Source organism: Corvus cornix, chromosome 4 (assembly GCF_000738735.6).
Source record: "Corvus cornix cornix isolate S_Up_H32 chromosome 4, ASM73873v5, whole genome shotgun sequence".
In the NCBI taxonomy this organism is placed as follows: domain Eukaryota; kingdom Metazoa; phylum Chordata; class Aves; order Passeriformes; family Corvidae; genus Corvus; species Corvus cornix.
The window spans coordinates 24953692-25232732 of NC_046334.1; the positions used below are offsets into that span (position 1 = coordinate 24953692).

General features: G+C 39.8%; 8 protein-coding genes and 1 long non-coding RNA gene across 12 annotated transcripts; 5 read left to right on the forward strand and 4 right to left on the reverse strand.

Moving 5' to 3' along the window:
• The first annotated feature begins 29670 nt into the window (after positions 1 to 29670).
• Positions 29671 to 70034, forward strand: LOC109146321. Of its 3 annotated transcripts, XR_002048282.3 has the most exons (6): positions 29671 to 31610; positions 34872 to 34979; positions 35567 to 35658; positions 65774 to 65948; positions 68215 to 68381; positions 69826 to 70034. It is a non-coding gene; the product is annotated as an uncharacterized LOC109146321 (long non-coding RNA). The 3 variants fall into 3 exon arrangements; XR_005601855.1 differs by lacking the exon at positions 29671 to 31610 and having other exon boundaries at positions 33957 to 34979; XR_002048283.3 differs by lacking the exon at positions 29671 to 31610 and having other exon boundaries at positions 33957 to 34979; positions 68280 to 68381.
• On the reverse strand, positions 69778 to 85773 carry RBM46 (RNA binding motif protein 46). Of its 2 annotated transcripts, XM_039551612.1 has the most exons (6): positions 85635 to 85773; positions 83235 to 83396; positions 79145 to 79612; positions 76849 to 77631; positions 72658 to 72717; positions 69778 to 71249 (listed from the first exon to the last, which is right to left on the reverse strand). In XM_039551612.1, the coding sequence occupies exons 1-6, from the start codon at positions 85663 to 85665 to the stop codon at positions 71224 to 71226; spliced, it is 1530 nt and encodes a 509-aa protein (XP_039407546.1). In that variant the 5' UTR covers positions 85666 to 85773; the 3' UTR covers positions 69778 to 71223. The 2 variants fall into 2 exon arrangements, with proteins under 2 accessions (XP_039407546.1, XP_039407547.1); XM_039551613.1 differs by lacking the exon at positions 72658 to 72717.
• A 10651-nt stretch (positions 85774 to 96424) lies between these two features.
• LRAT (lecithin retinol acyltransferase) lies at positions 96425 to 102297 on the reverse strand. The gene is made up of 2 exons (XM_039550355.1): positions 100547 to 102297; positions 96425 to 100056 (listed from the first exon to the last, which is right to left on the reverse strand). Exons 1-2 carry the CDS (start codon positions 101087 to 101089, stop codon positions 99904 to 99906), a joined length of 696 nt encoding a protein of 231 aa, XP_039406289.1. The 5' UTR covers positions 101090 to 102297; the 3' UTR covers positions 96425 to 99903.
• Positions 102298 to 105237: 2940 nt separating this feature from the next.
• LOC104697174 lies at positions 105238 to 162231 on the reverse strand. Its single transcript, XM_039551572.1, has 20 exons — positions 162066 to 162231; positions 161737 to 161837; positions 161323 to 161392; positions 160180 to 160310; positions 158407 to 158495; positions 157195 to 157294; positions 155788 to 155831; positions 154541 to 154618; positions 145707 to 145903; positions 143323 to 143387; positions 142952 to 143058; positions 139675 to 139786; positions 136028 to 136127; positions 126872 to 126911; positions 125804 to 125855; positions 119486 to 119597; positions 114662 to 114745; positions 113051 to 113174; positions 108030 to 108120; positions 105238 to 107099 (listed from the first exon to the last, which is right to left on the reverse strand). Exons 1-20 carry the CDS (start codon positions 162229 to 162231, stop codon positions 107025 to 107027), a joined length of 1938 nt encoding a protein of 645 aa, XP_039407506.1. The 3' UTR covers positions 105238 to 107024.
• Positions 162232 to 170593: 8362 nt separating this feature from the next.
• On the forward strand, positions 170594 to 175893 carry FGG (fibrinogen gamma chain). Its single transcript, XM_010411827.3, has 10 exons — positions 170594 to 170722; positions 170812 to 170856; positions 171276 to 171459; positions 171566 to 171659; positions 172628 to 172758; positions 173395 to 173528; positions 173663 to 173847; positions 174517 to 174794; positions 175138 to 175307; positions 175671 to 175893. Exons 1-10 carry the CDS (start codon positions 170648 to 170650, stop codon positions 175683 to 175685), a joined length of 1311 nt encoding a protein of 436 aa, XP_010410129.1. The 5' UTR covers positions 170594 to 170647; the 3' UTR covers positions 175686 to 175893.
• A 6077-nt stretch (positions 175894 to 181970) lies between these two features.
• Positions 181971 to 188656, forward strand: FGA (fibrinogen alpha chain). The gene is made up of 6 exons (XM_010411825.4): positions 181971 to 182077; positions 183794 to 183922; positions 184804 to 184987; positions 185282 to 185427; positions 186370 to 187441; positions 187798 to 188656. The coding sequence occupies exons 1-6, from the start codon at positions 182027 to 182029 to the stop codon at positions 188505 to 188507; spliced, it is 2292 nt and encodes a 763-aa protein (XP_010410127.1). The 5' UTR covers positions 181971 to 182026; the 3' UTR covers positions 188508 to 188656.
• A 1758-nt stretch (positions 188657 to 190414) lies between these two features.
• On the reverse strand, positions 190415 to 197870 carry FGB (fibrinogen beta chain). Its single transcript, XM_010411824.3, has 8 exons — positions 197740 to 197870; positions 195963 to 196166; positions 194536 to 194719; positions 193613 to 193840; positions 192903 to 193016; positions 192251 to 192373; positions 191777 to 192062; positions 190415 to 190924 (listed from the first exon to the last, which is right to left on the reverse strand). Exons 1-8 carry the CDS (start codon positions 197812 to 197814, stop codon positions 190696 to 190698), a joined length of 1443 nt encoding a protein of 480 aa, XP_010410126.1. The 5' UTR covers positions 197815 to 197870; the 3' UTR covers positions 190415 to 190695.
• A 5390-nt stretch (positions 197871 to 203260) lies between these two features.
• Positions 203261 to 218985, forward strand: PLRG1 (pleiotropic regulator 1). The gene is made up of 15 exons (XM_010411823.4): positions 203261 to 203341; positions 205087 to 205193; positions 205418 to 205560; positions 206015 to 206068; positions 207317 to 207410; positions 207803 to 207893; positions 208088 to 208189; positions 209690 to 209782; positions 210115 to 210264; positions 210373 to 210474; positions 210953 to 211055; positions 211624 to 211732; positions 213253 to 213392; positions 214921 to 215114; positions 216080 to 218985. Exons 1-15 carry the CDS (start codon positions 203333 to 203335, stop codon positions 216137 to 216139), a joined length of 1551 nt encoding a protein of 516 aa, XP_010410125.1. The 5' UTR covers positions 203261 to 203332; the 3' UTR covers positions 216140 to 218985.
• A 21633-nt stretch (positions 218986 to 240618) lies between these two features.
• Positions 240619 to 246108, forward strand: LOC120409955 (protocadherin-23-like). The gene is made up of 2 exons (XM_039551573.1): positions 240619 to 242439; positions 246052 to 246108. The coding sequence occupies exons 1-2, from the start codon at positions 240619 to 240621 to the stop codon at positions 246106 to 246108; spliced, it is 1878 nt and encodes a 625-aa protein (XP_039407507.1).
• The last annotated feature ends 32933 nt before the right edge of the window (positions 246109 to 279041 follow it).

Here is a 279041-nt window from a genome sequence, read left to right on the forward strand (position 1 = left end):
CTCTCAGCCTCTCATAGGAGAGCTGTTCCAGCTCTCTCACCATCTTCGTGGCCCTCCTCTGGACTTGATCCAACAGGTCCAGGTGCTTCTTATGGTGGGGGCCTCAGAGCTGGATGCAGTATTTCAGGTGGGGTCTCCTGAGAGAAGAGGGGAAGAATCACCTTCCTTGATCATCTGGTCACACTTCTTCTGATACAGCCCAGGATATGATTGGCTTTCTGGGCTGAAAGGTCCCATTGCCAGGTCAAGTAAGCTTCCCATCCACTAATGCCCCAATTCTTATTCCTCAGGGCTGCTTTCACTCACTGACCAGCTTGGAATTGCCCTGAACCAGGTGCAAGACTTAAACCTGGCCTTGTTGAATTTCACAGGGCTCACATAGGGCCACCTCTCAAGCCTGTCCAGGTCCCTCTGTGTGGCATCCCTTTCATCCAGTGTGTCAGCTGCACCACACAGCTGGGTGTTGTCAGCAGGCTTGCTGAGGGTGTGTTTGATCTCACTGTCCTTGTCACCAGCAAGGATGCTGGGCAGCGCTGGTGCCAAGGCCAAGCCCTGGGAAATGCCACTATTCACTGGTCTCCACCTGGACACTGAGCTGTTGACCACAACTCTTTGAGTGTGGCCATCCAGCCAATTCCCTATCCACCAAGGGGTCCAACCATCAAATCCATGTATCTCATACTATTTCTGTAACTATTAGATTGTTGAATAAAATTCTGACCTAGAGGCTGTGAAAGTCAGTGAAGAATCTCACATTACTTCAGTAGGCAGTGGAACACATTGTGATTTACCTAGCACCTATCAGGGCTATTACCCGTTATCTGATCTATTGGCTGTGACAGGGGTTTGGCAGTGATGATGTGGGAATGTATCTGTTTTCTTTTTATTTATGAGTTGACTCCATCAGAGTTTAAACCTTGACCACATAAAATGAGCTTCAGCAGCTGTTTTTCAAGGGTATAAAGACACTCCATAATAACCTTAAAGACCACTGGAATTATGAAGATTTAAAGATAAATTTCTAGATAGTGTCCATTTGCTTGTGATAGACTTGCAATAATGAAGCATAATGACTCTGTAACTACAAAAAACTTCCCTAGGAGTCTTAACTTCTTTCAGGTTTCTCAGTCTTTTCACAAATAGCACTACAACAATCTCCCAAATTCTGAATGTCTACATTTACTAAGTTTTCATTTTGAAAGAGAACCGCTTCTTGCACTACTCTTCTGAGCTGTTTATCACAATCCAAGCCAGAGCAAACCTTCCAATATAGCAATTTTATTTATTCTGGCAAACTCATACTCTCCTGCTACAATTTTAAATGAAGCATGAGGATTGCTGGGGTTATCATGTCTCTTTCACTGAAATGGCTGCTACCAGAACAGGTTGTAGCTTTTTGAATCATTTTATCTGTAGCACTAATAGCATTAGCTACAGCCATACAGGTCACAAGTCAGCACCTTCCGTGATTTCTCTAGAGCCACTCGATGGTAATGATAGTCACAATAAGTGAGTTACCAAAGTGAGCTAGTATCTTCAAAGCCATCTCAATTCTATCAGGGATGGGGACACTTTTTTAAGGTTTATAAGTTACAATTCAATTTTCGAAGTACAAAATGGACTAAGTCTTCCATTACTGAGAACAAAACCTGACAGTGTGTTCCACAAAATAGCTGACAACTTCCAGCCTAAAAGATAGAAAAATAAAGTTTTAGGCATGTTCAGAACTTATATAAAGAGATGGACAGTATCCTGGAGTTATAGATAATAACATTGCTACTACAGACAACTTTGAAAATAGCATCATTTAAAGCACTAAGTGCATTCTCCATGACAGTCACACAACACAGAATAGGCATTATAAGAAAAACTAATGGTGAAGGTCATAAGTATTATTGGTCACCACATACATAACTCAAACATTTTCAAAATAGTTCATTCCTTCATATCATTGATTTTGGACATGTGTTTAATAGCCATCAGTTTTCAATACGTGGCAGTATTTAAAGTTTTGTATTTCCCAAGGGTTTTAAATACCTATGTTGGTATGGTTCCTCAGAGAACATTTCATAAAGAAATGGAGTAAAAATTATGCTGAAGACTGCGAACAAATTGTCTGCTGTCTTTGAAGACTAATTCCTCTGAGTTCATTGTGCATATTTTGCACAGTGCTCCTCTGGACCCTAACTTTTCCTGGAATATTAAGTGGGTTACCACTTCTTTTATGGGCAGAAATTCAAGCAAGCATACTAGAGAAAATAAAAGGGGGGGTTGCATCTGTTTGAACTATTATCAGTAATATTACCCAGTAATTTGTTTTCATATCTTTCGTCAGCCTTTCTTGAAGGGGCCTTCAGTGACACCATGGTAAGGCTCAGGTCTCTTTCTACTAAAACATTTACCTGTAGCATGGATTATGTTCAGGTTGCTTTCGGGTTTTTTAACGCCAAACATGAGTGGGCAAGGCCAGCTTCTCAGGCTCTTTAAAAACCAGTTAGGACCTAAACTTTAAAAGTTTAAGCTTTTCTTATACTTTTTAACTGTTATTTTGTCTCATTGCTATTTGAAGAGAAGGCAATGAATCCTCTCTGTTAAATAGTTAATGTGCAGTAATGGAACATATTCCAAAAGTTTCAAGAGTTCATTCACAGCTAATGGCAGAGAAAGCACAAGCAGAGAGAAATTAATCTGTTAAGATGTAATACTGAGAGAAAAAATTATCATTATAGATTATAATATTAAAATAATATATTATTATAAAACATCCTATCCAAGTTAAGTATCTCATAACTTTACTCCAGCTGAAGCTGTATCCATTCTAATCACAGCAGAGTTATCTGCAATTTGTCAGAGTGAAACAGTTTCACCAGGAAGCAAGTGTAGGAGGTATTTCAGGATGGAGGAAGTGTTGATGTACGACACTGCTATATTTTGCCATAGGCTCTGTCTTACATAAAGGATTGGGAATACCATTTCTGGGTTCAGGTGCTTGTGTTCAGCTCTCCATTGCCCCTAAGACCACCATACCTTCCTGCTCTATTTTCAGACTGAACAAGTCAGCCAGGGAGATTACTATAGTGAATCTTGAGTTTTCTTGTCACAGAATCATAGAATGGTTTGGGTTGTAAGGGACCTTAAAGATCATCTGGTTCCAACTTCCCTGCCACGAGCAGGAAGACCTTCCATGAGATCAGGTTGCTCAGAGCCCCATCCAGCCTGGCCTTAAACACTCCCAGGGATGGGACATCCACAACTTCTCTAACCAGCCTGTTCCAGTGTCTCACCACTCTGATAGTAAAAATTTCTTCGTAATATCTAATCTTGACCTACCTTCTTTCAGTTAAAGCCATCCACCCTATATGGCCTTGTGAAAAGTCCCTCTCCAGCTTTCTTGTAGGGTACCTTCAGGTGCCTCCTTCTGTGAACCAATTTATTCAAACACCTTTAGCTCAAACAAAAAGATTCTGCAAGTAGTACATATACAGCTCAAATGCATATGGTAATTATTTATTACCAAACATGAACAAATGACAACTGAGATTTTATGAGCTACTATGCTAAGCATTAGTATTCTCACCACCTCCAAGAGGACTCGCAAGGGCTTTCTGCTGCTCAGGCAGGTGTCAGTCAGGAGGATGGCCAGGTTCCACTTCTTATGGAATCAAATAATTGACATTGCTGAGTTGCCATCTTCAACAACCTCTGTTTTGTCTCCTTCAGCATTTCATACCGCTCCAATCTACTATTTTGGTCTGCTGAATTCTTGAGCTACTTGCGGTAACCCCCATACCAACCCTACATGTTTGAAATGTAACCTTTCTTATGGCTCTGCAGAGAGTTACACAGCTTCCTTCTGTCTTAAAAACATCCTTAGATGTCCAAGCCAAGGCTGGGCTCCACTGGCATGAGGGCCATGAGTGCTTAGATGATTAAGGTGAGTATAGTGAAGGATCTTGCACAGAGCAGGTTACACCCTACAGCACAGATACAATCAGACCTTTAGATTAATTTTTAGAAGAGTCAGAATTTCACCTGTGGAACAGAGAATTGCATCACCATATCTTTGTTCTCACTCCTGACCAAAGGACCTTAACAGCAATAATAAGTATTGGCAATGAAAGACAAAGCACTTAAACAACTCTGCTTCTAGAAGAACACAGTGTACATTTCTAGTCTTGAATGGTGATACATTCTGAGAAATTTTGACTCCAAGTAAATTTTTTTAATATCCAAATCCAGTTTTAATATCCAATATCTTCTCTTCAGGACGCTTTGTTCATCTGCACATTTAAATAACTTCTGTTTCTTTCATATATTCTGCTGTAGCTAGTGAAAACTGTTTTCTGAAAAGATTAGAAAACAGTTACTGTAATCTCTATGCATCAGTGCACAAAACAAAAGAAAGAACATGCAAATTTGGGATGAGGGAAGGACCTAAAAGAAATTATGACATCAGTCTCTTCTGTGGTATTTAGCAGTAATTCACTATTCATCAGTTCTTAGGCTAGATCTGTTCCTGCACTTTTAAAATATGGAGTAGTTTACTAAATAGATTATGTATGAAGACATCTGGAAAAATTGAGATCTTTCTGATGTTTAGGAAAAATGCAGCCTCCGTCTTCACAGGTTCTTCTGCAGAAAATTTAATCAGAAGTGCAAGTCACTGCATTTCTTGGAAAAATACGTGGCATGTTTCTGTACATCTGAATGCAGAGCGAAAACAACATGAGGGTGATCTAGCACAAGTTAGGTCTACTGTGCAGGTAGAGCTAGTACAAACAAATTTATTTATGTGAAGATTCTTCTCCCTAATGGCTCATAGCCTGCTCATCTGTGTTCCCTGCCCTGCCCACCTACAGCTCTGAATTTGTGACAGTTATCCAAGAACACAAGATTTATAACTTTTGTTACTATTTTTCAATTCTTGTGTTTATATGCAAGAAAATTCTATGTACATTTTTTGACAGAACTTAAATCTGCAATACACTGCAGAAGTGAGGAACAGGGGCTCTCATTGTTTGTGTTAACCTTTTAAAAAATTTAAATATCAGAACTTTTCTTATGACAAAGTATGAAAGAGGAAGAACACTTTTTGCTGTACAGCACACAGTTCAAACATTTCATCAGTAATGTCCTTCTCTTTCAATGTTAGGTCATGAAACATATTTCAGCATGAATTTTTTATTCGCAAGTTTTTGTTGATCTACTTACTGAAAACCATGCAGCAAAGACTGAGGTAGGGGGAAAGATTTTTCCTCTTTCTTTTCCAAAATGCAGAGAATGTTACTGGTTCTGTAAAAATCCTGTTGGAAACACTGTATTGTTCTGTGGTCCCTAAACTAGACTACATTTTTTCACAAACCCATTCTCAAGAAAATAAAAATTCAATGAAAAATATGAAATTATTATTTTCTTCTTCCATTGTGAATTATTTTTACCTAACATTCTTCCTGCCTGGAATCCTGCTTACCCTACTCTATCATCCCGAAAATAACACAGTGACACACATATCCCCTCAAACAAAGATCTGAGGATGAACCTTGCCACATGTATTTGTCAGGAATATAAACACTCACAGAAAGCTCTCTCTAATTCTGTGTAACAGCAACAAAGCTATTTTCATTAGCCTTATCAAGAATTGGGTTATGTCTGTTGTCTTTTCCAGAACCAAAAAAGGAAACATTTTCTAATATAGGCAAATTTTTATCACAAATTATGACTTTCAGTATCCCTCATAGACAAAGGAATAGCTGAGGTAAGACCAAGTGAAGTCCTGGAAAGAAATGCAGACAACTACCCTAGAAACTCCCTCACACATATTTGATAATACTTCAGATTTGGTAATGTTTCTGTCTCAAGTCTTTATATTTTATGGGGGGAAAAAAAAGACTTTTACTTAATGGCTGTGATATGGTGCTGAGCATCACGGAGCTAAGTAATATAAAATGCATTAGTTGATAAGGATATGTTATTGTGGTTTTGTACCTTCTGGGGAGTTTTCACAATTATTTTCAATAGAGAAAAGGGATGTCCATGCCAGAAACAACTGTATAATTTCTTTCCATCCAGAAAAAAAAAGGACAGAACTGTACAGGCAACCACAGAGCTGTCAATTCTTGAAGAGATCACATAGAGTTCATATCTAGTGGTGGATCCAAGAAGGTTGTTCAGAAATTAGAGAGTGTCCAGCAGAGTGACCAGATAGTAGGCCTTGAGGGAGCTGGATTTTTTCGTTTGGAGACAATGTAGATGAGGAAGTGGAGTGGTGTATCTAGTTGCTTGGGGGAGCATTACAAAGAAAATTGATGTAAACTCTCCTGAAAATCGATTCTAATATTAGCATAGGCCAGAACAATTGACAGTGCCCATAAGTTGCAATTTGAGAGAAGCAGATTGGATATTAGGAGCATCTTCATTGCAGGACTGGAACAGGCTGTCAATATGGCTTTAAAAATCTGTCCTTAGAAATTCTCAGACAAGGCTAGAAAAAACCACACCTGACTTTGCCTGGACTGGGTCTAGTCCTGATTCACACTGGAAGCTGGACTCAATGACGTGATGCCAGATGTCCCTTCCAACCAACATTTCTATGAGAACAAATACGTTAGAAACGCAATATATGCCTGGTATGCTCCCAAGTTTTTTAAATAGTATCTGGTATGAGTCATAATGCCTTTTACAAGCCTTTGTAGAAATTCTGCTTCAAGCACAAGATGGTGTCCACTCCGGTCAAGGTGAGGAAGCACAGCAAGTTCAGAAGACTGGAATACTTCCAGCTTTGTCTCTAAGGATCTGCTTTAAAAGACCATTCCATTTAAACAGAGACCCATCATAGATGGTATTATATATTATAACTAACCAGCCTGGCTTTTTAGTGGAGAAAAGAAGGGAGCTGTGAAAGGTTTCTGCTCTGTGAGTGAGGAGTGACCTCTAAGGAACAGAGCTCAATATAACTTGGTCTTTCCCTTTCTGATTTATGGCTTTTCTACAGTGAGAGAAATCTACAGTCATTAGCAAGACTGCCATCACTGCTTGCAAAGATCAGTTGCTCTGTTCACTGAACTATGCTTTTTTTAATCCACAGAGGTTATTTTCATTATTAAGAAGAAACTGGCAACTAATGAGTTATCTGTAACATTTCTCTTTCTAAGTTCTAAGAGGTTTTGATATGTGTTTTAAATCAGGTTCCCTGAGCTGTAATGTATTTTCTGTCTCACTGAAAGCCCAACCTTCAACACAGTCAAAACCTAAGCAGAAAGTGTCAAAGAACATGATCATGATTTATTTCCAGCATATCAAGACTTGACAAGTATTAAAAACTTACTAAAATAAGATGACTGTGGTAAGAGCCACCTAACAATACCACATGATCCATTTACAAGTAGAATCTTAAAAGCAGAGGAAAAAAGGAGAAAATTGCAAATGAAAATATTGGACAGATGGATATATATGGAAATCTCATTTCAGACATTCTTAGTCATAGCAAAACCATGAAATGCAGTCTTTGAGTAGAAAAAGGTTGTCAGAGAAAGTCTCTTTCCATTTTGAGCAGCAAAATTATTTTTGAGGAGAGGAGCAAATTATTCATAGCACGAACAGCACTTTAAAATAAAATAAAATAAAATAAAATAAGACTCTAAAACATGTTTTCACAGTCAAGTAGATAATTTCAGAAATATACCCAAAAAGTAGAAGACCATGACAATTTCTGACAAGTGAATTTCCTTCCTCTGCCCAGCTAGTAATGACATCCATCTTTGTCATCTTCAGTTCACTCCTCCAGCTTGGTCACAGATTAAAAAACATGTTTTCTCACCCTGCCTATCCCTAGTGACACACTCTACCTCCTGACTGATTTTGTTGTTGTTTTTGATACCCATCCACCTTCTTTTATTTAGCAATTGTCACTCTATGTGTAACATACCACACCTGCTCCTCTTAAAAGCTCCTAGACCACTTCTTCTTTTCAAGCACCTTTGCTACTTATTTCCACTTACTGCCTCACTAGCTGTGGTGTTTTCTCACTCCCGAGCTCATGATCACTCCAGCTGCCTTCCCCTCTGCTGAAGCTGACCTGGAACATGCTCTAACACCTTCTCCAGCTCCTGGCCAAACTTCACAGCTGATTATCTTCCCCTACCCTCTTTCTGACTGTCAGTGTCCTGAAGACCACTGGCATCTCAGCTTCCCTGTCCACTCCTCATTGTTCCTTGCTGCTCTTTCAGTGCATATTCCAAAGGGTTCTTTTCCACCAACCAACAGTAATTTCTGTTACAAGCAGCCACTGGGTGCTTGCATGTTCTTTTAAACAATGATCTTTACTTTCTTTTTTTTTTTTTTTGGTCATAATGTGGCATTGTTTTTTAATTGGTTAATCTAGATTGGAAAAACTAGTCACGGTAACAACAGGGGTAACTTTGCAATGAACGACACATTTTGCCTCAGCCACCAATTTTATCTCTTGTATTCTGCCACAGAATAATGCTCAGCCAGTGGCTTTCATCCTGTTTTCGTTGTTTGCTCTTTAATATTCTCTGCATCATGAGTAGCATCTCTCAGTTTATTCATTTCTCTAGCTGCATCCTGGCCATAAGCAGAAGCTATGTGCTTATCTGAACTTGATGTAGATAAGAACAGAAAGTCATTCTTCTTCTTAGGAACTGTTTTGTTTTCTGTTCTCCAGTGTATTGATGGGAGCAGTGACATGCATAGACATCCCCACCCATACAGCGGGAGACTACTGAGATCCTGCTGTAGATGTATTTGTACGGTCACGTATCTTTCTGTCAACAAGCTGATGATTCTTGGCATGTACCAGCTGCTGTGTACCAGATATCTTTCTAGTGTCCCTCATTAAGAGATATAGGACTGTATGGTCCAGCTGGCAGACACCAGGCTGAATCCTGGATGCAGACTAGTTCTGTCTGCAGCAAGTATATGGAAGGGATGGCAGGTGTGCTGCACCAGAGATACCCTTGATGACAGTAGCAAAAAGTCATTTTTTGGTCTGCAGCCATATGGACGATCCTTTGTAAATGCCTTGTTACTCCTGCTGTAGCAGGAGTGTCCAGAAGTTTGGTCTCCCTGTAAAAGGAGTAGCCTTCTGTAGCTGTGAACCAGGATATAGGAAAACTTTACATGGCTTCTTGAAGCCAGGATCAGATTTAAACTGGGCCATATCCTGGAAAGAATTGAATTAGTCTTCAGGATGGTCCAGGTAATTTAGTACTTGTTCTTCATTCTGCTACTTCCATGAGGAGTGGGATAGGGAGAGAATTTTTTTGCCCTAGAGACAGAAGGGGTTATCTTGCCTGCAACAGGGAATTTGCAGCTTCAGTTCAAGGCATGTGGTGTACTTTGTGCCACATTCACTTATTGTCCCAGGTGGTGTCATCAGCCACTGATACAAAGCTCTTGCCATGGCAGACAGGAGGAGGTTCCCTGGGGCTGTGGCAGTGCAGTCACACTGACGTCCGTCAAGAAGAGTGTGGCCCTGCAGATGTGCTGGGACTAGCAAGTACAGAATGAGGAAATACCAGCACACAAAGGAGAAATAGATGAAATAATATTTCAATGAAGAGTAATAAAGACAAACATTATTCCATTTTCTTCTGATTTTTTCATAGGTTTTTATGGTGTGCTTTCTGTTCAGTGGTTTTATGAGCGGTCCTCAAAGACTTTTATAATACTCTTTTTTTTCCAGTGTGGGTGGATCTATTTCCACATTGTTTTGAATGTTTCTTTTTAATCACATGCTGTTTAGCTGTGCATGGAGTTTAAGCTCTGTGCAAATCCTTCAGATATACCAGAAAAACTTGTTTGTTTAAAGTGAAAACCCTGAGAATGCTGCAAGGCGGAAATCTCACTGGAATGAGGTATTTGTTTTGGATTTCTTGTAGTGCTGAGGAAAACAGCCCCAGTTCTTGTCTGCAAACAGAAAATGGGGAATGAATGCCCTGGGACTTTTATCTTTCAAACACTAGCATCTCATGTTGATTGTAAAGACACCTTGGACTCCAGAAGAAGGGTAGAGTTGAGAAACAAAAGTGAACAGAAGACAGAAGAGAAAAATGAACACTACAAACTCCTTGTCATTCACTATCAACTTTGCATTTCTACCAAGCAGATAGTACCCTATAGGCACACAGAAGCTGTTTCCAATACCTTGCATCTGGGCTGGTTCCAGACTAGCTTTGTTCTTGTGGGCCAATTTGAGAGCTGATTCAGGTACTGTGACTGGGATATTGCCGTTTCAGAAGTCAGGAGATGCTGGGCACAGAGACCACATATAAAAAAATCTTCAGTCACTGGTGTTGGGCTTGCTGAAATAAAAAGAGAGGATGCTGAGATAAAAATTTAATGCAGAAGAACCATGGTTGTTGCCTTCAGTATGGTCAGGATTTAATTTTGTCTGAAATGGTTGTGTGCACATTAGAGAAATAGCACCAAAAAACCCGCACACAGAAACTGAGCTTGCTGTTTGTTGTTAGGATGCTGATATACACCTTAAAGTATAGAAGGGATACAAATCCATTACAAAAATACGCCCAGTAGTTGCTCTTCTCCATCAATTCATTCCTTGGCATGTAACACTCATTTACATGCACACGTGGAAATCCTAAGTGGGTAGTGCTGACTACAAGGGGTTAGAGCAGGCTGAAACAAGGTGAGGGAAGAGTGATGCAAGGTACATCATGCCAGAACAACAGTGATGATGACTGCCGGGTTGTCTGTCAATAACTAGCTGCCCTTTTCTCTTGGGGGGCATCCTGATGTATCCTGGACCCTCCCTGGCACACATCTCCCAAGTTTTTCATGGTTAGCCTGTGTCTATTTGACTTTTCCTTTCCAGTGTTTCCAAAGGTAAGAATTCATGTCTAGCAAAAAAAGTATTTTTTCAGTTTTGTTGCACTTTCTATAATAATATTGCCAATAACTTGATCTTCCCCCAAAATTTCTTCTCTGTGAAGCTGCTTTTTAACTCTTCTAATGTCAGAGATTAAAAATTCTGTAGAGAATGTTTAATCAATATAAAGTTATTGAATCTTACTGGTTTTTTCTGTGTGAACATCCATGTGTCTTTCATGTATTTTTTTTGAAGAATGAATTATGTTATTTTCTGAAGTAGTCAAAAGTATCAAAGCCTTAAGCATTCTGATTCTAAAGTCACAGAAGTAGAGCAGCTGATCTATAAAGCAATACTTGCCTTTTTCCCTCTTGGCTCTTGCTGTTTGCTGTTAACTGGCAGGTTTTCCAAATCAATTTTGAAAAGAAGATAAGACAGGACCTATTAAAAGATAATATTAAATATCCTGCACTTTAGTTTTCATAGTTTTTCAGGGAGAAGAAAAAAGGATAACTAGATTCCCTTGCTTGAGGCCAGACATGTTTTCCTTTTCCTGGGATTTCTGAAAGAATAGACAATACAGCCTTAATTCTGCACCTCTCTCAATGGACTTGAAATTTTACAGTGATACTGATTGTAAGGAGAGAAAGTGAGAAAGCAGCCTGGTATACTTCAGCAGCTGTCTCATTTCTGGTTCCTCTCCTTGAGGAACTTACTCTGTGTTGGCAAGGGGTTATGGGATCTTAATGTTGGTACCTCAAAGATAACATGAGCTATAAAAGATAGGTTAAATTAGACAGGATCAAATTAGCTAGGACCATATCAACAGACATGGGTAGATTAAATTGTATAAACAAGGAGAGATTACACTAGGAGTACTAGATTAGGTGGACTAGATAGCTCTGAGAGAGCTACTTCTGAGTATTTTGAGGGATATTCAAGAGTTCTTAAAAAGTTAACAGAAAGAAATCCTTCCCTCTGAGTTGCTAAGGTGATTCAGCCATGACAAAGACTAATGAAATTCTGGAATATGCAAGGGGATGCGTTTTCAGTAAAGAGAGGCTGTTAATGAAACTGCAGAAAGGTCCAATGAAACCTCATTGAAAATATGGGTATTAGGAATTTAAAAAAAATAACTTGGTCTGGAAAAATAATATGGAGAAGAGGGAAATCCTAAGTCTTGTTTATTAGAAGATAGAATTGCCTTTTGGTCACCATAGTAGGGGAAATAAATATCAACCTGCAGAATAATGCATCAGGATCTTTTAAGAAAAAGATATATATGATAGCAACATAGAGGTTGTCTTAGGTCACCTTGGAGACACCTGGAGCCTAAGACTCTCGATATATTTGATTTAAAAAAAAACCCAACAACTTATTTTTCCATAGTCTCATAGTTTTAAAACATCATATGCTGAAATATCAAGAAAAGTTGCTGGAGGAGGGAATCAGGATTTAGCCCAGGTTAAACAGAAGATACTCAACACCTTGCACAGTTAGACACATTATCATGATCTAGGACGAGTCAAAGCTAGGTTATTTTCTTACATTTTGTCTGAATTTCATAGGTTTATTTGGCATTTTGGACATTTTCATCAGTCATACTCTTAAATAAAATAATGTCATTTTTTGTCAATGTACTATGGCTGAACATTTCCCTGCACTTAGTTTCCTTGGTTCAGTGATTTTAATGAATTTTTCTAATGAAGAAAAATTACAGAACAAAGCTGGCAGAAATAAGGTCGATAAATACATTATACCAGCCATGAGTGCTTGCATTTTTTTATCAACCTTGTTATGAGCAAGGGTTAACACACGAATCTCAGTGCACCATGTGCTCACTGAAATCTAAACGAATCCTTGGAAGCTGACACTTCCATGGCTGCTGATGTTGGCAGTAATGTACTTTATGTTAGTTTGCTCCTGCTACAGACCTTGATTCACAGACATAAAGAGAGACAAACTGATTTCCCTCCCTCCCTCCCCTTCCTTCCTCCCTCCCTTCCTTCCTCCCTCCCCCTCCCTCCCTCCCTCCCTCCCTCCTTCCTTCCCTCCCTCCCTCCCTTCCTCCCTTCCTTCCTTCCTCCCTCCCTCCCTCCCTCCCTCCCTCCCTCCCTTCCTTCCTTCCTTCCTTCCTTCCTTCCTTCCTTCCTTCCTTCCTTCCTTCCTTCCTTCCTTCCTTCCTTCCTTCCTTCCTTCCTTCCTTCCTTTCCTTCCTTCCTTCCTTCCTTTCCTTCCTTCCTTTCCTTCCTTCCTTCCTTTCCTTCCTTCCTTTCCTTCCTTCCTTCCTTTCCTTCCTTCCTCCCTCCCTCCCTTCTTCCTCCCTCCCTCCCTCCCTCCCTTCCTTCCTTCCTTCCTTCCTTCCTTCCTTCCTTCCTTCCTTCCTTCCTTCCTTCCTTTCCTTCCTTCCTTCCTTTCCTTCCTTCCTCCCTCCCTCCCTTCCTTCCTCCCTCCCTCCCTCCCTCCCTTCCTTCCTTCCTTCCTTCCTTCCTTCCTTCCTTCCTTCCTTCTTCCTTCCTTCCTTCCTTCCTTCCTTCCTTCCTTCCTTCCTTCCTTCCTTCCTTCCTTCCTTCCTTCCTTCCTTCCTTCCTCCCTCCCTCCCTCCCTCCCTTCCTTCCTTCCTTCCTTCCTTCCTTCCTTCCTTCCTTCCTTTCCTTCCTTCCTTCCTTCCTTTCCTTCCTTCCTTCCTTCCTTTCCTTCCTCCCTTCCTTCTTTCCTTCCTCCCTTCCTTCCTTCCTTTCCTTCCTTCCTTCCTTCCTTCCTTCCTTCCTTCCTTCCTTCCTTCCTTCCTTCCTTCCTTCCTTCCTTCCTTCCTTCCTTCCTTCCTTCCTTCCTTCCTTCCTTCCTTCCTTCCTTCCTTCCTTCCTTCCTTCCTTCCTTCCTTCCTTTCCTTCCTTCCTTCCTTCCTTCCTTCCTTCCTTCCTTCCTTCCTTCCTTCCTTTCCTTCCTTCCTTCCTTCCCTTCCTTCCTTCCCTCCTTCCTTCCTTCCTTCCTTCCTTTCCTTCCTTCCTTCCTTCCTTCCTTCCTTCCTTCCTTTCCTTCCTTCCTTCCTTCCTTCCTTCCTTTCCTTCCTTCCTTCCTTCCTTCCTTCCTTCCCTCCTTCCTTCCTTCCTTCCTTCCTTCCTTCCTTCCTTCCTTCCTTCCTTCCTTCCTTCCTTTCCTTCCTTCCTTCCTTTCCTTCCTTCCTTCCTTCCTTCCTTCCCTCCTTCCTTCCTTCCTTCCTTCCTTCCTTCCTTCCTTCCTTCCTTCCTTCCTTCCTTCCTTCCTTCCTTCCTTTCCTTCCTTCCTTCCTTTCCTTCCTTCCTTCCTTTCCTTCCTTCCTTCCTTCCTTCCTTTCCTTCCTTCCTTCCTTCCTTTCCTGTAAGTCCAAAAACTGTGGACCAGTGGAAAAATGTTGGCTGGGAAATAGGAGGCATATGGACCACTGCACAGAAAATTAGATCATCAATTTTTAATCCACTGTTAATACAGAGGACAGAATGAACTGTATGTATACACAGAGGACTGAAAGACCATGCATCCAATATTTAGAGTCTCTGGGGTGATACTGAAATGGCTGAATTCTCAGCATCTGAATACCAGATCTCAAAAAAGCACTTAAGCTTTAATTTTTTTTCCCAAAATAATTTAGGCACTGAAATAAAAGTTAGGAGTACAGTTAGGATGTTGTATTGAATCTGGGCCACAGTGTACTTCTTTCCTTTATCCTCAGTATTGCTGAGGGTGACAGGGCAGAAGGCTCTCACTGAGATCTTTTCCAGTTCCATCAAATGCTGGAAGGAACATTGAAAACTACTATAGAAACATTTCCCATTAGTCTCTGTTTGAGGATAAAATTGAGGAAGGACAGACAGGGAAGGATAAAAGAGAAAAATAACAATCACAGGGCTGGTGCCTTTGCAAGCTGAATGTGAGGCATGTATGAAAGGATGCTTGCAATGCCTGTAATCAAACTAAATACAAAATGTCAGAGGAAAAGCTATTTGCTACTCTACAGACTAAAAGAGTTTCTTCTTTTATTCACGTGTGTGTAATGGCAGTAATAATAATTTGACACACATTATGGCAAGGACTCTGTCTCCATTATTTTCACATCATATCTGCTGCTGAATAAAGAATTTAGCATCCTTATCCTATAGTTCCTGTTGACATTAGACAGAGGACAGGAAATCTGCTTCCCTAGGTTCCCCCTTTCTGGCTGGGGTCCCTTCACCTTGCTGTGAGCACCCCCCTTGATAACCCTTCTGATGGAGTGAGAGAGGAACTGCACTTCTGGGATCCAGGACCAAGATTCATTTATTGTCTCTTTCACAAGCGCTGGGTAACAACGACTCCTCCATGGAACTGCCTTTTTTTTTTTATTTTAAAGAATATTCAACCCTTGCAGGGACCTAGCCCCAAGTTTGTAACTTTTGCTTTAAGGATCTCACGGCTTGCAGAGATTATAACTTCTGTTCTGTTAATCATACGGATATTTGTCATACTGATGTGGCAGACAAGAGTGTGTTCTTTATGCCCCAGTCAGGTAAAGTTTTATCTTTGATTTATGAGAAAGTCATAGAGTAAAGATACATCCTAAATCTATTCCTCAGCTTTATCTTGGCCCAGCATATGGCAGTATACTTTTAGATAGGTTAATCAAAATTCCTCAGGCATTTTAACCTGTCTAATAACAAAATCATTAATCTTGTGTCTGTAAGATACTCTGCAGATCTGTTATCACCAGGCACACATCAGCTATATGACTGCCTGCACTTAGTAAGCAACAACAGTGCATGAATTTTGTTCGCAAGATTTTTTTTCCAGACATATATTCATCTCATCTGATCTATGTTTCTTGCTGAGATTTCCCAGTGCTAGGTATTTCATTGACAATAACTGTAATAAATCTACTTTTTCAGCAGGAAAATTTTAAGTATTAGTATTAAAATGCTAAATTATGCTAAAGATTGGGATCAAAGTTATACCTTGAAAAGCAAAATAAAGTTTTATCTTTCTGTCAAGAAAACACGTTTCTATAACCTACTTAATTGGAAATAAGTTATTAAACTGTTAAGTTATGGATTAATTTGCATATACCTTCCCTGGGTATGGGAAGTGTGCTTAGCTACATACATAGGTGTATGCATAGCTACATAAATGGGTGTATGCATAGGTCCATACATTTTCATATACCTATGTAAGGCATTCATGGACATGAGGGTGCAGGTGTGTAGGAGTGGTAGACTCTGGACACATTATCTAACATTTTAAAATGAACAGAAGCAACCCTTCTACCTTGAAAATGTCTTAAAATTTGCATTCTCTAAGCATTGCATCCATCTATCAACCAGTCTGCAAATATTTCACTTTCCCGCAGAATCCAACAGTGTCAGGTTTGGAACTGGCATTTGTGTCTCCCTGCTAAGCTGTGAAGTGTGCACTTTTCCTGACACGGGCCTTCCTGATCACAGAGAGCTGCTCCTTGGGATCAGGAGTGGGGTAACAGCACACACGTGCTCGTAGTTGCTCATATTAAGTCGCTGTTCCCCTCTATTGATTTTAGGCTGACTTCTAAGCCAAGGAGCTGAATGAAATCATTTTGTAACACTGCCTTAGCTAAAATCCAGCCAGACACAGAATAAAAAAATCAAAAGTTTCTGAGATCAGCCTCATGTGCTAAGCTGTGTCATTTATCTTCCTACTGGCAGAAAGTCTATTACAATGCTGATGGGCAGGGCCAGGTCATCAGTGTTATCAACCCTCACACATCAGGTAGAGATGAGGCTGAGGAACTGTGTTTCTTGTACAGAGGGCTGGCAGGACACTTGATTCAATACAATTAGCAAGGAAAAGAGTAAGGTGGCCTTTACACCTCCCCTAACCTAAGACATGCTGTAAGTGCACATCTCAAGACATTTTATAAAATATTGTGGCCCTTTATCACAAACGGCTTATAAAAGCACTTCTAGTGAATTTCAGTCATCATGAATTCTCTAGAAGTCAACAGGCTCTGTCGTATTCAGTTCCTCTGGAAGTCTTTAGTTTTCTATCGTATTATGTAGAAAGGGAAGGTTGGAAAACAAATATAATTGAGTTGTAATTGTGCACATAAAACCACATTTACACATCCAAGTATATTCCTTTATATATTCAAACATTCTCAATGCATTTCCTTTAAGACTGTCAGTTGTTCCGCAGCCAGCTTGTTAAATTAAACTCAGGTTACAAAGAGAAAGGCAATTATCTCTATCAAAGGGAATTAAATTTAAAAAGGACTGAATCAGACACTCTTAGATTAATGTGGAAATGCAGTAAGTGTTTACAATCTTTGCCCAAAAAAGGACCAAATAAAAAGAGTAGTGTTGCTATCCATCCTTCAAAATAGATCTGTAAAAATTGAATTTTGGATTGGTGTGATCTAAAACAGGTTGTATCATATAGTTGCCATCTATCAGCTGCCAAACACCTTCACAATTTAACCATCATATAGTGATCCTGATGAAATAGCTACCTGGAAAAAATGATGTCCTTTCACAAAACTCTGCAAGGAACTTCAGTGAAATGGTTGTATAGTGCTTTGCTGAGAGGAATCTTGCAAACACCAGTTCAAACACACATTTTTTTAAATGCCAAGTAACCAATTTCAATAGTTCCATTTCAAAAGGGTCTGTGTTGCTAAATGCAATTTCATGATTAAATTAAAAGATCAGGAGGGAAATCATCATGGTAGATCAACTATGCATATACAATACAGTACGTATGTCAATGTGTGATTAATTACACACCAATATAATATAACAAATGTATGGTTAATCACATCACTTACTGTAATCCTTAAATTCTTACAATAAATTTAAGATTCTAATTATTTTATTAAGTAAATAATTTTCAGAAACCCTGACAGAAGAGGCAAATTCTTGTTTTGATTATATTGTAATCAACCTAATGATACTTCCTTTACACATCATTAAGCAATAATTTATGGTGCAGTGCAAACTAACCAGATTAATCCTAAGAATACCAAAACCATTTACCTATTTTGAACATAATGCATATTCCTGTGGCCTGAAGAGAGGAACTGAATTTCTAGCTGATGTCTTAAACATAATTTTTAATCCGATTTTGGTTTTTACCTCCCTGTATATTCCCCATACACTTCCTCTTCAATGCAGAATGCCAGAATGGTTGGAATTGGAAGGGACCTCCAGAGATCATCTGGTCCCACTTGCCTTTTGGCTGTGCCCTTCAAACAGCCACCATACAGTTCTAATCATATCTGTAGCACACTTCCAGCATCTATCAATAATTTAGCTATTTCTTATAAACTATTTAGAGATCAAGTCCTAGTACAAAATGGAGCCAAAAATACAGCCTTTTCCTCACTGGAAACACAGTTCTGAGAACATGGGCCCAGGTACAGGACAGCTGGGCCTTGGGCTCAAGCCAAGGACAGGTGAAAGACCTTTCAACTATCCCAACATGCGAAAACATTCAACATCTGGATCTCAGAAGGATGACAACCTGGCAGTGGAGCACATCCACTGCATGATCTAAGTAGCCTGCAGTGCAACATTAATATTTTACTGGGGAATTTAACTGAATATTATGCTTAATTGACTCTATGGAAACACACTAGAGTGGTGCTTCATGTACTCTGTTGAAATAAAGGCACTTCCTAGATTCCTAGATTGCCTAGTTTGTGCCTCTGATACGTTAGTTTGGCTAAAATTTTGGCTGATTTTTCCAGAGTGAGAAGTAGAAATACCAGAAATGTATTAACTCATTTAATTTCACTTTACTATCACTAAAGAGTCCATCTGTTACACTGGCTGATTTTAAATCTCCTGCATCTGGTAAAAGAGCAGAGCTGTTTGATCATGGATGTCTCTGGGTTACACATTTCGTGCTTTCTGTGTCCCCTGGCATCCCCCCAGGGACAGTGCAGTGGAACACTGCTTCCCTAAAGGAAGCTATGCAGCTGGATATTCGTACCTTTTTCTGATGGAATAATAGTTCCTATTTGTTCAAAATATAATGTTTTGTTTGTTCTGACTATTATGGAAGTGTACTTCAATGGTTTACTCACCCTTTTAATAGGCAAGAATTAAATTTTTTAGCAAGAAAGGAAGTCTGGCATTTGTTCAAAATTGAGCATATATTGGTACATGCAATAAAATAAGACTCCACCACCCTCAATTTCTATTCCTGTTTAATCATTCTTTCACAGAGGGAGTGCTGGAGTAGGATTAACTTCCAATAATTATCAGCCAGAGAGAAAACTCACAGACAGGCTGTGCCTCAGAGCATAAACTCAGCATGTAAGATACATCCAATGTAAATATTATTGGGCGAAGTGGTGGAGAAAGCTAAGGGTTGGAACAAACCTAATGTATTTGTTCAATATACCAAAAAATGTAAAACCTCCTTTTCTTTCAGAAAGATAACTGCTTTTAACACAGGACCTCTTCAGAAAGAGCTGAAGGATTTGAGAAACATGGAATAACCATGTCAGTTTTTTCTTAACTGCCTGTCAGTATTGAGGCAGTGATTCTTATATTTAGTTGAGCAAGAGTCTTGCATGTAGCACAGCATCAGAAGAGGCAATTTGTCATAGTGTTGAAAGAAACAGCTGATATTTGCAATGATGTATTTTTGCTTCTTTTCATGTTTTAAATGTTAAGGAAAAATCTGACCATTGCAACCACACCAAAGGGATTTTTTAGACTGATGTAGCAATCAGTTGTTAATTCCCATTTCACCTTCAGTTCCTCTTGCTTTAATTTCACTCAACACTGCTTGGGGGGAAGAACTGGCTTCTTAATAAACTAACTCTGTGAATCTTTTCTACATCTACTAAGAAAATACTGCTGGTGCTGCTCTGCTTTGTACAAAATATTTAAATGTTCCCAAAATAGGAATTTAGACCCAAGCCTTCACGGTCAGTATGTTAACCAGCAGATCAAATATCATTTTGATGCTCTCCTGAAAAACAAAGATTTATAAACTTAAAAGAATTGGCACATCTTTGGTGAGAGAAAGTGAAGCCCACCTAGAAATACCCAGTTGTTCAATGGTTAGGCACTGACCTGAGAGGCAAGAAACTGCACCTAGTCCTTGCTCCAGATGCAGACAGTTCTGGGCCCTGGTAATCACATACATTATTGGCTCAGCACTGCAAGCCCAAGGCACAAGCTCTCCAAGGTCAACATTTTAGGTGGCACTGATTTAGTGAACAGAGGATTAAATTTTTTATTTAAAACCATAGCACTAGTGCCACCTCTTAGAAATTTAAGTCTTTTGTGTCTTTTTATATATGATATATTTTTCAATGTATTTGCTATTTAAGAGGTCACCTGCCATTTAGTTCCTGGGTTTGTTACTGGTCTGTTTTTTGAGCTTGAGTTACTAATTCACTTTTTTCAGCTAACACAATAGATATGATGCCATTTTTCACATTCAACCATTTCTGAAAGCTAAGATACACCTAGAACTTAAAGATGTTGTTCATAAATTACAAATCCTTAGGGTTTTCCTGAAGCCTGAATTTTCTGAAAGGTGTTTTGAGTAAATGAAGTACAACATAAGCTTCAATTAACACAGAATTGCTACCAAAAAAAACCTTCAGAGAGCAAATATTTTGTACCCGTTCTCTAATCTCCATGATTTTAATCACAAAAAAATAGAATACACCAAGCACCATGCCAAACTAATTTGTCTTGAACAAAATAGAAACACATTGCTTCGGGGGAAATGTTCATTTAAATTGTTTCCATTGTACCTGCTACCTCAGGTGCCTCCTACATAATCCAACTTGGTACTTTTGCAATTAAGTCAAGTTCTTTAACACAGCAGCTTTCTTTCTTTTCTCCTCCTGTCAGTCAAACCATATTAAAAAATCTTCTACCCTAAGTCAGGTAGCCTGCATAAAGTGCTCACTTTTCTCTTGAAAAATAGACGTAGTGTGCAGCCCACTGCTTGATACACTCTGTCATCAAGTCACCTGTGTGGCATAATCCCCACTCTGCTATGTGAGAAAGGCATCACATATTCAGCTGTCTATCACTTCTTTATGGTCGTTAAACCTTTGATGGAGTCAGTGAGCCAAAATAGAATGTGAAAAATAGATGATCCTTTGAAAGCTTTATGAAAGGGTACCAAGACATGCAGTGGTTTAAAGAAAAGTATAGTGTGTAAGTATGAAAGGAAGAACAGGTATCACAAAAGGGGCATGCTATTTTTACTTTCCATAAAAATAACAACCTGCAATTTTGGTTATATATTAATGAAGATAACTTCTCTGCAGTGTAATGGCAAATTTCTTGTAAACTTTATGCAAATGAGTGAACTTGAAACAACTAAACATCGTTATTCTACTAATTCATTTAAGCATTATAGTGTAAGACAGAAAGCTCTGCCTTTCTTATCTGAAGGAGGAAGAGAGCAAAATTCCATCTTGGCTTTCTTCATTCAATTATGCACATATACCCTCTATTGACCACATATATAATTTTATATATCTGTATAAATGCACCCTTTATTCAGATCTATGTCTACAGTTATTGCATACCTTAAAAAATACAAAAATACAAACCCAGTGTCATAACAAAGACTGTCTTTCACTATTTAAGAGGCACAGCATGACCTTTTCATGAAAGTTGTTATTAATGTAACTGAGAGAACTTTGCTTTCCCAGCTCCTAAAGAAAAATCCCCAGAACATGTAATTTCTTAAACATTCAGTTAACTTTTGCCTTAATTAAGAAAAGAGATATTGTGTGCTCCTGGATTTGAGTTTCCAGATGCATATTTTACATGGCTTTAGCCATCTTTCCCTGCAGCCTTGAGGACTAGAACATTTTCCTTCCTTATAATGAAATCTGAGATTCATTAATTTCATGACTGCAGAATTTGTCATAAAAGTAGATTAGTTGTGAGGCTGCCAGCAAAACCTTGAGAACTGGCCATAGTGGCACAGCCCAGTGTACTCAGAGTGCACTAATGTACTCTGGCTAATGGACCAGCTGTGGGCCTCCTACATCTTCACAGGCAGACCCAGCAAAACCTTCCCTCCAGCTGATTATCTCACTTGGGTTTTATTCTGGTATCACCCCTCCAGTCAACTTATTAATCGGTGTTTGCTAACCATAGAGCGAGTCCGCAGTAGGAAGCGGGACATTGAGACATGTAGCAGCAACAACTGTAAAAATGCTTGGCGTTGATGTGTCAATCCATGGATATTTGAAATAAGAATTGAGCAGAACATGTTCTCCTGATACTCACCAAAGGTCAGTATTTTCAGAAGTAGTAACTGTAAGACACTAGAAAATGGAGACATTACACTTCAACTATCTGCAACTATGTTTGGGATTCAGGTAAGATGATAAGAATGAAAAGAAGCATCCTTTATCCTTCCTCCATAAAGACCCAGTTGAAAGGTGATGCCATAGTCATGTTTTTGACTTAAATATCCTTTTACCACAAAACAAATTACACATTAATTAGTGTCCACCAAAATACAAATACCACTTGTGAGACAAGTATAATATACAGATGTCAAAGATGACAGCTACTTTCATCTTAATAGCAGAGTTGAAGCTGACATGGAGAACCCATGAACACGAGCATAGTTAAACCTAGGAATGGCCTTTGCCTATGTCTCTTGAAAATCAAGACCAAATTTCTGCAATTCAAGGCAGTAAATAGAGATTATTGGAGATTCGCTTCAAAAACACACTTCTGATCGAACCCTAAAATGTTGGAGGAACTCTGTTTCTCTTCTTGCATAAGGAGCTCAGCAGTTTTTATCCATAACAATTAAAGGAGTATTAGAGAAGGAAATCAAGAGGATGCATTTATTGCTTGCCCTACTGCCTACATTCAAGCAAGTAGTAAGTAACAAGATGATGCCATGATGATTTTTCGCCTTTTCTTTTATACCCCTGTTATACCTTTTTACAACTTCTGTATTCTTAGTGCCTTTTGCCTACATTCTTGGACTTGTTTGTCCAGGTAGGAGAACAAACATTTTAGAAGCTTCGTAGTTAAGGATCAATATGCCCCAAGGTCCTCTCCAGAACACATTCTGTAAACTACGATAGAACCATCCAGGGGAAGGCTCCTTGGGGAGGGGGGCTCACTTGAGCCTCTCACTGGGGAATCTTTGATAGATATGCTAATTAGTAAGACCTATAATGTTATGCCAGATCTTTGGTGGGGTGTGCATTGTGGTGTGCATTTCGGTGCATTTGAGCTGGACACAGTGCACCTAAGGATCCTTAAAATAAATACCAAGGTAAAATCCTTTTTTCCCTTCTAACCATGTTTGATTCTTGATTTTAAGACCAGGAAAAGACATCAAAGAGAAAAATAGTTTTGAAGGTGGATGACAGATTCTCTAATACATATTTTCCTGCAGTCACCATCATTACAGTGTATGTTTCATTTCCTCATTTTTTGGTATACATGTTTTATTAGGAGATGTGAGCATTTTTCTTCTAAAACTGTGTGAAGACATGCATGGACGAATTCATAATACAGCTGGAGTGTCCTTTCACACCGCTATATTATGTCTGTTTGGTCATGCGTGTAATGACTTTGCTGGAAACTGTGTACAGTTTGGTGGTTTAACTGACATGTCCAAAGCAGGCAGAAAAAAAGGAAATAAAGGTATTGAGCTAAGTGAGAAAGTCCCCAGTGTTATACTTTGGAGATGAGAGGAAGCAGACCATGTAACACGGGAAAATGAGAATGTGGAGGCAATTGCACACATGACATCTACTCTAGGTACAGCAGACCCCATTCAAACAAGTAGATTTGCTTGTCATTAACAGTACATAACAGAAGTATTTTATGTTACTTTTTTTTCCCACTTCTCCAAACACGGTGCAGTTGATAATTGTGTGAAAACACAGGCAGCTACACTCTTTCTCAAAACCTTCTCTGTTCAGTGGCAATTAGTTCAGTTCTTTAATTGAAGCAATCATCCTTGATTTATCTAAATCTGAATTAAATATTCAGTCATTAAGAATAGCTCCTTCCTCCAGCAGTGGCTTTCTTCTCATGGAGAGTTTTTGTCACTGGGTTTCACCCACATCAGTCATGGCTTGTTGCTCAGCAGAAATCCTACTCTGTAGATGTAACAGCAGCCAAAATATCTGATTATTTCATCTGTATTATATTCTTTTCAGCCACAAAAAAAACACCCCAGAAGTACCTCTTTTCATGCTGCTAATTATATACATACATGCAGAAATGAATAAGCACTGGAGTATGAGGAACACACAGCAAATCAAAACAAAGGAATGGGTCTCGTATTCCTGTCCCTTTGTTATGAGTTTGATGTGAAAGTAAGAATTATACGGTCTGATATGTGCTTTGTGAAAGTCATCACTATTGTACATTCATAAAAATACAATTATTGCTTTAGGCTGCCACCAGTTTTAACTCTGTAGTTCTACCATCTCATACAGTTAGAGAGATGGTTACAGATTCACAAATCTAGAAGGTCCATCCACTTTCTTGAAGCCAGGATCTACTATCCTTAGGCCATTTGTTGCACATTTGTCTGCTGACTACTTCTGATGGTGGGGATTCCTCCACCGTCCCAGGCTATATACTCCAGGGCTTTGCTCTCCATCTGGCACAAAGGCTTAATGTGTAAGCCAAGTCTTCTCCATCGCAATTAAAGACCAACATGTCTTGTCCTACTCTTAGCAGAGACAGGACTAAAACCTGTTATTAAACCCCACTTATTCTCTTCCTAATTACTGCAGCCCCTCATATACTGAAAGATTGTTTTCACACCCTTTCCTCTCTTTCCCTTCTATTCAGTCACTCCTGACAAAAATATACCCTCTAAGGCACCAGCCCTCATCCCTCAAAGATCTTGCCTCAGCTTTGTACAACTAACTCATGTGTTTCTTAAGTTTGGACATTCAACGAGGAATACTCTTTTTCTTTTTTTTTTAAAAAAGCCCACCATGTGCTGAATAGAGTAGGAATCTTTTACTTGCTCCACAGATTATACCCTCAGTTATCCATTACCTTACAGTGTTCACCTTGCTCACTACGACATGACATTGGTGACCCATAGTTAATGTGAGAGTCAAAGGTTCAGATCTTTTCTCTAGAAAAATGCCATTTCCTTAAAGCAGCAAATGAAACTGCCCTTTCACAGCAAAACTTAAAGTAATGGTAAACCTAAAATGACCTCTTCCCAGACCTAAAAATTTGCACATGGAATTTTGTATGCAAAACCAGAGGCTACAGTAGAAACACTTGCATGTTTTTATTGGCTTTTGAATGGCAGTATTTCTGACAAAAGCTTGTGCTTGAAGTTTTGCTTTTATAGGACTAGAATATATGTTAAGGCCTTTTTGAAAGCCCAAATTTCAACACTGAAAATCTTGCATAGCAAGTACCAAGTCACAAACTTTGGCATTTCGAAACTGATCCGTAAGGAATGAAGCTGACACATGAGGAATGTATGAAGGCAGAGAGAAAAAGGCAGGGAGTTAGAAATGAATAAACGGTTTTCAGTTTGAATGAAGGTCTTACTGAAAGGAAACAAAAAATCAGTATTCTGAAGGCTCAGAAAAGGATCATGTACAAGTCTTCAGCTCATCTCTCTTGTGTTAGCAGTTTTCTCTTTTGGAAAGGTCTGCTCATCCTGCTGCCAGAAGGGGCCTTGTAGATACTGCCAAGATATGCAAATCACACTGAGGTGCTTGAGTAAAAGCGTTCTGATAGCCCCACTGCTTCAGCAAGGGAGCTGAGCAGGGAGATGAATGAGGGGCTCTGCTCTCAATTGCAAGCACACTTTGCTTACAAGCTATGTGCTGTTTACTGATCTGGGCCCAAATAAATTCCCCCATTGGCTCTCTGATGGAAATGATTACCAACTTGCAAAATTTTCTGTTGATTTTCATTTCTTTGGCTTTATTACTTTGGTGTAATCCTAGGGTCATCTCAGCAAAAAGTGTGTAGGTCAGTTCCTAGAATCTACATCTATTTTTTCATTCACTTCTAGTGCTTCTAGGAATAAAAGGCTGAAAACAAATTTCAAAGAAATTAAATAAGAAACTTAGTAGTAATTTCTTGTTAGAGAAATTTTATACCATGAAGATTCATGAAGTTATGTTTCTGCAACTGTTTAGTCGTTAGAATGATAAGATACAAGTACAGTGCTCTGTTGCAGCTAAAGAAATTTCTGCACACTATATCTCATCCACATAATTTTTTCCTCCCCTTCTAAGTCAATATCAGTTAAAGCTGAGATATAATTAAGGAAAAATATGAGATAACACTTCTCTGCATTTACAGCTAACTACATGGAAGAACTTCAGTGGCTGATAGAAACAATTCCTGAGCAATAAATTAATTAATCATATTTCAGAAAAGGAATGTGATTTTTTTTGATGCTTGCAGAAATGGTAGTAATCCAAGGACTAAAGTCAGAAGATGACAGAGTTGTTTATTTCAGCAGTGACAGCAGCACTGGGAATAAAGTAAATAATTCTAATAAGACCTCTGACTGCAGAATCGCTGTCATAGTGTTCCATAAATATACCATAGCTGTAAAAATACTGAATTTATACTCTGTAAAAATTCCTTATGAATTGTCTCTTCTACTTAAAGTTTTCCCCAGCGTTAGCATCACGCTTTCTTGTGGGCCTTACCAAGAGGCATAAAGCCCTCTAATTCAGTTCGAGCATTACCAAAAATTTGGCACAGTGAAGTTTGAAAAATGTGTTCAATTGTCACATTTTCAGGGCTGAGCTGTGCAGAGTCTGAGACAGTGAAATCCCTGATAGCTTTAGGAATACAGGAGAATAGAATTTGAACTTCCAGAAGAGATCCTGCTCAGGACAGGCTTTCTGGACTCACTGGGGCAATCAAATTGCAGGAGCAAGCTGGCAGTCTGTCTTCTATAAGCCTTGGCTGCCAGGCATCCATCAGCCCCAGCTCTGCTCTGTGCTGGCTCTGCTCCCTATGTCTGTTTGTGCCAGGGGGTGGGTGTTGCAAGCTACAGCCTACAGCCAGGCCCAGACACCCAAAGGCACATGGCCATGTGTGCAAAAACACGTAGCTTGTGATTAATTCTGTCTGTAGTTGAGATAAAGGCAATGGCCAGACCACCAAGGATAAGTGAATTTCCATGGGTCTCACCAAATTCAGTGTAATCAACCACAGTGGGAAGCTGTAAGGTCACAATTGCTGAGACTTGATGGTAAGGAGAAGATAAGTTAGCAGCTTAATGGATCTGCCTTCTTCCCAGTTACATCAGTAAGTGTCTTTAATGGTCTTTAATAACCAAGGCATCTGCTGTAGGTAATCATGGATGGTGCTTTTGAAGAACAATGTCAATCTAGCACTGCTCTGAAAATTGAGGACAAATGCTAAAGCTTTAAGGTGTCTTCTTAATCCACTAAAGAAAGAAGGAAGACTCCTAAGTACTTTCTAGCCAAGGCAGAAATACTAAATCATTAAAGGTCTGTGTTACAAGGTTTTACATATTATTAGGTTGTAGCAGCTCTGGGCATATAAGACCATATTGTGTACTGTATTGTTGTTTAAATATACATTTTCTTTATCATGTCCATCTGATTCTTCTTCTGTATCCATAATAATAGTAGTAATAATAGTAGTAAAAATAATCCTTACATTATTATTAGAAAGAGGATGAGCAACCTATTCATTTGGGATCAAGACATGAATAGTCATGGGAGAGTTTATAAAACATTTCCTGGTGTTATTACACCCACTCAAGCTCCAAGGAAAATGATCATCAATATTTTGTACTGAACACATATCAGTTGCCTTGAGGACTTCACCGTTTAAATTTTTTAACTACAGAATTGCAAATAATTTAAGATCAAAAGAATTATATTAGCATGTAAATTTTGTCTTTCTGATCAAATTAATAATAGCAAAGATAATTATTCTGCTTATGAAAGAAAGATAATTGACCTGCTTATTAAAGATAATTGCCTCTGAAGAACAGCTAATGCTATATTTATTAAGTAGGGAGAGTAAGCACACATAAGGATTAGTAGTGTAATAAACCATATATAAAGTGGTTTTGTGAGAAAGTAATGTAAACATACTGTGTTCATTTGTAAGATTTCACTTTTAAGATTTCCAGATTTTTGTAATTGATGAAACTAGAATGCATATTTGTATAATAGTTTGAGCATATTTTATTGGATCTTTCACGTTTGTACAATATTTTTATTTAATAATAATACTCTTTAATAATTTGTTTTAAAATCTGAGTTGTGTCTTCATCAAGGAAGTTTGACCTTCCACTTGATCATCTATTACCTTGCTGAAAGGAAGGAAAACTTTTGAAAAAAATGGCTGACTTAGTAGGTCAGGAAATTCATCCCATTGCCTAAAAACACAGTAATAAAAAAAGAGAAAAACATCTACTAGTGTACACCTTGAAAAAAAGCTTATTATTCTAATGAAAAGGAAGAAAAAATTATCAAGTGTCTGTTCTTCCAAAGCTCGTTTCCAGCCTTGCCAAGCTCACCATCCCCGCTGCAACCCTCTGACCGCACATAGCAGACAGAGCTGCTAGGGAGAGTGGCAGTGTAAAATGAGGATAAATGGCTGACATGCAGCCATTCGTGCAATATTGGAAAATGTTTTCTTCCAGCAACCATTTACAAAGTACAGGGCTGGAAGTGGGCAGAAAGCATGTGCATTTGGGAGAAGTGGAGTTTTGTAAAGTGCTGCCACGCAGCTAAGGGCAAAGAGAGCACCTGGTGCTAGGCCTAACAGGGAGCTAACAGGACAGTCACCATCTTCCTCACAGCGTGACATGAATGGGCAGCTAAAACCCACAAATTCTGAGGGCTTAAGATGGAGTTGTGTCTGTGGGGACCTTGGCACCGTGCCTGGCCTGTAAGTACCAGCGAGGGTGAGCTGTGTGTCAGTCCTCAGCTCCTGCGCTCAGGCCTCCTCCAACAGCACAGACCTCGCCTGGTTTCCGTCAGCCTGTCTACGCAGACGAAAGCAACATCCTTCCAAGGTCAGCGGGCAGAGCTCCTGGAGTGCAGCCATTTGTCTGTACAGGTGTACAGCTGCACACAGTCAGGGTGTCTTCCAGCAGGAAGCACAGGCCACTGTTAATGGAGCCAAAGTGGCTCCTGAAGGGGAGCTCTGTCTGTAGTGAAGCTCATGCACGGCTCCTTGCACCTTAAGCTGGAGGTGTCTTGCCTCACTGGTCTGTTTAGGGGTTTCCTAAAATGGATTCTCCAGACGTGGCATACCCTGCCACGTAAGGTGCGGACAGCAGAAGGGAACCGCTAAGCACAATGCTTTCCCTGGTTTCCAAGCATCCTGTGACTCTGTCACCCTCTCAGTCCAACACAGTGCAGCTCACAAGGAGAGGAAAGGACAACACCTTACCTGCAGTTTTCTGCTGTCTCATTCCAGCCCTTTAACCCTGTGTCCAAATATCTCCCTGTATTACTTCAAATATAATCTCTTTTACCTTCACAAAACCTTTCTGATCTTCTTCTCACCCAACCCCACATTCCTCATTTGGTGCTGGGCTTCTGACTACTGCCTCTGAGCACGATCCCATCTCCAACATCTCCTGTTACACTTCAGTAGAAGCATTTGCATGCCTTTCCCAATGCTACTTCTCACTTTAGGAAGGCCGCAGACACAGCTATGCCATTCTTCCCCTTTAACTCCCTATTTAAATTTTTTCTTTGTCTAGAAGCTAACAAAGCAATTAGCCACAGTTATGCTACAAGCATGCTAGTGGCTGTCAGGATGGCTGATCTGATAACACTTTTACTTATATAATTTTCCTCTTTTTTCCGTCCTCTCTCCCTCAAGCACATCATGCACTGTCAGCTGTTGTAGATTTCAAGCATAAGTCATTTTTTGAAGCCCAGTTTTCTTTAGGTTTTTTTCCGTGCCTAGCACAGTCAGGCCTCTAGTGGTAACCTGCTCTCCTCTACTACTCAAATACAAATTATTCTATTTGGAAAAATGTTTAAAATATGCCTAATATTGAAATAATTCATTCCTTCGCAGTAGCAAGTAATTAGCAGATCTCCTTCTCCTTCCAGATTAGTTATATTATTTCTCAGGAGCCTGATAAGAGATGCTGATGAGGTACAAAAGAAGGTAAACTCGTCAGTATTTAACCCACACAACAACATTCTAAGAGAGAATTTGTCAGAGTACCAAATATTTCTATGTTGTGGGAATTTAGTTATGTCTTGCCTGCTTCATGGGAACAGTAACCTAGATACAGAGCATGACACTGATAAACATAACTCAATATTTGGCATGTTCTGAACAGCTGTATTTCAGAGGAAATTATTCGAATTTGTTTTTATAGATCATAAGCCTGAAACTAAATTACAGCCATGAATTTTGGCTCAGCAGAGTTCTCTGAACTGCAACAGCAAAGTCTAAGATAAAGTCTGGGGTTTTTAGCCTCCCAGAAAATAGAATGAAACTTCCCTTTCTTCTTAAAACAACAAACCAACCACTGTATGTTTCACCCTATAGTAACATTTTTAATTATAAATGTTATTTTTCCATAGAGTTGGACTAAGTGAAAAAGTGGTCTGGGTTTAAAGGAATTGCTACAGGTTGGGAGCAAATGAGAAACAGTTTTGTTCAGTTATTTTATTCATGTACAAGTAAAAGAACAGATTAAGACTGATTTAATGGGAATGTGTCCACTTTATAAAAATTAAATGTGACTGCTTCGCACTTTGTTTCCAACCACTTGAGATTTTTCTGGTGAACATTGAACTCCAATTTTCATGAGCAAATACAACTGGTAACTCTAATTGTAGAAAGCATAGCTTCCTTTTTTTTCATCATCCTTGCAAGGAAAATATCTTCAAGCCTCTCTAGTTGATAAATGAATAATGAATTTAGCTCACTGTGACTCAGCAAAGGGAAAGACACAATATGAAAATCTCAAAAGTAGTACTAAATTTTTAAATCAAACATATCCATAACAGTTGCCCACCTATAGATGCTGTAGATTAGCACTTGAGTCACGTACTAATCTTGAGTATTTACAACTTCCCAAGCAAAATAGTAAAAGGAAAAGCTAGATTTGAAATTGTTGTTTTTATCAATCGTTTCTTATTCTCCTGCAGAATCACAGCACCACAGGAAAAAGGGACTACACCACAGAGACACAAACAAGTGCAGAAATCAGTGCTGCTTTGCTTAAAATTTTTGATAGTATCACAAAGGAATTTCCCACATATTTCAGTCTGACACAATCTTATATTTTAATTTCTAAATGCTTGTGAATTGCTGCATACCACTGTACAAACAAAACCCACTATATCCTTAAATGATAATTAAATTATTTTAAAATTTAACACACTTCCTGGATCAATTTCCTAAATTCAGCTGAGCTGCACTCAACACTGAGCTTGCAAGGAAACAGAAGAGAAAAATTATTTTTGTTATCTTCACATGTCTCTGCTGGTTGTAAGAGTGTCTTTGAGAGCCCATTCATTTCAAGGTGCTTCAGATTTCATCTGTAACATCTTTGTTTATCTCCATCAATTATACATTTATCAGGCTGAATAAAAAATTCAAAGAAAAATTTTGTTCCACTCTATTAATGAGTTTTCAGCATATCTGATACAAGTTATGTAGTGATAAAAGCTATATAATCATGCAATTAATTATTCTCTTTTCTTCCATAAATGATGCATAAGATTTTGTTACCAAGAGGAAGGAATAGTCCTCTAGTCATCGAGACATTAAAACTATTAGGCATTCAGGTGAGAAAATGTATACTTAATTAGGATTACTGCTTGAACTAACAAAATACAAGATATTCAAATAGTTGGTATCCACTATAACCCATCTGTAGTTTTTTTTCTTGTATGATCAAGCCCAAAATAATACTAACTTTTTATTTCTGGCCTTTATTGCTTTTTATCTGGAAATGTGGTACACCCTGTTTAGATTTAAAACGAAATTGTACATAGTCACTTGTCATCTTTCTCCACGTTTTTTGCTTTGTTTCACATGGCAGTTCTTAAGACTGAGACTTACACTTGGGAGAGAGTGGTGAGTGAAGGCTGAAACTTCTTAGGGTTGGTTAGCCCATGCCACCCAGACTGGAAAGATACAGTGGCTCTGGTTGCAAGGTAGAAACTGTGCATGCCAGTGAGACTGCAAAGTTGTAATGTAGGCTAGAAGTCAATTCTTGTGCTGATATCTACTAACAAAAACTCACCCTCTCTTCAAGAATCCTCCATTTCAGTGTTTTACTACTTTGACACCCCATTTGATAAGTTCTTACGTATCCTTGTCCTGGTGCCTTGCTTAAGGAGCCTGAAACAAAACAGCTGGAAAGAAAAATAACTGCCCAGAGTCCTTCCATGAGCACAGAAGTACACTTTATTTTCTATTTCACAAGACACTGCATTGCTTTTGCATGCAGCAGAATCTCATTCTTTTGTACTTCATTATTCATAAATTGGGTAAGCCACACAACCCATGCAAAAGTTAAGTTCTTCCCACATCCAGTAAAAAAAACTCAAAAGCAGATGCTAATGGGATGCTTTAATTTCAGTAAATCATTGGTTTTGTGGAAAGAAAAGTCGTGACTTTCACCTGTCTGCTAATAATTAAATTTAAAACTGAATTGCCACCATTAATTAAAGCTAAGTCCCATATTCCACGTATTTCAAGATAACTATACTGTTACGTTCCTCAAGAATGCACTTTCTTTTCAGAGAAGCAAGAGTTATAATGCTGCCAAATAAATTTCTTCACCTTCCATGGGGAAGTATGTAAACAGTGAAATGGAAAATGTTATATAAAAGGAAATGAATCAGCCAGAAAGAATATATTTTTTTAATTCATCAGCATGAAATTATACTAATTTGGAACCTAATCAAGTCTGTGCTATGAGCACAACTAAGGGTCAACACGGTATCTCCTTCAAGATGGATATATTTTGAGTATTTTCAGTTTAAATAATTCATTCCATTCATAGCGTCCAAGGTCAGCATAAAACAACTTTTCTGAGTAATAACTAAGCAGAAACAAATCATAGATTGTTTATATCTTAATCAAAGATATAAACATCTATCCAGATATTTAACAGGTTCTGGAGAACTGCTCTGTGTTTGCTCTCGTTAACTCATTTGAAACTCAGAGCAGCCTTAGCCTAGACTAAAAATTAAACTAACATTTCAGAAAGTAACAGATGGGAAAAGGAGAGGTTTAAACACAAAGCTAAATGCCACTGCTGGAAATCAAGCACCACCAGAAAGAACAAAAAGCAATTTATTCAAAGGACTAAGTCCAGCTACTGAATGGCAAGAAACTCATAAATCCTTCAGTACAACATTAAAAATTAAAACATCTGCTTTATTATAATTATTGCAAACACCCAGATTTAGTGCCAGCCATTCTTTTTATGTATAAGGCCATCTTTCTAATCAACACAAACGCAGCCCTGCAGATGTGGCATGCACTCCAAAGTTTTTGTGCTGTTTCAAATCTTGCAGAATTTTGATACACTTGAGTTAATTTGTTGATGAATATTCTGGCTGCTGCTTTTCCTCCAGCTTCTCTCTGTGGCCATACTTTCATATGGGAGGTTTAATGTCAAATTAAGGTCAAATTTTTAGTCTTACAACAAAGCCAAAGATGGACATTTTGACATATATTTATCAATTGCAATATCATAAAATAAAATTAAAAGTAAAGCACAAAACATAAATTCTAATCTTGCTTACAACTGGCTAAATGGGAGAACATGAACTTGAAAAGATGCATGGAGGAAATAAAAAGAAAACTGGTGATTCAGAGTGAGCCTAATTCATCACAGGCATGTGTAGAATTGGCTGCAGTTCTAGCATTTAATTAGGACTCTTGTCCTCAGGAAAACAAATTGAAAAATATATTTAAGCCAATCCTTCAGTAGACAGGAAAATAAATGTAAAAATATCTTTAAAGTTATTAACATTCAACTTTTATGTATAATTTAATAGGGCAAATAAGGCAATTTACATTGACATTTTGTTTTACAAAATATTTTCTTTTAAAGTATTATGCTATTAATATTGTCATTAATTAACATTGTCAAATAAACTTATGATGTAGTTAGCTACCACCAGCCAGCCTCCTATCTTATTGAAATTTCTTTGAACATATCAAAATTAAAATACAGAACACAACTGGGATGATAAACCTTCAAAGGCTTTCCTTAGTCTGGAATATATCAGGAAAAGTACCAGGAGAGCTGCTCATCACCAAAATTCATTCAATACCTTTTACTCCAATCAAAAAAGGATGAGACTATTCTGAAAAAAAATAGCTTTTTTGGGTTTTTTATTTCAAAGAAGGATTTATTTGAAATTGTCCTTGTTTAAACCTATTTGCCTAAACCAAACTAAATACCTTTTCAGCTGTCCTAAAAATCTCAAGCCCCTCTTCAAATCTTTTCACTGTCTTTCTTTCATCCACTGCATTAGATTTCATCTCTGTGGATGAAATCCCATTCCTTACACACACACACGTCCAGGTGCTCTCTTCAGTGTCAATAATCCACCTTTAACTCAGTCTGGGTGGTTTAATCCTTTCCACAGAACATTTCCTACCAACGTATAAATCTTGCTTATGTCCTTCTCTTACCCTGCATGTGCTGACCATACTCATCCCTTTCTTTCCAGTTTATTATTTCTCTTAAAAAAACCCCTTTCCTTCACTTCTCTCCAAAGAAATGCCAATCTAACAAAACAGTGAGGGTTTATAATAATGACTTTTATTAGAATCACCATTGTTTATATGGTTACACCTACCCTTTACAACTCTTTAGTCCACAAAACTCCTAAGAGCCATGGCTCAGACAGGAGCAATCAGTTGCATTTCTCACACTATGAGATAGCCTTGGGTACTGCTGATCCAGTCATCCATCAAAGGTCCCAATTCATGTTGACATCAGCCACAACTTCCTGACCTTGCGCAGTGGGTTTACATCGAAGGATCACCTCTCAATTAATGCTTCATACTTTCTATGGCAGAAACTTGCTGAACCTTTTGACATGGAAAACAGATGCTGGACCTCACTGAAAAGAGTCATTGCATTTTAGGAACAATGTGTTCATACATTCCCACACTCCAAATAATTGGTAAGTCTGTCAGAAGTCTTCAGAAATCAGTCTGACAGGCACATGCTACTTTGTCAATGTACATGAATTTTCCTTACTACTATGCTCCAATTTACTCATGTGGTATGCAAGGTTCATCAACACCAGCTGCTCTCTACTTATCACAACATTAACAAGGCTCTTTCCAGACTTTGATCCAAAGAGTGGAGGCTAAGCAGCAAATCCATTTATGCAATGAACCAATTTCTGTCTAGTTATCTGTCCTTAGGTCTGCCACCACTGTTCCAGGCACAGCCAGTTGCACGAGAGCAAATGTGCTCAACATCATGTCTTGCCTGATGCCAATACTGGCTCCTGGAGGCAAAAGACCATATCAATTAATCTGTTTGTTTCAGCAGATGGATTGCGTGCTACTCTATCTTAGTATTCAAAGCAATTTTACTTTGCCTGCTTCACAGTTAACTCAGAAAATGTGTGCTGGTGGGTGATTTATTCTTGCATGTGACTGAATAACCTAACCCTTCATTTGAAAGAGGTTTTAGGCTGTTAATAGGGAATATATTTTCTATATAATCAGAAATAACACCTTTTTTCTCCTTCATACTTAGGCTTCAGCTTACAGTGCATTGTGTTTCTTGATTGCATCTTTTGTATGCTGGTCTTTGTGAGACTTCACAGAGGAAACTGCTCTTTCTGTGAGGTGAGTCGCTATTCAAAGAACAGTTTTGCTAAATAATATATGCATTTCTTGTTGCATAGCATTTTTTATTCAATAGTTAGTCTACATCAAAACATCACAATCCTTTCTGTTATATTTGTTCTCATATTCAGTGCACATTAGTAACCCTTTCAGTGATAAATATTTTCCACAGCCACACACTCCTTGCTCACTCTGGCTGAGATTCTGCTGCCTTTCCTTTTGCGAGCACTGTAGGTAGTGTAGCAGCATGCAGTGTGTAACACCTACTCAGCTTTCTAGAGGACCTTCATTCTTTCAAGGGTTTGCAGATTTTCCTCCAAAGCTACATCTCATATCCAATATCCCTTGGGAAGCTGCTGCAGGGACTCCCAGAAGTTTTTCCCTTGGTGGAGTCCTTGCTGTCCACTTCACTTCATAGTGTGGTCTCTAAAAGATGTTTATTTCACTATCCATTACATTGAATGTGGGTCAGTTTAAAACAAATTGTTGTAACAACCAAACTGGAATGTAGTCAGCATTTAAAGGAGGGGAAAAAAACCCCAAGCAACCCAAACCCACTCCCCTTCATTCCTTCACACCCTCCCTACAACACCAAAACAAAAAAAAACAAAACCCAAAGAACCAAAACCAAACCAAAACCAACAACAAACATGTAAGAAGATTTGTTGGTACATGGAGCATCTATGCCAGGGGTGAGTGGCAGGTGAGTATGGCGGGAAAATGAAATGTGGTAGATGGCTTGGATGAGGAAGTCCATTTTCATTTATTGAATGAAAGTCCTTGCAGCTGAACAAGGTGTGTCCTCGAAAGTATTTCTGTGTCCAGAAAATATGAGGAAAATACATCTGTCTTTATTATTCTGGTCCCCACACTGACCTTCTAAAATGAGATTTTCAAAATATCACACTTCTAAATGAGAATAAGACGTAGCAGCATAAAAAGGCTTCCTCTGTGACAGAGGGAGAAATGTAATGCATAAGAATTTACGAGTGCAAATTGGCAGTTCAAAATAAAATATAGCACATATACTTGAATTTCTAGCTTAGGAAAGGTTAAAACCCAAAATACCACCAACTTTTTCTAACAAATAGTTTTCATTTGCTACTCAGAGTGTCTTTTAGGAATTCTTCAGAACTGTCAAACAGTTATCTCCATTGGCAAGTACCTTGCAAACATATCTTCACTACAAACTGGGATCCAAATGACATCTACTTCCCATTTTTGTCAAGTACCCAGACTGGCAAATTCCATAGAGATCAAGGAGGCAGACAATGTTTAAGATTATGTCGTTTCGGTGTGTGCACATATTTTCCTATTTGGTCCCAACAGATTTCCTACAAATCTCAATCTTAGAGCGTATCTGTTAATGAACCATAGGGTGAAACTCCCCTGCCGATCTTACAGCTATGAAGCAACAAACCCAGTCTGACACAGTGAATCATAATACTTAGCATCTGAAGAGGTAACTAAAAAGAGAGATGTAAAAGTCAGAATCACATTTACAGACATTTCCCCCTCCTGCTTCTCCAACTGCATCAAGAGTGAAATGATTTAAGGTCAAATTCTCACCAGGCAAAGCAGTGTATGCTCAGTGCAGCATGAAACCACCATCCTTATTATCACAGAACCCACTTAGAGTGAAAAAATGAAAAATTTCAGTAAGCACAGCTTTACCAGAAAAAGAAGAACTAATTCTAAGAACATTCATGGCTGAGTGGTGCTACTATAAAGATGGTGCCTCAACAGAAGCAATGCCTCCTTGGATCAGTTCATTGTCTCCCTTATCAGTTACTTCAAATATCTTGTTATTTACTGTCAAATATTACCATTTCTTTTCAGCCAACTAAAAATTAACTTAAGACTACTTCTTGCAACCAGTAAACACACTTACAAATAAAAAGTTTACCAATAAAACTCTCACAAACGTGAAAGTCATCATTATTCTGAGGGTTTACAAAGGAACCACTTTTGCTAATCGATTTTTACTATACTCTTCGCTATAATGGATTCACTGGCATTTTTTTTCCTTCTGTGAACTCTTTGCTCTCAATTCTTCCTGTGCTTCGTGGGATCTGTGTGGATGTGAAGAGCATGCACAGCCCCTGGCCGAGTGCTAATGTACACTGGCAGTATTCATGAAGGAAGCAATAAACTATGCCCACCAGCTTCCCCAGAGTCTGTTGCAGAAGTCATCATTTTTTTAATGTCAGCAGAAAATGGTGTTTTGGGCAGAGTAATAAATTCTTCAGTTTTGTGACTTAGAACTGAAACATGCTTTATGAAGACTTTGGTCCACGTTTGAAATTTATACTCCATTTTTTTTCCACTTCAAATTTTCTGAAACTTTGGCATTTGAGAACAAAATTCATCTCCCCTCCTGATCTGATATTAGTCATTCATAATTGGTTGGAGTGCTCTAGAAGGAGCCTGGGCATTGTTGCACCTCTGTCTATGCCAAGGGCTGAAGAGAAGGGTTCTGGCTCTGACATTACCTGGCAAAAGATGACAAGCATCTGACTGCTCCACCACCAGTTTGAAGTGTGCTGGAACATCTTGTTTGTGTCCTTCTCCAGACTGTTGGCTTGCCACCTCACACGCATCAACATTGGGATACCCAGCTGCTGTGCCATCTTGGGCCCCCAAAAGGACTGTCACACACCCCCAAGCTTAGGACCTTCATTTACACTCTCCAAGACCCATGCACTGCTTTCAGACGTGGATTAGCATCTCTGACTTGTACAAGGAAATAAAGCAATGCTCAAGCTCAGACACTGCAAACCCAAGATACCCAGTGAAGGTACCAGGATGTTTCAAAGGATCTGCTTCTTCAAATCCTTTCCTGTCTTGCTATGATCCACATCTTATGGTAAGAATGAGCAGCAGTAATATCCTCATTTCAATGGTTGCTCATTCAGGGGAATGGCCTTGTTAACAACTTATTTTTGCAGAAGATAACTATAATAAAGAAGCAGTGTAATTGAAACAAAAAAAAAAGTGGTGTGATGCTTCCATGATTAAATAAGGTCATATGATTTAGAGTTAATCCATTCTCCCTAGAACACCTTTTCAAAGCTAATAGATTAATTTATATGTCCAGAAGTTTATTTTGCCTTATATGATCTGTGGATGCTGGTGGTTTTATTTGATTGTTAGCTTTTTAAGTGAGAATTTAGGGTATTTAAATAAAACATGATATTTTTTCTAGGAGAAAAATGACTTTACTTTAAAGATTAACCTGAAACACTTTTCTACTCTTTCATTTTCATGAAGGGGTCAGAGAGTCAGGCTCATTTGTAAAGTAATCCTGGACAAAAGAGGAATCCCAGAGGTTTAATTCAGTCTTTTCTTAACATCACTGGTAGTCGGACCAAGCCCTGTCCTAGATGAGCCATGGAAGCAGACCCTCACATTCTTGTGCCTCCAACAAAAGCCTTAATACAAGAGAATCAGCATCAGAGTATCACAGCAGTGACTTGAGCATATAGAAATCCTGGATGCAGCTGGAGATATGTATAAGAACAAAAGACACAATATAAATTAGTGACTTGTGCAAAGCACCTACGGGGACTTGTCCTTCAGTGAATGCCGTTTCTGTGGTTCATGCAGTGATATTCATAAAATATTCTGAAGGTTATGAAAGGGCCAACATTTTTCCTGTTGTTTTATCTTGCTTTCACATGATTAATTACTGCCTACCTGTTAGAATGTTGGAGTGGCAGCAGCTCCCGAGGGAAGCCAACCTCAACTGGTTGAATAAGCACTTTCCCAGACTGTGGCAAAGTGGAAGCAAATTGTGTCTACAGCAAAAGTGCCTTCTGACATACCATCCACTTTCAGACTGAAGAATTTTGCCTGCTTCCTCCTCCTGTGAAGTGTCAGGCTGCCCCCTCAGAAAATGTGGATAATAATTAGGGCAAAACCTAAGCAGAAATTGTCCTGTGCTGAGTCAATACCACTCCACTCAGGAAACCTTGTAACCCCCCAGCTGCAGCGCTGGCTCTGTGAGGACGAGAGGGATAAGGTGACCTGTAATCTCCACCTCAGTGCAGTGCTGCAGTTTGCAGGGCTGGATGGCACTGGGCAGCCATGGTTACACAAGTGTGGGTGTCCCTGTACGTCACCTCAAAGGCTTCTTGGGCTAGCATGAGAGGCTGCCCAGACTCAGATTTCTCCTTGTGGGCTCAGCTGCCTGATCTCACATGGGAGAGGAATGTAGCCAGGGCAGTAAAATGACTTGTGTTGACATGGTAGTATTGCTAATAATATCTGAACATGTGTGTATGATTTTCAAGAGAAAAAAGAGAGAGCCTTTGGAGGCCAGACATATTTTAGCATATTTTAGCAGGTACTGCTAATTTCCTTCAGAATTACACAGTAATCGCAGTACCTTTTTTATTGCTTTGAAGATACTTATCTTAATACCACTAATTCTTACATAATGATTTTTTTATTGAAAAAGTGTTTGTCTAAGAATCAACACCATGTATTATTAAACACTAAGACTACTCAACTTTTAATTATAATACGGCATTGATTAAATTAACTCATTGATTTTTTTTTCTCAGTGTTTGTATCTAGAATCTTGGCCCTCTTTGTTGTTATATTTTTATCCAATTATTAAACCACATGTGCATGTATACATGTATGTTTACATGTAACAATTAATTGATTAGAATTGCTGCAATTAACAGTCTACAGTGATGGCCCACAGAAAGGAAACAAACATCAGTTCCACATCATGAAAGCAGTCACTTAAAATAACACGATAAACAAAGGACAGGTCAACTGCTGACCAAATTAAGCACCTCAGAATGATCAATGCAGACAAACCAGTGACATAAGCTATCCCTAAAGCAGTCTCGGAAGAAGTCAGACAAGCCAGAGCAAAAGCCACTCTTTCGAAACATTTCATAAATATCAACACTCCACTCTCCTAAGAAAAAGAAACCAACAAGAAGACAGCAACAACTGGCCGAACACTGTGTTTTCTAGAAGCAGCTTAATTATATCAACTTTGGATTAATGTTATGAATAACAACATTGACAGTATCAATCATTGCTAGAGTTTCTTTTGTGCATTTTACACCAAGAATAAGCTTTCTAACATTGACCTCAGTGAGAACTTGCTGCTCAGATCCATCTTCCCAGTTAAAAAAATGTGAAGTCGGACGTGAGAAGAAGAAAATAAAATGCTTGCAATATCCTCATGTTTCTCCTGATGGAGAAATGCATTACAGACCCCAGTGGCAGGCAATTTCTGCCTGAGGATTTTTACTGACAGCGAATGCATTTATTGATTACCACCACGTGAAGCTCAACAAAAGATCTAATAACAGACTACTCAACATGTAGCCTGGGGATCTATCTGGATGCTTAAAAATCTAGTACAGGAGTTTGGAAAGGATTTGTCAGGGCTCTTGGCTACTTCTGGCGCTGTGGGACCAAGTTCTGCCATGGTGGCAATGCCTGGCCCTGCCTGCCCCTTCCTGGCTTGGCGGTATTGCTGCCCTCATCTCCCAGCTTGCCTTCCCCTGGCGAGGAGCCCAGCTTTTGCTGCTCCCCTACAGAGTTGTGTAGGGGATGATTTTAAAACATCTTTTAAATGTCAAAGCACTTTCCCCAGCTGAACATGTTACATAGTAATGGGTTATTTCTTGGCCCTTGGTTCAAGGCCAGACAGTACATTTTATGCTAGCTGTGGGAAAAGGAGCGAGAATTTTTTTCGTGCCTTTTTTCCATTCTGTTTTGTTCTGTAAGCAAAGCAATTACAGTCATGCACCAAAAAAGACTTTCCAGCTGTGGAAAGTCCCACAGGAGAAATTTTGAGGAAAAAACTGCCTCTAGAGTATTCTGCTAGAGGGTTCATCTCTGCTCAGTGCACTGCCAACGCAGATAACTGACCCTGCATGGAAAGCGCTACAGCACTGAACTGCAGATGTGACAGCTGGAAGGATACAACAACATTTGTGACATTCATATGCCATCAAACAACTGACCCTCAGGAACCTTACCTGTCTCTGTATCTCCAGTGGAAACATGATACCAGGCCTGGTCACTCCTCAAGGTAGATCTCAAGGAGGTCCAAATATATGAGGGAAAAACACATGGTGCTCAAATGGTAGAAAAGTCCTAAAGTTATTTCCAAGAAATCCATTAAATGCTCAAGATGTATTAGGCTTCTGACAGCAGCTAGCCACATCTAGGTGAAATAGAACTGCAGCTGCTAGAATATCAGGACTGTGTGATTTACAAAATGATCTCTGGGATGTCCTAGCCTTGTGTTCAATATTGATTCACTTTCTGTGTCCTGGCCAAAGAGCAGTGTTCAGAGTAACACGTGATGCGCTTTTCTGAAGGCTCCTTATCATGGGACTAGGCCTACTCTTAATTAGGATGTTTTCAGTAGGATTTTCCCAAAGCCTCTGTCAAAATATCTCGGCACTGCTCTCAATAACAATTAGAGATATTTTTCCATGCATATACAGATATGATATGATATAGATATGTATGAACAAATACAGATACATCATCCAAATTTCTGGTGCCTTTATCTTTGGTATAGACTGCAACACCTTGTGATAGTGTTAGATAGGAGTAATTTTCTACTCAACACTTCACCTTATGCTTGCACCCATGTCCCTCATCTGTGGAACCAGCCATGGACAGCATTACGAGTTTCAAACCACTCAACAGATTCTAGCAGCTCCCATCCCTTCCAAAAACCCAATTTGGCAGAATTATGTTTTCTTCCTCCTCTCCAACTGTGCAATTCACACACACTCACAGACTTGCCTTACCTCAAAACCTCCTGATGTGAAGGCTGGATTCAGTCCCGAAGCAACAGGACAAGAAAGAGTTACTGACCAAAGTGCAATTTTACTCCAAGTTTTCTACATCCCTTAAGTCCACTCTGAAACTATATATCCTCTTACTCAGTAAAGGACAGTGCTAGAGGCAGTGGGATACCAGCAAGAGGAGAGGAAAGGCAGGAGTGGGCAATGGCACGATGGATGCAATGAAACGTCCTAGCTCCCACCTTTCCTTTCTGGCTCCAGACATAGCTTCAAAACCTCTGAGGCAGCAGGAAAAATTGTCCAGCAGTAATTTTCAAGGGAAATACAATTAGTGCATTAAGATTATTTCATGAAATGGTTTCTTTTTCTCCATCACAAGAGTGCCATCTTTGACTGCTACTAAAAAGGACTGTAAACTCCACAGGGGACAGGCTGAAAAACACCACTAAGGGTTACTTGATGGCTGGTTTTCTGCACAGAAGCTCTGCTGCAGTCCTGTGTCTTTGAGTAAAGCATGTGCACCGCTATCAGATGCTTAACCTTTCAGAAATGCTGTGCAGAAAGAGGGGCTGCCACTAGGATGTCGGATGTGCAAGCACTTTTCTGCATCCCAGGGATACGGAGGACATTTTTCATTGTTTTTTTCTCCTTTTGGTTTTTTCCCAAACCAAACTGCAGAGTATTTTTAACTCCTTTAATTTGAGCTGGCAGTATGAGCACTTTTTAGTTTACCTAACTTTGACATCTAGTGCCTAAGTCCACATCACTTATTAACAGCAACAAAAGCCTAAGGCAACCTTAGAGGCTAAGACATTTAACAAAGAGAATATTACATCAAATCTGTGTTGTCTTAAGGTACATTTGCTCCTGAGTTCACTCCAAAGTTACACCACTGGCTTTCTAGAAGCAGTATCAATTTCGAAGAATTAAAAAATGTCTAGTGGAAAGAAAGTTTCAAACTTTGTATGGGAGTTCTAAACATTTTAAGGGAAGGCTTCAAGTGACTATGTTCTTACAAAGAACAAAACTCCATTCTAGTGAGACCCCACCTGGAGTGCTGCATCCAGCCCTAGGGTCCCCAGCAAAAGAAGGACATCCACCTGTTGGAGCCAGTCCACAGGAGGCCACCGATTTGGTTAGAGGGATGGAGCACCTCTCCTATGAGAAAAAGCTGGGAGAGTTGGGATTGTTCAGCCTGGAAAAGAGGAGGCTTGGAGTGATCTAACTGCAGCCTTCCAGCACCTGAAGGGAGCCTAGAAGAAAGATGGAGAGAGACTATTTACAAGGGCCTGTAGGGACAGGACAAGGGGGAATCGCTTTAAACTGAAAGAGGGTAGCTTTAGATTAGATATTGGAAAGAAATTCTTTACTGTGAGGGTGGTAAGATATTGGAACAGTTTGCCCAGAGAGAGAAGCTGTAGGTGCCCCATCCTCGGAAGTGTTTAAGGCCAGGTTGGATGTTGCTCTGAGCAACCTGGCCTAGTGAAAGGTGTCCTTGCCCATGGCTAAGGGGTTAGAATGAGACATCCTTGAGGTCTGTTCCAACACAAATCATCCTATGATTCCATGATAATGGCTTTCTTCACACTACAGCTATCAAAACCATGATTATTTTTCTGTTGATAATTCTTTTTCACAGAAATGTTGGAAGAATCATGGACAAAACTGTTTGACGAAGTTCATTTGTAGATACTGTCATTATAAATACCTGTTCATCTGCCCTTTATAGAATGCTACATACTAACTTTTTCTGGGACTGGCATCTGAATCTGAGCTTTCTTCAGCAACACTGCAAGATTTTGACATGGCTTTTTGAGTGATCAGTTTATCTTGTAAGAACTTTCAAAGTAAGATCTATTAAATCAGCTACTCCAACTTATTATAGATACTTACCACCTCTTCTTCTGATGAAACACCAAAACAGTTGCACTTTAGAGGAGAAAAAAGGAATTCCAGCAGAAAGAACATGAAAGCAGAAGACAAGCTGTCCTCAGATACAGCCATCTGTGATTGGCACAAAACCTTGGTATTTAGTATATTTAATACAGTTGTATTTTAACTTAGAGCATATATTTATATTTACTTAAACATTAGTAATTTTAAACCATATCTTTTTTTAATCATTATTTAGTATACTTATTTAGCACAAGACACAAAACCTTTGTATTTCTGAGCTACAATGAAAACCATGACACTTTGTTACATATTTCCCATCACAATTAAAGTAAAACATGAGTAACCTTCCTGCAAACTAATGTCAAAGAATCCATCCATCCATCCATCCATCCATCCACAGGTCCCTGCCAGAGTGAGTTAGCCCTTTCACTGGTCTGATGTTACAAATCCATTAAGTGGAAGGGCTCAGATAAACTGAATGACAGGTAGTTATATATAACCTGAAGGGCAAAGAACGGGAACTCCCCACACAGCTGTTTATGACTGGCAACAGTGACTGTAGGAACTCACTGATTCTTACCCTACAGAGCTTTGAGATTCAGAAGAGGGAGAGGAAAAGAGAGTGAGGAGCAGGTTGCATGCCTTGCACACACTGCTGGGTACAAGAGTATACTCAAGTGGTTGCCAGGGAACCATTAGAGTACTGTAGACCCACGTTTTTGCTTGGATTATGATTAGTGTTCACATAAGACCTGTTGCTAAAACAAAGAAAATTATTTGCAGCCAGTGGGAGGCAAAGAAAGGGGCTTGGGCTTTGCCTATACCTTGGACTAAGACTCTAAAGCCCTTTGCTTACTTACAGAATGTCATATTAAAAGGCTTTCTGTAAGACAAGAAATTTGTAAGAGTTAACTTCTGTGGAATTAAAAAATGCTAGAAATAAAATCCTTTTACCAAAGATGGAGACCACTTTTCAATGCAACTGTTGATTAATGACCTGTTTCAATCAAATATTTAGGTCATTCTTGTCTAAACTGCATAAAGATAGGAAAAGACTTATTAAAAGAGCTCTCTGTGTTTCTTGGCAACAGATGGTTTGGTTTGTCAGAGTGAAACGCATTTTCATAGGACCTCTGATGGAGCTTAGCAGGAAGGTGATACACACAAAAGTAATTTGACTTGGCAGTCTGAACTAAAAGGTTGCAGAGTGATGAATTATAACAGTACATATCTATATTTATATAAAATTTATATTATTTGTGTAGTACCTTTTAAAAATAGTAGCACTTCTAGATTTTCCGAAACAGAACCCTAAGAACTTACAGTACCCCTGGAAAGGCAATCCAGTGCTGTACCAAAGTGGTCCACAGGGACTTAGACCTGAAAGGAGTCAACCTTCCCATAGGCTGAAAGATACTCTTGGCTTTTTAATTACCTGAAATTCTGGGACAATACAGGACACAAATGCATGCTTCCTATGTATTTCCTCCTCCCAGTTCTTGAATGAATAAATGGCGAACAATCTTCCAAATGCTACGAACACAAGAGTTCACTGCCCTTCCCATGCTAATGATACGGTAATTGCATGGTGTAGTATGGCAAAGAGCACAACATGTGATCATGGCTATGAACACTGTGTGAGCACAGACACAACCCTACACACGGCCACAGCAGCAAGTCTTTGGAAATGAATCATTAATTATATAATATATACTCCAGATACATCACTTTCAGGTACTGGAATATAAATATTCAAGTGGCGTTACAAGGCCTTATGATCTCCCACATCTATCAGTGGCTCATTCCAAGAGCACAGGACTTTGAAAGAAATCAAACCTTTCATTACGGAGGGGAACTCAGCACTAGATGGTCCTTGGGTCTCTCCCAACAATGGACCTTAACAAACAGACATCACACAGTAGGTGGAGAGACAACAGCCAAAACCATGTGTTACACCAGTCTTTCAGATTTTCTAAGTTGTGGCTGGAGATGTTCACCAAATGCAACCTCTGTTGAAGGCTTCCTTTCATCTGACTTTAGGACCTTGCTTTTTAGCTCAGCTAGGCAGTTCTAGCAATGAAAAGCCAAAACCTACAAGCAGCTTCTCTGGTCACTGAAATTTTGGGGTCAGGTCTGTTTTTGAGGTGAATTTGCCTCAGCTGAGTCACTCAAGGGAGGAATTGCCTCCTTGCACACCAGCAAGTCTCTTCCTCATAATAACAACTGAGCTGCCAAAGCTTTTTGTAATCTTAAAGCCATCAGCAGGTTTTTCAGAGGAGATGTCAGACCCCCTGGATTCCAGCAAACCCTCCTCTGTAATTTTATCTGTGTGCAAAAAGCACAAGAGTGCAGTCCAGTTGAGGGCTGAGGGCACCACAGTGTGACACACAATGCTGCAATTCCTTGGCAGAGCCCTGGCTTGGGGGATTGATTTTGGACTCCTAAGGCAAACTGAATGCAGAAAAAAAATGCATTTGGGGTCAATCCAAATGTTTCCCTCATCAATATTTTGAAGGGATTTTCCCCTTCTTAAACACCTTATCTCAGAGGCACTACCACCGTCACTGATGGACTTGGCCACGGCCAGCAGTGGGTCTGTCTTGGAGCTGGCTGCTCCATTGGACATAGGGGTAGCTTCTAGCAGCTTCTCACAGAAGTCACCTCTTTAGCCCCCCCAGCTACCAAAACCTTGTCACACAAACACAACACAGATAAATAAACTTTACATCTGAAACATTTTCACCAAACTTGTGAAAACTAGTCTGACTTGTGCACTAATGCTGATTTTCTAAAAACACATTCAAAATTTAAGTTTTTAAAGTTTAGGGTTTTTCCACTACGTCAGAAAAGATGTTGATGCTTTCTCCCCCAGAGAAACCAAAGTATAATTTGTGTGTTATGTAAATTAATAACAAATTACATAACTAGTAGAAGTAGCTTTATGTTACAGTTTGGGAAGGAAGCAGGAAATACTGATACCTCAGGGGAAATGCAAATAAAAAAATGTAATTAGTCATATTCATTTCTGGCCAAAATATTAGATTTTTTATCTACACACTTATTAAAAGTTTTACTAAGTGACAAAAACTAGCAAAGACTTTCTAGTTGTAACCAGGATATAGCAATAACAATGTTTGCCTGTTGCACATCCTACATGCATTTTCTGAAGTGCTGAGGAGACTTTGTGATGAGTCTCAAGTCAGGTCTCAGGAGATGAAGCAACTTTTGAAAATCCAGGATCCATTCTTGAGCCACTCTGTTCTGCAGCATTAGTCTGATTGCTTTGTGATGTCTGATGTGGGTGTGTGATCAACTCACAGCAAGGGAACAGAAGGTCTTTCTTAAAAAAAGAAAAAGGGAATATTGTTCAAAACTGCCTTTTTTCAGTGAAGATGCACGGCACTCTACAACTGGCTTCTGTTTGTACTCAGTGCCACTCATGGCTTCTCCAAGAATTTAATGTCATCTGAATGTAAGAAACCATTGCAGAAGTAAACCTTGCTGGCCACCACAGAGAGTTTCAGACATCTCCTGCTAGTGATGTACCAAAGTGCAGGTTGGCTCTGCTTCAGAGCTGATCTCCTGCACACCTTTCTGCACTTCTGCAGACTGCAGCCACCAACACAAGCCCATGGTCTGGCTGCATGGAGCACCTGGGACTTTCTTCTTGTGCTGGAAGATCTTTCAGACACAGTGTAGAGCTACCAAAACCTCTGCAGCCACCATCAGAGGTGTGACAGTCCTGGACACATGCTGGAGATGTTTCTCAGTCTGTGGGGAGAGCTGGGAGTGTTTGTGGCAGAGCTGGCAAACAGCTTACACTCACAGAATATTTTCAGAGTTAATCTCTTTCTGAATCTGGCACTGATAGATTTCTCAATTTTCATGTATTTTCATGTAGATTAAGACAGTCTTAAGCAACTGTTTTAGTCTGTAACAAATGCCATGAAGATAAACTCCCTGTAGGAATACTGGTTGGTAGGATCTGCCCAGCAAATGATCTTTAGTTTTCCCTTACTCAAAGACTACAGGTCCACTTAGCTACTAAGTCTTCATCAGACCTGGATGGTACCACTTTACAGACTTTTATTTGTTTATAGAAACACATGTTGATACATCTTCCCGGCTTCATTTTTCTTCCTATACTTCTTTCACAGACTTTTTTTTCAAACTGAAGCAAATGCACTGAATGCAAAGGCAACCTGTGTAATTGTAATTACTATATTTAGTTATACTATGAAAAAATACACACTTTCAGTGTTTTCATCAATATTAAAAACATACATATGTTTTGCTATTGGAAAGAAGTCAAATATGAATATATTCATGGTGTACTTCAGGGCTAAACATCAAAATGTCTAAGACTAGTCCAGGCATTCAGAAACTGATGCATTATTTCATCTTCATTTTTCAGAAATAAAAGCCCAGCCTTAATAAATGCAAAATAATGAGTGCCCCTCCAGAATTTCTTGAAAAGTTCTTGAATAGAATAATCAGATTGAATTTATCTGTTTGAAGAAAGTAAAATTCCCCCCATGTGAGCAGAAGCTAAGGGGGGTTTTCAGTCAGTATTATAGAATTTCCAAACTACCAAGAACTGGTATCCTTACTAAATAACTCTCCAGTTTTTCCATGAACTTGGACCAAAATCCACAGTTAATAGTCACTCTTTCCCCAACCCATACCTCTGGGCAGCAGTACTAAAATGTACTAATTTGAGCTAACTGCTACAGGATTTCATGAAGAAAAGTTATTTTTTCCCTTCTTTTGGCGGGCTATTTTAAGGTGTCAATTCAAATTTTTGGCACTACATCAAATCTTTCTGCAGAAAAGCTGTTTCTATTCTCCACAGGGCTGTTAAATGTAGAAGTAATACACTTCATTCTCCACAAATTGTAATTTTTCCATTATCCTATTACTATAATTTTCCACCATGCTCTTGACAGCCTTCTTGGCTCTGCCTTACCAGAAGAAAGGGGTTTATTCATTTGTTTAGTCTTGATAACTTTTTCACCACAAAGCAGGTGGCAGCCTTTGGTACACACAGCTTGCTTTGCAGCACAAAAGAGAAGAGCAGTAGCTGTGGCTGCACTGTGAACACATCTATAGTTCACAGCTCTATAAATCATGGGAAGAATAAATCTAATAACTGCAGCAATTATAATAACAGCAATGATGTGTGCAGTGACATTTTACAACGCAGGAAGGTTTTCAGACCAACCTCAACTCCAAGCATCCCTGTGTGATAAAAAATTCCCCTGGCTGGTCCCTGTCTGAAATGTCCTATGAGGATGAATAAAGACCCATACTTTTTTTCACAAAGGCTGCCATCTTACTGCAACAAATCCTTCTATCAGCATGTCTCTCTGGAAAATAAAGCGTTGCTAAATGGCATTCACACTTCATAAGCTCAGAAAACTGAGACTGTTAAGTAATGCACCAATATAAAGCAATTCACTAGGAAAATGCACAATGCAACAAATCTGTTCTCCCAATTTCAGATGCTCCATCTCTCCTTAGTGCCTTACTCCAAGGTCTAAACTGCAGTGGTACTTCAGGTAGTCCCAGTTGGAGCAAGGCGCTCAGGGAAAGTGAAGACTGCTGACCTGAGCTGCACAGGATTCAGGCTGTGTCCAGCAATATTTCCTCTGCAGCACAAGTCATTCTTATTGTGTCAGCCCAGGACATTGGGAAAGCAGAATATTTAGAAATGGGATATCATGTCCAACTTACCATCATAATTGTTTGGGAGGAGAGAGACAACTGCTGTGCTTTTTCTGCTTAGCCAGGAATGAACCTGCCATTTCGGATTTTAAAACTAATTAATCATGGCGCCAATCAGTTTTGATCACTAAGCAAGTCTTTCATTCCATTCCATCCTTTGTATAGCTTTATTAAAAGTAAGAGTCAGATTTTTAAGATCTGTTGGTTGGATGTTTGGTTTTGAGAGCTATTGTCTTCCAGAAACAGCTGTTTCAGAGGTCAACGTGTGCTGGCAAAGGCGAGCACAGCAAAACTCCCAGGCAGTGAACTGCAGCATCTGCCCTGGGGAGGTGGCTGCTCTCCTCATGGAGCACGAGATCATTCTATCATTGTTTCATTCAGCTTTCCAGTCTTAGAGAAAGCTTCAAGTTGCTGACTTAAAAGAGGGGATCCCTTGCCAGAAAGCATTGAGAGAGATTACAGGAGAGACTGGACTCTCAGCAAGGCAGCTTGAAGGATATTTGCTGAACTTCCTACAATCACAGCTAGTCTTGTGCTAGGAGAAGGTTTTAATGTGTTTTCTTGCCCCTGCACATGCACAGGATTCAGAGCAGCTGGCAGGATTAAACACATACCATTCCTTTCCTGCTGCACCAACAGTTTTTGCCATCTGTATGTTAATAGCCTTAGCTTTATAACATTCAGTGTTATAATTGTCTCTGGGAGCTGAAAGATGACTGAAACATAAGCGTTTATAAAATGAGCATTTTCCAAGTCACTGTGCCATGAAAGAGTCACTTCAGCTCACTGGGGGAAAAAAAGATACCAGTTCAGAACTCCAGGTGAACTCGAAAACAAAGGAGAAAAGAAGATCATACAATTAGGTTGCAAATGTCTCATTCTGTTCTGTTGAATCAGTGCTTCAGTGGGACAAACGGCTCAAAACTGTGCTAGAAAGCCCCAGAAGAAACCCAAATCCACTCCAGACTCAGTTTATACCCATACTAAGCCTGACAAGAGCTTGCCTGAGCAATTAGTGCAGGTGCCTATTAAGCAGGTGGCTGCCTTGTAGGTCCTGCAACGGTGAAAGCCTGTTAGCCTACCTTGAACACCGGGTGTCAGTGGAAATAGCTGCATGGAGAGGCCGACAGCTCCACACAGACTCGCAGGGTGAATGGAAATACTTAAGTTCACCTCATTTGCAGCATGGCACAGCTGAGTTCAAGTCAGTCCTCAACTCCTGAAGCCTTGAAATAACCATGCAAAATTGTAGGGTAGTTATTAACACTGCTGGGAGAAGTAATGCTGTCAGAACCTCTCAACAGGTTAATCTGTTCTTTTCTTGATCTTCTTGCTTTGAGAAGGCTGATGATAAACAGAGGATGATACTCTTTTGCCTACTGAGAGATCCTGTGTATTGAATCTGCAACTCAATCATCTGGGAAGCTTTTCAGAAATCTTCAGCACTGCAGCAAAATTTAGCGTGGATTAGCTTCCAGCTGGGAAAATAATAGGTAGAAGTTTTGTGTCTTTATTCATGGGAGAACAAGTACATGGATATTTATATACAAAATGGTATCAATTTCTTCTCTGTGTATAAATAATTGATGATAACTTGATGTAGGGGAAGGTGGTAATGATTTTGAAACTCAGGCCTGTACCTGCAACATTGTATGCCTAAATCTTTTTGCCTCATACATATATTTAGCCTTACTCCTTCAACCCAGAAGAGCAGAGAAATGACTACACTGAGCCTTCTTATCTGAAAATTTATTTCTAGGTTGCTGCAGCATTTGCAGCACCTAAAGTTAGAAAGAGAAACAAAAGCTTGGTGTTTAAATTCCATAGCGTGTTACAGTCTGTTTAAATCACTGCAGATCAAAACCCTATGTAGCCACTGCGAATTATGCTGGAAATGAGCAAAACCTGTGATTGTCTTGCTCAGAAATTTAAAGTGATACCAGTAATAGTTTCACAGTGTTTTGGCTCAAGCTGAGCATGCTTAAAACGAAATTATGCACCTGGTACTGTTACAGCTCAGGCCCAGCAGCCCCCTTGCACAGAGCCCTTTTGGGAATTTTGCGATAATCTCAGGAGTGTGCTCCTTTTCCCAAAGAAAAAGAGCACTATGCCAGGTTCTCAGCACCAAAAGAAAATTTAGTTCCCTGAGTGCTCTGCAGGACAAGCTACCCATTTCTGTCAGCTGGGGCTTGGGCAGGTCAGGACTGGGGCAGGGATCTGACAGGAATAACAGCTTACAGCTGAGCAAGGGGGTAGGTAGGACCCTGCACTGAGCTGTTGTGTTCCTCAAGGAAAAGAAGCCACAGCAGTGCATTTTCTTATTGCACTTTGGGATTTATGATGGATGTGCACTTTTGAAAGCTCTGTCAGGTAAGGGAATACCATTTTTATGTGACTTTTTTTTCTGAGGTAGCTTTGGCATTCCTTGAAGTATGCTAGTGTACTTTAAGCATCCTTGGTTCTTGCAAGGACTGGGTGCAAGGACTGGGTACAAGGACTGGTGCTCTAGCTCTTCCTGTATTGTGTACCAGCAGGTTAGTTCTCACAGCCAATGCCAGTGAAGAGTATTTTAACCAATGTTCTGGTCCATGATGCGGATAAAGTGAGGGTTAAATTCTGGCTGCAGAAATCTTGTTGGAGAAGGTGAAAAAAACAACTTATTTGTAGCTGAATGGTTTGAGCACAAAGTACTGGTTGTTTACTTGCTATGTAAACTGAGAAATATGAATGCCTAAGCTCTGCTTTTTTTTTCTTTCATGTTTGTAATTTTTTAGTGGTTTTCCCAAGCTATTATTCTTGCACCTGACAGGTTGTACTCTACTGTGGGAGGATTAAGTCTGAAATGTTGTCCCAGAATATCCCTCTCTGTCAACATCTAGGGTTTTTTCAGTAGGTGCAGAAAACTTCACTGTTGGGAAGGAGACAAAATGGTCCACCCTAATTTTTTTTCTAACTGAGGGAAAAGGAAGTGCCTATGCAAAGGGTGTATGGGGGTAGGGGGAAAGTTAGGAGTGAAAAAAAAAATCATATTTACATTCTGGGATGAGGAAATGAATGATATTCCCCAACACTCCAGTTGATAGTACCACAGTGGTAGCTGATTAGAAGAGGAAGCATTTATGTTAATGATCTTATTTTGTGATTCAATTTCTTTCAACTTCTACCATCTGTTTTAAAATTCATGTTTCTGTTAGGACGCTAATAAGTACACGTTGTTTAATGCTGCATGCTAGTCACCAGTAGCTCTCTCTGATTTAAATTAAAACTGTATTTTGCCTCAATCTGGTCTGCTAGATCTGGTTCCCATTGGAATTACAGTTTCTGAGAAATGGTAGAGAGCAAAAGATTTACAGCAAGATATGTTTGCATGTCTCTTCTGCTTTATTTGGAAACAGTCTATCTAAAATGAGGCTTAACTTTGTGATGTTTGGAATTGTGTTTTGGGCCAGGGGACTCATTTACAGTAGGCCAGTGTCTGGTTTTCTTCATAAGCTGCTGCATGGCAGTTTTCATGATTAAAAGTGGCACTGTTTAGGCATTTCCTTCAGCTAATAAGTGAAAATTTATCTGGTTATAACCGAACACAAGTCTTCCAAAATGGGAAGTTAATTTGTTGGTGAATGTGAAGCTTCTTCCCAAGCAAGGAAGGAAGTCAGTGGTTTTGAACAGTTTTATGAAACTCTTATCAAAGAGGTGATGGTGAATGCTTTGCATTCAGGTTTTGTACAAAACTTTTAAAACCTAAGACCTTCAATGGCTATGGCACAAAACTAGCATGATGGTGGAAGTTTTCAGCAACATCACACTCCCTCCCTCAAACCTGAGATTTAACTTTTCACTTAAGACTTTTCTGCAATGAAAGAGCTTGTGCGAATGTGTGTGTGAAGCATTTATTTATGTGCAGCTGTTCAAACTGATGGCACAGAATAGGCGGGGAAGAGGAGCAAATGTGGGGTCCTCAGCTCAGTCATGCAACAGAAATAGAAATTTTTTTTTCTGATAGCCATGTGAGTTGCCATCTCTTTCCTCTAGAGCCTGTAAGAAGCTAAGAACACAGTCAAATGCTCAATTTGGCTGGTTCCTGCAGATCTCTGACTCACCTCTGCTAAAATTAGCTAATCTTCATTTGTAACTTGTTGATCAGTAAACACAGTTAAAAAACCTAGAAGACCAATCAACATCAAGGGAAGGTGGTGATTTTTTTTTTTTTCTTGAAGGAAAACTTGAAAATTTGTGCCATTTACTGGTACCTCTGATAGTGTCACAAGATGGACTGTGGATGAGCAAGCTGCAGTATTTTTTATTTCTCCCTGGTGTCACCTCAGCCTCACTGCTGCTGGGTGATATGTGAAAACATATAAACCCTAAGCAGGGATTTTTGACGCAGGTTTGAATCCCAGGAGACAGTACCTTTGTTTTATAGCAGGTGCTGGCCAGTGTAAAAATGTAAAAGTTAACATTAAACTTGCAGTTTAAACTCTTAGTGACAGACATAATCATTATTAGTTTAACCAAATTTAACAAACTTCAATAAATACATATTTTTAAATTTGAGGTCTTTCAATTAGTTGTTTTCATGTGAAGCCTTTCTCTCTTTGAAGGTGATTATTGATATAATAGTTTTCGCATCTGAAATAACAGCTGCACTAGCCAGGAGAGTTATAACCAGTTTTCTGCTATAGAAAAATAGACACGTCTTCCCAAAACTGTGGATTATTTTTCCTAAGTGACCCTTAAGTCAATTTTAACTTAGTTCAGTTCATAGTTGGACATTAATACTAAGCAGCTGAAGAAGATCCCTGGATTTGCATTTTTATGTCTTTTTTAGTACCAAAAAAATTCATCATGACGAAGTTCATTTTGAATGTAGTAACAGAACTTAATCAGAAATAACTGTCTTTAATTCTTAATATTAGAAATCATATACAAGTCTTACATCTTAAAAAAAACTCATTTGCAAAGAGGATTAGATGAGTTCTTCCAATTCTCATTCCATTTCATCTGCTTTACTACTAAACTATAAATACTCATTTGAATTATGTCACACTCACCATGCACCTGATCCCAAGAAATGCTGAGTGTCTGGGCCCATGTGGACTACCACTGATGTCCTGCTCCAGCATCACTCCTGCTTTCTGAGCTGCCTGCTTTAGCCAGAGCTCTTCTGCCCTCTCTTGTTTTTTATATAACCTCATATTGGTTATATGCAGTAAGTGTTTCTTCTGAGCTGGCCTCCAGCACATTGCAGCTCTTTTGATGTTTGTGCTGGAAAAGGATGCCACAGCTGCAGCAGATTTCACAGGGCGTCAAACCTGCGGGGGCAGGCCTGCACTTAGGTTTCTACTTTGTGTATTCACTCAGGCCTTACATGTGTGCAACTACTTCTGTGTTTCAGGAAGCATTCCTGTGTTTCAGGAGGCATTGTATAACATGAAGGGAGATAAAAATTGCAGGTGTTTGTGTCCTGCTGGCGGTCATGGGTGGGGGAGGAGAGAACACTCACATGCACAGAAAAATCTGGGATTTCAACACCAGTACTGAGTGAGTCACACAATGTAACCACAGCTAAAATTTGTCCACTTGAGGTGTCACCAGCCCCCACCATTTGAGAATATAGCATGTTGGGGAAACTGATGAGAACTCTGCTTTGGCATGTGTCATAGTCAGTTTTCCTGAGCCTGGCAGGAGTAGGCTCTGAGCCACATGTGGCACCTTTGGAGCAGCAGGATGCCCTGGGGGCTTCTGACTGTACAAGCACAGGGACACAACCAGTCACAGAGTGGGGAAACCAAGGAAGTCATGAAGGAAAGAAGCAGCTGGAAGCTGTTTGCACTGAAGAACAGCTCAGCTGATGTACCATTACCCCCAGTCTCCTACGGAGGTTTTACCTAAGAAAGTGGGAGCCATTGCTTGAGATGAGATGGACAGCACTGCTGGAGAAGGTCTGGGGGAGGCCAACTGCTCTTTCTTGGGAACAGACTGGAGGGAGTCATGGGCTTGGTAAGTTGGAAGCAGTGCCCTTGCTGACTGAGGCAGGTTGAGCCCGGGAACTTCCCTGTGTTTGTGTGCCTCTGCTGCTACATTTGACAGATAGCTCTGCTCAGACAACTTGTAAAGACAAACAGAAACAGTCTTGGAAAGGTGGGAGGCAAACTAAATGGATGAAAAATACCCAGCGAGTCCTGTGTTCATCAAACCATGCACTTACTGCAGTACTACAAACTTCTGAGGCACCTCAAATCGCACTAAAATAATATATAGCATGCTTGAAAAAATTTTCTTTTTCTTCTGGTTTTTGAGATGCCCTGAGAGTTCCCCTGAGGCATATTTACAAGTTTCCTTTGTAACTAGCCTAGTAAGAAAACATTACTTAATTGGTTAGAGAGGGTTTTTTTTAGCTGCAGCAGCCAAAGCTCAAAGTAAACCCCATGACAAAAAGTTTCAACATCTTGATAAAAGCTGGTGGTGTTGGGGTTTTAATCAATTATGTATGTATTAGGAAATAACAAGGTTAGCCCTTTCTTTTAGTAAAGGGGGGAGGGGGCAAGATTACTGCCTGTGAACTTCAGTGAATAGACAGCTATGTAACTGTCTCAGGAAGAGCACAGAGGAGTAAAACTGGTCATAATTAAACCCTGGTTGGAAAATGTGAGAAAGTACCAACTCAGAAGAGAAGCTCTGGGAAAAACCCTCATCATAGTAACTGAGCAGTGGTGGTCAGCAAGAGGAAGGTGGCTTGGCTCATGGAGGGAACAGAACTGGGTGCTCCACATCTTTCATGTGGAACATTTTTAGAGGTTTCCTGGTCTTCCTAAAAAGAGAAACCTCTACTGTGGCAGCTCTCTGGTGGTGCTTGTTTGAAAAGAGCAAAGAGCTGTTAAATCAAGTCCAAAATATTTCAGCTGTCTCATTTTATCTCCATAGTAAGAGACTGAAATTTTCTTTGAGATGCAAACCAATAGTGATCTATACAGTACCTAATTATGTATCTAATAAAATACATAATTATATTTGTTCGATTGAGCCTTTTGTCAGCATGCTGAGATGCTGATCAGGCATGATTTCAGGAGATGCAAAAAAGACTGAAGAAAAATAATTCTAACCTGTTTAATTCTAGCTTGTGGCTCGGCTGTTGTTCTGTGTTTAAATCATTAAACACTTCACAGACTTATTTTTTTCTGGTCACATCAAACAGATATTCTTTGATATAGCTCATGAAAGAAGAAACTGGATTTCAGCTATGCCCTCTAAATGAAGACTTGTACAATCATTTCCTACAAATTACAGTGTAGTAAATGCAATTAATATTGTCATGTGACTCAGAAGTGACCTTTTCCAGTCTCCAGCAAACAGGCTTGCTCTCACAAATGTACTGCTCTTAAAAGCTAATGCGTGTGCTGGACATATTAAATTGAAAAACATAATCTGCTTTCGCCTCACCCCAAGCTGCCACCAAGCTGTAACAAGTTATTAAAAAAAATGGTGCAGGTCTTTGAGCCTTCAGGATTCAGGTGTACTGCTTGCTGGTGTGTCAACCTCTTGCGGGGACACCCTTGCAGCTCTTTACACTACGTCCTCCACTGGAAACTTCCACACATACACCAGCACTACAGTGTCGCCAGCTCTGCCGCCCCCGGAGCAGCTAGCTAGGGATGCAATTTATACCTTTTGGATACATTAGGAGGAGTACACAAATGTGATTTTATATGGTGCCTTGATCTTAAACACCGTGAGACTCATTTTAATTCAAGCCAGACTAAAGTTAAAGCACAAAAAAATATTTTATTTATTAAACTCCTACAGTTTACTGAGGTTTTTGAAGATGCAGGACAGAAAGTAAAGGAAACCACATGCAGTCAAGATGTCACATGAGACAATCTTTAAAAGGTTTCTCTTCCCACAGCCCAGTGAGAAGCAGACTTATTCCACATGCATTGCCAGGACTCCTGCTGTGCTGAACGTCCTTTGTCCTTGAGAAGCAACCTTGGGAAGTATCCTGAACGGAGAGCCAAGGGGTGCCTGATGGTTTCCCCTCCCTGTAATTTGTGGCTTGAACTGACGAGAAGGATGCAAGAAAATCCTTCAATCTCACACCTTCCTACTTTTGCAAATGTTTTACTTCCAAACTTCGTTACCTTCTGAAAATGCTGGTGATGCTGATCATGGCCAGCTATTGCCATCTTCCATCTGGATAACCAATGGATTTTATTTGGCCTTTCTTCTGTGTTTGGTTTTTCTTCTGTGTGTCTTCATTCAAACTAGGTGGGACCTCTGAAGATCTGTAGTCCAACCCTTGCTCCAACATGACCAACATCTAAGTCAAATCAGGCACTAGGGATCTTGTCCAGGGGAGTTTTGAGAATCTGCAAGGATAGATTCGACATGTTCCCCATGCATCCTCTTGCAATGCTTAACCACCTTCACTGGAGGGAAGGGGAATGAAAGGTTAATTGGAATTTCTCTTGCTCCTCCTATGACCATTGCTTCTTGTTTTCACTGTGTACCTCTGATGAACCTTCCATCCAGCTCTCCCCATCCTAGTGCTGGTGGCAGCCAGCCACCTCAGGCTGAGCATGCCCAGCTCCCTCTGTGGCTCCTCGTGCCTGGAGTGCTCCAGCACTCAACCATCACAGTAGCTGCCCACTGAGTCCCCTCTCTTCTCTGTGCATGCACAGACAGAGTGCTGCAGCTACCCAGCAGGATAGCTGGTCTCCCAGTTTATGTTGGAATCCTTTCCCCCACATGCTGAATCCATTTTTTGCATGACCCACATTTTCCTTAGCTGCATCCTACACTGCTGTGTAGGCAAGATTAGTGCCTACGTCTTGCTGAGGATGGACTTGACAGTAGAGAAGTACTTTGGAGTGGTGCTGGGGTGATTTGGGATGAGTGAGCTCTTCCATCCTCTTGTGGCATTCTATGTGTAAATAATATGCATTTGACATAGCATTCTTGTATACACCGGCTGGGATGATGTTCCCTCAGTAGATCAAAAGGCTGTGACTTCATGTCTTTCCTAATGTAGCCAAAATTTGACAAGTTATTGCTGAAGATGCATACTATTTATAGTTTTACTTATTGCCTTACTATTTAGTTCTGAACTCATGGTGACTACTGACAAAAATAACACTGCATTTTTAAATACTCTCCAGTAGGCTTCTCCTAATTTTTTTTTTTATGGGAATTTTAAAACAGTTGCTTCTTTCCTTTTCAGGAGGAGCAAAAAACCACCAAAGAACATATTTCTAATCCAATACCTCTTAAAAAAAATAATAATAAAATTTCAACATTGAAATATCAGCTTACTGAAGTCAATAGCAGCAATCTTCTTGCTGAGCTTTTTTTACACTCCTTTTCCACTAAAGGAAGAAGGTTGAATCAGTCAGAAATGTGAGTATGTTGCCTGTGGGGAATTCAGTTTAATTCAGTGAAATCCTTCCCTGAGACAGAATAATGTCTTCCCTCCTCTTTCGAACCCATTTTTTAACCTATTTCAATTGCATACATGATCTCAGATTATGCAAGTGTGGTATCAGAGAAACACCTCCACAGTGGCAATATTACTTAGACTGTAGGATGCTTCCCTGTCCCATGGCTGTCACCACAGGGTGAATCCATCAGGATCTTTTCCAATTCCCTTAATGAGTTAGGGGGAAGTGAATGGAGGTAGAGAAATACCACAGGATGGACCCTGCCACAGCAAGCAATCTTACTCCTCTTTCCTTGCCGCTTCCATCTCATGAGTAAACTCCTCCATGCTGTAGCAGTGACCGTCTTCTTCCACAACTGGACGGACTTCAAGCCTGAGAAGAGGAGACTGAGAATTGGGGAAAGGAAAGGAGGTAGGGGTAGGCTTTGTCCCTCAGTGTACAACAGCTTGGATAAGTCTTTGGTAATCTATCTACAGCAGACTACACATGCAGAAGGGGAGGTAAATTATTAGGGGCACAGAGCTACAACTCGCCAAGATTACTTACACCTAAAGGCTGAATTGGTACTATCTGTGCTAAAACCTATCAATCAAATCCTTTTGGCTCGGGTAAGTATTCCTGATGAAATTTGAGGGGCAAGAGACACAGGAGATGGTGTTCCTGCTGTAGGGCTATCCCTTGGGAACGGCTTCCCTCCCCTGACTAGTACAAGCTGGCACTCTGAGCACAATGGTGCCCTGCCCAGCACCCAGGTGTGCCTCATTTTTCACATCCCAGGCTACTGCAACCTTATAGTTCATCGGTCTGAGCCAATTAAGTCTGATATTTAGAATGGGGTTTTTTGTTTGTTTTCTTGGTCAGATGAATCTCTTAGCAAAAGAGTTAGAATTGTTACTTTTCATATTCATCTTTTAAAAGTTCATTTTCTGTGCCTATGTGTTGAGACCCCGGTTCAAAGTAACAGCAGTGTAATGAGTTGCTCCTGCTGGAGAGAAGCCAGGGGAGCTAGTCAAAATGTAGTGAGAACAGATAGAATCTGGTTGTCTTGGTGCCTTGAAAGGCAGTCTTAATTTCTTCTAAAACTGAAAGTTACCAAATCCCTACCTTTTGAGCATTCATTGTACAGTTGTGGGGTTTTGCATATTTACAGTCCTTTATTGTCCCTGGGGTTCCCACTAAGGCAGGCATTTCCATGGAGCTGCCCTTAGATGCCTTGGGGACCTGGCAATGGCAGCATCCACAGACCCTGCTCAGGAGGGCAGCACCCTTCTCTGTGTCCTGGGTTTCATCTGTGTAGGTCAGGATATTGCTGGCTCTGTTCTGCCCCTCAGCTTTCTCCACTAAACTTGCCTTCAACAGAAAAAAAAAAAAAAAAATTAAAAAAATCTTCAAGCCAAGCCTTGCTTCTTTGCCCTTTGCCTGGATATTTCAGGGTATGGAAATATAAGCATCTGTCTGAGGTTTATTAGGTGTGCACATTTTTCAAAAGCAGATGTTAAACATTTGACATTGAGTTTTGGCTCTGGAGGTGCTCTACCAAATGCAGGCTCTGATCCATCACAGATGAACAAAGCCATGGCAGACTTGAGACTGATTTTGTTGTCCTTTAGAGTTAGTGAATGATAGATGTTCACTTGCAAAAACTGATGAATTAGTTGCAGAACAGAGGCTCTGTTCAGTGAAAATCTATTCTGAAATGTTATCGCAGTGAGTGTCTTTGATTATGATAGTACTTTGTGAAAAAACAAGATTATAAAATAGGCTCACATTCACATGAGAGTCCATTTCTTGAAAGCCACTAGAATCATTCACTTAGTATCAGGTATTGCAAAGTTGGAGATAAAAGTAGCCAACATTAAAAAAAAGAGACTATCTTCCATTTCATAAAGCTGTATGTTAATTGAATAATCAGAGCTTTCATTGTCTCCCTAATTTAAATTACCTTTTGTCATCCTGTCATCATTGGCTGATATGAGTAATGACTGTTACAGATTGCTCTCAGTCTGGTACCTTGCACGTACAAGGATTCATTATGATACCATGTTTCATCTCTCCCATAACTGCTGCTTTTAGTGCTATCACTGAGCTCAGCTACCTTCAAAGCCTAGCTTCAGCCACTGATTTTTTTCCCATGATTTCCATCAGGATTTAGTTTGACAGGGATAGTGTGGTCATATCAGAAATTCAGTTTTATGGTAACAAGGTTTTGAAAGCTGTGCTGATTGAAAAAACTAGAAGATGAGCTTTTCCCCTGTCAGGCTTGCACTCACATTCTTCCCAGTTCAGCACAAGTCCACACATGGTGTGAAACTTCTAGTTCCAAAAAAAGCCCAGTAGAAATTTCTGGAAGAACCTAACACAGAAGTCAGAAGAAAGCCTGTTTCTTGGGGATTTTTTCCCATATTATAGGATAATTACTCAAGGATAGGATCTGATTCAAATAGGACTTGATTAAGAACTGGCTTTAATGTTTTGATGGGATATCTAAGAAATCACTGCCTTTGTTTTGATCTCCAAAATTTTGATGTGTATCTACTAGAAAAAACAGTTGTAGAATTCTCTTTTTCCCTTACTAAATTAGTGCTTACGCAAATATTCGTGTTTAGCTTCATAATCTTTTCTCAAACAGTTGTCCCTCTAGAACTACCACCCTTTTGACACTTTTCTCCAAGCTATATGTGAATGTCTTTGTTTTGGATAATTTTTCCTCAGAGGTAATATTTTCATATTTTCAGGTCAAGGCATCATGTTACTGTCTGTCCTGCAATCTTAAATTTTTCTCAGTGATGACTGGAACATTTGCAGGTCAAGGGCAATTTGTAGCCCTAATAATGCATTTCTTTTCTGATTTAGGTCAAGATTTTAGATATGTGTTGCAAATAAATGTACCAAATATTTATTTCTAGTTTGGGTTGGTGTTTGCTTTAAACCTTGTTTACAACCCTTTTGGTTCTCCACTGCTAACTTAGCAGAACAATTACAGAGGCTGATCTATCTTGAAGGCTGGCAAGGGCTTTGCAGGCCCTCTGTTATCTCTTTCAGCAGGGGATCTGGAATTATCCCAACTCTTTGACATTCTGTCTTTCCTGCAGTCAGATATTTGAAACCTCTCTCTCCCTTTCTCTGAACTCCGTGGTGCATCAAGGACTGTCCTTAACCAGGTCCAGGTAGTCTAATGCCTCTGGGCATCAGGAAGCATCAGGCACATCCAAGAAGACTGGAAGCTAAAAAGGAAGGAAAATGCAGAGGCACAGAGGCAAAAAGAAGCATGTTTTAATGTGTATTGAATTCTCAATTTGTACATTAAAAATAAAATCCAGCTCTGACTAATTGGACATAATGCAGGAATGTATGTGAAATAGCATGGAGATAGAGAGTGTTGCTGCTCTCACCTGGGCTAAGCAAGAGACTGGCAGAGGTGTTTACACTGTGGTGGGGACATCTCAGGCAGGTGAAACTCTGCAGGGTGGAAGGGAATTCTTCATTGAAGGAAGGGAAATCACCATTAATCCTCCCCTCTTCCATAACCAAAGAAGATCTTGCCCTACTGTCCCAGCCCTGCATCTACTTTTGAAAAACTTCAATTTACTTACAGGCTGATTCTACAGGAACAAAGTTCAGAACATAAAACTAAATGGCCATTTCTTTCTGTAAAAAATTCTTTAAAGTTTGACAGTCCTCCATCAAGTTGGTTCTCCGGAGAAGGGATTTCTGTTGTGCAGCAAGAGCTTTTTGGTGAGAGCGGCTAACCTGAACACTGTGGAAAACTGGGTGTGTCCTGGGTTAGGGAATGCAACCTGGGACTGTTAGCAGTGAACTGGACTTGCACGGTCTGCATCTTTCTGCTCAAAATCTCACTTCAGAAAGCTGTTCTTCACTTTGGGGATTTTTACCCAACATACCTCTGCCACCTGGAGACCAATTTAACAACGAACTTTCATATACTTCCTCTGTTCTTTGATTCTAACTCCTTGAAATCCCCTACTTCATTTTCAGTAGAGATTTTGGCTGCCTTCACCTGAGTTTGTTTTTACGTTCCTCCATTAAGCTCTTGTATCTTCCAGAACTGGCCAGATAAATTGAAAGCTCATCAGGTGCTTAATCAATTGTGTTTTCACACTTAAAATGATTCTACATACACTGTAACTACCACAGTACCTGTTTATAACATACACTAATATAAAATAAATGCAAAGATCACGTGGGACCATTTTTCCACTTGCCAAAGAATTAGAGAAGTGGTAGATGCATTAAACTCTCCATTTGTAAAACAACATCTGTAAAAGATTACTCACCATGAAAAGAACTAGATTACATCTGATGTTTTGCAGAAATTTGTAAGCTTCCAACAGCACTCTGTTGCAGGCTCTCAAGGATATGAAAAAACAAGTGGCAGACACAGCAGAACTGGCAGGAGCCCATGTGCTAGTGATGCTGAATTCATATTCAAAGTGATATTCTGGTACCTTATCTCAAAAGCACCCTTAAAGATGGACATAGTCTGTTTGAAATAGTCTGGAAACACATGAGAGAATATTTTGGTGCAAAACAGTGTAACTAAGAGAAGTTGGCACTGATTTAAGTAAAAGAATCAGAATAAATATGCTTGAGGACTGTGCTTGGATTTGAATTTCTTTTTAAAGAAAAAAGCATCAGTTGACAAGGAAAAACTATCAAATAGTTTTCACTTAAATACAGTAGTAGACTGAAGCCTATTGTGAAAGAATAATTAGTGATCAAGGTCAGGCTGGATGGGGTGCTGAGAAACCTCATAGAATTGAAGATGTTCCTGCTCATTTGCAGGGCAGGGTGGACTAGACAACCTTTGAAAGGTCCCTTCTGACCCAAAATATTCAATTAATCTCTGACACAGGAAAATATTTGAGGGGGAAGAAATGTCAAGAAAGGCCCACAAAATTATGAAGTAGCAATCGGGAGAAGAGAATTTAGAGAAAGCCAGTTTGAGATTCAGCCTGGTGAACTGTCTTGGAAATTAGGCCAAAAAGAGAAAACATGCAACACAGTGAAAAAGCTGATTATAGCTCAATTTCAGAAGCTGTAATATATCCAAGTCTTATCTACACTGACTTAGATTGTTTGGGTAGGATATTCTCATTTATAGTAAAACATCTGCTTATCCTAGCATTATGAATCCTAATAATCCAGCAAGTTTTCAAAAGTTATGAAATAGTTGTCCATGTAATGCAATTAAAAATGCTTACTGCTACTCTAGATCTTTATCCCTACTCTTCTCCTTTTCTCTGCAATTCCCTCCCATGCAACAGTAATTAAACTGCTTTTTTATTTTTTTAGATGAACTGTTAAACTACCAAGAATATGAGTACATTTCATTCAAAGTGGAATTTTAAAAATGTTTCCCAAAAATCATTCATTAAGTTTTTAAACACTATACTGACAAGAAGTTTCCTCGAGTTACATTGGTTGTCCTCTTCAGGCTGCTAGTACATCTATTTTTCCTTTGTTAGATGCCTCTCCTATCTCTTCTGACTCCTGTTTGACAAACAGTACACTAGGATTTGAACACATAAAATAGAAATCTTTTCACTCTGGCTGGCAAAAAAAAAAAAAAAAAAGGCGTTTTAAACTACTGCTGGTTAGCTTGCAATAATGAGGCTGTTAAAGCCTTGGGGGGTGTCTGCACTGAAGGCTTTCACTATCCAGAATTTTCTGACATCTCCCTGTCTCTGAAAACTTAAAGAAGTTTATGAAAACTTAAAGAAGAATAGCTTACAAAAAATGAAGTCATACCCATACAGGAGAGTAACTTCTTTTCATTACGAAATACTGGTATATCATGGAGCTGAAATGGATTTAACAAGCACAAATTCAGTATAAAATGGAACAACTTACTTTTCTGGCAAAGAATTCTAGGGTAAGAGAGAAAAATTCAGCAGACTCTCTACTGCAGCAGGAATCTTGCCAGCCTTACACCAGCCCTAAAAGCAGCCATGCCTGCTTGACTTTGTCAGGGTTTGTAATATGGGTGAAGAAAACTGGAAGGTGAGCTACCCAAAGACTGTAGCATTAACCCATTAGCCAGCTGTGTACAGACACATTTGAGAGTTCACTAAATGCCTGCCCTAACTGGTACAATACGCACTACATCTCCCTTACCCCTAGCATTAGAAGAGCTTAAATAAGAATTGTTTACACAAATGACAATATCTGAGCTCTAAAAGAATTTCTCTTCTGCATTAGGATGAAAATATTTCATATTCTTAGATGTTTTTAATACACATATTTGTCCAGATGACTTTCTCAGGCAGCCAGACGTACCGTCCTGTGAATGCCTGTATCCACATTTACCCTGAACTCGCCAGTGAGAGCACCTGGCTTCATTCCTCTCAGAAGCCCGAGACCAGTGTTTCCACCAGCAGCTCAGCCCCTGAGGTCCTGTAAGTTGGAGGCCACATCCCTCCTTCAGGTGAGTCATATCAAAATCAGGGCAGCAAGCTCTGCTAACACCCAGCTCTCCCCAGTTCAGCTGTGACGCAGGACCAGCTTGTGAAGTCTGTTGCACAGGTTCACCGGAGCTAAATAGAGTTGAACTCCACCTGCTTCATAGCTTGCTGGAGTCCCCATAGTGTAATTCAGAGTTATTCACTAGTTACTTTTCTAATATTAAAGTGTCACACGTGGTGGTGAAAAGAAAAGCAGGAAAATACAGCTGATAGCTATTACCAGTATGTAGAGCTACTGGTACTAATAGGTGGCTTAGAAAATTTCTTAAGCTTAAAGCATGAGTGGATATTAAGAGCTTAGGAAATACCCAGTGTATTTCTATATTGGAGAAATCAAGTATTTTTGCTGTATTGTGTCTGTTTAAAGTTAGGACACCCTGATCCAATTTATGTTCCAAGATTCAACTCCTTGTGGGCTTTGATGCCTTTCTGGAAGTTGTGTTTTCATCAGCTGTTACTGGGCTTGCTCCAAGGCCGTATGTGAAATGGGGTGATGTGTTTGGAGTGCTGGACAAACTGGGTGAGGTGACTGTTTCTTCTGGCCTTAATCCACCACTTCCATAGCTTAAATTCTTGATTAGGATGAATGGATAAAATAAATATGATTTCAAGGTAGCTGAAAACTTGATGGGTTTTTTAAGGAAAAATGTGTAGTGGAAGTTTTATCAAATATTATGCCTTAGTGTTAAAGTTCAGGTAGTTTGTCTCATGAATGTTGCTTTAGATAGCAGAGGTGAGCTTTTGGAGGATGGGGCATTGCCTTTTTTACATTTTTGTCTAGTTTAAAGAAAAAAACAAATCCTTTCATCAGTGTTCCTATGATCGTTGTTTTCACCCTAAGACTTTGAAAGCTGCTTACCACCCCTCCATAGAAAACTAGTGCTACAAACCAGCTCTTAACCATTTTCTCACCTACCTCTATCCCTGGCATAAAACCAGCACATTAAAAACCAAACATTTTGGATTCCATGAACAATTTGACCTTCAGTTTTCTACAAGAAGAGGTAACTGGAATTTGTCACTTACACCTTTTTGTATGATCCTCCAACTCTGGGTCATCCTGGAGGGATCCTGAGTTTGTTTGCTGTTTTTGACTTGCACCCAAGCTCTTCTTTGCTATTGAACTTTCTGAAGCATCTCCTCCTCACTCAGGACTACTTAATTCCTGGAAGACTGATTGTAATAGCTTCCTGCCTTCAGCCCAGATACACCTTCCCAAGGGGATGCTATTCTTCCTTAATTATGCTGAAGTTACCAATGTTAAATTAAGTACCTACAAACAACACTGGGATACTTATCACTTAAGAAAAAATAAAAAAGGGAGAGTAGGGCAGACTCAAAGGTCTCTTCCTTCATGTGTCTGAATCCAACCTCCTACTCTTCCCTAGGAATATGTTGCAAATACTAAATTCTGCCTGTGAAAAACTACTGGGAAATGGGAAGAATTGTTCTTCCCCTCCCTTGCTGTCGAATCTGAAGAGCAGAGCAAGTGAGACATCACAATTTGGGACAGAAAGGCCCGGCTGCTGAAGGGACCAGTATTTGCATGAATTTGTTTCTCATACACTAGTGAATACTTCCCTCTGCAGGAAGCTTTAAGCTGATAGCAGCCACAACCTCTGGCAGCGTAGAAAAAAATGCTCGAAGCTTGAAGTGGGATCTCTAGGAAGATATTTGTGTTCTTCTAACTCTTGAAATTTCACCCACCTTCAAGCAGTATGCAAAATTTTCTTTCCATTCCCATAAGCAGCTATTTGCATTCTAGAATTCTAAAAATTCCACCTTATTTGACAGTGGTTGCATTGTTAAATGCTTCTCCATGGTAGTTTGCAGCATCTGTATCTTTGGAAAAGGCCTGCCCTATCTGGGTCCCACATGCCTGCTGCCATTCCTGCTACCAGGCATCATCCTGGTGGAGTGAGCGCTGCTTTCATGCCAGCATGGGTTTGTTTCCTGAGGAGGTTAAAGGTGTTATTTTATTACTGATGCAGTCTGTGATGAAGTCATTTTAATCCTGTCTCTTAAAGTTTAGCCACAGACAACTTGGAACAATTTCTAGCCCGGAGGGCTCCTCGCTAGCATAGTGAACAACTGAGTGGTAGAGAAAGGAGCTCTAAATGACTGCTTTAAGCCTTCCCTTTTCCTGGCTGTTTGGGGCCTATCCAGGCTCCAATTGCAGCAAAGCTGTGTTTAAGACTGCTTGATCATTACCTGTTTTCTTTCCTCTAGCTGTCCACTAAGCTGGACACTAAATGGTGTGAAGAGATGGTAAACTGATCATTCTTTGTACACAGCAACTGCTGTCAAGAAATTTGCTGAAAGAGAGGACTTGGAACAACTGACTTCCTGGGGATTGTTTTTACCTCAAGAGTGTGCATTAACCCAGTATCTCCCAGGTGACTTGCTCTTTACTACTGTTTCATACTTAAAAAAAATTTTCATTAATTTACTAACTCTTGTTCATGTTGTTCTATAGGATGCTAACTTTGGGTGACAAGTAGTCTTGGTTCCCCCATCACAATTTACTGTTGCTTTCCCACGAAAAATCATGGCAGTAATAATAATAATATTAGAGGGAGGAGGGGGGAAAAAAGGTAAATAGATGAAAAAAAGGAACTGTAAGAATAAGGACCTCCTTTTCTTATTTAGGGCAAGTTTTTGATGCAGTGGGTCTAGCTCAAAGTAACAAAACCAAATTACTTTTTAACTTATACAAAAGTAATGAGGAAAAAAAAAGGCAACACCATGTTCTGTCACAACATTTTTAGTAGAAATACATGGTGGTTTATTTTCAAAGGTTAATAAGCTCCAGTGAGAGTTTTATAAGCATGAAAAATATGCTTGCAATTTTGCACACTGATTAGAGATTTCTAATGATGTGTTCTAAATAAACTTCAAAAAGCCTGAATTACAGCAACTGAGGGCTACTGCTGCTTCAGCTGCTTATTCCTTACAGCACTGCTCTTAGCTGCAGAACAAAGACCAATTCTGCCTGAGGGTTGTATTTGGCTGACATCAACCTAGTACTCATTACACTCAAATGCTTGACAATGGTTTAGTACTATCACACAGGTTGGGAATACTGAAAATAATTGCCAAGACACATGCTCATGTTAATAATGATTAGATTTTCTAGTTTGTAGCAAAGCTGGGGGGTGTTTTTGCCTCAAAGACAGGAGGGACAGTTGGAAATCTGAAGAAGGATGTTACAAACCTGAAAAATGCAATCCCCTGGCTTTCCAGTACCTCCTTTTGTTCACAGCTCTTCTTCTGCTATTCATTGTAATATTACGCAATCTTCGTGCACCTTAGCCCACAGCTCCCTTAAGTAGCTAACAATGTGGATTTTACCTTTGCAGAAATGCAAAAACCTGAGTCTTCATCAAGACACTTAAAAAATAAAATTAAGCTTATTTCAGCAGTCTGTAGACTGGAATTCTCAGGCTGCCAGGAAAACACTTTTAAATTACCAACCCTGTATCTTACCAGCATTATACTCAATCATTCTATCTCAAACACCAGTTTTTGTCTTGGCCTTAGGAACCACTCAGTTTAAACATGGATTAAACAAGTTCCCTGTTCCCTTTCCTCATGAGTTTTGTAGGAAATCCTAACCTTTTAACAACTTTCACATGCAACAGAAGCTATGAGCCAACCTGCTGTTTAAGAATTACTTTTCTTTTTTCAAGCGTTCACCCAGCCACTTAATCACCTTCCTTTTGTTCAGCAAAGCACTTCGGCCTCTGGCCAAAGCCTGTTACTAGAGAAAGCAAAGTGAATCCTGCAAAGGAAGTTTGTGAAGGTACCACGTCTAAAATAATGATTTATTTTCTTTTACAGACACCAAATATGAACAGCATAAATTTAATATAAATGGTAATTCACGTACAGAAGTCAAACACATTATTTCAACGTTCGAAATTGCAACGTTTAGAAGAATTATTATGTAGCTAATATCAAATGCAAAAAAAATGAAACTGCTACAACTGCACCTAAATTAACAGCAAAAAGGACAATTTAATATGGTGATGAAATACACTGAACCAAAATACAGAGTGGACCAACACAGTTGATTGCTTTTAAGAAAAATTATTCAACTTGAAATCTTTCCATTGCATTGTTTTCTGTCTACATAATATTCCTTTCTGACAAACAATTTTCAGATACAACAGGTTACAAACAATACTTGCATAGGTGAGGCCCTTAGACATTTTAACCACTTGGCCCACTCCTTGTCAAAGAACTGAAACTATGTATAAAATCCAAAAATAAGAATGGTCTACTGTATTAGTTTCAGATTTTTAAAAAGGTAAAGAAAAGTTGTTATTCTTTTGTCATTCAATAAATAAAGCACTTGACTGAGAAATGCCAAATAGTCACAAGAAAAATAAAGATGGCTCACTCAAAATGAATTACATATATCTGATTTTTAAAATCAAAAACTATTTTCAGTTTAATGCTAAACAATGTTTTTTAAGAAGAACATGGTCTGATTATAAAGTGAGCAAACTGCTGTTCCACACGGCTACCCAAGGCAAGCACAAGTGCTGGTTTCAAGGGAGAGCCTGGATAAAAGTGTTACCATCTCCAAGAATTAACTAAGATATTGAACCTCAATGTTATGACTACAGCAATGTAGCCTGATGGTACACTGAAATAAAGTCCTTCAAAATACAAGTTTTCCATTGAAGTAATGCTATATCATAAGTAAAGATTTTATTGGACATGTTCTTCCTACAAAATTTTGCATCAAGTTAATGGAAGCAAACTGGAGGGATGGTATTTAAGCTTCATATTATGCATGTTTATGTATGAAAAGGCAGAGTTGACAGAATAGTGTTTATTGTTTTGTTGGTGGGTTTTTTTAACATTTGTTTAAGATTTATTACATACAATAGAAGCTGTAAAAATTCTGTGCGAGAATACAAGAGTAGGAATTGTGGCAAATAGTCTATACAACAGTAATTTATATTTAGTGTTGAAACAATTACAGGTAATAAAAATCTTTTAAACAAATTATGTTTTGAAACCCAAATTTAATCAAACTAACCAAAACAATTTAACATTCAATTTCACTAATCTTTAAATTGAAATGCTTAATACACACACTTTGAAGAATTATTCATTGATAAACACGGAATGTGAATTTCCAATAATTATGTATCAGCGGGGTGTTCTTTTTCCTTTCATGACAAGATCCAAAGCAATAAATTCCAAACTTCTCTTCTTCAGGGAAATTCAAATCAAGTAGGGTGTACAGTTGGCTGCAGAAAGAGAGGGGGAGGGGGATAAAAGAGACTTTGATTTCAGCAAACATACTGAATTATCCATTTCAACATGGACTTAACTATTAAGGAACTTAAGATAATGGTGTAACAAAAGCATTCACAGTCTTATGCCAATGCTCATTCTTCCCTTTCCTCTGCAGCACTAACTCAAAATAATTAAGAAACTGTTTAGTCAGCTGTTCAAGGAGTTTTTTTTCCTAAGACCCTTATACTTCTAAGAAACCCCATTCTTCAGTACTGAACACATTTTCTCATCCTTTATATATATATATATATATATATATATATACACACACACTGAACTTCATCATAATAGCCCTTTGTTTCACCTTCACTGAATGCAAAATATTAATGCAGACAACTCTCAAGTGCATATTAGATCACTGTTCTGAGCCATATTAGCTACATGTATCATACACATCACAGCAGCATAATTCATATTGCATATTTAACACTTTAAATCAGTCTGCACTCAACTATGCACCAAGTTTCTGCCTGATGTACACTGCATAAACAAAACCCAACTTCACTGTGATCATCAGTGGAGTAGAAAAAACTGTGCTGAATTATATCCTGTTGTGAAGTGACTGACTCTACTGAAGGCAGACAAGTTATTTCACAGATAAATATAGTCCAACACTGTTGTATCTCTCTTACTCTTTTCCAAGTTCACCTATACAGGCCAAGATTTACAAATTTGTGTTCCCTGTCCATAAGCAGCAGCTGAAAAATAACTGAATCTTTGGGAAATATTCTGTGTGCCTGAGATTAGAAGCTTCCAGCAGTTAACACAGAGCATGCATTTAATGCCATTTTCAAACTGCCTTGCAAGCTTTTAAAAACCATTCTCATGCCACTCAAAAAAAAAAAAAAAAAAAAAAAAAAAAAAAAAAAAAAAAGGGAGGCCTCAGAAGTGACAGATACACACTTAAATTCATCCACAATAGCATATTCAAAAAAAAGTCAGAGGAGACAGTAGTCTCTTTCCCATGAAACTGACTAGCCAAAAAATAGTCCAAGTGCCCAGAGGAGTAAGAGCTCCCACTTCTCAACATAAATTTAAACCCAAGCTGGAAAGGCAAATAATTAAGAAACAACTGAAAAATGACTCAGAGTCATTTTAGGAGTAAAAACTATAACCTTCCTTTGCGCTGCACAACCAACAAGAACATGAGACTGCGTGATCCATCAGCAGGTATTATAGGGCAGTAGAGGTATGGTCTCCTTTGGAAAAAAGCAACAGAGAATCTCTAGAAATCCTTCTTAGAGCTGCGTCTGTGGGGAAAGTACAACTTCTCTAACAAACAGCGCAAACATTGCAGCTAAGACAATGTCTCTGAGAGGGCAAAAAGCCACAATAAACAATCCTGAGAGGCTTACTCACCTTTACTATCCCACCATGCTGCCTTCAGGGACAGCAATGCTATATATGCTTGCTCGGGGGCTGTAAGAAAACCCATTATATGTGTAAGTCACCTGATAAATATTTCAGACTTCTAAATTCATACTGTTAAAAAACTTCTTATACTACCTTCTGAGCCTTTCTAAAAATCACTAAAACCCCCCAAACCACAAATCACCATTTATCATCTGTATTTGCTAAACAAAGCCAGCAACTTCTGTATTTTTTTTCAAAAATCTTAAAATTTGCGGCTGTTGCTTGCTCCAACAGCAACATAACTAATTTTGATAAAGCAAACCACGGCAATGTTTAAGTAAAGAAAATTCCTACAACAACATAAAAACCATCTCACTTGACCTTTAGGTTTAATGTTCAAAATCTAATACAGCAGTCTGCAGAGACGTTTGTTCTGAGACACAGATGCTAAATACAGACTCTTGAACTAGCTTATAAAAGTTTTATCCATGACTTAAAATTGCTACTGCAATTTTAAGATGTTTAAACAAGTGAATTCACAGTAGTAAGACACAATGGCTGCTCCACCTATTTCAGTATTATTTACTATAAAAGTTATATGTGAGGAACTGGAAGGAAACTGTTATTTATGTGCTATAGTTAGTTATTAAAAGACTTTTTCTTGGAGATTTATCCGTATATTTTTCTTACAAATATTTTAAAATATTCTCTTCTACCTCACAAATTAATTTCATAAATTGCATCTCAGTGAGATGTAACATGAATTAGCAAGTGTGAAAGTGCAAAGAACACCCTCTAGTGGAATACCCATTTCAAACCTGGCAGATCCCTGAAACAGGAAACTTTACTGGAACTTCTCCCATTCTTCCCCATCACCCTTAAGTCAAACTCAGCAGGGAGAGAATTTCCCAGGACTCAGCCTTTGCTATAGAGAGTGTTATCTTAAGGACTAGAAATAGGTTCGGACATGTTCTGGTATTTCCTTAAACCAGTGGAATTCCAACAGCAGCAAATGAAAACAAACCAACCAAAATAATAGTTTCCAAAAGAAGGCTCTGCTTTTCCAGGCTTCAGATGTTTAATCTTAATTAAAAAAGGGAGGTGGGAGTTCTCCAACAATTCAGAGCGTATCTATGCAATTCCAAATTTTCTTCTGCCTCTACTTTGAAGATACGTGGATGAGCCAGTTTGATTCCATTAGCTACAAACCACTGTTACTGAAGCAAAGGACCTGAATGATAACACCACCTCCTATTTCGGTATTGACTCTACGCTAAGAGTGCTTCTGGAGCACAGGTGGAATATCAAGTGTGTGCTAATTACACAACTAAACAGTCTCTGAACTGGAGCTGCCTCACATTTAGTCAACCTCCAGCACGGGCAAGAGCAGGAAGTCTCACATGTTTTTCTAACTGGATGCCACATTTAACAGCCAAGCACCACTTTGCAATTGACATTTAAGGTGTTGTGTAACTTCTGAAGGCACAGACTTATTTGTGCAGAAATGCGATTCAAATTAATGGCAGAGGTATTAATTTTTCTACAGGACATTCTGGTGTTTCCTTATTCTGTTCCTCTATCCCCCCAATCCTCCCTCTGACAACATTCACCTTCTGAAATTTCAACATGTAGCTCCGCTCCCTTTCTCACAAATGGGCATCCAGACGTGATTTTCACACATTTAGCCAAGCCTGAGTGTCTTCACTCCCTTGATCTGTCAGTGATTCATTTAGTAACATTAAAATGTAGCTTATTAATCTTTCCCTGACAAAGTAGTTTTCTGTGTTTTCTAAGAACCATCATTTACAAAATATTCAAGTGACACCAAGTGGTTAGTTGTTGTACTGCTGTCTGCTCAGGACTGCTGTGAACCAGTACTATATACACTTGTGTAAAAGCCAAGTATTCTGTAACGCGTGAAAGCAAACACAGAAATGCGTATCCCAAAAAAAAAAAAAAAAGGCCAGAATGCCTTGAGATTATAAATCAAAGCAGTCCAGTTTTAAAATCCTATCAAAGCAGCCCTTTCTCATTTACTTACCTTAGACTAATTATATGCTTTAAAAAGAAAAAAAACCACAGCAAAACCCACCCTGTACATCATCAAAATTTAAGTGGCCAAAAAACTAGGTTCCTGTAAGAGAAGTTACTTACCAGAAAGAATTATTCCCTGTGTCATCTTTGCACATTCATGTTTATAGTAACTTGCTTCCAAGAAACACACTCAGACTTTTTTCAAATTACTGCTAGTTATCAAAAAAACCCCTAACAGACAAAACCCCAAGCCCCAAAGAAAAACCACGACCCACACATCCATCAGCAGCATCAGCATCATTCAACATGTCAAACCATGCAACACTTCCATGAGAAGGAAGGATTCTGTCACATCTAGCAACTCTTCTTTACCTGCAGATATTTCTTTCAACATAGAATATATAATAAACTGGAACAGAAACAACTTCTGTAGATTAGATAGGGAAAATAAATTGTACTTTCAGACTCCTTAGGGCTGTGTTTCAGTATCACAACAATGCCAACATCAAAAACAGGGTTTTTAATCAATATGAAAGATGTGTATCTTTCAAAAGTCAACCTTGTATGTTTGCTTCAAATCAGGGTTCTGTATGCTCTTTGCAGGGCCAAATCCTCACAAACCAGAATGCACAGAGGCCATCAAAAGAAAAAAAAAAAAAAGTTATTCAAAGATAACAAAACAGCACTACTAGCACTAGGCCACTAGCTGGACAGCTGTCAAAAAACAAACCTGGTATTTGGGAATTCTGTTAAATACCAATTCACATTAACTGTGATTGTATGGCACAATCAAGTGCTAAAAAGCTTTGGAATACTATTAATTTATATTCACTTTGAAACCTTTTCCCTATAGCGCTTGTAATTATAACTGAAGAGATAAAGATCTCAACACATACCTTCTTCACTTTTTAAAAAACTTCTTTGCATTCAGGATTTGCCCACAGCTGTGAATAATCACTCTTAATCTAACTTTCTATAATTGGGTTCCCTTGATTCTTTCCCAGAGAAGTACAGGAGAGAAAATAACTTTAGGTAACAAAAGAAGCAAACTGGGCAGGTACAAAACTCGCAACAGTCTTTACTCTTCAGGAGAGCCTTACACCATTATTTTGAGTTTAGTACCCTTTTTATCCTTTGTGTTCAGGATTACATGGGTTATAAAGGTGTGGCCCTAATTTTCCTAGTGAGAAAAATATGGAAACAGACACTCAACTAGTCAAATGCTGCCCACCAAATGCTGCGTGTACAAAACCAGACAGATACTTAGCTATTTATCATTAAAAATCATTTTGGCCATCTGAAAGCATCACCTTCTGGAGGCGGCCCACTAATGTAAACTAATCACACCACTGGCTGAAGAAGAGACAATGCATAAGGCTTTGTGTTTTGAAGTTCTTCTTCCTCCAAGACCTTCTGGCCATGCCAAATCCAAACCCAATGAGAAGCAAGAACATAAGCAAGAAGAAAAAGCTTGTTTACATTTTAGTCATGCATTGCAAACAAAAGGCATCATAGTCAAGCCTGAAATAAGGCTGCTATGAACTCATCCAAAGGAGAAATCTCACCACAGCCTACGTACATCTCAAGAGACTTCCAGAACAAGAGCTAAGTAGCAGTACAGGGAAGAGAAGAATGGCAACACTATTTTAACAATGTACTGCAATCACTTTTCCAATTCACCAGAATTAGAACAGGCTAGGTAAAAAAACCCAACCAAATAAAAAAAATCCCAACACCTCCAATTTCTTAATATAAAAACTTCCCTTTTCTAGTAGTTGCATTCTAATTTTAAAAAATGGAACATACATAAATGAAGATGCTAGAAAGCAGACAGACTTTCAAATAAATTTTCAGCACCATATTCATCTCACAGATAAACTTAAGTCACTTACATGTCATCTAATGCTTCCTTATACATCATTGCAGTAGATGAACGTAAGCAAAAATGACCCTGGCACTGGGCCGTTCAGATATTTACAGTGTTTCTTCAGTGCTCTCATCTGATGGTCCAGACTCAACTGACACAAGAACCAAGTCTTCTGTAGACTAGCTTTTACTTTATACAAAAACACATGTGCACCAAGATATGTACACCAAGAACAATTTAAAAGTAACTTTTCTAGCTTCAGTTCTTCATAAGTAAACAAAAGTGTTTATGCTTACCTAGATGTAAAAGTGTGAATTGTGCTGCCAATTCCTTTGCATCTTCTACTGTTGTACAGAGCTTTTCTGGCATGAAATAACTCTGGGAATCATCTGCAATACTAGAAATAAGCACCTTGTACACCAAGAGTATTTTCCCATCCTGACCTGTGGTTGAATACAAGCAGTATTCTGGTGGTGCCCAGCTATTTTTATGGCAAAAATAATCCAGATGCATTACTGCAGAACTGAAGTGACTCAGCTTTAAAGAATACATGCTAATTGGAGTAAGCTTTATTCCTGGAAAAATGGGGTATGTACTTCTTTCAACTTCAGGGGGGCCTGGACTGTGCTGACCATTAAGACGAACTGAAAGACTTGCTGGTTTCCCCAAGGATTTTTGAGTACCATCTTCTTTGTTAGGAAACCCTAAGAGATTTTCAGAACTGGGACTTATCTGACCATTAAAATGTTGCTTCCAAGAACTTTCTTTGTTAACTGGCTTTGCCAGTGTTACCTCAATACTGGCTCCATCAATGCACTTTCCATTCATTACAGACATAGCAGCAACTGCATCTTCACGGTGGAAAAAATGAACAAAAGCATAGTCCCTCAACTTCTTTACACGTTCAACTACTCCTGGCTTGAACTTGTTGAATTCAGCTTTAATTTTGTCCTCTGTAGTAGATATCATTAAATTTCTCACATACAATACTTTAACTCTCTGCATAGTTTCTTCATCAACTACTTTCTCAGGATCTGCCCAGTCTACTTGAATAGTATGACCCCAGGGCTGGAACGTTCCTACAGCAAAGAAGCATAATGTAAATAAGAAACAGGCACAGTAAACCAGAATCATTCTTATCACCTTCCTCTAAAAAAAGCAAATGTGATGCATACCACAAGAAACTGGGTTTTGTTGCCTGCATCTACTTAAGTTACTTGAAATTTTTAAAGTAAATGAGACTCTGCAAAAATGACAAGTGTTCTGTTACCTTTGGGTTCATTAAGCACCATAAGCTGTCAAAACAAAGACTTTGCGACATGCATATACACACACACAAAAGGAGATCAAAAGTAATGTATTTAACTAGCTACTAAACAGAGCCTCTTCAATAATATTACCTCTTTAAAAAGTATGGGCAACACCTGGAAATAGTAATCTAAGGGTATATCTGTAACACAAACCTTACTCTATGTTGCACCAGACACCAGAACCCAAATTAAAAGAAAAAAACAAAACCAAACCTGTTTTGTTACTCATGTCAACCTATCATTCTGCATATCATACCGGTTTATTTTCCATTCAGTGATCTGGAGGTATTTCTCCCACCACTTTGCATATATACATATATATATATACACCCCAATATGTTGAATGTATTACATATTATTACAAGTACTGTATTGATATTTATTATATTATTATACATTTGATAATTTGCATTTTGTATATACGTTTGCATATTATGTATTTGTGTATATATCATACACATACTACATAACCCTTAGGTAACACTCTGTCAGCTATTAACACAAGACTTGCCTACATCTTAGCCTTAATAGTTTTGGCATTCATTTCAGCAAAGCTAATGCTGTATTATCTTCTTGAATGACTTTGCTTCTTCAACTATATTGTTTCATTTCCTGTGTAGTTCATTTCCCTTCCTTTCTCTTCTAGAATTTCCCTTTTCAACTGTACCTTTACCTATTCCCTTCTTTTTCAGTCAATTTAATCCCTTCTACTTTCCCTCCTTCAGAGTGTATAAAATAAGGCGCAATGAAAAAATGATCTTCTACTTGTTAAACTCTGAAAATTATTTTCTACTAAAACATTCAAGACCTACTTTTTAGTATTTTTAAAATATGAAAAATTCACATACTTCATAGTGATGAAAATAACGTCACTCATGACGCCACCAGAAAACACAGGGCACACTGAAGGCATTATCCTTTCTAAACTCACCTTTGAGAGAATTTGTGCACAGAGCCTCGTGCATGTAAATGAAAACTGAATGTGTGCCCATGCAAATACATATTGATGTAAATCACAATAGCTAAATTACATAAAACTGATGTCTACTTTTTTAATTGTCAGAACTACTTAAATTATAGCTTCTTAAAAAAAAAGTTTAACAAAACCCTCCTCAACAACAAAACATAAAAAATCGCCCTTAGCCAAAAGGCAACACTGCAGTTTTGAAACTCTCAAAACACCTTAAAGAATGGAAACAGGGATGATCCACCATCTCATCCCCCCACAATATGGAAATAGATACTTCCCATAAAAACTCAGTTTAATTACAAACAGTTTTACCTGGGATTAGTCGTCTTCTAGCCATTGCAGCTGCTCTGTGAGATTCATATTCTACAAAGGCAAAGCCACGATTTTTAGATTTGTCAGTGGCATTTGGATAAACAATGACATCCACCACTCCTTCTGTAACTTTTTTCATTTCATTCAGTATTTCTTCTTTCTTCTTATCTTTAGGAATTGCTCCAATAAACAGTCTGCAGTTGTCCAAGCTTACACAGACACCAATAAACTTCCCTGGACGAATTTCATAATTATTAAGAATCTTGATGGCCAGCTGGGCTTCCTCTTTAGTGGTGTACATCACAAAAGCATAGCCTCGGTTCTCACCAGTGAATTCCATCATCAGTCTCAGCTCATAGATCTTCCCAGCTCTCTCAAAAACAGGAACTAGTTCATCTTCATACATATCGCGAGGAATCTTACCCACAAAAACTTCACATCCACGAGGTGGTGGAGGACCTTCCCAACCTTAAAATAAATTTTCCAACAGCAATCTTAGTACAAATGCCACATAGGCACATTTCTCCCACACCCAGTTCAAATGTGGGAGTTATTTATTTATTTTTGGTCTCAACTGAAAACTAGCACATTCTCTTCTATTATGTCTTATTTCTTTTATATTTAAATAAAAACAAAATGCCAGAAACGCACAGTTTGTATTTCTTTCAGTTCCATTTTCTGGGTTTTTTTCCAATGGAATCTGTATGACAACACACTGAACCTGTTATCGAAAACACTAACAGGTTTACCAAGAGTCTCTATTTCGATAATTTTTTGCCCCTTACAATTTTATTTCAGTTATTAATAAAACTGATATACCTAAGAACAATACCTCAGTAAGAACTTCAGTTTTATTTTCTACTGCAACACTTTAAAGATACAAAATGTTTCTCTGCACTTCTTGCCCATATTTTTATAAATTTTGGTAAGGGTCCCCAGTGCAGCACTTTTTTTTTCTTCCTTGACATCAATCAAAAAGTCCAAACATTTTGCTTCCACCTCCACTCATCCAATAAAATAGGACTCCCTAAGGAAGGCAGGATACAGAGCCAAACTTTCTCCAATAGGCAAAAAGATTGAACACTTTTACTCTAAAAACAGACCACAGTTTTCACAGGCAGTAGTGGATGGTAGGAAAAAAAAAGTAAATAAAAAACCACAGAACAAGTCAGTCTTTGGCTGACATCTGAAAGCTACAAGAACATCTATGCTTCTCTCCTTAAGCCAAGGACATTCAGACATTGCTTTATATCTCTGCCATATACACTGAAAGATATGTTCAACAGATAATGCAAAAAATGTATTTATGCATTTAATATTATGGAGTTGTGATCTTCAAATATGGCACTCCATTTCCCCAAAATAATAAAAAAATAATTTTAAAAAAGTTCGCTTGGCTTTCAGGTAGAAGGTTCAAAGGCAGACACTCAAATCATAACTAAAAGCCTTTTCTAAAGTTTTTGAGAAGAAAGGTTTTCTCTAAGAGGAAAAGCAAGGAGTACAAAGATGGTAGAAAAAACCAACACAAAACTTAGTAAGTACTAGCATGAAATGACAAAGCATAATGAGGCAAGGTGAAAAAATAATTACTCTTGACAAGTTTAGACAAAAAGATGATTAAATAATGTACTTTGATTTGAAGTTCAGAATAAATTATATTTGGATGATTTTGTAATTAACACTTTTTCCTTCATGTTTGTATTGCCAAAGAGCCTGTAATTTACATGGGAAAAAATTAACAGAATTGAGACGTTTTTGCCTTCTCACAGAGTAACTTTTCATCTGTAAGTGTACACTAACTGTACAGAAAGAACTACATGGCACACAGGGAAGCTACCAAGGCATCAGAATTGACACACATTTGGAGTCACACTGCCATGACTTACCTAGGAAAAAGCCTGGTTCCGTTCCTCACAGCATTCCACGTCTTTATCATTTTCACCTTTGTAAACATTTCTGACCACTTCAGCTGAGGTCTGACTGGACATGGCAGCTAACACCATTTGCAGACCAAGCACTGCCATCACTCACATTGTGCCAGTCCCTTCCCACATAAAAACAATAAACCAACTGTACCACATTTAGGAGCTCCAAAGACAAAAGCAACTGCACACCTCAGTCAAGAAAAAATTGTGTAGGGAAGTAATGAAATTAAGTAACAATTTTTATTTATTTACTAACTAGACAAACTTTTACCACCCTCCTCAGTCTGGTAACTCATTGAACAGTGATTCTCAGTAAGTAAAAGCCATTTACCATACAAAAAGCCCCCCCTTCTAACTTTGAAGCTGCATACTAACTCAGCAGTACAGCACATTACTGCCAACTGCAATTAACCTCTTGACTCCTGACCTAAAGAAAACTGCTCTGTGCCACATATGCCAATGAGGGACACGTACTTAGCAGAGCAAACATGGAAAGTTAGTCAAAAGCATTCCACAAGCAGCTGACCAGAGAGTTTCCTTGACTGGGTACTTGATTCTTCTCCGGACGATAGAAAACGGGACTCCTATTTTTGGAGCAGTTCAATCAACATTAGTCATAATCCTCCACTGTTAGTATCCATGCCATCTTAAACTTCACATGCCTAGTGACATCACTGGGCCTACTGCTTAGATGGCAGCAGATACAAAACTATGAAAACTCACTTCTGTCTTTTTATATTAAACACTCTACAGATACATTTTTCACAAGTGGCATAAACTGAATAAGAACTGCACTGATGTCAGGTAAAAACCTGTAATTTTTTAGGGCAATTTTCAGCCACATCTGCTGAGAAGAGAGCTGACAGTGAGACTATCCTTTGACAGCAACACAAGCTTATAGAAATCACATCCTAAATCAGCAAAATTCACAGTGAAACCCTTCATTTATGAAGATATTGTAATTTCTTACAAGCCATCTCAAACATTAAAGTCTCACCTGGCCTAGAGCCATTTATAGCAACTTAGGGTAATTTGGTAATTTCCAACCAAAAAAACCTATGAAAATACATGAAGATTTGAAGGAAAAATATGTAACTATTGTCAATGAATGGACTGATGGAAGAGATACTTTTTCAAACACATCTAGTTTCAGAAAATATTAATAAAACTAGCTTTGCCAAACAAACACAATACTGTCTAATGTTCTAATTAAAAGACATCATTATTATGTAAAAGTTGTATAATAATTTAAGAACTGACTGAAGTCAGCAATGCCCTGCAGTTCTTTTTCCAGTGCCATTTTCAAAATAGTTTCACAGGGCTTCCTTTTGCTATTTTATATAGGCTTAGTAAAAGTATAGACAAAATTTTAAACAGAAAAACTTCCAGAGAAATAATTTTGATGCAGCTCTAACTTAAACTACATATAGCAATGAGCAAATAGAGTTCATGCTTCTGAGCATAACTTACAAAGACATGGGATCACAGGCCACATGTGAGAATGAACTGAAAGAGCAGCACAAAGAATTCTCCTCTTTTCTGCTTGTCTAAGTGCATGATCTGATTCAGAAGCAAGAGTTACTGTACTCCATGTCATACAACCAGGCCTAGTAGAAAAATTCTTGTACACTGCTGATGCCAACATCACTGGAAAAATTATTCAAAATAAAATAAATGTTTTATCCTCAACTCTGAAAACAAAATGAGTTAATCTTCACTGGTGCTCCCTCAGAGAACAAATGTTCATTAAAAAAAAAAATGCTTTGGCCAACGCAAGTGGTAAGCAGTCAGAGAAGACATTAACTAGGTTATGCCTCTATCACCAACTTTTTTTTCCCTTCTGTGCCACTAAATGTTTTGAAGCGTGTTCTCAGTCATATGGAACACACTCGGCATTTTGAGCTCCACATTTGTTCTGCTACCTGTCAATTTTAGCTGGTTTTAAAGCTGTGACTTTTGAAATCCACCAAAAGCAAATGTTCAACATAGTCTAGCTCAAAAGATCTTAAATTGCTGGAAACTGTAAAACACACCAGGGCTCTCCCCATACATGTTGTGCTTCTTACACTGTTTCCTTAACCTTTTACTACTGTCACTGTCAAGATACACAACATGAGGCTACACCAATTTTCAGTGTCAAAAGAAATCTCAAAAGAAATGCTTACCTGGTGGAGGACCACCAAATTTTCTTTGCCCGTTTTGCTGCACCATGCTGTATCCAGTCTTCTCCATTAGGGCAAGTAAAGCAGCCCCATTTTGAGCACCACTTCGGATTTTGCCGCATCCATTTGCTGCCTCTTTATTCTCCTCATGCATATCTGCAACAGCTTCAACAGAATATGGCAAATATTCCAATTCAGCAAATTCTAAGTTGTTATGTGCATGCAGAAGCTACCAAAATACAGAAAAACCATTTAGGCTATATTTGCCTATTTACTGCAACTTTATTTAGCGTAAGGCTTCAGTCCTACATCCAACCATTATCACCTCTGTACTCGCTTTCACAACATTTGTTCCGTAGCTGGGATAATCTTGAACTTTACCAGCAGCTACATAATCTATATACAAACTCTCCTAAGTGCTATCACAGCTATCACAACATAAACAGCACAACTATTTTTAAGAATGCTGTCCTTCAAGAAGAAGAATGAATTCTTTCATAAACCATGTGATCACAGCTGTGTAAGGGATCAATAAGCTACCTGAGGTGACAAGTTCCATTTTCTCATTACTACATTTTATAAAAATACCAATTATTTCAAAACTGTATTTTAGAACGAAAATACTTGAGGAACACCTTAAGTCCATGCCCGGTTAGTAGAAAGAATTCAAAGAACTCATGAACATAAATAACTTAATTAATACCAATATATAATAAAATTGGGCAGAACTGTCCGGCAAAACTAAGGGTGTGAAATAATCCCACCTCTAGGATTCCTATTTTCATGGCTTTATCTATTTTCACAGTTTCAAAAACTAAGCAGGTTTATCAATATGGTTGTTGCTACCCTACCTCCTATTTCTCTGGCATGCCAAGATCTCACCCAACAGCTTTAAGTTTCTGTCACCCACGTGATGGAAAACAACCACACCACTTAGCAATTACCAATTTTATTAGCAAGCCCCTAAAAAAATCTCAAGTCAGATGTTTCTTTCATTGCCTCCCATTTATTTATTCCTTTCCCAACATTTTCTGCCTACTGTTTGTGATACTTAGACAAGCAATCTTTTTCATCACTCCAATCCTTTGTCCAAATGTCATTTCCAGGTGCTACGTCACTTCTTCAAAAGAAATGCTGCCCAAAAAATCACCACCAGAAAAATAAGGTACCACTGTTTGTTTTTCAGTTCCCCTTTTACTTTCAGCTTTCTTCGTCTTCAGGCTCACACTCCAAAAGACAATGTCCTGAGCCATCAGCAGTTTACTTTTTACAAGAAAAACACTTAAAAACAGCTTAAAGTTTACACAAATGTTTCTTGACAACCCACTATTATTTGCTGAACAAAACTGAAGTTCTTAAAAATATTATAGACTTAATTTATGGAGTGATGAAGTGCCTGTTCCCCTACTACACTTATGGATGTTATGCAATGATACTACTATGCAGAGGTCTGGCTGCAGCTTCCGCCACTCCTGCCCCAGCTTTGTCATTTCTAATGTGCTTTGCATCACTGTAATCACTATTTCTAAGCGCATTTTTTCCACAACAGCCTTCACATGACATTCTAACAGACTCCAAAAATCCTTTCATTAGAATAGTGTCACCAGTGATTTTTTTTCCAACCCTAGGAAAAAAAGAAGATTTTTGGTGGGGAGATATCTTTTCTGTCTGTTCACCAAGTAGGTATTCATTTTAGGGCAGGAATCCATGCAAGCAACCACTCTCAAGAAGCTTAAATTAAATCTGTCACTGGACACTAAAAAACCAAACAGTGAAAAAAACTCCTGGCTTCATCAAAATGAGATTCCGGAAAAGCAGCAGGGTAGAGCACAAAAAAAAATCCCCGACAGGCATCAGCAGAAACAGCATGGCTCCTCTCTGCTACAAACGGTGTCCCATCTCCTTTCAGCAAGGGAATTACTGGGTTTCACAGCCTACAAGCTGCACAGAGATTCCGTAATTAGGAAATCTTTTGGCAGCTTCAGGCCTAACAAGTGATGGAGAAAACAACGAAGCTGGAGCAAGGAAGAGGCAAATTTATTTTCCCTTTGTCTCGGTGAGTTCTAACACCAGGGCGGGAACGTCGTTATCTGCAAGCGCAGCAAGCGGGCACCGGACTGGGACCGCGGGAGCTCGAAGGGGCGAAGCGGCCCTGAGGAGCTACAAACACCCATGCAGGAAGCAAGCCAAACTCGGGCACACCCCAGGGCACAAACGCCACGCACGGGAGGAGGCGCGACTGCATGTGGGGCGGTGAGGGAAGAGAAAAAACCCAACACCCCCGGCATCTCCCTCCACTACTCCCGCCGACTCGCACGTCAAGGCCCCTTCTCCACACCACTCCGTCCCCTCATCAAGCTGCCTCCGCCTTCCCCCCACGGCACGGCAAGGACCCGAACCCACCGCTATCCCCAGGCAGACGAGGCCACGGCATGACTCCCCGCTGTCCCGTCGGGAGCCGAACGCCACAGAGCGCAGCCCGGCCGCCGGCGGTCTCAGCGCCTCATGCGCCCGGCCCCGCGGCCACAGCTTTCCCTCGCTCTTGCCCCGCCCGGCCAATCAGCGGGCGCGGAGGGCGGGCACGGATACAATTGACAGGCCGCGCCAGCCAATCGCGGCGAGGCAAACGTGCCCGGCACGCGAGCGCTCTTTAAAGCCGGTGACGGTTGGGCGAAGGGACGTGTCTGGCGCGCGCGCCGCAGCCGCTGCTGGAGCCGTTGGGACGGCGCGTGCTGCTCCCGCCCTTCGGGCGGGCACGCGGCGCCGCCTCAGCGCCCCTGCGTTCCAATCCCCCTCCGTTCCTGAGGGGTGCCAGCTCTTCACCTCAGCGTTACCGTTTTCACAATTTGGCTGGTATATTTTTTTGTGTCCTAGGCTTTTCTCTTCCCCGAAATGGCGTATTTGGGCCTTTAGGATGTGCTCTGGTATGCACTTGTGCTTTAGGTAATTTTTAGTGTTGTGCAGGTCCATGTTGACCAGTAATAGCAAAGTGAAATATCACTGAATCAATTAGGTTGGAAAAGACCTCTGAAAAAGTCGAATCCAACCTACAACCCAATGCCATCATGTCAACTCGACTGGGGCGCTAAGTGCCACATCCCATCTTACACAGGGATGGTGACTTGATCATCTCCCTGGGTAGTCCATTCCAATATTTAATCACCCCTTCTGTGAAGAAATCCTGCCGTCCAACCTAAACCTCCCCTGGGTGCAGCTCAAGGCTGTGTCCTCTTGTCCTGTTGCTGGTTGCTTGGGGGAAGATCTGTCTGGTTTCAGTCCCTGACAGCTCAGTTAATATTTCCTTCACAGACACTTGCCAAGCCAGTTGGGTTGGAGGCCCTGCAGTTCTGTCACTGTTCCTGAACTCCCATCACAACTCCTTAGGGCTCATGCAGTCAGGCATGCATCCAATGTACCAGGGTTAATACGGGGTGTGGGACTAGCTTGCAAGTTCCTCAAGTAGTTACCAAAATGTTGTGGCCCATTTTCCCCATCTAGTAAATTAAAGTCTTTCAAAACCAATATACTTTCACCAAAAATATCTCCCCTTCCCTTTGCCTAAGGTTTACATCCTTAACACCACTTACTAATAAGGCAGAGAATCCCTGAAATTTTAACTTCAGGACATGCAAATTCATCTTTATTATGAATATGTTCCAGAGCTTTTAGCAATCTCATTTTAAATCTGTACTGCCACAGAATTGCTACATCATTATATTTGACATTTGGCCATTTGAGTTTGCTTATTTTTCAAAGAGAATGCATGTTGTGCTTTTGTTAATAATGGCATGTTACACTCATCATGTTATTTACAGATGGTATGTCTCCATGTAAAACTTCTGAATTGCCAACATACCAAAGCTATTGCCTTCAAGATTAAATTTCACCACCATTTCAGGTACCTGTTTGGTTTTTGTTTGGTTATTTCCTCCCCCCCCTCCCCCCCATCTAAATCAGCCACAAAGGTCTCATAGGAATCAGTTTGGGGTGTATTAAGTCAAAGTTTGTGACATTTTGACGGCAGCTGTGCGTCCCTGTTACCTTACAGACTGCTCACTCCCTGGCCAAAAACTCCCTGTATCTCAGTTGTTATTGCTGGTGGGAAATACTGGAGGAATGCAGGCAATCTTTTAGATTAAAAAAAAAAAAAAACCCACCCAAACCCAAACCCACAATTCCTCAGCATTTTCTTTGTATTTCATGTGACACTGGATAGGTTGCCATGTACAGCCATTTCCGGAGTAAAAATGACTGTGCTGCTCCAGCAGAAGGCCCCGAGGAAAACATACAAATTTGCAATCAGGTTTTTCACTTAATGGCACGAATAAAAGAGAATATAAAAATAAAAGTATTCAATGTTTATTTCTCTTATTAAACATCAAAAGCGAACATAGGAGCTAAAGACCCCTGCCTTTCTAAAAGAGATTAATTATCCTTTTCTTCCTTTGTTCCCCATGTGCTAATTGGGTATCAGTACACCCTCGCCCCAGGTGCTAGCTGCTTTTCTTTGACAATCTGACTGTTCACTATAATTAGGCTTTACTAAGAACAACTGTTTATAACCTGTATTTTTCTTGGATTTTGCTGTGACTCATAATAAAGTCTGAGCTGAGCATTTGAATTCTTTTTTCTGATGAAGACATGATTTACAGGGGAATGCAATATTTTTTATTAAATTAGGAACTATATCAGATAATTTCAGGTCTTCTGAAGAGATTTTAAACACCTGAAAGTTTTATTCACTTGTTTTTAATGAACTTTTATGAAAGGATGGGAAAAAAGAACCAGGCCCCAAATATGTTTTGGTATTTATCACAGCATTTATTTCTTTATTGCTCTCTTGAATCAGTACCTTGGGACATAGCTGTTTATCTTTCAAACCTGATAAATAGAAACTTATTTTAGGATTATTTTACAAGAATTACAGCATAATTTACCAAAAGGCATTTGGCACCAATTCTGCTTAGAAAATTACTTTTAATTGCAAATAATATACTATTTGCCCCAAAGCTTTATACAGCTCCTATTAACACTGCGTTAGTTTCCTCACTAATGTCTAGTTGAAACTCTCACAAATCTGATGGATGAGGAATGAGGGCAGAGTCTTGCCAAGATTATGACGTAGATTCCTTTGGCTGGATTTGAAAATGTGAAAGAGGTCTTTTACTTACACATTTTATTTTATAGCACTGCACCAGACAGTGCTTTTCCTTCTAAGTTATTTTAGGTAGCTGTAACACAGAAGTCCTTGATATTTCACTTCTGTTTTATTGGAATGCTAGCAAGTCTCAGCATACATATTCCTGGCATGGGCTATTGCTGCAGTTGTAATGTACTTTAATAGAAGCATTAGCTTTTTTTTGTTAGTGTAAATTTTACTATGGCCTGGAGCAGGAAAAGAGGGTATGTAGTATTTCTGTGCACTCTGACAGGTTTGATAAGTAGGTAGTAGAAATACTTTAAAAGGAAGCAGACATCCTTTGAAGTTTAGACAAAGGTCTCTGTAGAAAACCTAGACATAATATGATTATAAATCTAATTATAGTAAGCTGTCTGGAAAGAGTTCATTTCAGTCAATCAGTCCATTTTATTTTGAGTTTCATTTTATCAGGCACTGCAATGCTTGTTTATTAGGATCCTCCTAACAAGGCATGCTAGTGCCTAAAGGGTCTTTTTTCTTGAAAAGCATGGTTTGTTCTCATTCAGCTTTGTGCCTTAAAAATTATATATATCTTTCTGCCTTTTTAAATTACAAAATTACAAGATCTAATACTGCTGAAATGAGCATTTGGAGGAACAGAATATTAACTGTAGAAAATACAGTGTTCCTTTTCTGGTAGACCACTTTGAGACACATGCCACATGATTTTAACATGCAGATATGCAATGAAGATGAAAAAATGGATCCTAGAGCAAGTTCTGTCTTCACTTCGATGAGTACAAATGTCAGCAATTGCACTGACGTAAATTGAATTAAATCAATTTTAAGCCAGTATTGCCAAGCGTGATGTAAAATGTGCATTAACAAAATGTATAAAATCTCTTTTCTTGTTTTTCCCCTCATTACCAGCGGAACTATTGCTTTCTGCTCTCTCTAAAAACCTGGGCCCTTCACGACAAAGCCGTACCTTTTATCACTGAGCAAAATAGCAGTTTTCTGGCAATACAGCTAAGCCTGAGAGGGAAGGAGCAGATGGGAACTGCTGGGAAAAGTAACACCACAAAGGGTTGGTGGAAAAAGTGGTGAATATCAGGAAAGAGAAGTGAGGAAAGGACAGGGAGGAGGGAAGGGGCAAGGGAGATGGAGAATCCTGTCCTACAGCACTGCAGTCTTTTGATGTTCCACCATCACAGAATGCTTTCCAGTCTGCTTTTTAGGCAGATGTTTCAAAAGCATTCTGACACAGACGTATGTCCTCCTCACCTCTGTGGAGGAGAAATTGAAGAGGATTGGCGAGAAAATGGCTACTGCTGCAACAACCTTGAAAGCAGAATTTTCTTCACAGAAACACAAAGAACTACGAAGCAGGCTTCCTTCCTCACACCACTAGTGTCTCAGTCCTCACCGAAAGGCTTGCAAAGATCAGACAAAGTTCCTGCTCAGTTTTTTATTTCTCTGCAAATGTTTTTTTAAGTGCTTTTCTGTATCTAGCTATTGTGTTTCCTAGAAAGCCTAGTGACACAACAAAACTGTGGTGAAAAACTAAACTAAGAATAACTAACTACATCATGAGTAACTATATACAAAATCAGCGTTATGCAGCTTAACTGTTCCTTCCTGATTTCTGGTCAGATATTACAGTAGTGAAACAGGAATTCAAAATCAAAATTTCTAGACCTACTGAGGGTTACATCGACTTAGTAAATATCTGACATATTCTTTATATGCGAGTTAACGTCACAATTTGCTGGAGACAGTGCATTTTCCTGACACTTAAGAGAGCCACTAGGTGGGAGTATGTTATCTTAAAAGGCGCTTGGTCAGCCGCTGCAGTTGTCATTTTGAAGGAGTTCCGCTCCCCTTTTCCCGGCAGCCGGGACATGCTGCAACTCTCTTCACACCACGTGGAGTTGGTGGTGATGGAGTTGGTGGTGATGGAGTTGGGATTTTTCGACGCTCTTCTCCACACTGGACACTGGGGAGGCGCTGCCTGCCTCGCTGCACCTCCGGCCCAGGAGGACATGAGCTGGGGCAAGCAAAGGCAAAGACTTACAGAATCATAGAGTATCCTGAGTTGGAAGGGACCCACAAGGATCATTCATTCCAACTCCTGGCCCTGCACAGGACCACCCCAAGAGTCACACCATGTGCCTGAGAGCATTGTCCAAATGCTTCTGGAACTCTGGGCTTGGTGCTGTGACCACTTCCCTGGGGAGCCTGTTCCAGTGCCCAGCCACCCTCTGGGGGAAGAACCTTTTCCTAATATCCAACCTAAACCTCCCTGACACAACTTCAGGCTGTTCCCTTGAGTCCTGTCACTGGGCACCACAGAGATCGGTGTCTGCCCCTCCTCGTCCACTCACAAGGAAGCTATAGATCACAATGAGGTCTTCCCTCAGTCTCTTCTCTAGGCCAAACTAAGTGACCTCAGCTGCTCCTCGTATGACTTCCCCTCCAGACCCTTCACCATCTTCCTGGCCCTTCTTTGAACACTCTCTAATAATACTACAAGTGCCACACTTCAGAAAGGCTATCTCTTATCCAAACAAGGTGCACAAGCTAATTACATAGAAAGCCCTGAGGACCCAGGTTAAAATAGATTCAGAGGATCACCTTGCTAACATAAAAGCTAATAATAACAATAACAATAACAATAATAATAGTAGTAGTAGTAGTAGTAGTAGTAGTAGTAGTAGTAGTAAAGCCTAGTTAAAATATATTAAAAGCCAGGCATTTGCCAGAGAGAGAAATGGTAGGTGATAAAGAAAGGGTCTTTTGAGGAATTAGGCTATAGGGGAAAAAAAAGTTGTAGTAATATTCAACACAAAAGTGATAGATCAGTTTTCAAAATAAGATATTTCTTTTTTTAAAGGAACAGAGCCTCACATTAGTCCTAAACTGAGGATACAGTAAAAGGCATTTTAGCACACATGAGTAAATGCCAAGTAACAGCTGAAGGATATGTGTGTTCAACTCTAAAGATCCAGGATGATACTGTTGGACTAAGAAGTGTATTGTGTAGTAAATTTTGGAGGGCAGCCATGGTACTAGAAAGATGGTGCCAAATGAGCTGTTTCCCAAAGTACAAATTTATGGAAGCAGCAAAAACTCTGATTTTCACATCAGGAATATCTGAGCTGTAAGACTGTAAGTGGAAAAAAAGTGATGCAAATGATTATTCATTGTTCCCTGTAGTACAAGAAGGGGAGGGGCAGCTAAAGTAAGGAAAAAAAAATTTAAAAAGTGCTTTTTCATATGTCATAATTTATCTTGCCATAGAGCCTTTCTAAGGTCAGGCTGATAAACCAAAAATGGAGTAAGTTCACACAGGGTAAGAGTATTAAACACGATGAAATTAATTCAAGCTTTAAAGCTGTAAGTTTGCAAATTGTAAACTTTTGAGAACATATCAAGAATCTATCTGTACCTGTACCCTGTCCCCAAGTGCTCACTGTTGCTCATTGGAGAATGATACTTCGCTAAACTGACTTTTAGATATTGCCAAGGTCATTCCCTGTTTCCTCTGATGGTAAAAATTTGGCCCTCATCTGTAAGCTCAAGGTGCTCAAAGACAGTAAAGTTGTTAACAGTGTCTGGTTGTCTTGCTGCAGCTCTGGACTGAGAGTCCAGTTTTCCTAAATAATAATGGGAATAGCTTTGTTCATAGAAAAAAAATCTTAGAAGCCAGCTGAAGGATGCATTGCCTAGACCAACAAAAAACTTCATAGAAACAATGGTGGCAGTGCAAAATGATCTGTAGATAGCTGCCTAAAAAGATTTGAAAAACCACACAGAAAAAAAAAAAGCTGCAAAGTTTTTGATGTGTAGGATTCTTCATAATTCTGTGTAAAGTTCATTGTTACTGGGGGTTCATTTCAGAACATCATTATTAAATTTTCACAGCTACAAGATTTTGGAGAGGTCAGGGAATTGGTGGCAATATTTCATATTTAATTTTGCTCTCTATGAATACAGTAACAAAGCTCCTGTTGGTATTAGCTGGAAGAAACATAACCCAGTGGTGCTGTTGTAATAAAGAAGACTGAAGTACTACTTAATGATAGATCTAATTGTATCACTTTTAACTGTGAAGTCCTAATTAAGCAACTTTTTTTATAAGGAACTTCTCTTACGATTTTTTTTTAATTAGGGTCAAATGGTTTTTCGTATTAATAGATATCTTGCTTACACCCCATGTTCCCTTTGTGCTCAGTTATACACAGAACTCACAGTTAATGTCACAAATCCACTGTCTTTCCCATAAGAACGGACTCTTTTTGCAACCACAAATTTGTATTTAATTTCAGGATTTAGTACTGTCTGTTAGAGAGCTTTTAATGCAAACATTCCCCAAAAGGAAAAATGCAAACTAGAAAATTACTGAGGGAAAGTAACTTCTGTAACTGGTTTGGGTGGATATTTTCAGCTTGCTAGTAAAAATCTCTTTGCAAGTCATAAAAACCTCATTATAATTTTGAAACACACTTTATGACTATGCATCAGCTCTACTGCCTGTGCAGTTCTCAATGCTTTAACACAGTTACTGGAGCTGCTCAAAGACATCAGAAATAGAAACGCTCTGTTCCTTGTTGGAATTTCAGTTCATCAGCCAAGCAGAATTACTGCTTTTTCTGGGCAAGTTTTTGAAAAGACATTATTCCCAGCCTACACCCTGTCTGTCAATACATGATGAAACTGTCATTCTAAAATAGTTACTTGTAGAGTGGAGTGGTTCTTGCTTGCATACAGTGCGACCAAACCTACTTGCTGCTGGAAATTGGGAGTAGTAACTAAAAAAAGAGTACAAACTGCTGTCTTTACCATGCAATCATTCATGATAAATGGCTGATGTACTGGATGAAGAAATGTTATTTTTATCTATTTATCAAGGCCATGTCCTAGTTTATTACACATTTGTATTTACAGAGGCACTGAGGTTTGTCTGCATCCCAAGGTTGATGAAAAGCGGAAGAATGGGATGTGGTAACATGACTGTGGATATCACAGGCTACATCTTCATGTATACTTCAGGGCATTGCAACCTTACACACTTGACAGTCTGAGATGATTTGCAGCCCTGAGACCTTCAGGTTCTTCTTCCAAAGTTTAGGAAGAATGAGATACTTTGGAAGGGACTCCTGAGATACTGTCAGAGCTGCAAGCTGTATAAAGTCACCCATTAATAAAATGAGGCTTGTGATGGAATTTAAACAGTCTGGAGTGTATCTGCATGATTCAGATCTCTTGCTTCAGGTGAGCAGGTATGACTGCAATACAGGACAGGGTCATGAAATGCTATCTCTTCAGGTTCCAAAAGAGGCAGAGCTGGGATAGATGGTGCTGAGCTGAACAGCTGCCTCCCCCTAGGCCTAAATGCACTGCTCCATTTTTCACAGCCATGCTGTTTCTGGTTCTGGAGGCAGCCAAGTCATCCTTGGCTCTAGGCTACTTACACAGTGCATTATCACATCATTTAGACACTAAATGAAGTGGTTGAAACCAGGTGCCTCCCTTCTCCTGAATATTCACTTGGAGCTACCTACAATTCAGTCTGCAAATATAAATAGCCAATGTTACTCTGTTTAATATCTAACTCTGATATTTCCAGCAGGAGTGCGGGAAACTCCTCATTATCTTCACATCCACATTTCCTCACTTTTTTTTACTAACTTTTTACCTACTGTGTAGGAGTAGCAGACCCACCCCTCCCTCTGTTTATGTGCAGTGCTAAATGGAAATGTTCAGGTACTTTCTGCAAAACTGCGAGGATCATGGATGCAAATCTGAGTTAGGTCTCAGACTATGCACAAACAGAAGATAAGGTGGCTTGGCAAGTTTAGCAGAGCATAACCCTTCATTTGAATGTATTCTTAATTATATACTATAGTATGCCGCCTTAGCCTCACAGAACTCTTGTTCTCACAGGCAGAGAAGATGCCTTCTGGGGAGGAACCATGCATTTTATTTATTGGGTATGTCCAACGCAAGAAACCTACAACCTTATGCAAATATTAACCAAGCCTTGGAGGTAGCCAGAAATCAGAGAGATTACTATCGTCATGGTTATAGAAATGGGAAAGAGTTAAAAAGGAGACACTGTAGCCAATAGTTTGGGATGTACAGCAGGTTATCTGCTTTAACGAAAGCAACAGTGCAGTAACCAAACAGACCTCTGATCAAAAATAATAGTCTCTCCCTTATTTCTACCTGAAAATTTTATTAACTACTTCAATTTGTGTTGTGTCAAAGTTGGACATTGTGACAATCTTAGCAGTTTCTGACTGCTCCTAGAGATCCATTTCCCATTCTGAACATCACTGGGGCCCATAGACCATGAGAAGTGACACCCTCCTTTGGAGATCCCAAATAGAGCCTGTTCCAACATAGAGTGGACAGAGAGCCATTCTGCCCTCCTAACTCAAAGTCAAAGGTGTTGCCTGACTTGATAAAAAAAAAAATCAATAATCACTGTCCTAACCATGAGACTAAAAATAGAACAGGTCAGGGGTAGCCACCTCATAGCCTTATCCAAAGTCTTGTGAACTTCTGCAGGGTGGACTGAGAGGGTCCTAGGAATAGGTCTCCCAAATCCCCAGAAATGCTCTAACCATCACATTTTTTCACTCTTTATGAATTGGTACTGCTGTTTCCATTCAAAGTGCTGCTTAGTTAGGAAGGGGTTCAAGGTTTTGGATAACAAAGGGGGATGTCTACCTTAAAATTCTGGCCAGGGTAATCAGCTAAACAAGGTCGCAAAATAGGTTTGCACATTTGTACATGGTCATCCACGTTTGCATGGATGCTGTTTGCATGATTCCAGTTGCAGCACCTGGCAACTGGTGCTCTCTGGGAGCATGCCTTGGGTCAAGGCAGGCCAGGGAGTGCTACTCATTGGCCATTAGAGGTGAAGCAGTGGGGTAGTTCAGCTATATACATGAGTCACAGTGTACCACCACATAGTCAGAAGATGGACCACCACCCATTTTATTTACTAGGTTAGACTACTGCCAGTGGCATTGATGGCATACTTCAATTTAGGGGAACGCAAGTTAATCCTTTTAATCTCTGTGTTAACATGCAACCCCATTGCAAGCCGCCTAAACTCCAGCTGGGGACAGGAAGGCAGACACAACACTGTGCCCTGCATACCCAATGAAGTAGCATCTGAGTCTTCAGGCACACACTTCTGCATTCACTGACTGTTCCTTCACCACACTTAATATGCCCTGCCCTTGCAAGTAAAATAAACCTACATTACCTGTCTGTCACACTACCACTGCTTTGTTTAGACCAAGCATCAAGTTGTAGGTGTGTTGTAGGGGACTGTGCAGCTGATTTGTTTCAAATCACACTATCACCAACAGTTTTACAGTTCACAGATACACAACACAGAAGAAGCAACTTTTGAAACAAAGCCACGTGGCTAAAAAAAGTTCTCTTATAAACAGGGGGAAGATAAAAAAGCTACAGAAAGTCTTACAGAAAGTTTTCTACCCTGTGAGACACAGAAACAGTAAATCCAAATCCCCAGTTTTGTGACAGACAGAACTGTGGTACTGCAATCAATGTAATTCTGACTTAAGCCTCCTAAAGATCTCCCCCTTCTCTCACAGTCTCTGAGCACTCAAGACCATATCCTAAATGTTCTCTTGACTTCAGAACTGAAGCTACATCACAAAACACACCAGAATAATTTTTTTTAAGAAATTATGCCACAAAGAGCCTTCAAATATTTTTAGTGTTCCATTCCTACAGCAGAGAAGATTGTTTCTTCTACCAGCACAATGCTCTGAAAGATTTTTGTAAGGCTGACAAGAGACTGGAATGCACTACAGCAAAGACTCTCAAACTACCAAGATTTTCTATCTTCACTTCCCATTGGAAAGCTCATTCATGACAGTTAAGTACTCAGATGAATCAGGTCTGAAGCTATTACAAAGCATAATGAGGAAATGCTCCGAGCCACCCAAGAACTTTTTCTATTTTCAGTGGATAGGATAAAGGAGATGCTAACTAATGACTAACACGGTTCTTTATCATCCAGTGGTGTGTGATGCTTTATTTAATGTGAGAACATGCAATAAATAATACAGCACCATATCATTTTTAGAGATCACAGTTCTAATGTTTCTCACTGCTGAAGTTTGCATTCTAAGACCTGTCTGGACTATGTCAAGTCACACACAAGTTTAATCCCCTCTTCCCCACCCGCTCAGACTTTAACAAGTATTGCTATGATTTTGTTTTCAATAAAACTCTCAACAGTATTTATACGTAGCATTCTCCTTCAGCACAGGAGAATGCAAAGTGAAATCAAGCAGCAGATGACTGTTCACCATAAAATGAGTAATCATTTATGTTCCACGCTAAAATAAATGCAAACAGAAAACCAGAAAGCACACTGTTCTAATGTCTTCATTGACTTCAACTTACCTCTTTTTTATTTCTTTTAAACAAGGGTTTTCTAAAAACATTTTGAGCCTTACTCATTTTGTTTTCTTTGGAAAGCCTGAAGTGAAACATCTATCCTTTAAACTTGATGTCTTCATTACTTGCGTTTTCCAGCGGCACAGGAGTGATGGTTACACTCCTTCATTACGTATTCTAGTTTAACCACACAGCTTCTCAAAACAGCCCCCACTAAAATGAGCTGTGGCTCTGGATTTACACTCCCCATCACCATCACTTACGGTTACCGATGAACAATTTCACTTCTAAGCACATACATTTCCCCAACAGCTGAACTGCTCCAGTTTTCTGTGTTTTTCTTATTATAACTAGCTCCTTCATTTCAATGGCATCACAGTTGAGCTCAAGAAATGCAACGCTCCAGCTAGTGCTTATTTTTACTCAAGCAATTACAGAAAAAAGTTGACACTGACATTTACCAAAATATTTCAGAGCACAAACACCACCCGCTGAGCTGAACATGAAAATTCATGCCTGCTAGTCTTGTTTTTCTCCTCAGAGTATGACTGATTAGACTCATGCCTGATTTTAACGAAATTTCCAGATCTTTGCTAAAATTATATTTGGTAGGAAAAATGCCTAAACATGTAGCTGAATTTCTGTTCCTATTACATTATTACTTGTCTTTGATGAAAGGATACAGCAAGACATTCTAGACCATTTCATAGCATTTCATAAGTTTAAAACTTTATATGCTGAAGGAAAATTCTCTACTAATGAAATTCTCTACTAATGAAAGCCTGCAAGGAACTGCTTTCATTTCTTTCGTAGACACCTATGAAAATCCTAAATTAGTCAGTCTGGATGCTTCTTGCTCAAAAGCATTAGGCAGCACAGGAGCACTGGTCCTTTGATACTGAAGCTAGAGCAGGAACATTTCTCTGCCTTCCAGCAGTCCCACTTGTGATTTGGTTACTGGTCATGACCCCGTTGTTTATTGTATATGTGAATTGTAAGAATTACTGGAATTCTTGTAAATCCCAATTAAATAAAGGGTAAAAGAAAAGCCCACCTGTAATCACACACCATGTAACTGCATGTTAATGGCCTGTTCTGTACCCTACTGGGATATCTTAAGAGTAATGCTACAGCATTATACTCAATTTCAAGAGGCCATAGACATTTTAAAATGAATAAAAATTATTTATATAATTACAGTAATGACTACAGCTCATGCCTTATTCACAGCAAGTAAAAAAACCATGCTGGAGTTTATGTAAATATTACTAATGCATACACTATGAAAAAGTAACTCATGTTAATTAAAAAACACCTTAATTTCAAAAGTTTAACAGAAACAGTTACACTGAGCATTGCAATCTTTCAAAGCAGAATAGAAGCTGTTTACAAGGATCCAGCAGTAATTGATATCCAGCTGCTTGGAGCTGGGCTGCCAATTGAACATGTAGTGAAAGTTGGGCTGAAATCCCCTCTTATTTGATGGCAGCAGGAGTCATGCTGCTCTTTCCTATGAGCTGGAATTTCGCCCCAGTCTTTACATTCTTCGTCGGTCATGGTGGAGCAGCCGGAAGATGATGATTAGAGAGCAGTCAAGTAGACTCACAGTTCTAAAAATCCAATCTTCAAGCACCTGTAAGGTCTAGGGGAAGGAGGAGGGGGTTTATAGCACAGTTAAAAGGAGTCACTCTAAAAATGGGCAAGTGGCCATTTCAGTAACAGAGCTGATGGCAGGACACTGCACACCACTACTAGAAGTAAATCTGAGGTTGAGTCCTTGGTGAAAACACTGTCATACTGGCCTTTGGCTAGAAAGGAAGGCAAACACAGCATGTGAACAAGGAAGTGCATGTATGCACACAAGGCTGAACAATTCCAGGAGCATAACAATTTATCTGCATACCTAAAAGACCTTGCTAAGAAAAAAAAAAATACGAAGTTTTTTAGCATTTAAACAATTGCCTACATGAACGTGATTTCAAATCCAACTTTACACATTCTTGATAAACTGAAAGGCCTCAGCACTGAAGATAAAACATTTCTAGCACCAGCTACTGGCTTGAAAGTGAATACTTACAAGAGATGAGTATAGGAAGACACGCTGTCTTTCACTGAGAAAGTGTTTTAAGGCAATATCCAAAATCACAATATAGCCACCACAGAAACTGCTCCAATGTTCCCTGATTCTTTATGGTACCTACACAGGTTCCACTGCTGAGGGACAGTAAGAACTAAATCGGGTCTGTCTTCCTCCTCCCTGCCATGTGCCCTGGAATGCCAGAAATGTCCAACATCTGTACATCACTAGTTGACATAACGCAAGCTAATTTCTTCCTATAGCTCCTAAATCCCTCTGTAGCCATTTTTATTAGCCATATTAGCCACTATCACTGGCAAGGAAATTGGTGAGGATTGCTGTCTTTCCTTACTACTAATCCAATTAAAAAGTTGTTCAATACAGTAGTAAATGTTTAGACAATTAATACAAGTGACAGATTTCTGAACATTTCCCAGAAGGGAACCGACTTTAACTGGTCTGGCCAGATGTGCTCCTGCAGCACACAGCCCAGGGTTGGTTTTTCTTCTTTGCTCTCAACAAAGAGCCAATTTACTTGCATTTCCACCAAGGAGTATTTTAGGAACGGAGACAGTAATTTCTGAATATACACTATATGTATAAAAGGAAGAGGTAAGCAGTTCTCCATTTCCATCACTTTGTAGAACTCCATCATCCATTTTTATTAATAGTTATGGCACTCAGGTATGCAGCTAAGAAACTGAAGAACATGAAGGTTGTTATTAGAATCATTTCTGGCTAAAGACAAGGAGCAGAACTGCATCGCAACCCTACTTTTTTCATTATTTAAAGGTGTGTTAAAATATACCAAGATTTTCAGGAAATCTGTTATTTGGCTTACATAGTAAGCTATGCCTTGTGCACTGTGTTCTAGACTAAGTTGTATTTTAAAATGGTGCACAAAATTAAGAAACTTTACATGATGCCAGTGAGTAATCTGTGCTTTCATAAATACAGTAGTATACATTTTATATACAGATCCTGGATGGAAGCCTCCAGGAGGGCTGTTAGCCAGCCATCCACAGAAGGAAAGGAATGAAGATGGTGGGGAGCGTGGTGGAGGGTGCCACACCTAGGCAGACTATTGACGCTAGTCCCACAAGCACGGATGCGAGCACGCTCCTCTGGTCCCGAATAATCATCTTCACAGTCTCACAGAACTGGAAAAAAAAAAAAAAAGAAAAAGTGCAAAAGATGAGATTTAAATAGGAAAGCTTTGACTACAGAGCTGGCGATGCCTACTCTCGGGACAGAGCAGCAGTTGCTGCCCCAGCTCTCACAGGGACTCCCCGGAGAGAGGGCAAGAGGGAAGAGCCGGGCTGGCACCGCATCACGCCCAGCATCAGCCCCGGTACTGCCTGTGGCTCCGGCTGGAACCTGTAACTTCAGAGCATTCTAGTAGTGTATTCACTGTTCTACTAATTCAGCTTCGCTTTCCTCGCCGCTTGAAGCCAGCTGAGGCCGGGCCCGCCGCCGTCCCGAGCAGCTCCGCGCCGGCGGCACTGCCCGCTGCGGGAAGAGCGGCGTCAGCGGCGGCCGGGCCGGCGGGCGGTACCGGCACCCCCGCCCGGGGCCCGCGGCAGTGCCCGGCCCAGCTCCGGCGAGCGGGGTCGCGGGGGAAGGGCAGCGCCGCCGCAGGCCGGGCCATACCTTGTCGGTCTGGAAGCTGACCGGGGCTCCGTATCGGCAGTGGGTGACGAAGTGTTCGCAGTTGTTCCAGAGCAGGCTGTAGGCCGTGGTGCCCACCAGCTCCTCCGCCCGGTGGGCCGCCTCCTCGCTGCCCAGCACCTGGTCCTCGAAGAGCCGGTCCATGTGGTTGACCAGGATGCTGCCGCCGTAAGCGAAGTCCTCCACCGTATCCACCCGGACGCTGGCCGTCCTGGCGATGACGCCCAGGATGAGCCGCTTGTTGGTCACCACCTGTTGGATCTGCCGACGGTCGCCGGTGATAGTGGGCAGGATATCGGGCATCAAGTGAGCGACGCGGTTCTCGCCCAGGTAAATGCCGAAGTGGATGAAGAGCGTGCGGGGCACCTCCAGCAGGTCTCCTCGCTTGAAGCAGCTGGTGTCGTAGTAGCTGGGTGCAGGCGGTGGCGTTTCCCCGCCGGAGCCCGCGGGCAACGGCCGGATGTGGACGAGGAGCAGCAGCTTCTCCAGCAGCAGCGAGGCCGCCTGCGGCACCGGGTTCTTCATGGTCGGCGGGGGAAACCCTCGGTGCCTCCGAGCAGCTCCTAGCCCCCGGCACCGCTTTTCTAAGATACCGGCGGGGCGGGGCTGGGCGGGCACCCGGGCCGGCCCACCGGGTGAGGGCGTACGGGGAGCGCCCGCCCCGAGGACCGGCCGGGCTTCACTGGGGGTGCGGCGGCACCCTGAGCAGAGCCAGTGACCGCCGGTCTGGCCGTAGCGTCTGCCCGGCCCTCGGGATGGCGTGGTGCCCGCAGCCTGGAGCCGGGAGCCGCCCGCAGCTCTGCCCCGTCTACCGCCGGCGCTGCCCAGGTAGAAGTGCACGGAAAAGTGTGTGTAAAGCTCTTCGCCCGCCCCGGGGAGAGCAGCGAAGGGCTTCCGGGGCCACAGCCGCTTCGTGCACCTTCCCCCGCCGGCGGGACCTCTGAGGGGCGCCGGGTACCCGCGCCGGCAGTCACGATGGGCAAGCGGGGATCGGATCGGGGGTGGCCGGGCGGGCTGCCACGGCGCTCGCACGGCGGCGGGACAGGAGAGGGAGCGTCTGTCTTCCCTGAAAGAAAACAGGTCTCCGAGGGAGAGCGGCAAGTCACATTTATAAATTAATTCGCCCCAAAAGTCCGCCAGCTAAGAAAGAGTGGGAAACGGCAGAGCGGCATTCCCGTGCGTTCAGTTTCATGCTAATCCATTATGTAAATGCTAAATCCTGGCAACGGATCCCACAAAAGAGCAGCCCTGTCAGGTCAACAATGCCGCCTCGATCGGGCTCGGAACTTTCAGTAACCAAGCAGGTTCCCGCCCCCTTGGGGGCGGCGGGATGATGGATGGGACAGACATTCATCTTACCTGGAAGATGACAGGGCGCGGAGAGTGGCAGGGGAGGTGGCCGTGGCTGCAGCCTTTCACCGAGTCCCCGCCGCGCCCCGGGCCCGCTGCCATGGATCTTTGTTCGTGGCGCAGCCGCTCCGGCCCGGCGCTGGCTCTCCGGCTGCAGCGGGGAGCTTTCGCCTCTGAGAAACGCGGAACGGGCGGAGGGAGGGGGAAGGAGGAAGGGATATGCCTGTAAGAATGCTGGAGAAGTTTGTTGGAGCATCTTCCTTTAAACTCGGGCAAACACCGCAACCACAGGATGCCAAATACGAAACGGGGAAACGGGAAGAGGAGCGCTGGTGTGTAACAGCTTGGCAGCTCTCTACAGGCAAACCGCGTTGAAACAGTAGGTTATTTTTCTCTCCTCAGCCACTTTAAACGCTGTGGAACACGAATGAGATCTCTAGACCACCCCAGAGCTGTAGAATCCCTTTGGTCACACCAGCAAAAAAAGAGAAAACGTTCACTATCCCTTTTCTTTCCATTAGCACACAGCTCTGCTATTCGGAAGGCAAAGGGGATGTGAAGGACCCAGCAGGTGAGAGCCTTCTACCACCACAGATACTGAACCAAGGTTCAGGATCTTGTAAACATGAAAACTTATTGATGAAGCAAAAGCACGTTTCCCCACTTCCTCAGTAAAAAAATATTTCAGGGGAGGGGGTTACCTCATTACTTGTCAACAAAAATGATGGCTGGTGCCCTCCCATTTCCTCCTGCTTGGAGCAGAGAGCACCTTCCTGGGAAGCTAAGACTACCCTCATCTTGCTTCATCTGCAAAGAAAGGGGCCCACCATAACCTCTTCAGTTGCTGATTACAGGCCAGAGCGCCAGCACTACTTAACAGAGTGATCAGGCCTTTGGGATTTTCTCTGGAGTCTCAGCCAAATTTTTATGCAACAGAAGCTAACACCTCTCAAGCATACTTCAAATCACATCACTTAAAAAGAGTGATACACCTTATAGATGTAGCTTATGATGCTGGTACAGGAACGCCGTGGATTAGCCACCAGCCACACAATTATGTAATTAAACCAGCACATTTTCAAATACAGATGCTAAAAAGTATATTTGTAAGGTTTGAAGCTTTTTCTCTTAGTAAATAAAAATGGGCAGACGAGAAGGAGGAACTTCTAACTTTAACTAGTGCATTTTTTTCATGGACAAGGGAAAAAAAAATTTAAAACACCTCATCCTGATAAAGGGTATCACCTGTTTGATGATGGTCACGGCAGCTGGTCCAGAGCTGGAGCCACAGAAGGTTGTCAAACTCCACAGAAAATCCTGGCATGGAAAGGTTCCTGTCTCCCTCCAGTGTGGATAAGCACCATTTCTGCCCTGTGCTGCCATCTCAAGATTCCCCCTCTCCCCCCTCCCTAAAGCTGTCTAGCTAGGGATGGCCGTTGCTGATATAGGTGGTAGATGCTTCAGTCCTACCGTTCAGGTTTCTCTTTCCTGTCCAAAGGAAGGTAGAGGAATTCAGCTGAACTCCCTGGCAGATTAAGACACTTCCCAATGGAATCTTTCACGTGGAGGCATCCTTTGCTTTCTTCATGCCAGTGAGCTTTCATCCCAAAATCACCAGGGTTCATTTCAAGTAAATCCAGAAAGAAAACAAGGATGAAACTGAAGAAGAGGGACTGCCATGAGAAGGAGATTCAGTCTTACTGCACGGGAGGGTTTCAAAATAGTAAGGTGAAAGGTGCGACATTTCTGCAGTGTAACTTCCTCATACCTGAGGCACTGAAGAGCTTCCTCTCTCCCTCCTTCCCCCCACAACCACTCACTCCCTCACTCTCAAGCCCAGAAACCCCAGTGAACAAGCCCAAAAGGCATTACAGAGCAGACAGGTCTGTGGAATCCACCCAGGTAATGCTTCGCCACTACCTTGCAACTGTTGTGAGCATTACTGTCTGTAAAGCACTTAACACAACACAAAGTAATTCCTGAATGAAACTATTCAGATTCTTGAAAAGCAACCTGCAACCCAACATTTTTGGCTTTAAAACGCAAGGGGTTGCACTTCTATTACTGTCAAACTTCCACAGTGCAACCACAATGTAAGGTATTCTTACCATAATTTTTCATCTGAAAGGGGGAAGAAAACATGTATTTTGATGGAAAAACATCTCCACTGGAGATGGCAAAACTAAAAATACCCATTGTTTGTGCATCAAGCACTGGCACAGCCTCTCGGGTGACTTTTGTATAACAGCTTTTGTACCTTCAGTACACAAATTTAAGTGGAAAAATCACTTTGGAGTATTAAATATAAACCCAAAAACATCGAGGAAGTACTTGTTTGGACTGCTAACTGTTGTGGAATAATTTAATGATAAAACCCATGCTTTATTTTTGAAAGTTAAGCTGAAATGCAGTAAGAAAGCTGTGAGAGGTAAGAATGCAGCCTTTGTTTAGTAGTGCAGATGAGCCACAGTACAAAAGCTTCAGTAAGAGGTGTAAGGCAGTTTCCATTACACTGAAACTCCTGTATTAGAAGGAACCTTATTTTATGCACTAGACATTACTATTTCCATCCTGCTCTCACAGCTAACACAGTAGGGAAAAGGCAGGAAAGGCAGGGAATTAGACGGGTAAGTTCTTGCCTATATGAGGAACAGACCTGGTTTAACAAGCAGGCAAAATGAATTTTTTACTGACTGAAGTTAAAGCAATGCTGACTGCATACATGCTCACCTTTGTGTACAACTTGTATTTAACCAAACCTTTCTCAATTACTCATGCTTTACTTTTAGATCATTTGGGACTGCTGAAACAAGCATAGTTTCCTGAATTCAAAACATGTTAAGACATTCAAGGAGAATAAAGCCTCTGGAGAGGGATTTTTGGAGGGTATAATTTGCAAGAAGAGTATCTGAAAGGTAATGCCATTTGGTTTAAGCTGGTGTGCTGAAAGAAATAATGGACAGAAAATACATTTGTGAAGGATGGTTTCACAGCATCCAAAAGGGCTATTCCAGAGATAAAAATGAACACCTTTGTATTCCCACATCCAGTCCATTTGAACACTCTATCATTCTTTTCAACAAATTACAGCTGCCATTATAGAGCTGTAAGTGACCAGCTCTCCAGAAAACAGTATCATTTACTCTTTTGGGTTTTGTATTTAACAAAGACTAGGGACAGAACAGACAAAATCTGAACAAAGAAGGGAACCAGCAAGACAATGCATGAAATTGCAGGCAAGTCAAACAAACCCAAACAAAGAACCTTTGAACTAAGTATCACTCTGTTCCAGTAGAAGAAACAACATAAATTACTAAAAAAAATTTATACTTTATAAATGTTCACTTTTATTCAGAAACTTATTGCATACACATTTCCAGAGTCACTTAAACAGCATATTGAGTGAACTGCAAATATTTACTGTAGCCTTTTTATCCTTGTAGGTTTGCTACTGAGGTCTATCACTTTCTTTTTTACTTCCTCCCAATAGGCTTTCAAATTATTAAGGAGAGTTTTCTAACAATCGATGACTGTAAACATAATAAAACCTGCATGCCATTTTCCCTTTGAAGTTATTAACTTGGCTATTTTTCTGCAATGAAGTAATGACTCATTTTTTACAACCTGACTGAATCATGCTGTATACATGGATAGTACCTATGACTTGCTCAGGGAATATTGTGTTTAGATAGATAAAGCATTCATTTATGATACCTTCAATTCAAATTAACAAAACCACAGAAAAGGTGGGAACAATTTATTGCATAGTACTCATTAGCAAGCAAGAGGCTAGGAAATTAGTAACAGTGATAGCACTGGAAGTTCAGGAACAACTAACAGATAGGTTTGGTGACCATTACAAAAATAACTTATTTCCATCATTTTGTCTGGTATTAGTAATGCCTCATTTTTTCAGCACTAAAAAATTAATAAAATCTCCCTAAAATAAACAAAAAAAATATTTCTGAATATAAAATGCCTGAACATGTGGAGTAATATTTTTATGGCTTCTGCAGAGAAAATACAGTTATCAGAATTTCCACCTTGCTGTTGTCCCGGAAAGTACGATACAGACTTTTAAGTCTCTTTTTAATGAGGTGAAGAAGTATCCCAATTTGAACATGCTAATCATATTGTGCAGGAAGGGAGATGGAGAGGTAGTAACTGGGAGTCAGAAGAAAGACAGAGTACACTGCATTCAACATGGTTTTCCTTCACAGCAGAAGACACATTTTTGTGGCAAGGGCAATGCAATTGACAGTCAAATAAACTTAATCCAGGCATGACTCTGCTGCACAAATCAAGGATTTAATAGCCCTGGAACAAAACCAGGTATCCCTCCACCACCCAGCCCTGCTTCATCCGTGCCAGGATTGCACCATCACAAGAAGGAGTGAGCGGGCAGACTCCCCTTTCCTCATCTTCAAATTTATTACCACACTAAGATCTGCAATTTACTACTACTCAGTGCTTTCAACTGAAGGATTAATTAGTAAAAGATATTGGAAAATGTAATAACAAAGTCTATCATTAACCAGAGAAAGTGCTGGAAGTTTGGTGGATCACCACCAAAGGTCAGCATTTACGACCAGTCACTGTATAACAGTACCAATTATTACTTTATTGCCCAGCAGGGAAAACTGTTCCCCAGTACCAGACAGTGCTGACTTCCCAGCAGTGCAGAGCAGGTTACCCAGGCTCACTCACTGCACAGGACAAACAGCTGACAGGACAGCAGTCCATTCGATTTTCAAATAAAGGCTGAGAGAAGGAAAAGAGAGATCAACCCAACAGGAGGTAATTTCCATCTTGAAACAAAGATTATCTCATCTCCTAATTAAATGTCGTGTTGCAATTTGATTAAGAAATAAATTAATTCTTCATCCACTGTATTATCTAGACAGGAAATGTTATCAGGCACAGATAAAGCTATTAGTCTGGTATTACTTGAAACATTTGCTAATCTGTGCCATATAGCTAAGCCTCTGAAAAATAACTGTCAAATTTCTACTCTTTAACTTTAAAAAAAAATCTCCTTCAAGAAGCCAGTTCTTGTTTATAACATGTTTTCACACCACTCAGTGTTAAAAGCATATATATTAAACACCTGTTATTCTATCAGTGATTTTAAATCAGGAACATTTTTAATCTGGAAGTCCAACAGCATCTGTCCAAGTGCTTTACCCTGTAAGAAAAAGAACCAAACCAACATTAAATTTTACTATCTAAATATTCTACCACCTTTTTAAAAGAAGTTTTAAAAAATGGTTTAACATGAGTATTTTTCCTATAATCAGTGTGAGAATTCAGTCTGTTTTAAGTTTTTTGAATTTTCAAGCATCCAAATCTGAATAGATTGGACAGTTTCTTCATTTATTTGGTACCCAGTGCTAAAATCAATTTATTTGGGGTTCAGTTCTACTATCTAATTCATACATAGCACCACCTTATTCTGTGAGCAGTCTTCTTGACTATGCTGAGATTATTTGCACACACAAGCATTTCTGAGCCTATGAGCACAGCTGTGCTTTGCTGTAGCCATGGCATTGCTTGGGATTTCATCTTCAGGTTTAGAAGTTACAAATATTTAATACTTAGATTGTACACTTGCAAAAAAAAAAAAAAAAAGTTACTTTCACGTAACATCACGCACACAAAAGACATATCCATCTGTTTTTCATGTTTGTATTATTTATCAGTACTTTAACTACAGAAGGCATAGGCTAAATGAGGAGTTGTAGTACAGTGCATGGTTCCTGTATATACTCGGAAACAATCAGAATTATCTACTAAATCCACGTTTTTCAAAATATGAAAGCCTTTCTGATAAACTGACTTTGCTGGTGCATCTAAAAACTCATAGTCTTCAAATCAGTTATGCTCTTTATGATGTGCTATCTTAATAGTACACATCTTTTTCACCAAATATTGTAAATCCACTTTCTACTTTCCTATGTTGTTTTCAAACCTTACAAAATTAAATAGACAATGTTCATTAATAGGAAATTAAGAGGAACTAGAGTGAAACCCAAGAGCTTACAGTTCCAGCCCAAAAGCTGGTTATGAAGAGACCTATAAAAGATGTCTACACTAAAATTACTGCTTTGATACATGCCTGTGGGTCACTTCTTAGGGATGCTACGCCACCACCACCAAGGGAATTCTTCAGAACAAAATTTAATCCATGGACTCCTGGCAACTCATATCTGTAAAATAAAACTGCACATTATTTCTCAGGAGATTCTGGAAGGAACACTTGTAGAGAACATCAACCAAAAGCTGGCATGCAAAATTTTCATGCTTCTGATCACATCCCACTGCTGAGTCAAGTCTAAAAGGTAACAAGATTAACACAAGGTCTTACCTGCCTCCTTATTCCTTCCTCTTACTCCAAATTAGCAGTCCTTAACAGTTTTAAAGTTGAACCATAAGGTAACCATTCTGCTCTATTCAAAACTCATCCATTTCTAATAAAGTTGTTTCTAGAGTTCTTTTTTTCTACGAGTTAAAACCCATATCTGTAAGCCAGAAGTTCAAGATTCAATAGGAACTCGGACAACACAATGGGCAAAATGCAGTATTTTTATTAACTCCTAGTTCTGATACTGTAAAGTACAATCACTTAATTTCTGGAACTCCCTTCTGCTAACAAATGTCACCAGCTCATTGGAAAGACATCCTCTTGGTTCCTGAGAAATACCTATGAGTCACTACATCACTCTTACGACAAACAGGCAATTTTATAGCAAATTAAAATCAGAGCTACATTTCAACACTTTCCTGGAGCCATGTACTTTGTTCAGATAAAATTTTATTTTAGTGGGACAGACCTATTTTTCTGTTCCATTGCCACTGTAAGCATTTTTCCATCCTTGCTTTTGACTGGTGCAGTTCCAATTTGGAAACTTCTGGAGCAGTTTGGCAAATGGCTCTGTGGTTTCCTATTGTTTCAAATTCCATAAATAGATCTACAGTATATTTCCATTTGCCTCTCCTTGCAGCTCTTCAATGTTTTGTCATCTTCCTTCTCTTGTTGGTTTTCTTTGGTTTTGCTTTCCTCCAATATTTTCGTCATCTAAGGACTTGATAGCTTTGCTTTAATTCCACAGGAAAGGATTTAAATCAGAACGTCTTCAAACCATGAGGAACAACAGAGAAAAATTATATCCAATTCTCACTCTGTCTCCAGATGTTTGACTGCTGCAATTTAAATCATGCTTCCTCCAACACCACTTATTTTTCTTTAGTCACCTATCTGATCTTCATCTCTTCGCCACAGATTCTTCAAATCTTTCCCCTGATATAGCCGGAAATTCTTGCAGTGCTCTTACACTGTTGATTTTGTCACTGAGGTTTCTCTCTTTCAGCTCCTTTTGAGCACTGTGAAAACCATGGCTGTGACTAGTGTTCACAGCCCTGTCTGCCCTTTTATCTTGGGCATATGACCCAAACCTCTCATGGAAGGAAATGATTCTGCTGAGCAATCTGGCAATCACTTGAGTCCCTGTCGTAAAAAGCACGTAGTCATGGAGTGTCCGTGTCTGTCTTCCAGGCTAAAGTTTTAAGTTCCTTCTACTTTTTCATTACTATACTCTAGTATTACTGTTATTAAGAAAAAAATTGGTGTCAGCATTCTTTTGCCCTTCCTTAAAAACTAGTTGACACGCAACATTATCATGCTTAAAGGCAAATCCACTGGGAAGGCATGAAAGTAGATTAATCCACCAGTGCTCTACTAGACAACACGAATATGAAGAATAAAGCAGTTTCTACAACAAGTTACCTACCTAATTTACTAAATTTAATACCATAATCAACTATATAGCACAACCAGATGACCCCAGAAAATTTTCTAAAAAACTAAATAAAAATTATTAATCACCACATACCATGAATGCCAGGTATCTACCAAAGCACTACACTATAAATTTTACTCTGAAAAGGATGGCAAAGATTCCAGGCAGCAAAGAATTTCACAATTGCCAGATCTTTCCTCAAGAACTAGACTGATGGAATATCGATTCCAGAAGCTAATATCTCATCTCTCAAAAGAAGTGTCATGAAAATCAATCAGGAAAAAACAAATCAGGAGAAAATGAAGAGCATATAAAAGCAGAAAGAAAAAAAGAGTGGAAGAACTTCCTTTCATTTTCTGCAGTTATTTTGGCAGAGGAAGTATGTAATAGAAGCAACAGATCTTAATTTGGAACACTACAAAATGGCACATTCATTTTATTTACTTTGAGAAAATATTTACAGTGGGATACTCTAGCTAAAACTAGGATTACAAAATAACATATAAAGGTCAGCATCTTCACTATTTTAAGGCTTGTTTGAAGCATCTGAGCATCCAAAATACTTCCACATAGAAAATAAACTCGCACAATAAAAGGAAGAAAAACCACTATAACCATCATACTAGTCTTAAGCAGCAACAACACATTAACAAAAACGCTGGCAGGCATTTACTCAGCATAATTAAACAATTTAAGTTTAATTAACAGAGATCTAAAGGAAAAAAATTATCTAACTGTACAATTTGATCAAATGTTTTAAGAGCTGCTTTTAAAAAAACACAGAAAACAAATAAACCTTTCAAAGAATACACTATCTGTGACAGAAACCAGTAAAACAAGGAATATTCACTGTTCCAGCTGAATTCCTATGCTTATGCACAATGGGGTGCATGCTTAACAACTTCCTTTGAAGGGCTGTCCATACTATTCAAAAGTCGGGTTTTCCCTTAAAATGCATGGAAATAATAATGATACAAAATTGTTTAATGCATTTAAATCAAGGAAAAGACAGGATTCTTTTCATCAGAGAAAAGCAGGAACCAAGTCCATAGGCTTAAAGAAGTGTTTGCTTATGAGATATACTGCAGAGAGATACTTATTTTTCCTCTCTAATAAATATATATACAAAAAAGCCATCTAGAAGCTTCAGCATCCACATTTCTTGTTCTTCTCTTGGTGAAAACATTGCATAGAAGAAATCATCTGTAATTTTTTGTATTTCTGAGCATTGGAATGTTCTCAAAACATTACATACACCATATTTCAGAAGATGAAAACAGCAAAATCTCATAGAATAGTTTTACTATCCTTCTTAAATAACTGACCTAGTACCACTACACAAAAAGTTTCTTATTCTATATCTTAAGGTACTCAGATCTGTTAATGTACTCTAGCACTCTAGTGTGGGAAGCAATCACCTGGGGATTGAAAGACCATCCTTTGCTATTATTTTACCTGCAGATCTGGAAGCTTAATAGTTTTCGGTGCTCTCTATCAAAATAATCCCACCTTTTCTCTGTTTAGTACACCTATTTAATGCTTCCAGTGAAAAGGCATGAAAAGCACTTGGTTAACAGACTCTGTTCTGTAGTGAGGTAGAGCCGTGGTTGGTATGTTTATAGTAGCAAAACTAATACATAGTTTTTAACTACTCACCATTTAAATAAAGGAAAGGAAGAAAAATTAGACAGCAAGGCAGCTCTTTTTTTATGACAGTTACAACTGAAAAATAAACAAGTAACTTAAAAAGAAACTACAGAATCTGAAGCACATGAGCATAATCCTTATAATCCTAAATATTTCCACAGAAGTTTTTATTCTTTTTCCCCAGTAGCTTTCCAATTCCCTCACAGAGCTCCATTATCACATCATTAAAGGAAGCCAAAACCACAAACAGATAATCTAATTAATCAAAATAATTTAGCTTCATCCAGACAGAGCAAATTTCAACTTTTATTTAGGAACATAAACAGCATTAAGGAGTGGCAATGAATCAATTTCTAGAAGTATCATTAGGAAGCATGACATTTTTTATTTCTTCCCCTCTCTGCTCTGTTTCAGAGGAAATTCAATTACAGTTCTTAGTATCACTATTTATTAGATACATAGATTTGTTAGCACTTACGAAACAGTGGGTGAGATCTGCACTGAGCTGCTTATGAAGACAAAACTAGCACTTACAATTCAAAGATCAGGGGTTAAAATAACTCCAAGCTGTCTCTGAGCTTTGAGCCGTACTTTTCTGACTCAAGCTCTTTGAACAAGCAAAAAGACAGCTAACAGTTTATCCACTACCCATGGAAATACATAAAAGATTTTGGCAAAATCTCCATATTTGCAGAATAACTGACTTTGTATCAAAGCATGTTTTAGAAGATTGTATGGTTTGTGGCAGTATTAAGCTTTTACTTGTTTTCCAAGAGAGAAAAAGGTTTAAAATCTGTTGACTGTTTTACTGGATATCCTTGGGAGAATGAGCTCCATTCATTACCTCATGCTACAAGAGCAGTGTATGTTTCATTCAGTCCCCAGGAAGGGCCCTGAGCATCGGCCATACCACAAAAACAAGAATGTTATGTATGTTGTCTGGCAGAAGATATTCTTTTTTAGATGAGTATCACATAAACATGTCCTGTTTAGGATGTATTCTCTTTCAGGTTTTAAGATAAATTAGTGATGCTTTTTCTTTAAATTCTGGCTTGGTATATGTGGCACAAAGGTGGGTGAGAGTGGGGTACTAGAGGGAATACTTTCTCTAAAGTGAGTGAACTTCATAAATATTAAAATGTTTTGCAGAAACAGGGATAGTATGAGGCCCATTTCTGAAGGATCATCAGGCAAGTTTGGACTCCAGACTACACTGGCTGTGTGAATGGCTTTCAGATAGCGTTTTACAGATTTCTAACTCTCAGTTCAGCAGTGGCTCAGGGGCTTGGGAAGTTTCAGCTACTAAGGCTCCTGCAGTTTCCAAATGGTTCAAAACCAGTGGAAAGATAAATTTCTCAAAGGGCATTGGAAGCTATTTCTAGTCGGTAAAGACATTCTGTACTGGAACAAAACAAAGAAACAGCCCCAACACTACTATGCTAATTCTGGGAATTTAAATGCCTTCACTAAACGGATTCACGGCCTTTGTCCAGCTTTGAGAGAGGCCCAAGTTCATGTTCTTTCTCAGTGACTATGCTCAAGTTGTTCTTTAAAATGTCAAAGGAAGATACAGATAAAAACCTAAAGTCACTACACACAAGTTTGCAATATTTACGTTAACATACTTTAAGATAACTTCTGATGCCATCATGTATCTACCATACAACTGTGGACTGAGCAGCAAGCTACTCACCTTGTTACTAGGTCTTCTTCTGGTTTTTCATGCTCTAATAGGTGTTGAAAGTATTTCTCCAGGGCTTGAGCAGTTAAAGTTTTCTTTAAGTATGGATAGTAGAGGGGATGCCGTGCTATTACACCTGTCAGGCATTAACTGGCATTAGTTGAAATAGGAACTGTTAAAACCAATTTGTATTTATCCTTTCAAAACCAATTTGAGATCCTCCGCTTAACTGAAACTGTACATTTGGATCCTCTTTAATGAGCTCCTGAATAAAAAATACAACAGTATGACAGCTCTCCCTCTGTCACTAGAGACGTAGGGTGGAGCATGACACAAAAGAATGCTAAGTGACCACTAAGTGATCTCTGTATTTTTTCTGGCTGCAAACAGTCCCTGCCACACTGAAAGACACCTAAAGAACAACAACATCACAACAAACAACCCACAGGCAGTTCTCTTTCCTTAAATGGTTTTATCTAAGTCATCATAATTAAACACAATAAGGCCTGATCAGTGACTGAAGGCTTGGTCCTTGCCCCACCACTTGCACGGGATTCTGACGTGTGACAAATCAGTTACATTTTTATTGCTGTAAATATGCTTTATAAGCTTCAGCTAATTTTATGCTGAAGCTGAGGTTCCAGAGCAGGATCAGGAAAAGAGCTTTGTGTCACAGGGAGCTTTCTATCTGTGGACTTAAATTAGAGGTCAAGTTTGTTGTTGAAATTGTTGTTCCTTTATATCTGAAGCAGTCTATTAGGTATGCATCATTCATGACTTGGCAATGCTACACTGCGACAGTGGTCAATCATGGGGAAAGAAAAAAAAAAAAATCAACATTGCTTCATTCTTCAACCCAAATAAAACCAGTTTCACAAACAAGGACAAGAAAACTATATTCCTAAATACAAATGAACAAAATTAATCCGTTTTAGCATGACAGCTAATAGCAAATCAAATCCCAAACGCACCTTTAATTCATACTGAGCTTTGAACACCACACGCTCTCATCTTCCAACAAGTAAGAGAGCCAATTGTTGCATGCAGAAGTAAGGAATAGAAGGAATTATTAAACAATGCAAGAAGCAGCACAATCAATGCAAAGAGACTGCATACTGAAATATACCATTTGCATTAGCAATATAATAAAAACATTCTTGTACATACGAGAACAACTTTAGTATTTCCTAACACTGTCAATGTTTTAGCCACAGACATGCTACAAAATTAATATATGAAAATATTATACATGATCAGACAACCAAGAAATTATACTACATAACATATACACATGAAGAGTAGCAACTGATGTGTAAAAGAAACCTTAGAAAGGAAGTTCTTAACTTTTGGGAGCTCAACTTTCCAACCCTAAACAAAAATCTTTCTTTTTAGTATGACATGCTAGTATATTTTCATAGTACTTCAGATTACAACAGCTGCTAATCACAAGACTACAGATATTTCATTTGGAAAATCCATGTTCAGTACATACTCACTTTTGTTTCAGCACAGTTTAAAAAGTAAAAATCAAGTCATGGTTAAAAAATTAAGACTAGCACTTTGAAATGTAACTCTTACATGAAAATCCTATATCATTTCAGAAAGCAAGAGAAAGAAAAATACCTATGTTTGCAGAATTGCCTTTGTCTCCACTTCTAGTATAGGCAAGATCTTCTAAGCGATAAGTATGTGGACCACTTGGCAGATCTGTACAACATAAAAATGAATTCATTTTAATGGTGCTACAAATAATAGCATATTTTGAAGGAGTAGCTGTCAGTTTAAGTGCATGCTTTTTGCATTGTTTGCAGTACTTCCGAAAATGATTCCAATCCGTCTTCTCACAGGAGCACCTAGAGAAAAAGAGGTAGACTGGGGGCCAAAATGATGAAGTTGATCCCTCCTGCTTCATCTCCCAAATCCTTTTAACTTTTTTACAGCCAAATACTGTACCCTTCAATATGACTATCCATCTTGGTCTTAGCAATGCAGTATCTCTGAAGGAGCCATAGCAGCTGCTTGTCTTTTCTTGCCTAACCAGTAACTTCTGTCCCCTTAACACACAGATCTCTGCTTCCAGTGCAGGTAGAAAATACTTGTAGTTGCTACTGTCCTGATAATTCTGTAACATCTGTCTAATCTGCTAATGCCTGTAGAAAACAGTAACAATTTAAGATTCCTTTTCAAGACAACACATCTCTCACCTGCATTTGCACTGTTGTAACATCACTTATCCAGCTGTATAGAAGAAACCTAAGATTTCTTTTTCAAGTTACTGTTTTTATAAATATCTCAGTATTATACATGAAAATGTATGCTCTATCTAGGAAGCCAATCTCGATTTTTTAACCTGTTGATGTCGGAGTATTGGATGTTCAAGGAACATGGAGGTTGTTGCACTTTGCTAAACAAGTTCATATGAAATATTTTTATCCATCTACATGTCAAAAAGCAAACCCACCCCTGTCCAAATCCAGAAACTCAATATTGTGGGATTCACAGAGTATATACCTAAGGTTTGATGGTTAAGTTACACAGCAGAGACCTCTTGCAATTGTTGATTACTAAGAGTAGTAGGCTGTCACCATCTAGCTCCTGTTCTCTGAAGTGAGAGATGAAGCACCCACTTTGCTACTGAGTTTTTCATTGATCACAGTGTAACGCTGAAACTTGAAGCACAGTCTATATCCAAGCTTTTAGGCAGTGAGAACTGAGTAATTTTCAGTCAGTTTTGCTTGTGATCCAACTTTCCTAAAGCCATATCAACTCTCCTGGCCTCCTTGGCTTTTGAATCCCACCATCAATAACAGACTGACTTCCATTCCTAACTCACAGAAAACTTCTCATCCCTCAGTCCTTCTCTCCTCTGTCCCCTTCCTGTCTTTTTCTAATCCTTCTGGACTCAAGTGGCAGTTCTCCCCCTCTCGCTGCTCCTTGGACACCAGTAAGGGGAATATGTAGAGCAGGGAAGGGACAGCCTTCCTGCTTTGTGACAGCTTCTGGTGCAACTGCTGCTGGTGGCACCCAGAAGAAGCAATTCACAATATCCCAAATTTAAAGGAATTGAATATACAGGGTATTGTAAATCAGTTATGCTGGACTAACTTCATGTTGCAAGGCACAATACAATTTGAAAATACATCAGTCTGTCCTTTCTGTACTATTATTGCTTCTGCTGAGAATAGCAAACTATTTGGGGCTTTTTTCATTTTTAAATTTTTTTTAAATTTTAGGGAGTAGGAGACCCACTATTAAAGGTATTATGCTCCAAATGCTGGCCAGGGGCATCATTTAGAGCACAGTGCACCTACTATGCAGGCATGAATGGATATGTACTCTGTGAACTGCATCAGGTAATCAGGTAAACACAGCCCTAGCGAAATCATCGTTACCTTTAACTCCTCCCTGCCCACAGAAAATTGCTGACACAGACATGAGCCAGGCTGACATGGGTAAGAGAGAAACTATGTCCAAATCCTACTGGCTGCAGTTTTCACGGACTCTTTCAGAAAGGGAAGCTGAAAGTCTGTGGCAGTGGCAGCTGAACAGATCCCTAAAGTCCATTTGAGTATGGGGTGGGAGATATACTGGATAACAAAAATGCCTTGGTATGACATGACACATAATTTGTATAGTGTATCTGTATTTGGTTGAAGCAGATCAGGCAACATGAGAGGAGCTTTGCTGGCACATGCGAGTGGCAATAACAAGGAAAACAATAATGAAGAACTAGGGGTTCAGCACAGCAACCTCTTCTACTGGCACAGCTGGATCAGAAAATCTTCCCACAATCTACCCAAAAAACAACCTATCAGCATTAAACTGCTTTAATTAAGACCTAAAGTTTTATAATATATATTGGGTCACTGTGAAAGATGAGCTGAAAGAGTGATTAGAATTTAGTCTGGCACAATGGCTCCTCACTGGTAGAAAGTCACGGTAGCATGAAATTTTAAGAGGTTAAAGCATACAATGTAAAAGAGGTAACACAGGAGGTTTGCTTTGAGCTTGAAGCTCACAATCTTTTCCATGTTCACTTGCAAGCAGAAATGTGCCACGAAATTTGGCAAAGAATATTTAAGGATGTATTTATTTAATCGGGGATTATTATTTTTGATTAAACATCTCCATTGAGAGTGGATCTGAAAGTCCAGCTAAAGCTCATTGCTCATTTTGGACATGACTAACACACTTCATACAATACAGAAATCACATTAATTTTAATAATTTCATTCACTATACAATTCAATATACAAAAGAGAGTGCTTCTTCAATATTTGACAATATCTAAATTACATAAGCTGTAGAAATCTTTTCTCCATCAGACATTTTACACAGTCTCTAACAATCTCCCTTTAAACAAAACTAGTTCAAGTCAGTGTTCTGGTGTTCTCATTTATTATTACCCTAATTGATTTATCTTTCATGATCTGTTTATCAGTAAATTATTTTCATTTAATAAACATCTTAAACAAATCTACGAAAGAATTCCCTTCAAAGCTAGGGAAAATGGTAAATTCAAATTCCACCCTCCCAGAACCACATCTAGCAGCATATTTCAAATCCATTTTCACATATTTCTCTTATCTATTCAACAACAACTAACAGTCCCTCACACTTGAGATAACCATGAAACTAAGAAAAATACTTTCCTCTTTTCTAAATGCTGACAGAAAATGCTTTAGCAGAAGCTATTCCTTTTACAGTCTAACCCATTTGTCTTTCTCATCCATGCTGTTCTACATTAAGCCACAGAACTAGGTAACTATTCAGTCACATACAGAAAGCATTTATATTTACAACTAAGGGCAAAAGTTTAGAGATCCTTCTCAGGGGAAACAACCAGAGAAGTTCTGCTGTCTCTCAAAAGTGGGGTTTTGGCTGAAAAAAAGCCTGAAGAATTCAGTAGTTAAATGCTGGTGGTCAGGCACCTCAGAAAGTTTTCTCAAATTATAAAAAGTCAACAGGGAGTCCAATAGCTTTTTGCTTCTCCAATATTTAGCACTGTAGTCACCTTGGAAAAAAAACCCAAACCCAGGACCTTTGCTAACCCTTTCATTAAGCAGAACAGTGACTTCCTGTCCATCAACTTGCCCAGTCTGATGGTGTGTATGCCCCACTGCCCTCCTCCTGAGAGCTCCCAGGGATCTGAGAGATGCTGGTGTGACATCAGATTTCCAACAGACATAAGAGTTGAAACCATACTTAAAGAGTTTAACTTGTTGCTGCACAGCACAAATCATTGCATTGAAGAGATGTTTGAACAGATGGGGAAAATGACCACATGCATGGCAATCAGGCATCCACAATCAGTGGCTTTCAAATGGCAATAAACTGTCATGTATGTATTTCAAAATTTCTCTATGTGATACAGAACATTCCCTACTAACTCATACTAGTTGTTACACTATTCTATTACTAGTTTTGAGAAATACTGTTCACCTTTATCTGGAATCCAGAATAAACCTTAACATGTAAGTGCCTTAACAGCATTAATTTTTCAAGTATACACAGACTGAATTACTCTTTCAACATCAGTATTATTTTTAGGAATTTTTCTAACTCATCATTTTTAGGTAGAGTCACCTCATTTAGATTTTCAAATACCTATCCACAGCTTTAAATTAATTCTCTCAGTTCTCTGGTAAGCAGAAATAAGATAATGAAGACTGTTTGGCCCAAAAGGGAATTATGGAGCATGCTATACATTAAGAAACACTGTATATAGTTCAGCCATTAGAAATAACAAAAATTTTCAGGTGTCCAGCACTTTCAGTAATTGCTTGTATGAGCAACTCTGATTTAACACTTCCTTTTCACTGCAGACATCCTGACCTGCTCCATTCAGCTCACTAGTTAGCCCTTCTCAAGGTTCTTCTTTTTCTTTCTTAGAGAATTTGGTTAGATAAGTCTAGCAGCAACGCAGGAATTATCATGCTGGATTATTAATCTAGTATGGTTTCTTTTAAAGTCACCAGTTCCAGGTTGATCCCATTCTTGCTAATTTTGTGAAGGCTGCCATATGGAACAGGAGCAAATTTTAATTATCTAAGTGCTGTAAGTCTGTAAGTCATTCTGTATGTCTGTCCTCTATTCTGAATGCTATTTTGATGTAAGATAAACCCAACTACTTCCAGAATTCACAAAAAGTAAGATTACAGTATACTTTGAAACCACCTTTCAATTTCAAGCCTTCAAGCTTTGTATGGTCTTCAGTTGTGTTTAAGGCTTAGGGGTTTTAAACAAAAATTTACTTCCATACTTGTTACAGTTTCAAATACGTGTTACACTGCATGACACTAACCACCTTCCAAGAAAACCATGGGTTTTGCAACAGTCATAAAAATGCATCACATAGAGGCAAAACGTATTTCACAGACAAAATCTAACATGATTTACCAGGATGAAGATAGCAAATTATACATTCACAAACAAAAATGAACATACCTTTCAATTCACTGCTAATCTTGGGTAGATCAAATGAAACCACCTCATCTGATGTAAACGTGAGATCCTCCTCAAATATCTCAACATGCTGTCCATTTAAAAATAGGTTGATCTGTACAAAGAACACAGATTTTCAAATAGTCAAATCAGAAATCCATTGCAATGTGAATAAGTAAAGCATATTCCTAATTAAGTATTGATCTAGTATACTTCCAGTAATAGCTCTACAGATAAGGCTCTGTTGCTCCCTTTTAAAAGGTCAAAATACAATAACAATTCATTATAAACCTAAAAGAAACCTTTTTTTAGGGAAAAAAAGGCACAAAAAAAAGCAATGCTCTGTCCAGTTTGGTATCTTTTAAAGGAAGACAAATCTTTCCATCTCACTCTATATACTGCAATATTATGTGGAATTCTGTCACAACTCTTGACAGCAGAATCCCAAAACTTGAATGTTTCCATCTTTGCCATGATGTAATCCCTTTTTCTTCTTAATGCTGCTCTCCATATTAAAGACAAAACTTCTCTCTGCATCCTGTATTCATCTTCAAATCTATTTTGTGAAAGCTGCTAAAAAAAATACATCAATACCGGAATTTTGGGGTGGATTGTTGCTCAGTAGCAACACTTGGAGTAGACTCTAAATCAAGGACTTTATAGGTTCCCATTCTCTGCCAGCAAGAAGGTGCACAGGGAGCAAGGCCAGGACACCTGACCTGAACTGGCCAGAGGGATATTCCACACCAGAGACCATCATGCCCAGTTATATAAATGGGGAGAGTGGAGAGTTGGCTGGGAGCTGCTGATCGCTGCTGGGGGACAGGCTGGGCACTAGTCAGTGGGTGGAGAAACACTCTACTGTGCATCACTTACCTTTCTTGGGTTTTATTTCCCTCTTTCTTTTTTTGTTACCTCCCTTTTAATAATACCAACAATTACTACTTTGTTTCAATTATTAAAACGGTTCTTATGTCAACTTGTGGGGTTTATTTTTCACCTTTTTTCCAATTCTTCGCCCTATTACACTAGGGACGGGGGAGGTGAGAGAGTGGCTGAGTGGCACTTAGTTGCCAGCTGGGAATAAACTGTGACAGGCCTTTTTCATGCCCAACATGGGACTTAATGGGTTGAGGTAACAACAAATCTGATTAGAACATGTTAGAACAAATTTCTTTCAAGCATTCATTGTATTAGTTTAATAGGCACTGGTCACAATGATTTATTTGCTCTTAAAGTTGATGTGTTTGTTCCTCAAGTTCAATTACATAGTACCTTGCAGTATGTATTCCCTGTAAGGATGTTTATCACCCATGAAAACTGGGCTGAGGTTATCAAGCTGTACTTTGTAACACTGGCTAATGATATGATATAATTGCTGGTTGTGAAACTAATCTGGTATTTGCACCCAGCATTGCTGTCATCTCTGTACTTGGGAGACATCTATCAGAAACTACTGAAAATTAGACCTTTTCTCTTTGGAAACTCAGACCATGGAGGGGACATGCTTCCCTTCATCTTCCCCTTATCCTCCAGGCTAATTACAATAGATCTTGAGAATTTTTAGTATCCTGGGATGCCCAAACCAGCATGTTCCTATCATTATGTCTTCACAAACTCAATTAGGACCTCTGAGATAATCGAGTCCAACCTATGACCCAACACCACTTAGCTCAACTAGACCTAAGTGCCACATCCAGTCTTTCCTTAAGCACCGCCGGGGATGGTGAAGCCAGGGATGTTACCTCCTCTCAGGTAGTTGTATTGTGTGAAAAGGTCGCCCCTGAACCTCCTCTTCCCCAGGCTAAACAACCACAGCTCCCTCAGCTGCTCTTCCTGACACTTGTGCTCCAGACCCTTCACCAGCTTTGTCACCTTCTCTGGATGTGCTCCAGCACCTCAAAGTCCCTCCTAAATTGAGGGGCCCAGAACTGAACACAGGACTCGAAATGTGGCCTCACCAGTGCTGAGTACAGGGGGATGATCACTGCCCTGGTCCTGCTGGCCACACTATTGCTGATACAGGCCAGGATGCCACGGCCTTCCTGACCACCTGGGCACATGCTGGCTTATGTCTTCTGAGTATGTTCCAGGCCTTGTTTAAAGTTTAAACAACTATTTAAGACCACTACCCAGAGATCAGCCCTGCAGAGAAAGACTTGGGGGTGATGGCTGATAAAAAACTCAACATGACCCAACAGTGTACCTTCACAGCCCAGAAAGTCAATCCAATACTGAACTGCATCAAAAGGAGTGTGGCGAGCCGGCTGAAGGAAGTGATTCTCCCCCTCTACTGCTCTTGTGAGACTCCACCAGGAGCACTGTGTACAGTGCTGATGTCCCCAAAATAAGAAGGACATGGAACTGCTAGAGGAAGTCCAGAGGAGACCATGAAGTTCATAAGAGGACTGGAGCATCTCTCCCCTACAGAGACAGACTGAGGGAGTTGGGGCTGTTCATCCTGGAGACAAGAAGGTTGTGTGGAGACCTCATAGCTACCTTCCAGTATTTGAAGAGGTCTACATGGAAGCCAGAGAGCAACTCTTCGTCTAGTGATAGGACAAGGGTAATGGGTTCAAATTGAAAAAAGGGGAAATTTAGGTTCGATATTAGGAGGAAGTTTTTCACGGCGAGGATGGTAAGACACTGGAACAACCTGCCCAGGGAAGTTCGTGATGCCCCATCCCTGGAGGTGTTCAAAGCTAGGTTGGTTAAGGCCCTGAGCAACCTGGTCTAGTGGGAGGTATCCCTGCCCATGGCAGTGAAGGCTGGGGCTAGATGATCTTTAAGGTCTATTCCAACCCCTTCAGATTTTATGTATGAACTGCCCTGAGGTTGGATCATTAAGAGTGGCAGGGTGCATGGGGCAGTATGGGCAAGGACTGTGAGCAGCTCGCATTTTGGAACTTCACCCTTGAACAAGTGCAGAATCCAGAAGAACTAGTAAAATATTTGGAAAAAGTATACTGCCACCTTGGCAATCCCAGAGAGACACAAATCACTGCAATGTCCTGGCCCAGGCCTACCGAGCTCTGTTTGACACTATTCTTCTCAAGGGGAAAAGAAGGTCTCTGGATCCAATGACAAAACCCCTGCAGCTACTCCAACCCTGGCGACAGGCACTGCAGAGGAATGAGAGCACCTCCTAATTATCAGTCACTCCTGTACACAAGAAATGGACACAAAACTCAGCTTGTAAAGGTGGATGCAGCAGGGCCATCACAAGAACAGGAGAAAGAGGCAGCGCAAGATAGGTATCTCTGAATAAGCTGTGGATATGCAAAAATATATCACCTGTTGTCCAGGTCAGCACATAATCACCTGGCTGCTATGATGCTGGGATAATGAGCTAGTAGCCTGTAATTAGACAGTAGGGAAGCCAAGTAGCTAAGATGACTTTCTAGGGAAGGGGCGATTGACAACTGGACTTGAAAAAGGGGTCTAGGTCCTCAGCCCCTGAAGATGACTCCTGTTAAGCCTGAAGGAAAGGTATCCTTCCAACGAAAATGTTGTATGTTACCCAGAGAAGAAGACCACAACGCAGGGAGGTATCCGGTTCTTGAAGGCATTAGCCACGCTAGAAGTGATTTATTATGACCTGACTAACGTGCAACTACCCACAGATCCAAATGAAGCCCAATTCCTGTGACCCACAGGTCAGCAATTTGTACGCAGCACATCATCACTGTATCCTAACTGATTGGCAGCAATGACCTGGAGAGACAAAGAGGTACCAGCCGTGAATCAAGTGGCTCAACACCTCCAACAATATGAAAACCAAAAAACCCAGTCTTTCTCCCCCATATATATATATATATATGGACCAGTATCTCAGCTTTTAACAGTAAGCCTTGATCCCCTTGATCAAGAGGAAGGATGTAGAAAGTACACACGGCAGGGTACCCTTCAGTTTTACCTGTGGGACCACTGACATGAGGAAGTGGGATTGAAGTGAATGACATCCATTTCATCTCTACTGGAGGACTCCCAGTATGAAAGATTCAGATGCAATCAGGTTAAACTTGAGGAACAAAACAATATAAACCAAATTAGCTGCAGCAGTTATCAGTGCTCAGTTGTCAGCAAACGCAAAATAACTCTACTCAGCACTTTCTTATAATTGCCCTTGAAGAATAACTCATAGAGACTTGCCTTCAGTAGGTTTGCTGCAATTTCTCCCTACATAAAAGTTTCAGGTTACCTTCAAAGCACACATGGAAAACAACTACTATTTGAACTGTAAAACCACTGGTGATCTATGATAAAATCTGTACAATTGCATAAAAGCAGTGGAAACAACAAACAAGACATTGAATCCAAACTGACACCCAGCAAGGTGTTATCAAACACAAAACAAAAGAAGCCATTGTGGAAATGTTAACATAACTCAAAATCTGCTTATGGAATTTTTTTAGTTTTAGGTCAAATGCTGACCTAGAGCAACTACACTCTTTGTAACTGAACTTCTAGTTTAGAAAATCAGTTAATTCATACTTACTTACTCTGTAATCTCTTACTGAACAGTAGTTTTTAAAACATGGCTGAATTTGGAATCAAGGACTTGAATCACGCCACATTTCACCCTCAGTACTACTGGAGGACAACAGTGACACACTGCATTTTGCTGACAACATATCAGTGCACACTTATCCAATTAGTTACACAGAGCAAGGACTTTGATTTTCTGTACTGACAAGAGTAAGTGAGACACTGCTTTCTTTCCTTGTTAAATTAGGTTACTGTTTAATCTCAGCATTTTACAAGTCTGGAACACAGTGCTAATTAGTAAGTTGATATTTCATTTGATGAACAAAACAGTGGTAGGCTAAGCTTCCATAAAGATAATAATTTCACGCTAAACTTGGCAAAGACAAGCCATTTGTATAAAGCAAAATGTAAGTGATGATAAAAGTAAGTATTCTTAGGCAACAAGAAAGGTAGGTTTTTTTAAAATGCTTTTCCACTGTGCAGAGTTTATAATTAACTTAGATTTAATAACTAAATGGCACCTTGTCTGTAAAGTTGTGAAATTAAAATATTTTCCATTAATGAAGAATACTACTTAAAGAATAGGGCTTGGTTGTGCTAAGCACTGTATGAGCGTTAAAGAATGAAAACTAAACAGTCCCTTTCTGATTCAGTTGTTTTGTTTGTTCCCCCTTGCCCACCTTTTCACTTGCTGCCTGTGCTCCCAGAGCTTCCCTGTGCCACCCTAAGCAGAAAGCTGTCACAACCCCTGTGGCCTAAGACAGACCAAAAATCTGGCCTTTGGCCACTTTCTTGATGGTGGATGAGTGAGAAGGCTCTTACTCAGTATTAGAATGCCTTGGCATAAGAGGAATGCAACAGTTACAAGCTACTTGAAGACCTTGGAAAAAGAAGGGCATATATGAAGTTTTGTCTGCAGTCTTGAAAGGATAAATTAAATATCTGATGGCACTCAGTAGAGCAGAGACCAATATTTATAAATCCAAACATTTTATGGTTTCAGCAAAACCAGTTTCTTCATCTTGAAAATTTCAAACTAGACAGGGGTACATGCATCACAGAGAAGAAGTAGGCTCTAGATGAACATGTCATCTTACACTGTAATTTCTCACCTAGGGCTGCCTTGACATCTGAACTGTTAGTTCTTGAACTGAAATAACCTATTGCTATGAACTGAATAGGGCCACAGAGTCACAGGCTCCTCCATGATAGTCAGCACAATAGTGGCACAGGCTTTCATCATTTCCGTTCTTGTAATACAGGCAAGAACAGAAATCACTACTTCTATTTTCACAGACAGGGTACCTGGAAGGAAAAAGCCCAGCTCTGTTAAGGTAAAACCTGTTGAATCAGAGGAAATTCATTGATTTTAATATTTATTCCCAGTAGTAACACAAAATACATCACTCCTCAAAAACTCAGAAGATGTGTCCAAGTTCAGAAGATTAATGTTCCACTCTCTGAACACCCAACTGCCCACTCGTTAAAGAGACTCCATTAACCTCCAAACAAGTCTACAATTTTCTTAAGTACTCTCTGCAAATGCAGTAAAAATAATTCAAACCTGCAATTCCAGGAACATGAAAAGAGAAGTTCAGTTTTGATGTAAGATATTTCAAAATTAGCAGCAATTAAAATGAAAGGTTGGCAAGTTCAACTGTTGCAAAACATTCAGTGTGAGTAACATTAGTCTCTGAGGAAATATTTTTTAATCAAAGTCACCATACTACTTGGCAGTTTTATAACTCAGTCACCAAAAAATGCCAGAATCAGCAGAATTTTTCAAATTACTTCAAAGAAAACAGAACACAGACTTTAAGCAGTAGGTCTTACCTGAACATTGCTTTTGGGATAATAGAAGAAAAATGGCTTCAAAACTGGAGACCTAGACACACAAAACAAGCAGCATAAATGCATTTAACTAGAAATTAATGAAACTGGCAGATCATACACCTTTGGACTATTCATACACCAAACACTTGGGAAATTAAAGCCATTCAACCACGACTAGCAATGGTTTTTCGAACGACTTTGGAAAGCCTGAGAAGTGTAAAAACTCCTTTAAATTCCATTATTAAGAATGTAAGACTTTGTTCAAAAAATTCAAGAAAGTTTTACTGAGGAGAGGTAGCCAAAATAGCAAAAATGTTTTCTTGACAAAGGATGTGCTTCATGACATTGAAGTCTACTACACTGCCAGCAGCCCCACATTACCTAGGCCAGCTACACAGGGCTACTGGAAATACAGCCACAGGTTCTTCTCCCATCTTTGTGTGCAGTATTTGCTTAATGACAGAAAGTTTTAGATGAATAAGGATGAAAAGGTGAGGATATAAAGTACCACAAGATTTTAGCCATATCTAGAAAAAAATTGAATCAAGCCAGGATTTTTTTTTTTTAAATATGCTCAACATTATTATGTTCAGCTCAGTCATGAAATGGTTTCATGCTACCATTTTGTGGGATGTTCTGACATTTGACCTTACATTTCTAGGTGAAGTGAGCTCATACAGATGTAAATTTGGTGGGCCCATATTCTAAACTAACAACTACAGGAGAAAACTGGTGCGGAAATTTGCATGTATTAACATGGTCGAGCTACTGCCTTGCCATGAAGTCCCACTTCAAGTTTTCCCTACAGCTCATTAAGCAAAGACATTGCCATGAGCTGATCAGAGACTCACATAAGTCACATTTATTTCAATAAAGGATTTTACTATTTGCATGCATATCGTATAGCACTCACTATTTTCTTGTTACCAGTTATTAAGCATAGTGTGACACAGGAAGATTTAGCTGCTTCTGTGGTTGCTGTCCCAAGCTGGGGAAGCTTGTGATGGTGATTGGTAGGAACATTATCATCAGACATTACAACAACTTAACGATCAGGAGTTAACTTACACTTTGGGGCGCCCTCCAACAATTCCAGTGAGGCCAGGGGCTGGAAAAGGAAATTAAATTCACAAAAGAATGGTTAAAGCCATCTTCAAAACACATCAGAGCTCACAGCTTATCAAAGCTTGAATTGATCCATTTTTAATAAATGCAGGGAAATCTCCATAAAATTACATATATTCTCATAAATTAACAAAACTGAACATTTTATACAAGTTAAAAGGCAAAACACGTAACTGTGAATTTTAACCAAAAAGAATTTAAATGTGCAAAGCATGAACTAAATCTTTAGAAACTTCTTCAAAATATTTTATATATTAATGCCAGTGAGGTAATACATTTGATAGAAAAAGAACTTAGCTTTAGTTTTTTTGTCATTCTTTTTTATTTACTTTCAAAGAGAGCAGAGAAACAATTCTGATGGACCATAGTTTCTTTTAACATTTGTTTAATATAACTTTGCTTGTTTAGATTAACTTTTATTTGAATCATTCTCTGTAGCGTTTAAACCAACTTTGCTTTTTTAAGGTGCTGGGTACTGGAGATCCCATTCCCTCTCTGTGATACATAGGTAATTTAGGGGCTTAAGGCACTAGCATGAGCCCAGATCTGTGGTAAGTCAGCACTGTAATATCAGCTTGCCAGGCTCTACTATCATTAAACCCATCTGCCAGGTCCGTATTTCTGAAAGAAACAGCTCTGCTCTCCTCATCCTGAGCATAGCTTCTCACCCTTCTTTCTGGCATGGACAGCAGGAACGAATACATGATGCAGCTCCAAACAGTATTGCAGGGGAAAGAAACAGTAAAATAAATATTTTAAATCAGCCTAAGAATTAATTAACAATTACATTAAGCAGTCTCTTAAAAACAAGTGCTGTGGAAAGCTGCCCACATAGTATATTTGGCCAAATTAATTCTGGCTAAAATGGGCTTCATGCTTTCTCCAGGTGTGAATTTCCTCTGTTTGTGCTCCAAGCAAACTAAAAGCCATGTAACTGTGCTGTTGTGATACTAAAGCTAACAGTAATAACCTCTACTCCAGAGCAGGCTGTTCTAGCTTGGATTCAGTGCCTTCTCAGTGTGGACACATACCAGTGGCAGCAGAGATTACAGAGCCTTGCTATATTCATGCTCATCAGAAGCAACTTCCCAAAAAAAGTCTGATGTTTGATAGTAAAGGGGAAAAAAAATGCCTTCAAAAGAAACAGTACCAGAAATAATTACCTCCCTATTCACTAAGTACTGTTAAAAAAATGTGGTGGTAGACAGAATATGAAAGAATCCCTTACATGAGCATTACACAATTTTAAATGATCCAGTGAGGTTTCAGCCCTATACATCTTACCTGTGCATTCATTCAAGCAGAACTGCCACTCAGCAACAAAACCAGCTGCAGTGATTTTATTGAGTTATGTGCCTAGTTTGTTTATTTAGGTTGCTAGGGAAGGAGGGTGGATATAGTAAGGTCATGTTGAAAATCTAGGTCCATAAAGCTAGTTAAATTATCTGTGGATTGTCATATGGGTCACTTCCTGCTAGGCAGCTGAACTGCTCATTAAGGATACCAGATTTTATTTATACAACATCAATTTCAACGTCCTGAAAGCTCTGAAAGCAAGCTCTTCACTCGCCTGCTTTCACACAATGGTTCTTGGCTCCTACAACGAAGTAGTTCTCAACATTGACAAGAAAACAATCAAAGTAAGAGCAACAACTGCTCACACCTCAAGGCTGAGATAACCTTCTAGTGCTGCTTGCTACTGCTCGTCTTTCAAGGCTCTCCAGCACAAGCTACTGTAACAGCAGATCTGTCTTTGGAGGTACTACAACTGTCCCTGCAACTGCAGAGCAAAGCTACACAGATATCCCAGTTGCAACATTATTGTTCATGTTATGATTATTGTTTATGTGAATATAAATAAGGTGGAAGCACTTTTAAGTCCAATTTAATTTTTATCCATATGAAATTCCTAGTTAGGCTTCAGGCAGAGAAGACAAAGGAAATCTTAAATCACTGATTGTAAGCCACAACCAGTTTGTTAGTTCTGTAAACAGCACAAGAGCACTACACCTCACCTCAACCCACAGCTCAGATTCCTATTACATCTCTCCAGTAAACCAAAAGAAGGCAATGGAAGGTGTAGTACACCCAGGTAATAGTGAACCTGTCACTGTGGCCAGACCTACCTTCTGCTAATTAAATTATGATCTCCTTGGATCAACCATTGTCCCAAGAAAACTTCCTATAGAAGTATCTCCTCATGCTGTACTTTATGCTTATGTTGCACTGCTTGCTTAAATATCTGTACAGATGCTCTCCCTCCTTTCTGGAAGACTTATCTTTATTTACAGTGACACAAACAATTTGTCATGCTTGTAGAGAATATCAATCAGGCTGCAGGCTCAAATTGCTGAGATTCTCAGCTAAATTGAAGCTCTTGATCTCCTTTCCCAGAAAGGTCACACAACCTTTTTTTGTCATCAGAGCTCCATTCCTCAGTGCCTCAAGGCAGATAAAAGTATTGTCTCACCTGCTACCAGCGAACCTCTGGAACAAGTTGCTTCATTCCAAGCTAATGAACTCACCACCACTCTCTGCCAGCTTCTGTGCATCAGGATGGCATAAAACTGATGCACTGCAAAAAGTAGTGATTACCTTTAGATGGGAGACCTTCCTTTCAGTGCATCTATACCCTGCTCCTGTTCATCTGCAGGTACAGTATTTGTCTCATGTAATCATCACACTGCGCATCATGACACTTACTTTGAGTCAAGCATTTGATCCAAAAGCCTTCCATTTCCTCACAGTGTCTGGGGACCGAGCCTGAGAACTACAAATTCTCCAGACGGCTGGGCATTTAAAACCAGTGAGCACTGGGGATTACACCACTGGATTTCCCGTTTTTATTAACTCCCAAATATATGACATGGTTGGAAAAACTTCAGGCACCAAGACTTGTAAATCTTTTCCTTTCTAGGTGACCAAGCTAGATTCCTTTGGATTCTGTGTTTAAAGGTTTAAATCTACATTTACTCAAATAAATAAATAAATAAATAGTTAGAAAGTGCTTTTCCTTGGTTAACCTGCACAATTCTTCACACAGTCTTATACTGTCTTTTCATTTTATGACTCCTTCCTCTAGGCTTCTTTAAGTCTTACTCATTTTCAGCCCAAGTATCTTACGAAAAACAAACTATCATCCTCTGTATATACATGTACATATAATTAATTATTTGTCAGGTTTTCTTCCTTGGTGTCCATGATTCTGCCAGCACACCTGCAGACTCCCAAATTTTGGGTCCAATGGCAAATTTGATCCAAATCGGAAGGATGGAGAGGAATCTCAAGAAAACCAAAGCACACTAACATCCCATGACTGGCACTCCCCTGTGAGCAGAGATGTAGTTACAGATATCCATGTAAATAATACAAGGTGAAGCCCAGTCAGGATACACCTCCTTGCTACAACAGCTTGACCGTTCCTGGTTACCCAGGTATGTTTTATCTCTCCAGCTGCCTCTTGATCTTTTTTATTTTCTCACTCTATAAAACCCATCTGTGGATGGACTTGCAAATAAAAGCTCTTCTAAAAATCACGTATGATACACTGGAAAAGACAGGAAGTTTCTGATAAATTTCATGAACAGAGGTAGCTAGCAAACAAAAGACTACTTGGGAAAACCAATGTTGCTCTCAGTTGGGGCAATTCAGGGAATAGATCCACTGAAAACCAGCCCCAGCAAAAGATGCATAAAATCAGCACCTATTTCAGTATGCAGAACCACCATGTTCTAATACATTATAATCTATGTCATATATACCACACCCTGTAAAATGCCCCACAGCAGAAAGAACTCTGGCTGGAACTTGCAATCAACCTATGAGATGCAAATTTCCACCAAAACAAGCTTCATTCCTTCCAGCTCTCATTATTCCCCACTGGATTTACAGATGGTGGAAAAGCCTGATGTGCTGCCTCCTTAATATTCCCTCTGTCCTATCCCAATCCTACTTGAATGGTCACACCCACTTTTGGATTAATACTTCTTTAATCGACTTCTGTTAAAAAAACCCCAAACTTCTGTACAATTCTGTGTATTTTTCAACAGAATAAACCATTATGCAACATACAAAGGATGCTAGACTGCATGAAGCATTTTGTAAAATGTTTTGGAGTAAAAAAGCATGAAAATGCTCCAACTACTTGAAATCTAAAAAGCTTTAAGCACTGTAAGTTTAATAAAACTTTAAGGTTTTTTTGACGTTTCACAGAATTTCAAGATACAGTGATGTTTCTTGCTGAACAACTTTCAGCTTTTGACCCTTACATTTCCAGTGACTGAATTAGCTCAACCAATAGGTTATTTATGTATTTACTACATATTCTAAGGAATGATTCATGTATTTATATATAAAAAACAGACAAAGTAGTCCACTTGTCAAGCATTATTTTTCTAAAGTGATCGAACTAGAGAAATATGAAATCTCTATTGACCTTTTACAAAACTGAGGTTTTATACTCAGCAGTTCTTACAATATGGTTGAGCACCAGCACAAAATGCATACAACCGTTTTTTTTTTTTACAGAGGTCAACTGTATGTTCTTAATTATTCTATCTATGTCTTCTGAAAACAGCAGATAGTTTATCTTCTGCAGTATTATTCTCAAAAAAATGGGGACTGCAGTAAACTGCTACAACAAGGACATTTCTAAAAGCATCTTCCAACACAGTTAGGACATCAGTCAAAATATTTATATATACTCAAGCACTTTAAAATCTCAAGTTGTATTAACCAGCTGTCATCTTAGTGTCAAACTCCGGTCATTTTAATGTGAAATAAGGGTCAGCACATGATTTCAGCTATTAGTAAAATATTTCTTAGCTACTGAACCCTCACTAAACTATGAAAGCCAGATTCCCACAGTAAAGGCTCTTCTTGAGCCTCTTCTATGCCGCATTTCATTCACAATGAAGTATCTGAATTAAAGAAGACAATATAAATATACTAAATCAACAGAAAGTATTTAAATTCTAACCATTTGGCTGACTGGACTGTACATAATGAAGATATTTTCACTGAATAATACAAACCAGGCCTGTGATTGCTAGCTTTTATGAAGTGAGGGTGAACTGCTATGAACTGAACATTGCAGAACTGCACTGAACTCCCATAGCCTACTACAGATTTAAAAATTTGAGTCTATGTGTCCAGGATTCTCCAGTGCCAAGCACAGGAATCTCACTTTACAGAACAGAAAAATAGCTGTGAAGACCCCACTATTAGGACTGAACAGTACAGACTGAAAATTATTCTTTTTTTCAGGAGACCAACATGCATAAAGCCAAGCAAACTTGCTGGTTGCTGCTAAAAAAACCCCTGGTTATTATCAACTTTCAGACTACTGAGGACTAAACAGAAAGAATAAATTAAATAATTAAAAGGTTAAACTCAAGTATTAATTGTAAAAAAGTATTAAAAGATGGGATAAGGTATGTTTGGGCTTTTTTTTAATAGTATGTATCCCTTTAAGTTCATCAGAACAGCATAATCCAAATGAAAACTGATTAAGTGTTTGAACTTGTGAACTAAATACCATACTCAACAGAAGTTTACAGTAAATGTCTTCCATTCCAAACAGAAAATAAACAACAAATCGCTCTCCAACATGGCACGTCTATTTACAGTAACTTCAAATTCTTCTCTGGGCTTAAGAGTCTCATCTGCAGTTTTAATAATACTTAAAAACAATTTCTGTGGGAGTACACTAATGTGTCCCGCTGGTCTTCAACAAAAACAATGGAAATTTAAAAAGCATTATGAAAAGAAGTCAGGGAATAACTAAGAAAATCTCAGTCATTCACTGTTGACTATGGAAGCTTCTTAAAAAATGCAACAGTCTCAAAATTCTCTCTTGCAGGTCTAACAGGTCCTTGTCTATATTGCAGAGCACAAACACACAGAGGCTTCAGCCCACTTCAACATATAGATAGCATTCCTTTGTTTTACACAGAGGATGAGATTTCGTAAGAAATTGGGAATTTCAGATCAGCACAATGCCTTTAGATGGTTGTCTTTCTACTGATGTGGATGGGAGCGGGGAAGAATCAGCATTCTCAAATTGATCAGAAGCTATACAATATACAATGCTCTCCTTTTATGAGATCTAAGTTTTATTAGCCTTGACATATACAAATGCCCAAAACCTGTATCATATCCAAAGATCATATGCTGCAAAGTAAGTCAGAAGTTATTAAATACTGACATTAAGACTCCAAATTCACTAAAAAGCACATCTGATAACTCAAGACCTAGCATCTGAAGTTTTAAGTCTCTGAAGTGAAGAATTATGAAGATTACTCCTCAACAAAATTATTGTGATGTGCTTTTTAATCACAGGAAGAATTTATTTTCATTTTACTGTTGCTCCCTGCAAAGTCTGAAAAACCACAACTGAAAATTCCCTCAAAAAGTTATCAGGAAAATAGGTAAAAAATTTTGACTCAAGTGATTTAAATTTAGCCTAAGTGAGAAACACCAAAACTAGGCTTTTAGTACTGATTACTAAAGACATTAATCTATTTTACCTACAATTACTAATTTTCATGTTATGGTTTGCCAAAATAAAACTACCTATGAACTCCAGCTCACAGCTCCTCAAGTAGTGACTAGCAGGCTAAAACCACCTGATGAAACACCAGAAGTGACAGTGCTCCTGGATTTCACTACAAAAGATGCAGCAGGAGCTCTTGTGACTCTCCACCCTTATTCTGAACCATCAAACCTCTTTTCTCAATCTCTCTTCTCCTCTACTCCCCATTCCTAAATTTTAGCCAAATTTAAGCTTGGTCCCCTTAAATACTGGTGGAGTTGCTCTTCAGCATTTCTTACAGGGAAAGCAGAACCAAGGACTCTTGATTCACATTCTTTTGTGGTCATGCTTTCTTGCACTATCTCAGGAAACCATCTGTAAAGCAGACAGAATAGTTTCCAGTGTTACTAGATGTTAGAAAGCTTAGCTGATCATCTTCATACAGCTTGCTAAAGATTCTTGGATGAAAGCTGCTATACGTGAGGATTATTATCTGTACAATTGCCTACACATCACTTAAGAGTAACAAACACCAAACTGCTACTGAGGGGAAAGAAGAATAAATAAATACTGTTAAAAACAGTACTCCACAACCACTAGATACAGTTCAGCCAGAAGAGAAAATATTTCCCTTTTTTTTCTTTTTTCCTTTTTGTCCAGTACAGATCTGAAAGTGTACTTTGTTTTTTAAAGGTCACTCTTAAATGTCCCAAAATAACAGAATGAAGTGTTTCAGTTCAGGTGACATCACCCTGCAAATCAACAACTTCTCCTTCCTCCCTGGTGTCCACTATGAAGGATTTGTAATTTGTTCCTGCTTTTCCCCAGTTCTTCATTAAAAGAATATGCAAAACAAGAAAGAAGGGTTATTTGCAATGACTCTCATAGTCACTATTTCACCTCCTGGAAGTGAGCTAATGTAGGAGAGTTGGGAGGGGCATGACCAAGCTGGCAATCTTTGAAACACAGGACTTCATTGTTTAAAGGATTTTCATCAGGAAAAGCCACTCATGCTTAAAATCTCACTTGGTGTGTATCCCCACAACTGCCACCATTTTGGCAGAACAAAGCCACATGAGGCTACATCACACAGATCCACGTGGGCAGCACAAAACCACATTCGATAGGCATGCTCTATCCATGTAAGAGAGAGCAGCCACAGCAATTTTTATTCAGTGCCCAGTGAGAAAAAGTGGTGCAGCACTGTACAGAATGGGACCTCAGGTGCTCACTGCCCAGAGCACTTACACAGAGGGCACACAAGGCTCAGGTTCTGGGTTCTCTGCCTGTGGACGCTCTGATCCTCCCACGAGGGTGACCAAACTGCCATAGGGCTTGCTCTGCCTCTCACTGAAGCTGTGACACTTTGGAGAGTTGTAATCATTTGCAAAAATGTCCCACTGAAATAGAGAGGAGGGGAACAGCTGAGGGAAATGGGGGAGGGAAATGAACACCAGGTGCTGTTACAGGAGAATTCACCTAGGACGACAACAATCTCAACAGTCTTAGGTCTGGCTTCTGTTCCCAAGATCACTTACCCATCTCTACAAGTCTTGTCTGTGGAGCTGCCAGTTTTAAGACAATTAAGCATCAAGAATTCTTTGTTCTGCTCTTCACAGCAAGGTCTGGAAGTCTACACTACTGTCAGAAACTAAGCATCGTTAAGCTGATGCAGTTATTAGTACAACACTAATTACTGTTTGGCGGTGTTGCAAAATTCTAAATCTCACTGAAGAAAGAAAATTAAAAAGATTCTCTGAATCACTGCTTTACACATATTCCACATCAACAAATAGCCTACTAAGCACTTATATCCCAAATCTGACCCTTCTCGGCTTACGCAAGAGTTTATGGGTGCAGGTAATAGAGAAATTTACCACACAACAGCAACACAAAGAGGTGACTGTATGAAGCAGTGCCAGTACATCTTCCACAAATTAAAAAAAAGAACGACTGTGGTTGTTCAAGCACCTGGAAGCATGTCAGTAAACAGCTCTGATACCCTCTGACACTAATCATTTATGTCACAGGGGCCAAAAACCTTTTTGCAGCCCTGTACCTGGCAAGGAAAAGTGCTATTTATCACCAAATGCCTCAGATGATTCCAGAAATAGCCTCTTTCCCATTGCTGCTTATTAGCAGCAGTTCTGTAATTTGAAACAGATTTTTTTTTTTTTTTTGGAGAAAAACTGCTAGAGGATGTTCTAAAAAGCTTAAACTGTTCCTTTAGGAAACAAACCTAGCACCCCAATCATCATCCACACAGACTGCCTAACCCGATTCCACATAGGAAAGTATTTGTTTCATCACTGAAAGCCCTCATAACAAGAACTGAAAGTGTGCCAGCCACCTCAAGGCACAGATGTTCATGTGTAACAGTAACTCAATTTCAATTCTACTCATACTCTACCCAAGCCATGTAGTGCAGATTTTTCACTTTTTCATTCTCCAATGATCAGTGGTAAAAGGAAAAAACTGAACCCCTAATAAAACCAACACCTTCAGACTCCAGAGAATAAAAAGAAAAAGCAACTTTAAAATTTTTAAAAGATGATATGAGTATTTACCCATGCCAGTTCCAGCTGGTGCAATCTCTCTAGAGAAGATTTCTACAGCTTCTCTTTGTTTATGGTGTACAGCAAGCCAAATAACAGCCTCCCGAGGACCCTGCTTCAAAAAGGTTAAAATTAGATCAGCTTAGATGCAGAACATCGGTTAAATTTACAAAACTGAAAAGTAACTGTAGCTCAGCATTCAAGTTAAATAATTTGGTGAATTTTTATCCACCATCACTGTGATTTGCTGTTAACTTTTCATTATCTTTATTTTGCTACCATGGAATCAGTGATTGGGTATTTCAAATCACTAGGACAATGTGCCTTTTCTCCAGCATTCTCCAAGAATCAAGTACTGTAACTAACAATACCAAATACTTGGCTTCACTCTCAGTGGAACTGGCAAACAAACTTTGCTCTTATTCTAAGTGCACTGAGTGTACTCTGGGGCCAAGTTAGAGAGCCAGGTTCACTTCTCTTAGCATCAAGAAGGAAGCAGATCTGCCCACAGAAAAGAATTCAAACCTAATCCTTGGGAGATAAATGTAAGAACAGAACTTGTAAAAACCACATTTCCAAAGAGAAGAGCAGATGCTCCCTCTAAAGGTAAACCAAATCAGTACTGTGCTCCATACTCTAGTCAGAACACCTGTCGTTGCAGATAAGTACTGTCTCTCACTTAAAATTTTACTTCTCGAAAAATTGTATTTTCAGCCACTGAAGGATCAATACACTGGAATCAATACACTGAGTGAAAGCCTCAGAGCAAGCATTAGGTCTTACTGAGGGTAAAGACTATTTATTCCAGAATTTGCAAGCACCAATAGGAACTGTCTTTGCTCTGCCTTTGAATCTTCAAATATGTGAAACATACTCACAATAAAAGTCTGTCTCTGAGTGTCTCTTACTTGTCCTAAAGCACAAGTGCAAGTACATACAAAATGGGACTGCACAAGGTATCAAAACCTACTTGTCAGGAGTTTCTCACACAGCACTACTCTGTTAGTACGGAATTCTGCAGCAGAGCATTTCTTCTCTCTGGAATTCAGCTTTTCTTTTTTTTTTGGTTAATGTACATTAAGTTTCTGAAAATTCTTTGGTAACCTTATATGAAATTCTTGGTTTACTTATATCAATATAAAATTTAAAAGAGGACAAGCTTGACTACAAGATACTGGGAGATTTCTTCCAGTGTTTATATCCTTTCTTTATGTCAACAGGAAAAGAAGTGTTTCATGAAAGCATGAAAAAAATACCTACAGTTGGGTGGGGGGGTTTTGTTTTGTTATTCTATAGAGCTCAGAGCACTTCAAAAATCTCTAAATGCCCTGTCTAATGAATTCTTTTAAATTTGGTAGCTTTTGGTATTCTAAAGAGACCATCATGCTAACAGACTACTAAATCCTCTATTCCAACTCAAATACATGACAAAACCCCTGCAGGAAGAGGATCACTCGTATCAGGTTATACCAAGGGAAGGAAACTACCTACTTTTTAGCTGGTGATCAGCTGAAATTCAAAAATGAGGGGCCTTCTTGTTTTATTATGTTTAATCCAATGCCCTAAACATTCATGAAGCTGAAAGATTATTTTTCTCTACTCCCAATTCTAGTGGCATATACACACAGAGGTACTCTGAGGTACAGCAATGATTAAAAAAAATAAAGGGGAAGCAATTATGTCTAAGTACCCTTAGGTAGACATACTCAGAGACACAGTGCTTGCCATCCTTTCCTATTTCTCAAGGAGATTTCGTGTTATCAGGAGCAGTCAATACTCCACAGAGTAGCTCAGACTACAGTATGCACGTGCACATAAGGCTGGGATACACAGTGATTTCACAGCCACAAAGGAAAACCTTTGCACCAGTTTGACAGTAGTCCAGCCACACCATACATCTATGCTGAGCTACAAATATTGTTCAACTTACCCTGTCTTGGTACTCAACTACATATTTGCTTTTTGTAGAACTTTCAAAACAGAAAGTATTTTCCTTACATGTTAATATACTGCTTAGCACAGTATGGCTCTGGTTTTGAGCACTATGATTTGTAACCCAAATAACCAGTTCTAATTTTTCATGGAAAGACATGGTAGGAAAAGAGTATTTAAGGGACTACATTATCCCTACCTGAAGCCCCAATGGACAAATGCTTTCTCTGGGATTCTCTGACTTTGTATTTTAAATGGAAAAGCAAACTCCACTCGCCAACCCTTTTTCTCAAGCTACCATGGCTGCTTTCCAGATGAAAGCTCCCCTGGCTAGTTTCTTCTAAAATGCTGGAGGAAGTGTGAAGGGGGAAGGCAACAGAGCGCTTTCCTGTATTTCAGCCTTAGCTCTCCCATCCTGTTTCAGGCATGTATGAGAAGCACATACAATGGCAATAACGCTCTGTTTACTTTTAATATAAGATCTGGGGACTGAAGCTGGAAATACAGAAAGTACTACAAATACTCTCTTTCATTTAAAAAATGTCTTTCATGTACTGTAAGCAATGCAAACTGAACAATCAGAAAGGAGAAACTGCTCTTCTTCATTATTCACTTTGTACAATGAGACAAAACTTTCTATATAATAATTTAATTAAAGAATATATTACAATGCATAATGATAAGGAGTTGGCACAAACAAAACACAGACAAGTTGAACATCTGGAACATCTGTTCCTATGTTTCAGAATTTTGATTCTTCACTCAGTAAGACACTTAGAATTGCAGGTTTTATAGTCCTAAAATAAAAAAGACCACATCATAAAAGCTCAGTCTTCAGGAAGCAACTCTTGCTGCTTTGAAGGAAATTGAAACTCAAGCTGAGTTTCACTGAAATGAACAGCTGCAGATATAACTTGACCAATTTCTAAGAGCACTCAATTTCACTAGTAAGAAGTTCACTGTCCTTCTCCATATCACATTCTTGTTTCCTTTAGATACAAACTGTTGGCTATTAAACATCGGCACTCATAAGAACAAACTCAAGAGCTGAGTTTTGCCACGTGTACCTTAAGAGTTTTGCAAGACTGCCACTGACAAAGAAGAATTAAATGCTACTGTTTTGGAACAAACTGAACTGTCTAAATATTTAAAGTGCATCTAAGTGAGGACATGATTTGCAGTCTTTTTCCTTTAAAAAGGACTTTCATTCTCTAGATTAGGAAAACAGACCATGGATAACACAGCTGCAGTGGCTATGGCCATCATTCATATTCTTACATACACAGTCACAAAATACAGTGCAGAGTTACAGTTGAAGATTATTTCTCAAATAGTACTCACAGACAATTTTAAAGTTGTGCAGGCAACATTAATGCTGAGATTTCCTGATTGCAATATTTCTAATGTGGTCTTTTAGCATTTCATCTAATGTAAGTCTATGCCGCAGAAGTTTTTATAATAAGGTATTTCTTGAGATGGAAAACATCAGAACAGAGTACAACATTTTTTCTAAGATTTCATATCAGTGCTTCTGGAAGACCCAATACTACAAAGACCTTGTCAGTATTAATTTTGTACATTAAGTAGTGACAGTGAGTTCTTTGCAACGTGAAGGGGTGAAATTCCCAAGATGATAGTGACTTCCTTTAAAGTTGTGGAAAAGATAACAATATGGAAAGATTAAAAGAGGTCAGTGTAAGTTTAAGAACACTCCACTGCATACTTACACCATCTATACTCCTTCTAGCATGAGGTCCATATGTGTCTTCAGACCCTAAAACCTGTACGTTAACTGCACTGTAATCTTCATACCCAAGCTGACTGAAAATAAGACGAGTCCTGCAACAAATGATTTTTTTATTAGTAAACTATCTTGAAATGATTATCTGAAGAAGCCCTGTGTGGTCCACAGAAGTTAACTCTGCCAAGTAGCTGTATAAAAGATTTTATCAGTTGAAATATTGCAATTATGTTAGGATTATGAAAGTGTTTTGCATTGGTGGAACGTTTTGAAGACACTGCTAATATATCATTGTTGTCATAAATATTAGCACAGTACCTGAAAGAGTAAAACAATGTACAGGACTTAAACACAAAACACAATTTTTTAATTGCTGTAAAGAGATGGAAGGGTGTTCATGCATTACAAATGAGGCCACCTTTATTTTCGATGAGATAAAAAAAATTAAGACAGACAACATCATTTAAGGTAACTAAATTTGCAAACTGTGTCTGTACCAAGTTGTTTTAAATTATTTATCTACAAATATTATAGTTACAGATACTACAGTTCAAAATACATTCTGTGGGTCATTTTTAGCCCTTTCATGTGTTAGTAATGCAACAGAGAATAATGAAAATGAAAGGACACCAGAGACTGTTTCAAAAAGACTTCTTCACACACATATTGCCAGATCGCTTCTGCTTTCAACAATGAATAAACAAGTAAAGAAAGAAGCAAAAGAAGCAATCTTACAAGCTGCCAAAGCTGCTCAATTTCTTAGGCTAACAACTAATTTGACCTGTATAAATGAAGCTCCTTAAATTTGTGCACCTTATTCTGCACTTGCTGCCATTAGACTACTGGGCAGAACTTAACTTGGAACACACTGGAACATGGGTAGCTGAAAGATCATGTCCTTAGAATATTCTTTTGAAACACAGAGACCTGGCCCGACTCGATCAATGGCCTAAGGACAACTGCATGAAGTTGATTCAGTATGGCAAAGTGCTGGCTCCTGCACTTGGGTCACAGCAACCCCAGGTAGTGCCACGGGCTGGGTGAGAGTGGCCTGAGAGCCATTTGGCAGAAAGGGACTTCTAGGTGCTGGCTGATGGCAGCTGAACATGAGCCAGCTGTGCCCAGGGGGCCGAGAAGGCCAGTGGCATCCTGGCCTGTATCAGCAATGGTGTGGCCAGCAGGACCAGGGCAGGGATTGTCCCTCTGTACTCAAGCATTGGTGAGGCCACACCTCAAGTCCTGCGTTCAGTTCTGGGCACCCCACTTTAAAAAGAATATTGAGGTGCTAGAACATGTCCAGAGAAAGGCAGCAAGGCTTGTGAAGGGTCTAGAAAACATGTTTTATAAGGAATGGCTGAGGGAGCTGGGGTTGTTTAGCCTGGAGAAAAGGAGGCTCTGGAGGGACCTCATCATTCTCTACAACCACATGAAAGAAGGGTGTACTGAGGATGAGGCCAGCTCCTTCTATTATGCCTGCAGTGAGAGGGCCAGAGGAAATGGCCTTAAGCTGAGACAGGGGAGATACAGATTGGATATCAGAAAAAAAATTTTTTACTGTTCAGGTTGTAAGGCATTGGAATAGGTTTCCCAGGGAGGTGGTGGAGTCACCATCCCTGGAGGTGTTTAAAAGGTGTCTGGATCTGGCACTGGGTGATGTGATTTAGGGATTACAGTGATGGAGCTGGGTTGATGGTTGAACTTGCTAATCTTAAAGATCTCTTCCAACCTTGATGATTCTATGATTTTATGACAGAAATCAGTAAAAAGACTGATGTTAACATTTCCTAAAGAGTTATAGTTACTGACAGAGCATTCTTTGAGAGGGATCAGAACAGCTTAATTCTTATTCTCTGTCTGGGCTGACATACACCAATCTTTTGATGTGTCAAATAAACAATTCCACATATTAAGCTGTTTAGGACTACATTTGAGATGGAAAATATATTTTTGTATATTGTAATATATTGTTTATTGTAATTTTGTATATTGTAATTTTCAAAACAGAAAACTTGCCCACAGGCATGCCTAATGGGCTAGAGGCCACTTATCACACCAGGTTGATCAGCCTTCAACTACCTCACATCAGGTTTCCTCTGATGATTACTCAAGAGAGCACAGTAGACAGGCTGAATTACTTTTCTAGATGTCACAGAGACAGCAGCACTACAATCTGTTTCAATTAAACAAAAGATTCACATAGTCTGGTCTGAAATAACGTCCAAGAGCAAACACGAAATGGAAAACACACCATTCTAATTTTTTTTCCTAAAATAATCACCTGGCTTCCAGAAAGATTGCTTTTCAGAGGTTCTGAGTCTCCGAGTCTTTGTAACTTCCTGCAGGTTTTTCTATCATTTGATTTTCTCAATAGCTCTTGGACACAAGCTTTTAGCATCTGCAATTACACAGCTCCTATCAGCCTGCTCTCATCTGCCATGTCTCTTCAGGGCAGTTAGAGAACTCCTCCTTCACCACAGGGCTGCACACAGGCACATGAACAAGCACCCTGAGTTCACAGTAAACCTTGCATTTCAGACTTTCCAAGTGTAGTTTCTGCACGGGTCTACAACAGGATTGTGAGGAAGCTTTATATAAAACATGGCACAAGGAAACAGATCTCATAACTAGAAAGACTGGAGTTACTGGAGTAAGCACTGAGAGACTCATGATACGGAATTATACTTAAGAGGAATCCCTCCTTACCCAAATATACTGGCATGATAATACAGCTAGAGGTTTATCAGTCTGTCTTAGAATTGTAAAATTGTTCTAGCAAAAAAAAAAAAGCACAAAACAATCATTGGGTCACATTTTAAAAGGTAGTAAAATAATTGTGTTTTAAACACAAACTTGGTAAACTGCCTACATTTCATATCAGTAAGCCTTTTCAGAAAAAGTTCTGTGAAACTCCTGAAAACTAGTTTCACATGGGTTTATCTCTGGCATCTAACAAAATTTAATCTGAATCACAGCTTTTCCCTCATTAATTTAGGTTTCTCTCCACTATCCAGCCATCTATTTTCAAACATGTTTGGCACTTTTCTCACTCTGTCAAACGTAGCTGAAGTGCAGTTATATATTGAAAACAGGTTTCCTGAACAGGCTACTTAAGTCTTGAAATGTCATCCCAGTAGGAAAACTAAAATCTTCTAGGATTCTTAGAAGGTTAGTAATGTTGCCATTGTGTGCCACTGCTCTATTTTCATCATCTCTGGGAAAAAAAAAAAGCAAGCCAGAACCCCTTCCAAGACTCAAATACCAACCTTTGCAGAATACCTTCCGCAGTGCGTTTTGCTTTTTGTACTGCCTTTGGGCCTCCCACTGGACACACAGCAGTAGCTCTGAAGCCATCAAGATAAGTGGCATTTACCTAACGATAAAGGGATTATGAAGTTACATGGAATTTAGTACTGATGGGCCATAAATGCTCTCTGGCAATCATTATCTATACAAATATACACTTTTTAAACAAGGTAACAGATTTTTACATATCAAATAAGGTCTGCCTTTTCAAATTTTCCTCCTCTTTCTTTTACCCTTGGGGCAGAGAAGATGAGGACAGTGTAAAGTCTCTCCAAAATTTAAGATTTTGTAAATCAAAAAATATCTTTCACTCCACAGAAAGAGACAATACCTTATAAAATGTTGAAGGAGGCAATCCTTTTGCTCCACAAACTTTCACTGCTCCACCATCAAAACCTATAGTGGTTAAAAATCAATATTTAAGCTTCTTCAATATAACTTCAAAGACATTCTTTTGTGATCCATATTAATTAAATGCACTTAATTAAAAAGCAAATCACTGATAGCTCTACTGCCACATAAGAGAGAACCTTTCAGAAAACAGTCCTTCCTGCCTTAGAAAGAACAGCAGCAAACTGGTGACTGAATTTATGACTTCCATAAGCCTTTTAAAAGGGTGACTGAAATGTTTATTCATGCACTTAAAAAGTACTTAACACAGAAAGCAGCCTTAGGACTTTAGAGTCAACAGTTATTTTCCTCTTAACATCCAGTTATTGCACACACACGAAGAGCATACAATTTACTGTAGCTGGCTGGAGTGGACCACAGTCCCTCGGTAAAGAATCAAAACAAGGTGAGAAACCAGTGAGAGCTATTTGCTGATAGCTTAGTAAGTGAAGGGGTAACTTAACTTTAGGTTCCTTGTCAATAACAGAAACAGTCTGAATATGTTCCAGTGCAACAACCATGTTCAGTATTAGGAATATTAATGCCAAAAAAAATGGAGAAAATTGCTGTGATGGCATCAGGTTCAAGCTTGAGCTGGAGAAATTCAATAGGTGCTATTCCTTGAAAATCAGCAGTGCAGGATCAGCACCTCACATTTGAGAGACAGGATTATAGTGTAGTTCACCTGCGCTTGCAAATATTTAAGAAGCAGTTCAAAGCTTTACACAAATACTCTGAAAAGATCAGATCATAACATATTTTAAGAAGTAAATGCCACTAGTACAAATTTTACACACCACTCAAATAACATCATCACTCTCTCTCAAGACTGACATGAGGTTAATTTAACTCTCTCAACATAGAGCTACATCCTTCCATTCAAGTGAAGATCTGGAACAGTTTCATGTTCCAGGTGAAAGCGTAATACAAAGAAAAAACATACCACAAAACCAAATGCATAGCATCCATTGACAAAAAGAAAACAAGCACCTCTCAGCTCAAACACTGCAAGTAATCCAACAGGGCAATAAAGCTGGCAACATAAACAGCAAAATTAGATAGCTTCCCTGTTCTTACGGGTGTACTGGTGTCAAAGCACTTCAAACTAAAATATTTAAGCAATCTGCCCATTTTCCATCTGTTATATTTCTAAGAGGACTAACTGAAAGTTCATGTGAAAGTTCATTTTAAGTTCAAACATGTCATATCAGGTCATTTGCAAGCTAAAAGTTCATAGGAAGGTGAGGGTTTCTTTTTTTAAAAAGAAGACAACTAGGGGCTAAGAGCAGCAAGCTGGCCTTATCAGACTGCCATTTGGTTATGTTGCACAAGAGGATTCACTGTACCATGTTATGGTACTTTATTACTCAAGCAAAGTATTTTTTATGTTACCACATTTTGAGTTTAATCCCACAAAGTTCTTAATTTGAGATTTTGGTTGTTCTAAACTTTAGAAAGACACTAGGCATACTGAAACAAGTTTCATTAGAAGGAAAAAAAAAATGTAATATAGTTGCAGTAAAAAGCAAGCTTTAGATGACTGTAGATAAAATTTTTTTCAAGCTGTCTTACTCAAATTACAGCTCTTCGGATCTGTTAAGCCTGGGGTTTTTTTTGTTTTGCTTTTGAAGCTAAATCCTGAACATACATTATATCCATCTTTAGTCTGTAAAAACTAAACTGTAAACATTTAACTGTAAACTGTTACAAAACTGTTACAAACACTGTTAAGTGTTTTGAAGATAGCAAATGGATTTTTAAAAAAAAAAGATTCTCTGGTGGAAATCCTCTACCTAATCATGCTTCTACCATTTGCTATGACCCACCTAAATGTCTGAGAAAAACACCATTAGCAAGCAGTGCTTTGAAAGACACAGCCTTTCATTGTTACCAATACCTCAAATGCCCCAAGTTAAAACATGTACAAAACATTTTTTTGAGAAATTTAGCTGCAGCTAAAAAATACTGAAATCATAGTGAAACTGTCTCAACGTTGTTCACACTGAATACATAGTTTAAGGACTTGACAGGTACAAGGCATGCATTAAAAAGTAAAGCAAAGGGAGTAGTGAGCAAAAATATAAATTAGTCAGCCAGCAAGAAAAATAAGATTGTGTTTAAAATTTCTAAAGGAATTTCTAGCAGAAGTCCTTGAAAGCATCAGTTTAATACAGTGTAACTCTCTAAGGAACTCATTTAACAAGAAATATGCAGTGAAAAATTACATGGAATGCAATTTCCATGCATATGCATGGCAATTAAAGTAGCTGCTTTTGTTGATAACACACTTAATTGACATGTATCTTTACATGTAAGAGGACTAACCTGGAATTTCAGTGATGGAAACCTGGGAAAAGTCACATGTAACATCTGGTAAAAGATAGCGCTGAGGATTGCCCAATTCATACACCAACTGTTCAGCTACAGTGCCAAAAGAGATTAGTCCCCCTGTGTCTGGTGGTTTGGAAAGAATAAAGTCTCCTTCAGAGGAACATTCTACAATGGGAAAGCCTATGTTGTGCCTAGAATGTGAAAAACATTAAGAAAAAAATCTCTGTAAATACAAAGGAAATGTGAAAAGAAATAACAACACACCAGAATTTTACAGTAATGATCTATTAAATGAAACTTATCAAGAGTTATCATTTATCTGGTTGTTTCTACAGAAAAAAACACCAAAAAAAACACTGAACAAACTGCTCAACTAAAATAATACGAGGATGTAGTCTATTGTCTGGCAAAGAAGCACAGATACAACAACAGATGCCAAATGCAAACATGGATGTGGGGAAGGGAATGGAGAAGGACACTAACAGGAACAGTTCAAGTAAAAAAGCTGAAAGAATTAGAGGACTATGATTAAAGCTGTAAATTTAAAATAAAACAAATGATTGTTAATTCTAGTCCCATTTGGCTACAGCAGCACACACAGTATGACACTGAAGACATCTAAATACATTGTGCACTCTGGATTTGTAAAAAGGCTGTCAAAGCAGGAAGAACAAACTGTGCTGGGAACCTCAGAGATGAAGCGAAGTAGGAAACAGGAATAATCACACCTACAAAGGGTAATTTCACAGGTTAGTAATAAATCATACACAGAAAAGTCAATCAGAAAGCAGAAAGACATGAAAGTTAAGATCTTCAGCAGAGAGAAAACAGAACTAATAGAAAATTATAAGGCACCACAAAAAGAAAAGTAGTGAAATTATGGACATGTTTCTAAATTAAAATATTCCCCTTCCTCCTCACATTCTCAAAGTGTAAAATACAAAAAGTGATCAAATAGTTCATAGTTAGAGGCACATACTGGTCATTACAGTAGCAGGGCAGGATTATGTGGATGAGATCCAGACATCTGCTTTTCTAGCTAAAAAGCTTGCACTTGTTTGCAGAGAATTTGAGCAAAATTAAGAACTTAAAACTTTTCAGAAGTACCTGAGAATTAAAATAAGAGTGCAAATATTCTTCTAAAAAGACTACCTGGCTCCCTTCCCTCTCACAGGAAGTCTGACATTTGTACAAGTGTCCACTTGTTGTCGCAGAAACAAAATGAACGCAAAGAGAGGAGTTAAGGAGATACTGTCCCTTGCAAAAGCTAAACTGTTCTAAAAAGGTCCTAATAATGAAAGGTGGTGAACTTTACCACACTCATTAAAGTCAATGACCTTCAGGTCTTTCATACAAACTTAAAACCAGTCTATCCCTCCATTTAATTATTTTTGGGTGCTAGTGGTAACAATGTGCTGAACATACAACTGAGTATCAGCAAAGGTTACATGAACACAGTTTGTATAACATAAATCCGCAAAGTCTGGAAGAAAGTAAGCAAAAAAACCAGTGAACTCTTAAGGGACATCAGTAAAAGTTCATGGGAGTTGGAGCAGATTCCTTATCATCAAGAACAGTCAAACATAACTCCATTGTTTTAAAAAAGGATTAAGATACAAGATCTGTTACCAGAGATCAGCAACTTTTAACACTTAAAGGGTACAAAATTGAAAAGTATGGTAGCTGTTGGATACCTAGAAAAGCCCACATCAAATCACTAAAGATAATACTTCATTTGACTGATCTTTGAAACTATTTAAACCACTGAACAGATAGAGGAAACAAAAAAGCCCACCCTGGTGAACGCAAAGAATTAAATGGGATCGACAATTTTACATACAGGTTATTCTAGTGCGGGGTTTTTTTGAGGGGAAGAGAGAAAAGATGGTTGCAGGAAGTATGTAATATCCAAAATTTTCAAGTGTGAGATAGATAAAAACAACACCCAAAACACCCCTCAATTCTTGGTCTTGAACAATAAGATATAGTAGCAGACTAACATGTAATTATCCCAATTTTAGATGTAAGGAGACACAGAGGAAGCATCATGATTTGTCCAGTGCAACAAAGCAGGATCAGTGACTAAAGGCTACAATTAAGAAGCTTTTGCCCTCTCAGTGCCATGTTTGTGTGCTTGACCCTATCACCTATCTGTCCTAAGACAACAGCACCAAGTGCCCTGCTAGCAGGCTCAGTGCAGCTTATTCAGATCACATACCCAGAAGAGATATCGCTCCCATGAAAACAGATCAGCCAGTGCCCCCGCTGCAGCCCACTTTGATCTCAGTCATCAGCACATGCAACTCCTACAGTACATTCCTGCACCTACTCCCCAGCTATCTTTGTTTTGAAGGAAGAAGTAAACTGTAGACACTCAACTTCCTACTCTGAGCCACTGAGTCTACTAACATTGATTCAACTCCATTTTGCCCAGCTTCCACTCTCAAAACCCCCAAACCATTAAAAAACAAAACCCAAATACAGTAGTGAGACAAAGTGAGACATTTCACCCCCAATATGGTCAAAATACGGCAAATAATGTTTCCCCCTCAGTGTACACCACCACCCAATGAACTTGCCTATATGGTGAGTTAATTGCAGAAGATGTGCATTCCCCCAGGTTATGCCAGCTCTGAAAGCTTCCCTCACTGTTTTAACAATTCACAACATGGAGATGCAATGATTTGGGTAAGAAGCCCCTGGATTCTACCTGTATTGTAACTGGATGACTGGGAAAATAAAAATACCCAATACTATCTTGTAGCAGATGGCAATGGTAATAACCCATATTATCATACAAATGATTAAGACAAAAATGTTATTTTGTAAATTGCTAAAAGACATTACTTAAAATGAATTTTCACCTTGGAAACAAAACTGGTCTATCACTCCTATGATCCAGTCAAATGACAGCTACTGAAACCTGGCATAAAAAGCTCTTTAGCAGCAGTAGCTGCCTGGATCAGGTATACCACAGGTACTATAGTCACACCATCAGCTTGACCAGTACTTCCACTTTTAAAATGTGACTCTTTGCCTGATTCACTTGTAGGTTTTGCTGAATGACTACACACCATGTGACATCTGCTCTGTGGGGAACGTGCGAACTTCAGGCTGTCCATAACGTATAGCCAAGCTGTACTTTTGTATAGTGTAGCAGGGGAGTAACCACAGAACTATGAACTTTAGCAGCAACTACGGTCATGCATCCAAAGGTACCTTGGCTAAGTGGCACCCTTCAACGATAAAAGAATTGCATCAGTTTAGTGACAAAATCCCTATGTAGGATGAGGTAGTATCGAGCAATGGAAACAATTTTGAAAGGGAACTAATACAATTAATTCTAATTAAATTATATAAATTAATAAAACACAGCACTAGACAGTATCAAGTACTACTTTAAAAATATTTAAGAAGTTATTTTATCACAAGGTCAAAATACACAAGTAATGCACATCAGTTTGTGAAGGGAGCTGACAACTACCATTCTTCAATCCAAAAGGTCTGTTTTGGGTTGCACGTTTGCTACTTAGCAAGTAAATATATTATATACATTAATAAACCAGAGCACTGAATGAGACCAAGATAAGATGACACCTCAGAAAACCCCTCCAAGCTAGATGGGAGCTAATACTAAAGCAGGTCTTAGTGAAGACCTACAGCACAGGGGTAATCAAGTTATAAAACTGGTTTTGCTGCTGAAGTCACCTTCTCATCAACCTAGTCTTACAGCAATCAAGACCCTCAGTCTCCTGTCAAGTTCTCTGCCTGCCAACAACTTACTCTTGGATTAATTTTTTCCATGTAAAATGTTGTTTTTTCTTCAGTTTTGGCTCTCAGAAATGTTACAGTTTATGGGCATATCACAGGTGATAAATTGAGCTGTCTAAGCAGGGATCTCCTCCCTGTCTACTTTGGGAGGATGCACTATTCAGAAGCCTCTGAGGAGCTATCAAGATAACCTTCCTTCTCATTTTGTCGTACTTCTTACACCATCTGCATTACAAGAAAAGTAAAATCCATGACCAGTACACTTTAGTTCAGGGAGAGAGACATTACTTGAGACAGAACACGTATTTCTCCCCTCATAAAGTGTCAAATCCCTCAAGTATCTCATTCTAGCCACTACTGCTTGACTAAGATTACTGGCAATAGAAGATGGGACAGTCAGTGTAATACATTTACTTGCAGGGGAAGTTGCTGCAAGAAAGAAAACAAAACCCCACAGCAATGCATGTGACATGGAAGTGAACCAGGATCCAAGTAAGCTGTGGTATGAACTTTTAGATTTACAGCTAATGCAGTTTCCTGGGATGTGACTCGGTCAATGTCACACCAAGGAGAGCTCTAAGCCAAGCTTCTCAACTCCTCAGATATGTATTTTAACTATAATGCTATTAGGCAAAAAGCAGAAGCTGCTACCACTTCTAGCAGTGTTTTGACAACAGGTTCAAAACCAGTAATATGTCAGGCAAGATCAGCACAAACTTGCAAGGTAAAGGTATAAGCATCTCTTTACCTGTAGGTACCAAAATGTTTCCTAACATGCAATTCTGCTTTAGGCAAAACTTACTGATTGCATCATTTACCCCTCTGACTAGGGCATTTCAGACTATGTCTTGTACCTAAACTTTTAATGGCCAGACAATTTCAGGCTAAACAGACCAGCTGCCTGGTGTTTTCAGCTGCCTGGAATAGATGGTGCTACAGAGAAAAAAATGTTCCACACTGCTGAATGGAACTTGCATGCTGGATTTTGTTCTAGTCCCAAATTGAGAAATCTGGATCCAGCCCTTAAGAGACTACAGCTATTGACTTACCCTTTTGGTCATCACAGGCCAGAGGATTATGCAGTCTCAACTCTTGGCTTAGGGCAAAATGCCAGTGCTTATCATCTCCTCAAAATGATTACTCTACTGATCAGCCTTAGTTTATTCTCTCCTGCATTTCAAAACAAAACAAAACAATGTACTAATCACCCACTGGCACTAAGTAATAGCAAGAGACAGCAATGTCTGGGGACAAATGAAATTAAATAGAAAGCTGTGCATTATCCATATAGTTCTGGCAATACAGTTCATTTTGAGACACGGCATGAATTCCCCATTGGAAGCTGTGCATTAGACATTAAATAGGGAGCTGACCATCATTTCTGCTGACCATCTGCTGATGTATATTACTATACAAATAACAGAAAAGGAATGCCTTTTTTGATAACACTAACTTAAAATCAGCATTTAAGACTGCACATTAGTCTTCTGTAGGCTATGAAATAACGGTTTCTTGCACTTTCTCTGCTAAACATTGGAGAACCCACACAAGAGAAGAGTCAAGCAGCCACTTTCTCACTGGAAAAATAAACAGCACCTACCTCCTCTACCTGTCTGCCTGTTTTCATGAAAACTGGACAAAACCTTACAGCTTCAAGATTCCCACCTTTAAGTCAAATGCATTAAGAAAATACAACCAGCACAATTGAAGAAATGCCAGTGCCTTAGGTCAATAGACAGAAAGCAAGCAAGTTTGGCTTCTACCAGCTAAAGTAACTTGGAGAGTCACAAGCTGGAACATGCACTTCACTTGTTTTACATTAAAAACTTACTTTAAGGAGACGACAAAGAAAATTACAGAATAGCTTAGGTTTTAATAGCTAACCATTAAATGGCCACAATATACCCACAATATTCCTGAGATTTAAGGTACCCTTTTGTGGGGGAATTGAGCTCCCAGAAGTATCTGAATCAAACATTTCAAGAAAATTAAAAACTAACAAACAACCCCCCCACAAAAAACACCAAAAACCCACCAACTAAACCATGTTGGATGAATGAAGTGGATTCAATCCAATGCCTCAATACTCACTGAGACATAATAGTATATGCACAGAATATAAGCTCTAACTTGCCTGGCTTCATTTAGATTAATTAAAACACTCTTCTTTATGGAGTTAATTATTTCTGCTTATGCATAAAAAATAGACAAGATTTATAAACCTGAAATGTAATAAATTCTTCGAGTTTTGTTTACAAGTTAGAAAAAATCATACCCATCAAACCTTCTTAGACAGAAGAGCCACATGGATTACTGTTCTTGGGGAGAAAAAATCCCCAAGGACAGTCAAAAAGATGACCCCATTCTAAGGCTAACCAAGCTCACCCTCTGCAGGACAGTGTGAGGAGGGGAGAAGCTGCCCTCCAGTGTTCAGTCACCGAACTCAGTAAGCGCACGGGATAGGTTTTCTGCTCTTGGCTGCACAAACGCACTCACGGAGCAGGAAATTCGTATGTGAAAGGCACATTAATGATAAACACAGATTTAACTTGGCTTCTTCCCCCTCCTATTTACTGAGTTAATTGGGATGGTTTGGATTTAACATTAGGTACCACAGATACAATGATTTATTGAGATCTAAATTATGTACACTTACTTTCAGGAGACTGCTAAAAATGTCATTTCTCCTAAACAAGGGAGAAACCATTAACAGACACAGTCAAGTAACTTCTGCAAACTCTGTCACAGCTCTATTGACCTATTTGAAATAGAGCAGGTGTTAGTGGCAGCAGGTATGGCACATTTTGGTCACTACTGAGACTAAGGTACCATGTTATTATCATACATTATTATGAATGCATTATCTGCATGCATTGAAAACAGATTCCGACTGTCTAAATAATGAAAATTTCATGCCACCAAGTTCCTTTAAATTAAAGGGTAAATAGGTTACCACTAAACTATTAAATGGAAAACACAGTTTTCTGCATCCCAAAAGCTTTCACAATACTTCCCCCTCATGCTTTTGGGCCTAAGTATAGCAAACAACTATTTATCAGGAAACCAAAATTTATCCAATTAATCTCCTCCCTGCCTTCCTTCTCTCCATATCCTCAACGGACATGCTGGATCACAAGTCCACTTCAGTCAGTGAAGTATCTCCACTCTGCATCTCCAAACTTAAAATCAAAGCTCACACATTATTCTGGTCTTGACTAGTTTTAGGAGCTCATCATACAGGCTGACGTGTCACATTGTTTTATTTCAAGAATTTCACCAATTACATGTCTAAGACTCAAAATTTGCAAACAAACTGACTAGTTTTAGGGTACCATGATCAATTCCTCAGCAGACTTAAACTGAAGGTAAATAAATAACTTATATTACCACAAATAGAGTTATGTATGGTTTAAAGGTATGTATGCATATCGATGGGGACAAGGTAACAGAGCAGTATCAGGTGTTAAACTTCTATATCCTTTAACAGAGACTCAATTCAGCACCAGTCAGCTCTAAGCCACAAATCTACTATGATTTTTGACAAAGTTCTGTGATTTTACAGATACAAAACTATTAGCTACGCATATTCATGTACGTATACTCATCTGTAAAATGAACTATTCCCACTCCAGTGGCTCACAGCTTCATATACTCAAACTTCTTTCTTTTTTTAAGCCAGATTGACATTCCTCACAGAAAAATCCTTAAAGACCTATCACACGTTTCAGTAAGAAAATTAGTATTCTGGTTTTTTACTTTGATTCTTCTATAAAGCAAGGTCTTCCAGAGTCACAGATTTTAAGAAGTTTCATGATACAGCATAAGTGAATTATTGGGAGAGACATCAGAATCGGAATTATAAATTTCCAACCAAATAGAGCAACTTGTTACTATGAACTCTCTCCTTTGATTTCCCATAAAACACAACAGTGAAGAGTAAGTGCAGTTTGTCCAGGCCTAGTAGCCTTCCAGTAGGTGAGAAGAAATGTCTGACCCTGTTTGTTTCAATGCCATCCATGTGTTCACCTTTAAATCAGCAGTGCTCAGGAACTCAGAAAAACAGAACACATCTTTTAGGATCACACTCTGAATCAGCAGCAGTCACTACAAGGAGAAGACAAAATCCAGGCAGCCCTAGGGCTCTCCAGGTAGCAGGGCACAGTCCTGCTGGCTCGTCCACCTGGACCAGAGTTGACTTGGGAGCAGGAAGGAACCCACCGTATTAAAGCACTCTTCTCTCCTGCATCTCCCCGCTGCTCTTCAGCCCTTTCCTCCGTCACATAAAAGAAGCACTGCCTTTCTCATGATACAGCACAGGACAAGATTCCTCCCTCTCATCCCCAGAAATACAGAAGTAACTGCAGCCAGAACCACTCATGCTATGCAAAAAATGTATTCCCCAACTACTTTTAAATCACTCTTAAAAACAGGTTGGTAGAAAGCAGGCTCCCTCAGCAGGCAGAATGACACACCTACATGTAACTCTGATTCAATAGGTCTGAACACAAGATACACACAGAATTTTTGGAAGGACTGACCATTCAACACATTTGCATTCACCAAGCTACTCAGCAGGACAAAACTATGGCTTATATTCATCTCTACCAAAGCAAATTAAGTCAAATTTGTGACTGACCAGCAAGCAACTCTGATCTAACTGAACACTAATGTAACAGCATTCAAAATATCAGCATTGTCTTTTCCATTACAATCATGCATGAAAGTCAATAATAAATATTTTCAAAAAGCAGAGGATACTGAAGGAAACAGGAAAAAACATGTTTAAAAGGGAAAAAAATATATTTATCAAAGGGCTAATTTGTTTTTCGAAATCTGCTGAAGTTAACAAAAGAAAGACCCTGTCTGACCAAAAAGGAAAACTTCAAAAGGGAGAACAGAACTCAGAAAAGTGATGTTGAGGTGGCAAAATATCAAGAGGCCCATACTGCCTCCCCCAAAAAGAGTAAGGTAGAAGCAGTTTTGACCTCACAGATACAAGAAGAAAACCTCATCTTTGGCCCACTACAAACATGCATGATGGTATCAAGTTTACCTACCAGTCTGGTACTGTGTGCCAATCAGTGAATATTCCACCTGTACACTGAGCACCACATTCAATAAGATGACCTGCAAGACTGGGAAAATTGCGTTAAAGTAACTAAATATAATGCAAAATCTATTTTCACAAATCCCACTTTAAAATACAATAGTACAATGGAAATAGAGCTAAATAACAAAACATGCTACTTTTCTCCATAAGTATCTAATACAATTATGAATTATGCATTAAGCATAACAAGGGATCCTGAAAGATGAATATAGTGTTTAAAGGATTTTTACAAGAATTTTCCTGCAAAAAAATATACACCTAGAAGATTATCTAACACCTAAAACCAAGTTTCCTTAGTAATTTCAAATCTTGATCTAAATTCAGTATCTTAGCAGCCTGCACTGCATGTAACTAAATAGACAAAGACCATTTTTAAATGAAGAGATAGAAAATCTCACCTCTAATATGAAGGACACAATGTATTATGATTATGTATTACTATTCTCAAAGTTTGATTGCAATAGTCTATAAATATTCAACAGAATTATGGGGAAAATCTTCATCTCTATCATCCCCAACTCAGTGGAGCCTGAATGAATTTCTCTCCACATTTTTTCTCAAGCAGAAGTTCAAGCACACTAATGAACAGTGTGTGCTCAGGCTAAGTAATCACTCATTTTTATGAGGACTTCAATTCAGATACATGATGCAGAATGTTAAATTAGGCAGCATAGTTCTACCCCTTTCTGGATCAGATTCTTAACCTTAGGACCACAACAAGGATTTGTACATGGGAGTACTGACACTGAGCTTCAACAAAACCATACCAGGATGCTGCCCTCTGACTGAACCTGCTTTTGGGCATCTTTCAGAGTAAGCCCTGCGACCACCCCAAACATCAACAGTGGCAGCCAAACAGAAAAACCTTGGAATCAGTGGTCTGTACTGTAAGATTTCATCTCTTGATGAAACAGAACAGATGAAATGAAAATGAACAGAAAGTTAAGCTGCTAAATAAAATCTTTCTATCCTTTCTTCCTTTTGTTATTTTAAGCTGGTTCCAGAATGCAGTTTCTATCATTTCAACTCCAAGTGAGAGTAGTGACCCTCAAAAAAGAACTCAAAACCTAACAAAATCATTAAAATAAATAAATTCAATGATAATATGAAACATCACTATGTGCTGAAAAAGTTGGTATCTTGACATTATGATATGAAATATAAATTTACCCAATTTCTTCTTATATCATTTACCTTCCCGCAGCTAGCAAGTCATAGTCATCCCTATTCCAGCCAAACTAGAAGAAAAAGACAAATATTTCAAATACATAAAAGTTTCATACAGTACAAAAAACTGCACATAGCATGTTCTTTGCTTTGAATAACAATTCATTGGATATACTTTTACTTAACTGTAGAAATCTAAGTAATAATAATTGGCAGGCACTGTACAGGGATTTGAGTTCCTATACAGCAAATCAGCAAAAAAATCTCTGACACATTTCAGTTTTCCTCCTATTGATACACCCCAACAAATACAAACTCTTAAAGCCATATCCTCTGCAAAAAACCTGGAAGTGCAACATCTGTATTACTTAGAACCTGCACAACCTACAGGTTTAAAAGTATAGTACCTATCTTGGGTCACCTGAACAAACCACTGTGTGTCTTCAACTTCTGAAAATTATCAGTTCCTGGAGTACTTACCAGTCACCCTTAAAAACTGGAAGTATGCTTTCTGTTTAACTAGAAATTTTAACTAGTGTCTTTTCCCTGAGTTCAACCTAGTGCAAGCAATACAGTAATTGTTTCCTATTTGGCACTTTGCAGAAATCTTCCTAAAATCTTTCAATGAATTAGATAAGGTCTTTCTGGAATAGATAACACACACTGACAGTTGTTATTTTGAGAATGTAAACAACTAGGAATAAAACAACAAGTCATAATGGAAATTATAAATGGAAAATTAATTAGGCAATGTTTGACATGCATGAAGTCAAAGAGTATTATGTTTTAGAAAGCATGTTTTTAACTAGATACATGCCCCCCTATTTGTTTTAAATATGCACCAAAAGACAGCTTCCATATTTCACCTTGTGTGATCCTTCACAAAAATTAATGAAAACCCGTTAAAAATACTTCAGAAAACCACATACCCTGCATGTGTAAATTTTTTAATTTCAAGGAGTTTCAGAAATGCTGCATTGAAACCTACTACTTTAAACAAAACTGCTTACCCACTGAACGAAAAAACCCAGTGCTTTAAACCATCTCATGTGCTCCCCCCAACCAGAGTGAGCTCCACTACCGACACCTTGTGGTAAAGAAAAATATACTTGCACACCAAATTTTGAAGAAAGGCACGGGGAAAAACCCCGAAACAAATGGTGAGAGTGAAATACTGGTGAAAGAGGCTAAGACTTCCTTAACTTCACCTATGCTTTCCAGCTTAATGGTATACAATTTAACAAATATCCCTACTATCAATTTAGGAGAAGGGGAAGCGGACAACTTTTCATGCATGTAAGAAAAAAAATACAAATGCTCGTTGTTTTTAATTTAGCATCTACATTTTCACAAGGAACAAAAATTGTCTGACAATAACTGCTGAATAGTCACTCACATGTATTCATTATCCTACGGAAATTAACTTGTACTTACAGAGTGAATGAGTGGTCCTAATACAATCCCGCTGTCAACACATCTGCCCGTCACAACAACATCAGCTCCAAGGTCTAGAGCTCTGCTTATTGGTCTTGCGCTAAAGGTGACAAAACACAGCAGTAAGTACCTTCAAAGCATCATTTAAAAAACAGTTCCCTGACACACACAGGTTAAAAATCACTTACAAATCACTTAGGAAGTCAATAAAATCTACTTTAACAACCAATTTGTCATTATGTATATACATTAAGAAGATTTTAAAGAGCAGTCATTGAGACACTATCAAATTCTGGTACCTAAATAACGAAACTTAAAGATTTATCTTGATGTCCATAGAAACTGCCCTGAACAAAGTGCAGAGAGGGACACTTCTATCATCAATTATGGAAAAGAGTGTTTTTCAGAGATTCATTAGCCATTCAATTTGTAGATGAGTGTATAAAGACGAACATTCTCCATACATAAAGCCTGGTCACTTTGCCCTCCAATTTTAAACCTTTCAGGTCAATTACCTAAGCAATTTAAGAACTTGCAATATTGTCCAACTTAAAGAGCACTGTGCAAGAACAGGATCACCACGAACACCAACTGGAAGAGATGCACGTGACCATTGTCCCATTTCTCAGTCCTTCCCCTTCACTAGGCCTGATTGACATTGATTCATCTGAAGTGGATGGTGACAATGAAAATGCAGAGATTTATGGAAACCCTAAGTATCATAAAGGGGGAAACAGATCTTTCAAAACAGCAACCATCCTGAAAAAACAGTTTCCAAAATTTTGACAATACAAAGCCTGACACACAGTTCAGCACAACCTAATGGAACCTCCTACAGCACTCTATGTCCCTGAGCTTGAAGTCCTCACTTGCACTTCTCTAGTGACAACACTGTAAACTACTCCATGCTGCAACAGAGGACAAAGCATATGAAAAAGCATTTTCGCAATTGTAATTAAACTAACACTATTTTGGCTCAAACTAAAACCTGATGATTCACAGATGGTGTATTGCTAAGGAGTCATAACTTACAAGGTTATAAACTAAAACTCATTTACAAGTTGTAAACAAGTATTTTTTCTGGTTGCCTGAATAATTCAAAGATGAACCACATATACTAAGTGGTTCTAATTGCAAAGCAAAACAAATTCCCATATTCTATGTGTTAAAATTATTTGTTCATAATAAATACAACTTGCTAAAATAACTCACCCAAGATATATGTTCATGCTGTGAATATTCTCTGGAAATTGCTTGCCACTCTCTAAATCAGTGATACCAGCTCCTTTTAAGTTCTCTTTCTGTTAGAAAACAAGCAGAACACCCAAGCTTTGAGTATTTTGAAGTTTCTACAGTAAGCCTTTCATTAGTATCGAACAACAGATCCACTTCACAACAACTCTAAGCAAAGCATAATTATTAAAAGTATTGACAATACAAATCAGTTGAATGGCTAAAAGCCGTAGATACGCTTTTAACCACAACTTTTCCAGCATGCAGAAAACTAAGTCGGTCTTTAAAGAAAGTAATGTTCATTCACATACAACCAACTACAATCAACTGGTGTATTTCCTAGGCTTTAAACTGTATTTAATTGCTGTAGGACTAAATAAATCAAACCCTGCAAACAGAAATGTGTCTGCCACATCTGCAATGGTGTCACAACCAGCGAACAAGGCTAATCTTGTAGCTTCATACAGTACTTAGAGTAAGTTGTGTTTCCAGAGCAGTAGGTGGGGGGGAGGGTGTGGTTTTGACCATGCAGTAGGCAGCTTGCCAATCCAGTGGACTGAAGGTACAGTGACTGCATAGACACAATGTCTATGGAAACTCTAAATACTAATTTACAGGTGGGACCTGTAGTGTGGGAAAAAACCCAAAATTTCCACTCTGAACTAATTTGGTATTCTATGTTAATGACTGCAATCCTCCAAACCACAAGTAACATTTACCATGTTTCATGTATCAACAACAGAAGTTGTTGGTAACCATAAAAGCTGTGTCTTTTTTGTTCCTGTAAGTTATGTACTGACAACAGCATAGAAAACAATGCATTTCAGATCAGACACGTCTGTAACAAGCTCAAATAATGACCACTTTACTGTTGTAGCAGTAATGAAATTCTGGTCTGCAGACAGTAAAGTGGTTTCAGTAGGGCAGAAGTTTCTGAAAATGAAGCCCAAGCACTGCACATAAATTGCAAATGAAGAATCTTACTTGACGATCTTCCACATTCAAGAGCATGCAAGGAGTAACAGATCCTATGCAGATAAATAATTTTCCAAGTTACAGGCAGATATTTAACCACAGTGCAAACCTCTCCTCTCTTAATTACTATTATGTAGAAAGTCTTTTCCCAGTAACTTTTCAGGTATGGCCAACATCTTTTTGCGGATTTCATAAAGTGTAATTCTTTAAGTACAAAACAAAAACAAACATATATTTCATCTTTCAATTTTTTTTTGTCATATTTTAACTTCAATCCTCTCATTTAACATTACCTTACTGCCTGTAAACTAATTACTTAAAAACAGAAAACCAGCTACCTATAAACAAAGTAACATCAGGAAGTGCCTGTAAACCACTAAAAAAGCTAGAGGGGATAAACATTTGAATGTGTTGTAGCCACACCATATTCAGAAGATTTAACACACATGATTATCTAGTTTAGACAGAAGCAGTAAGCAACAGCACACAATAGCTTCTCCTGAAGAGCAGGCAGACCTTACAGCAGATTCACATTTCCCTTCAAAAAGCTAAATAGCAGATCCACAAGCTAATAAAATTCACCTCCATTACATAGCAAACACTACATGTGCCAAGAGTTGTATTCATGCGTTTAAAAATTAAAAGATAATGAAGAACAACACTTCTGATAGTAAAAGACTACTGCATAAAGACACACAAAGTAAGTTCCTACGGGACAGTAAATACCATGTTCATGCTATACAGACTCATGCTAAGGCTTAAAACAAAGTGAAATACCTCACTCATCAGATCATCTCCAGCAACAACAGCTATTTTCAAATCAACATCTGCTTTCTTTGCCACCTCCTGAAGGGCAGCTGCACAAGCAAGTGGATTAATTCCACCAGCATTACTGATGACACGAACACCTAAGAAAAAAAAAGGCAAATGAAGTTCAGCAGCATCAATAATCAATCACCTGTATTTCAAAAAGTGTGCTGAAACACAAGCAAGGTATCACCTTTGCAAGGTAACAGACATTCAATCAAGCAAAACCACATTAAAATATGAACCACATTTAACCTGTGAAAGGATCACAATAAGCCAATACAAAATTGTTTAGAAAAGAGTAACTGCTATAGATAATTCTCATTTATCCTTTATGAATGGAAGGAGAAAGTGACCAGAAAGACACACATAATGAGGCAGACAGACAGCATCAAACATCCCTGACAGAAACAGCAGTAAACACTGTGAAGCTTTACTAATGTAAACAAAAAAAAGAGTGATTAGAAAGTCATATTGTAGAACTACATGGAAATTTTGAAAAACTAGAATTACCTTGAAAGCATTTTTTAAAAGATCTGTAAAGCAATATTCCATTCACAAATTAAAGCTACAGTAAGAAAAATGTGAAAATATTTATCTACAGTTATAACAAGTATCTCAAATCAACCCAATTTCACCATCAGACCTGTACCCTACATCAATTACAATGGGATTTTTCATAGAATCCTAGAACAGTTTGGGTTAAAAGGACCTTAAGGATCACCTAGTTCCAAGTCCCCTGCTATAGGCAAGGTTATTCAGGGCTCCATCCATCCTGGCCTTGAACACTTCCAGGGATGGGGCATTCACAACTTCTCTGGGCAACCTGTTCCAGTGCCTCACCACCCCCACAGTAAAGAATTTCTTCCTAGCAGCCAATCTAAATCTACCCTCCCTTCAGCTTATGGCGATTTCCCCTTCTTCTATCACTACACATCCTTGTAAAAAGTCCAGCTCCAGCTCTCTCGCAAGCCCCCTTTAGGTACTGGAAAGTGCTGTAAGGTCTTCCCAGAGCCTTCTCTTCTCCAGACTGAACAGCCCCAACTCTGTCGGCCTGCCTTCATAAGCAGGTGTACTGAATTAACATACAAACTCATGCAAGAAGCAGCCTACCTTTCCTGTGAATATCTTTTATATAGGGAGCCATGGCAGTGGAGACAAAATCCGGAGTGTAACCTAAAACCTGAAATAATTAAGAGCTGTAACCACTTCTCATAGGTAAGTCAACCCAATCCCTTTCCCTGATTAACACAGAAAACAGGGAAGAACAAGTACCTCTGAAAATGTTTGGCAAATACGATGGGAAATGACATGAACACTTTCACTATGTGAAACTGAATGGATGCAAATAAATACATGCGAGTAAAAAGTATACTTAAGGAACCGTGTCCCCCTAACCAGGCACGTCTTAAGCAGGCTTCGGGCACGATTTGGGCTGAAGGAGAGCTCGGGAGGTCGGAAAGTACCGGAGCGCACCCGGCCCCGGCCAAGCCCAGCATGCTGGGGCCGGACACCGGCTTTACTTACGGGAGACCGGGCCTTGGCGGCCGTCAGCAGGGACATGGTGATCTCGGAGAGGTAATCGAAGACAAGGAAATCCAGCTTCCCCCCGTACAGCAGCTGCGGCACTGGCGGGGCAGGCAAAGGCGCTGTCAGCACGGGGGCCCCCCGGCCTGCTCCTACCCCCGGTGCCGGCCCGCCCCGCCCGGGCGTGCGGCGCCAGCCCCGGCCCGCCCGCTTGCGCAACGTGCTGGGGGCCGCCGCCAGCCGGGCTCGCCCGGCCTCCGTGCCCCGGCCCCGCCGGGTCTCCCCGCCGCCCCCCGAGCAGCCGCTGCCGCTGCGACCCCGCCGCCCACCTGCGGTCGCCGTGTCCCCCCAGAAGCCCGAGGCGCAGCCGATGCGCACCGCGGCGCCCGCCGGGGGCTCGCAGCCCGCGCTGCGCCGGCGGCTCCAGCGGGGCGGGCGGGCGGCGGCCCCCAGGAGCCGCGGCCCCCGGAGCCCCAGCAGCGCGGCGCAGCTCATGGCGGCAGCGGGCGGGAGGGCGGGCACCGCCCCGGCTGCGGCCGCCTAACACAGGGCTGGGGAGGAGCTGCGGCCTGCGGAGGCGATTGGGAAAAGGGGGCGGGAGAAAGCCTATAAACGCGGAGAGCGCGGGACAGAGTGCCGAGAGTTCTGCGGGGGCAGTTCGCTGTAGTTGGTGTATCCCATAGCGCCAGCCGGTTGGAGGGCAGTGATGGGTCCAGCCCGGGGCGTGTCCGAATGGGGCCTCTCTGTTTCGGGCCCGGTTGTGCCCGGGCCCACGCTGGACACGGGTCGGTGGCGGGGGTGCGGGGCTGTCGCATCCCCGAGGTGCTGCGGGCTTGGCGGGGGCACCCGTGTCACCAGCGAAGCGAGAGGCGGTGTGTCGGGGCAAAACCTCAACAGCGGAAACCCCATGATAAGGCTTGGGTTAATGTCAGAAGCATGTCAGATTGTCTACTTACGGAATTTTTATGAAACTCTTTCCTTCTCTCCTAAATACAAAATGCGTTTGTTAAAAAATAAGGCTTTCTGCGTGGAAGTGCACGTCTCTGTTCTGACAGAAAGGAGGTCCCATACTGAATTTCCAGTCTGTGAACGTGAGGTAAATGCCACTAACCCAGGAAATTCCCTCATATATAAAGAGGAACGATTTCGTAGTCCTGACGTCTAAGCTGGAGAGCTGTCTCTGGGCATCAGAGGGCTAATCATGTACGGGTGCTCCAGAGCGAATCCTCCGTGTCTGACATGAGCTAGGACTGTGCCTGAACCAGAGCGTTAAGTGCTGCTCTGACACAGTAACAGCCTGGCCTTCCTTAACAAGCACACTTTTATTTCGATTGGGTTTGAATTGTATCTCGCAGATGATACAATAATAAAATTGGAACTTCTTGCAGGAGCGATGAAAAATAAAACGTTTGGTGCAACTGACAATGCTAAGTATGTGGTGATGATGAGAGGGGGTTTTACTGATGTAAAAAGTAGCCATGTTGAAAATAAATAAGTACTTCTGAAAATTGTTGGTAAGACTTCCAGTTAGACTATTTTCAACTTGTGATTAGAAATAATGCAGTTGAGAGAAGACAGAAAATAGTCATGCTGTGGTCTCAGAATTTGGTTCTTTATTTAGCGAGGTACAATGTTTTCCTATTGCAAAAAAGGGCCATAAAGCACCATTTTCTAATGTTCTCAGTGCCTGAGTGATGAACAATTCCTGCCCTAATCTATTAAACAGGCAGAACCAAGTAGGTTATAAAGAAAAGTTGGTTTGCTATATGGACAGAGGATTTTGATTATTACACTATGAAAGTATTTCATTACTATGTAGAAAATTTGCAGGTTTCGAGTTCCTATAAACTAGTAAACATCCAAATAATCATAGTAGGGGAAAAAAACCACCATGTAATGTATGCATAGTTGACTCCAGAGAGCTTTGTCCTAAATACATATTTATTGTAGCTCCTTAAAGTAAATTTTGAAGCAAGAATCAGAAAGAGCACTGTCTTGGTACAAAATACATTACTACCAGTATAGACATAAAGACAGATGCTTTCTGTAGATAAATTTTGTGTCTTCCATGTGTCTTTTGATATGGAATACGTTGCAGTCAGATTCCAACACATTGCAGTGTGGCAGGAAACATGGCTAATCCTCAGCAAAGTCATGCGATGCTCTCAAATCCTGGGGTGAAATTCAAATGCGGTTTGCCTTGGCCGAGACACCATTACCAACGTGCTGCAGTCCTCCCTTCTGTGCTTAAACACAATGCCAATCACTGATAAACAGAATCATTGATAACCCATGAGTGTAAGTAAAAATTCCGCTGGAATGGGCTGCGCCAAGTTTTCACGCTGCAAAACTGAACTTGGGGGCGTGAGAAGAGCTGGCTGCTGACGCCAAGGAGCCCAGGGGCCGGTAGGTGGCTGTGTTTCACCGCTGTCCGCACCCACCTCGCCTGCGAAACCACCTCTGGCCCCAAAAAGAGCCACCTGCTCCCACCAGCATCACCTGTGCGTTTCTTTCTCTCCGGCTGACCCGGTGTCATAGGTTAGCGTTTTATCTATATTAAGAAATAAATATTCGCATGCTCACATGTACATGGGCACAACAGTCTTGGAATCTAGAAGGTGCTTTATTCTTTTAACTTCTTTCAAGTAATTTCGTAGCATGGATTTTGACAGCCAGTGCTCATGGTTCTGTGAAGGACGGGATCTTGCTTTGTCAGAAACCATTTCAAGGTCCTTACGGAACCTTAAATACAATTTTAGCAAATATGCATATGGATGTTGACGTCTTTGTGAGAGAATTAATGTCCAACGTGTATTAAATACTAAAACATACCTATTAGTTGATCTCCCAAAAACACGAGGAAAGGATTTAGGATTGCTTCCATTATTTGCAATGATGCAGTGAAGTGATAAAGGGATCAAAGCCTGTATTTTGTTGGTTCCCACAGCGAATTTTTTCTTACTCAATTTATACTTGTCCATAAATAAGTAGATTATTTAATAACCTTGTTGAGGTTCCAGCAAAATCATCCATTTTTCTGAAAGGGTAATTTATTCGCTACCTCTATCCCCTCCATTTCACAAATTATTTTCTTAAAATAGACTGAGCTTTCATTACCATCATCATTCCATCCTGAGCAGTAATAATTAGCTCAGAGCCCATTATTTCATACATGATCTTAGGATTGTTTTAATGAAAACAGAGGCAAATTATATAGAGGTTCTCTTCAAGGTGGGCTTGGAAAGCAATGCTCTGTGATGGTCAAGTCTTAATTTTGAGATTTTTTTGAGATGATTTAACAGATTTTAGGAACAGTTCATTGCTCTTCGAGGACATCAGATGGCACTGTGTGGTTGCAAGTGAAGCCCGAAAGAAACTACAATCAGTAACTAGCTACGTGAAATTCATACACAGGAGATGCTAGTAAAAGACTTGACCGTATTTGTGACCTATGTAGGGGATATGGGTCAACAATAAAAGCTGTCACAACTCACTCACGTGATAGGAACCCATTGCATAATGTAAGTTATGAATAAGCCAGAAATCCTCTCATAATTTATGAGAAGAAAGTGGGGGAAAGAAAAGTCTTCTGGCTTTAATTTTTGTGCCAGAGAAAGAAAAAGACTACAGATTGAAAAAAAAAAAAAAAATATATATATATGGAAGACTCTTTTCTGCTTATGGTTTACATGTGGATAAATCTGAGCTTCACTTTCCTTCAGTGACCCTAAATACTTACATTTACATTTAATAGGCTAGTGCTATTAATATTTCAAACTTAAGTCTGTGCTTCTCTCCCTGTAAACAGATTTGTGCACCAGCACAGAGCACAGATAATGTGTAAAAGAACTGTGGAATTCATTCTTCTACTTCCACCATCGTGAATTAATGGCATTCAAGCCTAATCCTGGAAGTCGGGGAGGACAACACAGAATATATTTTTCCAAAACAAATACACTTTCCACTATATTTCTAGGATTTTTCTGACAGTCAGGCTTCCTCTGATTGCTTTAAAAAGTACAAGCAAATTATTTCACAGGCCAGGGGTTTATTGAGAAATACATTACATTTTTGCTGTATTTCCTTTAATGTTATTGTCAATAAGTTCCTGTCCAAACTAATAATATCAGCCTATACGTTTGATTATTGAAGTAGGCTCTGTTTAGTTTATTGAGGCTCTGTCCTCTCAACTAATTACAAAATACTCAGCAAATATTTGAATTTATTACTTATCTCATTCCCACAAATTAGTGGATCTCTTTGTTTAACAAATAGAGTTCACTGTTCTTGCCCTCAAGGTAAAGTATACACTGCAATCTCTCTTCTGCAGACAGCCTGAATACCAACCTTTTCTAAGTGAATCAACAGTAGAAAATGGTCTCTGTAAATCAGTAAAGGCAGAGAATTTGCTATGTTGCATCAAGTACCCAAATGTAAGGCACAAACAACTCAAAGCTCAATAATTATGTTTCACTGAACATGGTTTGGGGTTTTGTAGTATTTTAGTAGATTTTTAGAATTTTGAGGTGTAACATCCTATGTTCTAGGATTCAGAAAAACCTCACCCATGACAAAACAAATGGGTTATCTTCTGAATTATATTTTCATTCCTTTATATCACATTCCCTTTTTTAGATATAAGTTCACTCTTAATACCTTAAGATTTGAAACAAGCTTAAAATATTTAATGTATGAAATTAAGTAAGCAGAACTAACTAAACTGAAACACTATAGGATTTTTCAAAAGTAAGATAATAGCTCATTCAAACCATCAAATATCTGGCTTATGGATATGAGGTGCCTTCAGAAGTACTATGATGATGAAGTGCCTTGATTTTTGGCCCTTTAATTGTTAACTATTTTTTTTAAATTTGTTTGTAATAATAGTTTAAGTCAAAATAAGAACTATATATTAAAGCAATAACCCTTGCTTGTTCTTTGCAGAAATCAAAGGGTCTTTTAAGTTATTAAAAGTGCTGACATGAACAGTCATGAATCAATGTAACTTCCATGTTTTGATTTAAGAAAATACATTATCCTATAACTATTACAGAATACACTCTAAAGTGTGTATTCACAGTGTGGAGGCAAAATATCCCATAATTTCTTTCTAAAAATGAAAGGTTCTGGCTGACATGAAGTACACATATTTCTTACTGATCTTCACTCAGTTTTCAAAGAAACAACTATTTCCAGCCAGTATTTGAGCTGAAGCATAGCAAGTACCTGTACTGGTGTCACAACTGTGAAGAAATTAAAGGCTCTCCCTTGCAGAGCCACTGATTTTTGTTGACTCATTTCACTTCAGGAAGGATGAGGAAGAAGTGTGCTGCACAGAGTGGACTATCCAACTGGAAAAAAAAGTTGTGATTTACCTTTTGCCCACATTTTGAAAATTGAAAGAGAAGGATAAGTTACAAAACTTTTTTTTTCATTTTCACTTTGGTGTACACCATTGGCATAACTTCACTACTAGACAGCTTTTTAATTGTCTCTATCTCTCATCCTAATTATCACTCACTCATTGATCGACCTAGCAAAGGGGGTTTTGCCCACTAATCTGTTTAGTAATACAAGCAGGGTGATACATATTGGTGATGGATAGCAAAGGACAGTAGGTATTTTTTTCAGCATTGTCCATTTTGTATTTTTCAATATTTATTCTTAAATAGGAAAATTATCTTCCAGAGCATCTAAAAAAATGCAATTTCAAGTCAAGTCTACTGAACACTTTCAGTTAAACCATAATAAGAGCCCACTGGAAATCTTAAAATGTGTCACTAAAGCATTTCTAAAATGTAGACTGATTTTTCAGGTTAGATTCTTAAGGCAAGTAAGTATGAGCTTAAAACCAGATGTTTTTCCAAGACAGCCATAAGGATATTCTGATATTCAGGAACTAATTTACAGACACAAACATGTTTCTTCCAGTTTGGTTTTCTAAGAAAATGTTTTCTATGAATAATGGGGAAGTGTTGGATAGTGTCCCAGTGGCTGACAAAAAATACTAATCAATATTGAGTTGAAGAAAGCTCTTTTAAACAAATAATGAATCACCTTTACTCTCTCCTCAAAAATAAATTGCAGAAAAAGAGTACACTGAGTTTGAGAACTCTTCCTTCCACCTGTGCTACACGAATTGTTCCTCGTCTGTTAACAAACCAGCAAACAGACTTACCGGAAAGAAAACACTGGCCAGAAAATCAACATGGCTAAATCAGGCTGGACACGTCTCAGGGTACAATCAGGTCTCTAGCACACTTGTTTGGTAAGTGGGTCAGCTGTTTTGCAACCAGGACCCACCAAGACAAAATGGTATGCAAGGGAGGAAAAATACCACGTAGTCATTCCACTATGAATACGTGTTGCTTTCAACTTAAAAGTAGGAATCAGATATTTCTGAGTAAGGAAATGTGAAATCAGAGACAAAAAGAAAAAAGAAGCAAATATATGAAATGATTAATTATTCAAGGCTAAATCATGACCATGTAATCAGTAAAGCAAACAAAAATTTCCCGAGGTTTAAATATTTACATCTTCTGCTAAGAAGTACCACAGTTGTGACCACAAATACAGCTAAGTAACACTTATAATTGCAGTGTGCAAATATTTGGTAATCATTAAGGCAATGTTGAAAATTGACTCCTTCATGAATGTAAATCTATAAAGTGATAATTTTGTGTAACTTAAGCACCTGACTGAAAATTCAGGTTTCCTATTCCTAACCCTTTTGTAGGGATAATGATCCTTTTGTTTTGCCGACCAATTATCCATTTATCTTGAACATTGAAACTCTATTTATACACTGTTATTATGTCATTACAGACGTTCTCATTGTTTAATTATAAAATCTTGGGGTTTTTAACTCAAGATTAACTAGGCTTTTACTGTAGTCATCCTCTCTGATTCCTGAAATTCTTGCCTAGGAGCACAGGACAAATTTTTTCATTTTCTGCTACCACATAGTCTTCTGACAGAGTTTCAAGCCAAGTGACAAAAGGGAAAGATGTGTTCTTTATTCTGTTGGAGGACAAGGGAGACCTGAATTGTGCTCCGTGGCTCACCTATTGCATCATGAACAGTACATGCCCATCTGTACTCTGCAGTGTACATCTGCATTGAAGCTGGGCCAGTTACTTTACAAAGTTCCTACCAGGAGCCTACTTGTGCTACCTTGTCATATCCAAGGGAATCTTGCTGGTGCACAGCCTCTGGGACACTGTGGACCCTTGTGTCAGGAACGGCAAAGAAGCAGCAAAGCAAGCTCAGTGTATGAGCAGCAGTGACAAGGAGGTTCAGCAGTAGTTTCCTCAGTCCATCTTAACAGCACCAGTGAAGCAACAATAAAAAACACAACAACAGACAGACTTCTACCCAGTTCTATTTACTTTATTTTCACTCTTTAGGAAACAGAAGTAACCCTGTAAAAGGTGGAGCCATGTCCTATTTCTATTAGTAAGGTCAACAAGAGCACATTCTGCGCATGGCTCTCGAAGTTAATTGATACCAGATTTGAAAAGACAAACCTTTAGCATCGGTCATCCTTTGGAAAAGACTTCTGGCAGCCTGGCAGCTAACTCACGGTCATCGGCAGAGTTACTGGAAAGCTGACTCTCGGAGGAACAATGCTTCAACCTCACATAAGTGTCCTATCAGTTTGATTTCTAGCATCTTAAATGCTCACATTTCCTTCTGGCAATATGTGGGTGGATCTCTGAACATGATGGGAACCTACTATTTGACCCGATTTGACCAGATGAAAAGAGGATATACAGGTCAGGAACTCTCCATGTTTCAGGCCGTAATTATATCTAATTTTCTAATAACCTGGGTCCTATAGAATGCTTTTATTTCCATGTTTTAAGTACCTATTAAGCCAAGTTGAAACATTGATCCTGCTGTACAGAGATGAAGTAATTTGCCTGAAATCACAAAGCTGACTCCAGTAACAACAGATCTATCAATGAGCCCCAGTCTCACCATTCTTCTCATCATGTGGTCAAACATGTAAGTGAGTCAAAAGCCTCATTCAACATTGTCTTATCACACATTGTGCTGTACAGGCACAAAATCAGGCTTTCTCTGCAGAAGCCATAGTTTAGAGACCAGGTCTAGGTCATGAGTGGAAAGGTGTTAATGCTCCCAGTGCAGATAGCATGCAAAAGGACATACTAAAATAATTTGCCTGGAACAAAGCCCATAGCAGAAGACAGGGCTTGTCAGCACTCTTGTAGCTGTATTGAATAAGGCAGATACCAACAACTTTAGTTCCCCAGGAAGGAAGCATTGACCAAAGTCCCTGGAATGAACTCACTGTGTTGAAGGACAGGGAACATTCACACTTCCATTGCCCATGAGAAATACCACAGACTTATTTCCCAGATATGCTGCTTCATACTTTTCTCTGCCTCAGTTTTGTCATCCATAGAATAGGGAAAATGATGTTGAGTCTCTTTGCAAAACACATAGAGATCTGCATGAGGAAAGGCCTATGTAATTGCAAAATACAATTTATTGTTAGGTTATTGATAGTTGTAACACATAATTCAGATACTACTGTGGGTTTTCCCTGTGCTATTAAAGTGAAACTTCTGCCAGGCCCCATCACAAAGCGATGTGTGAGTTTCATTACACTTGTGACTAGGTTTAGCATCCCCATGCCTTGTCTCACCTTCCTGCCTCCCCCGAGACCTGGTTGGAGCAGAGAGAGGCGACTATAGTGGGAACCAGCTTCTGAAAATGGGAGGAGTGTATGTGCAAATTCCGGGAATGCACCTCAAATCCCTACCCCACCTCTTCCCACCACCTCCCAGTGCCCGCCCCCAGCTTCAGCCTGCTGCCTTAAACTGCTGCCTCCCTGTGCTAGGTTGAACATTCTCGGCTGCTGACTGCACAACCCAGTGGGACAGTCATGATGGGGCTGAGGTTGTGCAGCTGGGCTTCCCTGGGGTCTCTCCTCTCCCTGCTCTTTTCTACCAGTGTGGCGGTAAGTGAAGGATGTTTAGGAAATGTGTTAGCACAGAAAGTGGTGTTGGAGAAAAATCCACTAAAAATGGCCCCCTTTCTTCTCTTCAGTATATTGCTACCAGAGAAAACTGCTGCATATTGGATGACAGATTTGTAAGTACCTGAGCAATTTCCTTTTATCTTAAGAATGTAACTAAAGCTTTCCTATGCTGATTATTAACTACCATTATCACTTGAACTTCATCATTGGTTTCAGTACCTATTAGGTGTGCTTTGTTTAAACCTGTTATTTATTGATAGCGGTATATGCTTGATGAAGGTGTATGGGAGGCTGTGCTGTGGATGAAAGCACATATCCAGCAGATGCTACAATAGTAGCGTGCACTGTTTTCTTGCTATGTGTGCACTTACTGTGAAAGTAAACTGTCTCTAAAAAAGTCTGCTGCAAATGCCTGCCCTTTTTTATCCCTTATCGTTTGTGTCAGCAGTGTCTGAAAGTTCCTCTGCCCAAATATTCCGCTCTGCTTTCTTTTCCCCTGAAACATTGCCAACTATTTCTCTTTACTCCTTAGGGTAGCTTCTGCCCAACAACTTGTGGCATTGCAGATTTCCTTAATAAATACCATCCTGCTGTGGATAATGACCTGCAGGAAATGGAGAGAACTTTGCAGCGAATTTCTAACTCCTCAGTAACAACAGAACATCTGATTCAACACATCCAAGGCCTCTATCCTTCAGAAAAGCAGACTTTACCAAGTGAGCATATAAAAAATAAGTACACAACTGAAAAATATTATTTATCTAGTTTTCTTTTTAAAATTTGCCTAACTGCAATTATTTTGTACTTTTGTCTGTTTTACAGATTCAATTGATGATTTTACTCAAAAGTCCAGGAAAATAATGGAAGAAATTATGAGATATGAAAACACTATACTGTCTCATGAAACTACTATCCAGTAGGTATCTTCCACTTCTTTTATTAGTGACAATACAAATTGTTTTCTTTCTGTTCTTTTATCAAGTGCCAAAAAGGCTCTCTCAGAAAGGTTTTTTGTGCTCATGTGGACAGTTCTGCCCACACTGCGATTAGTAGCTGCCTAGCAAGACACAAAAGGATCATGAGGATCTGATACTGAATTCTCTGCTCACCTGGATAAACCATTAATTGTGCAAGAAGTGCAAGATAAGAATGTCATGAAGCCTGGCAATATTTTTATTTATGTTTCTCCTGCTGTGCCAGCTATCCCTAAAATCTTTTTCATGACTTTTGGAGGTCATGTGTTTTTGCTATCAAGCAGAGTATGTGGAATGTTTGTGCACTCATTCACTCTGGCCAATTTTGCTGCATATATCCATGAAAATTAGCTCAGTTACATAGTTATAAATCATAAGTAACTATAAACTCAGTGGTAGTCTTTTATAAGATGACATTGAAAATAAAATTGAAAAACATCATTAATGTCTCTAAATCTTAAGGATATGTTTTTTGACCCAAGTGTAGAAAGATCTGCACTTCAGTGACGTTTGCCAAAGATTATTTAGGCATTCTGACACTTACAGCAGTTTATTTGCAGCAGTTATGTTTTACAAATACATCCATAACTGAAGAGGAACAGTTTATCACTTCAGGAGAGCAAAGTAAAATTTTCCATAGAGTTATACTCGTACAGTAATTACTGGTTAGAGTTTTGCTGATTAGAGTCAAGTTTTGCATGTGGTTAAGTTTTGCATGAGCTTAAGCATGTGCTTTCCTATTTTGCCTGTCCTTAACTTTAAATATCAGTGCTAATAAAGGCACCCCATTTTACAGGGGTGCATGTAGCAGCACGTTAGATACATGAGCCGTGTGTCCAGGGAAATAAATGTGTATTACACACTCACAAACGGCAGATACAACAACCCATTTTTATGTGTCTCTGTCCAGACAGTTGACAGATACACATATAATGAACAGCAACAGGATCACAGAGCTGAAAGAGAAGATTGCCCAGCTGGAATTACTCTGTCAGGAGCCGTGCAAAGACAGGGCTGAAATTCAGGAGACAACTGGAAGAGGTGTGCAAAATGATTCTTGTGTGGTGGAGGGTTAATTCAGCTACAAGTGCTGCTGCTTGGCATCACAGCAATGATTTATTGTAATCTTATGGGTCATAGACTTCTGTAAAGAGATATAAAATTGCAAATTATAAATACTGTCAGTAAAAGTTAGATGTTTTGCAGACAAGGTGTTCAAGTGGAACACAGTTCTTGCTTGGCCTTTTTGGCCAATATACATTATACCAAAATGTGCGCTAAACATGAGGGACATGAGTAGAGTTTCCACAGACCTGGGACAAACAGAAGATAACTCACTATCACATTTCTACTAAGCCATGTGGGAAAAAAAAAATTATTCCATTAGGTCTGAAAGTGTCTTTCTTTGTTGCTGTAGAAATCAATGCAATGACTGTGTTTTACACTGCTTAAACTCTACATGAAACTAAATTCATCTTCATCTTACACAAGTCCTGTGACCCTCGGTAGGACTTTTTATGGCAATGACATTGAAGTATGTGGACTAAGCAGCTAACTTTGCAAGAACGGTATTTAGATTCGTTTCATTTCTTGCACTAAGAAAGTTACTATATAAATAAATGTGAGGATAGAATTGTAGCTAGATTGAAAATGATCTTTTGAATATCTTTACTTCAGATTGTCAAGACATTGCAAATAAAGGTGCAAGGAAAAGTGGTCTATACTTTATCAAGCCTCAAAGAGCCAAGCAGTCATTCCTGGTCTACTGTGAGATTGACTCCTATGGCAACGGCTGGACAGTACTACAGAGGGTATGCCACTTATGTATTAATTCTATAAACCAACTTACTGCATGGGCACTGTTTTTATTTACCTACATCCTATACATATCCTTTTGACTGAGATTTTTATTTTTGCTTCTGGTGTTCTTGGTTTTTTTCCCCAGAGACTGGATGGGAGCGAAGACTTCAGTAAAAATTGGGTTCAGTACAAGGAAGGATTTGGACATCTGTCTCCAGATGACACCACTGAGTTCTGGCTGGGCAATGAAAAGATGCATTTAATAACTACACAGTCCACTCTGCCATACACCTTACGAATAGAGCTGGAGGACTGGAGTGGCAAAAAAAGGTATTTGTTCATGATGCTTCTGAAAATGACAGCTTAAAACCTACTGCTCCCACTGCTGCATCAGTTTGTACTGATAAAAGTTTGCTCCTAAAAAATTATGAACTCTCAGACCAACTAATGTGTGCATGGAACTGCTTTGTCTCCTGAGCTTGTATCTGTGACAGCAGTCACTGGGTGTGATTTGTTGCCAGGTACACGTGCCTGTCAGAAGGCCACATGCTGTCAGCACTCATTTATTAGGCTGAAAGAATTTGTTTCTTCTCTTCAATTTTCTTTGTCTTACATATCTTATGGACCACATGATCATTTTAAGTCCCTTCCAACTGAACTATTCTGTTCTTTTTTTTAATTTCTATTGTGAACCTGGGAGATTATATATATGTATAAATATATATATGTGTGTGTGTGTGTGTGTGTACTGGTAATGTAGATATTTCATACATCACTGAAGGCTAGTAGTCAGAAAACATGTCTGATACTGGAGCACAAAAGTTGATTGGATGTGTGCCACTGAACTGAGCCCCACAGTCACATGAAAACAATTCCTTTTAAAATGCTAGGATGCAATAAATGCCTTTTCTGCAGTTTTAACACTGATGTATTTTTCATTTGTGCATGTGCTGGGAATGCAGCATGCTCACACTCAGCATTTTTGCCCTTTGTTCACAGCACTGCTGACTATGCTGTATTCAGAGTGGGAAGTGAAGAAGACAAGTATCGACTGACTTACGCCTACTTCATCGGTGGTGAAGCCGGGGATGCCTTGGATGGATATGATTTTGGAGATGACAAAAGTGATAAATCCTACACCTACCACAATGGCATGCGGTTCAGTACCCATGATAATGACAATGATAACTATGAAGGCAACTGTGCTGAGCAAGATGGGTCTGGATGGTGGATGAATAGATGTCATGCTGGCCACCTCAATGGGAAATATTATATAGGTAAAGTGTCTTCTAAGTGCTTATAATCCAGGACACCACATTTCGGTGACAAAGGAAAACGAGTCACGTTTGTGGAGTACACTTTGCCTTCTGGATTTTCCAAAGCTGGCATAGCCCATTCTTTGCAATAATTGTTAACACCAGTAGTAGGAATTTATGACTGCTCTCCATTCCAAAGTGGGAGAATCAATCCTGAGAGAAGCAAAATGGGGAGAAAGGCATTGAACAGGGTCTGTTAGCACACCCAGGGATGCCATGGAGGTGTCAGGACCAGAAAAATGTATGGGCACAGTAACTATTTTAGAAAGCAACCAACTGTTTTGCTCCAACTGATGTTTTTTAGGTGGTGTGTACACATCAGAAGATGCTGGTCCATCGGGATTTGACAATGGCATTATCTGGGCAACCTGGCGTGACCGGTGGTACTCCATGAAGAAAACTGCAATGAAAATCATCCCATTCAACAGACTGTCAGTAGATGGACAGCAGCACAACTTAGGCAATGTCAAACAGGTTCGACCACAGGGCCGAGGAGATATTTAAAATGAACACAGAATATTGTAATCATTTCAAACACTGAGCATGGACAGCTGAAGTTAAGCCCATTGCATCTTAGAGAAGTTGGCTTTGTTTACCATTTTGACACAGAAGTATTTCTACTTTGATTTTAGTATACCTTCTGCTTTACTGTTTCTTTTAATGGATGGATAAATGGATAGTGTCATGATCCGAAATAATCCCTTGCCTTTGTGTATTTTAAATGCTACATTTTTAATTCCCAACTAATACAACTATGTATGAATACCACTATCAACATGTCATCATAGGCTTCTTCCATTAGAAGAACATTAAAATACTCATTTCTTTCTGTTTTAGGTTGGAGACGTGTAAAGGACGATTTGACAAAGACCAGCCTGAACAGGAAAAGCAAATCTTTTCTGTCTTAGACACTGAACTTACCAAACATTACACAGTGCAGTTTTGACTGTAAAACAACATTGTGAGATGCCCAAACGTCTTCCCTAAGCAGTGCTTATCTCTGTGGATGGTTATTTTTTCTGTATCTGTTCTCAATAAATTTTTGATTATTACAGAAAAAGTCTGAGCTTATTACCTGTGCTCTACAGATGGCCAAACAAGACAAAGAAAACTTTTGATGGTTGGATCAAACATACTTGATTCAGTCATTCCTGAATTTCACACCAGTAGTTTCTGCTCTTTGTTTAAAGGCATGTGTTGGACCTATTTCCCCATAAATGTGACTTGTTTCCATAGGTTTTCAAGTTTTCTAATAAAGTTGTTTGGTGACATAGATCAAAGTACATGGCAACTTGAAAGTGGCCTATTTTACTGCTGAAGACTATTTAACTTAGCTTACCACAAAGTAATGAATATATTTTCTATTGGGATGTGCTAGGTAGTGTCAATGACCAAGAACAGGTATTTTACTCCAGATCATGCATATTAATTAGTTTCTCAAATTTTACTCAGAATAAGTTTCATTTGCTATATGACACATCACAGTACACTGTACAGCCATTATTCCCACATACCCCTCTTTTTTTTCATAAATATTTAAAAATTACTCTAATATATTCAGTGCCATGCAACCAAAAAATGTTAATATTTGCAGCAGAAATTGATTGCATTTTACTTGCTTTTTCTTTCTCTGGATCTGGTAATAATTTGCCATGTGATCCACATAAGCAAATTCACAGCACAGATCATGACCAGCAAAGAGTTTGCGATGCCGTCTGAAAGTACCTGCTCAAAATCTGATTAGTGCATTTGAGGGGTGTATCAGCAAACCAAATTAGGTTTGTGGATAAATCATTCAACAAAAGAAATACACTCAGAGCTAGAAACTATCACTATTTCAAGTTGATGCATTAAGAAGTGAAATAGGAAGTGTATCCTGGTCTTTATTTTTAGCTACTTATGGAAGAACAGAAGTTTGCCTGGTATTTCTAAATAGCACATTCAAGTGCTCTATCATAGAGACAGAAGGACATTGCACTGATAAAAGAGACCTTACAGGCAGTTCATGCTGCCTCAACAGTTTTCCAGTTTTGATGCCCAGATGTCTGGTGAGGCTGGTGCTGAGCATCTTCCCTGGATCTGAGTCTCCACAGCATGATAAACTGCCTACACCTCATTTTTATTAAGATTTTCATGTAGTTGAATTTTTACTCTTGGGCCAAAATCTAAGAGGAAGGCAGATTTCTCAGGAGTAGGTGAGAAGAAGGCATCATTCACTAGGGTCAGGTGGGGTTAACAACAGCTTGAGACGAGGGATGGCCCCTCCACACCACCGAACTGGTGTATTCACAAAACTGTTGCACCCGTGCAACCAGCCATGCTGCACAGCTCACTGCCAGCCTTGACACTCAATTTCTCACCAAGCAAAGCAGTTTTCCCGAACATTTTGTGCTGCAAGACCTCTCCCATGGCTCCATGTAGCTGAAGCAGTATGTGTCGAGAGGCTGGAGAGAAGGATGCAAGGGAAGGATTGGCAAGCCCGCTCTCCTCCCTGTTCTGCAAACAGCCACTTGAGTAGCATTGGTTGAGTCCCTTCCACTTCCTGTGTTCAGTTTATACCACCTATGATATTACTTTAAGTTGATATTATTTATATATTTGCAACATGGTTTAAAAAATATATTCCTTTCACCTCTGTCACTTTGATACCTGTATTCATACTCTGCTAGGTCAGAATTGTTATTGCCTCTCCTGGTTTAGATTTTGGCTGCAATTTACAATTACAATTACAATTGTAATCTGTAATTACACACGTTTCATGGATATGAGCTAGTATTTTATGGATTGCTCACCATAACTAAAATCAGCTTATTCTTCCAGTTGGTTTGCTGATTGGTGTCTTCAAGTTTTCACAAATTATTTAAATCTCTGGAGAGGAGCATTTGCTGCAGTGGTCAGAAGGGTCAGAGTCAGTAAATCCAAGAAGCCTGATCTTTAAATGAAGTCCTATGCCAGAGTTAATCAGAGAGTCTGCAGCATCCCAGCCCACAGTTGTGTTCTCTGGGCCCTGAAAGAGATCTGGCAAGACTCATGCCTCTGGAAGCTCCTTCCTATGGTGTCCAATCCCCTGTCTACCAGAAAGAGGCCTGAAAAGACCTCCTATTTCTTCTAACTCTTAAAAATAGAATAATACTCTCAGTATTAATTTTGGCAAGCAAGTACATTGCAATTGAATTTAATGCCCCTATTTTGTATACTGAGAGCTCAGTATATTTCTCTTTTCTAAATAATTTTTTATCATACGTGACTGTCAGACCACAGCCTATAGTAAAAGTTACCTGTATTTAGAAAAGTCTGTACCTGTCAGTTTATAGAAGTTTATTAAAGGATTTGGTGGCCTTTCTTTCACACCTTGAGCTTGCAGTGACTCTTCCAAAGACCACTGTAGCACAAAACAGAGGAATCTCACCCCAAAGGCAAAAAAAAAAAAAAAAAAAAAAAAGTGAATGAGGAAGAGATAGAGGTAGAAAGAATCAAATAAAGTGGACAGACTGGAGGACTTCTGGTTTCCTCAGTTCTGGGACATGGCATGGGGAAAATGTGGGACAAAGTGCTGGGATTGACTAGTAATGACTCCAAAAGAGTTAGGTAGTCTGAGGAACATACGAAGAGAAAGTGAACATGAGAGCTGAGTCTGAAGGAGAATGGAGTCTAAGACAAAGCATCCAGAGAAGGGTCATGAATGAGCAGGTAAGAGGAGCAGAAGGCACCACTTGGAAGCTGGTGGTAGGGCAGGGGACACAGACAGTGCTGGGCAAACAAGGTGAGGCTCACATCTAGGGCACACAAACCACAGCTAAAACCCAGACTCCCCGACTATTACTGTGGCATTCAGCCAAGAGCAGGGCAGATGAAGTAGTGAACTGCACTTCTGTCCTTTGACCCTGAATTAAAGTAAAATCCAAAGTTTATCTAGCTCTTGGCTTCCAGCCTTTCAAGCAAACACCGGCAGAAGTGACTGAATGATTGCAGCATGAAAGCAGAGGTACAGGCTGAAGGTCAGGCACGGATTCAGCCCTTAACTGTAAAGCCTGAGAAGCTCCTCCTTCACCCCAGCTTCCCCCAGCAGTTCCCTTCGCAGTAAGCTAAGAGGAAACCCCTCTTAGCTTACCTAATGTTTATGATCAGATACCAACTTTTTTCCAGTCCCTCTAGCCTTGGTGGCTGAGTTTTACTTGGACCAGAGTTAAGTTCACTGTGTTTGAGTGTCACCAGAGAGCTGTGCCATCCCTCAGGGTCAGAGGAGGTCTGGAACATGCTACTTGCTGTGTCCCCTGTTAGCCTGGTGACCAGTGCCTGGAACACCACCTAGCAAATTGTCACATCCTCTGTCAGCATGGTTGAAAAGGCAGAAATTCTTTTGCTTTTTGTGCTCTTACTACTATTGATTTTTAAGGCCTTTTAAATTACAAATATAATATTAAGGTATTATTGATGATCACAAAATCAAGCTCCTACAAACTGGGAAAAGTTAGAACCAAAGTGACATTTCACACCTGAATTATGAAGGATGCTTTAGTTGTTGCATGATTTTAATGCATATAGTTAGCAAGACAGGGTGGGGCACAGTGGTCTCTTACTTACAGCTGATACCCTGCAGAATTAGGTGCTATTCCTGCCCTGATCACCCAGCTCCTGTGGGGCCAGAAGCGAGACACTCACGTGTCTTAGAGCTGGCTGCTAGCTGTTCCCCCTGAGCTGCGGTGCAGGCACAGAGAGGCAGCTGCCAGCAGTGGGATCTGCACATGGGGTGTGCTCTGAAGACTTCAGACTATCAAAACGGATCCCAAAAATTAATAACTACTTTTTGACTTAACCTTCTCACCTGGTTTCTGCAACTGTGAAAAGGGGAAAGTCATGGCCGGGGAATGAATGTTTGCAATGTACCATAGGAAAATCCTTGAAGCTTTGAGCAGTCTGCAGAGCATCATCCTACAATGAAAAGAGTGTACAGTTCTGGGCAAATACTTGCCTGTGGAGCACCATCCCCATGCTCAGTGTGAGGCAGAAGGGGTTCAGTGGAAGAAATATCACATGTGATCCTGTGGTAAAGCAGGGTCCATGAGGGTATGCACAAGGAGAACCCACAAAGTTGCACCTGCAATTCTTGTGTTCCTGAGCATGAAGATCACAAGATTGTGTGATCAGACTTTTGTTTTTATTTTAGAGGCAAAAATTTAGCTTTTTTGAGTTTGAGTGGGACATTCTTCACGGACCACGGTATATTTTTGATGAAGCCCATTTTACTCTGTTCTGTGAAATAATTAATCCTAATCCTGCAAGATTTCCTCCTATTGTGTTGCTTCCCTCCTTTAGGCATTTAATTGCCCTCCAGGGGTTTTATAGTTCTTTTACAGAACTGCTGCAACAGAGAGAAAAAAACTGTGTAGGACTTGTAGTAGGGAAGCACCACTAATCCTCTGAAGTTAGCAGATGTTGGTATATTATTATCTGGTTGATTATCTGCTTTGAGTCCAGGAGCTGCCTTATGTGCCTTTATCAACCAAACAATACTTCCATGGCTGCCTGACCTTCAAACTGAGCAAAGACAATATGTGATGTGTTTGGACATTTGTTGATGAAGTTAGTTGGGCTCTCTTGTTGCTGAAATTAGAAGTTTGTTGCAGGAGGTTCAACAGAAGACATCTACAAAGCTCTTGCAGGAAATTTAATTAAACAAAGCATCTTGTTTCAGAATGCACACACGTAAAATAAGATTAAGCATTAAATATAACAGAAACCCTTTGTCATGCAAAGCTCGATCCTGGAGGTGTAGGTGTTAATCAATGTAATACCATTGTACTGAGCCCTTCTGCTACCTGAGGATATGACTTGCTATTAGTGATGTTAGTATGAGTTAAGTTAGGTTCAAGAGGGTTTTCCTAGACAAGAGAAGCATGAAATTCAAGGCCAGAAATGGGAGGAAACAAAGGGTCCAGTTCAACTTCAGTGAGCTTCAGGTGGAGAGGGTGCAAGCCTCCTGAAGACAAAAAACATGAGGAAAAGCCGAGGAAAGGAAGTCAAGACAAAACCTGTGAGGCGGTTGAAATGCATCCAAAGCTAAAATCGGCTCTTTTGAGTTTAATGTGTTTTACAGTGTCCTAGCTAAGCTTAAACCTGTCCCTCTAAAGCAGAATATGCACTCTGTAGATGATGGAGAGTCTTGTGAATGTCATTCAGTTTTAAAATGCCAAGAGAGTTGTAGTTTTTTCAACTGACTATACCCACATTTACTCTAGCAAAGTTTTTTTCTCATTCCTGCTCACTGCAGTGGAAGCCTTTGAGATGGGCAGCATCTTTCAAGTGGCTGACAGCCACGTATGCCCTCCTCAGTAATAGTAAGGCTTGTTACAGAGCTCACAGCACCAGGACATTATCATAAGTTGCCATACACAGACTATGCCCAATATAGAACCAATCAAGGAAAAAAGACTCCTTAGGCAGATTTAATTATGCATAAAGCCTGTTCTGGGACATTTTCAAGTACTCTGCTGTGCTCTTCATAAATTCATATTTTAAACAAATCTGACTTGGGAAAAAGTATAATATACCATTTGTGTAAGAGACAGTATGGTGTTAAACACATCATGTATTACACAAATACCAGTAAGATCCAGTTGTATAAACTGATGCAAACTGGGCTCTGCCCTCCTCAGGAATTAATTCTGGTTGATGGCCACATGGTCACAGGTAGACTGTATCAATCTTTCTTAGACTAGCACTTATTTTGGAACGTCCAGTGTATTTCACAGCAGCAGAACACAGTCACACAGAAAGGGCAAAGCAATGACCCCCTTTTTCAAATATCAGCTCTTTGATTATGCAGCTAAATGCCCATCCCATTGAGTGTGTGTTTTCTGGCAGGTAAGCACTGCTGGATCCTACCAGTGCTGACATACATCTTTGCTGAATGTCCAGTTACAAGAAACAGTTTTAGACAATTTTTTTCCTGGAATTCTTGATGTTTCCTGCATGTTGGTGTTGTAGAAACTTATCTGGAGCAAATAACACCAGAAACTTGCGCAAGAGGCCTTAAGTAATCACCAAAGGGGGAGGGGGGCATTTGGCATGTTTTTTCTACAAACAGAGGAGAGCATAATGATTAATCTCAGGTTTGCATCCAGGTTTAAATTGCACCAAAAAGACTGGCAAAGAGCATCCTTTCAGTCAGAGTTCTTGCTCTTCTCCTGAAGATGATACCTGTGAGGATCCTCTGTGTGTTCCTATGCCTCAGCATAGCCTGGGTATGAGTTTGATTCTTTTTGTATCTTTCTGTTTTGAATAGTAAGCATTTATTTAATGTTCATTCATGAGCTAGATAAATTTTGTCTGTCACCTAGCTTGTAAAATTCAATGCACACATATATGCAGCATCTTAGTGTAACCACTTCACTGATGAAGTTTCATCAGTATTCTTGAGTATCCAGCTCTCTATAATTTTGCTTAACTTGGTTTTGCTGAATCTGCCTGGCTTCAAGAGCAGCAAAGCATATCCATTACCATGAATTCAAACATTCATAGGTGATTCTCTCAGTCTTAAACGTAACTTGCTGCATGCTAGTGGCTCCAGCCATTCAGGAATTTACATATTTATTAGGATGAATTCTATTTTCCTTTGGACAGCATTTCAGCAGGATTTTCTACCTACAAATGACACACAATAACCTTTATTATGAAAGATACATTTAAAAACAAGGGTTCTTGTGGCAGCAACATCAGCTTAAACTACAACTAAGTAAGAATCAAATTTTTCATAAGGAAGGAGATAAACTTGATTTTCAACTGTGTTAATATAACCTTTCTTTTTTTTCTCATTGAGGACTCAGTCCATAACCTTATGTTAGATTCTTTACATTTCTCTCAGAAGCAGTCGTATTGGAGTTGTCAATGTCTAAAGGGCATTTCTGGATATATGTGCTGCTTTTAGGAGGCACTTGGGCCAGATCAAATCATTAATTAATCAAACTACTGAATTTGAATCTGCTGATTTTTATAAAGACAGTCCAGTTCCCTAGAGTGGTTCTGACCCTGGAGGCTAGAATTAGGATCCCTTTCTCAGCTTCAGAATTAATCATCAAACATATTAAGAAGTGGTCATTAATATTTTCAAGCATTAATTATAATGTTTGAAAAGCACGAAAGGTGCACAGAGGATTTCAGTCAGACCTAATTATATCTTAAGCCCTAAAGCACAACTTTCTTAATGAAAGAAAGAAAAAAAAAATATGGTTTTTACTAAGTGATAACACTGTAGGAATCCTTATCATGTTTTGGCCTGGAATTAGCTTGTATATATCACTTTTTTTCTCAGGTTTGAAGAAAACCTCAGCATATTTATTTCTCTTCTTTCCATTACCACAGTGAAATGCATCCAGCACTGAAATAGTTATTTTAATTGTGTTAGTAGCTTTCTTGCTCTTTTTGTCAGGCAAAACGGTGCTACAAGCTTACAGTTAGCAACTGTGATTAAAATCAGAAACACTAAAGGGAAAACTCTTCTTATATATCTGTAAGTCACTTTTGTGTAGATTGAAGGTGGTAAAGTGACAATAAGAATTTTAGAGTATTGCAGCAAATGGAAATGGAACATAGGATTTTATTACGATTTCCTTTAATTTAACCAGTATAAATCTAATTTCAAGTTAATTTTTTATTTACACACAGGACAAAATACTTCTGTGGAATGATACGATCATAACATATCCTGAGCATCATTAGCTCTTGACATAGAAGCATTAATTTTAAAAGATTTAAAGCTTTATTGTGACAAAACAAACAAAATCGTATCTCACAAGAAATGCTGGAATAAAATCCTTGCACTGTTGGGTGTGATGCTTACCAGATGGCTGTGATTGCCTCCTGTCAGCTGAGTGTTTGAGGACATCGGCACTAAGTGTCTGCTCCCTTGGCAGCTGTTCACTTAATCTTGGTTTTGCTTTTCCCCTTTTTCCTCCTGGCAGGCACAAGACGAAGGGAGCGGCTTTGAACAGGTGGGTGCAGGAGTGCGTGGTCCCAGGATTGTGGAGCACAAGTCCCCGTCCAGCTGCCAGTCTGAGAAGAGCTGGCCCATCTGTGCGGATGACGACTGGGTGAGCGATTAACACTGGGGTGAAAGGGGGGCCATCTGCAGGGCACCCATGGGCCTCAGCTGCATCAGCCGCTGGATCACTCCAACAGGTGCCACAGACCAGCATGGGATTCAGCGTTAGGGCCGAGATAACACTTCAGGTCGGGGCAGCCTGGGGAGATCTCCTGTGGGAGAGAAAGAAAGAAAGGAAGAAAGGAAAAAATGAAGACAAAAGAAAGAGGGAGAAGTTTGCAGCGGTGCAGAATGAGAAGAGAAACTAAGTCTGGAAAAGAGGGATTAAAGAAACAAAGGTTAATCCTAGAAAAACATAAGAAGTGTTTCTTTTCAGAATTTTGATATTGCCACTTTTGGAGGCCATAAAAGAAAGGAACCAGAATGAAAGTTGTGAGAAAAAGAAAAGAAGTAGCTAGGAATCACATACGCTCACTAGTTAATTTTCAGGAAGTCAGATTACAAGATGCTCGGCAAAAGTTTCATAATAGTTGACTAGATATCTTTGTATATAAACTGTTAATTTGTGTCAGTCTTGCCTCTTGCATCTCAGTACATTGCTATGCTACATTTATTTGATGACTTCTTGGCAAAGAGCTTAAGTCTGTAAGAACATTAAGCTTTTCTGAGGAAAACTTTGCTTAAAAACGCTGGCCTCTAACATCCTTGCTCAAACTGGATGACAGACTTCTAACAGCAGACCTTTAGGAAATATATATATGTATATAAAATCTCACCCATGAAGAACAGAGGAGAGGGAAAATTAAAGGTTTACTTGTTCCTTATCCCACAGTTATGGCAGGTTTCTGAGGATGTGCTTCATTGATTCCATTATACAAGATGTTTACTCTTGAGGATTTTAGCACAATTTTTTCCCTCTTTACATTCTAGGGTAGCAAATGTCCATCAGGATGCAGAATGCAAGGACTGATTGATGAAAAGGACCAGGATTTTAGTCAAAGAATAGAAAAAATCAAGAAGCTGCTCTCAGATAATCAAAACAACTATAAGAAGTCCAATCAGATAATTGTGGAAACTGTGAATGTACTAAAACCAAACCTGGACAGTGCTCAGCGTGAGTGTCTTGCACCCAGTTTTATTATCCATTACTGAATTATTACTTTTTTGTGAATAAGCCGTATGTAGTCAAAATACGGGCTGCACTGGACATTATTATCAAGAAACAGAACAGTCATAATAATAGACTCTTAACTAGTTAGTAAAAATTAATGTAATTTTAATCTGCTCAGTACTATGAGAAATATGTTCTCAATTATGTGTTTAATCACATATTTTAAAATATGATACAGATTTTAAAAAGAAAGAAAAGCAGATGTGCATAGCTGACTGTGAGGCATTTCTGTTTCAGAGCTTGATGAGACGTATGGTCGCCTGTCAGGAGAACTGAGACGGAGAATTGTGACATTAAAGCAGAGAGTCGTCACTCAAGTAAACAGAATTAAAGCTCTGCAGAGCAGCATCCAGGAACAAGTGGTGGAGATGAAGCGCTTAGAGGTAGGTCTCTGCTAAGCACTTCCCATTCTTTCCAGGGCTTAGCTACAGAAAGGGGATGTATCTGTTATGGTGAGCAGTGCTCCAGCTGGGAGGAAACATGGTACAATTCTCAAAAGATCTGACTTGCTGAGACAAATCCCCAAAGGAGTTGCTTTCTGTCCATCCTGGTTTTCTACTTCTGCTCTCTAGGAACCAGCATGAATTCTGTGAGTTCCTAGTCCCATCTGCTGCCTCTGCTCTCAGACAGGCAGCAAGGATGCTCCATCTGCTGGTAACTGCTTCTGTAGGAGGTGTTTCCCCTCCTGTAAGGAGTTGCTGAGCAGTTAGAAGGGAGATGCACTCTGTCTATCCCCAGTGCTGCCACTGCTGCCAGGGTTGGCATTAAAACCCGTGTTTCCAGGTTGCAGCCAGTTCTTCTGATAGTAATGCAAGGAAAAGTCCTGGTACAGTGGTTTTGCTCAGAGGCTCATTTTGATTCCCAGATCAGAAATCCACCATCTGGATCATTTGAGAAAGCAATGGTAACCCCAAGATGTTGGACCTCACAGCAGGGCCGTGACAGACTCTGGGACAGGTTTAGTGTCTTCCCCTCTCTTTGGAAGGCCCATTTCTGCCCTAGTCCCCACGGAGCATGTCCAACTCTGCAGCACTCCTTCCAAAACCAGGAAGACACCCCTACACCCCAAAAATAAAGGGAGCAGAGGTTGGGAACCTCCTACAATATTCTTTTCAATGGAACTCATGTGCACTGTGCTATTGCACATGTTGTATTTACAATGGAAATAAACCTATGATGATATCAAAACCAAAAATTGGAAAACCTCAGCTGTGGGTGGGAGGTACTAGGGCAGTTCTCATCTTTCCCCTGTTCAGTATAAGATATCCTTGTTTGAGAAAGTCAGGAAAGTTCCCTAACCAAATTACTTCTCTCTGGTTATGTAGGTGGACATTGATATTAAGATACGAGCTTGCAAAGGAACCTGTGCTAGAAGTTTTGATTACAAGGTGGACAAAGAAAGCTACGACAACATCCAGAAGCAGCTTGCCCAAGCCAACTCCATCAACTTGCACCCAGAGCTTCAAGCAACCACCTTGAGTACACTGAAAATGAGGCCACTTAAGGACTCTAATGTTCCTGATCATTTTAAGCACAAGCCTCTGCCAGAAATGCAAGCTCTGAACATAATTAATAATATCAAGCAGATGGAAGTGGTATTAGAAAGACCAGAAACAGATGCAAAACCCTCCCGAGGCGACAGCTCGTATCACATGGCAGAATCAAGGGGGGATGGACCTTCACACGCCAGCAAATTAGTTATTCCTACTCATGGGAGAGAAACCCTTGGTCTGGGAGACAAAACCTCCTCCACTGTTCGTAGATGCACCAAAACTACCACCAAAAAAATTGTCTCTGGGCCTGATGGCCCTAGAGAAGAAGTAGTTGAGAAAACAGTTTCTTCTGATGGCTCAGACTGCTCCTATTTAGCTGGAAATGTTGGAGGGGAAGGGAGCACATACCATTTTAGTGGTTCAGATGCCTTGCACAAGCTAGAGACTGTATTCCCTGAGCTAGAGTCATTTTTTACCCCTGACTCCCCATCCACTGCTACTAAGCACGTTAGTGGATCTAGCAGCTTCTCAACCAGCAGACACACAACCAGCACAGGCAGTAGCTACACAGGTACAGCAGCATCCAGTCATTCAGGGACTTACGGGGGAAAAGACAGATTTGCAGACTTAGGAGAGGAGGAGGAAGATGACTTTGGAGGACTTCACCTTCAGCCATCTGGATTCCCATCTGGCAGTGCAAGTCGCTCCAAGACTGTAGTGACCAGCTCTTCTAGTTTCAACAAGGGAGGCTCCACTTTTGAAACCAAATCACTAAAGACCCGTGAAATAAATGAGCAGCTAGGTGGGTTGGAACATGATCAGAGTGCAGAGGATACCCCAGACTTTCAGGCACGCAGCATCAGACCGTCAGGAGGGAGGCGAAGGACACCCAGCACTGGGAAAGGTAGTTATTGAGGTAATGGAGCCGAACTCCATCCATAACCAAACTGACACAATGATTTTAGATACTGTAGTACTACAGTGTGATGATAAAGTGCAAGCACTGTGTCTGTCGTTACCACCTCGGAAACAAAAGGGAAAATATTTCATTAATACTCGGGTATTACATAGACAATTCACGATTTAAGAAGTGTAAAGTTTTCTTTCCTGAATTCTTTTTAATGTTGCCTGTCACTATACCTAGCATAGTCCAAGATATGTTTAATGATTTTCCTGAGCTATTGGTGTTTGGATTCCTCTGAACCTTTTATTAAACTTTGCTGGTAACTTCTGTCAAACCAGATCAACTTTTTTTTTTAGACTGTGATGATATCCGCCAGAAACACACTTCTGGTGCCAAAAGTGGCATTTACAAAATCAAGCCAGCGGGATCCAATAAGGTTTTGTCAGTTTATTGCGACCAAGAGACCACTTTGGGAGGATGGCTATTGATCCAACAGAGAATGGATGGATCAGTGAATTTTAACCGGACCTGGCAAGACTACAAGAAAGGTTTCGGCAGCGTGGATGGCAGAGGGCGAGGAGAGTTTTGGCTGGGCAATGAGAACATACACTTGCTGACTCAGAATGATACTCTCCTTCGGGTTGAGTTAGAGGACTGGGATGGAAATGCTGTGTTTGCAGAGTATCTCATACAGGTAGGGTCTGAAGCTGAAGGGTACGCCCTGGCCGTGTCCTCCTACGAGGGCACCGCCGGGGATGCCCTGATCACTGGCTGGGTGGAAGAGGGCACCGAGTACACGTCCCACGCCCAGATGAAGTTCAGCACCTTTGACTGGGACCAGGACCATTGGGAGGAGAACTGTGCGGAGATGTACGGGGGCGGCTGGTGGTACAACAGCTGCCAGGCCGCCAACCTCAATGGCATTTACTACCTGGGGGGCCACTACGACCCCAGGTACAATGTCCCCTACGAGATCGAAAATGGTGTAGTCTGGCTGCCATTTAAAGCCTCTGACTATTCCCTCAAAACTGTTAGAATGAAAATCAGGCCCATAGAAACCCTGTAGAAAGACAGGCCTTTAACATGTGTTATGACTACAAGTTGAAAAGATTTTTTATACATGTATGTATGATGTACCTTTACCCCGTGAATTTGAAGGCAACTGGACACATTTGCAGATTAGAAACAATAAACAGTGATTAATTATCAACAAGACTTTTTGGATCTTATTTTTAACTGACAAAGAAATATTGATTTAAAAACCCTTTTGATATGAACTTTGTCTATGTCTATGTCTTTGGCAGCTCAAACCTTGACTTGAGATAAAAATTTTTAATTTGAATTATTTACTTTGTTTAGGAGTGCTAAAGAAGTAAAAATATTTAGAAGTATGTTCACAATGAAATTCTGGCTCCAATGACACGGACTGTGAAAGTCTAACCAAGTTCAACATTCACACTCTCATTTCCATTTCAAGGGGAGCACAACAGCAGTGGGAGTCAGTTCTCAGACAGAACCAAGGGTGGTGTGGGGTCTCACTTTTGCCACACACACATGGAGTACACTTTGATAAAGAGTGCATGCATTTTAGGGCTGGCTTTTAAGGATCTCCTAAGCTTTGATTTTATAAATATGGACATAGACCTTCCATCCCATTGATGAATCCTAGATAGCTCACCATGCATTCTTGTCATTTCAAAATAAGACAATTCCATGATAACTCATCAAAATGCAACTCCCAAAACAGGCTGTTATTTTCTACCAACCACTAAAAGGTTATGACTCTAACCAGAACAAGCAAGATGAGGAGCGACCTGAATGTTTTTTAGCACATATGCCAAGCAAGGATTCTTCTACGGATAAGGGGTTTAAATCCGCTTGCTGACAGTGTGTGGTAAGGATCATTTAGGAAAAAGCTGGCTGCAGGGAATACCAGTTATATCGGTCACACAATTGCAGAAGACCACATTGTATTTCCCTTTATACCTTATGGCATAAAATTACACAAGTATTTACACTGTTTAATATTTCTGTGCTTCTAGAAGCAAGTGTGAGCAAACTTCCTTACCTCTAATCTCACTGACATGTTGCATTCCATTTAACAAGATCATCAAATACTGGCAAAGCAGCTCACTTTTAGTGTTTTTTCAGTGCTTCTCAAATACAGCCACTGTCCAACCTTTTCAGAAAGGTGGCTGAAGAGCAAAGACATCTTTACAGTCATGTGTGAGGAAGCGTCTGTACTTTTCAAAAATGGGTTCCCACTTGCACATTATATTTTTGTTCCTTAGCCTCAGTGGAAGCCTGCCTGTGTGGATGCTGAACATTTGTGCTCCTTTAGTGAGAAGCTGCCATTATGTCTCCTTCTTGTCCTCCTGGGCTTCAGAGGTTAAATAAACACTAAAGGTTTCAGGTGGGATCCATCCACCCCTAGTGATCTGGGTCCCTTCCTTTGTGGAGGAAGGCAGACGCTTTGAGAGATGTTCATCCTGTCTGCCAGGGTTGGAAAGTCCTGTCTTTTTCTGTTCAAGGGAGCACAGACCACTAGGTTTGATGAAATACTTAACCTCCACCTACTCTATGACTGGAGACATTAATTACTCTAGTTCCATGATAGGGATTGTGTGAAAAACACTTATGTATGAAAGCACATATGTGAACCAGGTCCCAGAAAAGGGCATATTTTACCCAGAATAGGATTTGAGCTAAGGGACCATTGACCTACTCATTTGTTCAATACTCTCTTAACCTTTATTCCTTCTGAACTTGTTACACAAGTAGTTACTGTTAGTTTTACAATATAAAAGAAAATAACTGTCTCTTATTTAGTGGAATGCATTTGCTTCTCCCCAGATTATGCATAAATACTTAGGAATAATATGAAGAATACTTTAGTTTTAAGACTTTATTAATTTTTAGAAAACACTTAAAAATAATCCTCTCCCTCTTTAAAAAAGATACAAAAGACCTTTGTAAAAGAGTGAAACAAATTGTTTTTATTTTATCAATGTTATTCTATACTAGTTAATTCTGTCTTGTGCACAAATGAAAAATGGAAAAAATACACTCATGAGTTATTTTGATCAGACAGATTTTGACTTTCATTTGACACAGCTTTTCACTTTAGGTCACAATATGGTTGTACATACATATTTGGTTCTCATATGTAAAGATAAGTCTTAGTACCATACTAAAAAGATAACCATGTACAAATACTAAAAGAAAATCCCTGATTTGGTACATTTTGGTAATGGTTATTGTGGAAAGTATGGCCGGATTTTCATGCTCATCTTCTTCATTGAATACCACGACCCTTTCCAGTTCATCCACACAACACCATCATCTGTCCCATGTTTTGCCATGTCCCAGCTGTAGGTCCCTCCCCAGTAGTATCTGCCATTGGGGTTGGCTGAGTGGCAGCGGTTGTACCACCATCCACCACCATCTTCTTTGGAGCACTGTTTTCTTGGATCTGAAGTTAACCTGATGAAGGGAAAAAAAGGTGTTGAGAGGGACATCTGTAATATAGGCAAACAGATCAACAGAGTACATATACCTGCCATGTACTGCAATTTTCAAACCATAATAAACATTTTAAGTCCTCTCTGAACTTTCTATAAAAATGGACCATCACAAGTGTGTGCTACACAGTGCATTCAGAAGGTAAAGCAGCTAAGGAAAAGAAGTCAAATTTTAGTTGCACCTCTTTGGGAATGTCATTTTAGTTTACTGATTGGTAACTACAGTTATTTGCAGTTTATAATGATAATTACAATATCAATGAAATTTAAAGATAGAAAGTCTTCCCCAACCTAAACAATTCCTTTATTCATGAATATGTAATCAGGTATTAAGCACAGTTTAGAGATACAGTGCTCTATTATGTACTTTACAACGGAGCTCCTGTCTTCTGAGTAGGCAGAACATTGTTTTTTAAATGGACGTGCTACCTGCCTCCTTCTTCAGGACTCATTATACGTTTCTGGAGTGAGTACCAGTACTCCTACTTAGTGTCCTCAGCACTGCTGCTGTCAGTCTCTGACTATGAATATATTGCATCCAGATTTGCTGCTTTGTCTGTGGTAATTCATTCATGGAATCAATAAAGTTCAGCATGCTTGCTTCTTACTTAGTTGTCGAGTGTCACTGACCTAATTTATAGTTTCACCTCTCCTTGGCTGTGCCAAGAGAACTGCATAGACATCTAGCTGGCAATTTGCAGGGATATAACATATTTTGACATAATACAAAATGCTGTGAAAACTAATGGCAAATTACAGAAATATTCTATCTTCAGCTCTATTTTTATTTTAAATGTCTAGTGCAAGTACATACCATCCATCATTGTCTCTGTCATATGTACTGAAGTACATGCCATTGTGAATTGTCATTGTCCTGTTTTCTCCATGCAGTTGGGAAGCTCCTTCCATCAGCGCGTTGCCTGCAGTTCCTTTGTAGTTACTAACTGAAAGTTGGTACTTGTTCCCTTCATTCTGTATGGTGAAACCTCCATAATGAGCTGATACTTTATCGCCGTTCCAGTCCTCCATTTCAATTAAAACCTCAGTGGGCCCTATTTTGGTAAGCTGGCTGATTCTGTCATTTCCAAGCCAATATTCACCTGAGAAACAACAAGTGAGAGCTCTGTGAAACAGACTTCGCAATATACTTCAAGGCAGCTTTATTATTTGCCTATAGGTCTGCTGAAGTGGATTAGGTAACTTAAAAAAAAAATCTAAGAGCTTCAAACAATAGAAGAAAATATTTTCAGTAAGAATAGCTTTTTGCATTTCATGCTTGGTGTTTTACCTGGTGTATCACAGTAGTTCTTCCCTCCACTCTTTGCAACATTTCCAAATCCTTTTCTATATTGATCCCATCTTCTTCCGAAATTAACACTGCCGTCCTGGCGGTTCTGAATCAAAGTCCAGCCTGCAGGAGCAAGAGTATTAAGATTAAATTACCAGTAGAAAAGGAGCATTAAACATTAAGATACAGCCCTTTTACTTCACCTCAGGACCAGAGGAGCATATGGCTTCCTTGCAGAAAGTCTTTCACTGCTTTTGAGCTCAGCTTTGCCACTTTTGCTCATGCTTAAGTAGTACCTTGGTCATAAGGAAAGATGGAAAAAGCAGAACTTGAAGGACGGCCCTGGTCTTTTGTCTAGTGCATTGTTGCAGGGTAAGAAATGAGCCAGGCTGTCCTTGTCTGCCCACCTATACATCATCCATGTTGGTCATAGTAAGGTACCTACACAATTTATTTTGTTTCATTACAGAAGTATCCTATTCTGCATCAGCAGATGACCTCAATAAGACTTTCCTGAATGAGTCAATCAGATTTAATTATCAAATAATTATAAAATCATAATTTCATATTTCTTTGTATAAAATACAAATTACTAATGTTATTTTTTGGTAGCATTGATAGTATTGTAAGAACATAGTTATTTCACACTAACCTCCATTATCTGTTTCCATGTCACAGTATACTCTGTATGGCTTCATGAAAGGATCTGGCTGGATGAGGTACATTTCAGATGTCTCACCTCCCTTTCTGATGATATCCTCACATTCTGCAAGAATAAAACAGAGACTATTACTGAAAGATCTGTGAATTTCTTCAACAGTCTTCTTATCCTTTGGTTTGCTGTTACCTGGGAACAGTTTTAAATACATAGACAGTATTTTACTTTCATTTTAATTTCTGTAATGCATCAAGTGAAAGAATCAGGGAAGAAAGAATACTGCACTGTTCAGCTTTTCCAAACAGGAATTTCTGAAACTTCAAACTAAGTGATGCAAGACTGTATGCCTTACAATGACTTCTTGAATTAGACAAGCTTCTGAAAGAAGAACCTTTCTTGACTGAAAAAGATCAAGAGTGCAGCTATGATAGTCAGAAATGTGCCATCTCCACCTTACAGAGACCCTGAAGCACGTTTCTTTAAAATGCTACTGGCCACTTACAAGACTGATACTGGATGACAGGATCTTTGGTCTGACCAGTATAGTGATCCAGAAAAGTTTTTTATCTAGGATCACTTTCCATCTGTCCTGATACCCTAATCAATTGTACAGGCTTCACATTCATACCAATTGAATGATGCATCCATCAGTTTGCACAGTGATATAAATGGGAGAAGAGATGTCATTATAGTTGAATGAGTACCTTTGCCTGAAACCACAGGAATATTACAGGAAACAACACATGGAGAACGGCAGTAGTCCACCTGGGTTGCAATGGCATTTTCCAGTTTTTGTATCTTTTTATGTAAAGAATCCACAACTGCACGAAGGACCCTGAGGCTGGATGGGATGTTATTGTCCAGATTATCCTTTATATAATTATACTGCAATTCCACTTCCGTGTTGTACTGAGAAACTAAATCATCATTGTCTAGAAAAGCAAAGAGATGAAAAGCAGATTAGTTTTCAACATGTTTTCTAGTCACGGAGATCAATTTGTAAGTACTATCAGGGAGGGAAGGAGGGAAGGAGGGAAGGAGGGAAGGAGGGAAGGAGGGAAGGAGGGAAGGAGGGAAGGAGGGAAGGAGGGAAGGAGGGAAGGAGGGAAGGAGGGAAGGAGGGAAGGAGGGAAGGAGGGAAGGAGGGAAGGAGGGAAGGAGGGAAGGGCATTTCTTTTGCTTACTTTTCTACAGGGTGCAAAAACTATGCAGATGCTCTCAGGGAAGTGGTACATGTGTACTGCTGTTTCTTTGCTAGCTAATAGATTTATCACTGGTGCTATACTCTGCAAAGAGCAGTAATTCCCTTCTTTCTGGGGAGCCATGGTGCCAATCCAGAGGCTGGTCATAAATGCATTGGATGGACTTAGGGAAACAGGTAAGGGGAACACATGAATGATGGTGACTTAGAGCCCTCATACGAATCTTGCCCTAGTATGAGATCCATTCCTTTGCCTCTCTCAAAGGATTTTTTTAAGATTTAAGAAGACACAGTTATGGAACCTGCTTTGATAGATATTCCACGGTATTTAAATTTTTTTTTAAGAAGTCCCACTAAAAAGTAACTGTAGGAATGCCAATAAAACTTCAATACCATTTACACTAGTAATTCATAGAAATAGCAAACCTTTTCTTTGTTTTTGCCTTTTTACCAATTTATCTTCTAGAACAATCACATATTCATGGAAGGTTGAGGAGCTCTCCGACAGTGTTTTCACTTTATCTTTTAGATCATGAACAACTGCTTTCACAGTTTTTTCCTGTTTTAACAGTGTCGTTCTCAGCTCACATCCAGTTGGACACAGCACTCCCTTAAAAGAAGCAAAAAGGGCTGTGAATAAAAGTAAAGAAGTTCTAGTCCCATCAGTGAACGACCATACCTTTGAACACAGGGAAGGGTTTGTAATGTGAGAACAGATATTTAAGCATCTAGATAAGCAATCAAGACATTTCATTTCTACAAAGAAGCTGTACTCTGAAGGTTGGGAAGGAACCTGAGTCCCTCAGGAACTTTTTTGAATTAAGCTTTTGGGAAAAGCCATTTCTCTTCACACTTTTTTGGTCCCCTATCTGATTTTCATTTTTCTGCACTGTTAAATATTCACTGTGTTAAGCAACTTGAACTATGATTAAAGCCTGTCAGGGACTACCTGGTGCCTGTGCATGTTTATACCTACCCTCTTTCCTCAGTCTGAACAGAATCATCCACATTCTCTTCACACTGCTGCATGTATATCTCATGAGATCACCATATGATTCATTTAAAAATTATCACCTCAAGAAGTTGAGGACCGTTGCTTCTACAAGTGCTGCACCATCAGGGACAGTTTTAAAAAGAGATGGGAAATTCTGACATCCTGTGAGAACCCAAATTCTCAGGCAGCAGGGGGCTCTCCCAAAACCATGTATTCATTAAGCTTTAACATATTTCATTTGTTGGCAACTTCCACACTCAAGCTTGCGCTCATGCACTAAGATGCCTCTCAGCACTATTACAGCTTGCATTTTCCAGCAGAGATCATGGCAGGGACAGTGTGATAGACTGCTGCAAGGCAGCAAGGGTGTGCTGGATGTCAGCATGCTTGTACACTCTCCCATAAGAGCTGCAGCAGCGACTGAGAGTAGACTACAATTACATTTGGAAACTAATTTTAAGAAAGACATGGGTGGTTGGGATTTTTTTGGTCCCTAGGGTTCCTTAAGATTATCTGAATTGGAATCCAGCACTTCTGCAGAGGTTTTTCCTGTCCTCAATAGTGACCTGTGCAAAGCCAGGCGGAACGCACAGGCTAACCCACAGATACCTCCTTTCCTGGTTTACGGTTCAACTCTCATCTCCCCATCTTTGCTGCAGGCCGACTCTGCCACTAATCCCACGGACTCGGACACATTACCTTTCTGAATGCAGTCCTAGCAAACCCAAGCAACAAGAAGAAAAGCTGGACTGCTTTAAATGAACAACCATCCTTTATTTGGCAAGGAAAACCCTTGTGTTGGGTGTACTGGAAGAAAAGGACAGTATGTCACCAGCTGTCTCAACAGCCAGACACCTACCAGCTCCTCCAGCGCGTGCGTGCAGCCTCCAGCATCAGGATAGACGATCCGTTCTTTCTTGTCCCCTGTCTTGCCCCGCTTCGGGGGCCGGGGCTGGTACCCGGGCGCGCTGATGGGAGGTGCCACAGGTCGGCGTGTGGGCGCCATTTCGCGCCTTTTGTCCACGGGTCGGTGGCTGCGAGCATTAACCACAGGGTTCTCATCCTGCATAGCCAAGGGGAGACAAAACTCTCTGAACCTGGGACTGCTATTGCAAAATGGGGTGCACACGGTGGAGGCACCCATTCAGCGCTCTTTAGTGTTTTAAACAGCAAGGAAAACCATGGAATGGAATGGAATGGAATGGAATGGAATGGAATGGAATGGAATGGAATGCAAAAAAGCCATAATGGAAATACTATACTGACATTATGTAAAAGTCATTGCTATCCCCTCCCTTGTAAGACTAATCACACTCTCCATACCTAGATGTAGATAAACTAAAAAGTCTTCAAACCAAAGTAAACCAATATTTCAATAGCCGATTTTGACCAAGGAACAAATCTTACATAGTTCAGAGCCACTAAGCACCATGAAACTTGAAGTGGTAGGCTACAAAAAAAAAAAAAATAGACATCCTTGGGGCTAAGAAGCGTATTCAGCAGCACATTTTCAGTGTCCCAGGTTTTATTGGGCTACAGAAGTATTTGTAAGGTCTCAGAAAATCAGGCCATAATCAAATACATCATCAGGTCTCAGGCCACATACCAGCTGTTAACTGGTGAAATTAGGAAAAGCATTTAGTAATATCTCTCAGAGTAGATTTTTAGAGCTCTTTTTGATGTATACATTCCCCATATCTGCCAGAAACAGCAAAATCTAAGAGGCTGGGCAAGGAAAACAGGCCTGGTCCCTAAGCACTTTTTCAAACAAAACCCTTCGAATTAATAGTTGAGCTACTGAATCAAAACCTACAGCCATTTCCAATCCCACTCAGCTACAAATAACAAACACTTGTAAGGACCCAGCATCAGAGGCTTCAAGTAGTTCCAAAAAAAAAGCAGCGTGCAAAACACAGAATTGCTGAAAATGATTTAATACGTTAGTGTTATCTGTAGTCAATGTGCAGACACAAGTGCTTAGATTGTCAGAAAGTCTGATTATCCAGACCTATTTAATTTTTACAGAAATTTTCAAACTATAAAAAAGTGTACCAAAATTCTAAATTGTGTTTCCCAGTAAAATATTTTATTTAAATAAAAATAAATAGAGATTAAACCATTATTTTATATTGATTCTCATTGCTTTTCCTTTTGTTTAGCAATTATTATCTCTTAATTTCCAATGTTAAGCTGTTTGAACTTGTAGTTCGTTTGGCTTTGGTTTTTTTTTAATATCTACTGACTCTGCAGAAAAGTTTTTACTGTCTTTGAGACAGGACATGATTAATTACACATTTCTACTCCTATATTGTCTGTAATATCATATGTCAACATTGCTAAATTAGTATCCTTAAATAAATTCATCTAAATAACTAATCTTACCATCAAACATTCTTAATTCCCTACAGAAAAAGAAATAGGAAGAAAATATCTCCAAACTCAGAAAATAACCATTGTGGACTTACCTATAAAAAGTTAATTTTTTGAACAATTCAGGCAGAAAAAGAACATGCACTGGAATATCTTTTCCCACAACTTCTCATTTAGCTAACTCACATGAGCTGAGTAAGCCATGCATGCAATTAAATTAAATTAATTATTAATGACTAATTATTAATCAAGATCAGTGTTACAACCTCTTCATCATAGTCAACAGCGTCCTGGGACTGAACAGAGGAAACACAGAGCAGGAACACCAGGAGCAGTTTCATGGTGCTGGCTTGCGGGAGCAGCTCTGTGATCTTCTCTCACCATCAGCTCTGACAGGAAGAGATCTCCTCTGTCCCTTTATATATAGGCAGCAGCACTAATTTCCAGCTTCACAGTGATAGGATCAACCCTTCCGAGCAATCAGAGTTTCTCTGTTAATATTCAACCTTTCTCTTCACTCTGTGCCTGAATACATCTGTTGAGCAATTCCTCTGGACAACTCTTATCTGTATGTCCCAGAGACCTCTGTTGATGCTGGCATCAAATACATGTTCAGATCCTTAAAAGTACCTCCTGCTCAGATTACACAAGGTTACCACTGTCTCAAAAATCACAAGTATTTTAAAACAGCTGGAAATTTGAATAGCCAAAGGAAAAAAAGTCATTAGATGTCACGCTGTGATGGCTCCTTTTTTTTTCTGTGCTGAAAATGTGAATGTTTCAGAAATATTGTATTAAATGTGAAGACAACTCACAACATACAGATTGCTGCATTTTTCTAAATAGTTCGATGGTGCCTGATAGGTATGCAAATCTTTGGGTCTTTTTATATAAAAGAAAAAAAAGTATATTTTAATATACTTTTTTGAATAATAATTTTGAATAAAACCAACGTGCTGATTTATTAAAGATCAGATGAATACTGTAAGCATAAGCCAACATTATTCTATTAATATATCCTTGTGGTATTGTAAATGAACTAAAATAATTCAATTTTACATATTAATTTGCTGGTTTCCTTTTTTAATACAAAACGTACATCTTTCAAATATTATTTAAATATTTTTAATAATCTTTTAAGAGAATACAGCATGAAGTTACTTGAAATCATAGTGGAATACTCAAACATGCTTTCTAATGTTTTAAAAGAGGTTGCATATCACTGCTCTCATATTAGCAGAGTTTTAACATTTCAGTATGTTTATATCCTGTGATTTCCTCAGGAATTATAAATGACCAAAATGTACTGAATTAAATTAAGTGTGCCAAGTGAGAACCAGAACACTTTTCTGAAGTCATTCATACAGATATCTGAACCCAGAAAGGGATGCAAACTGTGGTCTGAGCTTCCGTTTCAAAGACTAACTTGATGGAGGGGGGATTTTATGGGAAGCAAAGACAAGAACAGCTAAAATTGCTTGGTTTAGGCCTTTTCCTGTATTTGTGCTGTTGTCAGAATTCTAGTAAGCTATGTAGATTCACAAAATATGAAAAATATTTAACCTGACTGGTTTAATTATTAAACAGTTTGGACCAAAATCAGCCATGGCTCAAGGAGCTAAAACTCCACTGAATTCGATCTCCTGCATGAGGACATCACCAACACTATTAGATTTGAAAGAACACAAACTTCTCCCTACAAATGTTAAAGAAATCTTTCTAAGGCCAAAACTGACATCATTAACAAGTTATTTCCACTTATGGATGCTATCCAAGATTTTATCATTGATTCTGGGAATCTCCAAACTTTTAATACTGTTTTCCCTCCATGTACCTCTAAGGGAAGTTCAGCCACCCTCATCTTACATATATGGAAGGAACATGGTCATCTTGAACCTTTGCCCATGGCTTATGAGCAGCTTGTGATACAGTGGAACTAAAACCAGGTCTCACTAGTCCCAAGCCAGAAACTCAAATTATCCTGGATCAGCTCACACAAATCTTAATTAAATATGATATTTGTGCTAAATCTGTTTTGAAACCATCAGCATGTTCCGCAGTAACTTATGGTGTCCTCCTTCAGGCATTAAGACCTCTTTAGCTCCTGATGAAAAGCCCTGGTTGTGTCTGTGCAGAGGCTGTTGGAGACTGGTTGACAAGGGTTGGTGCAGGAGCTCCCAAGCCAGCTGCAGAGGCCCAGCATGGGAAACCCCCAGGCTTATTCTGCCTTCAGATGGGATTTCCCCTTTGAAACTCAGCCTCTGACCCTCCCAGCTCCAGTACTTTTCATTGGCTTCCCCAGGAGAGTTGGGTGGTTGTGTCTCCCTCAGGATTCTCCATGAGCAACACGTGCATGTCACACCACAGCAGGTTGGTGGCTACGTGCCAAATGACCAGATGCCCCAGGGAAAGGATCGTGTGACTGTCCATCTGGTAAGCAAGGGCCTTGTCTGCACTGCAGAGGTTGTGCCTGGAGACTTTTACCAGCAAAAACGGTCCAAATTTGGAATGGCATACAGAGGGTTCTATCCTGGCAAACATACACACATACAGAAAAGCATTTTGGCAGCAGAAGTTAACCTCCATTAGCATCTTGGTTATGAGACGTGGTTTTACTCTCATGATTGCAACCATTACAGTCAGGCTGACACTTTATAAGGATTGAATAAAGCCTTATGAAGAACCAGAACTATGACTTAAATTTCTTCTAAAAATGATATCAAAGCTTTCTCTTCAAAACAGAACAACCTATCTTTTTTCCTTCATACTGCCTCCTCCAACTCATGTGGTTAATGAGAAGGTGTTTCCAGAGTTAACGTGGTAGTGATACCACAACCCACCTGCTAGAAACTGCAATAATACACCATGGACCTGTTGGTGTTCCAGGAAACCCCTCTGTACAGTATTTTTGTGCTAAAAAGGCACTTACTGGCAGAGGCGTATGTGTGATTTGAGGAATGACTATTTGCTCGCTGCCTTGGTGTTTGTTGTGCCAGCCAGTGATGCAATCCTCTTTAAACAACCCCCCCTGCCCCCAGGTGAGTCGTGGTCACCAGATCATGGCCCTTCAGAGCTGGATGTACCCCCCGAAGAGGTCTTGGGGGACAGAACCTTCTTGGCTTACACTGAGCTACAGTGTTTAAATTAAAAAATAACTGTTGATTTAGAAATGTCCTTTTAAACAACTAGTGTTGTAATAGTGTCATCCTATGAAAAGAATATTGTAAACTTAAATGTTCATCTCTGCTGAGACAAACATCCTTTTTTCTTATCTGCTTTTACTGGTAGCAAATATTACTTCAAAGGTTTCTTGTAAATGATAATTAATGGTATCTCCGTGTTCTGGGAGCAAGCAAATTCTAAAACATTAATGAATGTGCCTATTCACTTTGCCTTTAACACAACACTAGAAGTCCATCCAACTTACCAGTCACCCTCCATGGAACAGTGCCTATTAAAAAATACATAGTTTGCTTTTTCCAGAATTGCAGCTGTAGCTGACGTGCAAGAACACATCAAGAAACCACATATAACAAAGAAAATTAATGAAATGCATATTCTTGTTAAAATTACTGACATGATTTATTGACATTCCAGGACTAAATTTCACCTTAGACTAAACCTTCTAGAAAAACAAAAATATTAAATTTGTCCTCTAACTGGATTCTGAAATCTCTGAAAAGATTAATTTGTTCTCTGAGTTTCTAAAGCATTACAAGGAAACCAGGAAACAAGTTCGGATATAAATTTCTGAGGGGAATGTTTACTTGTAAAAAAAATGAGAACAACTATAGCAACTACAGGGCCATGTGAATACTACTAATAATAGTAATAAAAAGCACAGACAAGTTTTCTTGCTAAATATAAATGGATTTTTAAAAAAATTCTGCTACCAGATCACGTATTTCAAATTTGGTTTCCCTTTAAAAGGCAGTGGAAGTAAGTCTGATTTCTTTCAACAGACAATAGGAAGGAAACAACTCTGTACACTGCCAGAGACTAGCCTTTAAACCATTTCCACACATCAAATCTACCAGTCAACTGAGCAATCAAGCAGGGTCATGCTACTCTGTCTGTAACCTTAAAAAAGAAAGGCAAACCTGTTTGAAATCCCTAGCTCTCCCCAAATTTCCTTTCAAATGTTGTGTATCCTCAATCTAACCTCATTAGCCCAAGAGGACATGAAAGGCTTGCCCCATTTTGACACACTGCCCTGTGGAGTTTGCACTCTAGGTTGCACTTTAAGCAAGGACAGACAATGCTCCCCCTCCTCGAGGTGCTATGCTGGCCTTTACAGGAAGCGCTGAAATCCAGAGGGATTATTGCCAGCCTCACCAGAAGGACTACCAAAATAGGCTGACATGTTAAATATGAAACCTGGCTGCCTTGGCTTGAAATGGAGCTGGCAATAGTTCTCCACCGTTAGTGACAATTGGCATCTCTTCCCCACCTCTACCTAGACCGGGAGCTGGAGGTCAAAGCCACGTGGAGCACATTACCATCACTGTAACCTAAATTACTAAACATAAATCATCAGTGCAGCCACAAGAAATGACCCACCAACTGCAGAAAAGACACGACCTTGATGTCAAGCAGGCAAGTCGTGTACCAGAAATAATCCCAGGCTAACACTGTCCTGTAGCTAATAAAGATTACAGGTTTGCACCACCTATGCTGCACTGAATTACTTCTAGTCCGGATCAGTTTGTAAAATGTTCACAGCTCAGGCATGCAGGCAGGCAGACTAATTGGCTGGTCCAGTGATAAAGAACATCATGATGGAGTGGCTGCAAAAGATGAGCTTACCAAATCCCAGCTACTGCCCAGGAGGACAAGACTTCCTGGAATTAAGAGCAGATGAGTGTATCTGGAGAAATTAGGTGCCTATGTGAAATTTGCACAGATGCATTTGGTTATTCTGCTTATGAAGGAAAGTGAAATATCAGGTGGAGTACCAGGGTACATTTGGAAGACGATTACAACCTCTGCGCTTTCACAACCAACACTTTGCCACGGGGTGCAGGGGTTGCAGCCCGCTCACATGCTTCACTCTCCATCCAAATGAGGACCCGTGAACCCAAACTCAAGACACTCTTCCCAAAAGACCAGCTATTATGGTCCAATATCACCGTGGTTCCAAACTGTGTGGCTTTATCCTTGAGAACTCGCGAGGGAAGCAATACTTGAAACCTGTAGCTGCACGACCCAAAGCAGTCGCAAAGGCCGAGAATTCCGGCCCCAAGACGGGACGGAGCAGAGCGCGGCCAGGCCCGCAGCGTGACGGGGCAGCGCCGGCGCCTCTCCCGCAGCGCCACACCGCCCTCTGGCGGCCGCTGCCCGCAGCGCACACCTGAGACACGGCCCCGCAGCGGGGCCAGCGGGGCCCACCTCCGGCTATCCCAGGGCCATCCCAAAACACGCGGCACAGGGTTGTGTGCAGAGGGTTCTTGAGTATCTCCAGCGAGGGAGACTCCGCAATCTTTCTGGGCAACCTGTGCTGGTGCACGATCATCGGCACAGTGAAGTTCTTCCTCATGTTCAGGAGGAACTTCTGTACACCAGTTTCTGCCTCGTGTCCTATTGCTTGGCACCACCGAGCAGAGCCTGGCTCCGTTCTCTTGTCACCCCCCTTTAGATATTTATACACGCTGATGAAGTGACTCGCACCGCCTGCTCCGGCAGCGCCGGCGGGGCTCGAACCCGCAATCCCCAGTACACCGAGGGGAGGGGGTGCCATAAGCCCCGCCCCTCTTTTATTGTCCCCTCATTTCCCTCTTCCACGCGTCACTTCCGGTGCGGCGCCGGAAGGCGCCGGAAGTGGCTCCATAGCGGCTGCGGCGGGGGGAGTTCGGTGGCGCCATGGCGGAGGTGAGGGACGGGTGGAGCGGCCCCGCCTGTCCACTCTGTCGCGCCCCAGAGGCTCCTCGGGCGAGACCAGGGAGTGGGGCCGAGTCACTGGGGCGGGTTGGGGCCGGGCGAGAGAAGTGCCGCCCCACACCCGCCACCCTCACTGTCCCCTGGGTGGGAAGGGCCGCTGTGGGGATGGACCTTGGCGCCCTTTCCGTCTGCGCAGCCCCCGCCAGGTCCGGCCCGGGGACAGCGAGGTGCACGCAGGACGCAGAGGATGCGGGTCATCGGCCTGTGCCTGTCTGGGGAGGGAGTGAGCAGCGGGCAGCGGGCTTGCTTTGCCAGACTTGTGCCGTGTGCGGAATTGGTGCTGCGGGGCATCAGGCACAGCATCGCCAGCCGGGCAGGGGAGCGGATTGTCCCGCTCTGCTCTGCTCTGGGGCAGCCTCACCTCGAGTGCTGGGGGGGCAGTTTTCGGTACCACAGTGTAAAATAAAGGTCTAAATGAAATGAGTATGAATGGTGTGGAGGGGAAGCTTTATGAAGAGTGGCTGAGGTCGCTTGCCATGTTCAGCCTGGAGAAGAGAGTGAGGGGAAACCTCATTTCAGTTTACAGTTTCCTCGTGAGGGGGAAGCAGAGGAGCAGGCGCTAATCGGATCTGATCGCTGTGGTGCCCAGTGACAGGACCCGAGGGAATGGCCTGAGGCTGTGTCAGGGGAGGTTTAGGTTGGATATTAGGAAGGGATTTTTCACCCAGAGGGTGGTTGGACAGGGAAACAGGCTCCCCAGGGAAGGGGTCACAGCACCAGCCTGACGAGTTCAGGAAGCATTTGGACAATGCTCTCAGGCACATGGTGTGATTTTTGGGGTGTCCTGTGCAGGACCAGAAGTTGAACTTGAGGGTCCTTGTGGGTCCCTTTCAACTCAGCATGTTCTGTGATTATGGGGAAATGATGCTGTCATGCTCGACCACCAGAGAGCTACTGACTCTGTTAGCCCATAGTGGCATCCTCAGGGGTCTTTGTGAGGGCTTGGGAGTACCGCTGTGGAGAAGGCCCCTGGTTTTATAGGCTATAGAATCGTTACTGTGGGGTGAATGTCATGCCCTTCTAAAAGCATGTGGGGTTGTCAGGATTATAGAAGAAGGTGGAACGACTGCTGCCCCATGCAACACTATGAACTGGTTTTTTACAGAAAAGTTTTTGTCAAAAATTACTTGCAGAAGCTTCTTCCCTGCTGGGGAGACGTGGTCTTACCTACTCCTCCGTTTGTTGTGTCAACAGCTGCTGTTGTTGAGTGGCGATTAGCCATGCTAACGTGAAGTGGTACACAAATTCACGATTGCCCATGTTCTTTTTATGGTGGTAGTGAAGGAAAATTTACAGGGGTTTTTTTCAGAATTGGTTACTTTATTGCCTGCATATAAAAACAGAACTGGAAAGGATGTGAGATAAAAGCTTTTATATTCATGGATTTGTCATGTAAATACCAGTGCAGAAAGTTTGATCAGAGTTTTTGGCTTGCTTTTCAAAGTCTTGTAAGTTTACAAGGAATAGTATATAGTTTTGAATAAACACTGTAAAACAATTAACAGATAAACTTAATTTTTTAGTTTCCAAAAGGATTAGTGTCTTCTGTGAACTGAATGGTTGCATATGATAGAACTGAGATTTGAAATTGCTACTCAGTTCAATTTATGTTTCAGTTTACAGTTTTTCATTTAAATCTGTTCAAGCATATTTAAATGCTTTTTTCTTTATTTTAGGAAGTCCAAAAACATTCTGTGCACACACTTGTGTTCAGGTCTTTGAAGAGAACCCATGACATGTTTGTAGCTGATAATGCCAAGCCTATCCCATTGGATGAAGAAAGGTAAGTGCTGCTGCACTCAGTGAAGTTTTTAAACTCTGTTAATGATTGCTCCACCCAAGTCAGAAATTCAGATGTTTCTGTGCTGTTAACGGTGTAATTTTGAGAGGAGAGAAATATTAGAGTTGTAAAGTAAGTTTTATGACATCCTCTCTAAAATATTTCAAAACTTAGTAACAGTTCAGAAACTGGGGTTTAATGAGGATTATGCTTTACTCTTCCCACAGTCACAAGGTGAAAATGGCAGTCAAGCTGCGCACAGAGTACGGCTCAGTGCTACACATGCCCACTCTCAAAGAGAACCTGAGGGAGAAAGGAGGCCCCAACACTGGGGATCCCTATGGACACAAGCAGTATTCTGGAAATCAAGGTTAGTTTGCTCTTAGTGGTATATTTGTCCTTTCTTTTGCAACAGTCTCACTGATGTAGAATCTAAAGAATGCAGTCCAGTGTTAATCCACTGGAAATAAATACAGAAATAAAAGAAACCTTTTTTGATTGGTATTTTTCTTGCTAGGGTCCACAGGAGGTACGTGATTCAGAGCAAGGGGAAAGCTTGTTTATAGCAAAGGAGTTATTGGGTGCTGTGGATTTTTTTTATAGTGATTAATTGGTAAAAAGAGTAATTTTTGGTAACATTAGTGTGTGCTGCACACAGAACAAATTAAATTAATGAAAATGAGAAATGTCTAAGTACACTGGAAGTGGTTACTGGTTTCTGCCATGTGTGACCTGCTCTGTTTTCCTCTGTTTGCTGTTTGAGTGCATTATTTACAGTGCAGTATAAAATGTAATTATTAATATAACATTTTCTTGCTCTTTAGGACAAGAACTTGAGTATGTGGTGACTGGTACACACCCATACCCATCTGGGCCTGGTAAGTAAAATTTTGCAAGTGTTTGCATGAACTTTTTGGTTTCTTGTATGAACAAGGCATTGTTCATCCTAGCAGGAGCAGGCTTCCTCTTGTTGTGAATCCATACTTGATAGTAATGGAATGTAGCCTGCTTTTCGTCACCAGAGTAGAAAGGTGCAGGTTTCACCACCTTGCTCTGGGAAAGAGACTTAAAGGTTTAATAGTTTTAGTGTCATTTGGTTTTGTCCATGCTTGTAAGGGTTATGTTTCTGTATTGTTACATTGGCCATTGCTAATTGCCACTGTTGCTGATGAATCCTGCTCTATTCTTGTAAGAGCTTAGTTTTAGCTGTTAATCTTTCATTGTACTTAAGTTTATTATGAGTATAGTGGAAAATCTGTTGTTTTGGCTTATAAATTAACAAATATGAGTGTTCAGTGGACCCTCAATCATTAAAATACCAGGCATAGTTTCTTGTAACTGTGCGGTTGAGAATTTCTCACAGTGGTTTCGACAAGTTTAATGTTCTTTTAATAGAATCATATATATCAGGGTTAAAAATCAGATTTCTTTCTTTGCTGTTTCTTGTTTTAACCTGAATATTTTGCCCAAATACTGAGTTTGTTGTCAACTGACAGAAGTTTGGTTAGGAAGAGAAATAAAGCAATTAGTTAAATTCACCAGTCTGCTCCAAAACTGTACTTTACAAAGAGTTTTTAAATTTTTTTAAAGAAAAGATCTGCTATTCTTGAGATAATGTTAAAAATCTGAAGATATAGCCTGAAATTCTCACTTCAGTGGAACTAAGCCTTTTGTAGTTCTGGCACCACTGTGTGATGCGTAGCCCCACACAGGGTTGGATTATAATTTGTACTAAAGGGCCTAAGTTAGCAAATGCTTCACAACACCATGTTTATTTCTGTAATGTTTGAATTTCCATAGAATTTGAAGCTGGATAAAAAGATGGATGCTGCTCCTAATTAGACTTTTTTTTTTCTCGTTTCCACTGATATAAACACACAGTTTTATACTCTAGAAATTTTGTATTCACATATGTAGTAGATCAAGATGAAAAGGATTGGGCCAAAACAAAGATTTCAGTAGATTTGAATTGGATGTGAAAATGTTATTGAAGGATGACGCTTAATATTACAGGTGTGTCAGGCCCTTGTTTGCAGGTACACGTGTATATACATGTTAGTATAATACACTTTTGAGTTCCTGTTTAAAAGAGTTGTCTTTGTTTGTGCCGTGTTATTTTTTCCAAGGCGTGGCTTTGACAGCAGATACTAAGGTCCAGAGGATGCCAAGTGAATCTGCAGCACAGTCCTTAGCTGTAGCACTTCCTGCTTCCCAGTCCAGGTACTGCTGTGTTACCTCATTGACACTGTTATCTATGGGAGTTTCAAGGCAAATCACAAAGGCTGGGATAGGAGCTACCTGGAGTAATTAAAATATTCTTTAAAAAACTGCTTTTGGTGTGGACAGGCATCATTTTCTGTATGCTTTTTTTTTTGTATTGTCATAGAGGCAGTGGGTGGACGTTGGGACAAGGGAAATTTTGTTTAGGCAGAAAAGAGGTGAAGCTTTGTGGGTATCTGGGGTGGTCAAGCTCTGGACAGGGTGCTAAGAGAGGTTGTGGATTCTCCATCCTGAGAGGTGTACAACACTCAGCTGTATGCAGCCCTGTGATGCCTTATCACTTAGCAGGAGAAAGTTGATTGCAATTCATCAACCATTTTCATTCACCCTAGGCTGGATGCAAATCGGACAGCTGCTGGCGTGGGTGACATTTACAGGCATGCTGGGATATCTGAGCGTTCACAACCTCCTGGGATGTCTGTGGTGAGTCTGTTGCACATCTAATGTGAAAAGTACACAGTATTGACCAGACTGCTTCTGGAGCTGTGTGTGTTGTGTGGAGATCTCCTGATTGACTAAATTTAATCAGTGTTGAGAAGGCAGAATAAAAAGGTTTTAGCCTTTGGGCAAAGAGGTGAGCTACGAACCAGAAGAGTAACCCTTCTTTTAACTTACAGGCTATGGTGGAAGCTGGTGGAAACAAAAATTCTGCGTTAATGCCAAAGAAGGCTCCAACCATGCCCAAACCTCAGTGGCATCCACCTTGGAAACTGTACAGAGTAAGTTAGAAATTACATGACACGAGCACGCATAAAAAGTAAACATATTTTATGTAAGAGCTTAAATCATAATTTTTGTTCTCATTCTCAAAAATGTAATCAAATATGATTCAAAAATGTGATCAAAAAGTGATCGCAACTAAGTTGTATACACACACTCTCTTTGAACCTTTTTTTTGCTCTTGTAGCTGTGTTACGCTAAATTTGTTAGGTTTGCGGTATTAGTCAGAAATCTGAAGGCTAATCTTTAAAAGAGTTTTTTGAAAACCACTTGAACTCCAAGGAGTGTGTAGGTTTTCTAAATACAGCAGTATTTGAATGTGTTTTCTGTAGAAATTAAGATAAATGCCATTTGAAAGAAATGGCACCAAAATAAATCCATAAGAGATTTATGGTAAACAGATGAAAAATTGAAAAATGCCTCCTTGTTAGGAGCACTTTCTTTTCAGAGAAATACTCTGAATAACAATTCAAGTCACTAGAGTATTTGTACATGTAAACAGTTTTAGTGAAGGTTTGTTGTCAAAATCCTTGCTCAACAAGGCAAAAGCTTGTTCAGACAGCTTGGAAATAAAAGCGTAGCTGGAACACCAAATGCGGGTTTCATCTATCTGTTGCTTTAGATCTACATTTTAACTGGTTTTCCTAAGCTTGGTTTGAAGTTGTGAAAGATGTGAACTCAAAATAGGTCAAATGAATTATTTCTTAGATTTCTCCCCAGAAAAGCCCATTTCTATTCCTATATTAAGAGATTTTGACACTTACCTTAAAATCTTGTGTCTGTGGTCTCATGTGATCAGAAAAGTCCACTTTAGCTTTCCAAAGTATTTCTTCCTAAGAAGCTTTGTTGTGTTTTAAATCTTTTGAAATGAGCTGTATGACAGTACATGAAACATGACATCCAGTGAAACCAGTTACAGGTTTTGATTTTAGCTGTCTGACTTTGGAGAATTTAGAGAAACAGAAAGGCTGCTGAAAGCAAAGCATGTGTTGGCGGAGTGTTTCTTGTGAGATCAGTCTCCATTATTTTATTGCTGGAAAGTGTCCAACTCTCATATTACCCCTCTTTTGGGGAAAAGAAGGTGATGGTGTGCTTGAAGAGGTTATTACATAGAAATGTAATTTAATAGCCAGTATTTTTAGAATTGTTCTTTGTATAAGCACTATACAGCAGCATAAGGAATCGGTGCTCAAATAGACTCTTTCTCTTCAAAGCTTCAAGTGTTGAGCCACAGTGTTTTGGACTCTGAAAGGGTGTGAAAAAGTTGCTTATAGGAACAGGATCTTTACTTATTGCAAGCTCCCCAAGTCTGGTGTACATAAATTTCTAGTTTTCTCTTTCTTTAACTGAAGTAGAAATCAAGTTGTCTTCAGATCTGATTTCACATTTGACTTTTCTTGGTAAATACTAGCAAATTTCAGTGTTGGAGAAGGAAAATTACATCAAAAGATGTACGTGTATTATTTCTGATGTATAAAATTTTTTGGTTCTTTCTCAAGGTTATCAGTGGTCACCTGGGCTGGGTGAGATGTATTGCAGTAGAACCAGGAAATCAGTGGTTTGTTACTGGCTCTGCTGACAGAACCATAAAGGTAAGAGGCTGGGAAGAAATGACTGACAAAGTTTGTAGTGGGTGGGGGTTTTTTCCCTTTTTATTTAAAAATGTCTCCAGCCCCTTGGAAACAATTTCTTGTTTACTGTTAGTGGAATAATGAACTGCAGAACATTTTTTCTTTTATTACCTTGTCATAGCACTAATTCTTTTCTTGAGATTTCATTTATTACATGGTCATATCTGGAGACGAAATATTTGTGATTCTATTTTTAACTTACAGTGCAACAGGATCAGTTACATCTGGGCTGTTTACCCAGGCTTACTGTGTAGCTTTCTCCTGTCTACCTTAAAATACCTCTTTTGGTGCAGATTTGGGACCTTGCTAGTGGCAAATTGAAATTGTCTTTGACGGGACACATCAGTACTGTACGAGGGGTGATAGTAAGTGCAAGAAGTCCATACCTCTTTTCTTGTGGAGAAGACAAACAAGTGAAATGCTGGGATCTTGAATACAATAAGGTAAGCTATGGTTTCTTTAATTGAAGGAATTGGTGGTAGCAAATACAGAAATCAAAGCATTTAGAATATTCTTTCAATTATTAGTTTGTGTGGTTTTTGTTCATTTAGGTTATCAGACATTACCATGGTCATCTAAGTGCTGTCTATGGCTTAGACTTGCATCCAACAATAGATGTGTTGGTGACATGTAGCAGAGATTCAACAGCACGAGTAAGTATAGCACTGTTGTGTTTAAACACCCTGATATGTGTATTTCAATATCTTACATTTGTAAAAAAGAGCACTTAGCAAAAGTTAACATCAATCTAGATGAAATACTAAGATGATTTGTGTTAGCTTGGTCTTACATTGTTGGTAAAATTGAAGCCCAAATACAAACATGTCATGTCACTTCAGGATGTTTTATTTCTTAATTTAGTAGGTAGATTACATAATATATGTAGGATTGCTTAGTATTTAGAAGGTGGTATGGGACTATGGTGACTTAAATTATTCATATGCATAGAAGTTCACTGGCAGGTTCCTGCTCTCTTTGAAATTTGCCAGCTGAGGCAGTTCTGTGATGAATGTTTGGTTGAAAAATACCACCTAAATACCATTTTTTAATCTGTAGACTATTGGCAGTGCCTAAAATACATTGAATATGCACCTGTTACTAACCTCTCACATATTTGTTGTGAATTCATAGATTTGGGATGTGAGGACAAAAGCCAGTGTGCACACACTGTCAGGACACACAAATGCAGTAGCAACTGTGAAGTGCCAAGCTGCAGAACCACAAATTATTACAGGTATAGTAGGCGTGGTTTCATGAGTAACATGATGGAAAAACCTAATGATGAATGTGTTTGTTCAGTAATTGTGTGATGTTCATAATGTTACCTTGGAGAATTTGCTCAATATCTCTTACTAGTTTCTGTTGAAATTGGGCCATGCAGTGGTTACACATACTATTAATGGTATGTTTAAGCAAATATGGCTGTGCATTGTTCAAATGCTTTTCTGCACTTCTTTTTTTTCTGGTGTTAACATTTGTGTTGTAATATGTATTGAGACTTGGATTTTCTGTGATATTTTAGCTCTCCCCATTTCATTTAAGGAGCATCCAGTACCGTGGTTAAGTGTTCATCTTCTTTTCCATTATGTCAAAATCCAGCTTTGCAGTGTAACTTAGTTCTTAGATTTCAAACTGAGTAAAAAGACTATTGCAATCCAGCATATTCTTCATTTGAGGTGGCATTAGCACAATATTATTGTCTCGCATCATTTTGGCTGCCTTAGCAAAGTAATGATTATGATAAAGTCAAGGCGATGGTTTCTACTTTTTTTTTTTTTTTTTTAATTTTCCTTTCATTGTAGGCAGTCATGATACTACCATACGGCTCTGGGACTTGGTGGCAGGAAAAACTCGTGTTACTTTAACAAATCACAAGAAATCTGTAAGAGCAGTAGTGCTACATCCGAGACAGTAAGTTTTCCTCATTCTGTTACACTTTCACAGTGCTTTTGAGAGCTGAAGAGAGCCAATGTGAGTGAAGATCTAGAATGGTAGAGTATAATAATGTGAGAAAGTAATGCACTTAGGATGATGCAAAAATGTACATATCAATTGTCAGATACGTTTTACTGCATTGATTGTGCTTCTCTAGTATTGGCATTGGTGTACTTGAGCAATCCTGAGAATGTCTTATATCCCACAGAGTTACTTATGTGTGTGCCTTTCATTCAGTCCTTAAAAATCAGTGATACAGGGCTTGTAAGGCTAATAATAAATATGTAACTGAATAGTTGTGAGCAGAAAGTGCAGTAGTTTTGTAATGGGCCATTGCACATGTGTGATTAATGCTAAAGGAGACTGATTAATAGAACGGCCTTTGTTTTGAATATGTGGTTCACTGCACAAGACATTTCAATCTTAACTGGCCCTAAAAGAAAACTTACTGTGAGAATTGAAACTTTGAAGCAGATGGTCTTGGAAGTGCTCTGAATTTGGATGCTATATTTTGATGCACAGCAGTTGCCTGTTTGGATGCCCTTTAAAACAATGGAGAAAAGGAATTCACATAGAACTTCAATACTTCTGTGCCTTTCATATTTTAAAATTACATTCTATCATTTCTATCAGAAATTCAGAATCTTTGATATGAATAAACTCTGTTCCAATGTGTGCCTGAAATCTTGTATAGCCTGTTATCTGTAGCTATAGAAAAAACCTCTAGTTCTACTTACATTCTGAAAAAAAAAAAAAAGTAATTCTAGATTCAGCTTCATCAATTACACCTTTTTGAAAGTAAACTTGAAGTGTTCTTGTCAAACAGTAGCAGCTGTGAGCCTGTATTTCAGTGTTTCTATTTTTTTAAATGTTCTGGCATTTTCTCATAAGACTCACTTTTTTATTTGTAGTATCTTTTAAATAGACAGCAAATTGCCTGGACAGTGTGGTAGTGAAAGTATTCCTACAGACTTTTATGTGTGCTACCCAAATAACGAAGAAACTGCTTGCACATCTTAAAATGAAGGAAATTTTTATTTCAGGGTATCTCACTGGAAGAGATGATCTTTCTTAGTTACATTTTTGCGGGGCCTTCTCCTTGCTTATGTAATTTTGGAAGACTAGCTGTTAGCCTATGCTTGGGGTTTGTTGTCTTTTTTTTCCTGTTACCTTTGCTGATGATGCCCTTATACCTGAAAATTTGCCAGAATAACAACTGAAGAGAACTTAATGTGCATTTTAAGTACTTGCATATTAAATCCTGTGCCGTATAGGATATTATAAAGCTTAGTCTATGAAACGGAAAGAAAATAGTAGGAATAGCTAATTCATGACTTCATAAAATTGCTTAATTTCATGTAAAGTAAACATGTCAGAAAAGCAGTTCTAATATTAAGTAATTTTGCAACTAGCATTTAGCAGTAGTTTTAATGAAGGACATTTGCTCTCACTACAGCGATTTTGAACTTTAATATACTGTGTTTATTTTCTTTCAGTTACACATTTGCATCTGGTTCTCCAGATAATATTAAGCAGTGGAAATTCCCAGATGGAAACTTCATTCAGAACCTCTCTGGTCACAATGCTATTATAAACACCCTGGCTGTAAATTCTGATGGTGTTCTGGTCTCAGGAGGTAAAAGTCAGAAATACACATTCCTCTCCTTTCCCCCATGCCCATGTGGCTGGAGGTCCTTAGGCAGAGATGCTCACAGAGCTCTGCTTTACCTAGGCCTGTGAGCCTGCTGCAGGACACCATTTCATTTCATAGTGAATAGGGCCACTTTCATCTTCTTGGATGTTTCTGAGCTGCATGCAAATAAAATAAATTTGAAGGACTTCTAATGTGCTGCATGGAAGAGGTTTCCTCTTCTCATCTGGCTGCTGCTGCAAGGCTCCAGAGTCCATCCTTTATGATCTGCTAATCATCAGTGCCTCCTCTAGAGTTAGCTGCACATTGATGCAGTGAGACTGGATAGAGGATATAGAAACATCTTGATGAAGCTGATGGGGAATAGGGCACTTGGTCCCATTTGGTCCCCTTGGATATTGTATGTCCTGTAGGCTAAGGATGTGGAGTAAGATGGGACTGTGCTAAGCAGGAGCTGGAAAACAGCCAATTACATTGTCACCTTACTCTGGTTATGTTTCCAAGTATGTGTAAAAGGGGCCCTTGATTTTAAAATTTGGATAAAGCTGTGTTTGACATTTGGCTCATTCACAGTAGGAGCAAGAACTTCACAGAATACTGGAATAGACTTACATTTCCTTATTATTATTTGAAGACACTTTCAGAACATCTTTTTAAGACTTTTATTGTTAGTAGTAGCTGAGTCTTAGAAAATACCTTCTCCTTTTCCACATAAAAAACCCCCTGTCATTTTAATAATATTAGTTGTGACTTTTTAAAATTAAAATTTGAGTATCAGTTCTCCCCTTTACATCTTCATGCTATCTACAGCACCTTCAGAGGAGGTGATGCCGAATTAAAAGAAGTTGATTTTACCTTGGAGTTTTCTACTGTAGAAACACCCTTCTTGAAACATCTGGATTTCCTGTCTAGCTGGCAGCTGTGGAGAAATTTAAATTTTAATAGATCTGTTTTGGCTAGAAAATGCTTTTGAAGGATATTGGGTTTTGTAACTGAAAAATTATCTTGAGAACATCCTTCTGAATAGAGAGTTCAGATTGCTGTGAATGCCCTGTAGCTGATGCCAGCAGCAGCAATACTGGCAGAGGTTTAAACCAAATTTGGAATAAAACCTGTGCAAACATCAAACCTACTTTGCATGATGTAGAAGTCTTTACTGTCCTTAATCTCTTTGGTAGGATGATGCCTCTTCATTCAACTTTAGTGGAGCTACTGTTCAGGGAGCTTGAAATTCAGAATGCCAGTCCTTAGTGTGCTTCCAAAGCAACTTGCTGCAATTGCCTTGTGATGTAGTTTATCATCTCTCAGGGTTATCTGATAAAAATCTGGATGAGATTCTGAAGAAGAAAAAAAGCAGAAAATAGGAAAACTTATGGGGTGTGCTGAACTGTTCTGCATGAATGTTGTGAGATGTATTCCTGATGTATATACTAGTTGTTCATGATACTCCTTCTAGAAAACAGATAGAAATTAACTGGTCAAAATACTAAGTTTGTTTGTTTGTTTGTTGTAGCTGATAATGGTACTATGCATCTTTGGGACTGGAGAACCGGATACAATTTCCAGAGAGTACATGCAGCTGTACAGCCGGGTTCTTTGGACAGCGAATCAGGAATATTTGCTTGTGTTTTTGACCAGTCAGAAAGCAGATTGCTAACTGCTGAAGCTGATAAAACCATAAAAGTATACAAAGAAGATGATACTGCGGTATGTGAAAGTGTCTTTTTAAAGTATTTTCATCAAATCAAAAAAAATCAGACAAATATAACACATGTCAGTAGGGGACATGTTCAGACTTACGTAATCTGTTTTGTTGAAAGACCTCTGCATTAGCATTAATAGGACAGTAGCTAATTTCTGCATTCCTAATTCTTATTATATGCTGTAGTACAAGTGTCAGGTCTGTGAACTCTTTTGCAAAAGGCCTTTGTGGTGAAGTTTGGAGAAATCTGAATACAATAACGTATTTTGGGTTTTGAACCCAGTGGGGAACTGTGGGGTTGTATTGATAAAAACATGGGGATCAGCAAAAGGATTGCACTTCAGAGGTTTATTGCACTTAGTTATATGATCTGGATTGGTTATTGGCCTTGACAACTTTTAGAATTTAGAATAAATAGCTTATTTTCACACTGTTAACTCTAAAATCTGAACTCATTTACTAGTGGAGAAGACAGTAGATTATTGTGTCGTTTATCAGTGTATGTCTTAAATATAAAGAATAAAAGAATTTTTATTAAGCATTGGAATTTTGCACTGAATTAGACTTGGAGCAACTCTCAGATATAAAGAATCGGTTTTGAAGTTGGGCAAAATACACTCAATGACATCTACCAATACTGATACCTCTGGAAGGACTGTCGCTGGCTACTCGTGTTCCTGTGCTTTGATACAGTGTTGTTTTGGAAATGCCATTGGCAACCTGATCTTTTTCCTTGTTGGAAAAAAAAAGAGTGATAAGAACAGAACAAGTACTGCTATGTACTTCAGACAGTGAGATGATAGAAAATTTAATTTGGATAAGTTAATTACATTGTAGATTAGGTATTAATAATGCTACGTATGAAATAGAGTACAGAATACTTCATAAGTAATATTTTAAACTAAACCTTAATTATAGGTGAGTTTCAAGTTTAAAATAATCCTTACGAGATTTTTTTTTTTTCCTTTAGACTGAAGAAACCCATCCTGTCAGCTGGAAACCAGAAATTATCAAGAGAAAGCGATTTTAGTGCAACAACATACTACTTCTGTAGTTTTGTTTTGGCTTTCCTGAGAGCTTTCAGTCGCATTTTGTTCTGCCTAGAACAGCAGAGCAAGAAGTCAGTTAAGTCATTGCTATTTCAACATGTTTTATAATAAATTTTGCTTCTCTTTCCTTTTGTCTTTTTTTGTTGTGATTCCAGCAAACCAGTTGAATCTGTTAACTTTGTGGAGCATGCAGGGTTCATGAAAAAGATAGGTGTGCAGGTGGTTATTTTTTTAGACTTACGCTCGATAGATTCTTATAAAAATATTTTGATGAGCTAGGTTGTCTGAAACACCCTTGCTTGACCTCAAAAGTTAATTACAAATTCATGCATAGAAGTCATCTTCTGGAAATTCCTTGGGGACGCTTTCAGATTTTAGACCAATACTGTTTACTGTACATAGGCTAAGTCTATACTAAATTAGAATTTCAGAGTAATTTAGAAACAAGCAAGACAACACAATAAGGTAGTTTGCTTTAAAAACATGGCCTCTGAGCATTGCTGGTGCTGTTATTGAATGAAATGGATTTTCAAAGTGTATCTTTCCCCAGGAAAGCTTTCATATGGAAGCACTCATGTTCATTTATGTTATTTCAGAGTGGGCCTTCTGTAGCAGGAACCACTGTCAAATCATATTGTTCGCAGTCACTGCAGGGTTAGGACCAGTTGACTTTCTTTGTAGATGAACTGTTGGTTTTTTCCATTTATCTAAAGCATATATCACAGTAGAGTGCAGTGAACTTTCACAGCTGAGCTCGAGGAAAAGCTCTTAAGTCATTTAAGCCTTAATTCTACACATTGCGTCTTCCCATGATCTTAGGAAGGAATTTAAAATAAGCTGTTACTGAAAGATGATTTGTACGTCTGAAGGGACAAATCTTTCATTGGCTCTACAAATAGTCAGGTAACAAGCAGTAAACATGTAAGCCTCCTTGCTACTGCTTATCTGTGATGTCCGTGCTGCTCTAAAGCACTTTCTCTTCACAGGGCAGTGGAGAAAACCATTGTCATTTGGCCATTCACTTACTGGCAACTTTGCTAGCGGTGTTAATAGTTGCATTGGCAAGTGTCACGCTGGCTAGATGCTGGAATAAATCTGTGGCCTCACTGATATCAAGCATTGATATCAAGCAGTTCACAATAATTATTTCTATTCTCTACCAGTTTGACTTCTTTCAAATCTAGGGTTTATGTTAGACAAATGAGTTATTTGCAATGTAATTTACAAAAAGCTAGTAAAACTAAGACTTGTTTATATTATGACAATTTTTGTCTTTTTTATGATGCATAGGAGGTCTTGTATTTATAATATGAATGTTTGACAATGTCATTTCAAGGGAGTCCATGCTGCATAAATAACTGAATTTTAGTTCACAGCTACTGTCAGAAGTAACTTCACAAAATAGGAAGGGGAATATTTCGTATTTAGGAGTTGGATTAAGCATCTTTTATTTCACTGGTAATTTGAATTTTTGTGGATCTTGATTACAGTTCTTTCCATGTTAACTAATATAACAATTAAAAATACAGGTTATGGCTTATGCATGTTGTATGTTGCTACTAATGCTTCATTCCAGAAATCAATGAATTATTGGTGTTACACAAAATTTTGTTGCTCACAGTGAAATCCTCTTTAGGAAACCAGAGTAGAGAGAAACACCTTACTTGAAAAGAGGTGGGATCGTTGAGAATTTTTTTGTTTCGTTTTGTTTTCTTTTTTTTTAAGAAGTGTCTGTTTCTTTTGATAGTTTGGAATGAGGAAGGAGAAATTACAGCTCTAGCTATGGCCCACAGTTCTAGCACGTCTTTTCTGTACTGGCACTTCACTTTAGAAACTGCATTTATTCCACTCTTCATCGTTTTGAAGACAGATCACAAAGTCTCCGTAAGAACCTGTGTTTCTTCTCTGGACTTCTGGAGGAATCTGCTGTCTTGGGGCAGTGGTTGTCAGAACATTTCTTTTTTGTGCCCTCGGTAAAGATTTTGTCTATAAATTAAAGGCCGTGCACTATTATTTGGGATAATATGTTTCCTTTTTGGCTCTAGGATAGGCTGCCCCAGTTCTAAGTGTGATTTTTTTTTTTTTTTAAGTATATTCTTGAGCATTTGATTTACTTGTTCATTTCCTTCCCAGCAGTTTTTTCTTCCACTTGACAGTAATCATCACATGTTCTTCTGTAAGTATTATTTATGATGCATCAAGATTATCAGATTGCATCAAAGTGCTTCTCTAGTGCAGAGTAAGCCTGGATACTCAGTTGTGACACACACAGGCCTGATTGTGTAGGATACACAATGACATTAGATTTGTCCATGTGAGTCATAAGGTGAAGCAAAAGAGGAGGGTCTGGTCTACTGGATGTGTTTTACATGGTTCTGGAAACTGCAATGCCAGTTTAATAGTCTAATTTCAGAAAATAATTATTGTTCTCAATTTCATAAAATTTGATGTTGTCTTCTGTATAGGATCAAATAATTTCTACCACAAATCCTGAGATTTGTTTTATACTGTATATATAATTGCGGAGGAGTAAGAAAATGGGTTTTGTTTGTAACATAAAAAAGTGTAACTGGTAAAAGTGATGAATTTTCAGATTACTCTTTGCTGTATACTGAAGCATACAGTGTAAGCTGTGCAGCTAAAACACTGTTGTTTGCTGGCAGTGTGAAAGATGTGCAGAGCAGTGTGTATTTGGAACTGAAAGGCTTACAGGAACAAGTCTTTAGTAGCAGCTTCTTTTTAGTTTTGTTGGATTGGAATTGAAGTGCTATACCTGATGTAAGTGACAGCAATTTAGCAATCAATAAAACCTTCCATACAATATGAATTCATGTCTTTTTTCCATTATGGATTTATAGTAATAAGAAAAAAAACCACTGTATTGAAAATGAAAGTAATTTAGGATTGAAATGGGCTGTTTCCCATAGCACAAGTCTTTTTGGGCCATCAGCTGTAATGGGAAGAGAGAAACTATTGATTGCTGTTTTATGGAGAGCTTCCTGTCTGCATGAAGGGATTAGCAAAACAGATGCAGATTTGTTCATGCATTTTCTCTAGTGTGTTTTATAAAAACATGCAAACACCTCTGGAGTTTAAGTATGAGTTCTAGGACAAGTTCTGGATGACAGCTTTGTGGGTGAAAGAAAGCTTAAACTAATTTTGGTATGTCTTAATGGGAGCAAATTAAAGGGATGTTTCTCTACATGGCATGCAACTGAAAATCTGGTCACAATGAAGTCAATGGGGGGTTTATCACTAAGTTTTGAAGTGGTGATTCCCCTTGGTGGGGTGTGATTTTGTTGGCTGGTTGGTTGGTCATGGTTTTTGGGGGCAGGGGAGAAGGGGTTGGTGTTTTTTTTTCCTTCCAGTGAGTTGGAAGAAGTATCAGTCTGCCATGTCATGTATGTAAATATCTGCACAGGGTGTGCCTTTTTGTACTCAAGATGCATCATTCATTTTTAGATGAGCCTTCTAAACTTTTATTAGCATACCTAAGAAAACATTACATATTAGGAAATTAATCTGTGTCAGTAAGCCTGATCAGCTAAAGAAGGGTCAACCTGCATTCTTGATCTATGAAGTGAACACTGCATTAACAGGACTTGAAACTACCTGTTGCATAAGCATAGTATGGAGTTGGTGATTCACTTGGTCCTTTGCAACTTGGCAGGCAAGTAACTGCAGATTTCACTGGTGGTCATTTAGGCAGAGCTTGTAACTTTGGGAGATTCCCATCTGAGGTTTCTTTAATGGCAGCAGCTAAGAATCACTTCACTGGCTTTTATATCTTGAAGTCTTGTGAATTTAGTTCTGTGCTTACTAGGACTGAAATGGGTTGAAAACTGACAAAAATAAGTTGGATGAAAAATGAATGACTATTCCTGTCTGAAGATGATCCAAAAATTTTGAAGCACAGAGGGGAATCTGCATTTCTTGTTTTGATATTGAGTAAGGATCTGTAAGTAAGCTCCAACTGCAGGGCTAGCAGAATGTAATTGCGTCTGTGAACACTTTTTTTCACATGATTTTTTCCTAGGCTTGCTTATCTTGAAAAATAAAGTTCATCAGCAGTCATGCAGTATTGTAATCTCATCTAGTATACATCAGAAACTTGAAAAATATCAGCATAAGTATTCATAAATATTGATGTTGCAAAATTACCTTGAGAGGTTTTCCAGCAAAATAACCAAATCCAACCAAGAGAATTTTGTCTTTAATTTGTCTTTAAGCTGTCTTTATGTATTCTGTCTACCAAGTGCTGTAAGGCAGTGCCCAGGTAGTTTTAAAGATTTAAAACTCTGTTAAGTACTTGCTATAGATGGGAACTGTGGAGTTTCTCGATGTGGACTTGTTTGGGTTTTTTTCCAAATGTTGTTTAGAAACTCTTTAAAATATTTTTTTTCTTGAGGGATTTGCAGGATCTACCCTTGGGTGTTACTGTCTTCCTATTGCTGCGTGTATTGAATCTTTGTAGGATAGGCTTTGTAATGTTTAGCTGTGTACTTAGGTCAGTCACATGTTAGCTTCTTTCAGCTGTATGTTAGCACCAGTGTTTTGTTAACCTTTCTTTAGGGTTTTTGTTTGAATAGAATGAGTACAGAAGCCCCAAAGTTCTATCTAAAGCATGGATTAATTGGAGGCACTCAGCTGCAAATTAGACCTCAGCAGTAAAATAATTGAGCTAAATGTCTCTCTCCTTGCAGGGAAGGTTGAAATCCCTGACAAGAAAACTGTAGTTGAAAATGCTTGATAAATTTGTATTGTGCTGGGGTTTTTTTCTTCCCCCAAAAAACCTGCCCGCCTTACCCTTGTGTTTGAGAAGTGCAGGTATTGTGTGAAATGTTCATTTCTGCCAACATTTTTTTGCAACCTCTGCTTTATTTTTTAGGGAGAGCATGTCTTTGCAAAAACATCACCTTTACTCTTTCTGCTCCAATAACAATTCTTGAGTTTTTGGATGCTGCAAATGTCTTTTTTTCCAGCTGATGCATCGCTAAGAGAAGGGATGAAGGGTTAAGTCCTTCAGAGCAAGGGAGAGTCAATGCAGCATCAGTATGAATGACAAGTACCAAGGGCTACACATAGAGAAAAATAAGACTTCCCAGAGACCAGATAAGAAAACTGTAATTAACTGAAACCTCTCAGGGAGGTGAAAAGGATAGTGCAAGAAATAAGACTAAAGGAGACTAGAGCTATGATGTGTGAAAGGAAATATTTGAAAACTTGCTAGATTTTCCTGGCAGGCTGGAGTAGAGGAGGCATTTCTGGATTAGATGAGTATAAATGGAAGAATGGAGGAGCAATAGTGTGTTAATGTGGGTGCAGCCAGTGGTGAAAATGAAAATGTGGGCACCTTGATGCAAATAGATCTCTTGACAGCAAGCTATAAATGCATTTCTGAAAAGTGCAGGCATTGCATATGTATCTGCATATTCCAGTGCCCTCATGCTCCAAGTTATAACTCAGTATACCACGGAAAATTCAGTGGCAAGTGAAGAATTGTGGACCACTGCAGAATGTAAGTCTGGAGAGAATTTCAGCTGAACTGGGATTTTCACAGAGGAAGTGCTTGCAAGCACAATTCTAAACAAGGCTTAAAAGTAAAGTGTGAAGACTGAAGCCAAAGTCTGCATGGTGACGATCTTAAAAAAATAGCGAGGTGAATTTTTTTACAGCTGATTGAATGTAGGGATTACCTTACAACACTGAGTTTGGGTTTTTTCTGACAGGTAAATGGTGAGCTGAGGAATGAGAAGTGAGTTTATAGCCATAGAATATCATACTGACAGGATGCATTGCTGCTGGGAGACTACTGTGATAAGAAAGAGTGTAGCTTGTGTAGTTGGAAAAACTTCTGTGCTGCATCCAAAAGTGCCTTTTTTTTTTTTTTTTTTAACTGGGAAAAGACACTATGAATCATAACATGACTTAACTATTTCCAAGTAAATCCCCTTGACAAGCAAACTTCCTGCATTGACAACTAGGGATCTGCTCTCAATAAAGCAACAGTATAGATTATGAATATAAAAATTCCATACAAAAAATTGAGCATGGCTTCAGCTGCCAGATGAGCCAAATCTCATGTCCTGTAAGTATATTAATTCTTTCCTGCTCATTCAATTTCTTTTCTTCCCATGCAACATGCTAATGAGCATGTTTCTTTTAAAGGAAGCTTGGCAATGGAAACTGACCAGAATCTATTAATTCTTTAATGACTTTGTTCTATTTGGAACTGAAAATTCCAACGAAGGAGTTTTGTGTTGCTCTAAATCAAACTTTTACAGGAAATTCAAAAGTAACTGGCAATCAATCACAGTAGCTAAATGAAAGCATAGATAAAATTTCTTGCTGGTGACATAAATTAATGTACTAAAGTGCAGTTTATTTGTCTTCCTGGGCAAAACTGATTGATAATTTTTGGGTTTGTGATTTTTTTTTTGTTTGTTTGTTAGATTTTGTTGTTTGTTTTTTGATTTGTAGGTGAGGTGGTAAATGGTTTTTAATTATGTAAGAGGAAGAAACTGTTCCTGGTGTTTCTGCAGTTTTAGTTGCCAAGCAGTTGCCAGCCAGTGATGCTGTTTTTCTGTAGTAATTGAAATAGAAGAACTGTGCTTAAAATGGCACAGTGTGTTTCAAAGATTCACACACTGAAGAAAAGGTCCACATGCTTTCCATAACATAACCCTGTGGCAGTGCAATTTTAGTTTTGTATTCTCTCACAGGTTTCAATTTCTCAGTTTTCATTCTTAGCAGTGTTTTCACTATTAAAGTTTCCTAAGAAATTGGAAGCTGTATCTAGCTTGTAGCTCCAGCCTGATTAATTATGATCTGGTAACTCCTTCCTTTTTTTCTCTTTCCCCAAACTTGTCCTGGCCTTCTTCCATCAACAACATCCCTGAGGAGCCTGTGAGATTCTCAGCTGTTCTGGAGAGCTTTGTGTTGTCCAGGTGCAGTGTGCAGTGCTATCAATTGCTCTTTCAGGTCCCTGTGTGGTTCAACCTTGCTGCATCAAACACTGACAGAACTACGCAGTGGAAGGGTTTTGTGGTGGGAAGTTGTTCTTGGAGACAGAAATTACTGACTGGATAACCTGATACTCAACCTGATGTTGATAGATAACTGTTCTGCCTCCATCCTCCCAGTTCATCTCACCCTACTTGATTTTTCTTGAGAACTCATAGTATTACTGTGTATAAAACGCACCAGTGGTTGTTAACAACGCTCCACACTGGTTTTAATAGCAAAATCTGACAACAGTTTTCACATTGTTGGCAGAAAATAGGCAAGCAGTAAAGCCTGAGATTGAATGAGACACACACAAAGGATACCTAAACCAAAGTGAGGAAGTGTGGAAGGTATCTTTTAACAGGCAGCAACAAGGAAGATTTCAAGTAATCATGTCTCTGGGTTTTTTCTCTTTTTTAACGTGTTCAGCTCAGCACTGTGCCCAGTAACAAACAGTTGGTAAGCCTCAGCATTCCACTAGGAAACATTCAGGCCAACCCACCTGACTGTCCTGGCAAATGCTGTATTGACAAAGCTGAACAGGGGATATTCTGGTGGAGGAATGCCAAAATCTCTGAGTAAAAAGCTGTCCTTGTGGTAAGAAAATGTCTAGCTTTTTTCTGTTTCACAATTTCTTAATTTCTTAAACTCCATAAATAGTTGCTACTGTGAATAGTGTGGTAAACAGATCTAGTATTGCAGGTAATACAGACCTTTAAATTGTGGTCAAACTTCTAAATTGTCTTAAAATTTTGGACTCAGGAATATTCCATGAGTATATAAGTCTCATGTTAACATGGTACCTATAGAGAAATAAAAGAAAGAATCACAGACAAAGAGCCATTACCAATAACGGTCCCAATTAGGAAATGGGAGAACTTTCTACTCCGAAGAATATCGTATCTCCATACATGTCTTCCAAAAAGAAGAGAAAAACCTAAATGTTGTTGCTCTGGTCAAAGGGAAGACTGAAGGGATGGTGAGGTGTGTTTATAAAATGCATGGCCGGAACATAAATGTCTGTGTGCTATTCTGTAATGCCTTACACCCTGCTTATACCAAGGCAGTTCATTTGAAACAACTCAATGATAACTGATAACTGATATCTGTGTGGAGAGGCATGTTGGATGTGAAAAACAAAACTGGTGATTTTCTGCAGGACACACCTCACAGTTAACCACGAGGAGCCAGCATGTTTTAAGATAACACATCTGTTGTCACTTGTACCTCAGGGCAATACTTTGTTTTCACACAGTTTTCCTTGCTTTAAGACATGTCAGTTCTCACTTTTTTTAAGATGGTGCTTTTCTCTAGTGTAGACAGGACCAAAATAGTATGTGGTTGAATTTAGAAATGTTCCTGTATAAAGAATACACTTTGCTCATCCTGCTTCATTTTCTCTCTCCCATGTTTTTTGTTGAAAGGTTTTCCTTTATGTTCTCACATGCAGTTCATGTAAAGTCACTTCTCTCCCTCAGCAGAAGGGGAACATAATTTATATTATGCAAGAGATAGTAAAGGTAATGTTCCCTGAGAACCTTACCTTGGAAAAAATTAAAAAGTCTTAGCCTCACATTTTGATAAGTAGTTACAGTCAGCTAAGCCTCTTGCAAAAATGCATTTGATTTTCAGTTTTTTAAATTCATTTTCAGTGTTCTTAGTTTTCCTTAGGCTGCTGTAATTTCCCCATGTGCTGAGGCTGATTAGGACAATGGTCATCATAGTGAGATGCTGCTTTTCTCCTTCCTGTGCACACCACGTCCTGCCTCATTCCCAGGCTGCCCCTTCCAGAATGGAGGGAGGTGGTGGGCAGAACAGCCCCAACACTGTCCTGCCAACCCAGAGCTCTGCCCCTTCTTCCAGTCCTACCAAAAGCCTCTTTATCTCCTGTTGGCTCATGAGCAGAATAAAATAATAATCTGTTGATTTCCTCCTGTGCACCAGCGACCATCAGAGAAGCGAGTGTATTACAGGGGAAGAAGAATTTTTTTTTTTCCCCCTTGATGCACAGAGATTAGAAAGGGATCACCTGCTGGAAACACGGGAGTTGTGTTTATAGGGTCATGTCTTCTAAAGTTCACTGTGGAATTTGTAGAGAGTCTAAAGCTGTTTTGCTGACAACTTTGTTGTTTCTCCTGTCTGAAAGCATCGCAATGATAAAAATAATGGTTGCAATCTATAATTTACCACAATGAGCACTGAGCATGGAATTGCATTCTTCACATTTTCCTCCAAATAGTTTTGTCTATCTATATCTATTTTTTGGGGTTTTTTTGTATTTGAAGTGGGCCTGAGAAGCATCATTGATTCACTCCATTGGATTTCTAAATTTTGTTTGGCAAGATCAATGCAGTTTAGGGAACAGAAATTCTACAGCTCAATATAAAATGTAGCTGCTTTGCTTACTGCCTCCCTTCAATGATCATTGTCCCTGACAAATACACAGCCTGAGCAGTAATGAAGCATAGCAGAGAAATGGATCCTGCCCCATGGTTCTATGCTTAGTTCCTCTTCAGGGGCTGGATGACTGTAGTTAATTGCAAAGCTTGTTTCTTTCAAATCTCTGGTGGTTGCTAGCATGGTTTTGCATCCAGGCCATTGGTCCAAGATGTTAGTATTGAAGCATTTTTGCTGCTAAAAAACAAAATGTTTCCTACAGGGCTCAAGGTGGTGTAAGTCTACCAGCCCTGGGGCCCATGGCCCAGTTTGGAGGTTTTCTCACAGGTACTGAGGTGGATCCAGCCTGTGCTGCTCCATACATGTTCCACTTCTTGCCACCCTTTCCTAGGAACTAGTGGCAGTGACAGCAGCTTTAGCAGGGCAGTGTCAACTATTTGGAAATATGCCCAGCTCTTTGGGCTGTTTGCTGGCTGGTCATCCATCTCCCCCAACACACACTACCACAACCTGGCCATGCAAACTCCACACAAGCATCTACTTTTCATGCTGGATATCAAGCTGGGGAAAATAAAGTATATGCACATTCCTGAGGAAATAAATTTTGGGAAGCTAAATTTGCAGTTCCTGTTTCACATTCTTTTCTCCTTTTAAATCAAGACATGAATGTTGTGATATGCACTCTGTGTGGTGATCCTTGCTGTTGCATCCCCTAACAGGAGGAGGGAGAGGAAGTGTTGCTTGTATTTGCTCTGCTCTGAAGTCTTCTTTGTCTTGCCAAAATTTCTTCTTTGGCATTTTTTCCATATATGGCTCACTGAAGCCATGCATTTGTTTTCCATTAGTTGCCTCAGTTAATATGATGAGTTTCTTTATTATTATTTTTAAATACTGCATTTTAGATGAAAAAATGCACTGGTTCAGTGGTCTGATAAACTGGTGTTATTTGCTGTCTTTGCCTCATCTTCTTTTCACTCATTTTCCTTCTTCTTCTCTTTGATTCGTTTCTTTGAGCCAGCTTTGCTCATGCATACATCGTTTAATGTGTTTTCATGTATGTGGTACTGCACATGGAACTTCCCAGTGTAAGCCCAAGTCTGCCATGGACTCTGCCCAGCTCACCTGTGTGCTGGGAGCAGGACACTGGAGCTACCAGGGACAAGATGGTGAAAAGAGCAAGGTGTGGTTAAGAAGCACTAACGTTTTTCTAAATACCTGTCTTGGCGGGTTGGTTGACTCACTTTCCATCTATCTACATTTTCCACATCTGTTCTGGGCTTTTTCTCCTTTGATAGAAGGAAGTAGAAATAAAAAGTACACAAGAGAATAAAAATATTGGGAAGTAACACTGATGTAAGATTTTTCATGTGCTTTTGTGTCCTATAAACCCACCACAGAAGTAGGGCCATAGGATCAAACCTCCCAAACTTCATACTATAAAGCTTCCTCTATCAACCCCTAATTTTTCCTCTTTTCCCTTAGTAAAGATTTAAGCCAACAGATAAGTCTTGCCTCATAGACCAAAGGTAAATAAATCCACCCAGCATCTACTGGCAGAGAAATTTAAAAGTTTCATTGTCCTCATGGCTGCATTTTCTAAAATGTCTTTTCTCTGCCAGTACTTTTGGTCATAAGCCCTCTGCAGCAAATTCTGCAGTTACATTTGTGCCTTGAATCTGTACTAGTTGTAACAGGGGAGGTGATTTCTACCATACTGAGGGGCTTTGTATTTCAAAGTATAATCAGTTACAATCAGTAAATATTTATTGGGGTGAGACAGTCAAGAGAGAGTAAGCTGGGCATGCTGGGATGGGTTTTTTAAATGAATTCGGAAGTGTTCTAACTGCATTAATGTACTGCTTCTTTCTTTCATGTCCTTTCCCACCTCAGAAAGTGATGAACCAAGGGATCAATATTTGTTCTGTCTAAACACCTGTTTAAAACTCCAGTTTGAACCATTTTCTCAATTATGTGCCTTTGCCTTTTCTCTGGGTTTTTTCAAAGAGGGGAAAAGATCCCCAGGCTGAGATATTAGCCTAAGAGTTTTGTCTCTCTAACAGAGAGGTCAAAAAATGTGAAGTGGCTTCTAAACCTGGGCATACAAAAACTCCCTGCATTGAATGGCTGCTTTAGATGTAGGTTTTGAAGAGGGAATTTTATATCCCAGCACTGTGGTGAGGCTTTTTAATACATTAATTTATGGACAGAGGGAAAGCCAGGCATGAGTTCACAGAGGAGCAGTTTAGTGGGAAATCAAAGTCTCCCAAGAGAGAATTTTAACATTCTTTGTCCTCCCCCAAAAGATACTTACTTTCCCAATTATCTTCACCTCTTGGGGAGTTGTTTACCTGTTATCTGCAGCAGTTTGATGTCCTTGCATATCGCATGTTGCTGTCCGTGACTTGAGCGCATGGGAGAACTGGCTGCAATCCCTGGATAATCGCCCCTGGCCTCCATGCCCTGGCCAGAGGCAGCTCTTAGCAGGAGCCTGCCTATGTCCTAACCTGTTGTGATTCCCTGCCCAGTTTATTGGTGCAAATTGAGGCAATTGAGGTTAACTAATGGAAGTGTGAACTGGAGCAGATGAAATGCTGGCCTGCATCTTGTCCTGTGGCTGCAGGGCAGCAACCCATGGGGAGGAGCAGCAGAAAGCTGTGAGAGGCAAGTTGTGCACTGCTGCCAGGATGGCTAGGCATCCTCTCTGAACATGTTTTTCTGCCCCAGTTTAATCTTCCTGGGGCTCAGGTCGTTGCCCTTTTACTCTCTGAGAGGAGTTTCAATGCATTTCCCCATCCTCAACCTTTCCCCTTTGCCGTTTATTCCCTGCTTCATGATTAACTGTGTTTGAAATTGGACACAGAGACATGTACGAGTGGAAAACCAAAGGAGAAGTCCCAAACTGTGCTGTTACTATTAATGGCAGGGCTAGCAGCCAGCGAGCTCACTTGGTTATGCCAAACCCAGATTAGACGGTACAAACCCTGACAATTTGGTATTATATTCTGAAGAAATTATTCAAAGTCTATTTTCTAGTGGGGAGACAAGACAGCATTTTGCATGAAAAAAATAACTTTCTTTAGCTGTTGAGCAAACACAGAGCATCTGCCTAATACACATATCCAAGAAAATGTAGGCAGAAAATGTTCATTTTGGAACTTAGTGGATGAAATTTTGTCCCTCTAGAGTAAATGGGAGATTTGCCATGGACTCCAGTCAGGCAGGCGTTTCACCCGATACTTTTTACATACGTTTTTATATGTTATGATAATTCGTGAATGAACTAAAATAGTCCTGTAGAGAATATATGAGGATTGTTCTTCTCTGACTTAGGGGGAGCAGTCTTCATTTATATTGGGATCCTTGGAAAGACATATGGATGGGAGAGTCTTTCCTACATTAACAATACATACTTTATCTTGTATCTCTCTTTTGTGTAATCCATCAACTGCAGCATTGCGCAGAGTTAGCTGAGAAAGAAGCACAGATGGGAAGGAAATGTTTGAAACCAGATCTGAAGGAGGCTGAGGTGATGTTGTCTGGATGGGGGTTGTAATCAGCAGAGAAAGCAGAGTATCTTGCCCTTTGAGGGTGTCTGTCTTAGGTTGTTCCAAGTCTATGATCCAAAGGCCTAGTTGGGCTTCCAACTTCATTCTGGCTGGATTTCTAAATGCTCAAGACATCATTAGTAGCCAGGACAACTTTTTTAGGTTTGTTTGTTACCTGGCATGGGGAGATTGTGAGGAATCCTTGTGGAGACAGACCTTGTCATTTCAGCCAGGCTTCTGCCTCCCAACATCAGGTTCCTTCAACACGCTCCTTATGAAGATGCATCTTCTACCCAATAAGAAACTGATACCCATGGACATTATGAGCTGGTTTTATCCCCTGTGATTGCATGATGCCTGTGCTCCACAGTCTGCTTTGGCCACCTCTTGCCTTGATTTGAATATGTTAGTTTTGGCCTGGGAAGTTCCAGCAATCCGAAGGAGCTTGTCCTTTCCTGGCTCAGTCACCAGTTAGTGCTGGCCCTTGTCCTGGAAGGCTGCTAATGTAAGAGAGAAAAGGGGTAGCTGGAGAGCCATTTTCTGTTCGAATCTTTGACTTGGAAACTTGCTTTCTTGTCCTTGTCAGAACATCTCCAGGGCATGAATAAGTGGTTTGGAACTTAGGGAAGGAGAGAAAGAGGATGAAGTTAATGCCATGATATTTTCTGTTGCAGGACTGTGGTTAGCAGGTAATTGGGGGAATCCTCCAATATTGTAACTGCATTTAGCTTAAATATGCAGTGAAGTGGCCACGTAGAGAAAATAAAACCATAGCTAATATAAAGCCCATGTAAATCAGAGCATGAGAAGATATTACAAAGAATTGGTAAGATAAAAATATTGGTGATGCTGATGACTGCAGAGTAGAGAAGTCCCAAACCTTTATTGATGGATGGGTTTTGCCCAGTTCAGGTGTGAAAGAAGTAGAGCGGTTCAGATGGTATTGTGTGCAAGTAAATAAGCTTGTTTTTTCAGAGCAACTTGGGTGTCTCCCTGTTGCTGTGGTATGACTAAATCCCAGCCATGATAATTTGCTTCCATGTAGTTGAGAGACGTCTGTATTTCCAAGTGGATCCTACAGTTATGACTACATGGCTGTTAGTGCAATTAAAAAGGTGTGGTTTAAATTAAAAGATTATTTAAGTGCTCATTGCTAAAGACTTGCATCTGTTTAGCAGCCTAAAAGTGCACAGTCCAGAGTGGTTCAGATTTTTCATTTCCCTGGTGCACTACTGAGTCCTGAATTCTAGCTGGTACTTCTGCTATAGCCCTGTCCCATTAACTTAGGCAATAATGACATGAAGTTGTTGCAGTAAATAAAAATTTCAGATAAGTGCTTTAGCGTTAGAGCAAAGAATCCTATGGGAATATTTCAACTCATTCTGATTTCCTTTAAATATTATCTTGGCCACAAAATACTATTATTTGTCCTTGCAATATGATTTTTTTCTGGAAAGCTTTAACACAAATTCTCTTGTATGATACTGTCTTGTAATAAATTTTTGTGGTTTGGCTGATGTTGTGGTTTAAGCTTGCTCTAAAACAGAAGGAAGAAAAGTAGCCTAAAATAGCAATTAGAAGAGATATTTGAGGGTTATGAATTATTTTCTATTTCTGTCACTAGCTTAGGTCTCAGCTCAGCATGCCTTGAAGTTGAAGGAAATGTTTTATTAATTTCAGTAGATCTTGGTTCAGGTGCATTTAGTCTGACCTTGGACAAGTCAGGTGCCTTCTGTGCTTGGGACTGAAAAGTGCATGCTCTGCTTACCCCTCCTACAGGATCACTATAAAGCTTCATTCATTCACATCTGTAGAGAGCTTGAGGGCTTGTAAATGAATGCCACTTTCTAAAGAACAAACTATTATTTCAATGTAGATGAATTTATTTTACCTTCCCACCAGCTGCCAACAATCTGTTTAGTGCAATGAAATTCTGACAGCCTGTGTCAACAACTGAAAGCAGCTCATTCATGACAGAACGAAAAAAGAAAGAGAAAATGCGGACCTGAACTCTTCTCCTAGCAGAGAATGGCTTTGTGTATGAAAATAAAAATTTTGTCTGTCATTTCAAAAGGCCCTCTCATAAAAGAAATGCACATTAAATTAAAACTGCTGCCATTTTTTCATTCCATCGCACTAGGGACCCCTCCTGGTTCTTGATGAAGAGTGAGGTGAAATATCGCACGACTGAGCTACAGAGAAAACAGCAAGCTGTTCCAAGTGCATAAGCCAAAATGAGCATTCAGAGAGAGCTCACCCTGTCATGAGCTCATGCTGGCAATATGTTTTTTTCTATGGGTGTAAACTGAGATTTGAGCCTGAGAGAGACTCCATATTCAGCCCTGCATGAGCACTTTCGTGCATGTTGTTTTCTTTAGAATAAGCAAGGAACTTGTGAACTGCTCCCAGACCTAGAAAAATACCTACAGCCACAGTGAGTTCGATGGTCTCCTCCCCTTCCCTCCCCACCATGCAGCAATAAAGTGAAGATGGAGTCAGAGAGAAAGCATGCAGGTTTTACTGAAGGGACAATGTCATTTTGCTCTGCATGATTACTTGGGTTTGTGTGGTGGTCTGAGAGTTTTGCCTGTTTTCATTTCAGAGGTGGTAGGCAGATGTAGGTTTGTGGTGGGCAGAGGCAAGGACATGGTGGTCAGGGCTGGGAAGCTGAAAGGCAGAGTGAGTCCCCGTGTCAGGCAGGCATGGTGTGGAGCCTGGTGTCCCTGCCCCTGTGTGGCAGTGGGGAGCCCATCTGTATCGTCCCAGCAGCAGCTCTTCCCATGCAGAGTGGGGCCTGTGGGGCAGCTGTGGCAGCCCTGAGGGAGGTCCTCTCCTAGAGACCAGCCTAGAGGCTGGCTGCAGATATGGTCCATCTCTGGGTTGTGAGAAAGGAAAATGATGCTCTAGGCACAGCCTAAAGTCAGCAGAGCACTCAGTTTCTCTGTTCTCTGAATTTTCAGCCAAGTAACTATTGTGCAGTAGAGGAACGATGTCATTTGAATTCACTAGGATATTTTATGCTCTTCTCAGTGCTGGTTTGTTTCTGCTAGATGTGAGCAACACTGAGATTTCTGGTCTAAACTGCCCCTTCCAGGGAGTTACACCTCCCTCTGCCTGAGGTCTACTTCCAGCAGAGTGTTACCTGTTGCACATCCTATTCTAGACCTAATTACTTCACAATTCCTTTTAAGAGCATCTTATCTTTCTTCTTGGTAAAGTCTGAAAAGCATAGCATTAATTCTTTTCCTTGGTCACCTAAAAAAAGGCTAGTAACTCTTGTTAGGAAAAAAATGTATTTGAAAATAGATGCACTCTTCTAATCCCCAAAGTGCTGGCACCCAGTTTTAGAGTATGACTGAGGCTGGTGGCACTGGGAGAGGCCACCCCAGCTGTGCTGTACCCAAGGCACCTACTCTGATGAACATGTTTAGGAATCCCGCTTCATTTTCCTGATGGCATTTTTTAGTGCAGTTCAGAGAAGGGGATGCATTTTGTGTTATTTTGAAAGAAGCAGTCATAAACGCTTTGATGCAGGAATTCAGAAACCATGTGGTCAAGTCAGGCATGAGTACATGCCAAGTGTAATTGAAATAGTAAGCTAGGCCTACAGACAGTTCTTGCCTAAAATTAGCTGTAGGAATTTAGTATTCCTATGATATCTTCTTGTTCCTGTAGTCATATTCTAGTGCATGAATGTACATGGGTTTAGAAGTCCTGCATTCCTTTTACAGATGTCTAGCAGTTTTTATTTTTCCTCTAAATACATTACAGAAGTTTATTTTATGCCTTACTTAAAGGCTTAAGAAGCTTCTCCATTCTATCCTTGTTGGCTGAGTTCACTCTGAAACACACTGATTTCTGTATTTACTGCAGTATGATACATGCAAGCATTGCAAACCATAGCCAGGGTTATGTTAAAGGTAACATAGTCAAAGATATGACTATTCATAAATGTACTGGGAGTGATGAAAAAAAACATTTAGAAAGGTATTTTTGTTGACTATTTTGTGCTGGGGAACAGTTTGATGTCCATGTTTGAAACTTTAAAACCACTGCTGGGATGCTGTGATCTCAAGCACCTCATAGCTGACGTTCCAGCCACCAGAGGAGAAGATACATAGCTAAAATTGGTAAAAGCCTGTGATATTTTATTCTTGAACATAGACACACACACAAAAAAAAAAGGTCAGCAGTGAAATACAACAGGCTGGGAAAAGCAAGCGAGGAAGAACAAGCCCAAAGCCACTGCCTTGGGATGCAGGAAGTGTAGATTGCATTGCTGATGCCCTCTGTGACTGCGCACCTGCAGCGAGTGCTGCACAGGGAGCTCCCCACCCCAATGCACTCACTGTGTGTGAACACTGTCTTTGCACACTGCAAAGACTGTTTGGCACTAGAAACTGTGATGGTGAGATAGCTGGGGCTTTTCTGGCAAATAACCCCGCCTTGGGTCTGTTATTTCAGGCTGGGGCCCCTGAGGGTGGTGCTATGACACCTCCAGCTGAAGCGTAGGGTCAATTTTACCTTAGGGCTCTCTGTCCATTGCAGGGTGAATGTGTCCTACGGAGACATAACTTAGTATCTGTCTGCAGTCCTCTGTGGAATGGTGATTATGAGCCTTCTCAGCCCTATAAAGGTTCTGTAGTGATAAACTCTATATAAAAAAAGATGAGATCTTGGATAATTCAGTGACAGCACCATAAAAGTAGGATTTCCCCCTGCTGACATGAAGAGGCTGGAGGAAGCTGTCAGAACTGCTTTTAGATGCAGCTTATATGACCTAAATTAAAATAGGCAATCAACTTCTGCCTCCAGCACTCAGTTTGGCTTACTTTCAATCAAATAAGATCCATTAATTAGGATTTGTACAAATGTGTTTTCACATCTAGTAAAAATGGGTGCCTGTCGAGAAGGTACTAGGTGCTCCACTACCATGGACAAAATGACATGAGCAGAATTACCCAGCAACAGTTTACTGACAGCTGCCAATAAAAACAAACCTGCTACAGGAGGGAACACAAACATCTGCTCCCCTATGGCTGCTGGGGGGTCTTCACCCCATGCAGACACAGCTCCAGCTGTCACCTCCCCAAAGAAATACGTAGTTCTGCATAATACTGTGTGCCCTGAAAATCAGCAGGTCAGGGCACTTACACTGGGAGAAGGAGGATTGCTTTGTTCTTGTGTATTTATAGCTTTGCTTAATAGACTGTTTAAGAAAACACATGAACCTTTTAGGACTGTAATTGTAGTAGTGTCAGTTGTAGCACAGCAGCCAAAACTCAGGCATCAAAACTCTTTATGAAATTATCATCTGGAAAAGGAATACAAAGGCTCAAAAATTGCTGGTGAATTCATTGCTTTTAGTGTTTGTGCACGTGAGAGAGAGAAAATAGCCGGGGCATTAATTCACATGTGGATTATGGTATATTTCACTTTTACAAGCAAAGCTCTTTTCTGATTTACAGCTATTTAAAATAATTACTTAGCTCAATGCAGCAAGGGAATCAGCTGGCAGAGTGGCTTAGCATATTAAGATACAGCTTTATGTGTAGACCCTCCCTCCTCTGAGTGCCACAAGCTTGAGTCCTCAGCAGGGACTTCAGCTGATGAAGTGATAGCAGCAGGCTTCCAGTCTCAAGCACACTGTGTGGGCTGCTCTTCTGCGATCAGGGCAGCTGCCCTGGGAAGCTGGATTTTCATAGATGTGAAAGCCAGAAAGGAACAGCCTAATCGTTTAGCCTGACTTCATTTTACTTGGTAATTCCTGCCTAAAGCCCTGTCATTTGTGGCTGAAATAGAACATGTCTGTTAGCTGTCTAACCTTGATTTAAAGACTGCAAGTGACAGAAAATGCATCCTATCCCATGGCATGCCATTGCAATCATTCTTGCTATTTGCATCTTGTTTGCAGCTTGAATTCTGTTAACAGACTTTTAATGTTCAACTACTGTTTTTTGGCTCGCTGGCACCACTAGTGCTGTGCACAGTGCTGGCCAATGTTAACATCAGCTAACTGACGTCACTGAAGGGAAATCTGGGAAGAGCTAATTCAGAGCAATCCTCTGCTTGGAGACTTCTGTGTTTTAAGATATGGTTGTAATGGTTTTGTTTTGCTTGCTCGCAGCCAGTTCTTTCTTTTCAGAGCTTCAAAGCTTAGAGAGAGATTGATTGGTAAGCATAGTAAGTGCTAGGATATCGTATCCTATAGATACAGAATAACTTGTATAATACTGCACTCACATCCCTGATTTAAGAGACTACATCCAGATGAAGATTATCTGGATTTGGAGCTCCTGCAAATGTGTTTGGTCATTGCATACTTTCAGTATCATCTGCAGTTCAGACAAACACATCAGATAACAGGATTTGGTCCCATTTTGTTTTCTCGCACCTGTGTCTTTTTTCCCTTCACTCTTCTACACACATAGAATTTGACTACTGGATCTGATTGCAGGTTGTGATCTATTATTGTGTGAGAAATGTTGATAATGTAGATAATCTCATACATTTTATGTGAAAACTCAACATAGTAGTCAAGGGAGATATTATATCCAAGGAGTATTAAATCCAGCCTGGGATGTATTTTATCAAGCTTTCTGGAACTCCCCTTCAGATTTTAGAGAGACCACTAAGGTCTGGATTCAGCAGTGGCAAGCAGATGGCAAAAGCCAGCTTTATGTGGAATGCAACCCTTGTAGTGGGAAGCTCTTGTGTGTTTATTCCTGGCCTGTAAGGGTGAACCCTTTGCCATCCTAAAGAGATTGCTTCAAATCTGCATCAGCTTGTTGGAATAACAGGCAGCTAAAGGAAGAAGCCTTTCTTCTATTTTAGAGATAACTTCATATCATGTTAATTACAGATGAGGCAGTGAATAGCAATCAAATATGGGATCTTTTACTTTTGGATAAAATCTAATTGCTAGATAATTTAAATCTGTGACCAAGTTTATAAACTAGATACAGATATAAAATTGGTTAGGATGTCAAAATCTGAATGAACACCTACCTAGCAGAATCTAATTTAATTACGTTAATATTTATTCTAATATTTGATTTGATATTTTCTATAAACTTTGTTCATAATAAAGGATCAGTTATATATATTGTGCATAACAAGGAATATCTTCATCCTACAGGGGATAGTGGGATAAATTTAACATGTGTAGAACACAGCCAATTTTTTCAGGCAAATCTAAATATATTTGAACAATCATCTTGACAAGTGATGTGACACTTGGATTTGCAGCTGGAAAGGTGTGTAGGAACAGAATGGGATCAACAGCAAAGAGATTAATGAAGATCCATAAAATTGGAGAAGAAACACAAAATTGGGACAGATAATTAAGTCTGGCTGACAGCATATGAGATAAGTGGACTAGAAATAAATTTAATGTGAAAATATTGATCTGGGTAATCCTACTTAGATGGTTATACCAGAGTGACAAATTCTAAAGTAATTGCCCACAGAAGGTGCCAGCAACATCCTCTACAGGCGGAGCAAAGGCATTGTGGTGTATCTGGAATGAAACTGAAAAACCCCACTACTACTATCTGTACCACAAAGAGTATGAAAGTCTTTCCTACCTTTGAAGACAGACTCAGTACATTATTTCCAGTCGGGTTCTGGCAACTACATGATTTTTCATCAGAGAAGGCAAACCATCTATTATTTCACAGTAAAATGAGTTCTGCAAATTAGTTTGTGATTAAGAGTTAAATGATGGCTACCAGAAAAAAAAATTACTCTTAATTACATTTTGCTGCATTTATAAGGAGAGCAGTTCCTACATAGCTTTTTGTTGTAGTAACTGTGACCAGCCTCCATGTGGTCACCAGCAAATCTTTTGTGCAGCTGACACTCCCTCAAGGAGGTGTTGCTGAAATCAATATACGTGTGCCTGGGGAACTATAAATAATGAAACACCTGATGTTCTGCAAAGTTAACGCTTTCTCCATATATCATGTATTACAGGCTGAGTATCCACAGTGACCCCAGCCAGCGAGGCTGGAGACAGATGTCCTTTCTTAGGATCCAGCTGCAGTACTTGAAGATATTAGTGCTTCCTCACACCACAATTTTGCCAGAAAGCTGATTTATATGGGCGTTCTGTAACCCAGCATAGGAAAAAGAATCACTGGGGTTAATGGAAATCATTGTTTCAGCATTGCTTAAACTAATCTCTGTCCTTAAACTAAACCCACAGAGGATCAGGGAACACCACCTGGTAAGCAGAAATGGAAGCATGGTGCCCACTGGCTGAAAGGCAGTAACAAGCAGCTGAGACCATGCTGTCTTCAAACAGCAGGAAATAACTTCATGGAAAATTTTCAGGTTTTATTTTATTTGCTTCAGCCCTGTCTGGAGCAGTTCAGTCGCGCTCTGCCCTCAGCTGGCTGCTACCGCCCATCTAATGAGCGCTGGAATGGATCCTGCAGCGCTCCCGCCCTGCGTCAGCCCCGAGTCAGGTGGTTTGGCTTAAACTGCTGCTGCTGCTGCTGAAGATGGTTTGCAGTGAGCCAGCGAGCTGCAGAAAAGGAAGTGGTCATACTGCTTTACCACCTCAGCCATGTCTTCAGCATGGGAGGGTCATATCTTCAGCTGCCACAGCTGTTGCGTGGGCGAGGCAATGTTTGTAGGTAGAATTAACTTTGTTATTGATAGACCTTCATGGTTGTAACACTATTTCTGTTTCAGCGGTCTTTACGCTCTAGTGTCATGCTCAACTTTAGTTTGCTATAGTTTAATTCTCCTTGAAGAGAAGAGAGTTTCCAGTTAATCCAAGGAGGCTAAAGCCATAGTAAATTGTGATTTGCAAATATGAGCCGATTAAATTTGAGCAGCTGATAGAGCTAGCACCTTCCAGTTTCCTTCCTTGCTCCTTTCCTGGAGGTTGCATCCCTGCCACAGGACAGCTGGATTTGGCATGCGGAGCTGCTCTGGAAGCACCAGAGTTCACTGCCTTACATAGTGGATTAGAGGGATGCTCATATAGGGTTGCCTGAAGAAATAAGGTTTGAAACTTCAGTGGTTTGAAAGTGGATTCCTATACTGTTCACCTGCCTACAAAGTCAGAGGTGGCTACCTCCAGGAAAGGAACGGGAGAACAGCAGGAGAAGTAACTTTCTGCTATCTAACTGAGCAGGCTGGCTCAACTGGAATGCCCAGGCATTTTGTGTACTCTAACCAACATCCCTCATCTTCAAATAATATGCTTATCCTCCTGTCCACTTTGTACATTAGAAGACTTGGTAGATCTGAGGAGCTGGCAAGTGCGTTCACTATGAGAGTGATCTGTTGAGGATGTAGCAGGTGGCTAGTGCACTTTGACACCTTGCTTCCTTTGGGATTATGTCATTGTGGCAGCTTCCCTCCATGTCTTACAAATGTCACTTCTTTTTTTTGTGTAGGTGAGCATGTCACTGAGAAGATGGGGAACAGCAGGGGTAGCTAAATATATCCAGGGGATGGCAAACATCTCCTCAAGACTTAGAAACTTCTGTTTGTGATTTGTGGAAGAAAAGAATGAGGTAATGAACATGGCAAAAGAGAGGAAGAGAAAATGTTTAAGAAATGAATGGAGGAAAGAATAGACTCAGAGAAGGCAGAAACACAGAGAAGGTGGAGGAATACTTGCGAGGTAAGGCTCATGCTCACAGTAGGCAAAATATCTATAGTGTCCCAAAGAAGTATTTCTGGAAATATGCTGTAGCTGGGCAGTACTTTCATATAAGTTTACTTCATATAAAACTGTTAAAGAGTGCCCTGGTTTCACAAAATACATGAATACTGCCAGAACCACAGATAACTACATCAATCTTATTTTTCCCCTGCTCTCTTCATGCATGCTGTATCTGAATACAGAATTTTGCTCTTTAGGCACTGCCTGACCATGTCAACAGCAGGTTTTGTTTAGTTTTTCAGTGAATGTGCCTGATTGAACATGATTCACATGTTTTCTTAGTGACAGCATGGGCTGCATGGGACATGGCTGCTTTTCCAAACTTGCTGTGATTCAATGGAATTCAGGCATTTTCATATTGAACATCTGTGACTTGGGGAGGATCCATGTGTTTTCTCAATGAATATGAACGAAGCTGGCAAGGACCTCAGCATTTCCTTCTTGGTTCTATGCTTGTAATTATCACAGTGTATAAATATACAGAGACTTTCTCAGAATGTGCCTAAGAAGATCTGACAAGATCCAGCTTTTGCTCAGCCCTGTTTCTCTGCGTAAGGAGGCAAGTCAGATACACTCAATGTGATCTCATCTCTTTCCCCTCCTATCCATGTAACTACACACATGCAGTAAGACTTCTAGACTTACTTTAGAACCTAGTTCTCCCTCTTAACCTGGATATGTGGTATTGTGTAGGTCCCAAAAATGTTGGGAAAAAAAAATCCTCTTCCTCTTCTCCTCGCTGTTGCAGTGAGTTTGCTCTGTCCACAGAATGTTCCGGCAGTATACTTGGGCAGTTCTTCCATGACTTGGAAAAGAGGCAAATAGTGAAACAGCTGCCCTCTCAAGTGCCCCTTCATAGGAGAGGACTGAGCTACAGTAACTCCTCCTGCTACTTACTGTCTTTGCCCTGCTTTTACTTGGCTGTTCTAGGATGTATTTCCTTTTCTCTGAACAGCTGCTCGACTCTTGCCAGAAAGGTGAAGTTTGTAAAGTATCAGTGGAAACAGTAAGAGACTGGTAACCACTGAAGTATTGTACTTAGCTTTCATGGATAGAAGGATGGTTGGTATTTAGCATTTTTATGATGCTGTATATTCTCAGTGTCACTGAAGAAGCACTAATTCATTCTTAGACCATTCTGACATAGATATGGGAGTTAGGAATAGTGGTAAAGGAAAGAAGTTCTGGTCTTGCTGAAGCTGATCAAAGCATCTACTTAAAGGTTACTTCTGGTAAATGCTTTCCTGCCATGCTGAGTTGCTATTTACTGACCTAGTGCTATGATAACAAGCCAGCCTTTTAATGGAAAATGAGGACCAGAATACTAAGGCGAGACAAATCCTTGTTGAATTGTGCAAACTCGTTTATCCTCGCAGATTTCTATTTCATTTAAATTCTCCTCTTTCACAAGCCATGCCTCTGCATCGAGAGGCAGCCCGTGTGCTCGTCACACTTTGCCCCATCAGCAGGAAGCCAGCTGATTCCCCGAGGAATCAATTTCGGCGAAGACCTCTCCGAAGTCTGAGCGGCACTGGAGCAGCGCCGCGCCATCCCGACCCAGCGCAACACGTCTGTGCGCGGGGGACGCCGCGGGGTGCCGGGTGGGTGGGCGGGCGGTGGCCTCCAGAGCTGCGGGGGGGCGGCGGGGCGGGGGCTGCGCGGGGCGGTGGCGGCGGGAGCTGCTCTCCCGCCCCCTCGCACACGCTCGTCCTTCCCATCACCGGCGGCGGCGTTCGGGAGTTGCTCCCGCGGCGGCGAGGCGGAGGCACCTGCCTGGCGGTGGCGAGTAGCAGAGCGCAGGCTGCCCGCGATGCCGGCTTAGCGGCCAAGCATGGCGCGGCGGCTGCGAGCCGGCAGGTGCCGGGGCGGGCAGGGCGGCGCTCCCCCGACGGGATGGGCGCTGGCGCTGCTGGTGCCGCTGTGGCTGTGCGCGGCGGGCGGCGGCGCGGCGCCGGTGTATAACCTCAGCCTGGCAGTGGACGAGGGGCTGCCGGCCGAGACGCTGGTAGGCGATATCCGCGCGGGGCTGCCGGCGGGCGCGGACCCGCCGGGTGGCTTCCTGCTGTCCGAGGGGAGCGGCGAGTCGGCGGTGCTGGCGGACTTCCACGTCCAGCCGGAGACGGGCATCATCCGCACGGCGCGGCGGCTGGACAGGGAGCGGCGGGCGCGCTACAGCTTCGCGGCGGCCACGCTGCGCGGCGAGGTGGTGCAGGTGGAGATCGCTGTCACCGACGTGAACGACCACCCGCCACGCTTCCCGAAGGACAGTCTGCAGCTCAACATCTCCGAGCTCAGCCCGCCCGGCACCGCTTTCCGCCTGCCGGCTGCCCGCGACCCCGACGCCGGCCGCTTCGGCACGCAGGGCTACGCGCTGCTGGAGGAGGGCGGCGCGGCGGGGGAGCCGCCGCTCTTCCAGCTGCGCTATGTGCGGCCAGAGCCGCTGGAGCTGGTGCTGCTGCGGCGGCTGGACCGCGAACGGGCGGAGGTCCACCGGCTGGTGGTGGAGGCGTGGGACGGCGGCAGCCCGCGGCGACGCGGCCGCCTGCGGGTGTTGGTGCGGGTGCTGGACGAGAACGACAACGCGCCCGCATTCAGCCGCGGCGAGTACAGGGCGCGGCTGCGGGAGGACGCGCCGCCGGGCACCGCCGTCTGCCGCCTACGGGCCACTGACCCCGACCTGGGTGCCAACGGCGAGGTGCGGTACGCCATCAATCGCCGGCAGAGTGACCCCGACGGCTACTTCGCGGTGGAGGAGCGCAGCGGCGTCCTGCGCCTCCGCCGCCCGCTGGACCGCGAGGCGCGGGCCCTGCACCGCCTGGTCGTGGAGGCGCGGGACGGCGGCGCCCAGCCCGAAGTCTCCAGCGTCCTCGTCTCCGTGGCCGTGCTGGACGTGAACGACAACCGGCCCTCCATCCGTCTGCTCTACCTCACCGAGACCGGCGGTCCGCGGGTCTCCGAAGGGGCTCGGCCCGGCGACTACGTGGCCCGAGTCTCCGTCTCGGACGCCGACGAGGGCGGCGACGCGGAGGGAGCCGAGGGCGGCGGGGGCATCGCGCTGGCCCTGCTGGGCGGCGACGGCGCTTTCGCGTTGCGGGCGGCCGGGTCCGGCGTTTTCTTCCTCTGCGTGGCGGGGCCACTGGACCGCGAGAGCCGCGACCTCTACGAGCTGCGGCTGGTGGCCACGGACGGCGGCACGCCGCCGCTCTCCGCCGAGGAGCCGCTGCTGCTGCGCGTCGCCGACCTCAACGACGAGGCGCCCGCGTTCCCGCAGCCCCACTACCGCGCCGCCGTCTCGGAGGCCGCCTCCCCCGGCACCGCCGTGCTCCGCCTCACCGCCTCCGACGCCGACGAGCCGGGCTCGCCCAACGCCGAGGTGCGCTACGAGCTGGAGGGCGACGCGGCCGCCCTGGCCCTGCTGCGCATCGACGCGCGGAGCGGCGCCGTCAGCACGCGCGCGCGCCTGGACCGGGAGCGGCAGGCGGCGCTGGAGCTGCGCGTGGTGGCGCGGGACGGCGGGGTGCCCCCGCGCGCCGCCGCGTGCCGCCTCAGCGTGCGCGTGGAGGACGCCAACGACAACGAGCCGCGGTTCGAGCGCGCCGTGTACCGCGCGCGCCTGCCCGAGCACGCCGCGCGCGGCCGCCGCCTCCTCCAGGTGAGCCCCGCGCGGCCCGGCACGGCCCGGCACGGCCCGGCACGGCCCGGCACTGCCCGGCACGGCCCGGCACTGCCCAACACGGCCCGGCACGGCCCGGCACGGCCCGGCACTGCCCAACACGGCCCAGCACTGCCCGGCACTGCCCAGCACGGCCCGGCACGGCCCGGCACTGCCGGGGAGCGCGGCCGGGGGAGCTCCGTTAATCAGCGCAGCCCTCATACCGCCATCCTCACCAGTGTCCTTAGAAATGTGCTCCTTGTCCCGGAACACTTGTAGCGTGGGTAATGAGTGCAGAAGCTCAGGTCCTCAGTGGGAATCAAGTATCAGCTCTGGTTAAATCTCAGAGGGAGTTAAACCAGCTGTGATACTTCTGAGGACTTGAGATGGTCCTCAGAGGAGAGCCAGTAGGACCCGTCCCCGAGGGCAGCATGACCCAAACTGAACCTGGGGGAAGGGCAAACAGCGTAACCCACAGTGTCCTGGAATTAAAGTGCACTTCAGGGTCTTTGTAATGGTTCCCGAGCTCTCTGCTAACGAAGTGAATCAACTCACCGTGCCTTTGCAGAAACTGCTTAATCCTAATAGAGAAAAATGTTCAACTCATCTATAAAACTCCCTTTATTCTTTGCCGGTGAGGTTGAATGGAGGTTTTGGAGGGCCAGGGGTTGACAGAGAGCCCTTTTGCTTTCAGCCTGGGAAAGCATTGCAGAATGTATACCTTTGAACGGAACAAAGCCTTTTCCATCAGAAGAAAATTCACAGCAGTTGGTCCTGGGTGAACGTAGACATGTTTCTGAGTTTGTGCAGAACTTAGATGAATTTGGGGAAAACCAGCACTTAAAGAGGAGACCTAGGGAGAACCACAATGTGTTTCCTCAGTACATTTGATGAAAAACCAAACTGTCTTTATCTTCAGGTGGCCTACTTAATTAATTAATTTTTTTTTTTTTCAAATCAGGAGTCATTGATATTTTGGGTCTGACAGTAGTTTATTGGAACAAAAGGCATTTTCTTCTCTATCATTTTTTCTCTTTTGTCTAAATTCACTCTGAGCTCAAGAAGTACACCATTTGTACAGCTCTAATACAATTTAATCTATAAAAACTCTGTGAAGGTTGAGCTCATGGTGCTTTTCATTTAGTATCCCAAGCCAAAAAGAAAATCCCATCACCGTGCTTTCTTTTTCCTCCAACACCATGGGGGGAAAAAAAAAAAAAAAAAAAAAGTCGTGCACCGGTGGCCCCAGGAATGCCTAGAAGAAAATCAATAATGCGATTTTAGGAAATCGCCATCTCCTGGGGAGGAGAGAGGGGCGGCCCCGGCCTCTGGCGCTGGGCGCGGGCGTCCGTGGTGCTGAAAGGCAGCGGGGCAGGCGCCGTCGGGGAGCGCTGCCGCTGCCTGACTCCACGGCGGGGCTGATGGATAGCAATCGTGTGCTTTTGATTTAAGCGGCCAGACGCCTCCTGAAGGGTTCCTGAGCGTTTTGAAGAAGATAACCAGTGATTGTGGTTTTGTTAATTTCTTTTTTCTTGTAGGTTTTGATGCATTAATAGCACAGACTTTCTAGGGCTGCAGGTGTCATGCACTGTGATGTCATGTATGTGTACATCACTCACGCTGCACTGAATTTTGAAAGTGTCCCCATGCTGCCATAATCCTGTTTAGAGAGTAGAAAGAAATAGTTACGTCCTGGTAATGAATGAACCTGGGATAATAAAGCCAAATGTGAATGAGAAGGAGGCATGAGAGACAGACACAGGAGGAAAAACAGAAGAGCATCCTATGGACTGCCAGGAAAGGAAGCTGGTTCTCCTTGCAGGTTAATCCAGGATCATCGTAGTGATGTCCAAGTTTCATACTACATTGTGTAGCAGGCTTAAACTTTAAACATATCCACCTTTTACAATTATCCTCTTATCTTTTCCCCCACAAAAGGAAACCTTCTACTCAAAGACTGTGAGCAGGAAGGGCTATCATGAAGAGAGCAGCTTTGTTTATGTTGCTCTAGGAGTTGCAGTGAGTGATAAAAATGTAGAAAATAGTTCTTGGTTTGGCCAAGCTCTTTTTCAGGGTCTGTGGTACGAGTCTTGGCTCCAGGTGAGCTCTTGTACTTCAGAGCTGGCATGAAAAGGAGGTAACCATGCACTCTGTTATTGGTGCTCCTGGAGAACTGGAAACAAACCAAGATACTGAAGGAGGCATCTTCCTCTACTCCACAACCTGGGAGGTGGTGATAAACTTTTGTATTTTAATCACCATCATGATACCTGGAAGTCTTCTAAACCCTCTAGTCTTTTCCCCCTGTAAGCAGAGGGGCTCTTGCAGTAGGGCATTCCTGAAGTAGTCTTGTTCATCAGTAACCTTTCCTTGGGGGCCAGCTGGTGACAAACCATTGCCTCATACATAGTGTGTCAAGAGCCTTCTGCCTTAGTGCTTTGCTGTGCCTCTGCCCAGCCACTAAATAACTGGACAATTTCTTCCCTGCATGTTGATAATGGGGGATTTCTCTCCTTCTGGGAAATCTTTAACTCCTCTTGTGATTATTCAAGTTATCTTCATTTCCCCCCTACTCTCCCCAGATGTAGCCCATAATATGGGCTAGTCTTATGAAATGGATCAACTTGCATGTGAGTCTGTGTGTTAGTGGTTTCTCCTAGTCCATAGGAATTCACCAATTAGAAGAATTAACAGTGCATTAAAAGATACAGTTTTCAGCCACTTCTGGAATTACTGCTTTATTCCAGGCACGTGTTTGGGCTTTTCCTTGTGGACAAAAGGTTCTTCCTTCCAGTGCAGATTGACCAGTAAGGGAGAATCTGCATCCTGAAAAATAAGTGGAATTTGTTTGCATTAGCTAATATAAAAAAGAAATGTGGTAATGTAATGATTGCATCCTCAGGGTAGATAACACAGGTGGAAATCAGAAATCTGAGCAGACAAATGGGAGGAAGTTAAATGAAGAAAAGGAAAATCAATGGGAAAGTAGGGGGTTATCAGACATTAGAAAGTAGAGCAAAGGTATGCAGTGAAAGATGTAAGTAGAATTTTGAAGTCATTAACAGCCTTTATCACATTTTTGCCAAGTTTTTGATACTGAACTTCTGGTTTGTTACCAGTTGTTATAGATACACCTTGGTTAAAATTTAAGCATTACTGGTGGCATGCTTAAAAAAAAAAAGGTACAGGGAGGTAAAAGTGAACACAAACAGAGATAAATTGTAGACCAAGGTAATTTGCAGTAACTAAACGTGAAGCAGCAGAAGCACTCTTGGTGTGATGTGATGTCTGAAGACATTTTAGTAATGCTTTGATTTTTGCAGATGTATCAACATCCTGGTTTCTTCATGTATGGTCACTGGCCTTAAGGATGACATCAGTTACTATGTTGAACTTTCAGCGTAATATGAATCTGTTTTCCTGAAGATCTTCAGCATGGCCTAGGAGTGGAAAAAGACAGAGGAATGAGTGAGAACACATTGGGTGCTCTCCTATTTTTCTTACTATACTTTCTCAAGGACCAATGTGATTACAAATGTCCATCAACTGTTGAGTGATGGTGGTGATTATATCCTGTTTCTGCACTCTTTGGTGTAAGCTTGGCAATTTTAGGTAGATTTAGCATCTGATGATGTACAACTCTTTGATAACTGCACCTCTGGGACCTAAGGGTAAGGGGTGACAAAGTGTCTCTCTTCTGAGCCACTCACTTATCCTAGGAATGAATTAAGAAATAAAGCTTTGTTGTAGACCTGCCTTGATAACAGAGGTTTAATTCTGATTATAAATTTTATTTTCAGGCTGGTTTTGGTGATTGTAATGCTTCTCAATACTCATTGTTATGGTTCTCTTTTGTATATCTCCAAATTACAGTATTGCCAAATTTGTTAGGATTTCCTGTCTTCTAGATGAAGTGACAATATTCTTCCTCTCTCTTTCTGTCTCCGAGCAGGCTAAAACTTTATCTGAACTAGGAGAAATCAGCACATCATGTTGGCGTCAGTTTGCTTCGTGTTTTTTTACCTAGATGGGGTGGAAACACCACATTCTCTTTCTTATCCTCCATGGACTCCTGCATAAAAGAGTATTTCCCTTACTGGCCTCTGCAAAGATTTGTTGATGGTGACAGCTCTCAGTTCAGCTCATATTTTGAACTTAATGAAGGTGTTTATTTTGTGTTATACAGCACAGTACATTCTGTGTATGTGTGGGGCTATATGTAGGTTAAACTTGCTTCCCCGACGGGGTGTGCTGTAGCTTGTAGGGTATAAATGTATGATGTAAATGTCATTCTCTTACACTGCACATGCATTCTTATGAGAAGTCTAACCAGTTATGTACCTGTAATTGCATCTTGAAGAGAATATTGTCATGACTTAGTCATGTCAGTAGCTTTTTAGTAAATTTTTTTTCTCTTATGGCTTATTAGAAAATTCATGTTTATTTGCTTTAGAGTCATCTCTGAAAGAGCAGAGGAAGAGAAAGAACATATGTTATCTGGCAAATGATAGAGACCCATATGCATTCCAGTGTTATGACAACTTGCACTTTTGTGGTCCATTAAGGAGGCTATTTCAACTTACTGGGTAGAGCTCCTCTGTTCCTTTTATTTAAAAATAACAGACTTTCTGATGCTGAGATTGTGGGAGGTTTGTAAATGCAATGACAGCAAAGAAAGATTTTGTTTAAAGTTCTTAAAGCTAATCTAGGTATGCCAGGAATTATGGAATAATAAATCTATGAGATTTTAGAAAATACTATTTAAAGGTATAACATATGTAAGAAGGATGCATAGGGTTTGAGGATTTTTAAGTGCTTAGTATATTTGAGAGTTTTTGTTTGTGCTTGCTTGAAAAACACATTTCCAAGAACTATTTGCAGAACGAGAGAGTTCTAAAAAAGACATTATAACATGCATCTTCTCTAATTTTTCTCTGCCTTCTGCAAAATTAAAAAGAAAACTAAGAAAAAGGATAGAGGATACATCCCTGCTTTGAGGGATGGAGACTTAGAGATTGTAATCTGTCATTGAGACACTAAGCAGGTAGCAGCAGCATTGGCTGCAGACCACAATTTTCTTCCTTTTCTTTCCCTGAATGTTGAAACAAGGAGCTGAAAGGACAGTCCTTTCCCTCATGGTTTTGGCTCTGGATCATTTAAGCCACACTGCAGTTACTGAAAGCAGAAATGAAACCCGCAAACAAGGTTCATGTAAATTCTGAAGAGTTATAAAATCCAACTCATCCCTGTTAGAGGTAAACCAGAAAGAAGCTAAAGACATCACACCATGCATTCCTCTGTTTGCTTCTTGAGCTTTCCAGGTCTAATTTTCACTGCATTCAATTTAAAGTCAGCTGCAGAAAATACACATTTTGTTTGTTGACTTGAAACGCTACTGTGTTTTGAAACTAGTAGAGTTGACAATAGAGAGACCAAACCCCAGACTAAACCACAGTATCAGCAAAGAAATTTGTCATCTAATCTGTAACTATAATGCAAAACTATTTATTTCTTCATCCAATTTCTATTCTTATACTGTCTGAAAGCAGTTAGCATGTCATCATTTATCTGTTAGATGTGTGATTTTGTAGCAATGATTTCTTTCTAAATTCACAGTAAGTATCCCTTTGCATTCCAGAAGCTGTTCAGTAGATTCTGAGTATAATAGCATTGTGGGTATAAAATCACTTTTCATAGCTATGCACAACATTTTGTGATCTATTAATATGTAGCTTTAGAAGTGTGGGTGGTCTGGGCTTAAAGATAAATAAATGTTTATTTGGATCTGTGTAGGAGTGGTAGATGGCAAATCTGAGCTGATTGTAGGAAGGAAGAAAAGTAAAAGAAAAATCAATGCCCAAAATATATAATTTTAATTATTAAGTAACTTCAGGTGAATGAGAATTCTACATATGCTTTTGCTTAAGAATTCTCTTATGGTGCCGCTCTTGCATTTTAAAAATAGAAAAACCATTCCATTTAGTAATTAAAGCATTTGTAAGAATGGGACTCTGTTCCTTGATGCAGTCCTTTCAGTCCAGCATCCAGCACTGAGTGGGTGCTTTGTAGATATAGGAAGCTCTGATCCTGGGAAATGGGAATTGGAAGCCTTTCACTTCTGCGTCTCTTAGTTTGTGGTTACTCTTAGACGTGGCAAGTGTTAAATTTTCAGTGTCTAACACCTGCAAAAAACCCAGATCTCCAAAGGTAATCCCCCCCCACCTGTGTCATAAACCTACAGCTGTTTGCTAACTTAATCCATGATTTAGAGAACATATGAAATATGGAAACATCAAAAACACATTGACATGGAAACGTTTGGCTTTTATTTAAGAATTAAAAATCATGTTAAAGTTTAAGAACAAAAACATTTAAAAAATTGCTGCAGTAAATGACCTTTTTTTCCCAGTTCACAGGAAGATCTTTTAACTGATGTCAGCAAACTGGGTCTGGAAAGAGGGAAATTTTGAAGGCTTGTGTATGGCTAAGTCCAAAATTTTCTGCATACTTCAGTCTATAGCTGTGATGTAAAAGAAAAGAAGCATATGTGATAAAGGTATTCTTGTCAGAGAAATTAGATGTGTCCCTACCTATTGAGGAGGAATAATGATATTGAATAATCTTAATCATAGACTTTCTATTGCAAAGAGCTGAGTATTAAAATATTAGCTATTAGACTACTCAGAGCACCAGTGGCAAAGATAAGAGTCCTTGAATATCTTTGGCTGCTAAATTTTTAGATTTTTATGCAGCATAATGAATTGCATTTCAGTTAAGTGTCCAGCAAGAGTTCATTTATAGCCACTGACCTTCTGGAGTAATGGTCATGAACTACTTTTTCAGATGAAAGTCATTCCAATTTAGAAATGGATGAGTTTTGTTGGTATTCACTTTTATACAAAGAATTGGTATCAGCAGTTGTCTTACAGTACACTAGAGCAAATTATTAATAAGCTGTAAATGGCTGGCTATGGTTGGGTCTGTCCATTTATCAAATATTAATGACAGTTTATCATCCTTACAGATTTTCATGAATTGCTGGGTCAGCAGAAGGCTTAGGCTTTCCTGGAAGGCTTTAAAGTATTGGGAAACAGATGAGTTAGGAATCTCTTAAATTCCATCTTACTATGCCAGCAGATTGACACGCAGCAGAATGAGCCTTTTTATTTTACTTCATGGCTCAGTTCATTCTTGAAAACAAACTTCTAGTTGCATGCTGAAAAAGAAAAAATCAATGATTTCCAGAGTCTGCATTTTTCTTTTAAAGTGCATGAGTTTGATTTAGAACCTTATGGGCTTCAGTGTCCATGTAGATAGCTAGGAGAAACTTGCTCTGCAGTGCTTTAATAAGAATTTGTCTGAGCAATCCCTGCTCCACACTGAGTGTTGAACTGTAAATAATGGGAATACTGCTGTAGTGAGGAGTGGGGCTCTCTGTCCAGCTGATTGTTCAAATCCTGCTGCAGGTCTGAACAGCATGGAAGCAGAGATATCAGCTAACAAAACACTTGGGGGAAAATATCACACAGCTCACTTGGCACGGGTGTTATATGTAAGAGCCAGTGTAGGTATTGCAGCAGACCAATGTCCCATCTAGCCCCATATCCTTCTCACAGAAGCTAAAAGCATACACCCTGGATGAGTGTAAGAGCAGGGCAAACATACGAGAAATTTTCCCTCATGGATTCTTGGTGTTTGACCATTTTCAGCTTGAGACATCCCAACCAAGGTAGTTTTTGCACATTTGTAAACCTGAATGGAATTTTCTTTCTGTGAAAATGACCTAGCCCTCACCTCAGCTTTTCCCAAGTATCATCAGCCCTAATATGCTGTGGTAGTGGGTGTGTCAGTCAGCTGCCTATTCCAGGAGAAAGCACCTTTTGCTTTCAGCCTGGACACAAAGAGAATGATTGGTCCCAATGCCTTATGATTCCACACATCTGCTGTATCACCTCTCCATCTCATTTCCAATACTCATTGCTTGTTAGCTGCAAAAAAAAAAAAAAACAAAACAAAACAAAAAAAAAAAAACCACAACAAAAAAAAAAGCATTTGGCCAACAGCTACTCTTTAATGCCAAATGCTGAAATTTGCCACTGGTGAAAATATAAAATTAAGCCTTGTTTACGAAGGAAATGTAGCAGAAGAAAGTTCACATTTTATAGAATTGATAGAAGATAGTGGCCTTGCTCTCAGTCTATGAGAAAAGCGTACTAATCTGTGTGAAGAGGCACTTCTTTCAGGTGGAATAATGGATTTTTCAAATGATGCTTATAAATCACAGTGCATTCAATCAGTGCTAAGCTCTTTGCGACAACTCTGTAAGAAGCTGTACAAAATCATTAATTTCATTGGCACTTAGGTGAAATAATTCATTTCTGAATATTGAATTGCAAGGGATTTCCATCATGACTGGAGAGCATGTCCAGTGGTGGTGTATTTAGCATTGCAACAGAAGATGTGCAGATACTTCTCACCTCTTTGTACTGAACTAATCCCCTATATAAATTTGTGTATATAATTTTATATTATATGTAAATAAATGTGCAGCTGATTAAACAGCTGTATCCTGTCTAACCCATACATGACCAAATGTAGTAACTGTGAGCATTTACAGTAACTACTAGTGCACTCTAATGCAGAAGGGATGTTTGTAAGGACCTGTGTGATGGCTGGCTATGGTTGGATATAAAATCTCTGCTGACTCCTCTTGATAATTACTTGTTAAGGGTTTTTAGGGTAAATGCAGGAAATATGTACCAAAGTAGGTGGATTACTGGTTAGGTTGTGTTGTGTATGGAGTCAATTTATATTCTTCAGTCAGTCCCATTTAAATGAAATAGGGTAAAGAAAGTTTTAACTGGGCTTTCTTTGACAGTACAACCCAAGCTTCATTGTAGCATCTGACAGGGAGAGTTAGCAGAACATATTTTCAGGGACGATACTTATGTTGCAATCCTTTTTTGTGCCTATTTCCTCACTTCCAAAAGCTTCCCACTGATAATTTGGGTTACTCTAGATGGGTCAAATCTATGGAATTTGAAACGCTTTGAAGTGCTTTCTTTAGAAGTGGGTTTTCATTCTATAACTGAAAGTACATTAGAGGTGCAGCTCTAGGTTCTCTCTCTTCCTGTTCTCTGTACGAAATGAAAACAAGCATTACATTTATGCCAGACTTTACCAGTTCTATTTCCTGTGGGATATGACTTAAAAATCAGGATACTGTCATGCCTACTTACTTGTGCTCACAGGCTGCACTGCTTTAAGCATAAACTGTTGCAGTACCAACATTATTTGCTGTAATAAAAGCAAATGTACTAACTTCCAGCCCTGACAGATGTCTCAATCTCCTGCACTCAATCTTCTTGTGTAAAATGTTTTTGTCTCCCCTTCCCCCTCCTTGTCCCCGGCTACTTCCCTCATGGAGGGAATTAGGTTGTTGTGCCTATGTCTGCTCCACTTCCACTGACTCGTCCCTGCATCTGGTACTGGGAAAGGGGCAACAGGAAGGGCAGTTTTTAGCTAATGTCTGGCTAAACATATGTGAGACAAACAACTTGTGTATGCTCTTTTTTTTAACAGTTATAAACAAACACGTATGGTTTAATGCAGTGTCCAAGGAACTGGATATATCTTGCCAATCAAAGAAACTGCTGGAGATGACTGCACTCTGCTTCTGGTGCATTACCTTCTACATGGCCTTTTGTTTTCAATTGCATAAAACCCCAATAAATACAATTTTATACTACACATTCAGTTTTTCCTGCTTTGAATTTCAAACTCCTGTCCAGACATACCAGAGTAATGATTTACCAAAGCCTTTTCTTCCATGTGTCCTTCTGTATGTGGCATTAATATTAGACCTGTCATTTGTATGAAACTGTTTTCTCATAGGCTGTTATCAGTCACAGATATATTGATAACCTTATCTTTGCTTCTTTACACGAATACGATCACATATTAAACACTCTGCATAGATACATGGACACCTAATTATTCTTACTTAAGGTTATTTCATTAATCATTGGATAGGCTATTACATTTTTATTAATTAGCTAATTTTATGGATACATTTCAGTTTGGTACTTTCATCACTATGATGCTTAATAGACATTTTAAGATATAATGATATTCTGCAGGATCAATGTGCGTTTACATGGACCTGGACTCAATAAAGCCTGTCTGTTATTCTCTTCTGAAAAAATTGTCTTAAGATGCTCCCAAATGGAGGAGAATAATCTCTTTGAGAGCAGGATTATCCCTCTGTTAATGCTTATGCCATACATGGGACTGTAAGTATGTGTTGTGTAGATAGGATTTTTGGTGTACTATTAGAAAATGCATTCATCTCAAAAATGTATCGACTCAGAGTTTAGAAGTTACAGTTACATTCAGGGGAAGGGAAGCTGGAACCTTAAAGTACCAACCCAGCACTTGCTCAGTTCTCAACAGGCTGGTTCCTGTTTTGAGTGTTTTGTGTACTGTACTGCTACTGCTGCTCGTGAAGACATCCAACAGAACCTGTTTTACAGCATTTTGAGAAATTAAATCACTGAAAGCACTTCAGATGTTTTGGGGCGTGCTGTGCTTACCCTTGTAGTTATTCTAGTGAGGCTCTGGGGTAGCTGTTCAGCACCATTACTACCAAGGCTGTCTTGGTGTTTGGAGCCCCATCAGGATCTAGTCTCCAGCTCACAGTGCAAAATTAAGACAGGGCAAAATTTGCTCAAGTTGAACATTGTCTATTTAACTCAGAGCACAAGATTCAGTAATGATGGGTTTTATAATAGACAAAATCTGGTATTTCCTGCCTCTGCCTTCTGCTTTGTGTAGATCTATAGTAATACTATATGATAATGTCAGGCCAGTTGGTGGCTGCACAAGTTGAGAGACAGTGGGGAGAACTGGGAGGGTCTTTTCAAAAAGCTGTTGTTGTTCAAACATACAGGAAGCTTAGGAACACAAGCTGCAATGAAATCAGCCACAGCTTGTTCTTTGGGGGGGATTTCAGGTTCCCTGCATTTTGAGAATGCCAGCTAATTTAATGTGTGTCTGTGGGTTTCTGAGGGGGAGAGAGTGCTGTGTGCATGACACTGTAGGAGCAAGGGGATGAAACAAACAAATACTAAACAAACTAAATGTGACCTGCTTTCCCAGGGCACAGAACCCCTTCTTGATGTAGCAGATTTTAAAACAATGTGTGCTGCTGTCACCAGGAATAGTAGAATAATTGTTTTCCCCAAAAGTTTAATTTGGAAGTGAAGTCACAAGTTAGAAAATTCTTTTTCCTTTACTTTTAGATTTGTATAACTTTTAAAGGATCTAAGAGCATTTCATTCTGGATTCAAAAAAGAAAGAAGAATGGCAACCTCCCGTATATTTGGCCCTTGTTTGTTTGTTTGCTCCCTTTTGTTACTATTAAAGTAATATTCCATATCCTGGAATTTGTTTCTTTTCTTTTTTTAGCTGTCTTTGAAGTTGGGGTCTGTAGCAATAATTTTGGCAGTGGTACAGTCTTATAATGATTTTGCTATGATACCAGGCTACCTTTGTGTTCTCTTTCCATTGATAAAAAACAAGCCCCAAGTCTCTTAGGTTTGTAATATTCAATTAAAGAAGGAATGTTTATATTTTCTCAAAATTAATCAGTATTTTTTGGTTGTTTTTGTTTGTTTTTTTATTTTATTTTAATATCCACTTGTGCCTGTATCTGAGGAGGGGGGAAAGACCTGGCAGCTGAAACAGCCTTTTTGAAAGGCTGACTGCTTTTAATTTTCAGAAATGTTTGTCTGAAGGGAGGACCCTAGCCAATATTTGGGAGTTAGACTAGACCATGTATTACATTTCCAGAACCCTGTGGTTGTGGGATACAAGTTATCCCTCAGTTTCTAAAACTTTGTTGTTGAAAGGCAGTGTTCAGAAATCGCCAGGAAACACAAATGTTTTCCATGTCTATTACATCTCATTGGAGGCCTTTTATACTGTATTTTTTGAGACTTTGATTTTATGGTATGCCATTATTCTTGCTAATAGCTTCTAATGGAAACCATGTTTTAGGCCTATGAGCATGCCCTAAATCATGGTAGTTTTTCCTAGAAAGTGTGGATGAAAGTTAGAAACATTGGCAGGGATTATCAGGTGCAAATCTCAGTACCCACCATTCTCAAAGTCTCACAGTGACTACACCTCCCCTTGCCCACCCCACATTTCTGGGAAACATATCAGAGCTGCTGTGCCTTCTGAAATGCATGGTCAGGCAGGTGTTTTCATCAAGTCTCTGGCTCTAGCCGGACCACTGGATCTCTCTGCTCCCATCATCTATACTCAGTATTTTCCAAGTGGAAAAGGACAAGTTATTTGCAGAGGAATGTTAGTACTTAACTGGTAACATCTCACCTAAATCAGTTTGCATTTATTCTTTTTTTATGCTGGATCACTTTGACTTATAGTCATCCATGTTCCTAGTTTTTTCTTCAGTTTCCAATGAATAAATTCCCAGCTCACAGCAAAAAATATTAGTTTGTTGGTCTGTAATTTCATATTTTGTCATTCTATATTTATTACTTCAGACTTCTTGTTCCTCTGTATAAAGATCCTCTTGATCTCCTCCACTGATTGTGCCTTCTAGTTTCAAGAATTAATGAATGTTATTGAATTGCTTATGTTCTGGGTTTTTTTCTGGTTAATTAATAGATTTAACAAGCTGGTTATCAATACAACCAGCATATTCATTAATTCCCTTTTTCGAGACAACTTGTTTTGATTCCTTGTTTACCTGGTTTTCTACAATATGATTCTTTGACTAAAAGCTGTGTTGCCTGTACTAAGTAATATGTAAAGAAATGTGATTTCTATTGGTTGCTTTACTAAATCCAGATTGTGTGCCTAGAAAAATCTCTTATCGGAAGGATACTGAAGGACTTGGCAAATGTTTTATCTTCTTTGCTGTCCTTATTCTTTGAAAGGTGTTCTAGTAATCTGTTTAGGTCAGGCTGTAGGATTGTAGTTGCCACATTCAGTTTTTCTCCTTTTCTGCAGTCCCTCCATTTGATATTTTTAAGAGAGATTGTTAAGATCTAGAATGCTGATGGCTGCAAGCTTGTAATTTGATTTGTCAGTTTTATAATAATTCTATGTTGGGTCCTCCCACTTTGAATTGTGTTTGAATTTTACCTGTAAGGACCTGTTGTGTCTTCACTCTAGTTCTGCTAGCCACAATCACTGCTGATAGCAGAAGTGAGGAAGGTACTCCTTCAGTTCTAGTACAATGGCCAATTTTAACAGCATGCTCTCATTTCATCTTAGTACACACATTTCTGTTTATTTTCTTCTGTCTAGGAATACCTACATTTTTTTATGGGGATTGAATGAAGTCCTAGACTTTTCTCGTATCCAGAGCTCCATGTTTTTTGGCCTTTGTTAACTGCTCATTTGAGCATTACGTATTTATCACACAAACTTTGAGATACAGGCTAACTGTTGGTCATTCCTCCATTTAATTTAAACTTAAGTGATAATTACATGGTCTGAAACATTCAAGTCCAATGGCTTTGCTATTTTCATTGGTTTATGAGTCTCTGAGAAGTCAAAGCTTCTTACAAAGAAATGATTCTTGGTGATACTCTTTCTCCAAGAGTATTTTAATTCCCTCTGTATATCTTCAAGTCTAGCCCTGGGGCCAAGGAGACCTAGAGCAGATACTCAGCTTTATTCCATGTGATTCTGGGGGAAAAAAAATCCACTGAACAGCATATCCTCTGAGCATTAGCTCAACACTTTGCAGCTGTTAAAATCTCATCTTCTTGCTCTGAGGACTAACCATCTATGTTTCTCTTGGCTCATAGACTTGCACATGAATTCATTCTGTTTCTTTTTTTTTTTTAATAACATACAGGTTAACTGGGGTTGCTGGTAGAGTTCCTCCTCTGGTGGGACATTTCACTGGCTTGTGTGTTAGGGATTTATTTCGTTAGGCCATTCATTCTTTAAGCCCCTGGAATCTGAACCTCTGTGGGGTCCCTAAGCACCTTCTGGAGATACCATAAATCTTTCAAGTGGCTGTTGGGATTCAGCCCAGCTCCTCTTGGCTTCTGCACTTTCCGGCTTTTCTTCATAACAAAGCTTTTCTGACATTTTGTTCTCACATGAATCTTATGTGTCTCCAACTAAATAAGACCACCTTCTTTCTCCTCTCTGAAAATTACTGAGATTGCCCCCCACGCAGGCTTTTCTTTCAAATCTTTTTAAGCTTATGTTTTATCCACTCAATGAATTTTTCTTGCTTGGGGGTTCTCTGCTCTCTCCGCTTCCTCCTTGTGGACAAGCAGGAGAAAACTCTTCCCTGACTTTAATCAGCTTCACTCAATGAAGCAATTGATACTCTTAATGGCCAGTCATTCTGTCTGGTTGGAGTGGTATGGTTGGAAATAGTGTGTATGAGAGTTAGTCAATTAAAAAAACAGTATTTATCAAACAATTTTTCCATGTCAGACAAAGTTCATGAGTTGTTTACAGGGAGGATTCCTGGACTGTCACAGTGAGTGTGGATATTCTCATTGTGCAGTACTAAAGCTGCTTTTCTTGAATGGAACTGTTAATGAAGCCTTCAGAGAGCCTCAAGAGGCAGACAGTCATCTGTCATATTCCCCACCCTGCTTTTAAAAATCCTCTAGAAAAGTCAGGACCTCTGACTATTTAGAATATCAGTAATCCCTTTTAGAATCAGTATTCACTGAATTAAATAAGATACATCACTATAAGCAGGAGATAGGGTCTCTGACTCTGGAGGATAAACATCCCAGTCCTATTCCTTTTGAATCTGTGATGTTCTTAAGCATGAGTGTAATTATGGTAATAATTCAGCCTACTTTTGTTTATAACTTTGCTGTTGCATGTATGAAATGGGAGAAAAGATTACACAAGTAATTAAAGTCCTGATGGAAGGTAAAAACAGTTGCAAGATAATAAGAAGGAGGCAGACTAACAAATACAGAGATGAGAGTGGAATATTAAGCTGCCATCTGTAGTGGCCAGGAATAAAAGGTATTCTGTCATTATCATGGCTTGGTGGTCAGAAGAGAAAGATGAGCAGAGCCAAAGAGGACACGATGGATTGTGTCTGGAAAGAGTCCTGCAGAGTGTTTAGGTTTGTGTGAGTTGTGTTGCATGTGTATTGAAATTACTGTCCTTAAAATACTTGAAAGGTAAAAAGAAGGAATTTTGGTTTGGGAATGAATGCTGTTGTGAGAGTTTTACCTGGTTGTTAGGGCTGAGGCATGGTTCTACAAACTGCCAGACATTCAGTTAGCCTTTCAAAATAGAAGGATGTATCAGTTGTCTTTTTGAATTGAATTGAACACTGTCAGGGTGAAAGACACTCACCCAGAACAGCTGTGTTACAAAGCTGAGGATTTGTGCAAATGGTTTTACAATGGCGTGAGGCTACTTATGCTTAGCATTAGATATACTGCTCTCCAGACAGATCCACAGAAAAACTCTCCTAGCTGTGAGACACGAACTGACCATCAGTTGCAGCAGTATTTTTTGGAGAGAGTTGAAGTTTCAGGCAATTTGTGTGCTTGATAATGTTCTGGTTATTTAAAACAAAATTATGTAAGAGTGTAGGTGTATGAGGCACCAGATACAGATTTTCATTATGTATCAAACTGTGATCTAAAACCAGTTTTTGCAGTGAGTGGGTGAGTAAAAAGGAGATAAAATTTCAAGGGGGAGATTTTTGTCTAAACCATGACAGTAGTAAATATTTTTGTTTCAAAGCATAGAAGGGGACATGTTGATAAAGTGATAGGCAGTCTGGCTTATTTTTGTTTCTTGCTCACTGACAGGCGCTTAAATACCATATAAATCTAGAATAATTTTTTCTCTTTGGATATCTGAATGCTTTTTTTACCTAGCCATTCAATATTCTTGTCATATTCTTTTGAAGCAAAAAAGTGGTGGTGTTACTTCTTCTCCTTTAAAATGTAATAAAAATGGGATTCAGTCTCATACAGAACCATAAGTTGAGTTCTAGTTATTTGGCTACTCTCATTTAAAATGTGAACTTCAAGAAAAAGTTGGGGTTTTTTTGCATGGGAGTCCTCTAGAATTATTCATCTCACTGGATTAGTTCACATTCTCTTCATATGTACAGTCATTGCAGGCCTTGGAAACCGTAATGTGTACACAGCTTGAGATACTGGGAACATTGTGTGTATTTGTGACAATTCCAGGGGGATTTTATATCTTCAGAGAGTTAATAAGCTGTAAGTATCTTGATCACTCCAGCTGCGGCATCAGTGATATAGATGCTCTTTATGTGAAACATTGTTCCAAACCTTAAAATACTAACATTAATTTGGTAGAGTCATATTTGGTTTGTTCTTTCAATCTGTGTGTTTTGGGGTAATTTATCAATTTTCAGTTACTCCAGTACCATTAGTTGGAAGTTCTTTTCGGCAGATTTTTTTGATTGTCAATATGGTTTTGGCATTTAGACCAGCAGCAAAAAAAAAGTAGTAGCAGGATTAGGCTGTTGTTGATATCTTCTCTGGTTCAAATCCCTACAAATGTAACTTCTATTGGCTCTTTTATCAAACTTATTCTGGTATAGTGCTTTAGATCTTATCCTGCCTTTTCTGAGCTGAAAAATTAATACAAGCTTTCACTTAGAATGAACCCAAAACATGTTTCATTGCTTTTTTTTCTATTTCCTATTAAATATGAAGTTAACAAGGTGCTGCAGGCTGAATGAAAAATTGATAGCCTTTAGAAATAAAGCACATTTTTTGATCCTTAAGGAAAGCAAAGAGGTTAATAAAGTAAATGTTCTCTTTTTTTTTTTTCTTTTCTTTTTTTCCCCCCTGATATCTCAGCTGTTAATTTACTCATAAAGGGACTGAGGCAGAAATCAAGCTCCCATCTTCCTTTTTCTGAAAAGGGGTGTGTGATATCTGTAGGTGAAGGCTTTTCTTGTACATTAAAACCAGACACAATTCCATAAATGTTTTCCACAATCACAGCTGTAGACCTGTGCTTGGAAAACATTTCTAGTCTTGAAGGTGTTCTTAATCATTGAGATATTAATCTGGTGAGATGGTGTAGCATGCCAGGATGTTTTCCAGGAAACTGATGACAATAAATCCGGAACGTGAAATTCATCTTGTGTGAATAAGACTTGAGAGAGGAAAGTTGAAAGAGAAAGAGAAGTCTTGGACAGTAAAGCAAGGTTCTCCTTCATAAAGGAGAGTTTACTGTGAAATTTCAGTTTTCTTTGTGCTCCCGCCCTGTCAGTGTTGTTGGTTTATTTCCCCCAGAGGCCTCTTTACTACTGAAAGCCTGAGTTAATTATCTTGAATTAATTAGTTCAGTATAAAGTGGGCAACACTGAATATCGGTGATTGACTTGTGAGGGACCTGCTTTGAAGTTGTAGAAATGGGTATAAAAACGTGAAAGTCTTCAGGAATGCTTCTGCAGGACCAGCTGCCAGGAAAGGTAATGATTTACTTCCAAGCCTGATGGCTTTCTCCAGGTGTTAACAATCAAAAGGGGGACAGTTTCAGCTGCAATCCCTGTAGTCGGATATAACACTTCAGGCAGTTAATTGCCTAACAGGTTTGATTTCTGCAGGAGAGATTATTCATGTAGTCATTCCCATTCCCTAGAAATTTCACCTGTTCAGCATTCAGTGTTCCCCTTGCTGTCACGTGCTACTTAGTGGACTATTCTATCGCTGACCCATTTACTGCGTGTCAGTCTGTCCCTGGTTAGTATGTGCTGTGAGCAGGAAAAATGGTTTGCTGGAAACTTAAACCTGTGTGTTGCAATTGAAACCTCTGTAAATTTAGACAGCATCCTGAACGTCCCTTGATCACAAAGTTTTCCATTTTGGTAGTTGTATGTGGGGGAAAGTCTTTGTTAGTGTCAGTGTTTGAAAGTCTCACAGACTGTGCTTTCCTTTGACAAATACAGCGTTTTTGTGAACTCTGCTTAGTTTATGCTGTTGTTCCCTCCAATTTGAAATGAATGGGTTTAGGAAGTTAACAGTAAATGTCTTTGTTATCTTTTAGTCTTTATCCATTTTGCTAGTATCTGAAAGGTGTTGTTAAGATACTGAGATGTGGTAAGTGCATGCCCAACATAAAATTGCTAGGTTGAAGATCATTAGGACAACGTGTTACAGTTATCCTGCTACCAGATGAAAGTAATCAACTATTCTGCCACTCACAAGCTTTATTATTTGATTGGAAAGTCCCCTTTACATATAAATACCAGGCTGTGGTGAGCCTCCACAGCAAAAGTTGGGGGTTTTTTTAACATCCTAATAGAGGTAGTACCTATACTACTTTTTAGAAGTCCAGCAGATGCTTAAAGAAGATCTTTGGTGAGTTTTAGACATCAGTATTTTCCATAGGAATTGTGCAAAAAGATGCACTGAATTTTCTTGGTGATGCTAATGTTTGTAATAAGGGGAATTAAAAATAATTGGTTACCTTTTCCTCTCCTACTTCTGCAGTGTCCAGCTCTAAACCATATTTAGCCTCATGTAAAGCTTTTGTTCTCTAAAGCCTCAGGTTACTGAGGTTCTTCTGCAGTTGTACTTTCAGGTAAGGCCGTATTAATGAGCAGTGAGTAGCTTGATTGATAGTGGTTAAATCAGAATGGGAGGGAGAGTTCTTCTCTCCCAGTCCTCTGCTTAAACTATGGAACTTAGTCTTGTGTCTTCTGTTTTTTTAATTATTTTATCAAGGTGTCTAGTATTTCTTGCCTAGACCATGTGACTAGTTTATTTTTCTTATTTGATTTGTAACTGAAGCTGTTTCGACTTTTTACATCTCTCTTGTTCAGTCTGTCTGGACAGATACTTTCCTCCCAAAGTCACTTGTACAAAACACATGAATTTGTTGCACTGTGCATTGCATCCTATGAAACTCTTCATGTTGTGAGCTGTAGCATAGTAAACTGACAGATAACAGACTGTGAAGACTGATTGTGGTAGAAAAATGTTTTCAAGTATACAGAGAACCTTTAGTTATTACATGGAGTTTCTAATTGCTCATGTTAAACTTCTGCATTATAATATTCATCAGCACAATAGAATTGTTAGGATTTTTTATAGCATGAACCAGGGTGATGAGTTATTCTGTGTGCTGCTAAAAACTTGCTTCGATAAAAAGCATGCTTTTAATAATACAGCTGGCTTTTATGTTTGTCAGCAATATTTGCATTTCTGTGTTTGACCAGTCAGGAACGCTTTAGTAACATCCATGTGACAAATGCAGAACACTTAATCCTGTCATGATGCATTTTTTGTGTTTGGCAGTGTTTCTCTTTTTCTAATTAAGTCAACAAAAGACCCAGTTTTGGTTTCTTTCTTATCTGTCTGCATTGTGGTTGCTGAATCTCTAACAGTCCTGCCCAAGACAGTGGTCAGTCTGTTTCATTCCTGTGGAGAACTGCTGACACGCCCTGGCAAACTTCTCCAAGCTTCAAAGATTAGTCTATTAACTATTATACTTCTGTGGTTCTGTCAGTGTTATTATTTTTTTCTAACAAAAGGTACATTTTTCTCCTGTATTTCTGGACATGATGGGGGGGAGGGGGAAAAAGTCTATCTTCAAGTCTATTCCTGTCTTAAGCCCTTGAACGTGTCCAGTAGCTAGGACTTTACTGAGACATTTAAGTACTTGTAATTATGTGGTCACCTGGCTTGTAAATACAAAAGAGGAAGGAGAGTTTTAATTCTGTCATTGGGGTTTTCTACATAATAATTTTTTGTGTTGTGAGTTTTTATCTGTGTTTCTGTGGTACAGTGAAGATTATCACAACTTCAAACAAACTTTCTGATCCTCTGCAGTCTGTCTTTAAGGATTGAATTTTTTGATAGCAGTGTATCAGCAGGAGTTAAAAAACTTTGTGAGATTATTTTAGTTGACAGTAATTGTCAAATTTCCAGGTGTCTTTATTGCAGAAAAATTCCACCCCAGCTGTGTAGATAGCTTATGTATCTCACAGATACAGTTCATCAACAAGGGTCCTGAGACAAACTTAAAGCCACACATTTTATACCTTCAGGATGACTGTGGGCAGTATTTTATTACAGAATGAAATTTGCTTTCTTCCGGAGCTGAGCAGCTGTAGTGTGTCCAAGCGCCTTCATCTGAGGAGCTCCAGAACCAACAGATCAGGTCCTATTGTGAAAAATGAAGCCAGCCGCCCACTTTTCTTTGTAAAATAGGATACTGGCTCCTTGCTGTGAAATCAGGGCTCAAAGGAGACTGAAAAATTTAACAGCTGCTTTTAATTTCTTGTGAGAAGGCTCACATGCCTCCATGAGACTTGTGTTCATTGTTTTTAGGCAGCAAGAATCACGACTGCTTGAAAATACTCTCATTCCTTCCACTTGCATGGATGTTATTCTGTGTGCTGGGGTGGTGACTCTTTCCATGGCTGTTATCCTCAACTCTGACTGTCCATCTAGAGTAGGTGTGAGTAGACTTGTTCTCAGAAGCACCTTTGTTCCAAAGGCTACATAACAAACACATGAAGAAAACTCCACTGTTTGAAATGAACGTTAAAAAGTACTTTTTTTCATGTATGGCAGGTGCAGTTACAGTAAAGAAGGAGTTGTGTATGCATTATCCTCTGGGACAAAAGCAGGGAGGGTAGCTGCTGCTTCTTGGGAGTTGAGTCTTTATGGAGCGGAGCTCTGGTGCCACCTCCTTATTGAGGCCCTTGGACAGGATGCTTGGTATTGCCAGATGATGTATACAAAGAAGTAATTAAACTGTAAAATGAGGCACTACTGTGGGACATTAATGACTGGAAAAGGAGCACATTAAGTCCAATTTATAAAACTTGTTAATGTACTGGGGTTTGTTAGTGTAAGAAAAAATTTCTGTTTATCTTAAGCACATTGAATGACACTATAAAAATACTGTTTTCATGTACCCTGCTTGGGAGATTTTCATTTAGCAGTTACATAATTTCTTAGCCTGTTGAAATGGCCATATTGAAAATGTGTGGTGAAGTATTACCTTAATAAGCTTTAAGATATCCTCATCAACTATATTCAATATGGTTTTGAAAGTGAAGGGGTTATTATGTTTGTCAACAAGAATGCTTGAACTTAACAGATAGAACTGTAGAAATAATGTTGAAAACGTGAGAATGCTCCCCTACCTCCTCAACATTTTGTCAGATCTCCTTCCTGTAACGGATGTCAGCAACATACTTGCTTTCAGCCCCAAATGATAGAAATTCTTTTGCTGTAGTTTCCCTCCAGTGGTTCTGTTATTTCCTTTGCCTCTCCTTGTTTATGTATCAAGTGGCCCTCTGGCTCTCCAGAATCTGCTGCTGCTTCTGAGAGCCTTCATTCTTGCACTGTGGGACCTGAAAGAACCACAGCTGAACATTCTTCCCACTGAACAGCTGCTTCAGTGTTCATTGTCTTGTTGAGAAGGGAAGTTCTGTAATCATCTGGAAAAAAATTAATTTTGTTCAAGGACACATCTTTCTCATTCAGAAACTAGTGGTGCTTTTAGCCATGGTTCTTGAATTTGACCTGCTATTTAATGGGGAGTCAGTCAAAGGAGAATAAACTGAGAGGAGATGTGCTGAGTGCCTGTGGCTGCTGAGCAACTGCTCTGCTGCCTTTCAGTCTGCAAGCCTTCCCAGGATTTGAGGCTGTGGTGTGTTCAGTTATCTGCTCCGTTGCAGTCAAACTTGTGAGGCCTGAAGGTGGAAGAACTTGTGATCATTGTGATTAAGTCCAGCTGTGGCAGGAACGGACACCACCCCACCCCATCCCCCCTCTGGCCCCCCCACCAGCTGTTTTGGCTTTCTGAGTGTTTGGAAAGGATGATCAATTCAGATGAATATCAAAACAGGTAGCCTAATGTTCTGTAGGGAGATTACATTTGGCATGAATGATACTTGAAAGGGTTAGGGTTTTATAACAACTTTTCTTTTCCACTAGCACAATCTTAGGATTGATAGGGTTCAATCAGCTATCCTCTACATATCCTACATCTTGGATGCCTGTGAAATCATGCTCTTATATATCATAGTAGAGAGGGATGTTGGCAGTACATAATCCATTATATTTATTTTTTCCCCAGTGGTTTTGGGGAGAGGAAGAGCAGGAACACTTCAATTTTCTGAAAAGAGCTCTAAAACCAGCTCACCATAAGCCCCGTAACCCCTGTGAGGTGTTTATGGCAGTAACATCCTCAGCTGGGAGGGATCCTGCTTCTTGGCAGCTCTTGAACAGACTTCGAGGCAATTCTTGTCAAGTGTCTAATTTGGCTTCCTCAGGAATTGGGAGTTTACAGACAGTAAGTAAATAGGGGAGTTGAATGAATGGATAGCCAAATATGGTGTGCCTCAAAGGCGACCCTTCTCAAAGGATTTTCAAAAGGGTATATGACATAACTGAAAAACAAGGGGAAAAAGTTAAATTTACCCTTATCTTACAAACCCAGATTCTTAGGAACAGCTTTGTAGCATATTACTAATGAATACCTTCTTAGGCTTCGTGAACGGGACTGGGAGTCTTGGACTTGTTATTGCTGCTTTTTTCCTCTCTGTCACAGAACAGACTGTGTAAGAAACTAGTCCTTTTGGTAGCCAAGTGAAAACCAAAACAAAACAGCCCAAAACTGTGCCAGTAGTGAAACCTCTGTACTAAAAGTGGGTTCCTTTGTGGCTGGTGCTGGTACACTCCAACAGGAACTTCTCCTGTCAGAGGACAGAAGGGGTTTCATTTAGCCAGGGCTGGCTCTTTGGGGCTTTTATGGGAACCAAATGTATGCTAAGGAAATATGTGAGAGTTTCCCACAAAATTAATAAAGTCTCATTACACTTGTTTACATTAAAACATCCAAATGCAGTTGTTCACATGACATTATCTGGTTGCACACAAAATGACTGCTGTGTGACCCTTCAAACTTGACAGAAGTAGTATGTGATTGTGGACAGGTTAACCCAATAGACAAAATAATAATAGTTACTTTACTGAATGAATAAAGCTCAAAAAGAAGGAAAAGTAGATATGTTTAGCTATAACCCAGCCAAAGAAAATAAGGACCAAGACCTCAACAGTAGCTGAGATTTATGGGATTCTGACGCTCACCGAAAAAGGGCTAATATCAACTATATACTAGCTTAAAATTAATTCAACATTTGTAATTTTGCATCTATATTGTAACTGTATTTGTGTTGTTAAGCATGTTAATGTGAGACAGCTGCTACAGCTTCATACAGCAACTATGTCCACATGATGCTGCTTTTGCATGCAACAGAGGATCTAGTACTATTCATACTTTAAAATGTTGTAGAAAAAAGCTGTTTCACCTCAGAACTTTGTCTTGGCACTAAACAAGCAGGTTTTTCCAATTTCCACTGATTCAAAGTTCAAAACTGTAAATACTTGTTATCTCCAAACCAGCAGAAACAGCTTACTTTCCCAGCTGTTGTTGGTAACACATGTGAAGATGAGAAGCTTTTAAAGATTGTCAGTGTGTCTATCAGTGACCAATAGGCCCATGGGTGAAGCCAGATGGTCTTTGGATTTAGCATAATTCCTCAAAGAATGCAGAGGAGCTGCATATAAATTAAGCAGACAGACTGCATGCCTGGTCACCACAGGTTTTGCTAACTAAAGGCTGTGACTTTCTGCACATGATCTTTTGAGTTATGTCATTTGCTGTCATGTAATCATTGATTTTTGAATTAATGAGTTTGATTTCAAGGTGAGATCTCTCTGACAGACCTGCTTATATGATAAGCAGGTATTCATTTAAGGATTTAATTATTTTTTTAAGGTCTGTGTAATTTTACTTGCTTGAAGAGACTTTGTTTCTCTGTCTTTTGCAGCAAGAGACATTACTCACTTCTATCCTGGAATTATCCCATTCACTATTGACATGCCATCTTTGCTTTTACTGCTGGAAGTCCAGAAATAGCCACAGAACTGAGTTTTACAGTGGGAGTTTTTACATTTAATAGTGCATTAATTGCATGAATAGTACAGCCTGTTTAATTCCTGAAATGTATCTATTTTCTCCTTGTGGCATTCAATATTTTGGCATTGGTAGCCTGAGCTGTGGGCAGGGCTCTTTGTAGTGTTATCATCCATAGAAGCAGTCATCATGGGTTGTCATGAAGCTGCAGTCCAAAACACCTGATCATTCAATTTGTCTTTACCCCTTTATTTATTTTGCAAAACATTGTCAATATATAGTAGTAATTTATTTTTACTGCCTCTGGGTAAGCTATCTCAGTGCACAAGTAGCAGATAAATACATGCCAGCATGACTTTGCTCACGTTTTTATCACTGACACTACTTGCCACAGGGTGATGTTATTTTCTATACTAGGTGTAAAATGAGCCTTAATAAAGGCACAAAGCCTGCATTCCTTTGCCTTTCAATGCTGAGGTGATGACCTTATAAGCCTAAAGGTAATTTTTCTGAAATTTCCCAGTCCATGGCTAGCATATTAAAAAATAGTGGAGTTCTTTGCAAGGAGAAATATTATTAAAGGAGGGCAAATATGCTGTGACACAATTTGCTTGGAATTTTGTATTAAATCTATTTTTATTAATTCCATAATAAAGAAGAAATTGCATGATATTTTTTTATTTGTGAAAATTCTTAGTTTAAGAATTTTGAACCAAGCACTGAAGACATATTTCTGTAACTAAAGGAGTAATTTAGACTGGAGGGAAGCTAGAGTAAATAGTTATTTTTCATCAAATTATAGATTATATGGCAGTACAGAAAGGAGATACTGGCAGGGAAGAAAAGAATGCTGAGAAAGAGACCATTTTCTGCATGCTGGCCTTCATAAAGTGCTTTTCTTTTGTCTGGAACCCACAGGTGGTGACAGTGGGGTTAGTTTCAAAATGTGTTGAGTGCGGTTATGGTCAGTTCAAACCAGTCCCTCAGGATTTCATGCAGTAATAGAGAATACTGCCTGTGCTGGGAAATTGATTTTGACATACATTTTGCAAATGCCTTTGCATGCCACTGTGATAGTGTTGTTAAAATCCTGAATTCCTTGTGAAGAGTTGGAATTCACGGAAATATTGCCATGGTTTTTTTAATCTTTTTAATAGAATCTCTATTTTTTATTTCTGTAGTATAATCTTATATTAATTTCATAGTGGAATCTCAGAACTATTTTCCTGCCTTTTCTTAGAATTGAGGGAAAAAACCCCACCTGTAACTGCATTTCTCTCCTGTCCTGTCTGATGGTTTTACAAAGTGTTTTTACTTCTTTTTCGTCAGATAGTTTCTACAGTTTTCTTTCTGTTCTTTAGTTGGTCTCATCCTATCCTTCCTTTGCTTTCTTTATGTTATGTACTTTAAAAGATATTGGCATGTGGCCGTATATTTACAAAACAAATATGAACTCGAATTTTCTCTTTTTTCTCGATTTTAAATTTGCTGTGTGAGAAGCTGCACATCTTCCTGGAAAAGCTGTGGCAAGCAAGATCGATGCATAACGCTGGTATCAGTGTCTTTACATGAAGGCTCATTCTTCTTCCCTTCAGTTGTTTCATTTCTTTACACACCAACAAAATTTGAATGGAATTTGTCCTTACATTTGTTTAATTTACTCTATTCTTTTTCTTAAAAGTTGCCTTTCTAATTAATTTAGGTTCCTGAACTTACTTTTTCTCTTGAACTTTTATTTTTTGCGTGCTGGGGGACTGAAGTGGAAGAACCAGAGCAAGTATTTTTTGGCTCTGAAATTATCTTAGCAATTGTTGTTCTTTGCTATGAATGGGTGAATTACTCTAATTTTCTGGAAGTGGATCTTCAAGGAATTAGAAAAGAGACTTTTGCACTGTGGGCTGTGAAAAGCCAGATGCTGTAGCCACTATGGTATTATTGTCGAGGGCAGCTTTAGCACAAAGGACTGTATCACTTGATACCCATGGTATGTACCTGCTTCTTTATCTGAAAGCTGGAAACCTGGATTTCTCTCATCGTCTTGTTTTCCTGGAGTTTTGTGCTGAGTTTCCCTTTGCTTCTTTTCTATTTCTGTAATTAAATTTCACAGCACTGTTTCATAGTACTCAGCCCATGGGTTTATATACCCATAGCTTGTATTCATTATCAATAATCATAGTGATCCAAATCTTGTACTGTAGTACAAAGTATGGCTAAGCAGCTCCTGGTTTTGAAGCACGCCTTAGCTTCTTCAGTAGTGCTTATGGAAGATGCCTATAGAAATAAGTGGAAATGAAGTAAGTACTTCTTCACAGAACAAAATGGTGAATGGCCACAGGATTTAGTAGAGGATCAGTTTGCAGTTCCTGCTCTTTGAACTTACTGGAGAAGTAGACTGAATCCTGCAGGGGAGAAGGCTGCAGGAAATGAGACCATGATGTTGGCATTGGACAAGTGATGGAAGAATCAGAGGATGATGGGAAGGGTCTTTTAAGGATTAAATTATGCATAACTCACAAATCTATCTCCTTCGACTTTACTGAAATATATATACATATATATATAGAGAGAGAGTCAACTTCCATTCACTGTGTGTTCCTAGCACAACAACACACAAAAGGCACTTCTTTGCCTAAATTTAATAGCTTGGATTTTATATAATAGAGAAGTAGTAGTAGTAGTGCATGTGTGAAGCAGTGCTTTTATTTGCCTGATATTTTGTCCTGATAACAATCTTTTGTGAGTAAAGAATACTACAGTACTTATGAACAGTTATCAGAGACAACAAAACCATTTTCAATTGCCCTAAGTGAGAGAAAACAAATGTAAATCTCACTCTTCCATCTTATAGTGCCTTTGGAAATTGCCTCTCTGGCAGACAGAGTTCATTGTAACTTCAAAGCAAGTTTTGCCCCATAATGAGAACACAAAGTATAATTTTTGTTGTTTATTTTTTCTGTGAACCTCTTTACCTTGCTTACTTTTACATGCTTGTTTTTGAGCATACTGCACAGCCTAGCAGTTAATTATTATAATCAAGTAGTTGGCAAGAATCCTCTGCTTTGTAGTTGTGTTTAGCTCAGCTGCTGTCAAGAAGAAGCAGTTTCTTTCTTTGGTGTAGGCTATTTATGAGTGTGTGTTAATGGTAAAGTAGCTCTACCAAGAATTATTTAACAGCTCACTGTTCATGAGCTTTGGCTGCTACTGTTAACGGTCACTGTGCTCAATTATTTCTAGATGTACTTCCAATCCATTCTGCATTCGCTTCAAAACACACTCATTTTGTATCACCCCACCTGCGCTCCCAGTGCCTGCGACGTGCATGACATTACCAGATGTGTGTTCAGGCTCAGGCATTGGGTTACTGATGTGAAAGCAGCTCAAATGACAGAGCTGGGATTGTAATGGAGCACAGAGCATGGTGGCTATGAGGAGATCATGTTTCTGTTTCCTGTCCCAAAAAACTGCATCTGCATTTACGGTACCTGACCGCTAAAGTGCTCAGGCTACTTTAATTCTCCAAGTGTGCATGTGTAGAACTGGTGGGCCAGATGGAGTACACTTACTTTATAAAAGAGCAGTTGCTTTACCACCAAGCCCCATCACTCTCATCATAATTAATTCTTTCAACATCTTGTAGAAAGAATCACATTTTAAAATATTATTTTCCTGCTTTTGGTTCTTCTGTGAAGATTGCTTTTTTTTTTCCACTTTTAGGTTTCACCTCTTTTTGGAAAGTAGTTCTTTGATAGTAGCCCATGTGTACACTCATGATGATTTGTTTTGATTGTTTTTTCTTCCCCTGTGGCACTGACTTTTTCAAAGTGTCAGGTTTTAATTTCAACTTTTTCATTTAAGACAGTGGGTGTCCTCCCTGCCATCACTTTTCTGCTGGAGTTAATTTGAGCTGCATGGGTGCTGTGCTTGCTTTAGGCCACATGAGTTGTTCCATTATTCCTTAATGTCAGTTTTTATTCTTTAGACTTTCTGTGAGTTGATTGCCATCCTGCTCCATGCACCATTGCTGCATTCTACCTTTCATTTAGCACACTGAAGGCTTCAAGTGCTACAGTAAATGGTGTATTTTCAAATTTGAAACATCTGCCAATTAAGGTTCTGTCCTTTGTGGTGAAGTGAATCTAGATGTCAGATATTGTGGAAGTATGCCACAGTGGTGTCTGTTGATGCCAGATCCAACAGTGGTAAAGACAAACCAACCAATTCCCTCTTCTTCTTGATGGAGGACTCTGCTGCATTATTCAGGGTTAACTGAGATTAGCTCAGCTGGTCACAGCATGGTGCTGATGACACCAAGATCATGAGTTTGATCCCTGTATGGTCTATTCATTTAAGAGTTGGACTCGATTCTTGTGGGTTCCTTCCAGCTCAAAGTATTTTGTGATTGGTTGACGTCACTTCTTTAAGAGATCGCTTCATGAGTTTTCAACTTTCATGACTAAGTGATCATTAGCAGCAGTTAGTTTTTAGTTATTACCAGTGTTCCCACGGGCAAAAGGGGCCTTACTGCAATCTGTGAGGGCAAAATCATTAATGGATATCAAGGATTAGCAGATCATTATCTGTGGAAAAGGATCTTTACTGGTACTGCTCCATCATTTTCTAGGACAGAGGATGAGCTTTCCCTTTTCTACAGTGCTGACCAATGCTGGCTTCATACTTCTCAAGGAGATGGATTTCTTTAGTGCTGTATGTTGGGACTCTGTAGATACATTAGCCCAACTTCCCAACACAAGCTGTGACTGATGTCAAGTGTTTCCTGTTTCGGAAATGGGAAAGAGAAAAGAAAGACTGGTATTGTTTTTCTTGGCCAGAGAATGAACAAAAGGATACTAAGTAAAGGAATTATTAAATAATTGAATAGTTCAGTGTAGATATTAGGAGCTTTTTGCTCCTTGTCTAACAACATAAAATACTTCATTAAATTGAAAAGGCATAAATTAAAAAATTATGAGAACATTCTTCTTGGTAAGAAAATTTGTAGCAGTGGCTTTTCTTGGCAAGAGGTTTTCTTTGGAGAAAAGTTGGACATTTATGGATTTAACACAAGTAAAGACAGTTCATTTAGAAGAGTTTAAAGAAATAATAAAACCATGACCTTTGGTTATTAGCCTGTTTAACTGTTATGTTGAGCCCTTCATGGTAGAGGAGAAGGGAGAGGGGAAGGGAGTAGTTCTGTCAGCTGTGCAGTTCTTGCATCCTGCTCTTCAGGTCTTCAGATTCTGGCAGTGACCACTGTCCAGTAACCAGGTCCTGCACTAAAGATGCAGTTGCTCTGCTCCAGGCTGGAAGTTTTATATCTTTATAATGTTCCTTCAAAAGCTACAGCTTCACTTGGGAAGGAAGGGGGAAAAAATGAGATTGTAATGTGGCGAGACAAACTAGGAAACAAGCTCTGATTCTCTGTAGTGGAATGAGATCTTGAGAATAAAATATGCTGGCGTATTTACAAGCAAAGTGGAAAGCAGTGGTGCAAAGTGGAAAGAGCACACTCTGCAGCCCAGATATCCCCATCTCTCTACTGTGTTCTCTCCAGGGTCCCTTGTGTGGATGAAATACAATAGCTCTGTTGTGAAACTTTAGTTGCTGTGATTCGCATTTCTGTTCTTTAGCAGGAGCCAGGTCTCAGCAAGAAACTGTTTAAAAAGTTAAATTGAAAGACTGTTTCTATGTGTCTGCTGTATAGCTGCTGGTGAGGGAGCGCTGCCGCTCTCTGAGGAGGTATGGAAAGGGATAGGACCAGGGCTAGGGATGAAATGTCATGGCAGAGGTTGGGAAAAATAAGCCACTTTTTTGGCCATATGGTGAAAAATTCCAATAAAGGCAGCTGAGACTAAATAACATGGACAGGTACCAATAATATACATGAAAGATGGAAGCAATTGAGAGAAGAATCTCATTATTCCTCGGTTTTCTATTCTCATGTGTCTTTTTAACTTCTCCAGAAAATGAAGGAGCATTACACGACAATGGAAATTAAAGGGCTACAAATTTAGCACATAGATGTGACAAAACTGCAGAAATCCTTTTGGTTTAATCAGAATATCTGGTCTGTTTATAGTTTAAATACTATGGTTCAAATAGTCTCATCCATTAGTTTGAGAAAAAAGTAATGAGGAAATAGGGAATGGGTTGTCTAAAAGCAGCACATGTGATAAATTGATTTGGTATTAGATATATACTGTCTGAATATTCAGGGAGGCCCCAACCCTCCTGAAAACTGTGGATGTATAAATTCTGTATATACCAAGTTGGACATACACTTCTTTTTGGAGTTGCTATGTTTCTAATTTTTGTTTCCAAAGAGCAGATGCTGAAGAATTCCTCTACTTGCCAGCACCATCCCATTCTTCTGATCAGTGAAGCTGAAATTCATTCCAGTTAACTGTTTTGATCACTGAAGAGGCTAAATCCAAAATGTTCAGAACCAGTTCCCAGAATAGAGTATTTCCTTTTCCTAAGAGAAAACAAAAGACTTTGGAGAATTCTGGAGCTGAGAAAATGGACCTAGCCATCTGATTTTCCTCATCTCCCACTTCAAAACAGCTGACTTATGCTCTTCAAGAAGGACAGGAACAATATAGGACTCCAGTGTCCTGTTTGGAGGAGAATTCCTTATCAAATGAAAGGGATGCTTGTGTCTGTATCACTGATGTGTCCAATTAACACCATCAGCCGCTCTCATTTCCTTCCCAGAACTTAATCCGTTATTTTTACTAATTAAAAATTGCTGCTAGTACACAGTGTGCTTTCCTTAAATGTTACACTATGAAACTTGGCTACTTGCTGTGCTTGTATATGGGCTTGAGCTATTCCCTCATGTGTTTCTTTAGTTATGTGGTATATTTTGCAAAGGACTTAAGGTTTGTCAGATACTGGATTGCACTTTTTAAATGCTCTGAACTAATGAACAAAGGATGAGTGTAGAAATTGGAGTTTTTAATGCATCTGCTATAATGGGGGGGGAATCCACTTGTGCTGCAGGTTCATGACCCTTTCGCTTTGGCCCTGTTAGTTTGCTCTGGACTGTTCTGGCCTGGAAGCTTTTGTAACTTGGCATTTCTGTGTGGTGTGTGCAGCTCAGCAGGACAGTCTGCTCCTGGGTTCCCATCTGATGGAGGTTCATCCCTCACGTTGACAAATGAAACATTTGTCACTCAATGCACAATCTGGCTGTGTATCCTGACTTGTGCATGTGTAACATGCTGGTCTTGTGGCCACCATGCAGGTGGGTTTGTGCATGGAGGCTGTATGAACAGGGACTGAGTGTAGAAGGGAAGGTGCATCTCATGGTTTCATTCAGACATGTAGCCTGGTCTGAAAAGGGCACAGACTACTGCTGGCCCCATAATTCTGAGATGGTGTACTGAATGACATAGATGTTACTGTATTCATTTGAAGATCTGTAGCTTGTGAAAGAGTGCATACACACAATTATTTTCACTATTGATGTGTATGACTTAGTTGGCATGATAATGTGTTTCAGGTAAATTTTACTAGCCTTTCACCAAACAGAATTTTTCTTGTATGAATAAGTGTAATTCTCATAATACTAATCAGGAGTTTTAGTTTGGGATCGGGAACTATTTTATGGTAAGCTCAGTTTTAGGTGTTGAGAGTGTTTAAAATCTCTGTCTTGTGTTAAATTTAGAGTGGTGGTGACTTTGTCACGCTTCTGCGTATCATTGTTCAAACATCATGGATCATAGGTGATGCCCTTTAACTCTTAGCGAATGGCTCTGCCACCTCCACATATTCTGGGCCATCTGAATCATATTTGTAAAATATACAGCTAACTTAAATTGAGGAACTTGCTGGTTTAGTTACATTTATTGTGCACTCAGTGGGTTTTGTATTTCAAACCAAATAAATTACTAAAGGATTCTTTTTTTTATTAGACATTATCCCAGATTTTGCCTCATATCATGCAATTGAGGTTAAGATTTGCATGGTTTGTAACTTTTGTTCTTTCTGAGGATTGCTTATTGTTGCACATTGCCCTCTGCTAGCCCCTACATTCTGTGAGTGTGAGGCTTGTGAAGAGCAAAAAATAGGTAGAGATGTAGACAGGCAGTGTTGGAGAGGGAAAAAACAACATTGGTGTGTATATGAAAAATTAATTTAGAAGGAAGGAGAGGGGAAATGTCTCAATACTTTGTGTCAGGCTTCATTTCTGCACCAGTTATTAGAGATATATAAGATCCCTTGCTAATTTTCAGTCTACAGTGAACAAAATATGAAAATATTTTTTCTCAAGTGCTATGAACACAATATTCAAGCTGTGAGTTTGGCCATGTTTTAGATTTTCCATAAAAGCAGAAATGAACTAAGAGAGCCCTCATCTGCTTACTTCCAAATATAAATTGGACATGATTTATAAGACTCCAGTTACAGAAAATGTATGCTTTCCTTAGGAGAAAGTTTATTCTTCTTTTTAACACTTAGGGACACAGCATTTCATGGGCAATAACTGAAAGTAGTGCAGGCCATATTTCTGAGAGCCAAGCTAGAAAATGCTATTATTGCTGTGATTTTGGACATAAGCATGTTAACAGATATTCAGAAGGAGACACGACAGAAGAGGCCAGCTTTCTGAAGAGATTTTGGAGGGCATTTCGTATTTGTTAATATTTGGCAATCTGTTTAAATGAGCATTTATATTCAGAACACTAGACACACAAAGTGATAGAAGCCTTTGCCTTCCTTTGCTTATGTGTTCTGCAAAGCCTGTCTTGAAGTGGTGCTCTTGAACCTCACCACGCTGATCAAAACAAAATGGGACAAATGATGATGATAATGATATTGCTGTTTATCTAACTTACATTAGTACATTTGCTACAGTCATTAAAAAACCGATTTTTAATGGATGAAATAGAAATACCTGTTTTTCAAGGTTGTGTGGATGACTAGGTAAATTAAACAGGTCCATTGCCATTTAACTCATTGACTCAGGTAGCAGTCTGAAAGGTAAATATCTGTAAAAAAAGACTACAGGGAGTAGGAAGCCCACCACTATTTGAAGAAATGAATAAACTGAAATAGCTGATGACATGAGGAATGCAAAAGAATCTGTCTAACGTTGATCAACTTGCTTGTTCTGCTTTGTTTTGGGGTTTTTTTTTTTGGATGAGGACTCCTTCCTGATTTATGGAAAGGTGGTGACCAGTCTCACTGCTCTGGCAAGCACCCACGTGCAATGCATGGGTATTACCCACAGCTGTAATACATGTGTGGGAGGGGCTGGGCTCTGGGTTGACCCTCTCTGACATCTCTGGACTTGAGCAAAACTGTACATTTTCTGAGTTAACTGTCTGCTAGGGCTTTTTGGACAAGTAATGGTATCTCACAAGTTTCTTCTCCAGTGACAGCAAGCCTCCAGCTGGCTTTTCCCTTTCCCTGGTGTTAAACCACCATATTCACCCAAGGAGTGCAGCAATTTACAAGTGTATTTGTAAGAGGCAATATAGGTAGCCCACACATAATCTTTGCTTATTGTAAAGGCCCAGCAACAAATCCTTTTAATCTGACAGCAAAATAAGTTTGAGCTTTCAGTCTTGGCTGCTCACTGACACTTGCTAGTGGGACTGAAATGAACAAGGAAAAATTTTTTCAGTAATCTGACTATACACAAATGAAGCTTCTTGGGTTTCATTTTGTATTCTGTTTCTTTAAATGGTTCTCTACTCTTAGTGATCTTGTTCAGCACAAAGCTCCATTAAATAGTTGTAGCAGTCTACTCAGGAATATTGGTTGGAGCATTGTGGTTTGAGGGCAGGAATTAGCAGCTCAGACTGGTTTTGGGACTTGGATAATTTTTGCGCAAATGGATGTAAGTGTTCAGATTTAGCCTATCTTAAAACCTTGCCACTGCTTAGAGAGGATTTAGGCTCTACCTGGACTGCACTTTTCCTGCCACCTTCTTACCATTTGCCTTAGATCAGCTGCATCAGGAACTGACTTGGCTGAAATCCAGTGTTGCACCAATAACACAGTTTTTATGGTGAGTTTTTATTAGATCATCTCTTTGATCCGACTCAAAATCCATTTGCACAAAACTGTGCCCAAAGGAAAGGGCAGCTGGGGGCAAGGCTGCTTTTCTACTTACACAGTTCTTTCTCTCCTTTGTAGCATCCTCCTGCAATTTGTCTATCAGAGACATGAGTATAATCAGAAGATTTTGTCAGTAGTATCCTGTTTAAGGTCACACACGTACTCCAGGATACATACTTTGATCATTTAGGCTCCGTTAAATAACACATCACATTATATCTTTATAAATATAGTAATGATGTTAATTGATCTAAGCAAAAAAAATGGAATTATTCTATTTTTTTATTAATGCTATAATACATGCTACTAATAAAAGTTACATTTCTGATTTGTTTTTCATAGTGAGTTGCCCTAAACAAGACAGCTAGTACCTTGAGTTGTGCTTTCTAAAACAACTTACTAAATACAATTCTAAAATTAATCCTGCCACCAAAAGGTAAAACATGCTCCAGTGCAAGATCATTAAAATAACATATTCAGCGCAAATATTTATTTATTTGTGAGATAGATATGCTCAATTATTAAACCCATCACTCCTTGATTTGCGTAATTAGCACAGAATAGGGAAATTTTTGTGCTCTGCTGTTGCTTGGCAGAGGTATTCAGTCTTGGGGCTCTGTAGCTTACTAATGAATAAAAATGGATTTGTACTTAAACTCTTAACTGTACATAGCAAGGTTTTAGCATGCTATAAAATCTAAAATTATAGCAGAGTACCTGAGCAGCATTAACAAATGGATGGAGCTGCTTTCACTGAAAAGTAGAGTGGTTGACTTTGATGACCAAATAAGGCTTTAGTCATGCAAATATTTGCTAGTTGCTGTTAAATCCTTTTTCTTTCCTCAGAAATACGTTCTCTTTTAATTTCTGTTCTTTCAGGTTACATAGACGATAAAATTAAATTATTTTCTATTTGATTATATTTGCACAATAAGAAGGAAGGCAATGTAGATTAAATAGACTGACAGAGTAGATGGTCCTTTTAGCGGACATTTTCAGTGCTGGAACTCAAGCTTTGTTTCTCCCAAAAAGACATTTTATGACCCCTACCCTACCATGTGCTAAGTAGGCATTAGCAGCACAGCTGCTTGCTATGAACTCAGACATTAACAAATGTATTTTGCAGTGGTCCAGATCCTACCAGTGTAATAAAAGTGATAAGGTCAGGCATTCCAGGCTGGACCTGCCTCCCACACCCCTGGATCCTGGCTAGCCTCAATGGGATCTAGCTGCTTACACTGCTTTGCAGGAGGCATGGTAGCAAAACTTAAGGCATGTCAGGAATATCTGGGTTAAATTGGAGTGAATTCAGGCTCTGGCTAGCATTAGAGCAGGAATTGCAGGTTACAATACAGACTGAAATGCCTAGTTCTTCCTGGATCTGCACTTGGCTTGCTGAATGGTGTCTGGTGTTCAGAATGAAAGCGTGATGCTGTAGTGTACTTAGGCTGTTTTCTCCTCCAGTGATTTTCATTTTTCTTGCTTTCTATAGACTAACTGAAAGCAGTAAATCAAAGATCTGTCAATATTTTTTATTGGCAGGTTTGTTCACAGTCATCAGTTAGATACACAGAAGAGCAGAGAAGGCAAAAAGCTAAGATCTCATAATCGTTCATCATGTAAATTAAGTTTCCTTTCATTTATTTGTTGTGGGGGAGATAGAGAATGTTGTAAAAATCAGTGTATTATAAAGAAGATAAAAATCAGTGCAATCTTTTATGAGAGATTCGTATGTGAATTTGGGTTATTTTTACCTTATTTTAAAACCATGTAGTTCATTGGAATTTCTGTACAACTCATGGGAGCACAAACAAAGAAAAAAAAAGAACCAGACAGATGTAGTTGTTTGAAAGGCCAAAACCGAAAGCCTTATCGTAATTAAGAAATGTAACGTTTAGTTGAGGTTACAGTGAATACCACTTTTTGCATGCTGTCATTGAGCAGAGAATGTTCTTTTTACCAGTGGAGGCAGCTCTTATGAAAACCTCTTTCTTTTCTTGCATTTAGGCTTTTCTATTTTCACCTTGAAGGTTGTTGAGAATTAATTGTTGAATTTTTTGGTGGGACTTGCTTCTTAAAGCCTTAATAAAACTGATGGCAATTTCTGGAGTAACCTGGGGGAATCAGCATCATCTGCAGGACAGGCTAGGAAGGTTGTGTCTGTGCAGTGCTTATTGTCAGTTGTTCAGCTGTGGTAGTCTCCATCCTATAGCAGATTAAAAGAATACAGAAAGATTGACACCAGTCAAGTCCATTGACCTGACCAGCACAGTGGAGATAGTTTTGCATCAGAGCAAGGATGAGGACTAAGGATTTTCTTATTCATTGGGATTTTTTTGAGTATCTGGTACCTGTGGTGGTTGACAAAGTAAACATCAATGCCAGTTGAATGATAAGCTTAAATTCCAGCTGTTATTTTGATTTATGGCTTTCCAGATGCAGCCCAGTTTGAGGATGAAGAGCGGGGCTTTTTCTGTTGTCAGTGTAATTGTTGTTCAAGGACCAGCTGATAAGTCCTCAGGCAAACAGTTCTTGTTCTCAAAGTCAAGTCTCATGCTTTTAGGACTTCAAGTGGA

Coding starts and splice junctions, on each gene's coding strand:
- RBM46 (XM_039551612.1), bottom strand. CDS start 85,665: ATGCCGTGGCCTCGTCTGCCTGGGGATAGCG. Junction 79,613..83,234: donor ATTTGGTGGTCCTCCACCAG/GTAAGCATTTCT, acceptor ATTTATTTTAAG/GTTGGGAAGGTCCTCCACCA. Junction 71,250..72,657: donor AGCATGGTGGGATAGTAAAG/GTGAGTAAGCCT, acceptor CTCTTTCTGCAG/CCAACTGTACACCCTACTTG.
- LOC104697174 (XM_039551572.1), bottom strand. CDS start 162,231: ATGAGCTGCGCCGCGCTGCTGGGGCTCCGGGGGCCGCGGCTCCTGGGG. Junction 145,904..154,540: donor TGGCACACAGTACCAGACTG/GTAGGTAAACTT, acceptor TTCACATTCTAG/GCACAACATAGGCTTTCCCA. Junction 108,121..113,050: donor GAAGAAGACCTAGTAACAAG/GTGAGTAGCTTG, acceptor TTTATTTTACAG/ATATGAGTTGCCAGGAGTCC.
- FGA (XM_010411825.4), top strand. CDS start 182,027: ATGATACCTGTGAGGATCCTCTGTGTGTTCCTATGCCTCAGCATAGCC. Junction 182,078..183,793: donor TATGCCTCAGCATAGCCTGG/GTATGAGTTTGA, acceptor TCCTCCTGGCAG/GCACAAGACGAAGGGAGCGG. Junction 187,442..187,797: donor GACACCCAGCACTGGGAAAG/GTAGTTATTGAG, acceptor TTTTTTTTTTAG/ACTGTGATGATATCCGCCAG.
- FGG (XM_010411827.3), top strand. CDS start 170,648: ATGATGGGGCTGAGGTTGTGCAGCTGGGCTTCCCTGGGGTCTCTCCTC. Junction 173,529..173,662: donor GCTGGACAGTACTACAGAGG/GTATGCCACTTA, acceptor TTTTTTCCCCAG/AGACTGGATGGGAGCGAAGA. Junction 174,795..175,137: donor CAATGGGAAATATTATATAG/GTAAAGTGTCTT, acceptor GATGTTTTTTAG/GTGGTGTGTACACATCAGAA.
- PLRG1 (XM_010411823.4), top strand. Junction 205,561..206,014: donor GCAGTATTCTGGAAATCAAG/GTTAGTTTGCTC, acceptor CTTGCTCTTTAG/GACAAGAACTTGAGTATGTG. Junction 206,069..207,316: donor CCCATACCCATCTGGGCCTG/GTAAGTAAAATT, acceptor ATTTTTTCCAAG/GCGTGGCTTTGACAGCAGAT.
- LRAT (XM_039550355.1), bottom strand. CDS start 101,089: ATGAAGAACCCGGTGCCGCAGGCGGCCTCGCTGCTGCTGGAGAAGCTG. Junction 100,057..100,546: donor TCAGCTTCCAGACCGACAAG/GTATGGCCCGGC, acceptor TTTTTTTTCCAG/TTCTGTGAGACTGTGAAGAT.
- LOC120409955 (XM_039551573.1), top strand. CDS start 240,619: ATGGCGCGGCGGCTGCGAGCCGGCAGGTGCCGGGGCGGGCAGGGCGGC. Junction 242,440..246,051: donor GCGGCCGCCGCCTCCTCCAG/GTGAGCCCCGCG, acceptor TGGCAATTTTAG/GTAGATTTAGCATCTGATGA.
- FGB (XM_010411824.3), bottom strand. CDS start 197,814: ATGAAACTGCTCCTGGTGTTCCTGCTCTGTGTTTCCTCTGTTCAGTCC. Junction 193,841..194,535: donor AAGGCAAAAACAAAGAAAAG/GTTTGCTATTTC, acceptor TTGCTTTTCTAG/ACAATGATGATTTAGTTTCT. Junction 193,017..193,612: donor TCCTGTGGTTTCAGGCAAAG/GTACTCATTCAA, acceptor TTATTCTTGCAG/AATGTGAGGATATCATCAGA.